The sequence below is a fragment of the Thermothielavioides terrestris genome, chromosome 5 (genome assembly GCF_000226115.1).
Source record: "Thermothielavioides terrestris NRRL 8126 chromosome 5, complete sequence".
NCBI classification, from domain to species: domain Eukaryota; kingdom Fungi; phylum Ascomycota; class Sordariomycetes; order Sordariales; family Chaetomiaceae; genus Thermothielavioides; species Thermothielavioides terrestris.
The window spans coordinates 3,326,204-3,535,299 of NC_016461.1; the positions used below are offsets into that span (position 1 = coordinate 3,326,204).

At 57.7% G+C, this 209,096-nt stretch overlaps 58 protein-coding genes across 58 annotated transcripts; 26 read left to right on the forward strand and 32 right to left on the reverse strand.

Moving 5' to 3' along the window:
• Nucleotides 1-1,779: 1,779 nt before the first annotated feature.
• Nucleotides 1,780-1,956, reverse strand: THITE_2057946 (uncharacterized protein; the record flags this gene model as incomplete). The annotated part of the gene is made up of 1 exon (XM_003656991.1): nt 1,780-1,956. A coding segment is annotated over one exon (177 nt), but the record flags the coding sequence as incomplete, so codon positions are not given.
• Nucleotides 1,957-12,337: 10,381 nt separating this feature from the next.
• Nucleotides 12,338-13,794, forward strand: THITE_2122392 (uncharacterized protein). Its single transcript, XM_003656992.1, has 2 exons — nt 12,338-12,831; nt 12,900-13,794. The coding sequence occupies exon 2, from the start codon at nt 13,089-13,091 to the stop codon at nt 13,635-13,637; it is 549 nt and encodes a 182-aa protein (XP_003657040.1). The 5' UTR covers nt 12,338-12,831; nt 12,900-13,088; the 3' UTR covers nt 13,638-13,794.
• A 1-nt stretch (nt 13,795) lies between these two features.
• On the forward strand, nt 13,796-16,645 carry THITE_2122393 (uncharacterized protein). The gene has a single exon (XM_003656993.1). The coding sequence runs from the start codon at nt 14,441-14,443 to the stop codon at nt 15,998-16,000; it is 1,560 nt and encodes a 519-aa protein (XP_003657041.1). The 5' UTR covers nt 13,796-14,440; the 3' UTR covers nt 16,001-16,645.
• A 1,069-nt stretch (nt 16,646-17,714) lies between these two features.
• THITE_2122394 (uncharacterized protein) lies at nt 17,715-20,291 on the forward strand. Its single transcript, XM_003656994.1, has 3 exons — nt 17,715-17,792; nt 17,996-19,886; nt 19,968-20,291. The coding sequence occupies exons 2-3, from the start codon at nt 18,017-18,019 to the stop codon at nt 20,033-20,035; spliced, it is 1,938 nt and encodes a 645-aa protein (XP_003657042.1). The 5' UTR covers nt 17,715-17,792; nt 17,996-18,016; the 3' UTR covers nt 20,036-20,291.
• Nucleotides 20,292-21,328, reverse strand: THITE_2122399 (uncharacterized protein). Its single transcript, XM_003656995.1, has one exon. The coding sequence runs from the start codon at nt 21,147-21,149 to the stop codon at nt 20,547-20,549; it is 603 nt and encodes a 200-aa protein (XP_003657043.1). The 5' UTR covers nt 21,150-21,328; the 3' UTR covers nt 20,292-20,546.
• On the reverse strand, nt 21,328-22,751 carry THITE_2122400 (uncharacterized protein). Its single transcript, XM_003656996.1, has one exon. The coding sequence runs from the start codon at nt 22,533-22,535 to the stop codon at nt 21,507-21,509; it is 1,029 nt and encodes a 342-aa protein (XP_003657044.1). The 5' UTR covers nt 22,536-22,751; the 3' UTR covers nt 21,328-21,506.
• An 896-nt stretch (nt 22,752-23,647) lies between these two features.
• On the forward strand, nt 23,648-26,689 carry THITE_2122404 (glycosyltransferase family 59 protein). Its single transcript, XM_003656997.1, has 6 exons — nt 23,648-23,701; nt 23,755-24,471; nt 24,558-24,646; nt 24,709-25,229; nt 25,282-25,419; nt 25,473-26,689. Exons 2-6 carry the CDS (start codon nt 24,229-24,231, stop codon nt 26,471-26,473), a joined length of 1,992 nt encoding a protein of 663 aa, XP_003657045.1. The 5' UTR covers nt 23,648-23,701; nt 23,755-24,228; the 3' UTR covers nt 26,474-26,689.
• On the reverse strand, nt 26,690-27,644 carry THITE_2122409 (uncharacterized protein). Its single transcript, XM_003656998.1, has one exon. It carries the CDS (start codon nt 27,419-27,421, stop codon nt 26,906-26,908), a length of 516 nt encoding a protein of 171 aa, XP_003657046.1. The 5' UTR covers nt 27,422-27,644; the 3' UTR covers nt 26,690-26,905.
• A 781-nt stretch (nt 27,645-28,425) lies between these two features.
• THITE_2122411 (uncharacterized protein) lies at nt 28,426-29,976 on the reverse strand. The gene is made up of 2 exons (XM_003656999.1): nt 29,686-29,976; nt 28,426-29,600 (listed from the first exon to the last, which is right to left on the reverse strand). The coding sequence occupies exon 2, from the start codon at nt 29,586-29,588 to the stop codon at nt 28,626-28,628; it is 963 nt and encodes a 320-aa protein (XP_003657047.1). The 5' UTR covers nt 29,589-29,600; nt 29,686-29,976; the 3' UTR covers nt 28,426-28,625.
• Nucleotides 29,977-30,594: 618 nt separating this feature from the next.
• On the forward strand, nt 30,595-31,467 carry THITE_2057225 (uncharacterized protein; the record flags this gene model as incomplete). Its single annotated transcript, XM_003657000.1, has 1 exon — nt 30,595-31,467. The coding sequence occupies one exon, from the start codon at nt 30,595-30,597 to the stop codon at nt 31,465-31,467; it is 873 nt and encodes a 290-aa protein (XP_003657048.1).
• A 695-nt stretch (nt 31,468-32,162) lies between these two features.
• THITE_2057855 (uncharacterized protein) lies at nt 32,163-35,883 on the forward strand (the record flags this gene model as incomplete). Its single annotated transcript, XM_003657001.1, has 6 exons — nt 32,163-32,327; nt 32,364-32,531; nt 32,724-32,848; nt 32,939-33,580; nt 33,630-34,524; nt 35,509-35,883. The coding sequence occupies 6 exons, from the start codon at nt 32,163-32,165 to the stop codon at nt 35,881-35,883; spliced, it is 2,370 nt and encodes a 789-aa protein (XP_003657049.1).
• A 147-nt stretch (nt 35,884-36,030) lies between these two features.
• THITE_2056627 (uncharacterized protein) lies at nt 36,031-41,669 on the reverse strand (the record flags this gene model as incomplete). The annotated part of the gene is made up of 2 exons (XM_003657002.1): nt 36,031-39,602; nt 39,659-41,669. 2 exons carry the CDS (start codon nt 41,667-41,669, stop codon nt 36,031-36,033), a joined length of 5,583 nt encoding a protein of 1,860 aa, XP_003657050.1.
• A 3,991-nt stretch (nt 41,670-45,660) lies between these two features.
• THITE_2055435 (uncharacterized protein) lies at nt 45,661-47,775 on the forward strand (the record flags this gene model as incomplete). Its single annotated transcript, XM_003657003.1, has 7 exons — nt 45,661-45,945; nt 46,025-46,782; nt 46,855-46,939; nt 46,994-47,041; nt 47,115-47,391; nt 47,458-47,592; nt 47,648-47,775. 7 exons carry the CDS (start codon nt 45,661-45,663, stop codon nt 47,773-47,775), a joined length of 1,716 nt encoding a protein of 571 aa, XP_003657051.1.
• A 757-nt stretch (nt 47,776-48,532) lies between these two features.
• On the forward strand, nt 48,533-49,861 carry THITE_2147483 (uncharacterized protein; the record flags this gene model as incomplete). The annotated part of the gene is made up of 5 exons (XM_003657004.1): nt 48,533-48,696; nt 48,794-48,986; nt 49,035-49,270; nt 49,319-49,520; nt 49,610-49,861. 5 exons carry the CDS (start codon nt 48,533-48,535, stop codon nt 49,859-49,861), a joined length of 1,047 nt encoding a protein of 348 aa, XP_003657052.1.
• On the reverse strand, nt 49,807-51,519 carry THITE_2122416 (uncharacterized protein). The gene is made up of 3 exons (XM_003657005.1): nt 51,296-51,519; nt 50,517-51,202; nt 49,807-50,453 (listed from the first exon to the last, which is right to left on the reverse strand). Exons 1-3 carry the CDS (start codon nt 51,322-51,324, stop codon nt 50,050-50,052), a joined length of 1,119 nt encoding a protein of 372 aa, XP_003657053.1. The 5' UTR covers nt 51,325-51,519; the 3' UTR covers nt 49,807-50,049.
• A 1,024-nt stretch (nt 51,520-52,543) lies between these two features.
• THITE_2132160 (uncharacterized protein) lies at nt 52,544-53,892 on the forward strand (the record flags this gene model as incomplete). Its single annotated transcript, XM_003657006.1, has 4 exons — nt 52,544-52,583; nt 52,963-53,280; nt 53,329-53,516; nt 53,614-53,892. 4 exons carry the CDS (start codon nt 52,544-52,546, stop codon nt 53,890-53,892), a joined length of 825 nt encoding a protein of 274 aa, XP_003657054.1.
• A 1,052-nt stretch (nt 53,893-54,944) lies between these two features.
• On the forward strand, nt 54,945-58,508 carry THITE_2122418 (uncharacterized protein). Its single transcript, XM_003657007.1, has 2 exons — nt 54,945-55,076; nt 55,287-58,508. The coding sequence occupies exon 2, from the start codon at nt 56,752-56,754 to the stop codon at nt 58,270-58,272; it is 1,521 nt and encodes a 506-aa protein (XP_003657055.1). The 5' UTR covers nt 54,945-55,076; nt 55,287-56,751; the 3' UTR covers nt 58,273-58,508.
• A 1-nt stretch (nt 58,509) lies between these two features.
• Nucleotides 58,510-61,339, reverse strand: THITE_2122420 (uncharacterized protein). Its single transcript, XM_003657008.1, has 2 exons — nt 61,099-61,339; nt 58,510-60,986 (listed from the first exon to the last, which is right to left on the reverse strand). Exons 1-2 carry the CDS (start codon nt 61,231-61,233, stop codon nt 58,638-58,640), a joined length of 2,484 nt encoding a protein of 827 aa, XP_003657056.1. The 5' UTR covers nt 61,234-61,339; the 3' UTR covers nt 58,510-58,637.
• Nucleotides 61,340-62,249: 910 nt separating this feature from the next.
• THITE_122544 (carbohydrate esterase family 8 protein) lies at nt 62,250-63,574 on the forward strand (the record flags this gene model as incomplete). Its single annotated transcript, XM_003657009.1, has 3 exons — nt 62,250-62,288; nt 62,337-62,930; nt 63,014-63,574. 3 exons carry the CDS (start codon nt 62,250-62,252, stop codon nt 63,572-63,574), a joined length of 1,194 nt encoding a protein of 397 aa, XP_003657057.1.
• A 102-nt stretch (nt 63,575-63,676) lies between these two features.
• On the reverse strand, nt 63,677-65,926 carry THITE_2122425 (uncharacterized protein). Its single transcript, XM_003657010.1, has 4 exons — nt 65,695-65,926; nt 65,271-65,580; nt 65,125-65,204; nt 63,677-65,066 (listed from the first exon to the last, which is right to left on the reverse strand). Exons 1-4 carry the CDS (start codon nt 65,779-65,781, stop codon nt 63,873-63,875), a joined length of 1,671 nt encoding a protein of 556 aa, XP_003657058.1. The 5' UTR covers nt 65,782-65,926; the 3' UTR covers nt 63,677-63,872.
• Nucleotides 65,927-66,939: 1,013 nt separating this feature from the next.
• Nucleotides 66,940-67,192, forward strand: THITE_2092229 (uncharacterized protein; the record flags this gene model as incomplete). The annotated part of the gene is made up of 2 exons (XM_003657011.1): nt 66,940-67,003; nt 67,080-67,192. The coding sequence occupies 2 exons, from the start codon at nt 66,940-66,942 to the stop codon at nt 67,190-67,192; spliced, it is 177 nt and encodes a 58-aa protein (XP_003657059.1).
• A 321-nt stretch (nt 67,193-67,513) lies between these two features.
• Nucleotides 67,514-70,291, reverse strand: THITE_2057805 (uncharacterized protein; the record flags this gene model as incomplete). The annotated part of the gene is made up of 4 exons (XM_003657012.1): nt 67,514-68,763; nt 68,822-70,008; nt 70,073-70,144; nt 70,230-70,291. 4 exons carry the CDS (start codon nt 70,289-70,291, stop codon nt 67,514-67,516), a joined length of 2,571 nt encoding a protein of 856 aa, XP_003657060.1.
• A 2,190-nt stretch (nt 70,292-72,481) lies between these two features.
• THITE_156710 (uncharacterized protein) lies at nt 72,482-76,309 on the reverse strand (the record flags this gene model as incomplete). The annotated part of the gene is made up of 9 exons (XM_003657013.1): nt 72,482-72,925; nt 73,031-73,182; nt 73,249-73,609; nt 73,711-74,230; nt 74,270-74,395; nt 74,471-74,600; nt 74,655-74,732; nt 74,798-74,991; nt 75,057-76,309. 9 exons carry the CDS (start codon nt 76,307-76,309, stop codon nt 72,482-72,484), a joined length of 3,258 nt encoding a protein of 1,085 aa, XP_003657061.1.
• Nucleotides 76,310-77,687: 1,378 nt separating this feature from the next.
• THITE_2122426 (uncharacterized protein) lies at nt 77,688-79,621 on the reverse strand. Its single transcript, XM_003657014.1, has 2 exons — nt 78,955-79,621; nt 77,688-78,887 (listed from the first exon to the last, which is right to left on the reverse strand). The coding sequence occupies exons 1-2, from the start codon at nt 79,534-79,536 to the stop codon at nt 77,913-77,915; spliced, it is 1,557 nt and encodes a 518-aa protein (XP_003657062.1). The 5' UTR covers nt 79,537-79,621; the 3' UTR covers nt 77,688-77,912.
• Nucleotides 79,622-81,003: 1,382 nt separating this feature from the next.
• THITE_122540 (uncharacterized protein) lies at nt 81,004-82,638 on the forward strand (the record flags this gene model as incomplete). The annotated part of the gene is made up of 2 exons (XM_003657015.1): nt 81,004-82,374; nt 82,498-82,638. The coding sequence occupies 2 exons, from the start codon at nt 81,004-81,006 to the stop codon at nt 82,636-82,638; spliced, it is 1,512 nt and encodes a 503-aa protein (XP_003657063.1).
• A 393-nt stretch (nt 82,639-83,031) lies between these two features.
• On the reverse strand, nt 83,032-87,263 carry THITE_2024021 (uncharacterized protein; the record flags this gene model as incomplete). Its single annotated transcript, XM_003657016.1, has 8 exons — nt 83,032-83,379; nt 83,500-83,651; nt 83,720-84,092; nt 84,152-84,526; nt 85,144-85,214; nt 85,281-85,471; nt 85,534-86,358; nt 86,473-87,263. Coding segments are annotated over 8 exons (3,126 nt in total), but the record flags the coding sequence as incomplete, so codon positions are not given.
• Nucleotides 87,264-88,650: 1,387 nt separating this feature from the next.
• THITE_2092235 (uncharacterized protein) lies at nt 88,651-89,424 on the reverse strand (the record flags this gene model as incomplete). The annotated part of the gene is made up of 2 exons (XM_003657017.1): nt 88,651-89,169; nt 89,308-89,424. The coding sequence occupies 2 exons, from the start codon at nt 89,422-89,424 to the stop codon at nt 88,651-88,653; spliced, it is 636 nt and encodes a 211-aa protein (XP_003657065.1).
• Nucleotides 89,425-89,682: 258 nt separating this feature from the next.
• Nucleotides 89,683-91,304, reverse strand: THITE_2122428 (uncharacterized protein). Its single transcript, XM_003657018.1, has one exon. It carries the CDS (start codon nt 91,191-91,193, stop codon nt 90,297-90,299), a length of 897 nt encoding a protein of 298 aa, XP_003657066.1. The 5' UTR covers nt 91,194-91,304; the 3' UTR covers nt 89,683-90,296.
• A 1,337-nt stretch (nt 91,305-92,641) lies between these two features.
• THITE_2056274 (uncharacterized protein) lies at nt 92,642-95,506 on the reverse strand (the record flags this gene model as incomplete). Its single annotated transcript, XM_003657019.1, has 7 exons — nt 92,642-92,980; nt 93,093-93,382; nt 93,478-93,655; nt 93,732-93,995; nt 94,055-94,336; nt 94,408-95,085; nt 95,156-95,506. The coding sequence occupies 7 exons, from the start codon at nt 95,504-95,506 to the stop codon at nt 92,642-92,644; spliced, it is 2,382 nt and encodes a 793-aa protein (XP_003657067.1).
• Nucleotides 95,507-101,965: 6,459 nt separating this feature from the next.
• On the forward strand, nt 101,966-103,708 carry THITE_2132174 (uncharacterized protein; the record flags this gene model as incomplete). The annotated part of the gene is made up of 5 exons (XM_003657020.1): nt 101,966-102,014; nt 102,079-102,285; nt 102,339-102,464; nt 102,511-103,079; nt 103,154-103,708. The coding sequence occupies 5 exons, from the start codon at nt 101,966-101,968 to the stop codon at nt 103,706-103,708; spliced, it is 1,506 nt and encodes a 501-aa protein (XP_003657068.1).
• A 588-nt stretch (nt 103,709-104,296) lies between these two features.
• On the forward strand, nt 104,297-104,838 carry THITE_2057735 (uncharacterized protein; the record flags this gene model as incomplete). The annotated part of the gene is made up of 2 exons (XM_003657021.1): nt 104,297-104,447; nt 104,534-104,838. The coding sequence occupies 2 exons, from the start codon at nt 104,297-104,299 to the stop codon at nt 104,836-104,838; spliced, it is 456 nt and encodes a 151-aa protein (XP_003657069.1).
• Nucleotides 104,839-106,419: 1,581 nt separating this feature from the next.
• On the reverse strand, nt 106,420-107,921 carry THITE_2122439 (uncharacterized protein). Its single transcript, XM_003657022.1, has 2 exons — nt 107,399-107,921; nt 106,420-107,337 (listed from the first exon to the last, which is right to left on the reverse strand). The coding sequence occupies exons 1-2, from the start codon at nt 107,633-107,635 to the stop codon at nt 106,498-106,500; spliced, it is 1,077 nt and encodes a 358-aa protein (XP_003657070.1). The 5' UTR covers nt 107,636-107,921; the 3' UTR covers nt 106,420-106,497.
• Nucleotides 107,922-110,495: 2,574 nt separating this feature from the next.
• THITE_2122443 (uncharacterized protein) lies at nt 110,496-113,207 on the forward strand. Its single transcript, XM_003657023.1, has 4 exons — nt 110,496-110,958; nt 111,019-111,164; nt 111,217-111,763; nt 111,822-113,207. Exons 1-4 carry the CDS (start codon nt 110,709-110,711, stop codon nt 113,183-113,185), a joined length of 2,307 nt encoding a protein of 768 aa, XP_003657071.1. The 5' UTR covers nt 110,496-110,708; the 3' UTR covers nt 113,186-113,207.
• Nucleotides 113,208-113,757: 550 nt separating this feature from the next.
• On the reverse strand, nt 113,758-117,436 carry THITE_2122445 (uncharacterized protein). The gene is made up of 2 exons (XM_003657024.1): nt 114,798-117,436; nt 113,758-114,603 (listed from the first exon to the last, which is right to left on the reverse strand). The coding sequence occupies exons 1-2, from the start codon at nt 117,305-117,307 to the stop codon at nt 114,051-114,053; spliced, it is 3,063 nt and encodes a 1,020-aa protein (XP_003657072.1). The 5' UTR covers nt 117,308-117,436; the 3' UTR covers nt 113,758-114,050.
• Nucleotides 117,437-117,818: 382 nt separating this feature from the next.
• Nucleotides 117,819-119,129, forward strand: THITE_2058015 (uncharacterized protein; the record flags this gene model as incomplete). The annotated part of the gene is made up of 1 exon (XM_003657025.1): nt 117,819-119,129. One exon carries the CDS (start codon nt 117,819-117,821, stop codon nt 119,127-119,129), a length of 1,311 nt encoding a protein of 436 aa, XP_003657073.1.
• Nucleotides 119,130-120,593: 1,464 nt separating this feature from the next.
• On the forward strand, nt 120,594-121,160 carry THITE_46397 (uncharacterized protein; the record flags this gene model as incomplete). Its single annotated transcript, XM_003657026.1, has 1 exon — nt 120,594-121,160. The coding sequence occupies one exon, from the start codon at nt 120,594-120,596 to the stop codon at nt 121,158-121,160; it is 567 nt and encodes a 188-aa protein (XP_003657074.1).
• Nucleotides 121,161-122,117: 957 nt separating this feature from the next.
• On the reverse strand, nt 122,118-123,301 carry THITE_72587 (uncharacterized protein). The gene is made up of 3 exons (XM_003657027.1): nt 123,003-123,301; nt 122,684-122,928; nt 122,118-122,609 (listed from the first exon to the last, which is right to left on the reverse strand). Exons 1-3 carry the CDS (start codon nt 123,177-123,179, stop codon nt 122,348-122,350), a joined length of 684 nt encoding a protein of 227 aa, XP_003657075.1. The 5' UTR covers nt 123,180-123,301; the 3' UTR covers nt 122,118-122,347.
• A 1,955-nt stretch (nt 123,302-125,256) lies between these two features.
• On the reverse strand, nt 125,257-127,277 carry THITE_2122449 (uncharacterized protein). The gene is made up of 2 exons (XM_003657028.1): nt 126,787-127,277; nt 125,257-126,684 (listed from the first exon to the last, which is right to left on the reverse strand). The coding sequence occupies exons 1-2, from the start codon at nt 127,064-127,066 to the stop codon at nt 125,438-125,440; spliced, it is 1,527 nt and encodes a 508-aa protein (XP_003657076.1). The 5' UTR covers nt 127,067-127,277; the 3' UTR covers nt 125,257-125,437.
• A 1,230-nt stretch (nt 127,278-128,507) lies between these two features.
• Nucleotides 128,508-134,435, reverse strand: THITE_2122453 (uncharacterized protein). Its single transcript, XM_003657029.1, has 3 exons — nt 133,760-134,435; nt 128,712-133,695; nt 128,508-128,640 (listed from the first exon to the last, which is right to left on the reverse strand). Exons 1-2 carry the CDS (start codon nt 134,286-134,288, stop codon nt 129,017-129,019), a joined length of 5,208 nt encoding a protein of 1,735 aa, XP_003657077.1. The 5' UTR covers nt 134,289-134,435; the 3' UTR covers nt 128,508-128,640; nt 128,712-129,016.
• Nucleotides 134,436-135,978: 1,543 nt separating this feature from the next.
• THITE_2122457 (uncharacterized protein) lies at nt 135,979-142,798 on the forward strand. Its single transcript, XM_003657030.1, has 3 exons — nt 135,979-136,023; nt 136,081-141,351; nt 141,410-142,798. The coding sequence occupies exons 2-3, from the start codon at nt 136,122-136,124 to the stop codon at nt 142,564-142,566; spliced, it is 6,387 nt and encodes a 2,128-aa protein (XP_003657078.1). The 5' UTR covers nt 135,979-136,023; nt 136,081-136,121; the 3' UTR covers nt 142,567-142,798.
• Nucleotides 142,799-144,287: 1,489 nt separating this feature from the next.
• Nucleotides 144,288-146,645, reverse strand: THITE_2122458 (uncharacterized protein). Its single transcript, XM_003657031.1, has 2 exons — nt 145,134-146,645; nt 144,288-145,062 (listed from the first exon to the last, which is right to left on the reverse strand). Exons 1-2 carry the CDS (start codon nt 146,354-146,356, stop codon nt 144,825-144,827), a joined length of 1,461 nt encoding a protein of 486 aa, XP_003657079.1. The 5' UTR covers nt 146,357-146,645; the 3' UTR covers nt 144,288-144,824.
• A 5,260-nt stretch (nt 146,646-151,905) lies between these two features.
• THITE_2122463 (uncharacterized protein) lies at nt 151,906-156,586 on the reverse strand. The gene is made up of 4 exons (XM_003657032.1): nt 156,569-156,586; nt 154,513-156,493; nt 154,390-154,458; nt 151,906-154,316 (listed from the first exon to the last, which is right to left on the reverse strand). Exons 2-4 carry the CDS (start codon nt 156,143-156,145, stop codon nt 152,524-152,526), a joined length of 3,495 nt encoding a protein of 1,164 aa, XP_003657080.1. The 5' UTR covers nt 156,146-156,493; nt 156,569-156,586; the 3' UTR covers nt 151,906-152,523.
• A 741-nt stretch (nt 156,587-157,327) lies between these two features.
• THITE_134942 (uncharacterized protein) lies at nt 157,328-158,577 on the forward strand (the record flags this gene model as incomplete). The annotated part of the gene is made up of 2 exons (XM_003657033.1): nt 157,328-157,755; nt 157,813-158,577. The coding sequence occupies 2 exons, from the start codon at nt 157,328-157,330 to the stop codon at nt 158,441-158,443; spliced, it is 1,059 nt and encodes a 352-aa protein (XP_003657081.1). The 3' UTR covers nt 158,444-158,577.
• An 87-nt stretch (nt 158,578-158,664) lies between these two features.
• THITE_2122466 (40S ribosomal protein S17) lies at nt 158,665-159,680 on the reverse strand. Its single transcript, XM_003657034.1, has 3 exons — nt 159,392-159,680; nt 159,113-159,304; nt 158,665-159,042 (listed from the first exon to the last, which is right to left on the reverse strand). The coding sequence occupies exons 1-3, from the start codon at nt 159,536-159,538 to the stop codon at nt 158,956-158,958; spliced, it is 426 nt and encodes a 141-aa protein (XP_003657082.1). The 5' UTR covers nt 159,539-159,680; the 3' UTR covers nt 158,665-158,955.
• A 209-nt stretch (nt 159,681-159,889) lies between these two features.
• Nucleotides 159,890-161,486, reverse strand: THITE_2122468 (uncharacterized protein). The gene has a single exon (XM_003657035.1). The coding sequence runs from the start codon at nt 161,377-161,379 to the stop codon at nt 159,982-159,984; it is 1,398 nt and encodes a 465-aa protein (XP_003657083.1). The 5' UTR covers nt 161,380-161,486; the 3' UTR covers nt 159,890-159,981.
• On the reverse strand, nt 161,487-162,879 carry THITE_2122470 (uncharacterized protein). The gene is made up of 2 exons (XM_003657036.1): nt 162,584-162,879; nt 161,487-162,513 (listed from the first exon to the last, which is right to left on the reverse strand). The coding sequence occupies exons 1-2, from the start codon at nt 162,769-162,771 to the stop codon at nt 161,595-161,597; spliced, it is 1,107 nt and encodes a 368-aa protein (XP_003657084.1). The 5' UTR covers nt 162,772-162,879; the 3' UTR covers nt 161,487-161,594.
• Nucleotides 162,880-164,213: 1,334 nt separating this feature from the next.
• THITE_2147511 (uncharacterized protein) lies at nt 164,214-164,829 on the forward strand (the record flags this gene model as incomplete). Its single annotated transcript, XM_003657037.1, has 3 exons — nt 164,214-164,308; nt 164,356-164,564; nt 164,684-164,829. The coding sequence occupies 3 exons, from the start codon at nt 164,214-164,216 to the stop codon at nt 164,827-164,829; spliced, it is 450 nt and encodes a 149-aa protein (XP_003657085.1).
• Nucleotides 164,830-165,583: 754 nt separating this feature from the next.
• On the reverse strand, nt 165,584-166,833 carry THITE_2171416 (uncharacterized protein; the record flags this gene model as incomplete). The annotated part of the gene is made up of 1 exon (XM_003657038.1): nt 165,584-166,833. A coding segment is annotated over one exon (666 nt), but the record flags the coding sequence as incomplete, so codon positions are not given.
• Nucleotides 166,834-168,523: 1,690 nt separating this feature from the next.
• THITE_114580 (uncharacterized protein) lies at nt 168,524-169,444 on the forward strand (the record flags this gene model as incomplete). Its single annotated transcript, XM_003657039.1, has 1 exon — nt 168,524-169,444. The coding sequence occupies one exon, from the start codon at nt 168,524-168,526 to the stop codon at nt 169,442-169,444; it is 921 nt and encodes a 306-aa protein (XP_003657087.1).
• Nucleotides 169,445-170,293: 849 nt separating this feature from the next.
• THITE_122520 (uncharacterized protein) lies at nt 170,294-173,923 on the forward strand (the record flags this gene model as incomplete). Its single annotated transcript, XM_003657040.1, has 2 exons — nt 170,294-173,774; nt 173,820-173,923. 2 exons carry the CDS (start codon nt 170,294-170,296, stop codon nt 173,921-173,923), a joined length of 3,585 nt encoding a protein of 1,194 aa, XP_003657088.1.
• A 931-nt stretch (nt 173,924-174,854) lies between these two features.
• On the reverse strand, nt 174,855-176,925 carry THITE_2122474 (uncharacterized protein). Its single transcript, XM_003657041.1, has 2 exons — nt 176,474-176,925; nt 174,855-176,394 (listed from the first exon to the last, which is right to left on the reverse strand). The coding sequence occupies exons 1-2, from the start codon at nt 176,843-176,845 to the stop codon at nt 175,018-175,020; spliced, it is 1,749 nt and encodes a 582-aa protein (XP_003657089.1). The 5' UTR covers nt 176,846-176,925; the 3' UTR covers nt 174,855-175,017.
• Nucleotides 176,926-177,574: 649 nt separating this feature from the next.
• THITE_2122475 (uncharacterized protein) lies at nt 177,575-179,350 on the forward strand. Its single transcript, XM_003657042.1, has one exon. The coding sequence runs from the start codon at nt 177,869-177,871 to the stop codon at nt 179,150-179,152; it is 1,284 nt and encodes a 427-aa protein (XP_003657090.1). The 5' UTR covers nt 177,575-177,868; the 3' UTR covers nt 179,153-179,350.
• A 710-nt stretch (nt 179,351-180,060) lies between these two features.
• THITE_25447 (uncharacterized protein) lies at nt 180,061-180,969 on the forward strand (the record flags this gene model as incomplete). The annotated part of the gene is made up of 1 exon (XM_003657043.1): nt 180,061-180,969. A coding segment is annotated over one exon (909 nt), but the record flags the coding sequence as incomplete, so codon positions are not given.
• Nucleotides 180,970-182,081: 1,112 nt separating this feature from the next.
• Nucleotides 182,082-184,184, reverse strand: THITE_2122479 (uncharacterized protein). Its single transcript, XM_003657044.1, has 3 exons — nt 183,877-184,184; nt 183,364-183,754; nt 182,082-183,301 (listed from the first exon to the last, which is right to left on the reverse strand). The coding sequence occupies exons 1-3, from the start codon at nt 183,920-183,922 to the stop codon at nt 182,272-182,274; spliced, it is 1,467 nt and encodes a 488-aa protein (XP_003657092.1). The 5' UTR covers nt 183,923-184,184; the 3' UTR covers nt 182,082-182,271.
• Nucleotides 184,185-184,713: 529 nt separating this feature from the next.
• Nucleotides 184,714-192,496, forward strand: THITE_2122481 (uncharacterized protein). The gene is made up of 2 exons (XM_003657045.1): nt 184,714-189,457; nt 189,512-192,496. Exons 1-2 carry the CDS (start codon nt 184,811-184,813, stop codon nt 192,362-192,364), a joined length of 7,500 nt encoding a protein of 2,499 aa, XP_003657093.1. The 5' UTR covers nt 184,714-184,810; the 3' UTR covers nt 192,365-192,496.
• A 1,441-nt stretch (nt 192,497-193,937) lies between these two features.
• Nucleotides 193,938-196,103, reverse strand: THITE_2122487 (uncharacterized protein). The gene is made up of 4 exons (XM_003657046.1): nt 195,603-196,103; nt 195,257-195,528; nt 195,013-195,096; nt 193,938-194,915 (listed from the first exon to the last, which is right to left on the reverse strand). Exons 1-4 carry the CDS (start codon nt 195,745-195,747, stop codon nt 194,364-194,366), a joined length of 1,053 nt encoding a protein of 350 aa, XP_003657094.1. The 5' UTR covers nt 195,748-196,103; the 3' UTR covers nt 193,938-194,363.
• A 3,007-nt stretch (nt 196,104-199,110) lies between these two features.
• THITE_2122489 (uncharacterized protein) lies at nt 199,111-203,216 on the reverse strand. The gene has a single exon (XM_003657047.1). It carries the CDS (start codon nt 203,084-203,086, stop codon nt 199,142-199,144), a length of 3,945 nt encoding a protein of 1,314 aa, XP_003657095.1. The 5' UTR covers nt 203,087-203,216; the 3' UTR covers nt 199,111-199,141.
• A 1,015-nt stretch (nt 203,217-204,231) lies between these two features.
• THITE_2070552 (uncharacterized protein) lies at nt 204,232-206,074 on the reverse strand (the record flags this gene model as incomplete). Its single annotated transcript, XM_003657048.1, has 1 exon — nt 204,232-206,074. A coding segment is annotated over exon 1 (1,386 nt), but the record flags the coding sequence as incomplete, so codon positions are not given.
• Nucleotides 206,075-209,096: the final 3,022 nt, after the last annotated feature.

Genomic DNA, 209,096 nt, shown 5'->3' on the forward strand with positions numbered 1-209,096 from the left:
CTTAAATCGCTTAGCTAGGTAGCAAGAACGATTTACATTCGTCTACTACTACTACTATATATATACGATAGCTACTTAGGTCCACTCTATCCCCTTCTTCAGATAGTGGAAGAACCTAGCTATATAGCCTTCTAGAGACGCTATAAACGTCGTTAAGATTATAATAAGTTATATAAGACTTATATCAAACCTATAGAGAAGGTAGTTCGAACTTACCCTAGTTATAGACAAGTCCCTATTATTAAGTACGAATTAGTAGGCTAGGAGATATTTAGGCTAGTTATATTATATAAAGGAGACGAAGATCTAGAGGATAGCCTATACCTCTTAGTTGACTTACTCTATTCCCCTATCCGTCTAGGGATAGTAAAAAGTCGATAGAAGCTGCTCTACCCCTACCACTTTATATAGTATAGTCTAAAACCTATTTAACTAGTCCGACCTATAGTCGGTTATAATTTGAGTTAAGAACCTATAGAAGCGCTACTATACGTTATAGAACTAGAGAATATACTTTTCTACTCCTATTAACTATATTACCTTAAGCTATATATATTTAGAAAGGTAGTTGGTAATTACTATAAGGTAGCTAAGCGCTCCCTTGTCTCTTATAGAGAAGTTGGTTATAAAGTCAATAGAGATCTACTTCTAAAAGCGATTAAAGATAGGCAAAGGTTGTAAAAGCCCTTGATATAGCTGCTAGGAGATCTTGCTCTAGCGATACTAGTTGCAGTTCCTAATGAACCACTTTATATTAGACGATATAAGGTCCTAGTAGTAATCTCTCTAAAGCATTTTAAATAGCCTATTACACTCTAGGTATCCTAATATAACTAAGTTATAGATTCGCTAGATAATTATAGTAGTTAGGGGCTTCTATATAGGGAGCTAGAGACGGCTATAGAACTAGAGTGTGCCTTATATATTAAAGGAGTAGTCTACAATCTAGGTTTATATTACGTTCGTCTCCTTTAGAAACTTCTAAGCTCTATTACAAATAGCTTAGAGCTAGTAAGCGTAGTACTTATCTTTAACAATACTCTTATCCTATAGGGCTATAAGCTGCTTATCCTTGAAGAGCGTCTCTCCTATAGGCAACCTAGCCTCCTCCTATACGCTAGTCTAGTACACCTTAATCGGAGGGAGTAGCTAGGCGATACGCTAGCTATCTTTAAGCTCGTCTTGTTTACGCTAAGAGAGTGTATTAGGGCGTAAAGCCTAGGATCCTAGCTAGTACTTTAGCTCGAAGTTGAATAGAGAGAGCGTCTCTATCTATTAGGCTTGCTATTCATTAATTAGATATAGCTAGGTAAAGTACTTAAGGTTCTTATAGTTGGTTAAGATAATAAAGGGGGCTACTATACTTTGAAGCTTTGCTAATTAGGCCTTAAGATATAAGATAATAGCCAATAGCTCTTTATTATAGATAGTATAGTTGTATTTAACAAAGCTTAGTTTTATAGAGTAGTAGGCTATAGGGTAAAGAACTTTGTCCTTTCCCCGCTAAGACAAGTATCTACTAAGTGCTATACTAGAATAGTCCACTTCTATAATTGTCTCTCTCTTAAGATCCTATTAGACGAGGATCAACTTCGATATAAACGTAGCCTTAAGTATATCGAAGGCGTCCTACTCCTCTTTGCCCTAGTGGAAAAGGATATTTTTATAGGTAAAGTATATTAATAGGGCTATCTTTTCAAAGAAGTTAGAGATAAAGTTATAATAGAAATTAGCGAATCTTAGGAAGCTCTATACTTCTTAGACCTTATAAGGTACCTCCTACTTATAAATGGCCTTGATCTTCTTAGGGTTAGGGCGGATATAGACCCTTGCCTCTATAATATACCCTAGGTATTTAACTTCCTTTACTATAAATATATATTTTTTGAGGTCTAAGTTGAGGCCTATATCCCTTAGTCTTTGGAGGACCTTATATACCTTCCTTATATAATCCTTTTAGCTCCTATTCGAGTATACTAAAACGTTGTTAAGATATACTATTATATAGTCTCCTAGCGTTAGACTAAGGACGTTGTTAATATATCTCTAGAACGTTATAGAAATATCTATAAGCCTAAAGGAGCAAACTAGCTACTCGAATAGTCTAAACCTTATATAAAATACTATAAAGTACTTGTCCCCTTTAGCTATCTAGATATAGTAGAATATAGCCCTAATATCTAGCTTTATAAGCTATTTAGCCCTAGCTAGGGACCAAAGAGTCTCTTTAATTAGGGGGAGTAAGTACTAGTCCTATTTAATAATCTTGTTCAAGGCTTAGTAGTCTATATAGAACCTCTATCCTCCTCCTAGCTTCTTTATAAAGAGGACTAAGGCGACTATTGATAAGGAGCTTACCTAGATCTATCTCTTATCTAATAGGTCTATAACCTACTTCTAAATCTTTAGGAGGTAGTCCTTTAGTATATTATATAAAGGTCCCTATAGGAGCTTAGGAGGTTTTCCGTCTAGGCCTATCTTAAGATGGATATAATAGTTGGCCTCCCTCTAATAGGGGGGTAGGTTATTCGCCTTCTCTTTGTTAAAGAGATTAGCGAAGTTATATAGCTCCTTTAGCAAGGCGACCTTTAGGTCTAGGTTAGCGTTAGGCTAGGAGATAGCTACTCCTAGTATAGTAGTTATCTTATAGATACTAGTAATAAAGAATATATCTTATACCCTTTTAGACTTCTTCCTTTATACTCTATAGGCTAAGCCTATAAATACCACGCCTATAATTAGGGTAGCGTTAGCTTCCTTTCGCTATAAAGAGTACTTATATATCTATAGGCCACTTTACAAATTGATAGTAAGGACTCTATTAGCTAGGTCTAGTACAATCCTACAATAGTTTATCTAAGGGAGCTCTAATATAACGTTGTAGGCTAGCTCTAGTACTATATAGAATATAACGGTACTAATCTACCTATCGATATCCATTGTAATATAGGCGATATATATAATTTTCTTTATAATTTGCACCCCCTTAACTATAATACCTAGGGTATAGGGAGTTAGTAAGCTTATCTACTCGATTTCTAACCTCTAATATACTCTCTTGCTAATAGCTCTATAGCTCTAGTATCTACTATCTATTTATACGTTTATAAAACTAGAGGAGTTTAGGAAAATAGAGATAAGAAAAGGGGGCTTATCTATTCTCTCTCTAATCTTTATAAACTCGTTCTATAAGTGGCTAGGTCCTTTTAGCCTCTATACAAGACTTTGTATAGAGGCTACTCTTTTCCCTCCTCCTCTTTAGAGAGAGAGTCCTCCTCTACCTATTCTTTAGCCTCTAACTTGTTAATATTAACCTAAGGAGCTAGTCTCTTAGCTAGGGCAAAGGGATAGGTAGCTACAAAGTGGCCTTAATACCTATAATAGATATAGGCTTTAGCTTGCTAGTACATTATATATACCTTATTGTTTATCTACTTCGCTTATAGTATATTCGTACCTCGTTTTCCTCTATTTCGTTGTTGCTTTCTTCTATAACCTCTATTAACTCCCCCCTAGGCTAGGGTAATATAGGTCGTATTAATCCTAATTATCGATATATCTCTATCTATATCCTTCTCTATATTTACATTAGGCCTAGGTCGCTTACCCTAGGACTATTAGTGTCGTTTCTCTAGGTAGAGGACCTCTAGGTCGATAGCGATCTCGTAGTACCTTATAATAGCTATAGTATAGTTGTTCTATAGGACCCCCTATCCTACTACAATATACTTCAACTTTAAAGAGAGGCATCGTTATAGTCTAATAAATTGTATTTCATTGCTCTAATTAAGTCCTTTAGCCTTTAATAGCTTCGCTTTAAAGTAAATAATAAAGAAGGAGAATAGCTTATTATCTCCTTTATAAAGTATATCTAGCTCTATTAAGGCTATAACCTATTTATAGAGGTCTATATAGACTATTGTAAAATACTTAAGAAACGCTCCTAGGTTATAGTTGTAGCTAGGTCCTCCTAACTCGTAGAAGGCTACGACCTTAGCCTAGACCCCTTAGCTAAGGTTCCTCTAAATAAATACCTACTAGTCGTAGAGACCTCTAATAAAGTCTTAGTCCACTACTAGGATATACACTATTATAGCCCTCTAGGCAGCAAAGAGCTCCTTTTTACCGTCGAAGGGTTATCCTATAGGGAGGCGCTTCCACTATATCTAGGGAGCTACCAAAGCTATAGCGTTAGTCGTTGAAGCTTAAGCGTTAGCTACTATAGAGGCGTTTATAGTCTAAGCTACGGTAATCTAAGCTATACAAAGTTCCTTAATAGTTACGTTCTAATGTACAATAGTCTCCTATAAGAGTTGGAAGTATTTATAGACCTAATCTAGGTCTAGGACCTATAGGACACCTAGGTTATTTATAGTAGCGTCTAGTCCGCTTGGTACTAGCGTTGAAACGCCTAGCGTACTGCTCTTATCTATATTTGAAAGTAATAGCTGCTCCATCTATATAAAGGTAGTTGAACTATAATGTACTAGCCTTATAGTATCTACAAATAAGTGTACGATGTTCTATTCAACTACCTTAAGGAAAGGAAAAGGAGAAGTACTGGCTATAGTCCTTATATATAGAGTTTTCAGGGGCTCGCGAAGTGAGTTCGGGCCAACGTTATTCTAGGCGCGAGGCGGGCCTGCCACGGGTCTGCCTTAGGGCTACCGTAGATCCTAGGCGCAGCCCCATATACCCAGCCTAGGTACAGCCCGGTCTGTAACAAACGCCTTGGAAACAGTGTTTAGTAACTACGATATTATAGCCAACTAGATCTAGCACTTCAATAGGCACTCTTTCTAATACTATCCTGTCGTTTAGACGTGTGAGCTTACGTTCGAAGAGTGGTTTGGCTGTAGTATATACAACTTCTAGAGCCCTAACGATATTGTAGAATCTGAGTGGAATAATATACGCTTTAAGGATTGTATCTACCACCTATTGGTGATAGATAGCTTCTTAGGGCACTATATGTTAGATATCTACGAATATTGCCTTATATACAACATTATCATTAAGTTCCTGCCACTATATTTATTATATAAGATATAGCCAATAGATATAGGCGTGTTCCAATATATTAAGAAGGTATATCAAATATATCTTCGCTAGGTAGTTCGCTAGGGCGAGCTAACCTTTATATATATAAAATTCGTTGAGAACCTCTAGGTTCGTTGCCTTACCTAGAGCTAGACCTATTACTAGTTCTAATATATAACTAGCAAATCGTTGATAAAGGCTTTATAGAGAACAGGATCATCTTTGGCTTTACGAGGTCAAGGATATAGCTATTAAACTATACTATCTATATTGCTAAGCTCGAAGATGCCGACCTCTAGGCCAATAGCATAGTATATCCTTCGTTGCTTCTAAAGCAGGATCGCTAAGAGTCGGCTACTAAAGGCGTTAAACGTCTTTAAACTAAGTACAACAATATATTCAGCTCTCTAACGCGCTATTATATCGTAGATATCGCCACTATAATATAAGAAGGTCAGCTTACGTAAGAGCACCTTACTATATTTATAGCCGACAATAAACAATAGCTAGTATCGTATATCGCAAAGCGAGCTAGAGGGCATTTGGTCTAGCTATCTAGCACTATTATCACTAGTATATCCGTCGAAGATATCTACTATATATAGGCTGCTCACGATCGGAGGTATATAGAGGCTATTACTAAGGAATCTCGTAAAGTAGTGAAGAACATCGTATACACTAGGGAAAAGGAGCTTAAGAAGGAGTAGATAGAGTAGAAAAGGATACTAAGCAACAAAGTTATAGGCAATAGCCGTCTATAGATAGCAATCTTCGAAGAATTCCTTGAAAAGACTAGCTAGACCAACGACATTATACCTCTTGATCTCAACGACTATTCAATCTTCAATATATAGTATAGCGAGGATCCTCTATCTAAGCTCTTCTTCTTTATCGATATAATAGGCGAAGAACCGGATACCTATAGGCTAGAGCGATCGCTATACGATTTCCTAGTGCTAGAGCTATAGCCAACGTAGAGCTATATCTAGGTAGACGATAAATAGGAGCTACTTATCGACGAAGATAATAGCCTCTCTTAGATACAATCTAACAACAATAATAGCAACGATAATAGCGACGATAATAATAACGATGATACTAAGTCACCTCTACTATATAGAAGCACTTACAACGGCGAAGGCGTTCGCAAACCGGTATACAATAGGATCAACAAGATCGTCGCGAAGTGGCGGGCATATAAAGCGAGGAAGTATATAGCGTAAGAACCTCAACACTAAGAATCTACAGCTAGGTAGGATCGTAATAGTTCGCCACGTATATAAATACGCCTAGATAGCAACAGTGAGCTAGTATCTACAGGTTTAGCCGCCCTACAGTAAGTCGGTGGCAGTCAGGGGCGCGTAGTCAGGGGAGCAGTTGGGGCACGTAGTTAGGGCATATAAGCTAGCCTTGTATTATATAAGCGTGTTTTAATTTGATCTGGATCGAATTTTAATTGCGTTTTTAAGCTTTTTGAGCTATCCTACGTATTTGCAAGGTGGTCGAATTGATGTAGTTACGAATTGCGATACCTTGGGCCAGGACGCAATTATATACAAAATTGGGTAGGGAGGTGTCCAGTTTTTTTGGGGTGTCCAGCAATTTTGTACCCCTCTCTTCTAGAGGAAGAGAGGGCTGCGAAAATACCCACTTTTCCTTTGGCCCTCGGGTAATTAGTCTTGAGAGCTGCATCCCAGTCAACCTCTTCCGTGTGCGGAAGCAAAAATGCTTCCGCTGTGGGGCTTTTGCGAGACGCCGTTGTGGTTGTCAAACACTAGGTCAAAGTGGGTCCAAATGGCTACGCCGCACACCCAGTTTGACAGTAGTATACAACACACTGCTATCAGTGCTATCAATATTAAAGCCGTAGATATTGCAAAAAACGGCCCAAATCGCCATTTTCCAGTGTTTTTATATACTTGTTAAAGCTCAATAGCGTATTCTAGCTTAGTCAGTAGCCGTTCGATTGAATTAGGAATATAGCGCGCTAGCAATTACCTCTAATTCCTAGTTACTAAGTTATTTCTAGCCTTTCTAGGCATCTCGTACGCTTACCGCTATCTCCTAAGCTTCCTAAAGCTATAGATATATTGCTAGAGCTACCAACGAAGGCGCCGCTATATAGTTCCTCAGTATTATACGCTCAATGCCTCCTAGCTAGCCTAGCGTTACTAAGCCTATTACGTAACTTCCTACTTCTATTCTTAAGCGCCTTAGCGATCTACTATATATAATTAATCGCGCCTACCCTCTTCGTAGCCTAGTATAGTTCTCGATAGCACCTTCGAAGCATAGTTATATATCTATATAAAGAAGTGAGGCATTAGATCTTTCTCGCCGTAGTGACCGCCTAGTTCGCAAAGCTCCTGAACCTCCTGAACCCCCTAAGTCCGCTAGGTAGATCAGGATCGTATCGCGCTATACCGTCGAAGCCGCTAAAGCTACCGCTACTATCGCCCTAGCTATAGCAACGCCTATTGGCAATAAGCGGATCAGGATTATATCGCGCTATACCGTCGAAGTCGCCACTACCGCCACCGCCGAAGCTCCTGCCACCGCCTCTACCGCCGAACCTCCTATACCCGAACTACTAATCCAACGTCGCTAAGTATATAGTACGTTGAAGTCTTGTAAAATAGGTGTATCTACTACTCGTTTATACCCTCGATTGAAGTTTAGCTCTTATTCAAAGCCTTCGATATATTTAAAATTGCGTTCTATATCCTAGGGTCGATTAGATCGTTAAATATAGCCTTCCTAGCTATCGCCGCTTAAACAGATTGAGATAGCCGATTTAGAGGAAGGTTCTAATGTTATAGAGTATACCTAAGGCTATTTATAAGAGGAGGATACTAATATCGATATCGTAGAGCACTCCTAAGGTCGTTTATAAAAGGAGGATACTAATATCGATATATTCACTTTATTACTACTACTAGTACGTTTCTAATCGCTAGATATATAGCTATCGCTAGTATAATTGTAGGCTCGAACCAAAGGCTACTCTCGCTTATCTACGCTAGATGCTATACTACTAGCTTATATCCTATAATCGCCTCGCTATTAAAATAATATACTCCCTAATAGACCCACCTTACTTAGTACTATTGTCGTCAATATTGCTTATATCATTAGGTTCTTTCCTACTCCTTTTTATTAGAATCTTTGAATACTACCATTATTCCTATAAAAGTAGAACCATCGCTATAAGGTTGCTATAGAACGTACTAAACAAGGTAAGGTCGACGAAGAGAGGATTGGTGATAATTTGAAGTTAAAGATCTATAATACTATATATGTTAATATATAACAATATAAATAACTAATACTAAGCATTCTCTATAGCAAAGCTCCCTCTAAGGGTTCTATAACGTTATAACTACTATAGTACTATAACTTATACCTTAGCAGTTATTGACAGTTGGTAACAGCTGTTAGCCTTCGATAGCAACTGCCAACGGCTGTTGACCTTGACGGTTGACAGCGGCTGAGATGGAATCTGGATAAGTGGATCTAAGTCATTGGATCCGAACTGTCGGAACTGATGCATCTGATCCGAGCCGTTGGATCGGAGCCGTTCAGATCCGAGCATACGGATATTGAACGTCATACCTTGATAACTTAGCCGAATACGGCTAGTGCAGCTCCGTCAGAACGTTCAGTGCGGCTCTGATTGGTTCTGTACGTTATACTTCGTTCAGATCCGAGCATACGGATACTGAACATTATACCTTGATAACTTAGCCGGATATAGCTAGTTCAGCTCCGTTAGAACATCCGGATCAGCCGGATTAGCCGAACCTTGGCCAAATCAGCCAAGGTACATACTGTAGCTCTAGAACTATAAATACCGCAGTGCCTCCCGGCTCTAGAAGATAGAACCTTGAACTGAACAGATCCTTTTGCGAGTTGAACTCGCAGCCTCTGCTTCTTTGATCTATTTTTGCATGTGCCGCAACCACCACCTGCGCTACGCCATCTCTGTGACGAAGCACAATAGCACTAGGGTCCGAAGACCTCATATGCTTGCGATTAGCCATCCTGCTCCCAACCTTCCAAACTATCCTCCGAACCTGCCCTCCTATGCTAGCCCTCTCCTCTAGCACAATAACAATCTGTCTCTCTGACAATATATAGCCTATATAACGAAGTAGTTAGTAATGTTCAACGAAGTAGAATCGAAATAGAACTCCCTTATACTACTGTCGTAGCTAGTGCTATAGCCTACTTTAGTTCGAGAGTCAACTTAAAGGTTTAGTCAAATTCTAGAAGAGCGGATCGCCTATTGACGTACCTAATATTCATTGCTACTAATTAGCTAATAAAGGCGTTGTTGAGCTAGCTAGCGAAGGACTATTCTATTAATATCGAATATAAATTCGAACTTATTGAACTATTGTAAACGAGATCCTTAGCAGCGTCTACGCCCTTGCCTCCTACGTCTACGTCTACTCGCTAGCTGTTCGATTACAATGCTATAGTACTAGCCGATACTAGTCGATCTATATGCCCTACTATACTAGCTACGCCTACTAGCTAGAATAGGAGGTTAATAGCAATATATAAGACGCTTATAAATACAATGCTAAACGAGGTACAAGAGCGTAATACCTAGAAGCTAGATATAGCGTATTTCTAATAACTAAGAAATAACACTATAGCCTAGGTATATATTGCTACAACTATTGTAAAGATATAGATATATAGCTCTAGTTCTGTTACTAGGCGAATTGCGATAACGCCTACCTTCCTATCACTGTTTAGGAGATAGGCGAGTAGGCGAGCTAGATCGAATGAGGGAAGGCTACTATTGATAGCCTGCTAAACGCTCTAATCAAGAAGTAGTTCAGCTCTATATAGGCCAAGGCCAATTAAGGCGTTGAAGTATATTCTAGTGGCAAGGGTATATATAAGCGTAAATAGGCTATAGAAATATACTTCTACCTATAGTTCAACATTATAAGCAATATAGGCAATTAGAACCAAATAGGGCTATCTCTATAGCAGTATAGTACACTATAGCTCTATCCTAAACCTCAACAATAGCGTATAGTAGCCTCGAATATAGCGGCAACGTACAATATAGCTAAGCTAACCTTGCTATCAATATCCGTTGCCTCGAGGGTGCTTCCCTCTACTACTAGCACCGTTACCCTGTAGAAGACTATTATACCGATATACTCTTCGTCGCTACTACCTGAACTATATAGAAAGGAGCCTTTGGATATTATTAACAACTTCGTTAAAACTTTTGCTCGCTAGAACTGCCTACTTAGCTAGAAGGACGTAATAGTAGCTCTCTATTAGGTTAGCAGGTCTCTTTATATAGAAGGTAGGAGGGTTTACGATATTCGTTAGCTCTCTAATATATAGTTTTACAACAATAAGTTCCTATAGTACCTAATTTTTATATTTGATAATATAGTAAAAGGCTTTCTTAAGGAGGAGGCAGAGCTAGCTAGCTTTAATAATAGCCTAGTTCGAAATGCTTAGTAAAGCGCTTAACAAGGTGTTTAATAGGATAGTATATTTTTCTTACATTGCTAAGGCACTATAACTAACGTTTAATAGTATACTAGCTTCTTCGAGCACCTAGTCTATTCATCTATTATATAATTCCCTTATTAACGCCTTAGCCTATTATACACCTTCGTATTGCCTATCAGATCCAGAAGAGGTTAGACTTAGATATATAGAGGAGGTAATAGAATAATAGGTGGAATATAGCTTGGAAATAGCGTCTTTTATAGAAGAAGAAAAGAAGAAAAATAATAAACTATAACTATAAATCTATCTATAGAGCATAGTGTTTAACCTACTATACTAGTATTTTAGAACTTCTAAAACTACTGAGAATACAATGCTATATAATCCACTGCCTCGCCTTCCTCCTAGAACGATATTATAGCCTTCCTAAAGTGCCTATATATAGCTATAACGTCATTAGCAACAGTAGTATAAGCATTATAAAAGAACTCCTTAAAGTCCTTATTCGAATAGTTCAATATAAATATCTTCTAGTAATTGCGACGAATATAGGCCTTAGTATTATAGAACGTCACCTCGATTAGGTTAAAGTTTAGCGAATATAGCGGCAAATACTATAGTAAAATGCTAGACACTCGATATGCCTGTTTAACGGCATTGGCTTAGTACTACAATACGTTATTTATAATGAAGATACTATAGTAGTCTAGGAATAGCCTTATCTTAAGCAGAATATACTCCTTTAGCTATATGAGAAAACTTTCTTAGTTAAAATAACCTTGCTAGACTAATAGATTAAGAACACTACTAACTATAATAGTAAAGAGGATATAATAGCGTTTACCTCTCTTTATAATATTATCGACGATAGAGGTAACGCCTAGTAGCGCTTAGCCAATACGATGAACGCTATTTCTTCGATCAAGGTCTAATTTATTATAAAATATAAACATCTCTACAATAAATATAACTACCTTTCTAAGGTAATTACGTTAAAGAATATAGTTATATTATATAGCCCTTTGTAAAGCTATTTTTTCTCTACTAAGCTTTATATAGATAATAGAATATTGTTTTAAAAGATACGGATATATAGTATTCTTTGAGAAAGAAGGTCTATATTTTATCGAAGTAAAGGTCAAACTTATAAGCAAGGTAGTTGAGGAGTTCTTAGCAATTATAATACGTTAGTTAACCACTAATATAAATTATTATCAATGTATTAGGAGGAATGAACCTCTAGAGCCCAAAGCTACAATATATAGGCGTTCTATAGCGTTGTCAGCTTTAGAAAAGGATCGATAATAAGTTTAAATAGTTACTTATATCAATATACCTAGCAAAGGCTAACCTCCGCCTTATATACAATAACTTATAGCGTTTCCCTAGTATAGATCATAATAGCGATCAAGCGTCTCTAACGCTCATTGATATATCGAACTATAGTGCCTAGGCGCGCCCTGTTACTGAGTAGGAGGCCAGGGCACATTGTATACAGAGCGTAGTGCATAGGCGCGTTCCTGGCCAGGCACTTCGCCAGATGGCGGGATAGGAGGCAGTTCAAAGGCGCGTACCTAGGCGGTTCGTAGGTAGGCTCCTAAGCAGTTCGAAGGCGCGCTCAATAGCTAGGTTCAGAGGCTCGATGGCTATACTAACTAAGCTGCAGATATCAACAAGTATACAAAAACACTAGAAAATGGCGATTTAGGCGTTTTTTTGCAGTATCTACGGCTTCAATATTGATGGCACTTATGGCAGTGTGTTGCATACTACTGTCAAACTAGGTGTGCGGCGTAGCCATTTGGACCCACTTTGACCTGGTGTTTGACAACCACAACGATTTGTCAGGATTCTGCTTCCACTTCTCGATGTAAGCTCAGCCACCAGTGAGTGGCATTACTCGGTGTTAGCGTCAGTTATTTGCTTCCGCGTATGCTTCATCAGACACCCCTGGGCTGGTTCAACATATTCAATTTGCCTCCAAGGCGGTACCACTCAATCTCCGAGGCAGAACCGGAGGTTGTCTTATCACCATGAGAGTTTCAAAAATAGCGCCTGCGCTGGGGCACATCGCTGACACACGGATATAACCAACGGCTCGCACTTCTAGCTATAGTCCAACTGGTCTGACACATAACCTCTTGAGCCCGGCAAGGTACCGCTGACCCAAAGGCAACCATGGACGTCCTGGCTCCCAGGAGCGACGTTCTCAGCGTCAACCCTCCCGTTGGGGTTGACGAGTTCCTTTCTGTGAACGGCTCGGACTGGCTTTGGGCCGTAACGGCCCTCCATATCGCCGCTTTTGTACGTATACGCTTCCTCGTCTCCCTCGGTTTCGCTCCCACCCCCCACAACTGACCCATTCTTTGCAGCTCGGCCTCCTCTGCTTCTGTTTCGTCTCCCACGAGAGCTAACGCGTGTTCCACTACACCTTCACCATCGCCCTGCTCGTCGGAGCGGTGACGTACTACGCTCAGGCGGCCGACCTGGGCTGGAGCGCCGTGGCGCAGGCCGACCACGCCAGCAACGGCGCGCTCCGCCAGGTCTTCTACCCCAAGTACATGAACTGGTGCATCTCGTTCCCCGCCGTCGCGCTCGCCCTGGGCCTGCTGTCGGGCATGTCGTGGACGACCATCGTCTGCAACATCTTCGTCGCCTGGATCTGGGTGCTCACCTACCTCGCCGCCGCCTACACGACCACCAGCTACAAGTGGGGCTTCTTCGCCTTCGGCACCTTCGCGTGGGTCATCCTGGCCATGAGCACGCTCAACGAGAGCCGCGAGGAGGCCGCCCGCCTCGGCATCGGCCGCGACTACATCGTCCTGGCCGCCTGGCCGAATCTGCTGTGGCTGCTGTATCCCATCGCGTTTGCGTTGAGCGACGGCGGCAATGTCATTGGTGTCACCGGCGGCTTCGTCTTCTTTGGTGTGCTGGATCTTCTGATGGTCCCTGTGTTGAGCTTCGCCTTCTTCGCTCTTGGACGCAGATGGGATTGGGCCGGGCTGAACCTCGACTTCAGCGAGTTTCGCGGTGTTGGCCGCGGCCGGAACCGACCAGCCAAGGAGCCGGCCCCCGCCCCGGTTCATGGAGGCGACACCGCCGCGGTCTGACTGTCGCCGCTCGAACACAAAGGCTGATTCCTTTTCCGGGAGGCAGTTGGCGCGGCTGTGGCAGGGGGTCATGCGAGGATGCCACGGGAGGAATCTCGCCTGCAAGACTATTTAAACTGAGATGACTGTACTATTTCCAGTCCATTCACTACCTTATTCTCCTTCTCCTGGTTCCTATTGGACTGCGTCGATAATTCTGATCTCGTTAAGAATAGCATGCGTTCCCAAGGATGTTCTTGTAGCCACCAAGATACTGCCAGTGGATGGAGCTGATTCCTTGTATTTATAATACATGTAGCCTTAATATCAACTGAACAGCCATTCCAGCGGCCAAGGTGCTGGCTCAATTCCCTCACGGGTCTGCGACTATTAAACGATTGACCAGGCGTCAATGTCACTTCTGCCAACTGTGCGTTTCATTGCCCAGTAGAATGTTTTGAGAAATCTCAGCGCAATGCGAGACGGCGATCTCGGTAGATGAGGGTCGGTCATGAATCATGCGCTATACATAAGCAACCAGAAAGTTCGTCGTCTTCCAGAGCGCAATCATCCCTTCACAATCCGTCAGATCAGACGCAGTCCCTGGTCCATTCATCATCACATTCAACACAACGGTTGTATGTGACGTCATCCGACCTCCCGCGCATAGTGTATGTACCCGTGGGCTTGGCAGGGGCAACACCCCCTTCTCCCTCGAATCAACTTTTTACTTCAAAAGACCGATTCTTTCTTCCCCGGCCGCCCTGGGACGTACGGATACGTTGAAAACAGTAGTCGAAAGCAATTGACGACCAGCGGCTAGGATGGCATCCCGCTCGCGGGCGTACAACCCGCTCTTCCAGCCTCTCCTCTTCCTCTTCCAGCTCTTCCAATGGCTCGCCGACAAGATCCTCTCGCCGAGCCCTCCGGGGCCCAGCACGCGGCTCAGCCGCCCGCGGATCGCCGTGATCGGCGCGGGCATCACCGGCGTGACCAGCGCCGCGCACTGCATCGGGCACGGCTTCGACGTGGCCATCTTCGAGGCCGGCGGCGAGGACCAGCTGGGCGGCATCTGGAGCCGGGTCAACAACACGTCCTCGCTCCAGATCCACTCCGTCATGTACCGCTTCCACCCCTCCGTCCGGTGGGAGCGCGGCTACCCGGACCGCCAGCAGATCCTCAGCCAGGTGCGCGAGCTGTGGCGGCGCTACGGGCTCGACCCCCGCACGCGCTTCCGCACCACGGTCGACCGCGTCTACCAGGACGACCGCGGCCGGTGGATCGTCAACGACGACCCGTCGCTCGGCCGCTTCGACGGCGTCATCTGCGCGGTCGGCACGTGCGGCGCGCCCCATGTGCCGCGCTTGCCCGGCATGGACGCCTTCCGCGGCGAGATCCACCACTCGAGCCGGCTCAGCGGCGCCTGCTCGGCGCGGGACAAGACCGTCATCGTGATCGGCGGCGGCGCCAGCGCGGTGGAGGCGCTCGAGTTCGCGCACGCGGAGGGCGCGCGCAAGGTGTACGTCCTCGCGCGCAGCGACAAGTGGATCATCCCGCGCCACCCGGTGTGGAACGTGCTGCTGGCGCTCAACGTGTTCGGGCAGGAGACGGCGCTGAGCTGGATCCCCGAGCTGCTGCTGCGCAAGATGTTCTACCGCGACCTGGAGGACCTGGCGCCGGCGGGCAAGGGTCTCTTCACCGACACGCCCATGGTCAACTCGGACATCATGGACAAGCTGCGGTCGGGGCGGGCCGAGTGGATCCGCTGCGACATCGAGCGGTTCACCGAGAAGGGCGTGCGCATCAACCGCCGCGCGAAGGGGGTGCCGGCGGGCGGGCCGGGCCGGCCGGACCTGATCGAGGGAGACATCGTGGTCATGAGCACCGGGTACGCGCGGCCGAGGCTCGACTTCCTGCCCGCGTCGTGCTTCGACAAGCCGTACGACCCGCCGAACTGGTACCTGCAGACCTTCCCGCCGAACCACCCGTCCGTATCGTGCATCAACTGCACGTACAAGAACGCGATCGGGACGGTCGGCAACTGGCACATCGGCATCTACACGAGGATCTTGCTGATGTTCCTGGTCGACCCGCTGACGCGGCCCAGCCCGTTCTGGATGAAGCGCTGGATCGACATGACCAGGCTGCTCAAGAGGGCGTCGCCCGTCGGGCCGTTTGAGTTCTTCACGTACCTCGAGCTGGTCTGGTGGTTCTGCTTCTGCGTCGCCTTCAACCCGTTCCGCTGGAAGTGGGCATTTTTTGTCTTCTTCGGCCTCGGTTTTATGCTGCCCGCTCACGTGGTCAAGGCTGAGGACAGGATCCGTAACGGCCTGGGGTTGCGCGAGGGGCGGCATGACCGCCGAGATGTTGGCTCCAGCTTCTGAAATGGGGGACATGGTTGGGCAACCTTTTGACGACAATGACAAGGCCGGAAGAAGGAAACCAGGGATGCGATGCGAGATTCGCGCTGGATGTGTGAGGGGCAACAGAAAAGAAGACAGACATGGGAGTCGTGGTCTGAGGTTTTGATCTGAAGGTCCCGCCGTGTAGAGGGTAATGAAAACTTTTGGTATTGGTTTGACATTGCAGTGATTCTTCACCGCCCCTTTCCTCTCGTGCCACGGCCTCTCTCCAGCACCTTGAGCCGCTTCTGGTACCGCTCGCCCACGGCCGCTCCACTCCCGCGAGGCCCATCCACAGTGTCGATGCCTCTCTTGCGGCTCTTCTCGAGCAGAGCCTTGGTGCCGCCACCCGAGCTCCTGCCCTTGGTCAGCCGGCTGATCCTGTCCACGCCTTCGCTGAGCTCTCTCCATTCTTCGCCGCCAAAGCTCATCCGGTTGCTGCGGCCTTCCATCCTTGCCCTCTTTGCCCTCTCTTTCTTGCTCTCCTTCGGCAGACGGACGAGATTTCTCTCTTCGTACTCGCGCCGCTCCTCCTCTATGCGCCGCTCAGAAGCCGTCTTGATCTTGCGGCCGCCGTTCACGATCGTCGAGCCAATGCTGGGCTCAGCGATCGGCGCCGTGGACAACTCCTCGGCGATGAACTCATCAAGCGTGGCCGATTTCATTGGTCTCCTTTCAGCTTTCTCACGCCTATCTGTCGTGGGCATCACCACTGGCGCAATCTTTGGCGGACGGTAGACACCCGAGGTGTCCTTCTCCTTTTCGGCTTGCTTGGCAGCAGCTGGGCGCTGGAAGCCGGCAAGGTTGGGCCGGTACTGGAGATCGGCCATCTTCCGCCCGTCTATGCCGTCCACCCCCGCGTCTTCCTCGCCCGAGTCGCCATCCTCGCGCCCAGACTCGGACTCGGAGCCGGATTCGCGTGCGTCGGCCTTTGCCGCCTCTTCGGCAGCCTTCGCGCGGCGTTCAGCGTCGTCGGCGGCGCGGAGGACCTTGTCGATTTGGAACCGAAGCTTGTCTTCGAGTGGCCGCGCGCCCTTTTCGAGGTAGAGTCTCAGTTCGACGAGCTTGGAAACGACGAGGTCGCCCAGCTTCTGGCCGTCTGCACCACCATCGAAGCTCCCAGTCTTGGCCTGCCTCAACTTGAGGAGGATCAGGAACACCAGGTTCTGCAGGTACGAGAGGAGCAGCTCGTTCTTGACGTCGAGCAGCGAAATGCCATCTTTGGGAAGGTCGATGTCCGCCAGTTTAGGCGCGATGTCGAGCGTCGAAGTCAGGGATTTCGTGAGCGAGTCCAGCAGCGCTGGCAACGTTGCTGGTGCTGCCATTGCTGGCTGTGGTATGCAAACGACTTCGATAGCAGAGGGGCAAGATTTCACTGAATCGCGGCTGCAATTGGGAAAGGAATTTCTTGAGCGGCCCCCACCGAGACTTTTTTATGGGTCTCGCGAGGCTGCGAGCTGAGCCGGATTTTTACCTATGGTTGGAGCAGTGGAGCTTCAGCGCTGTTCATCCAATCACAGGGGCATTTCACAGTCCTCAACACTGGCCACCTCATAAGCGCGTGAACCTGAACTCGTGTTCTTCCGCAGTACGCCATACGTTCCACAACAAGGGAGCCAACTGTCTTTGTCTTAAACGTCCCGGCCTCCTGCAGTTCTGAAGGCGACAACTTGCACACGTTGAGTCTTACAGATGCCGAATCTCACAAGGCGCCGCTCTCTCCCCACCTTCTAGCAGCTCCCTGATTTTTGCGCCACCATTCCTCGCGGTCTCTGTATGGTTTGATTGCTTCTTTTTTTCTTTCTATTAGCTAGCGCGGATCGCTCGGGGCAGGTCGAGGCGGAAAGTACGTACAGCAGGTTGCTACCCGCTCCCCCCTGATTCCAATCGCGGGTGGACGGCCGCCGCCATCCTCCATTTCGAGCTCCGAAGCCGACACTGCAGGGTTGTCGGGTGAACTGACTGTCTTCTGGGCAGGCAATTGCACAGCGACACACCATGCGACCGAGAAGACACGCGCCCCCGGCGGCGCTCCTCGCATCGCTGCTGGCCGCGCCGCAGCTCGCATCCGCCTTCTACCTCCCTGGCGTTGCGCCCACATCATACAAGCAAAATGAGCTGGTACCACTCTACGTCAACACGATCCGGCCGGTCGCGGGTTCAGACGCCATGCTGCACTCGGTGGTCTCGTACGACTACTACCACCCCTTCTTCCAGTTCTGCCGGCCCGAGAACGGCGTCGAGGATGTTGGTGCCAGCTTGGGCAGCATACTGTTCGGCGACAGGATAAAGACCTCGCCGTTCGAGCTGAAGATGGGGGTAAACGAAACTTGCAAGACGTTGTGCGAGACGACGTACCAGAAGACGGCCGCCATGTTCGTGAACGAGAAGATCAGGGCCGGCATCAGCCTCAACTGGCTGGTGGACGGGCTTCCGGCCGGGCAGAAGATCGAGGACGAGCTGACCGAGACTGAATTCTACAACCCCGGATTTCTCCTCGGCCAAGAGACGGCGGACGGCAGCCAGGTCCAGTTCAACAACCACTACGACATCCTGATCGAATACCACCAGGTGGCCGGGAGCAGCGATCAGTACCGCGTGGTGGGCGTGATCGTCCAGCCCGAATCAAGGGCGTACACCGGTCCCGTTGGCGCGGACACGTGCAACCAGGCGCTGGATCCCGTCATTTTGAACGAGTCGGGCGATACCAAGGTCCAGTTCACCTACAGCGTCTACTGGATCCCGTCCCAGACCGCCTGGGCCACGCGCTGGGACAAGTACCTGCACGTGTTCGACCCCAAGATCCACTGGTTCTCGCTCGTCAACTCGGCCATCATTGTCGTCTTCCTGGTCCTGACCGTCATGTCCGTGCTCGTCCGCGCCCTGAAGAAGGATATCGCTCGGTATAACAGGCTCGACCAGATCAACCTCGAGGACCTCTCCGGCACCTCGGCGTTGGAAGACGGCGTGCAGGAGGATTCGGGTTGGAAGCTGGTGCACGGCGACGTCTTCCGCACGCCCTCCCACCCGCTCCTGCTCTCCGTCCTCCTCGGCAACGGCGCCCAGCTCTTCGTCATGACCGGCCTCACCATCGTCTTCGCGCTCCTCGGCTTCCTCTCGCCCTCGAACCGCGGTGCCCTTGGCACCATCATGGTGCTCCTCTACACCGTCCTCGGCTTCGTCGGCGGCTACACGTCGGCGCGCATGTACAAGTCACTGCAGGGCGAGAAGTGGAAGTCGTGCATCATCATGACCCCGCTCCTCGTGCCCGGCATCGTCTTCGCCACCTTCTTCCTGCTGGACCTCTTCCTCTGGGCCAAGCAGTCCTCGGGCGCCGTGCCCTTCACCACGATGCTCGTGATCGTGCTCATCTGGTTCGTCATCAGCGTGCCGCTCTCGTGCGCCGGCTCGTGGATCGGCTTCCGCGCGCCGGCGCTGGAGCCGCCCGTGCGCACGAACCAGATCCCGCGCCAGATCCCGCCGGTCACGACCTACCTCAAGCCGGTGCCGAGCATGCTGCTCGTCGGCCTGCTGCCCTTCGGCGCCATCTTCGTCGAGCTCTACTTCATCATGAGCTCCATCTGGTTCAGCAAGATCTACTACATGTTCGGCTTCCTCTTCCTCTGCTACGGCCTCATGATCATGACCTGCGCCGCCGTCACCGTCCTGCTCGTCTACTTCCTGCTGTGCGCCGAGAACTACAACTGGCAGTGGCGCTCCTTCCTCGCCGCCGGCACCACCGCCGCCTACATCTTCCTCAACGCCATCATCTACTGGGCCAGCAAGCTGTCGCTCGGCGGCTTCGCCGGCAGCGTGCTGTACATCGGGTACAGCTTGCTCATCTCGTTTTTGTTCTTCATCTTGACCGGTAAGCTTTCCCCTTTTCTCGACGTGTTTCTTTTTTTCTTCCTTCTCCTCAAGGGGCATGCTGACACTCTTACCCCCGCAGGGTCGATCGGCTTCTTCTCCAGCTGGCTGTTCGTCCGCAAGATTTACTCGTCCATCAAGATTGACTAGACGGAGTTGATGGGGGTGGCAGAGCGAAAGGGAAGAAAGTGGAGCAATGGGGGTGTTTCGACAGCTATTCAGGGGACTGTTTTACGATCTATCGGTTTTTAGATAAAATCCATGTATCAACACATCAACATGCAGCGGAGTCGAGGGATGCCTTGTATCATGAAAGTTTAGCGTCTTAGCTTCGTGAATGAAGCGCTTCGTGTTAAACTCTGCGATTGCCACGCCAGGCTCCAGTGCGATAATGCCACACTTCGGGGACCCAAATGGGGAGCCAGGTTCGACCGTTCACTCCATTAGTGACTAATCATTATGCATTTTCATGCTGGCCGAACGATCAGGACTCAAGGATTCTTACTTGCCCTTGTTGTCTACCAAAGCGATCTAGATGCCTCTATCCTGATATCCCTGAGCGCTGATTCCCCGAAGCACTGGGCAGGATGCATCGCCCTCCACTATCCCAACTACCTCCGGCGGGCATTGTCCCAATCCATCGATACAGTCAACAATTCCATCAGTCGGCCAGCCGATGGCGTTGACTGCGATCAAGCTCTCGCCCGGCCATACCCTCCCCAAGTGCACTGCCTTCCACCGCATTCTCCCTAGCGGTTGGTCGGCGGTCCTGTTGGGAGTCGTCCTCGTCCGTGTCCGGCGGCACAAGAAGGTCCACGCTTGATACCGAATCGTCCCCAGGGGTATCCCCGTCGTGGAGAGGTGCAGGTGCCCGGCCGGAATCGTCGTGGTGCGATGGCGGAGACCTTGAGGGTGTTTTGCCGTCACAGTGAACGGCGCAGTACCTGTCGGGGCTGGATACCACTTCGAGCTTCTCCACGCGAGACGGTGAAGGACGTGTTGCCTCGTCACCTTCGCGATCATGGTGCGCCATGCTGTAAGGCCCAGAATCGAATTCCGGGTTGGAACTGCCCTTGGCAAGCAACGGCAGGTCGCCAGTTAACGGCGTCTCGCTCTCAAGGGCATCATCGCGGGGGCTTTGGGCAGTGGAGTCATCGGGAGCGGGCTGAAATCCGTGCTCGGATCGCTCGAAGTCCAGCAACGGCAGACTTGACGCCAACTCGAGACCGACTTTATCGCTGCCACACTCCGGTGGAGTAGGCATAGACTCGGGCTGCGGTGCAGCGTCGACACTTTGAGGGAGTCCAACGGTTAACTCAGAGCAGCCTGGGTGGTCATTGTGGCCGTTCACTGGCAGGGCAGGTTCCAGATCAGGTTCGGGTGCCTGCTGCGGGTGACATTTTTGCTGCTGCTGACGAGCAACTCCTGGGTCGGCACGGGCTTCATCGTCGCTGTCGTACTTCCCTCGCAGAACAAGTTCATGTCCATGCTCGAGCTTGTTCCCGCGAAGGCGCGCAATAGTTGGCGCGCAGTCGTCGTCGGCTTCGTTCCCTTCTCCCTCCCCGTGACCGTCCGAACCCGGCAGCGAGGTATCCTCGTCCCTGACCGTAGAACGCGACGCCTAATCGTCCTCGTCGTCATCATCGTCATCCGCACCCAGGAAGGTAAACTGTTTCGGCTTGTTCACCCGCCCAACCGCGACGCTATCCCGGCGCTCGAGGCCGCCGCCGCCAGCAGCAGCCTCCATCTGGCGCGCCCTCTCGCGCTCGCGCGCCATCCGCTCGCGCTCCTCGCGCATGCGGCGCTCGGCCTCTTCGCGCTCCCGCCGCGCCTGCTCCTCGGCTTCCTTCTTGGCCTGTTCTTCGGCCTTGCGCTTACGCTCCTCTTCCTCCGGGTCGTAGCCGCGCGGGTCGATCCCCCGGTCGACGAGCGCCTGGACCGCGGCCAGGCCGCCCGAGCGGATCTGCTCTTGGGTAGGCCACGGCTGGAAGGTAGCGCCGTGCAGCGGGTTGACGGCTGGCTTGAGGAAGTCGGGGATCCTGAACTCTGTGGTGGGTTTCTTGGTTTGGAAGGGGGATGTTATTTGGCTCGTTTGTTGTGTGGTGTTCGGGGTCGATGCGCTCATCGGGCCGGGCGTGCTGGCTGCGGCAGTGGCAAAGCTCTGGTTGAAGCTCGCGTTGGGGGTTGGCCCCGTCTGACTCGGGGTCTGTAGTTGGGATGTGTCTTCGGGTTTCGAGGGTTGGGTCGAGCTCGGGGCGACATTGTTGGCCACGCCGGGAAGGGGCAGGGTGTTGCGGCTGATGAGCCGGGCGTAAGTGAGGAGCTCGTCAGTTGTGTATGAATACTTTGAGCCTGGCGGGGGCTGGCTCGTCGTCGGGATCGAAGTAAGCTCCTTCCGTATGCTCCAGAGGGCGTTGATCACGTCCTTGATCTTGGCGTCATTTTGCGAAACTTCTTCGCGCAGCTTGAGAATACGCGCATAGTTATTCTGGTGGACCTCAAAGAGCTTCAGGCCGCGGTCAAGATCGTCCTGGGCAGCGGCCAGTTCTTCAGCGAGCTGCACCGACGGGTTGTTGTTCGCGATCGAGTCGACTACGGCGGCGACGGCCTTCTCGACCCGCTCTATACGGCGGGCGAGGTCGTCCTCCATGGCGGGCGTGTAGGAGGCAACCGGCAAATATTTGGTGATGGCACCATCGGTTGCTGCCGTTTGCAGAGTGTTGGCGAGCGCCTACAGAGAAACTCAAAAAAAGGCGAAGTTCAAATGTGACTTTGCGGGACGCGAGTGCGGAAGCAGTTGCATTCACAGCCCGTCATGGGCTAGCGGAATATTCATACAGTGTACGGAGGTACTTCTGATCCTCCTGTCCCGCCACATGTGATGTTCAGACGAAACCGATGTTTTCTGGGTGGCCAGACTGAATCATGAATTTTTGCCTCAGGCATTCCATGCCTCCGGCTTTGTCCGGCACCAAAACCCGCGCGAAACACCAAGCTCCAACCTGCCGCCAGTCAAGATTGTTTTGCAGCCATTGAAGCAGCCTCTCGCTCATTCACGGTCGAGCGTCAAAATGCCGTTCGCCGTAAGTCACCGGGGATTCCCTTATTTCTGTTTCTCACACACTTCTGCGCCTTCCATGTCTGCAAGTCCAAGTGCGCACTTGCCAACGGCGAGCTGACTGATGTGATCCCCAGACTCCCTCTCTCAGGGCGCCCGACTACCCCCAGTACAAGAGCCCCTACGGCCCGAAGTAAGCGCTCGCTCCGATCGCTCAACGGCCCCTCGAGTCTGCAAACACACCGACGTCTCTGCGCTAGCCGTCGTGCAGGAGGGAGCCCATGCAGATGCCGCTGACACGGTCCCAGGTACTTCTACCAGCCCCACGTCGCCGGTATCACGACGAAGACTTTTGTGACCACGTAAGCGGGTTCCTTTTCTTGCTCTCGTCATCGGCAGCAGCGCGGTTTGCACGAGGTGCCTCTAAGTTCTTCATGCAACCGGACTTGAGGGCAAAGAGGCGTGGGGAAGAGCACAAGACAGGGGGGAAATCAGACTCCGATTACAAAAGCGAATATGTGGCGGACAGTCTCGGGCATGGCTAATTCGGTCTCAGCGGTTTTAAGGCGGGCCTGTTCGGCGGTGTCGGGCTCTTCGCTCTCATCTTCTTCGGCTCGGGGATCCCCAGAATACAGAAGGACATCCTCCAGGTATGTTGGTTGTGCGATTGCCGCCGCGAGGCTGATCTGCTGACGCCCTTGCAGAAGATTCCCTTCGTTGGCCACCACTTCGTCCGCGAGATCCCAGCTTCGGACAACGTACGCGCTCCCACCCCCCCAGCTCTTAGGTCACTTGCTAACTTCGCCCCTAGCCGTTCTAAATGGCTTTAATCGAGCAGACCTGAGGCGTGGTTATCCCTGGCTGAGGTACGCGGGAACCTTGGGTTGGGTTAGGACATTTTTTCAGCCTCGCGCGAAGAGGGGGCTTGTATAAAATGGAGCGTTTATAGACCGTCATTCAAGCATTTCCCCGTCGCTCTGCTGTTTTCGGGACCCTTATGGAATGTTTTGTTGCCCGGTGTGTCGGGAGCCCCTGAGGCTGGCTCAGCGGGCTTGTCGCGAACTGTGCGCACGGACCATTGAAACTGCAATCCACACCACCTTCTGCAGGGCCTGCTGAGGACACTTGTGAGTTGCGAACAAAATGACCTACTTTGTAAGAATGAAAACGGCTGCGGAAAGCCCCATAGGTGTCGCTGTTAATTCCCGATGAATCCCTGCAGTTGGGATGGCGTCCCTTCTTTCCCCGTAACTCGACTCATTTTTCCTTTCTGCCGAGCCTTGCCATGGACGCGCTGCAAGCAGTCCGTCATGGCCTGACCTTGGGCGAGTTGCTCAAGGGACTCGGCATCGCCTTTGCCCTGGGCCGACTGCTGTCACCAGGCTCAGAAAGCGGTCTCAATAAGGCCGGCCTCTTGTCACCTTTGCACCGAGCTGATGTTGTCAAGACCGCCGGATTTTTCTCCCTCTTCCTGGCCGCCCGGTCTTGGCTTGCCTTTGTTGACAGATACGCCCCTGAACCGTATCTCGTCAGTCGTCCCCCTGCCCCTTTCCCCTTCCCCACCGTACCTTTCTAAGGTCATCTCGAGATCGTGGTAAACTAACTGTCTCCCAGGATGAAGTTTTCCATATTCCGCAGGCGCAGGCCTACTGCGAAGGCCGCTTCTGGGATTGGGATGACAAGATCACCACTCCGCCTGGCCTGTGAGGATGCCTGCCCCTGGGCACTGTTGACTTGATCATTGGCTGACATCACGCGATACCAGCTACCTGTTATCCGTGGCATACCACAAGCTATGGGTGCTACCACAGTGCACTCCCTCCAGCCTGCGGTACAACAATCTGCTTGCAACTCTTTTGACTGCAGTGCTTGCGGCGCAGTGTCGGCACCTGCTCGAGGTGCGCGCGGCGGAGCGTGAAGACAAACAGGTCCCACGCAACTGCTCCTTCTACTCTTACCACACAGGTCTCAATATTGCCCTGTTTCCCGTCCTCTTCTTCTTCTCGGCTCTCTACTACACCGACGTGGTATCAGCCCTGACCGTCCTCGTCGCTTACCGAAACCATCTGCTTCGGTTGGCTCCTCAGCCGCCCGGTCTTGTCAGCGATGTCTGGACCGTGCTACTCGGCGTTGCCGCATTGCTTATGCGGCAGACCAATGTCTTTTGGGTTGTTGTCTACATGGGCGGGTTAGAAGCTGCCCATGTGCTCCGGTCCGTCAAGCCCCCCGCATGGCTACAGCTTGCCAAGCTCCATGATCCGCCGACGAACGAGTCCGGTCCTGAAGGTATGTCACCATTTGGAGACCACTAATGACAATGGGAGTGTTGACGTATCAGACTGGGTACTCTGCGCCTTGAGCATTGGCGTGTCAGCCTTGTGCAACCCAGTAAGGGTTCTCAGGCAGATATGGCCTCACATGGCGGTGTTGGCGATGTTTGCCGGCTTTGTCGCCTGGAACGGTGGTGTCGTGCTTGGTGCGTTTCTATCCGTCGTCCAAGTCGTTGCGTCCGCGCTCACAATGCTTCAGGAGACAAGTCCAACCACGTTGCCACCATCCACCTCGCGCAGATGCTCTACATCTGGCCTTTTTTTGCTTTTTTCTCCGCCCCCTTATTCCTCCCATCCCTCACAGCAGCCATCACCAGCCCGCTGCGGTACCTCGGCTCCGTTCTCGCGATCAACTCCCCTCGATCAGCCTTGATCTCCATTTCCTACACCGTACTCACCATCCTCCTCTCCCTCGCCGTGGTCAAGTACAACACCATTATCCATCCGTTCACCCTCGCCGACAACAGGCACTACATGTTCTACGCCTTCCGCTACACCATCCTCCGCTCGCCAACCCTCCGCATCGCCCTCGTCCCAATATACACCTTCTGCCGCTGGCTCGCCTGGGACACGCTTTCCGGCACACGCCACAACACCTCCCATCTCACCTCCACCAGCACCGACACCAACAACAAACCCCGTATCGGACAACCCTCAGCTACGAAACCTAGCCAGCAACCCAGCGCATCGCATCACCCCCGCGACGACCTCGCCCTGCTCGCCGACGATACCTCCGGGACCATCTCCACGCTCGGCCCGCCAACATCCACAACCCTGCTCCTCCTCCTCGCGACCGCCCTCTCCCTCGTCACCGCCCCGCTCGTCGAGCCGCGGTATTTCATCCTGCCCTGGGTGTTCTACCGCCTGCTGGTGCCCGCGTGGTGCCCGCCCGAAATCGCCGGCAGCGGCGGATGCAGCAACACCAGCTCCAGCACCACCACCACGACCACGACCGGGACGAAAACCAAGTCCAAGTCCGAGACCAAGACCGACACGAACCAGGCATCCTCATGGCAAGGGAGGTGGCAAGCGCTGCACGCGGCGGCGCGGAAGGTGGACGCGCGGCTGGTGCTGGAGACGGCGTGGTTCGCGGCCGTCAACGGCGCGACCATGGCGGTGTTCCTGTTCCGGCCGTTCTACTGGTGCGGCGAGGGCGGGGAGGTGCTGGACGGCGGGCGGGTGCAGAGGTTTATGTGGTGAGTTCCAGTGGTCATCGCGAGGTTGGATGGATGGTGTGAGGGTGGATAGTTTCTTCGCTGGCTTGGCTTGTTTCTTTCGTGTTCTTTCATGCTCCGCCTTCTGTGTTCAGGTCGGGGAGGCTTGTCTTTGAGACTGAGGATACTTAGGGTTCGTAAAATAGATTTTAGTTAAACAAGCTTGATACAATGCGATGCATGTTGTGCTTCGCGAGCCTCATTGTCTACCCTGTAACGTTTTTGTTTTCTGAATCCACACCCCGTCAAGTCCAGCTATGTATTGTTATAATTCCCGTGGTTATGGTCCCCAACCCTGATGCCGATGCCGTGAAACGCCTGCCTTGTCCGTCCCTACCCATCATTCTTGAATGTTCATTGTCGTTATCTCGTTGTTTCATCGTTCGATACTGGCCGCGAGCACACCCACCCATGCGGCTCACAGACTCAGCCGATCCAGGCTCAGCCTGTCACCGCTGCGTACCCTCCGCACAACACCCAGCTTGAAGAACCGCTCCTCCCCGGTCGCGGTCCGCCCGCCGATGTACAGCTTCTCCGCCCCGAGCGCCTCCCTGAAGCCCTCGCTGCTGCTGTCGCTGCCCCGCCTCCGGCCGTGGCCATTGTCCCTGCCGGCTCTCGACTGAGGTATCGGGATGCCTGCGCTGTGGTTGTGGTGGTGGCGGTGGTGATGTCGTGGGGAGTGCAACGGGAGCTGACTCATCACGCCCCCTGATCTCGACGGCGGGGATGCTGCTTGTGACGCCGCGGCCGCCGCGGAAGTGGATGATATCGAGCGAGGTGTCGCACTCGCGGGTTGTTGAGAGGGGCCGGACGGTTGTGAGCTGTGTTTGTTTGGTTGCTGTGCTGAGGCGCTAGCGTTGGCGAGCGAGGACGGGGTTTGCTGTCGGAAAGCGGCGAAGAAGGTGGAAAGGAAGAAGGGGCGCTGCGAAGACATGTTGCCGCTCATGGAGATGTCTTGGGGTGTCAACGGTTGGCAAATGCACGTTTCGCAGCGGCCTTGATGGTCCTGTCGTTCGCAGGGTGTGGGAAACCTCTCAGATGCGATCTGTCCCTGCTCGGTGGACCGTCTGCCGGAGCCCGTTCAAGCGACCAGTTGTCCCCGGGGAATAGAATACGACTGTGTTCGAGTTGTCGAGATGGAATGACCGCACGAGTGGCGTCTCGGGGAGATCGGGAACGAAAATGTCGCGGCCCGAGGGACAAACTCTTCCACTTTCCGTTGCCTCGAGAAAGGCGAACCAGGATGGTTGCCGAGTGGCCTGCCTCGCTTGTTCGTGCGTGACTGTGTGAACGGGTCAAACGCTTGCGATATGCAGAGGATGCAAAATGCGGCGCTTCAACAAGGGCAACGTGCAAAGATAGAAAAGTCAGAGCATGAGGTGCATGATCAAGAGGCGATCAGGAAGCATGAATGGCCGCTCCTTTCCGGGTAGGGAGCTTCTGACGTCGAAGAGCTGCGGCTGCCATGGGGCTCGGCCAATACCGGGATCTTGTCAGCCAATGAGAGGTGTTGGCTTACTGCTTACTGGACCAGCTGGCTGGGAGAAGCTCCGTTTGGGATATCTCTCGGGGTTATTCTTAAAGAGGTCCCGCCAAGACTAATTTCGGAACCTACCGCTTACAAGTATTTACAAATCGCCGTGAGGGGAGTAGGGTCACCACGACTTTGAGTAACATCAACAACGAAGACTTGCAAAGACTCGTAGCAACAACTTCGTAAAACCTCAACCAAATCGAAAAAAAAGAAAACGAAGTTAACCCATACTCTAACCTTGACCCGTACCCTAACTATAACCCGAACCCTAACTAGAGGGGGGCTGGTGCCGCCCCCCGCACCCCTGGCGAACTAACCCTTGGCGATAGTGCAAACCCCGTGGCGGTCTTGGCGGGGTACTGACGTTGTAAAAACATTGCCGACAATTGGCCGAAATTAGTCTTGGCGGGACCTCTTTAAGATCCAGCATCTCTCGGCATGACTACCCCGCAGAGGTATCCTGCGGAGCATTGTGTAACCAACGGTATCCGTTCCTCAGTGCCCCTCCAAGACCCCAGGCTGAAGGCAAATGTGAAGGCAGCACCTGGTCTCCCGATCCCCATCTCCCCAAATCTCCAGCCAAATTAGCGGTCTTCACTGTTCCTCAACCGGCTTGGATCAGTGTTGACTGCCCCAATTCAACGGAAACACACATGCAAAGTCCCCTCGACTGCAGTTCCCTCAGAATCCGAGACTCGAAAACCCGGCTCCTTTGGCCGGCCCACCAAGCAGTTGGACTATCCAGCAGAATCCGTGCGGCTCGATAAAAATGGTAAAGGGTCACAGGCGCGCGCGGATCGTCCTGCAGGGCGCGGCCACGGAAGACCCTGCTGTAAAGAACGGGGAAGGTGAGAAAGCAGCGCTCGATCTCCGGCCGGAGGCGCACCAAATCCTCAGAAGGCGAATGTTCGTCAGTTACGCCGGACATGGCGACGAGACAAAGAAGCAGCGACAGCCGCTCTGCAATGCGTTCAAAAGCAGTGCGTCGTGGGTCAGAGCTATGCTGCGGATGCAATGACGCTTGTGTTTGGCTGTGGCTTCTGCAGGGGGGCTTTGGACAACCGAGGGGTGAGACGAACTGTTCCGGCGATGTTTCTGCGTCGTTGCCGGAGTGGACGGGCCCGTAGGCAGGGTCATCCCAGAGGGCCATAAACTGACGGACATATGCCCGGGGATCTAACCCACGTTGTACGATCGCAGATGTTATCGCGCCTTTCGGGCTGTAGAGGCTGGCAGTGAGGAACGGGTTATCACTGCCCGAGAGATTGGGGATCGCCTCAGCTAGGACTCCCCGGACGCCAGAGCTCAAACGGAAAAGCGGATCGGCGGAGAGATCAAACTGGTCGTGGTCGTCGAGAAACCCAAGGTGGCTCCACGAGATGTACTGCATCAGGAAGGATGCCGATATCAGGGCCTCGCTGTTCTGCGTTGTGACGGGGCATGACAGCCTCTCGCTGAACAGGCGAGCCGCTTTGCCCAGGAGCTGCAGAGCAGCGCGAGAATAGCGAGGCACCAGCGGTTGGACTACAGAGAAGTGTGTCGCTGCAAGGCAAAGGATTGTGCACATCAGATAGGGCTCCTGTCATCCAACATAGCCTGGTGTCAACACCGCTTGGACGCTTCGCAGACCATCGAAATCAGCCAGGATTCGAGTAATCTCGTACCTGGAACGACGAAGGCAAAACCAGCTGCCAAATCTCAGGGAAGGTTAGACTTCCCATAAGGTCTCGTTGGAAATGGTGAAACAGCTCCAGGTGCATTAGATTGATGGTGGTGTCGTCTGAAACTGGGAAGGTGGACGGTAGCGACGAGCATGGTCTCGGTCCGTGGCTGCTGTGGCCGTTGACTGCTGTGCGGATGCACCTTTCTTTCCTCTTCAGGCAGCTGGAACATGGGATTTTCTCGTCGCACTAGAGTTATGCGGTGGCATTTGTCTTGTCAACGGAGGCCCCAACGTTAGCCCGCCCGGCTGTTGTTCTGACCTTGACTCTCCGTCTCTTGCAGGGGAGGCACCCAAGACGGCTTTTGTGATGGGGGCGCTTCCTTCCCCTGTGACCCCTCCCATTCGCAGGATCGGACGTTTCGGCCAGTGGTATATTGTTTACAATGAAAAGAAACGACCCAGATGGCGTATTGGCCGTTTGAGTTGTGTTCTGCATCATGTTGGGTTAGTCAAGAAGACGGCGGGTGAACGTTGAAGTCGGATCGCCTGACAACCTGAAACGGTGGGAACTGGCCTCCCCATTGGTGACTCTTCCCGCCGCTATGGAGGACTCGAGTTACCAATGGAGGTGCGAACGTAAGGTACTCCACATATCCTTGTCCTTCGGTCCCAAAACAGAAATCAACGAGACCTGCAGCCCACCCATCTCGCATTCTCGCACATTTCCTGATTAGGCAAGTTTGGTTCTGGGGGTGAGGAAGATATAAGAGAGTCAGAACGGTTATGATGAAGCGCAAACAATCGTTCCTGCTTCTCAACTTTTGCTGTCACGCAACGGGCTCATCACATCGTGACCCATTGGATGCTCAAATACGAATACATACTCAAATTGCATCCTTGCACGGCTACAATGGCAGACCAGAGCCCACCAAACACCTACAAACAGGGCTACTCCGCCTCCACCGTGTCAAACCACCAGCGACGCACCGCAGAGGTTGACGCTGCCTTCCTCCTCCCGCACATAAAAAAGACCGACCGCATCCTCGACGTCGGCTGCGGGCCGGGCACCATCACATCCGGCTTCGCCAAATATGCTCCGGAAGGCATGGTCGTCGGCATCGACATCTCAGCCGACGTGCTCGAAAAGGCGAGGGCGCTCGCAGCCGAGGCCGGCGTCCCCGCCGAAGGCCCGGGGAGCGTCGTCTTCGAGCAGGGCAACGTGCTGGGCAGGCTCCCCCACCCGGACGACACATTCGACATCGTCTTCTGCTCGCAGGTGCTCGGGCACATGCCGTCGCCGGACCTGGTCGTCCGCGCGCTGACCGAGATGCGCCGCGTGCTCAGGCCCGGCGGCATCCTGGCCGCGCGCGAGGCCGCCTTCCAGCACTTCTGGCCGCGGCACCTCGGCCTCGACCGCCTGTGGGTGGCGAACCTGCGGAGGGCGCTGCGTGGCTCCGCCAACGGCGGCGGCGGCGGTGGCGATGACGAGAGCATTGGGGCCAGCCTGCCGTCCTTGTTTCGCCGGGCCGGGTTTGACCCGGATAGCGGCAAGGTCGTGGTTGGCGCGGGAACGTCTGTGATTTTTGGGCCCGAGGCCCGGCGCTGGATAGCGCGCCGCGCCACCGGCCAGCTGCAGCCCGGCGACCCCTTCCGCCAAAGCTGGGTGGACGCCGGCATCACGGAGGATGAGATCCAGGAGACGCTTCGAGCTATAGCAGCGTGGGCTGAGACGGAGGACGCCGTCTTCATGGCGCTGCAGTGCGAGATGCTTGCTTGGAAATGATTACGGGATGTATTGTCGCAGGGGGCTTAAAGGAAGTGGTAAGAGGCAACTTATCAGACCGGCCTCCCGAGTGTTTCTATGAGGCCTCCTTGAAAAGGGGGATTGCCTAGCTTGACCTAACTTTCCTGGTTTCGCCATACGCGACCGCGCTTCCGCCACGGGATCAACGACCAGCAAGGCAATTAGCTGTTTGTGGTTGTCTGGACGATGCCTATGTCTTACCGCCATGTTGTTAAGCACAGGCTTTATGAAGGGGCCTCATTGACAGATGGTCGAGATCCTGGATTATAGATTGTGGAGGAATACCGCATACGATTTCCTCAACGACCTACACGAGCGAACTCCTAATACCAAGCCGTGGAGTAACACTAGAGGACTACGAGCAATACGAGCGCTAATGCTTCCCGTCTTTTCATAGGAACATGCGCGGCAGTTCCAGGCAATCGTGACTGTCTACCACACACGTGATGCATAGCCTCCCGACAAAGTCGTTGAGGCACATCATGCATGCACTGCCTCTCGGGGAGGGAGGCTATTGGTTGTCCAGTTTGTCCAGCCGCCAGCAGCGGCTGCCTCTGCATTAAAGCAGCTCAGGTAGCCTGGGTGACTTCCCCTCTTTGCTGCCGGAACAAGCCCCCTCAAGCTGTTGTTGCTGCTCTTGTTGCCCAAGTTTTTGACATTGGCCTCGACACCCCATGGTGGACCCTCTAGGGTTGATCGGCGTGGTCGGGGTCGCAATCCAGATCATCCAGCTGGCCGCGCAGCTGGGCCTCGACTGGAAGCATGCGCCCGCTGACGCCAGCAGCTTCATGCTCGAGCTGCAGAGCCTGAAGACCGTCTTGTCCGAGACCAACATGAACGTGGTGCTCAACCCGGACTTTGCCGATGCCTTCCAGGGGCGCCACTCGGCGCTCCTTTCCCAGCTCGACCCCCTCCACGACACGGACACAAAGGCTATGGTGTCCGCCTGCAAGTGCGAGCTGGAGAGCCTGCTTGAGGATCTAAAGAAGCGGGCGCAGGGCCACAGCCTCGGGTGGGAGCGGCTGAAGGGCGCTTTCCAAGCCGTCAAGACGCGCCAGGCCGTGGAAGACCTGCGCCGGCGGTGCGCTTCCCTGAACGAGCTGGTGCAGATCGACACTGCTGCTCTCGTAGCGAGTACCCACCGCGAGATTAAGGAAGCCCGGAAGGAGCAGCAGCAGCACCACCTGGCCCAGTCGCACGCGATGAAGCACATCCGCGAGGCCGTCGACGACCAGGAAGCGCGCCGCGTGCTCGACTGGCTCACCCCGGCCGACTACGGCCCGCACCACAGCGATATTTTCCGGCGCCGCCAGCCCGGGACTGGGCTGTGGTTGTTGGAGTCGGACAAGTTCCAGACTTGGTAAGCAGGCTGAATTAGTTGGGTTTTTTTTTTTTTTTTTTTTTTTTTTTTTTGTGGCGCTTATGGAGCTGACACTGCTGGGCTCATTAGGGTGGACGGCGAGAAGCAGATGCTGTTCTGTCCGGGCGTCCCTGGGGCTGGGAAGACGATGCTTGCATCCATCGTAATCGACCACCTCCAAAGCCGGTTCCACGACCGGCCCGGCGCTGGCATCGCTTTTGTCTACTGCAACTTCCGCCGTCAGGACGAGCAGACGGCCGAGCACCTCATTGCGAGTCTGCTGAAGCAGTTGGCCTGTAGGCTTTCCTCCCTCCCAGGGGCCGTGAAGGCACTCTACGACCGGCACGCTGCCCGTGGGCTACGTCCCTCGCTGGGTGCCCTCGCCGAGGCTCTGCGATGCGTGGCCGCAATGTATGAGGAGAAGGTTTTCATTGTTGTCGATGCTCTTGACGAGTGCAAGGCCACCGACGGTACTCGGGAAAACCTCATGAGGATGTTGCTCAGTCTTCAGTCCGCGGATTCACTGAAGGTCAATTTACTGACGACCTCGAGGTCGATCTCGGACGTTGAGCGGCAACACGCCAGCGTCCCTCGCCTCGAGGTCCGGGCGACGAAGGGTGACATCCAGCAGTACGTTCAAGGGCACATGAGTGAACTCAAGCCGTTCGTTGCGCGGCGCCAGGACCTTCAGAAGGAGATTGTTACTGGCATCTCGGATGCGGTTGACGGCATGTAAGTTCAACCTGGCACCCGATTCCTCCCCTCGCTGACCGCTTTGAAGCTTCCTACTTGCCATCCTGTTCTTCCAGTCATTCAGGGACAAGACCTCGCCCAAAGCCATCAAGAACTCCCTGGAAAAATTGCGTAAGCAAAGCATTACATCCGATGACAATCAGAAACTTGCGGTCCTGAGAGCCGCGTATGATGAAGCAATGGCGAGAATCAATGGGCAGATGCCCGGCGATCGCGACCTCGCCCTGAAGGTCCTCTCATGGATCACCTGCGCCAGGTGGCCGCTGCGAGCGCTGGAACTTCGTCACGCTCTTGCCGTGGAGCTCGGAGAGGAAGAACTTGACGAGGAGAACCTGCCGGAAACCGAGGACATGGTCTCGGTCTGTGCTGGGCTTGTCACCATCGACCACGAGAGCGGCATCATCCGGCTGGTTCACTACACCACGCAGGAGTACTTCAATCAAACGCGCTCCCAATGGTTTCCGGATGCCGAGTCCGACATTACCAAGACCTGCGCTACTTATCTGTCGTTCACAACCTTTGGGAGCGGCCCTTGCCGGACGGACAACGGGTTTCACGATCGCGTTCGGTTCAATCCCCTCTACGCCTACGCGACCCACAACTGGGCATACCATGCCCATAACGCGCAGGAGGACTGCAAGGAGGTCATCGATTTCTTGCGCATGGACGCGCAAGTCCAGGCAGCGTACCAAGCACTCCTGTGTTACGGGCTGTCCTCCCGTGTTCCAGGAAACGAAGGCATCAAATGGAGCGCAGCCATTTTGGCACCGCCGGAAGCATTCGCGGGGCTGCACCTGGCGGCATATTCCGGGCTGGACAAAGCTCTCGGCAAGCTACTATTATTCGAAAGCATGGACCCCGACCGATCAGACGGCCTGGGTCGCACGCCGCTCAGTTATGCGGCCTGGCAGGGGCACACCGCTGTAGCGCGAAGGCTGCTGGCCACGGGCCAGGTTGACATCAACGCGAGGGGCCACCGACCATGGGACTCAAATACTAGGATGTCCGAAACTCCAAATCCGCTGAGCGTCCAGGCAGAGACAGAGTCTCTCTACCTTGCGCTCACGGAAGAGTTTGAGGAAACGGTTCAGACAGAAATTCTCCCCCTTGTGCTCACGCAAAAGCTTGACGAAACGCTTCAGATAGCATCTCTCACCCTTGCCCCCGCGCAGGCGGTTCGGGAAGTGCTGCAGACCGTTGCGTCTCAAAACACAGAGATTCATGAACTATACAAAACGTTGTTCGACACCCTTGCCCTTACGCAAGCGCTACAGGCCGTTACGCCTCAATTTCGGAAATTACTGCACATAGCGTCTCTCACCCTTGCCCCCGCGCAAGAGGTTCAGGAAACGCTGCAGGCCGTCGCGTCTCGAGATATCCTTGACATCGGGACAAAGATACAGAAAACGGTGCAGGAAATCTTTCTCCACATCCTTGCTCTCGGGCAATCGGATCAGAAAAACCTGCAGGTGCTTCTGGCCCAGTCAAGAGTCAACACAGGGAATAACAGGGGTGGCACGCCTCTTGGCCTCGCGGCTTGGGGAGGATATGAAAAGATTGTCGAGATTCTTGTAGACGCGGGAGCCGAGGTCAATATTCAAGATCGGCTGGGGCGGACGCCGCTGCACTCCGCGGCCCTAAGGGGGCATGTGGAGGTGGTGAAGATACTCCTGGCGACTGGCAAGGTCGATCTTGAGCTCAAGGATTTTGGGGGACGCACGGCCCTGAGTTGGGCGGCTGGCGAAGGACACCTGGCTGTGGTGCAGGAACTCCTAGCTACCGGCATAGTCGACGTCGATACAAAAGACGGGGCAGATCGGACACCGCTGATGTTTGCAGCCGCACATGGGAAATCGGAGATGGTGGAGGAGCTGATTGCTACCGGGCTCGCTGACGTCAATGCGAAGGACCGGAAGGGTCGCACACCGCTCATGCATGCGGCTAAGAAAGGGCACGTAACTACAGTGAAGGCTCTCCTAACCATAAGCAGAGTCGATATTGACGCGAAAGAGCTACGGGGCCGCACGGCTTTGAGCAGAGCGGCCGCGCGAGGACACACGGGCGTGGTGGAGTTGCTTTTGGATACCGGTCAAGTGGATGTGAATGCGGCCGGAACTTTCAAATATGACGACCACGAGGAAGCCTTAACCCCATACATGGTTGCGGTCAAGAATGGGCACACGGCCACTGCGGAAGTCCTCTTCAAACATGGCGGACGGGCAATTGAAGGAGGAACAGGAGAGATGGTCGACTGCGAGATCCCCAGCTACAGCCAGGAATGAGAGCAAAGGAAACCAACGTGATCGCCATGTAAAATCGTCCAACTAAAGCCAACCGAGACCAGTGATGCCATGACCAACTTGCCGTTTTTGCCGCTTAAATGTCCGGTACACAACGCCGTGACAGACCAAGACACCTCTTTCCCACCTTCAATCAAGTTCACCCGTAACATACCCAATCTGCCTCCGATCCAACCCCCCGGGACCATTCGCCAACCTGGCCGCCAGCGCAGTCTGGCTCTCGACGAGCCTCTTGTGCTCCGCGATCCTCTTGACGGTGCGCGCGTCAGCGGCGGCATCGATGCGCTCGAGGGCCTCGCGCTCGCGGATGCGCACGGCGCTGAGCGCCTTGGCGTCGGCCTCGCGCTGCCGCGCCATCTTGTCCTCCCACTCGAGCGCGAGCTTGCGCCGGCGGTCCTCCATCTCCAGCTCCGCGTCGGCCACCAGCCGCGCGCGCGTCAGCCCGGCCTCGGTCAGCCGCTGCTCGTGCTCGAGCGCCGCCTCGCGCTCCGCCTTGCGCCGCTGCAGCTGCGCCGCGAACGCCGCCTCCTCCGCCGCCTGCCGCGCCCGCACCGCCGCCAGCTCGTCCTCCTGCCTGCGCCGCGCTCGCGCGTCCTCGAGCTCCGCGCGCGCGAGGAAGATGTTGTTGTGGATCTGCGCGATCTCCTGCGTGCGCGAGAGCGCCCGCGCGTGCTCTTCGTCCTCGGCGGCGAGGCGCTCCTCGCGCGCGCGCCGCTCACGCTCAGCGTGGAGGAGGTCAGGCGGGAGGTTGACGGCGTCGGCGGGTTGCGGGCCCGAGTTGGCGTAGTAGACGTCTATGGCGCGGTTGGCGCGCAGGAGGGTGAGGAGCTGCGGCGTGAGGTCGGTTTCCGGCATGACGCGGGTGAGGTACTGGGTGGGCGAGTACGTGTGCGTGCCGTCCGTGTAGTAATTGTAGGGCTTATTGATATGTTTCCACAGGCCGACCTTTAGGAGGGCGCGGGTCGTGGGGAGCGGGTCGGCAGAGTGGAGGGCGAGGAGGATGACGGATTTGCCATCAGATTGGATGGTGAGGTCAGTGTCTTTGTTGATAAGGAATGTCATGGCCTTTTCCATCCGCTTCTCCTGGGCCGCTGTCAGCGGGCCCGCGTGGGCAGCGTTCAGACACAGTTCGCCTAGTGCACTGCGGCCGCCGTGAAGGGGGCTGGGAAAGTCGACGTCGTGGCCGTACTCGACGAGCACTTGCATCGCCTGTAGATTGAGATCCCTTGCGGCATTATGCAAGGAGCCATCATTGATCGACGGGTCCGCCGCCAGGATGCTGGACATCAAGGAGGTGCCGAGGTCTCCCCCGATTTGCGTGGCCATGGTCATCGGCGTGTTGCCAGTAGCATCCGTCACGTCGACTTCCGCCCCGGCAAGGAGAAGCGTCTTGACCAGCTCGGTCCGCCGGCTCTGAATTGCAAGCATGAGCGGCGTTGTCTTGGATAAGCGCGTCTCAAAGTTGACTTTGGCCCCGCGATCAACCAAGAGCTCGATGACGGCGCTACTGACTCTTTTCTGGGGCTGGAAGAGTGCCCAGAACAAGAGGGTGACTTCCTCGTCCTCTTCCACGTCGTCCATGACCCGCATCGTCGTGGTTTGATCGTAGTAGTATCCACCGTCGAGCAATGCTTTCAGGACCTTAACCGAGCGCGGAAACTTGTTGACTGCTCGAAACAGGACCGGTCCAAGTTCAGGATGAGTGAACATGACGTCGAGTCTCTCCTCCGCGTCGTGGTAATCGATGAAGATATCGATGAGGCGGAGAGCGTCGTCTTCGGACAGGTCCGCGTCGAATATGTGCGGGAAAGCCATCGAGACAGCATGAGAGCTCGGCGACCGGTGGAGTACCTGCAGGATGAGCTCGGAGTCCGCCGCCCGGGCGGCCTTCTGCACCACCAGGCCATTATCGTAATTGACATCGATGTTGGCCTGCAGGAGGACGCCAACAAACTTGCGGGCAATCGCATCCTTGTCCGAGCCGTAGGCGTCAATGGCCGCGCTCAGCGCCGGAGCCAAGCTCTCCCCCTCCGCGCCCTTCGCCAGCAGCATCTGCGCCACCTCAAAGCCCTTCTCCGAGAGCCACGTGGAAACAGCCGCTGGGGTAAAAGCCTGCTGGAAGGTCCATGAGATATCCTTCTTGGGAATCTCCGTTTCGAGCAAGAGGCCCAAAATCTCAACCGAAAGCAGCTCAGCAGCGTCGATCAGGGTCTCGCAGCCATTGGCCAGTGGGGACGCCCCGTGCTTCAGCAACAATCGGACAAGCCGGGGGTCGGGCTCTTCTTTCACCGCTCTGTTCAAGGCGATGTTGATCTCCTCGCAGGGCGGCAGCCCAGCCTGGAAGAGCCAGTCGATGACCTGATAGCGCGGATCCCTGCCCAGCTTCCGGCTTGCCTTGAGCGCCCTCAGCAAAGTAGCCGTCGACGGCGTCTTCTGCCGCTCGCCGACTTTCTCCACACCCAGCATCAACCTGAGACTGCCCATGATCGCGCCGCGCGTGGCGTTCCAGATCGCCTCGCCGGACCCGTAGTCCACACTCGCGCCAAACTCCAACAGCAGCCGCACCAGCCCCTCCCCCTCCGCGCCAAACTTCGCCGCCGACACCAACTGCGCATGCACCACCTCCCCGCTCACCCCCTTCTCCAGCAACAGCCGCAACACCTCCGCCCGCCGCGCCAAATCCCCCACCTGCGTCGCAGCCTGAAACCCCTTCACCAGCGTCTGCATCTTAACCTCCCCCGCCCCCGCCCCCGCCGCCCTGATAGTGCCGGTGCGACCACCACCAAGCAACATCCGCACCACCGCCGGCGCGCCGGCCCGACACGCCTCCACCACAGCCTGGCCCCCGCGGTGCTCGACACTGGCCCCATAGTCCAGCAGCAGGCTGCCGAGCGCCACATCGCCATCGCCGGCCGCGACCAGCAGCGCGTCGGAGACGACGGGGCCGGCGACGCCGCCGGTCTTGAGCAGGGCGGTGCAGATGGCGGCGCGCCTGTCTCTGTGCGCGGCGGCGGCGCCGCTGGCCATGGCATTCTGGAAGGCGGCGCGCAGGACGGCGGGCGGGGGCAGGGGTTTGCAGTGGGCGAGGAGGATGGCGACGGCGTCGGCGTGTTCGTGCCTGATGGCGGCGGCAAGGGCTTCGCCGTCGGCGGCGTCGGCGTGGGAGGCGAGGAGGGTGATCAGCGGGTGGTCGGCTGGGTGGGTGTTGATGGCGTAGATGAGGGCGCGGTTGGCTTCGGAGCGCGGGGCGCCGGCGGCGATGAGTTTCTTGGTGAAGGCGAGGCGGTCCATGGGGTCGGGGATGTTGAGGGATTGCGGGAGGGCGGCGGCTAGGGAAGGGGGGGTGGGATTGCCGCGGAAGAGGAGGTCGACGATGGGAGCGTCGGCGGCCCGAACGGCGCAGCAGAACGCGGCGGCTTTGTGGGCGTTGACGTCTGCGCCGGCGGAGAGCAGGGAGTTGAGAGCGCCGAGGTGGCGGTTGTTGCGAGGGGCTTTGAGCAGTGTCTGCACCTCCTTGAACAGGACGGGGCTCAGTATCTCCTTGTCCCTTGTGCGGAGCAGGATGGCATCGACTTTGGCCACCTTGGCGGCGTTTGTAGGCATCTCGGAGAGGGCGTCTAAGCCCCGGTACAGCGTGTCGGGGTTCGGTCGTCCGTGCTGGAGGATCAGTTCGAGCAGAGTTGGGTCTGGCTCATTCACAGCTGGACTCCGTCAGCTGCGAGGTTGGCTCACAGGGCCAAGGGAGAGTGAACTGTACCTATGGCCACGGGCAGGCCTCGATCAAAGTTGGCGTCGGCCCGTCCCTGTTCGAGAAGCAGAGCAGCCAACTGGATGTCAGTGGGTTTGACAGGCAGGAGTTGAGCCAAGGCTTGAGACACCCCGTCCCGGCCGGCTCCAGCGCCGATAAGCAGCCTCACTATCTCGTAGCGAACGGACTTGTCGATGACCATCATGGCTCGTGCCATTGCGGTTGCCAAGGTCTGAGACGAGGGTTTGCTTCTCAACAAGGCCTCAAGCAAGGGCAGATCCTGCATGGCTATCGCTGACAGAATACCAGCTCCATCATTAAAGTTAACGTCGGCGTCATGTCGTAGCAGGATGCCGATCAGGTTCTCGTCCCTGAGTGGAGGCTGCTCCTCGATGGCCTGCTGCAGCGCGGCGGAAACGCACGGTCGAGACAGGCCAGCGGCGAGAAAGCATTCGGCGATGTGGTAGCGTGGGGCGGGCTGAAGGCCGAGAACCAGGGGAAACACCTGGTCGAGGATTTGAGTAGATGGTCTGGCAGCAAGAAGCAGCTTCACCATCGGGGCGTTTCCCATTCTCACGGCGACAGACAGCGCAAGTCCGTTCTTATGGTCAACCGACGCTATCTCATGTCTGGCTGGAGAGCTCCTGCGACCTGCCTGGGCCGAGACGGGCTGCGCACCGGGAAATTGCGGCGTTAGCAGAAGCTCGGCGGACTGGAGGTCACCCGCCTGAACAGCGTCGATTAGGGCGTCGTTCAAAGGGGTGCCACCCGCGCCTTTCCGCAACAGGATGCCGAGGATGGCGTGGCGATCCTCTGGGGCGATGGTCTTTGGGATACTTTTGACACCCTCGGAGGCGAAGGCCGGATTAAGGGTTGATGATTCGCTTAGCAACAGCTGCACCAGATAGCTTTGCCCCCTGGAGATGGCATGGTGAAGGATGGTGGCGTTCTGGAACTCGACTGAGGCGCCGTAGGAGACGAGCAGATTTACCATGTCGTAAAACTCAGTGGCACAAGCCTGGGAGAGTGCGACCGAAAGCAGGTCCCCGGAGGCACCAGCACAGAGAAGCGCCTCGGTGAGGGCCAGTTTCTCGTTTGGACCGATGGTTGTGTGCCCGAGAAGCTGCGAGAAGCTCTCCAGGACACCCTGACCGCCAAGTGTAGGCGGCTTTGCGCCGGTGAGAATGGCAAGCGCGATATCTACCCTGCACTGGGCGACGGCGGCCTTGAGAGCCTCAGCTTTGTTGTACTCTCCATCGGCAGACGACCGGCTGAGCCTCAGGACGGTTTGGAGGCAGCCCCTCCGAGCAGCGTCGACCATGGACATGGAAAGCCAGTTCGGCGGCGGTCTTCCGTCCGACTGCAGGACAAGACCCACGAGGTCCGCGTAGCCGCCCGTGATGCACAACTGGCGGAAGACGTCCTGGGCGTCCTGTGTCTGCGAGGCGTTCGCGCCCCGGCTAAGCAGGAGATTCACCATGACGGGGTCTCCCGAGCGCAGTGCCGCGCCCAGTGCCGCATCGAGGGTGAAGGGGTCTGCGTGCTGAACCAGGACGGCAACCATGTCGGTCTGGCGGTTCTCGACGGCCATCTGCAGCACCCGACTGCGCTCCATGGACTCGATGCTCCTTCGCCTCGTAAGCAGATTCGGCTTGCTCTTGCCACTGGACACGTTCACGTTGCCGCCGGCAGACAGCAGCTTCGCAATGAGCGCATCGGCGACCCCTGGCGCGCCGGCGTTGGCCACGTGGGCGTTGAGAGCCTCGAAGACCTCGTTGGCATCCCATGTCTTCTTGTGGGCGCTGAAGGCCCGTTTGATGCCGCTCTGGAATTGCCTGTCCGGGGTTGCCGCCATGCGCCGCCTCTTCAGCAGCTCCTCGGCGTGGAACTCGTCGTTCGGCGTCCGTGGCGGCGGGGCCGGAGTCGGCGGGGCCACGGGCGGCAGCGAGTGGACCCCCCATTCGGCGGCAAGCGCGTGGAGCCGGGCCCTCCGGCCGTCAATGCCGAGTGCTGCCGACATCATCGGATGCGAAGTTTGGGACTAGCGTGTGTGCTTATGCGGCGACAACCTTGCGGCTCTCATCCGCGATTTTGACCCATTGCCCCGTGGACCCTGGCCCTGGGATTTGGGGTTTGGGATGTGGAATGTGGGACGGAGGGGGATGATGCAGTGCCTGGCGATTAAAGGGACGCTTGCAGCTGCAGTGCGGCCTGATTTGGAACCAAAAGAGCTCGTCAAGTCAAACCGGAGAGGCACGAGTCGAACAAAGCGCTGCTGCTGTCTCTGCTTCTCGCAATTGAGCCCGAGTGAGACGCGCGGCCGCCAACAGCCCGTTTCTCTTCAGGGCCCGACTTCGAAATGGAAGGGAAACGTCCGGGTGCGCTGCAGCGATTTGCGTGGCGCTGTCGTGCGTGGACCTGTGGGGCGGGACTCTGGCGAGCACTGGAGCTTCAGGTTGTTTAGCTTCAATGGATGTCCACACGCTGGAGTCGGGCTGACAAGTGCAACGCAAATGCGGACTTGAAAGGACAACTAAACTCGAGAAGAATGGGAGGCAGCGACAAGAAAGGAAAGACGCAAGAGCTGAAAGGGAAGAGAAGAATTGCATCAGCCTCGCGCTCGTCAAGCCGCCGTGTCTCCATGCGGCCCCGCGGTGGCGCCTCTGTGCTTTGATGATCCAAGCGCTTGTCCCAGGACACAGCCTCAGCGCTCATTCATTCAATCCGCAAGCATCCGGCTTCCTCGCATTCGCCTCCACGCCAGCTCATTGACGGCAGACGGCTGCATGCGTATGCGAATGCGAGACGGGGCCGGCCTGAAGGAATGGGAAAGGCTTATTCTGTCTGGCTTTTTCATGGGTTCCGTCGAGAGTTCAGTGTGCCTTGGCGCGAACTTCCGGTTGCAAGGTTGCACTGCCAGGCTTCGAAATGCTGCGTTCCATGTTTGGTCAATCAGCCCAAGGCAGAACCAATTGGCCTTCGTTTGAGGCTGTTATCCTGCCGCTTAGGTCGGCACGGGCCGGCTTCGGATGACATTCCGCGGGTGACCTAACCCTTAACTAACACACCAACCACCTAACGGACGTAAGTTGGGTGGCCCTGTAGAAGGAAGGATGGACCACTGGAAGGAAGGAGCATATTGGTGGGGCACCAGGTATTTAGCTACGCCCGGCTGGGCCACCACACCTTAGGAAAAACAACCCACATCCCACCCATCGTTTTCAGCCCGCCCTGAGTTGACACGTTCGTTCGCGCCTCCGCTCCAAAATCCGCCCAAGTCCCGATCCGTGGGCTTGCGGCGTCCAACCGAAAGTGCTAGGCAGACAATCGAGGCCCATGTCCTCGGCAATCGATGTCATGTTCCTGCCCCTGCTCGGCTACAGCTCTGCTGTGGTCCTAACAACTAAAGCTTCTTTTAAACATTCGAATGGCTGCCAACATGCACGGCGAGGATACCGTCTGAATCGCTATTATGATCGAAGCAAGTTCGATGATACGACGGATCAACGGCATGGAAAAATGATATTACTTACAAGCTAAGGGAGGAGGCATTGCCCTCCCCCCCGCCCCCTCCCCCCCCCCCCCCCCTTTTTTTTTTTTTTTTTTTTCCTTTTTTTTCTTTTTTTTTTCATTTTTTTTTCTCGCGAAGACCTGTTAGAGAGGGCAACCAGTTGTTTGAGTGGATGGTGCCGTAACCGACCACCGCACCCGAGAAGATAATCGCTGGCTATACACGCTGTTGGGCGATATCTATCCGGCGTCAGATGAATATCGCCAGTCGTCGGTGGATCTCAGGGATCAACAGGGTGCTTTTTGCTAACGGCAAGGTACTGCTCCAGGAACACGGGCCTGACATTCTCAGCCTCTGTCAACGGTCCTTAGCCATTCCGTCCTCCGCCGACGAACTCCGTCCTGGGCACCCAATGCACGGCGTCGCGCATCCAAGTAATAGGCTGCGTATTTTTCGGCACCGGAGCAGAGGCCCAGAACTGGGCGACGCCTCAAGAGGCCAGCTGGCAAGACTGGGCTCGGGAAGCCGCGTTGAAGAGACCGTATTTGAGCATCCTGTTGTTCCTCTGCCCGGGATCACTGTTGGGCGTGTTGACAAGGTTGACGGCGAGTTCATACGGCCCGGGCTCAGCCAGCTACTTCGACCTCTATCGCGACTGGCTCCTAGAGCTGCACGGGATGGTGGAAGAACGCCAGTTGTCATGATGCAGGTCGGGACATCTGGCGCGTCTCATGGCCGACTTTGGCTTTGGTGCGCAAGCGGATCTCGAGGGGCAGCCCAGCAGGTTCATACGTGGGGATGACATCCTGGCAGGCCGTGACATCGCCGTGCTTCAAGGCGGTCATGGTCCGTTCATTCTCCGGGTGCATATTGGTGCCACTCATGACTGCTATCGTGTCCTCGGCCCGGCCTACGTCTCGGGCTGATGGACGGCGAAGGTGTCCTCGAATTCTCGATGGAACCCCGCTCGTGAACCTCGACTTAGTGTAATGCAAGCTACAAAGCTCAACACTTATGTTGACTGCGCGTTGCCCGTGCCGACTTGCCTCATCAGCCACGGCCTCCCAACCGTGGAGGTGGAAGGTTTATCTCACGTCTCTTCCGCTGGTCTTTTCTTTTTAAACCTTGGCCCGCGGGCTCCGAATCTAGGCGTCCCAGGCATCGTCCCTGTTCCGTCTTCTCTGTTCGTGGACTGATCGCCTGCCGAATCTTGTTGTCTTGTCCGGCACTGGGCAGCGAGAGGCTGTACTTCGACTGCCCCGCATGAGGCTGTGGCAGAAGTTACCCGACTCCAGTTGCCGACCAAAGCCGGCGCCGCCTTGGCAAAAGCCACCGCGTTCGTTGCCAAGGCCGTGTCTTGGGTTTAGCGGGCGGACTGCGCATGAGGGACGTCATTGACGAGTCGAAGAAGCTCGATGCTGCCTCCAATCCCCACACCTCTGCGGCGGTTCAGAAGCTGACCCAGTAGTCCATTAAAACTAATGTCAAGCGTTCGGTGTAGCTGCTACACATAGTGAAGAAACAGAGCTGTCCAGACGGTCCATCTTGTCAGAACCGGAGGTTTGGTGCGGCCCCGCCCAGCACATTGGACCAGAACGCCGAGATTAAGGTAGCCTATTACCAGCCCGGGATATCTTTGAGCCAAACTGTAGCCCAATAAGGCGCCCTCTCTCCCATACAGAGTTTTCCTTCCAATATATAGATCAACACCACGATTGAACGCATTGCTCTTGAGTTTTCAGATCGCAATGGCTTCAGTTGCTCGATCCTTGCGCAGTGGCTCCAGCACGTATCGCTTGGCCCATCCCAGAGTGACGCTTCGAAGCGCTAGCGGACGAAGCAGTCTGAAGTTGGGAGAGCCTCTTGCTTGTCTTGAAAGACGCCGTGGTGTACACTCTACCTGGCTACCACTCCCTTCCGTGACGAGCTCTGCTCTATCACTAACCCCAGTGAGCTGGTCTAGCTTGGTTGTGCTCTTTCCAAGGGACCACTCCAGCTGGAGAACAGCGCCGAGAAATAGCCTCGACCCTCTCCTGAAGCGGCAAGTCTGGAGATTCTCGAAGCCGGGTACTCACATTTCGGACCCCTGGCTTGCTGGCAAGCGCACAGGGGCCTGAAACCAGCCCCTTATCTTGTCACTGATCACTGGCGGCAATTTAGCATTCATTGGTCTGAGCCATTCATCAAGTGCTGCGTGTCTGAAGGAAACGTGACCTCAACAGGGAGACATTATCAGCCGGGGAGGTTGCAAAGACAGATAACCCCCACCAGGTACGAATCAGAGTGAGCTATGTTATCAAGACAGATCGGAGTAAGCGGAGGAATATTCGGAACATCAACGGTAACTGTTGACGGAAGTGTTTTTGCGAAAGCGGGGGCTAGTGTCCTAGACTGTGCGGACTTATCTAGTACTAATTAGCAGTAGTGCCAGGGGCGAGCCTCTCGTGGCATTGAGGTTAGCTAGTCCTCCTCCATCGCTCACTTACGATCGTTGCTGAAAATGAGACTGCAAGCCACTCCTTGGGAGGTTCGCGCGGCTGCGAAGCGGGCGAGCACGCTTGAGAAGATCCCGCCGGAATGGCGACTGACGCCGGCGCAACTGGCCGAAGCCGCGAATCAGCGTGACCTTACCGGGCCCTTCATTCAGAAATTCCTCAGTGCTGAGGATGTCGCCATCGTCACGAAGGACAGCGTGGAGATCGTCAAGGACATCAAGGCCAAGAAGCTCAGCGCTTTGCAGGTCACCACGGCTTTCTGCAAGACCGCCGCTGTTGCCCACCAAATCGTGCGTCTCGGGAACGACTTCGCTAAAACACCCTTGAAGACGATGCTTGCTAGCTCACTACTTGCTAATAATGTCACAGAACAATTGTCTGCATGAGATCTTCTTCGACCAGGCACTCGCCCGGGCGAGGGAGCTGGACGCCTACTACGCGGACAAGGGTGAAACCATGGGTCCCCTTCACGGACTCCCCGTCAGTTTGAAGGACCAGTTCCACGTCAAGGGAGTCGACACGACCATGGGCTACGTTGGCTGGATCGGCAGTAACCTGGGCATCAAGGACCCGAGCCAGGCGCACCAGGTCGAGAGCCAGATCACCACCGAGCTGCTCTCCCTCGGCGCCGTGCTCTTCTGCAAGACCAGCCTGCCACAGACGCTGCTCTTCGGCGAGACGAAGAACAACATCATCGGCCAGACGATGAACCCGCACAACCAGAACCTGTCGTGCGGCGGCTCGTCCGGCGGCGAGGGCGCGCTGATGGCCCTCCGGGGCAGCACGCTGGGCCTGGGCACTGACATCGGCGGCTCCGTCCGCATCCCGGCCGCCTTCAACGGCATCTTCTCGCTCAAGCCGACCCCTGAGCGCCTCTCGTACCGCGACGCGGCCAACACCAACCCGGGCCAGAACACGTACCGCTCGACCGTCGGCTTCTTGAGCACCTCGCTCGGGGGGCTGGTGCTGGCGTTGCGGTCGGTGCTCTCCACCCGTCCGTGGGAGCGAGACCCGGCTGTGGTCCCGATTCCTTTCCGCCAGACGACTTTTGACGAGTACCGTGCCCGTGCCGGCAGCGATGGCAAGGCAAAGCCCTCGGAGCGGCCGCTAAAGCTGGGTGTTTTCTGGTATGTTGAACCCATTCCAGACTTCCGATTTGGGGTGGCAAAGGGAGTGAAGATCTGACAAAATCGTGCTAGGACTGACCGAACCGTGGGCCCGCACCCTCCCATTTTGAGAGGCCTCCGTGAAGTTGTCGACGCTGTAAGACATGCAGGACATAAGGTGAATACAGCCACTGCTCCCTGACCTATGCCAGCACTAACGGCTACTATCCAGGTTGTCGACTGGGAGCCGCCTCTCCATGCGACCGCCAGGAGAATCCATGTAAGTTTGGGCCAGGATGCGTCGCCATGCACAAGAGCGTCCGAGTTCCTGCTGACGACGCATATCCGTGCAGTTTGCATTCCTCATGGCCGACGGTGCAGATGACGTCCAAAGCCACCTTGCCCTGTCAGGCGAGCCTCTCGTTCCGGAAATCGCGGGAGACTTCCAGCCAAGAGCGCCGCTGCCTCTGTTAGAGTACCAGAAGCTCACGTTAGAGGGCCTCGAGTACGAGGCAGCCTACTCGGACTACTGGAACTCGACCGCAGCGGACGATGGCCAGATCGTGGACGCCGTGATCATGCCGGTGGCCCCGCATGCTGCGGTAATTCCGGGGCAGTACCATCACGTTCGTATGTGCTTGGACGGGCATGCTCAGGTTGCCGAGGGAGCCGCTGCTGACTTGCTACGCTCAACAGACTATACCGAGGCCATCAACCTGTTGAATTACAGCGCGGCTGTTATTCCCGTCACGAAGGCGGACAAGTCCCTCGACGCCTTCGACAGCTCTTACCAGCCGCTGAACCCGGTGGACAAGTTGAACTGGGAATCCTGTATGCTTCCAACCATCCTTCTAGCGTTCTTTACTCTAACACATGCCTCCTCTAGACGATCCAGAACTCTACCATGGTGCCCCCGTAGGCGTGCAGCTCGTCGCCCGGAAGTTTGAAGAAGAGAAGATCCTGGCCATCGCAGACATTGTCACAGCAGCACTGACGACATATCGCAAGAAGTGAGCGGGTTTGTCCGGAGAGAGATGGTGACAAGCACCGTGGTGCATCTCGGCGGTGAGCCGCTGGTTAGGGGTGAGCTTGGATATTGAAAGCCGAGAGTTGGCATGGGATGGCTTGCTGCGGGTCGTGACTTGAGACACTGCCAGCAACCCTAAGATAACTCAATGTCTAGCTTCAAGCAGGGATGGATAATGGCATTTTTTTTCCTTCCGAAGGATGGCGCCCAGCCGTATTCCTCACATTTGAGACTTGCTACTCGAACTGTTGCCAGTGCACAAGACATCCTTGGCCCTTCGCGCTGTCCGAGGTGTCTTGACATCCATGGCATCGGTTTCCCTGCGGAAAGCGTGAGAAGTTCACACGAGAATGTAGCGGCTCAGTGAGCTGCGTTGGGGGGCGGAGGATGCGGCCATCACTTCCCTCCCCCAATACCGGCAAGCAGCGAATGGCAGGCGCCTCGCACGTTGATGGTAGCGATTCACGTAATACGCAACCGCATCCATCCATCCGGAGCAACTGGCCATCAGGCCGCTCCTGTCCGTGAAGATATCGTGCCTTCCTCGATGCTGACAAACTGATGGACCAATGCAGACAAACCGGCGCCCCCAGCCCATTTTGCCATCTACATTATATAGCGTCCTGCTCCCATTTCTAATTTTTTGCCAGCCAAACTGCCACACTCGATCGTGTCTCAACAGCGGCAACTCGGAGTATCCCATATCTCAGTCATCCTTACTTGCTGCTTGCAAACACCGCCACCATGCAGACCTTTCCCAAGATTCCCGAGACCATGTCCGGCATCCTCGTCGAGAAGACGGGCGGCATTGAGGTCCTACAGTACAAAACCGACCTGCCGGTGCCGAAGCTCAAGCCCGGCGAGGTTCTCGTCCGCAACGAGTTCGTCGGCGTGAACTACGTCGACATGTAAGCCCAGCCTCTCTCTCTCTTCCCACTCCCACTCAACCTTCCTCCCTGCTCTCCCAACCCAACCCCCCCCCTCCCCGCCTAACAAAACAAACAGCCACATGCGCACCGGCGCCTTCCCCACCCCGCGCCCCTTCATCCCCGGCAGAGAAGCAGCCGGCACGATCGCGGCCATGCACCCCACCATGATCAACAACTACATCACGACGCCCGACAACCCGCACGACCTCCAGATCGGCCAGCGCGTCGTCTACATCGGCGACCTGCCCTGCAGCGCCGAGTACACGGCGGTGCCGGCCTAGCAGGCCTACCCGGTGCCGGATGACATCAGCCTGGAGACGGCGGCGGCGTCGTTGCTGCAGGGCCTGACGGCGCTGGCGTTCGTGCGCGCCGCGGCGGGCCTGCCGTCGCCGGGCCCGCCGCTGCCGCGCGGCACCACGGACCCGGGCGCATTCAACCGGGCGTTCGGCCCGAGGCCCTGGGCGCTGGTGCACAGCGCGGCGGGCGGCACGGGGTCGCTGCTGGCGGCAGTGCTGGCGATGCACGGGGCAAGGGTGATTGGTACGGTGGTGGAGCAGGAGGGGGATGGTGTGGGTAGTGGTGGTGGTGGTGGGGTGGGAAGAACGCACAAGGCGGCCGTGGCGAGGAAGCATGGGGCGCAGTGGGTTGTGGATCGGCGGCGGGAGGACGTGGTGGCGCGGGTGCGGGAGATCACGGGCGGGAAGGGGGTGGATGTGATTTTTAACGGGGTCGGCGATGAGACGTTTGAGGACGATCTGAAGATGGCGGCCAAGGACGGCACAGTGGTCGTCTTTGGGGCCGCGGTGAGTTCATCATTCCATTGCCCTGTCTGGGTGGGCTTGTGGGTTGGGTGCAGTTGAAGATGACGCGCTGACGGGTGGGTTGATAGCAGTCCGGGTCGGTGTCGCCCGTTCCTCTGTCCAAACTGCGCGAGAAGAACCTGAAGCTGATGAGCCCGAGTATGAGCACCTACATTGCCGACCAGGAGGCGCGGGATGCGTACGTCCAGGAGCTGTTTGAGCTGATTCAGTCTGGCAAGGTCAGCATCGACGTGCACAAAGTGTACCGGCTCCAGGATGTCGGTCATGCACATGCCGATTTGGAGGGCAGGAAGACGACTGGGAAGCTGCTGCTCAGGGTCTAGGAAGTGGCTTGTTATCGTTTTCTGAATTGTTAATTAGTGAGTAGCTCTAACGTGCAGCCCCTAAAGAATGATGCTCTCAGCGGAAGGAAAAGACTTTTTTTTTTTCATCTATCGAGCCACCAAAATTTCTAAGTGTCTTGGTATCGCAATGGGGTCGACTTCAGCGGTGGGGGAAGAAGAGGTCTCGTCTATGCCTTCTTGGCCTTGAGAGCTTCCAGAAGCTCGGCCGGCGGCTCTTGCCGGTAACCCTTGGGGTTGTTCTTGACCCAGCGCCACAGGTCGGCGCAGGCATCCTCCAGAGTGAGCTGCGTCTTCCACTTCAGCTCCTTGTTGGCCAGGGCGGGGTTTGCTGTCAGGTCCAGGACATCGCCGAGTCTCCGCTCGACGACCTGGTAGGGCAGGTCGCGGCCGACGACCTTGCTGAAGGCCTTGATCATCTCAAAGACGGTACTGCCGCGGCCGGACCCAAGGTTCCATGCCTTGACGCCGGGCTTGTGTTCGCGGAGATAGTTGAGGGCAGCAAGGTGGCCGCTCGCCAGGTCGAGGACGTGGATGTAGTCGCGGATGGCGGTGCCGTCTCTCGAGGGGTAGTCTGTGCCACCGTCAGCCTTCTTCTATGCTCTTCAGCTCCTCGTTTCCCACCGGGCGCGCCTACCGTCACCGAAGACCTGCAGCTTCTCCCGCTCCCCGGTCGCCACCTTCCCGAGCAGAGGGAGGAGATTGTACGGCACTCCTTGCGGGTCCTCGCCCATGATACCGCTGGGGTGTGCGCCGCACGGGTTGAAGTAGCGGAGCAGAGCACCATTCCAATGATCGTACGGCTTCCCAGCCTTCTGGTTGTTGCGCCGCTGCGCCTCGATGTGGTCGGTGATGACCGTCTCAATCATGACCTTCGTCCGGCCATACGTGTTCGTGGGGCCGATGGGGCAGTGCTCGGGGATGGGGATCATGTTCGGAACGCGGGTGGCGTCGCCGTAGACGGTGGCTGACGAGGAGAAGACAATATTGCTGACGTTGTGCCTCTCCATGCAGCGCAGGAGCGAGATGCTGCCGCCGACATTGACGCGGTAGTACTCGAGCGGAATCTCGCCCGACTCGCCGACGGCCTTGAGGGCTGCGAAGTGAATGACGCTGTCGATCTCAGGGTGCTTGGCAAAGACGGCGTCGAGCGCAGCTTCGTCCGTGATGTCGACTTGATAGAAGACGGGGCGCTTGCCGCAGATGAGCTCGATGCGGTCGACGGCGACCTGGGACGAGTTGTAGAGGCTGTCGACGATCACGACATCGTACCCGTTCTCAAGCAGCGCGAGGGTTGTGAAAGACCCAATGTAGCCAGTGCCACTGGATCCCGGTCAGATCCCATGGTTGGGCTTGTGGAGGTGGTTGGCGGGGTATCGAATCGCTGGGCCGGGAGAGGGGCAGGGGAGGTCTTACCCAGTGACCAGGACCGTTCCGACAGCCATGATGTTTCTTCTTGCCGTCTTGTGTGTCGGCTTGAAATCGTGAGTTTTAACCGGCAACGGGGAGTGTTGGAGGGGAGGAAACGAGGGTGATATGACAGACTGCTGGTGTTTGTTGCAAAGGGACAAATCCTGAAATGGGCGACTCCATCGGCGTGGTGTCGCAGGTCGAATCTCGCTAGCCGCAGCTCGCCATTGAAACGTGGGGCTGCCGTCCCGTCCCTGATTTGTGGCTCCAATCAGGGACCCGCACCGCGCATCCTTGCCTGCCCTGTACCTGGCCAAAACTCCAAACAACATGGGATGAGGCCCCTGAGGCGGTTCGGTGAGTAGTGTACGCTTCCATCCTGACTTGAGCGAACACGTGTGTGAGCTCTCTGCGCTCCGCGAGGGAACGGTATGGCACTAGACTATCTGCTTGATCCAGTTCCTGCCAACGGAGTCATGGATGAGAAGATGAGCGGAAGGACGGTCAAGGAGAGCCTCGCAACGAGAAAAGTGTCCAGGTACAGTACCACAAGCAAAAGCAAGTTTCCAGTCCTCGGGCTGTGCCGCGTTACTTAACACCAGCAATTGGAGTTGAGCAAAGGATGGACCTAGCTCCCGTTCTCACCGACCCGACAAGCGTACTACAGTCTGCCGGGCTGCGTCTCGTTGCACATACCTCCCGACATAGGCGACCAGCGCCACCTATCTGCCGGAGTTGGCTAGGTATCAGTGACTCTCCGCAGGACGCAGGTGGTGAGCTTTCTTTGGCTCCGGATTGTCTGGCGTTGACGGACAAGGCCTAACTGAGGTACCGTGCGGATTAGTGTACTGTCTGTACTGTACAGTTCACTTCGGATTGTTACACAGCAGTTATTGGAGGCGGCTCTGGGCTGCTCAGCTGCTGAGTGGGACATGAACGCGCCACTCGTGGTTGGTGACCTTGTTCCATTCCCTCGCTGCGTACTTCCGGAAAGCAAGTCAAAACAATATCGACTCCTTCTTTCCCCATGGCCGGTTCGTCAACGGTGGGCGATGCAGGAAGCGCGCATTGAAGGTGCAGATGTGTCTGTGGACCCCGTTTTCGTACTCTGTGACACGGGACATTGTCACGCATCCTCGAGGCGCGGTCAAGGCTGTATGGGACTCGTACAAACCATAGTGTTTAAACGGCGTTCGGTCACGGGCACAAAACAACGTCGAGACAGAAAGCGAATTGAAAGCGGGTCGGAATACAATGTGTATCCGAGGCTGCCAGGCCATTCTTGGTATCGAGGGTAGGTGGGATGGTGGACCAGCGGTGGCTGCTGTCCCCAACAGCTCGCTCTCTTCCTGAAGAATGCCTCGTTGCGTGATGCCGAACCCTTTATATCTCAGAAAGAGACACATGCCAAGTGACTTTCAGCTTTCCCCGCCAGTGACGGTGGACGGTGTGCTTGGGAGAGAGTGGAGGCGTGCCGGCCCCTGGACACTCTCCGTCCCCCGACCCAAGCGGCAACCTTCCAGGTTGTTGTCGGTGCTGCCGGCGCGCGGCCGTCGACCTCGTCACGCTCCTTCTCAAAACGGCCTTGCCGGTTGCCGTTGCTTCCCTTTCTCTTTGCGAAGGTTAGCCATCATTTCAGGCGGCAGCACTATGATTATGGGCTCGGGCTCTAGCGTGCCAGTCTTCAGCGCCGAGGGCAAGCAGCCAAAGAAAAAGGGCGGAAGCGGCAAAATCCACCTCTGATTCCTGGGGCGACACGATAATTCCCATCCTTTTCAAGTCCTTCGAAATCGCCACAAATGGGGTGAAAAACATTGTCGACGGCTACAACACATTCCGGAACGCGCAGGTTCACCGTGCAGAAACGAAGGTCAATGGGCAGGCCATGAGGGGTGTCGTCCCTGATATGAAGGCTTTCCTCAGGGGCCTGTCGACCTACGTCAAGCAGCGCAACGTCCTCGAGCCAAACATTCCTGATGGCAGCCAATACTGTCGCTTACTGGGTGAAAGTTCTTCACGGCGACGAAGCTAAACTGGAGATCGGCAAACTCCCGTCATTCATGGCGAACTCGAGGCCCAGACCGGTTTGGAAGCACCACGCAAGTTCGCGAGACAGGTCGACATGACAATCAGGGAACAAATGGCCTCGACGCCGTCAGGCAGCACTCGCGACATCTTTTTCCTCTACCACCCTGACACCGACCGGCACGGAGAGTTCTTTGACACCGTAAAGCGCAACCCGCTGCCGGCCAATTTTCTGGGGCATGTCGGAGAACCTAGACGCGATTGTCATCTGGATGCTCTTCCTCAGACAACACCTACAGAGAAGCGTGAAAAGGGCACGATTCCATCTCATCATTCCCGCCTACCGGCCCATGCTGATCATAGACCCCCTCATTTTCCCCGAGGAGTTGTATCCATTGACCATTCGCGGTCTGGTGCACAACTCCCAGCCCCTGGTCTGGTTCGACCTTCCGACTGCCGCGCCCGTGGTAGGGGTTCTGGCGGGGTCCGTCTGGCTCGGCGGTAGCGCCGGGGCATTTCTCGGGGGGGCGGCGGTCGGTGACCGAGTTGAGAAGTTGTTCGACAGACCTGTCCCATGACTTCTCGGTCGATACCGCGATGGGGCGGCCCCTGGAGGCGGCGAGGACGTGGCGAATGACTTCGACTTTCAGCCCGATATGCGCAGGGTGTCGAGACGCTCTCGCCATGGAGATCGGAGAAGAGGTGGACAGCGGAACCGCAACTGAGACTGCAATGGATGGCCTCCGTAACGATGGTACGACAAGAATGACAAGCTCAAACCGGCCGGTTTGCTTTGCGAATTTGGTGTATATACAAGCTGAAGATTCGGTAATGATCACATCGTGTCACATGAGAAAACGTGCTCTAGAATTCGGGACGGAGTCGAGAACACTTATGAACAGGTCTATTTTGCTGAGGGAAGTGCCCTAGACATGATCAGAGTTTTTCTAGGAAAACTCCATGGCATGCTCAACCGGCAAAGCATCAAGCGTGTGCTGGGTCGGGTCTGCCGGGTAAGCAACAGTAAGTTGCGTCAGGGGCGAGTTCTTGCGTCGTGCAGTGAGTTGGCGATCGCTCACTTGGCAGCTTGTTGGCGAACAGGAGGAGCCTGGCTCCACCAGACAGGGGCTGAGTCATCACTGCCAGCTGTCTGGAAGCGCCAAGCCAGAGGGAGCCGCACGGGCCACACTCCGCCGGGCGTTCTGCGCTCTGCAAGCCAGCGGCCCAGGGATCTCAAAAAACACGCCGAGCTCACGCTGCACGCCAGGGTGCATTCCAACGCCAGATCGAGACAAAGAGCTGGGTTGCGCTGCGCAGCCATGAAAGAAGCGCCACGGCCAAGAGTTCAAAGACGGCGCCGTTTTCAGCAACCAAACAAGACCTTTATTTCCTGCTTGCGATGCATACTTTGAGGGCGAAGCCATCCTGCAACTCGGCGCGTCGTCATTTTAGGCGCACCGCGCCCCCTCGCGGCCTGACCGTCCTGTCGACCTTTCTGTTTCCCCCTCCCGGTCCCCCTCACGATGAGCAGCAACACCACGGTCGAATAGCGTTCCAGACGTAATCGCCATCGCCGAGCCCGTTTTGGTTTTCGGGTTCTATTCGAGTTTCATTGCACTCACTCTTCATTGAAGCCGTTTCGCGCGCATCGCCAGTGAAGTGGCGTGTCGTCTGTGTTGTGTCCTCATCAACTGCTGTTGTGGTTGGAAGTGGGAACCTCAGCAGGTGGTAAACTCTCACACCGGCCACGCTCTCACCGAAGGCAAGTCCAAGTTTTATTCGCTTTCGCGGCCAATTGCACTTCTTATTGTCCCTCGTTTGGTTATATTGTGCCACAAAACCCATTTTTCCTCATGCTGCAGTTCCTTTTTTGTTCTGAACTTTTTGCGACTCACCCATCTGCTCACTCTCATCCGCAAGACACACTACTGAGCCGCCCGCAATCGGCAACCATGGCTGACAATATCACCAGCTCGCAGTCGCTCCCCGCGCATTCGCAGGAGCCTACCGCCGACTCTTCGCATTCAGCTGGCGCAATACCAGTCATGCCTCCGAGGCGTCGGGTCCGTGGGACCACAAGCCCTTCGCCCGCACCGCTTGCCAGGGCCTCCACTCCCACGCGCGATTCCGTTAATGGGCGACTTACTCCCGCGCGGGGTGTGCCAGTTAGGACGGATGTCCCCGCCAAATACAGCACGTCCTATGGCTCGCCCATGACTCAGCTGCCCGACCGCTCCACTGTTGGCGGCGGCGGGAACATCACCAAAGCGGCGGCCGAGATCTTTTCCAAGGTCAAAAAGGACAACTTGGCCGCTGAAGCGCGCCGTCACGCGAGGGCCGCAAGGGCTGCCTCGAGGGATGTGTCTGGTTCTCCGGCGCCTCCCGCAATTCGGCCCACCATCGAGGCCGACCATGAGCCAGAAGAGGTGGCGGAATCCGAGGCGCAAAGCGAAAGCACAGAGGAGACGAGTGATGGGGAGGGAAGCGAGTATGAGGACGGCGTTCAACCCAGGACCAAACGAGCAACTCCCCAGAAATCGCCCCAGAAAACAGCTCGCAAGAGAGCTCGCGAAGACGCAGAGGCTGAAGCCCGTGCCGAGCAAGAACGGAAGGAGAGGGACGCGCGGTTGAGACGAGAGCGCTCCGCGGAGGCTCGCAAGCAGAGGAACCAGAAGCTGGCTGATGATCAGGCCGCCGCACGGGAAAGGGCCGAGCAGGAACGTCAAAGGTACGAGGAGCAACGTCGCATCGACCAAGCGGCGTGGCAAGAGTCGGCGAGGACAGCGATGCCGCCGCCGCTTCCGCATCCAGCGGCGCCTTTAGTTCCGCCCGAGATTGTCATGACCCCAGCCAGCGCCCACATAGTGCCAGGGGACATGAGCGTGTATCGGCCCCCGTCCGCGCGCAGCTTCATTGAGGAAGGGAATCTCTTTGTTGAAGCCGATATCAATACTCCAAGGCCTCCGCCGCCGAAGAGTTCGCGCCCAACTTTGCCTCCCGCACCCGCAGCACCCTCACGGCCCGCTCCAGCACCGGCAGCGAAGACAAAAGCCGCCACTGTCGCACCACCAGAGCCGGCCTCTCCCCCAAGTGTGCTCAAACGCCCTCCGAGACGTCCCGGCGGCACGACCCCGAGCCGTCGGCGGGACCTCCCGTCACGTCGCGATCACCAGCCAGGAAACACCCAACAGTCATTGGCCGTTACGGAGCCACCGAAGTCTGTTGATGAGGACCAGCCGCCCCGAACGACCCCTCTTACTGAGCTCCAAACGACCCCTCTTACTGAGCTCCAAACGACCCCTCTTACTGAGCTTATAGACTCGAACTTGGGAGATAAGCTCCTCCAAACCCAACCGGCGGATAGAAGTGACGCCTACCGGTGGCACTGGGGTCGCATCTGGCAGACATTGAACCCCTGGTCGGTTCTCAAGCTCATGATGGGCGTCTCTGTCATGCTTCACGCCATAAGGCTTGTCCACTTCCGCGCCCGGCCAGATCTGTTTGAGGCGCCAGTTCTGACGCTGAATTGGTACGGGTGGAAGGATTGGACAAGCAACGTTGGGCAGTTCTTCCCTTCACCGTTCCTACAGCACCCGATTGGCGTTCTCTCGCAGAAGCAGTATGACGATCTCAAAGCGTACCTTCAACAACGAACGACGACAACGGAGGCGGTGGTGGACAATCTCAAATCAGTCATCCCAAAGGTTGTCTCAGTGCGGAAAGACAAAAGTGGAAAGATCCTCATTGCGGACGAGTTCTGGAACGCTCTGAAGGAGCGAATCCAGAAGGATGATAGCATCCTGTCCCTGGATGGCAAATCTCGCATTTCCGAGCAGCACTGGAAAGCGATACAGCAGCGCCTCAAGGATGCCGGTTTGCTCGCCAAGCCGCTCTCAGCGGATGATGTGTCGCGTATTGTGGACAACTCGGCGCCCAAGTCTTGGGAAAATTGGCTCCAAAAGAATGAGCGGAAAGTTGCCGAGATGCTCCGCCAGACGCTCGGCAAAGACGCACCCAAGGGGACTAAAGGTGGCGACGAGACCGTGGTCTCGCGAAGGGAGTTCATCCGTGAGCTGACCGAGCAGCTGGAGAAAAACAAGAACGACATGTCCACCACGATGGACAGCCTCCGCCACGAGCTTTACGGGCTTGTCCACGAGGTCAAAACAACAGCCCTGGCGGGGGGCATGAGCGAAGCCGACATCAAAAAGCTCATTAAAGAAATTGTCGACAAAGAGGTCGCCCGCCGCTACCTCGACACAGCGTCCAAAACGAGCACCGCCAGCATCGACGCCGCCCTCCGCAGGCGCGTCAACCACTTCAGCCCGGGCAACGGCGCGCAAGCCGACATCGCCCTCAGCTCTCCCGCCTTCAGACTCACCGCGCCCCGGATCGGCTCCAAGGAGTGGCTCAAGAGCCTTCCCCGGCAGCCGCAGTTCCTCGGCGAGCCGCTGCACGCGCTCACGCCGTGGTCCGACCCGGGCCACTGCTGGTGCGCGGGCACGCGCAGCCACCCGGCGACGCTGGCGGTGCGGCTGCGGGCCTTCGTGGTGCCGCAGTACGTCGTGCTGGAGCACATCGACCCGGGCGCGACGGCGGACCCGGGCGCCATGCCGCGCGACGTCGAGGTCTGGGCCGTCTTCGACGAGCACGCCCGCCGCGAGCGCGTGCTCGACTGGATGGCCGCGCGGTTCCCCGACGCCGTCGGCCACCCGCTGCTCGCCCAGGGCCTGGCCAAGATCGGCCAGTTCACGTACGAGCACCGCCCCCAGGACGGCGGCGTCTTCGTGCACAAGCTCGCCGACGAGCTGCTCGACCAGCTCGGCGCCGCCACCGACCTGGTCATGGTGCGCGCCGTCACCAACTATGGCTCGGAGGACCATACGTGTTTTTATCGCGTCAGACTGTACGGCGAGCCGGTGGAGTTGGAGGCCGAGAGTAAGAGTAAACAGTGGTGAGATGGGTAGGGGTGGTGTAAACATGACATGGATGAGTGAGTGAGTTCCAGTTGGGGTGGGTGTTGGTTTCGGCGTTTGGGAAAGGGCGGGGTACGAACGATACCACACCGTTCAGCATCTGGCGTTAGAATACTTTGCTAGCCTCGGGGTTTGCGGTTCTCGCTGTCGGCGGAGTTGTTTTTGGCGTTTCACGAATAGTTACGCGAAGAGATTGGAGTTCAGCGATCACGACTGGCGGCGCGTTGCAAGTCCGCGCCCACCCAATGCTCAGTGCATCACCCCCTGGGTAAACGATCCTCTGCAGAACATTACATTGCTGCTTCCGGACCCAGGTATCTATCATGCATACCCACTCCACACATGGACTAATCCTCCAATAACCCAGCCGCCAACGCCTCCAGATCTTCCAGATTATCCGGCTCGTGATCCATCTCAATGACCTTCTTCCCACCCTTCTTCTTCTCCTTCGCCTTCCTGCCCGCTTTCTCGCCGCCCTCCTCCTCACTCTCCCCATCCTGGAACCACTTCCGGGCCTTCTTCCTCGGCGGCTCCCGTTCCTCCTCAACCTCATCATCCTCGTCCCCACTCCCACCACCAGCACCAGCACCAGCAATGGGCAACGACCGCAGCAGCGCAAGCGGATCCTCCCCCTCCGGCAGCTGCTCATCCGCAACATCCAACTGCGGCAGCTGCGCCACACCACGGCGCTCCAGCTCCTCCCCGCGCTCCCGCGCCTTGCGCCGCTCGCGCTTCTCCCGCAGCCGCTGCCGGGCGGCCTGCTTGTCGGCGACGTCGGCCTCGCGGACGCGCGCCATCTCGGCCTCGACGAACTCGCGCCGCAGCTGCTCGGCGGGGCCCTCCTGCGCGAAGTCGGCCTCGCCCTGCAGCTCGTAGACCGGGTGCGCCACGCCCTCGTCGTCGAACACCAGCTTGCTGCCCCGGTCCATGTACTTGGCCAGCTTCTTCTTGGAGCGCAGGAGCTTCTCGCGCCGGCGCGAGTCGATCACTAGGGTGGAGGAGGAGCCGAGTTTGACGACTTTTGGTTCGGAGGAGTTGGTGTTGTTGTTGGTGGTGGTGCCGGCGGCGGCGTCGATTTGTGCGTCGTCTTCGAGGACGCGCTTGACGGAGAGGAAGTCGGCCTCGTCGTCGCCGTCGGAGCCCGCTTGGTCCTCGCCGAGGAGCTTGCGGTAGTGCGAGGACAGGACGTCCTGGTTCTGGCGCTCGGCCATCTTCTGGTACTTGGTGCGCACCTGGTCCTTCTTGCGCTTGCCGCCTCCGCCGTCCGAGTCGGTGTCGGAGCCGCTGGAGATGGCGGCGGCGCGCGAGGCGTTCTTCAGGCGCTTGACATCTTCGCCCTTCTGGAATTTGATCTGCGGCGTGCCGGGGAGGCCGAGCGACTCGGCGAAGCCGTCGAAGTCGAGCTCGTCGAACTTGAAGACCTCCTTGTCCTTTTGGAGGTAGATGGAGCGGGTGTACGAGATAAACGCTTTCTGGCCGAGATACTTCACGTCGGCAGATTGGAAACAGAGGCTTTGCAGCTCGTTCTTGATGCTCTTCTTCTTCTTTTCGCGGACATTGACTTTCTGGATCGGCACCTTCTTGTGTTCGAGTCGCTTGAGGAAACCCTCCTCGCTCGGCTCGAGGAACAGCACCGCGCGGCCCTTGCTCTCGTACCGGGCTGTTCGGCCGACGCGGTGGATATACGTGTCCGCGTCCTCGGGACAATCGACTTGGATAACCCAGTCAACGGCCGGGAAGTCTACGCCTCTGGCCACAACGTCCGTCGCGAAGAGACACGAGTACTTTGCCGAGGCAAAACGTGATGTAATCTCCATGCGCGCCACCTGCTTCTGCCGGCCGTGAAGGTGCAGTAGAGGGATGCCGGGCTGCATCCGCTTGAAACTCTCGTAGACAAAGCGCACCTGCTTGCCGGACGAGAGGAAGACAATGATCTTGCTCTTAAGGTTCGCCCGCAAGAAGCCCCACAGTGTATCGAGCTTCTCGGCCAGGGGCGTGACGATGTAGGATTGCTGGAGGGCCGCCGGGGTGGCGGTTGGCGCTGCTTCATGGACCGAGACATACTCTGGGTCCTTCAAGCTCAGGCGCGCCAGATCGGAGACCCGCTTGCTTTGGGTGGCGGAGAAGAGGAGGGTCTGCCTTGTCTTGGGGAGGTGCTCCACCAATGCGTCTACCGCAGACTGAAATCCCATGTCCATGATACGGTCGGCCTCGTCCAGCACCAGTATTTGGAGGTTGTTGACGTCGAAACCGGCCGTCTGGTCAAGATGCTGCAGCATGCGGCCGGGCGTGCACACGAGGATGTTCATGCGCCCCAGCCGCTCGGCCTCCTCTTTCAGACTCTTGCCGCCAATAACCAAGCCAGCCGAGAAGTAGTGGTTCCGCCCGATCTTGCGCAGCACCTCGAAGATCTGGACGGCCAGCTCGCGGGTCGGGCTGATGATGAGGGCGCCGAGCCCGTCGTACTCGGTCCATTGGGCGTGGAAGAGCTTCTCGAGGACAGGGACGAGGAAGGCGAGAGTCTTGCCGCTGCCGGTCTTGGCGGCGCCGAGGACATCGCGGCCCTTGAGGGCTAGGGGGATGGCAGCCCGTTGCACATCGGTCAGGACTTCGAAGTGGGAAGCGCGCAGGCCGGCCGAGGTGGCTTCGCAGAGGGGGAGGTCGGAGAACTTTGTGATTTCGGACGATTTGGGGTCCTAGAGTGCACGCGTTAAGAAGACGTTGAGAAGAAGGCATGAGAACAAGCACAGATCGGCAAGGAGGTCCAAGAGTGCCAATAATCTAAATCGATTGTGGGCAGGTACTCACGAGCTGGCTGATGGCGTCTCGGAGCTTGCCCAGGTCCTCCTGCTCGCGCTTCCTCTTCAGCGATTTCGATTCGGCCTTTTTCGGTATTTGTTTACTGCGGTTCGCGGGACCGGATTTGGCGCTGCCAGCCGCCATGTTACCTCTGGCGCCAAAACCGTTGGTTTGTTAGAAACGCAGCGCAGCGTCGCGAAGGCCCGGCTGGACTTCGACAGTGCCCTGTCCGGAAATTTTTGGCGGAGAGCGATTCTGCCATGGCGTTTGCCCCACCAGGCAGGGGTCTCGCTTTGAGGCGGGACATGACCAAGCCTGGCAAGGGTTAGGGTTCCCCTCTAATTGTTTTCGGTTTCGCTTGCTGCCAGACTTTCAACTCTTCTCCTTTTCCCCTCGCGACGCTCGCTCAACAGCGATACTTCATCAAGGTCTCCAAGAGGATGCAATTGTGTGGTTATTTTCACGCAGCTGTTGGTGTATCGTCAACATACAAACATTTTAACTTCCCGCTGGTCTCGGGTACTGGCTGCTTCGTATCTACCTACCTACCTTACCTACCTTGGGATGTTCTGGACGCTGCGTGTCTTCCAGATCATGGGGCGAGGACCGTCTCGAGGTACTACACTCAGGTTGGCGCAGAACCGCAAGGCTTTCCTGACTCTATCGCAGTCAACCGACACTTGTATGTAGTGTAGGCACCGGCCAGCGTTGATCCCGTTAGTTCGATCTGCGCCTACTAGGTGCTGTTACCAGATTTTTCCGTCCATCTGCACCCGGGACGTTCCCCTTTCCCCGCGATCCACCAAACAGCTTAACTCGGGTGGTGCTGGAACAGGGACCAGGGACCGCAGCTTTTCCGGGGAGCTCAAGCTGCACTAAAAGCTGGGGAACTGCAAGGGGGAATGCGGGCAGCGATCTCACCGGGGCCGCTTCTTTGGTGGAAAAATAGCTCGGCATGGAGTGCACGATGCAACGGAATGACGCGCCCCGCTAGCTCGACGTTGTCCACAACCCCTTGCGCCGGGCCGCAAGAAGAGGTTCATGTTGTCAGGCTGGGCCTGCACCATAGGTAGATATTCGGAGAACAGATGACGAGGAAGTACAAGTAGAAGAACAAGCCACTCCAGACAGTCGATTGACGGCTGCGTCTCGATTCTACGATGCCAGCCAAGATGTTACGCCCCTGGCTCGTTGCGCTCGTGACTTCCCTCCTGTTCTCCGGGGGGCTATGCTTCTCCCCGGCCAAGCCGGCCAAAACCTACGCGCTGTGCCAAAGCAATACGCACCCTCCCACAGCGGGATGCCCTCCGGGGACGCTGTACGTCTCGGCTACCGACAAGCGGGCCAACTTCACCACCGTGCAGGCCGCCATCGACTACCTCGGCAACGGCACCGGCCCGGGTTTCATCCTGATTGCTCCCGGTAACTACACGGAGCAGCTCAATGTGACGCGCCACGCGCCACTGACGCTGCTGGGCATGTCGCGGCGGCCTCTGAGGGGCGAGTCCTACGCCGACGTGGACACCACCACGGCACCCGGCCGGCAGAACGACGTGCAGATTTGGTGGAACGCGGCCAACACCAACTCGCGCTACCCTGACAACGTGTACACGGGGGTGTTAACCATCGGCCCGACCCTGAACGCCACGCTGACTGGCTCCGGCCCTACCGGCTTTCCCGTGCCCGACGACACGCCGTTCGGCTGCACCGACTTCCGGGCCTACAACATCGACTTCCGCAACGAGTACGCGCCCTACTCGGACGGTCCGGCCCATGCGGTCGGCGTCAGCCGTGCAAACGCAGGGTTCTACAGCTGCGGGCTGTACAGCTGGCAGGACACGGTGAGCGCCCTCGCACTCATGCCTCACCCACTATCTGCGCTCAGAGCACCAGGACCGACTAAACACTAACAACCCCCACCCAGCTCTACATCGGCAAGCTCGGCAACGCCTACTTCCACGACACCATCATCGCAGGCCAAACCGACTTCCTCTACGGCTTCGGCACGGGCTACCTGTCGCGCAGCACGCTCCTCCTGCGCAGCTGCGGCGGCGGCATCACGGCGTGGAAGGGCACCAACACGAGCGCCGACCCGTTCGCGCGCAACAAGTACGGCATCTACATCGACGCCTCGCAGGCGATCGCGGCCAACGCCTCGGTGGCCCCCCAGCTCGCCGGCCGGTGCGCGCTCGGCCGCCCCTGGAACGCGCTGCACCGCAGCGTCTTCATGCGCAGCTTCCTCGACCCCAGCGTGCGCCCCGACGGCTACGTCGTCTGGCAGGCCGGCGACCCGCGCGTCAACGCGAGTACGTTCATGGCCACCTGGCACGCGTACGGGCCTGGGTACAACGCCACGGCGGAGCGGGCCAGTAACGTCACGAGGGTGTTGAGTGATCGGGAGGTTGCGCCGTATCGGAGGCCTGTGGATGTGTTTGTGGGGGAAGGGGGTGTGGGGTGGATTGATAGGAGTGTGTTGGCTGAGTGAGGTGCGCGTTTTGGGAAGAGGGGAGGTATAATTACGGAGCACCTTTAAAAAAAAAAAAAAAAAAAAAAAAAAAAAAAAAAAATGGACGTTGGTTTTCAGGGGAACTCTCATTGTCGGCAATAAGGCAGCTAGGGCCTTTACAACTTGTGACTCCGGACCGTCACTGCTTCAAGCAGAAACCTGTAGAGGTATAAGCCGAGTCTATATGGAACGCCACCTCGCGAAAATTGAATCTCGTTCCAAGTGGCAGCTCGTCATCACTATATCTGGGGTATCCGTACAACAAAAACCACCATCTCTAGACCGTTTTCCCGGCCTCTTCAAATCCCTTACCCTTCGCACTGCCGACCCCTTCCTCCTCCAGACTCGAGCTCTGATTGTCATACGCCAGCCTGATATCGTCAATCTCATCCCCGACCTCCATCCACCGGTCGCTCGTCGCCGGAACAGGAAACAGCTTGCACAACCCCCAGTACATGCCCGCCGAGACGATGTACCCGCAGAAGAAGTTCAGGTTGTACACGTACGTCGCGCCGATCGGCACCTCCGTGCCCACGGCGCCGGCAAAGCCCACCACGTTCACCACGATGCCGCCGAGGTACGCCGCGTACGCGCGCCAGTGGATGCCGAACGTAAAGTAATACGGCCCGGAGCGGCGGGCGTCGTACAGCTCCTTGACCTCGAGGTAGCCGCGGCGGACGAGGTAGTAGTCGGCGAAGATGACGCCGGCGATGGAGGACAGGAAGACGCTGTAGGCGGACAGATAGGTGGTGAACATGTTGCTGGAGGTGAGCAGGGTGTAGGGGCACATGGCGAGGCCGACGGCGGCGCAGACGTAGCCGCCGCGGCGGATGGACAGGTAGCGCGGCAGCAGGGCGGTCATGTCGGTGCCGGCCGAGACGGAGTTGGCGGCGATGTTGGTGCCGAGCTGGGCGAGCGCGAAAGCGAGCGCGATGACGAAGACGCCGAAGCGCGCCGCCGAGCCGCCGTCGGCCACGAAGCGCTCCAGCAGGTCCAGCGGGTCCCAGATCGGATCGCCGCCGTAGATGACCGACGACGAGGACGACACGATGATGCCGATGAAGGAGGTCAGCGCGAAGCCGATCGGGATGGTGAACAGCTGCGACCAGAGCGCGTCGCGCGGCTTAGTGGCGAACCGCGAGAAGTCCGGGTCGTTGACGATCAGCGTCGCGAAGTTGGCGATGGAGCTCATCACGCCCTTGACGAACTCCCAGGCCAGCTCGCTGCCCTCGATGGTGGCGGGTTGGCGGACGATGGGGCCGACCCCGCCGGCGCGGACGACGGCCCAGATGAGGAAGGCAATGCCGGCGCACGGCACGAAGTAGGCCTTGACGGTGAACAGGTGGCGGATCTTGTGGACGGGGAACCAGATGGCGGGCAGCGAGCAGAACCAAAAGATGAAAAACGAGGCGTAGTCGGCCGTCGTTGTGCCGGAGCTTTCCGAGAAGGTGTCGGGGATCTTGTCACGGTCCTAGTTCGGAAGGTCAGCGGCTGTGTGGTTTTTCGAGGCTGCGAAGCTGCTTAATTACCCAGCTCGTCCAAATGGCCCGGATCATCAGATAGACGCAGTGTCCGCCAATGTACGCTTGTACGCCGTACCAGACACATGCTACCGGACTGTTAGTCAGGGCACATCGCACATTCTCGCAAAGACGGGGCAGGGAGGGTCACGCACCCATGGCGGCGCGGTTGAGAACGGGCCAGAGACTGCCCCAGATCCCGAAAGACGCCCTGCTGGCGACGGGGAAACCGATGTGGTAGACGGCGCCGATGCGACCGGTAAGGCAGATGAAGCAGCCGGCAATGGCGTAGCCGATCCAGACGCACAGCCACGACTGCCACCACGACAGGCCGGCCACGATCATGGAGGACGAGATCATCCAGGTATTGATGTTGAAGGAGTCGGCGATCCAGAACCCGACGAAGTTCCAGGCGCCCCATTGGCGCCGCTCGGGCTCGACGGGTTTGAGATCGTGGTTCGTCAACTGAGATCATGAACGCCAGGTCAGCGGCCAAACCCGGATGACGGATCGGCGAAGGCGCCGTCGTGGCGACCACGACGGCGCTGTAAACAATCTCAACCTGGACGGCGTGCGCACCATCAGCTGGGCGTTGGTCAGACCCGGCTCCGACTCGACGGCCAGCGCGCCGGCCAGGCGGCGAAGAGCGTTGGGTTTCCGCGACATGGTTGTTGATTGTTGAGTGGGTGAATTCAGGAATTCACCGATTCACCGGACGTCCGGACACTCGATGAGGGTAGTCAATTGAACATAGAGAATTGCCTCTCGCGGCATCTGTCGAGGATGGCCTTCCGGGCTCCCTACAAGATGACGCACCGCCAAACGTTTGAAGGATTGCGCAGGAGGGACCATGCGATTAAGAATGGCAAGCTCGCTACCGCAGAATCGGGTGCGCGTCGGGTCGAACACCGCGGTGGAACTGGGATGGTTTGGCTTGGCGCGAGATAAACGGCCAGACGGTCTCGACCGGGCATGGACTAGAACGTAGGTAGTGCGAGAGTTTCGCTGAGGCGCACTAGCCTGTGCCCACTCTCGGGGCTATCAGCTGTATTTAGTTATCTGGAGGTTCCCCTCGGCCGGTGCACCACGTCGAACCATGCGGGAGCGGAGCACTTCCCCCACGCCGCGCCCAGGGGCATTGCCGCCGCTGCGGCATCACGACCACTGGAGAAGGGGAACTCCGTGCTGACGTGCGTGAGCGGAACCGCGGCAAGCATGTGTGACGTCGCTTGGTTGGCAGGAAGATGGAACAATGTTGGCATGCTGGTCCTGTTGTGAAGATCTTGACTGCTTGTGGCCGGCGTGCTATGATGAGGATGCCATGAGCAGGGAAGTGCGGGACTTGGCTGAGGTCACACCAGGTCGGAGGAGTTGCCCGACCTGTCGGGCAGGCGAAAAAGCTGGGGCCCTGCCCCGCCTTCGTGCCACTGCGGTTATCTTGCACCCCGCGATAACAAGCGAGGTTTAAGGTTAGCTTGACCGTGGTGAATGGAGCTTATCGGACCCCAGGGGCAGTGGGAACGGAGATAAGCCCTCGATAAAGCCATGATCTCGGAGGATCTGATTGCATCAACCCTCAGCCGGGGTCTGCGTGTTCTGATGGGCTGGTGTAATTGCTTGTTCAGTGTGTACCGCAGTAATGCGCGCTTCTTCAGCAGCAGCAAATGCCTCTGAAACCTCTTGCTGCGTATTCCGGCTGGCGGCCGCCTTCTTGTGACACCATCCGGCGTCCGCGCCAGCCCGCAGACCCCTGCATTTAGTTGATTCATCATAACGTTTACACAATTGCATAGAGTCACGGTGTCGGTGGCCCGGCGTACCGGAATGCGGGTGCCGAACCGCGCATCTATCCGCTCCGGACCGAGTCCGGGGTTGAGCGCTTCCGACTGTGCCGGCATCTGACCCCTATGTCATCCGATTCCTGCCTTCCTCGCAAGCATCGACGGCAAATCGGGCTGTCCCAGCCCGTAAACATGAAAGCAGCGCCGGTCGCATCACGGCCGCCGGCTGGAGCTGCGGCGACATTGAGGAGCACGCGCAGATCTGGGGCGCGCATGTGCAGGGCGTCGGCATCTAAAGCTCCGCTTTGCTGTCCAACTGCCCGGCTGCCCAGCGCTTCCGAAAGCCCGTCTTCTTCTTCCTCGGGGGCCCAGCGACATCGCCAACCAGAACGCCGAGCGCGACTACGCCACCATGCCCCCCGGCGTGCCCGAATGGAAGGGCAACCTGAATGCCGGACACAGCGACACTGACGACGAGCAACTGGCTCATAATACGGGACTGTTACAACTATATTTACCTAGAATCAGGTATCATACAGCCGAAGAGAACCCCCCTCCCTGTCCACAGAGGGTCTCTACTGCGCTCGCTCCGAGACAAGCCAGAGGTATCAACCCGTTCAAAGCCTCCCCATCAACCGACCCTCCTCCCCGAGCTCACCCTCCCCGGGCACCGCCCTAATGACCAACTGCTTCCGCCCCTTCTCATTCCCACCATTATCCCCCTCCCCATTGTCCTCCTCCCCACTGCCACCCGCCGCCGCATTCACAATCCGGACAGAAACAGCCCTCTTCCCCACCGTCCGCACCCACTCGTCCGTCTTAACCTTTCTCTCCCCAGCAACAGCAGCAGCAGCAGCGACGCCCTCCTTGCCGCCCCACAGGAACCCGCCCATGATGCGCCCCGCCGAGGTGGCGTCGAGCAGGCGGCGCATCTTGCCCGCGCCCGTGCGGCCCAGCGCGAGCAGCACCGCCGCGGTGGCCAGCACGGCGGCGCTCAGCGCCAGGACGAGGATCGCGGGCACCGCGTAGGGCAGGCGGTAGCGCACGCGGCGCGTGTAGGGGGTGACGGGGACTTTGACGGTTGAGGTGTTGTTGGTGTCGGTGTTGGTATCGGATGAGGAGGTGGTGGAAGTGGAAGTGGTTGCGGTCGTCCACCCGCGGGTGCCGACGACCGAGTTGGCCGCGATGTCGGTCCACACGAGGTTGATGATCTGCGCCGCGCCGGCGGCGGTCGCCGACAGGTAGCGCCACTTGGTGTACAGCGCCAGGCTGGTCAGGCCCGAGTAGTCGGCGTAACCCTCGTAGCCGACGGCGCCGGGGCGCGTGATGGCGAATGCGTTCTGCAGCGCCTGCGCGTAGAAGTCCACTCCCGGCAGGTTCTGGCCCTCCTTGGCCGGGATGTAGTCCGGCCCGTTGATCAGGAGTAAGTCGGGGTTGAGGGTGCCCGGCAGGCGGAGGGTGGGTTGCTGCACCGTGGTGAGGTTCTTGGCGAGGGCAGGAGGAATTGTGGCGTTGGCGGGCCCGAGGAGGCCCCAGAGGGGCTGGGCGGATGCGAGCGTCGTGGTATGCATGTCCTCGACAGCCCAGAGGGGGATGTCGGAGGGCGAGGCGTAGCTTTTCGGCGTCGCTGCGGTGACGTTGAGGGCGGCGAGACCAGTGCCGTTGTACTTGAATGTGACAGTGCGGATGGTCGCGTGGACGGAGGCGGCGCAGCTGTAGACGGGGATTGACCACTGCGAGCCGGGCTGCGGACTGAACTCGGACCCTCCGTCGGTGCGGCGGGCGGCGCCGTAGACGAGCCCGCACCCGACCATGCTGCTGTTGATGTTGGCAGGGCTGGAACTAAAGCTGCCGGCGCAAATCTCGGCTGAGTCTGTTAGAATGGTGTTGTTGATGGGATCAAAAGAAGGGCGCTTGTTGCTTACAGATGGCGACGAAGTCTGACAGACTGATCCCGAACGGATTGCCGGTTGCGTTGGATGCTGACGCATTGCGCTCTGTCGGGCTTCCAGAAAAGTCTAGATAGTCTCCGTAGAAGAGAGTGGACCTGATGGACTGATAGTCGATAAAAAAGGTGGCGCTGGTCACTTCACCGGAGCTGTTCATGGCGGAACCGGACGAGTTGAACTTCATACCTGGCGTCACATCGAAGCGCGTGATGTTCGACGGGTCAGGGCCGGTCGCGTTGAAGTAGGCAAGGGTGAAGAAGTTGTTCGCCCAGGCTGCCTTGTAGGCGCGCTCCCTCAAGTCCAGAGGTCCCTGTCCGTTGCCGTCGACAGGAACCGACAGGTCCGGGCTTTTGCGGGCCAGCTGGGAGAAGCCGCCGCGGTCCGTGAGAGATAGATTCCTTGGGGCGAGACGAGACGTGTTATTCTGCGTGAGATAGAAGTCGAACGTGACGTTCAGGTCGACGCATTGCGTGTCTGGTTCAATGAATAGGATGTCCTCGGTCCACGTGCTCCCGTATTCGTGCACGGGAGCCGGAGTCGTGTGGTTGCGGAAGCCGATGCCCCCGGTCTGGGCATCGACAATAAGGCCATCTACCAGATGGATGCCCGGATCAAGGATCAAGATGCCAATCTGACGGTAGCCGGACTTCACATACCACCCCTGGGAACCGAAAGCGTCGGATGCGTTGACCTGGGTCCGCCACTGGATGTCGAAGATGCTGGAGACGGACTGATTCACCTGGCGCGCCCCGTCCGTGAATGTGGACATCCAGATGTCGGGAATGGACCGGTCGTAAACGACATCGGTGCAATTTAGCAGCAGCCCCTGCTGGACGCACGTTTGGTTCATCGACGAGCCGGGACAGGCATCCTCGCCGCAGCTTCTGGTGAAAGGTGCCACCATCCGCGCGGGCGTCCCGTAGCCAAACGGCGAGTCATCCTTCACGAACTGGAACGCCTCGAGATCCTGACTGCCTGCCGGCTCAACTGTCTGGTACAACCCCAGTGGAGTGACGATGGCAGCCACCGACACCAGCGTCACGATCGCTGTCTGCAACAGCAGGCCATAGCTGACCCGTCGCCGCACGCCATGTCGCGCCGCTGAATCGGTTTGCAACAGAGTCGGCCAGGGTGAAGACTGGAGTAAGCGGCCCAGCACCGACCTGGCAGTTGTGAGCACGCATGCTCCTGTCCCAGAACTTCGCGTCTGTCGGATGAGTGGCTTACCAAGTGACCACTGTATTCTCGTCGCCGACAAACCCAACCAATGCCGCTGGGAAGGCGACCCGATAGCACGAGCTGCACTGCATAACGGCACCGGCACGCTCACAGTCAGAAGGACTTTTCACGATGATGAAATAGGCCTCATGGTGTTTTGCATGACATACGTATAAAAACACCAGCCGCGATGAGGCCCGAGACCTCTCCAACGGAGAGATCAACCATCTCGCACGAGGAAGCTGGTCAAATCCAGGAACATGCCGCCTGCAAGAAGCATGGATCCGCTCCCTTCAAGCGGAGGCTCTCCAGGGGCTTTGCACGGATTTGTTAAATCGATAAGGTTGCCAAGCGCTCACTTCGATAGCTTTCATAGGGCCGGCAACATAGTTGCTCCGTCTTACATCTAACTCGCGCGCAGCGTTATTTGGTCGTGGTTATAGAGGTCCCGCCAAGACTAATTTCGGAGGTTGCCACTTACAGGTATTACAATCGCCACGGGGTAAGCGGGGCCGCGACGACTTCAAGCAACATCAACAATGCAAAACCGCGAAGACTTATAAAAACAACTTCGCGAAACTTCAACTAAATCGAAAAAAAAGAAAACGAAGTTAACCCGTACCCTAACCTTGACCCTTACCCTAACCATTAACCCTCACCCTAACTAGCGGGGGGCTAGCGCCGCCCCCCGTACCCCCGGCGAACTAACCTTTAGCGATGGTGTAAACCCCTTAGCGATCTTAGCGATGTACTAACGGCGTAAAAACATTGCCGACAATTAGCCGAAATTAGTCTTGGTAGGACCTCTATAACCTCTAGCCGCTAGCCGAACAATCGCTATAGCAACTAGCTTACCTCGCTGCAATCCGATTTTAAGAATCGCCTCTCGCTCTATACAATCGCCCCTCGCTCTATGCAATTAAAGATATTTAAGCTACTTTACACCTTGCAATACCTCTAAGAGCTATAGGCAGGGCGTATATAAGCCACAGGCAGGGTATACAACTGTGGCTGCCGCAGGTAGGGTGCACAACTGTGGCTGCCGCAGGCAGGGTGCACAACTGTGGCTACCGCAGGCAGGGTGCACAACTGTGGCTGCCGCAGGCAGGGTGCACAACTGTGGCTGCCGCAGGCAGGTGCACACTGTGGCTGCCGCAGGGTACATAACTGTGGGTGCCGCAGGGTACGCAACAGTGGGTGCCGCAGGGTACGCAACTGTGGGTACCGCAGGGTACGTAACTGTGGGTGCCGCAGGGTACGTAACTGTGGGTGCCGCAGGGTACGTAACTGTGGGTGCCGCAGGGTACGTAACTGTGGGTGCCACAGGGTACGTAACTGTGGGTGCTATAGGGTACGCAACTGTGGGGCTAATAGCTAAAGAGGTCCCGCCAAGACCAATTTCGGCCAATTGTCGGCAATGTTTTTATAGCGTCAATACCCCGCCAAGACCGCCAAGGGGTTTGCACTATCGCTATGGGTTAGCCACAGGTTAGTTCGCCGGGGGTACGGAGGGCGGCGCTAGCCCCCCGCTAGTTAGGGTAAGGGTTATAGTTAGGGTGAGGGTCAAGGTTAGGGTAAAGGTTAACTTCGTTTTCTTTTTTTTCGATTTGGTTAAGGTTTCGTAAAGTTGTTGTAACGAGTCTTTACGATTGTTTGTTATTGATGTTGCTCGAAGTCGTCGAGGCCCCGTCGTGGCCCCGCTTACCCCGTGGCGATTGTAAATACTTGTAAGCCGCAGTCTCCGAAATTAGTCTTGGCGGGACCTCTTTAGCCATAACCAACTGTGGGTGCCGCAGTGGTGCGTAACTGTGGGTGTCGTAGGGTGCGTACAAGCCATAGGTACCTTAGGTAAGTGGGAGCGATAGGCAGGGTAGGCAATGTTTTATTGCATATAGCGAAGAGCGATTTTGAAAGTGGGCCAGGTTTGTTTGTTTGGTTGGAGTTAGTTGCAAACGAGTGTCACGTTTATGGACAGTGAAGGATTTGGAGCGCCGTACTGGACCGTTGCTCGGGCCGAAGTACTGTTGGACGGGGAAGGTTTCTGATCAAATCCATGGTGGAACGGATTGGCAGATGGTTTACAGCAAGAGCATGCGAGTTGGACTTGCGGTTGTGCTGTGCTTCCAGTTAATTTATGGGTTGCTGTTGGGGTTTGTTTGGGGAGAAAGGCTGTGGGGTGATTGCGAAAGCAGTCTCGGAATGTAAGGACGTGAGCTTTGGCATTTGAAGTCCTGCCTATCGGAGTTATGCTGGTCGCTAACCTAATGGCTAAGTTGCTAGGCGTTGATGATACTTGTGATGGAAAGCAACTTAGGCCCAAGCAAATGGCCCCGATCTCCGCCGGCGCGGCGGGGGGCTGGGGGCTGAGCCGAGCTATATCCATGCCTCCACATCCACCCTCCTGTCTTTCCCAAAGTTTCATTCACGAGACGAATCCCAACCGCTAGACTCGTCCCCGCTGTCGTCCACGTCCACGTCCTTCTCCAGATCTCCATCCTCGTCTTCGTCCACCTCATCGTCGTAGTCCGGCTCGATGCCGATGATCCTGCCCGACTTGTCGCGCACGGGGCGTCCGAAGAGCGAAACAAGTTCCTCGAAGCTGATGGCGTTTTTGGACGAATCGTGGTCCTCGATGGTTTGAGAGATCATTTTCAGCTTGTCCTTCTGGATCTGGACCAGCCGCTCGTCGATCGTGTTCTTGGCCATGATCCGGGCGAAGTACGTCTCCTTCGTCTGGCCCATGCGGTAGACGCGGCCGAAGGCCTGCTGCTCGACGGCCGAGTTCCACCAGTGGTCGAGAATGATGACGCGGTTGGCGCAGGTGAGGTTCAGCGCCTGTCCGCCGCACTTGATCGATGCGATCTGGACGTGGCGGTCAGTCGGGACGGATATCACCCCATAGGAGGGCACCCACGCCTCACCCGTCAGGTCAAGACGGGGAGCAGAGGATGACTGATGATGACTTACCAGGACCCGAATATTCTCGTTATTGGCGAAGTCGTTCACCGCCTTGTTCTTCTCGCTGTGGGACATGCTGCCAAAGTAGTAAAGAAAATCGATATCGTGGTCCTGGAGCATCCGCCCAACGAGGCGGCCCAGCAAGACGAACTCGGTGAATACTGGTGAGATTTGAGAGCGCTTGTTAGCACTGACACAAGAGAAGGCTGGAGCTGTCTGGTCCTTACCGATGATTTTGTCACCTGGGTAGAGGTCGCACCACTCCAAGACGATGTTCTGGAGAACGGTGGTCTTTGCGCTTTGGGGCAGGGTGTCGGCGAGCTTCATGTCGCTGGCCTCAAGAAACCCGGACCTTTTGTCGTTTTGCGGTTGGATGCGATTCACATCGTCTCCCCTTCCCCTCGGCCTCATCAAAGGGAGTCGGCTTTTCCAACTGCAGCCCGCCTTACCGGCGGTCTCAGCAGGGCGACTCATCCGGCTGCGGTCTCTCGACTTTCTTATGTTCCTGATCAATGTGTCGCAGTGCTGGCAGCCTTGCCGCTTGCGCCCAGCTGCCGGGTCTGCCGCCAGAAGGGAGTCGATGCAATCCTGACACCAGGAATGTCCGCACTAAACAGGCGGCCGTGTCAGCTCTGGCACGGCGGGTGTGTGGAATCTTGGAGCGCTGTGCAATGATCTGACAGCCTTACCTCTGGAGCGAAACCATCGTCCGGGATAGAGCCACATCTTCGGCAGAGATTCTGGTTGGTGCCTTCCATCTCCTTCATGACGCGTTCCAGGTGCGGAACCATGTCAAATTTCCCGGTGAAATCGAGCCGATCCGTCCCCGTGGTCGCGGTCTGATGAGCTAGTTCAGGGCCCTGCCGGAGTTGCAGCTGCTCCTCACACCATCGACCGATCTGTGTAATGAACGGTGTTTTGTTTTGGATGGACTTGAGACGCTCAATCAGCCATTTGATGTCCTCGAGGCCAAAGACCGTCTTCATGAGGTGCTCCAGCAGGAAGGGGTGAGAAGCGGCTTGACGGAGCCTCAGGGCCAAGATCATCCAATTCTTGCCTTGCGGCCCATCGTGGAACTCGGAGGGTCCCGGTCTGTCTTGGGCCGGGCTAGAAGTCCCTGCGGCGCCCTGGATCAAGTCGTCCTCGGACGAATTCGCGTTGTTTTGCAGATCGGCACTGACAAATCTTCTGACTATGTCTTCGACCCTCCTGGTATTGATGCGTCAGCAATTATTCAAATCCAGAAACTGAGGAAGCAGGCCATGCCTGTATATGATGGTCTCCTCCTCTGAGAGTTTGACCATGATCGGTGGCGCCTCATGAGCCCGTGGCAGCTCGAAGAGAGCATGACCGACGAACTTGGTGCCCATCGTCCTGTTATGGCTGTCAGCTTTTTCCCTCCCAAGCTTCTCGTTTGGTTCCCTAGGTCGTTAGTCGCCCGGAACTTACCTCTTGAGCATAGTTTTCTGGAGAAGCGCGCCGAGTTCTCCGTTCCCGTCGTTCCTGAGATACCTGCTTTTGAACTCGAGAAAGTTGGAGGAGTGTGGCACTTTGAGGAACTGCATGTAAGGGAAGATTTCTGAAAGCTCCTTCAGTGCTGCCATTCTCTCTTCCAGGCACATTCCATGCTCACCTGCCGTCTTGTTCTGAACTGGAGTCCCAGTCAAAGCCCATGAGTGCTTCGTTTGAAGCGAGACGCATGCCTTGGTCCCTGGAATCGCCGTCAGTTTTAACCACTACCGGAAAAGAGGTTGTTTCTGGAAGAAGGGGACTCACTCTGAGACGTACGGCTCTTGATCCCGTGGGCTTCATCGAGCACAACCCGGTAGAACTGCTTGTGGAGCAGCGGGCCAGCATACATTGCTCTCAACTCCTCGCATTTGTCGGCCGACAGCCCCTTGTTCTGCTCGCGGGCCTTGATTATGCTGTCTGAGGGGTAGTGCCGCAGCACCTCCTCGTAGCTCGTAACCCTGAAGATCTTGGTGAGCGCGTCTCTCGAGATGCATCGCCATGACAGGGAGGCGGCCGCTCTTACCAGATATCAAATGTCTCGCGCGCCTCGTCATTCATGCCGTCTGATAGCCTGTAATGGCAAGCCTTAATGGTCTCGCAATGCCTGAATATCTCGTTGATCCATTGTTGAACGGCGCTAGCTGGCACGACAACCAGTGTGGTCATAAGCCCTTTGCTTTTGTCCTCCTTGGACGGGGGGTTGCCGCAGATGCAAGCCAGTGTTTGGACAGTCTTGCCCAAGCCCATCGAGTCCGCGAGCAGACCTCCCTGAGGGGCTTCACTCGACTTTTCCCTTCCAACCATCCAGCCCGCTGCCGCAAACTGGTAGGCTGGCAGGGGTGTCTTCATCCCTTTGATGAGATACTTGTCGCCCAAGACGTCGTATTTACGGTGGAACCAACGTCGAGCGTCGCCAAGCATCTTCATGTCTCCCCTCATCTGCTTCATGTCACTTTTTGAAGCCTTTGAAGAGAGTTCCTGCAGCTGCTTTTTCTGGTCCTTCACCGTCGTGGCGTCGATTCCTTGGAGGATTGGCAAATCCGCCATCTCCTGCGCGTCCGCCATGAGGTCATTAGACCGAAGCATCGACAGAATGAGTTTCACGCTCTCCCGCGCCGCCTTCCCGCCACGGCGCCCGGGTTTTACCGCAGTTCCTCGCTTGCCCTTCTTCTGAGACGACTCCTTCTCCATCTGATTTCCGGGCTTTCTCTTCTTCGCAGTCACCCCGGATGCCATTGCCGCTGTCATTTCCGGGTTGCCCATGGCTGCACTGGCCCTGGTTTTGACAGATGCATTGCCTTTGGATTTCTTTGACCGCTGGGCGCCAAGAGAAGGCGCCTCCAATCCTTGCATCCTCTTCTTCACTCTGGAAATGCGTTGGTCCAGGCTTTTCAGCCTTTTGACTCCTCCGCGGTCGAGACCGTCGCTTTTTCGGCGCATTTTGAGCATCTTTTGTTCGAGTTTCAACATGTCGAGCATGTCTTGAGCGTCTTCAATGTTGCGAATCATTTCAACATCTCCCGGGTGCTGGTCCTGCGCCGCACGCTTCCTCCTGGGGCCGCTACGGGGATGGCTGTCGTCACCAGATTCCTCGTGGTCGCTGTCCTCAAGATACTCGCTGTCCGTGTCCTGAAGATGGGGGTCGGCCTGTTCCTCTTGCTTGATCGGGGCTTCGTCCTCTGAGTCTCCGGTCAAGTCGATCACGATCTTGGCCGTCGTCGTGCCGTGCCCATTGGTGTCGCTGCCCTCCTCAACCTTGACTTTCACGTCTGACATTCCGGCGTCAAACGTTTCCGTCTTAATCCTCTTTTCGCCTCCGAGGCTCGAGAGGGCCGCAGAGGGCAAAACAGAATGGCCCCGGGCCGCCGTACTAGATTGCCGAAGATGCTCGCGTATGGTGCTTACGGCTTGCTCAACGATGTTGGCATGCGCGGAACTGCCGAACCGGAAACGTTCCCAGGGCTTTTTTTTCCGGCAAGATGGGCTCGGTGTAGTTTTGAATGACCGTATTCTGTCGCCCAAAAGAATCGAGGAAGACAGTTAGCCAGGGACTGTTGGTCTCATACGATACTGGACACATTCATGCGGCAAGCAAGAATGCCACGCAGTGACAGAGAAAGGGCAGGGATATAGGATCAAACACAGTAAGGCTGAGAATTCTGGGACTGAAAATGTCAAGCAGTATTGCACGAGACGCATAACCTGAGGAAGAAAAGCGGGCAAGCGAGTCCCGAGCTCTCACAAGAGATTTGAGTTTATGATAGCTGCATTGTGGGTTGCGGGAAAGAGCAGCAAGCTCCATGATGAGCGGAATCAAAGAAAGGAGGGAACCGAATCAGGAATATGCTGGGTCATACTCACTGGAACCACGCGACTTGGCAAAAGATGAGCTTTTGATCTCACGAACAAGGCACCGGGGCAGTGGTTTCTCAGGCGTATATCAGCCCGAAGTGGCCTGGAAGTCAGAGCTGCGGTAGAGAGGGGGAGTGTTTGCTCAAGGTCGGTGACTTGGCATTCCTTCGCAGCGATTGACGGGCTTCTTCTCGGCGCGGTGATGCGTAAGTGGCTAAGAATGAGGAAGTCGGGTCTGTGTACGGAACCTCGCGTGATGTTAACCAAGGAGCGATTGCGCCAGGTCGAGCGAGGCAGGGAATAAACTGAGGGTGTTGCTTGAGAAATCGCCCGGCAACCTTGGCCGGGCAAATGGAGGAGAGAGTGTGTGGTTGGAGTGAGGGTAGAAGAGAGGGAAAAGAAGGCGTGGGGTAGTAATCAGAAGAAAAGGCGGGCTGGAGTTGAAGAATGGTGGGAAGGGTCGGGTGCAGGGCCTTTTAAGAAGAAAAGGAAACGAGTGAGGAAAGCCCTTGGGTGGAAGAAGGCAGGCTGGACAAGAGGGCGAGAAAGCACCGCAGATGAAGTGGGTGGCCTTGTTGGCTGCAACATAACCTCGCGCTACCCGGCGGAAAGGAAGGGGGTAGAAAGAAGGAAGGAGGAGTTGCTAGCTTGACTTGTGGTTATGCGAGGCACTGGCCTTGGGGGCTTACACACTGCCCTTGTTTGTGAGGAAGAATCCCGCCTTCGTCGTTTTCTATGCGTTGTCCTGGGGTGATGTCCGACAAGTCGAATCGAAAGAGAATTCCTTCCTTAATGGTTCTTCGGCAAGATGAGTGGAAACTTTCCTGGTGTACGGCGGGAGCAGCCTAGTTCGGAGGACAGAGGGGGGAAGCTTCATACTAAGCACCTAGCTCAAATTCTGATCCCTTCTCCGAGGAATGTCTACGTAGGTCCGAGAGTGACTGACTTAGCTCAGCGTCGCCATGTAGGACACGTTGATGCGGAGCCTGCAATGCTTTATACGCACAGGGGGCTGCCCCATCCTCGGTCAAACCCGTCTCAGCATAAACAACCTCTTTGGGGTCAACCAGAAGGAGCTCCTCACGCCTCTCATGGCTGCCGTCCCTGCAGCCTCCATGTCGGTCCAGACCGACCTCCGCTCATCCTCGGCCTTCCTCTCAATCTCCGATATCTTCCAGCTCCTCAGGAACCACAGAAATACGGCACCAGCAAGGAACATGAACCCGACAAATATCTGCGACGGCAGGAACTGATGAGTCCCCTCCCCCTTAACCAGCTGCAGCGTGATGGCCTCCCCAAACGTGGTCGGCAGCACCAGCGCGAAGCAGATGGCCCCGAACGTGCTGCCCGCCTCGGCAATGCCGACCACCTCCGCCAGGATCGGGTTGACGGTGCTCCAGAAGGTGCCCGACACGACGCCGGCGGTGGCCGCAAAGACCAGCAGGCCGGCGTAGCTCCGGGCCAGGATCCACAGGGTCAGGCACAGCACACCGCACAGCAGCGTCATGCACAGCGCCATGTTGATGCGCCCGACCCGGTCGCTGTAGTAGCCGACGACGGGCCGGCCGACGCCCAGGCCCAGGCTCAGCAGCGCCTGCACGACGGATCCCTGCGCTGGGCCCAGCCCGACCGAGGTCGCGTAGCTCGGCAGGCTGTACCACAGTGCTACGTAGCCGAACTCGGTCAGAAAGCCCCAGCAGAGGATGAGGAAGATCTGGACGCGGAGGAAGTCGCGGAGGCTGAACGAGTAGCGGCTGACTCGTGAAGAGGAGGAGGTGGCGGAGGCGGAGGGCGGGCGCTCGCGGAGCAGCAGGACGCAGACTGCGTTGGCGGCAAGCGAGGTGAAGCTGAGGATGCGCCAGGTCCAGGCTATGCCCGAGACTTCGATCAGACGGCCTGCGATGAGGCTGTAGGCAAGCCCGCCGAGGCCGGCGCCCGACGTGGCGAAGCCGACGGCCAGGCTGCGGTGGGAGGAGAACCAGGGCGGAAGGAGGGACATGGCCTGGAGAGTTCACTTGCGTGAGCAAGGCGCAAATGCAAGACGGCATCGAAGAGTGAGTGTGCCTTACAGGTATGTAAATAAGCCCCATGCCCCAGCCAAAGCAGAAGGCAAAGGACAGGAAGAGATGCCAGATGCGCGTCGCCACCGACGAGGAAAACAGGCCGGCGAACACCACCGCTGTACCGAGCAGCATGGTGAGGCGCGTGCCGATGCGCTTCTGCAAGGTCGCCGCCAGGGGCGAGATCAGCAGCGCCTGGGAGATGGACAGGCCGCCGATCATGGCGTACTCGAACTTGGTGGCGGCGCGGAAGGTGTCCAACGTCGTGTAGCGGTCGAGGAAGATGCCCCAGGACGAGTTGACGCCCCAGGTGTTGGCGTTGATCATGAAGACGCAGAAGGTGCACACCCAGCCGTAGCCGCCGTCCGGAGGGACATCCTCGACGGAGGCGACGTTGATGGGCTCTCGGGGTGCGGTTTGTTGGGAGGAAGGGGTGTCTGGCGAGGGAGACGGGAGGGACGGGTCATGGCAGATTCGGCCTGCTTTGGCGGGCAGAGCGATGGAGATGTCATCGTGGGTATGCCGGTGGGACGGCACGCGAGAGAGCGCAATGTCCGTCGAGATGCGCGAGTGGCTCGTTACGGCGGCCATCCTGGATGCAGAGTCGGCCACCACCGTGCGACTCTTCCGGATTCATGGCGGGATGGTGCGAAGGTGAAGAAGGCCTATATAAGTGCCATCTTGAACCCGTTTTCCGGATTCTAGACCAGCGGAAAGTAGCGGTATATGTGGAGATGGCCTCCACATGGCCGGGCCGAGAACGGACGCAGGATGACTCCTTTACCGGGAGCAGTTGCCGCTTTGGATCTTCCCGAAGGTACCCTTTCAAGGTTCTTTTCGACTAGCTGCCGTCTCCGGAGGCGTGACGGGGGGTAGCACGCCCTAACGAAGACAACTCCACACAACCGGTTCGAGAACTCAGACTAGGACAACATAAACATTTTTTAGATAGTGTACCTTTTTAGGCGGATTTGGCTGCCCGTGCGCTGCTACACAACCACGCAAGTTGATCCAACCGGTAACTCTAACCCTTTAACTGCTTTTGCTGTATTCCGTATAGCGAAGTGCTTGCCTCTCTGCCTTTGATCCCTTAAGATGCGGACGTGGGAGAACTAGCACTACCTTGCCAACCAGTTGTGAAGCACTTGAAGCTAAGGTGGCAGCACCTCAAGTCAGACGCAGACCCTTCAGAAGGAAAATACACAAAAAAATAAAACGAAATAAAATAAAAATAAAAACAACGAAAATTTCTTTCCCATGATGTTTCGTTGTCTTGTTTGTGCTCTGGTTCCTCGTTCCTACAGGGTGTTTGAATACAAGGGATCGAGTACTCTTGGGCCCACCCCTATTCGTTTCCAAGTCCTCGCATTGGACTTTTGGCAATCCGTTGAAAGGTCTGGTGAAGGGCCGAAGACACCGGAATGACTACACTAGGTATAAGCACCCTAAAAGCTTTACTCCGCATTCTGCAGGAACCCTGCCGCTACACGAGTTATCCGGTCAGCGTGGGAATATGTCAGGTCAGAGCATTCCATGCACCAACTGCAGCAATCACAACCCCGCTGAGTTACATCGGAACCAACCACGCATGCGTTCCGTAGTGTACGGAGTAACTACGCGCGGCTCATCGGACCACAGCGGAACCAATGGTGAGACCGGCCGGCTGGGCGCCACCAAACAACTCTTCCGGGCGGCCCTGTTGCTGACCGCGGAGCGTTGCATGGATCTGCGACCCAAGTTACCCAACCTTGTCTAGAGAAGACAAACCCGTCAGCCCCCTCGTCCCAGCTGCGGCTGCCATTCGTCAGCCTCTCCCGTCACAGTATGTCTCTGCTACCCCGACCGGCGGTAGGACTCTACGCAGAAGTTAGCTACCCGGAAAATGAACCGACTCTTGCATGATGCGGCCCCGGACCTGCAGGCTATCCCGTCCTCACTGACATGGCTCGCTTTCGCTACAAATGCGGGTTCTCCCCGCGCGGCCAGGACGCTTGGCCTTCGCTCTCGGCTTCCTTCTGAAGAGCAGGCCAGGTCGCCGTCTTGTGTCAGCCGTCTACAATGAAGGCCGCCGTCACCCTTCTGAGCTTGGCTGTTGCCGGTGCCGCCGCCGTCGGCAGCAGCAGCACCAGCACATGGTCTGGTTGGGGAGGCAACTACCTGAACAACCACTGGGCCGCTGATAATCATGACCTCAACTCGACCACCGTCAGCTCGCTTTCCCTTCACTGCAAGATCCCGGACTCGGTTGGTCAGAGCGCGCCACCTGCAATCAGGGGTGAAGTTGCCTACTACCCCACGTACAATGGCTCCTTCGTCGCCCTGAACTACAGCTCCTGCGAGGTGCTGTGGAGGATCAACGTCACTCAGGTTCTCGTCAACTTCCGAGCTATATCGGCTCTACAGTTGCTCGTCAATACCCCCATTTCTCGGACGTCCCCCCAGATCGACACGGCAAACAACGTCATCTATTTCGGCACTCAGATCCATGCGCTGCTCGTCGCTGCCGATCTGACCTCGGGGACCGTCCTTGGCGTGACGCAGACCAACCCGCACGAGCTGGCCACCATCACCACAAGCCCGACCTTCTACGACGGCCTGGTAATCGTCGGAGTCTCCAGCGGGGAGGAGGACGCGGCCTTCTTCAGCAACGGCACCTATCAGTGCTGCAGCTTCATCGGCAACGCGGCGGCCTTCCGCTTCAAGCGGACCGGCCGCTCCACGGGCAGATTCACCACCATCTGGAACGTCACCACCATCCCCACCAACCTCCCGCCTGCCAACGGCACGTCCCAGTGGTCCGGCGCCGCCATCTGGGGCAGCCAGCCGTCCATCGACGTGCGCCGCCGGCAGGTCTTCTTCGCCACGGGCAACATGTACTCGGTGCCGGACGCGTACGCGCACTGCGTCGACGACCCGGACGTGCACTGCTTCCCGTCCTACATCTGGCAGGAGTCCGTGCTCGCGTTCGACCTCTACACCGGCCACGCGAACTGGGTCCGCCGCCTCGACAGCCTCGACGCCTGGACGCTCGTGTGCGGCGGTGGCGGCCTCCCGCGCAACACCACGCTGTGCCCGCAGAATCCCGGCACGGACGCCGACTTCGGCATGGCGCCGACGTTCATCCCCGGCGGCAGCGGCAGCCGCACGCCGCAGGGCCGCGACCTGCTGGCCGTGGGCCAGAAGTCGGGCGTGCTGTACGGGCTGGCCGCCGACTCGGGCGACGTGCTGTGGTCGACGCTGACCAGCCCCGGCAGCGAGCTCGCCGGCCTGTCGTGGGGCGTCGCCGCCGACGACCGCCGCGTCTACTACACGGGCATCAATGACGGGCAGAAGACCTGGGTGCTGCAGCCGCAGAACACGACGGCCGTCAACAACAGCATCTTCGGCGCCGCCGATCTCCGCGACGGCTCCCTGCTCTGGCAGATCCCCGTGCCGGACGGCGACTTGTCGCTCGTGATGCCCGCTGTCGTGGGGGATGTGATCCTCACCGGCTCGACGGGGCCCTTCGCGTTTTCGTCTCCGGGCCCGGGTGCGCTGTTGGCGCTCAAGCAGGACACGGGCGAGGTGTTGTGGAGCTATGAGTTGGTTGGGGGCTTCCAGGGCGGTGTTGCCGTGCAGGGGAAGTATGTGTTCCTGGGGACCGGCTATAAGGGGGGCACCGGAGGCGCGTTCTGGGTGTTCAAGGCCAGCTGAGCCGTGCACGTACTAGAGTAGCTATGTGCGTCGGTCCGGAATGTCACGTTCAAGCAGTGTATCCCCCTGCCCTTGAGGGTCCTATGCGTCCGAAATCTGGCACCTTGGTATGTCCCATTGCTCTTAGACGCCGCAGATGTTCTCACCTCGCTTCCTCGCCGCCTTTTCCATCCCTTAGACCTCCTCCACCTCCTCCCATACCGCAGCCTCCGTGGCCTCTTCAATCCTTTCGTCGTCCATATCATCATCTTCTTCGCCAGCAGAGTCCAACACGATAACCTCACCCTTCCTAACCCCCTTACCGCCACGCTTCGCCTTTTTTCGCTTCCGTTGCCGACGGCCACCACCACCACCATCACCACCCCCGCCACCCTCAACCTCTCCCTCCCCGGCCTGAGCCCCCTCCTCCTCTCCTTCCTCCTCCTCCCCATCCTCCTTATCCTCCCCAATCCCAAAAAGCCTAGCAATCTCCTCCATCGTGAGCGCGGTCTTGTGCCCCGGGTCCTCCTGCAGCGCGCGCGCGATCTCGCGGTCTTTGGACTCCTGCATGGAGAGCAGCGCCTGGTCGATGCTGTCCTTGACGACCACCTTGACGAAGTGGGTCTCCTTGCGCTGGCCGATGCGGTGCACGCGGCCGAACGCCTGCGTCTCCATCGCCGTGTTCCACCACTGGTCCACCGAGATGACGCGGTTGGCGAAGGCCAGGTTGAGGGCGAAGCCGCCGCAGCGGAGGGAGGAGATCTGGAGTTTTTAGTAATATTTTCAGGGTGGTTAGAGTGGTTAGGAAGGAGTTCGGTCATGCGGAGTGGGAGGGGATAGGTAGGGTATGAGACTAGAAAAGAGACAAAGGGCCGGCCTTACCAGCACTTTGATGTCGGGCTTGTATTGGAAGTCGGCAATCGCGCCGCTCTTGTCGTCTGTGCTGAGGTCGCCGAAGTAGTAGAGGAAGGGGATGCCTTCCTCGTAAAGCATGCGCCCGAGGATGCAGGCCAACTTGGCCCAGTTGACGAAGACTGAGAAAGTCAGTGGTGGGGTTGGTGCACGTAGAACCAAACAGCCGCCTGGGGTGGAGGTTTCATACCGATGATCTTGTCGTCGGGCGCCTCCCGCTGCCAGATCAGAATCTGGTTCTTCACCGCGATCGTCTTGGCGCTGGCCACCAGTCCTTTGTTAGGGAAGCTCTTGTCGTATTGCTCAATCCACTTGGAGCGGTCCTTCATCTTGGGCTGGACCCATCTCTCGTCGTCTCCGACCTGGCGCTCCTTCTTTCTCTTCTTCCTTGTCTTCCTCGCCGACTTCCCATCAGCGGCTTCTCTGTCACTCAGAGCTTCGCCGCTGGCGCACTCAGGCTCCTGCAGGTCTACCGCGCCGTAGATAGCCGCCCTGCACGTCGGACAGGCTGGCCTCACCTTGAGGGCCTCGGTAATGCACTCCTTGCAGAATGCATGTCCACACTAATAATGGCCAGTTAATTAACCAGCATGAGGCGTATTGTGATAAAGGCTGGCTTTACCTCGGTGATTTGCGGGTCCACGGGAGGCTCATAGCAAGCCCTGCATAAGACATCTTGGATCGTCGTTCCCGCTTCCAACTCAGCGAGTTCCTCGTTCATGTCAAATTCGAATCCGAAGCGGCTCTTTCCAAAGGTGGGGCCCAGACCGTCCGCCTCGGTGCGGCCCTCGTACTCCATGTTCACCCAGTGCTGGACTTGGCGGTGCATCGGCGTCTTGCCGCCGATAGCGGCGAGCTGTTTGCGGAGGTACGTGAAGTCTTCAAGCGTAAAATTGTCCTTCAGCACGCCTTCGAGCAGGAGCGGATGCGCCACGGCCTGGCGCAAGCGGGTTAGATATGCCAGATACGTGCTCATCTTCTTGTGAGCGACCCCCGCCTTGATATGGGAACTCAGGTTATCCCGGAATCGAGTCTCCAGTCGCCTGTGCCTGTTATTAGACGTGGAGCTGAAACATGGGCAGAGCGATGAAAAGTGGAAGAAGGACAGGTAAACAAGAAGGGATCAGGGTCAGTAGAACAGCGAAAGAGAAGCCCTACCGGTAGATAAGCCGCTCTTCTACGGTCAAATCCACCCAAATCAGCTTTGGCGGGTGGGTACGAGGAATCTCGAGAATCGGGCGGCCGAGAAAGTGATCGTCGACGTGTCTGCATGAGACTGTGAGCGCTTCCCTTCGAAACCGTAGTGCGGTTCCTCTCGTCATACCTTCGAAGCATAATGCTGGTGACGACGGCAGCCATCCTGTTTCGCGCATCATCCTTGCGCCATGTGTAGTCAGCAGGTTGCGTAGCGCGAAAGGAACTTGGATGTGAGGACTCAGCATACAGTTTGCAGGTTCCCGAACTGCTTCGCGAATTCGTTGCGGTCCTCGGCCCAGTGGGCACCGAGGAAGCGGAAGAGAGAGTAAAATTCTGTCCGAGAGTTGACTCTGGTGAGAACCACGAGGTCTTGATAACCAGACTAGGGAGGCTCGAAAGAGGCCACGTACCGTCGACGGAGTTGTGGAGAGGAGTCCCGCTCAGGATCCAACGGTACTTGCTCGTAAGATTGATACATGCTTGTGCGGCTGGCAGTGAAGGTTAACCCGTTAGTTAGTACGTGAAACCGAGGATTTGGGGGGGGGCAGACGAACTTCTGGTGTTGGGGTTTCGGATGGCGTGGCCCTCGTCGAGCACCACGCGAAAGAACTCGGTGCCAAAGAGCTCGCCCAGTAGCGCATCGAACTCCTTGGCCCATTCCTCGCCATCCAGCTTCCTGCCAGCAAGGCATCTCAGTTCCTTCTCAGACGGATAGGCTCTGGCGACCTCCTGGTAGCTCGCAAGGCTGTTTGGTTACGTCCTAAGGTCAGAGTCGCCGCGGTCGTGCTGCCTTGGGGTCCGACTTACATCACATCGGCGCTCTTCCACATCCACTCTTCGAGCTTCTGGCTTTGCTTGAAGTGGTGTATTTTTGAAATGAAAGATTCTTCGCAATGTGTCAGTATCTCCCTCTTCCACTGGTCGATGGCAATAGCCGGCGCCACAATCAAGGTCTGGTGGCGTCCCGCCCGGACGTCCTCCTCGCTGGGTCGGTTGGCTGACATGGCCGCCAGCATCTGAACCGTTTTGCCCAGCCCCATCTGGTCTCCCAGAATCCCACCATACGGACCGTGGGGTGAGAACTCTTGACGAAGCATCCACGAAACGCCCACCAGCTGATGGTTGTGCAGAAGCGTCTTCATGCCTGGGAGCTTCCATTGGCCGTTGACTGCCCGAGCCTGTCGGAAGCCAAAGGATCGGGCGGCATCATTGAGGATCTTCAGATCCACAGGCCTGGACCGCGGGTTGGGATTGCTGCTGATCTTGAAGAGGAAATCTTTCATGGCCTTGAGTTGGTCAACCCGGTTCGTCGCCTGGATCGGGCCGGGCATGGCAACAGCCCCCTGAGCAGCCCTCGCCATGATGGGGTTAGTATCCTTCAACATCCGCATCAATTTGCTCTCTCTGGCTTTGTCTTGCTTTGTGGCGCCCCGTTTCTGTGCTTGGCCGACCGGACGCTTTCTGTTATGTGGTGTGTCCAGGACATTGCGCAATCCAGAGCCTTTCTCCGCGTATTCGCGTTCCCAATACTCCTTCGCGTTCCGGGCTGGTTGTCTTCGGGGTTTGTTGGCTTTCGCAACACCGGGCTGCAGTTGAGTCGGCTCCGAGGCGCCGGCACCGGCCAGGTCTAAGCTGGGCGCAACACATCCCTGCGCTCCCTGCCCCTCCAGCGTATGGTTGATCTCTCGCTCGATTGGCATGTTTTCGCCGGATCCGCTGCCCGGAGCTTCTGACAAGGAGCCCAACCCGGGCCCTTGTTGCTCTGCCATGCGCTCGATCGCGGCGATCCTCGCGGAGGTCTTGGCCAGAGCCACCTTGTCCGCGAAGGTGAGGGATCCTTGAGCTTTGAGGTCGTTAAGCTCGTCTAGCCGTATGTATAAGCGAACCAATTCGTCCTCCGGTGGCTCGTGCCAGTCTCCGTCACCCAGACTACTGATGTTTTCCCCACGATTGCCGAGACCTGGGCGCTCCGTCCCGGCTGGTCCTTTCTTCTGTCTTCCACGGCGACTCGGGGCTGGGCGCCGACGCTTTCTCGGTCTCTCCCCGTCAGAGAGAATGGCGTCTTCTGACACCACAAAGTCTGGGTCAGCCTCCTTCTCGTGAGACTCTGACACCAAAGAGACAATGTCATCGTCTTGGGGTTCTGCTTTGATCCTGACTGAACCGGTGCAGATGATATCTGGGATGTCGCGTGGTCGAGGTTGGTAGTTGGCGAATTTCGCCATAGTTTCGGCCGGGATGTCGTGGCTTTCCACCATTCTGCAATCGTCATCGTCACTGCGGGCATCATCTGGCGGGTTCCGGCGGCCATCAGACTCGACGTCGCGGCCGGCATCGCTCCTAGTTCTGCTCCTGCCGTCACTTCCATCCTCGCCCCCCTCACTCTCCTCGCTCTCGCTTTCCCCCCCATCATCGGTCTCCGAGTCATGCTCCTGACTGAGCTCATCGTCGCCCTCGTGCTGGCTCTCATCCTCCACCTTGATTTGGTCCTGGTCGACGAACAAGGCCTCGCCGCTGGCGTCGTCGCTGACTGCGTCCGATTGATCGCTCATCTCACCAGCGAGTTGGTTGGTTCCCTCTTGGGGTTCCTCTTCAGCCATTTGGCAGTCCGGCCTCAATATCCACTTCAGTGACTGACTGTGGGATGACGCTGATAATCACTTTGTTAATGATCTGGATACAGTAAAAACAACGCTTGCGGTTAGAAACGCCCTCGTACAAGAAGAAAATAGGACACGTTCTCACCTCTCTCGCTTTCGAGCTGCCCGAACTATTTCGCACAGTGTTTGGCCGGGCAATAATTGGAGGCCTCAGTAGGAAAGCCGTCAGTCTCGCGGAATCTGGGAATAGTGAGTGCTGCTTGAACGACAACAACAGTTAATTTCTGCGGTTGATATCCATGACCTGAATTAAGAGAATGTGCTGGCGAGGGAGATCGCACTCCCATCTGCGAGAGAAGGCGATGAGAGAAAATGGAGCGGCTTGAATAAAGCAGCAAAGATATTTGAGACGATTGCCGAGCTTGCAAAATGAGAGAATGGCAACATTTAAAATAAGGCGTCTTAGCACGGTGATCGACCGGGAATGACCGTCCTTCCGCGCCGCTGGGATTGAGGAAGGAACTCATCAAGTCGGTGGCAGGAAGTAGAAAACAAAACGATCGGCCGGCAGTTCGTCGACTGATCGAGAGAAACTGTGCCACAAACTGGCAAGGAACAAACTGGAAAAGAAGCAGGAACACCTTACCTAAGGCACTCTGCGGGGAGCGGAAGAATATGAGGGAACCCCGTGGAGAAAGAAGTGAGGTAATGGTCCGAGCTGGACGATTCCCAAAGACAGCAGGCGTTTATCAAAGTCGGTTTGCTTCTTGTTGCATCAAAAGAATCTCTGCCTTCCGCTTCTTGAAATCCGAGTCAGGCGGAGTTGAAGACGGTGAGGTGGAAGCATCCGTCGTTAAAATTGGCGAACTGGCGCCCCTACTTTTTCCGAAGAAGGTCGAATTGCGAGGGAAAAAGAAGTCCTATGAGGTCAACTTTGGAAAGGCAAGGCGAGCAGGTAGGTAGGTGCCTTGGCATCTTGGTAAGACCTTGTTAGGGTCCCATCACAGCGGCGCGTACACTTGGACGAAGGATGTGTCTGATATGGTGCCTGGATTTTCCTCCAAACTTCATTCAAGGCTTTGTGAACTCCGCGCTTCAGCTAAATTGGGCTCTGTCGTAATCAGTCATCTAGCGCTGGGTCACTTGGTCCCCAACGGGGAACTCTTCGCTTCCCGGCCACCCCTTTGCCCTCTCGAGCCCGTCCCTAGAATGGTGCATTCCCCCTGCACCCAGACTTCCGCTCTGCGCCACCCAAGAATTGGATCTGGGATCTGGCTCGGCTCGTCACTAGTTTCTCCGCCTCCGCTCCTGCTGCTTTCTCCCCTTAGACCGCCCCGCCCCTGCCGTATTGCTGAGCGGGAGCGATGGCTTTGGCGGCCGGGCCCAGAATCCTGCGCAGCGTGGCAGTCATGGCTTCGAACACCGCCAGCGCGTCCTCAAGGCCGCTTCTGAACTCGTCGGCTGTTGCCTCAGCTGCCTTGGCCTCTCGTTCGACTGCCCGCAGGCTCTTGCACTGAGCTTTGATCTTGGCCCGCAATGCCTCCTCCATGGCATCCATGCGCCGGGCCCTTTCCTTCATGACAATGGCCTCGGCGTGTAGCGCAGCGAGTTCTTCTTTCGCCTGCGTCAAGGCTCTCTGATGTTCCTCCAGCTGGGCTCGGAGTTGTTCGCAACCCTCACAGTGATCCTGGGCAGGTCGCCGACGCAGCCGTGAGCTGTCGGTGTCCTCGGAGGTCGCCGTCGGCATCGTGCGATGGCTTGCGCCGTTTGCTGGAGGGTTGGAGATGTGCTGATTTCGTTCCTCGCTGATCATCCCGGTTATCAGCATTCTCGGAGCTTCTTTCTGCTCCGCTAGTGCTAGGTGTCATCTAATGCGAAGAATCAGCACAGAACCGAAGGCTGACAATACTGCCCCAACCCCGATGGAGCCTAGAAGGTCGCGAGCATGCGTTGAAAGAGAAAGTCGTGAAGGGATACTTACCGCTGGAATGCCGGATCGAGCGTCAACTCTAACACCTTTGGAATCGCTCATCAGCGGCTTGACGACTATGCAGTCTTCCGCGGGCACGTCCAGGTGCGTGGAAACTCGCCGCTCCATGTTGGGCGACATTGAGGAGAGGCGTGTCAGCAGCAAGGCGCGCCCAGAAAAGTCGGCAGGGTTGGGAAGAGAGAGCGGGGTTGAGGAGGGTAGGAAATGAAAGGAAGTATCGGGAAGGTTGAAGAGGGTAGAAAATGAAACGGGAGTATCGAGAGGGAAGGCGTGAAAAATTCCTGCCTCAAATCGTTCTGGCAACCATTTACCCACAAGGAAGTCTGGGGAAGCGTCGGTATGCTCAGGCAAAATTAGGTAGGTAGACAGTGATGTTTGAGGTCTATCGATAACTCGATACAGAGCTCTCGTTGTTGCTGAATTAAAAGATACCTTATGCATGGCAGAGCGTGTCACTTATGACGAGATCCTACCCCATGTTCTGGCTTGGGAAGTGGTTCCTCCATGCACCAAAGCGTGCTCACTTATTATCCATCGCTAAAGCCCAGTGATTCCTTTCGGGATGTGCCAACGGTAAAGGAACGTTATCCGTGAAACCTCCACATGGTCAAGTCTCTGAGGGAATGCTAGTGCCTGAACGCCTTGACCTGGCCTACGACGGGAGCCAGCCTCAGTGGCTGGGTCCCATCATGCGACCAATGCGACTTTCAAGGGAACGGGCCAAGGCATATTTGCCATGAAAGTCAACGAAAGAAGTACTGGAAGCAGGAGAAGAGAAGGAATGAACAAAGGAAGGAAATGAGAGGACTGTGAGGAGAAAAGACAGGGAAAACCAGACCGTGTTCTTAGTAGATCCTGAGGTCTGACATAGCCAGAGCCAGGGGAGCACAGCTCGACGCAGTTGAGACGCGCAACCCTGCCATTTATAAGGCAACCAACATATCTACCAGGGTGACCTATAAAAGTGAAACTCTACATCATCAGTTGGCAACTTGGTTTCCGTTGGCAGGCGAGTCAGGCTGCGAGTAAATCATGAAATAATCGGTGAAAAGACCCGGGCCGCCGTACTGCGAGTCATCCTGGGTGAGCTCGCGCTCCAAGCGAAAGCCTAGCCGCTGATAGACCGGCACGCCGGGTTTCATGGCGTGGACGAAAATGTCCAGACCTAGCTTTTCCGCCTGCTGCATCCCACTGCGGACCAGAGCGGTGGCTATGCCTCGCCTCTGATGCTTCGGATGAACCGCAAGGTAATCCAATACTGTTCTAGAAGGTAAGCACACTCTGTACTTTCTCAAAGACATTACAAATTCCCCTGTCTGCGTTCTTGACCGAGAAAAATACAGATATGAGATCGAGGGTACCCTACTCATATACGGCTTGCGGGCCAGCAGCTCATCCTTGATCTCGCGTATCGCATCCTGAAGCGGGTCCGAGGTGCTGTCGGGGTCCCACACGGCCGTGTCTGCCACGCGCGATATTTCGGCCTCCTCCTCAGCCGACACGGCTGGGACTTGAGCCTCGGGCCACGCGGGAGACCCGTCACCCTGATGATCTCCAGCAGTGTTGACCGTGGCGTAGGGCTCGGGAATCGTCCACCGGGCGTAGCCCAGGATCTCGCCCGTGGCGGTGTCGACGGCCTTCTGGTGCCGCGCCGTCGTCCGGTTCCGCAGCAGGGTGCGCGGGTACCGGAGGGCGACTTGCGAGATATGATACTCGAGCGTGCGGTGGCGCCAGTCAAGCCGCCAGTGAGGGTCCGCCCAGAATGCGGGGATGTTGGTCGCCGCGAGGGCTGGGCCGTCGGCAACAGTCACCTGCGTGATTGTGAAGCCGTTGTTCGGTCTGTCCGGAGCCGTTTCCACGGGGATTTGGGTGGCCATTCTGCTTGGTATTTCTGTGGCAGTTGCGCTGAGTGTTCCCACGCTTTCGTGACAACAGGTTAGCAGTCGCTGAGAGCCACAACATGCATCATGTTCAACACCAGCCAGGTACGCAAGAGCAGCGGTAGAGCGGGGTTAACGTGCTGTACCCTTATGTATTGTAATCAACTAGGTGGATACAGACACCATCCTTTGAAGAACACGAGAGCATCCCCCGCCCCTTGGCCAATGGCCTGTCTGGAAACGCTTCGCACGTCATGCTTCCCTGCATTTACACGCGAAGGAACGGCATGAAATAGGAAGGAGCCAAGACAGGCCACGGAAAAGGAGCGCTAGGATTGTTCACTAATCCCAGCAGGATAGGATTGGTCTTCGTTTCACACCACGTTTTCATCGCTCCATGTTTATCTTTGCCCAGAAATCCTTGCCAGTTAGCGATCTTGGGGTCGCTCCCCTGATCCCACACGATTGAGAAGTCGAGAGTCTCCGTACTCTGTCGGGTAACATTGGATAGCCAGGCAGCCATGTGCAGTCACGAGCGGGTTGCCGGGTTGCCCAACTTAGTAGTGAAAACCGAAGTCCCTGCTTCGCGGTAGCTACGGTACGGATAACGCTCTTGGTAGCTGAGCTGGCCCGTCTCGGAACCGGTTCAGCCTTCCTCATCTCCCAGATGGCCGTGCAAAGTTCATGTGACTTGAGATTATGTGTGCAGCCATCGGAAGGCAGCGGAACGGAAGCTGTCCAGTGCTCGCTCTGCGACTGCGACTGAACCCAACAAGATATGCTTCCAGTGCCAGGATTGACATCGGCGGGCGCCGTGTGGTCAATTCGAGCCCAAACAACCGGTTCAAAAAGCCAGGCCGCTTGTTGAAGGATTGGTATTGTCCCAAACGTCCCCGTTGCGGTTTTTCCACCGTCGAAGAACAGAGAGGTCAGACTTGGGATGGCATGAAATCCGGGTGGCTATGGAAATCGTGAAACCGACAGTTGCTGGCTCAATAGGACTAAAAGATGACTTGGCCATAATGTAAGGCCAGCTTCAGGATGCCATGGACGTCATTACCCACTCTACGGCACACAATGAGCGGTCCAAAATTGAAGCAACTGATTAGACGATGGGATATTTCCTTCCTCGCTAAGGTGACCTCCCTGGTCTTTATGGCCCGTCCCCAGCCGGTCCAGAGTCCGAAAACGGGGTGTCTGTCCTGAGCTCAACTCCCGGACATACCTGACCGCCCCCAGCGTTACAAGGAGTGTAAGCGAGAAGCGCCAGGATGCCGGTTAGTATGCACGGGTAAAAATGATATCTGTAGTATCAGTCCCTTTCACAGGTACGTCCATTCCAGTCCCAGCCCGAATGAAAATGAACCTCGGGACCCCTCATGACCCCGCATGATTCCCTTGCCTCCTCTCCATTCCCTCACTTCTCCGCCGAGTGTACTGTGTGCTCACTCAGACACAGGACACAAATCGTAATACCCGTCCGCGTTGTTCCCCCACCAAGTGGGGAAGGGCACGGAAGGGCCACCTGCACCAAACACGGCGAAAGACAGAATGAAGAGGGCGAACAGGCTGGCGCCGTCCCAGGCGCCGGTGATGAGGTACGAGTAGTCCTTGAAGATGCGGGGGCGGTAGTTGCGCAGGTAGAACTGCACGAAGAAGCCGCCGATGACCTGGCTCAGGATGACGCACGTCTGCGACGCGTTGTACGGGATGTAGCCGGCGTACTGGATGAACTGCGGCAGGTTGATCTCGTACAGCGAGAAGTTGCGGATCTTGGGGACGAACTGTGGAGATTTGGGTTTCAGCTTCCGCTCGGCCCTGCGTCCTGGCAGCTCGCCCACAGAGAGGGGCGGTTTGGAAAGGGAGGGAGGGAGGGAGGAGGGTGCGTGAACTCACGTGGGCGACAATGCGGTGCACGACCACTGCGCCGGCGCCGATGGCTAAGCCAATGGGCACCATTTCGTACTTTGTTCCAGCCTTGTACATGTACTTGGCCAGAGCCCAAGAGATGGCGTTGGTGTTGTAGCTCTGCATCGTGGCCCCGCTCCAGGAGCTGTTGCCGTTGGAGTTGACGAGCAGGTCCCGGTTGCCGTTCACGATAGAGATCATGACGACGTAGTTAATGAAGCCGCCCAGGATGGTGCCGTACATCTGCGTGAGGAACATGACACGCGGTGGAATCTTGACTGGAAAGGGGTGGCATTGCGGAGTTAGTCATGCGTGGCGTGCATAAGGGAAGATTCGGATGGGGTTTGGGGAGAAACTGAAAGACGAAACATACGGTACTCGCCCATCTTGAGGTCACTCGACAGGTTGACAGCGTTGGAGATGACGTTGTGCGACCATGCGGCGAAGTACATGTTGCCGACGGGGCGCTCGGGGAGCATCAGGCCGGCCATCATCTTGGACAAGTTGTTCGTGGCGATGCCGTTGCCGTAACGCGAAAACAACAAGGTGCTCTACGGTACGAGGCGGACATTAGCGACTCGGCTCAGGGGTATACATCAGGTTGGAGAGGGGAATGGGTAGTCTTACAAAGGGAGCCACGATGATGCCGAGCAGCAACGAGACGATGTAGGCCCACGCTGGCATGGTAATGTTCTGCGTCGTGACGACGATCAGGCCGAGCACGAAGCTGATGACCAAGACGGCAATGTACCACCACTGCGGGGCCTCCTTGTAGTGTTTGACCATGTGTTCGTGGTGGCGGTCGTCGTGCCTCCCGGCTCTGGCGCTCTTGAACGCCCTGACAACGTCGCCGCCCCAGAAGAGGATGCAGTGGACAATCAGGGCACCGATCTGCGACGCCGTTAGCGAAAGACGGCCGAGCAGGAAGTAAAGGAGGACCTGGGACGCACCGCGGCGTTCGCCATGAGCATGGCGTATGCAAAGCTTCCGGAGAGCTGAGGCACGCCATGTTCCGCAAAGGCCTCTTGATCGAGCACGCCTCCCTTGAAAACCTCCGCCACGGGGTAATTGTGGCCGGTCGGGGTCAGCAGCCGGGTCGACATGAACGGCAGCGATCTCGCACCCCATGCGTTGTTGTAGTAGATTCCGAGCATGGCGGCGTAGCAAACCAGGTAGCCCAGCGCGGCATGAGCCTGCAACTTCAGGGGGAGCGACGTGTTGAACGAAGTGAGCTGGAAAGGTCTTGGTTAGCTCCAATCTGTCCCGCGAGTTTCTTAGCTACAAGGGCAAAGGGCTAACTTACATATTGCCAATCAAACGACAGATTGAGGATGCCCAGACCCTCGTTGTTCACGGAACCGCCGAACAAGTTGGTGAGGATGGCCGCCTTCTCGCCGGTGGCGTGCATGGCAGCAAGACACGGGATGGAGACGGCATTGAGCCAGGGCCAGATGTAGGCGGGGAGGAACTCGTACACGAACATGGTGCCAAAGGCAATCCAGAACCAGCGCAGCGGCTTGGAGTCCTTGAGGTTTTGCCAGTGGAGGCCTTGCAGCGTCTTGACGGTCGGGAGGTTGCTCCAGTAGACGGCTTCGACGTGCCAGACGGTGATGGGGCGCATCAAACCGCAGAGCCCGTAGCCGAAGAGGCCGATGGAGATGACGGCCAGGATGACGGTGACGGCGCTGAGCGGCAGGTCGTAGAACAGATCCTGAGCGGCGAAGACCTGGACGCTGGCGGCGGCATTGGACGCCGACGTGGCCGTGATGGCGCAGATGGCATGTTCCTTGAGACCCCAAGGCCCTGGGTTGATAAACTTCGCGATCAAGATCCCTAGCGGAGGCCTGCCCTGCCCGCCTCGTTCGCGCCATCGTGCCACAAGGTGGTCGCCGCGGGGAAAGACGAAGGCCCACGCTTTGCCCAAGAAGTATGCGATGAGGACGATGAAGGTGCCCTGAATCGTAATGACCGTCGGTTTGAACTAATGCTGTTCGTTAGCACACTCGGCGGTCCCGGGAACAGCGGCCGTGCCTGCTCAGGGAATAAATTACCAGGTAGATCTGGTACATGACAGCCTGGAAGCACGCGAGGATGGTGGCCAGAAACAGGCTTCGGAAGGTCAAGGCAGGATCGCCATCATCTCGCATGGGCAGCAGATGGGCGGCCGCGTCGGCGCCCGTGATGATGATGTGGCCCTCGTCGTCGGTGTCCTTGTCCTGGCTGCTGGCATGGTCGAACGGAGGGGTCGCCTCCTTTATTTCCGGAGAAAGAGAGCCGCCATCTTTTCCCGAGGCCTTCACGGCGTCGTCGTCGGTGGAAAGGCCCTTCTTCTCGCTGACGGCCTCGTCCTGCTGCGGCGTGGGGACCGCGAGGACGGTCGTGGTGGGGTCAGGGCCAGACATCTCGCGATGTGCTTGTCGACCTTGCCGGCCGAAGGCGCTGAGTAGTGTACAACGGTTAGGGGCCGGGATCTGACACAACTTGACAGGCAGGTCTCAACGCAGATCATCGCCGGCGGAACGCCACGATCCGACCACGCGGAATATATCTATGTCCCGCGCGGTCCCCCGGGGCGTTCCATGGTTGCCACCCTCCGCTCCTGCATGCGAACTGGCGACCGGTGGTGCAATCGGACCCATGGCTTGTGCATCGCACAGAGATCGCTCTTCTCATTCGCGAATTGGCTGATAGCCCGTGTTCCCATGGAGCCGTCTGGGCCGTGTTCAACGACCTTCCAAAAGCGGCATGCGCTCCACGACCCCGGCACATGGCCACAGGGGGCAAACCTGCCCGTTGGGAAGGGTCCCGCCGGCCGTTTTTCCCACAGTTGCTATTCACGTTTCGGTCCCAACGGCATCTGGCTCCACCGTTGGGGGGCATACTATCGGTGCTGGCCCTTTTTACGGTACTCCTTCGCTGGGCTCGGGTATGGTGTCATCTTGGTGATATGTGTTATCACCTTCCCAATGTGTGGTTGTAATTGACACTTTCCCGGCAGCTTGCATCTTCCGGATCCCTCGGGTTTCTTGGCACTCAGTGTGCACAGTATGCAACTCTGGTTCCCTGTGTCTCGGGTGGTGTCGCAGATGGCGCGGTCCAGATATCCAGGTGGTGTCTTGCGGCCGAGGGGCTTGGCTTGCCAAACACATACCAGGTAGGTCGTCTGTAAGTGGTAGCGCACGCGGTAACCAATCACCTGGTGTTTTGGGAGCCTGCCCAAGGGCCAGAGTTTGGATTAGTATAGTACTAGTCTAGTACTGACCCTGTACTAGTACTATACTAGTCTAGTATAGTACTGAGGCAGTACTAGTACTAGAGTACTAGGCTAGTAATTAGTAAAATACTAGTGCATTTTAGTACTATTTTAGTACTACTCTAGTACTACTCTAGTACTACTTTAGTACTACTTTAGTACTACTTAGTACTACTTTAGTACTTTTTAATACTTCTTTATTATAATTAATACTACTTTAATACTACTTTATTTTATTATTACTTTAATATTATGTCAATACTATTTTAATACTATATAAATATTATTTTAATATTACTTTAGTAATATAATAATACTATATTAATACTACGTTAATACTATTTTAATACTATTGTAATACTACTTTAATACTACTCTAATACTACTTTAATATTACTTTAATACTATTATAATACTATTTTAATACTATTGTAATACTACTTTAATACTACTTTAATACTATTGTAATACTATTTTAATACTATTATAATACTACTTTAATACTACTTTAATACTACTTTAATATTGCTTTTATACTACTTTAATACTATGTTAATACTACTTTAATATTACTTTAATACTATTTTAATACTATTTTAATACTATTTTAATACTATTTTAATACTATTGTAATACTATTTTAATACTATTGTAATACTACTTTAATACTACTTTAATACTACTTTAATATTGCTTTTATACTACTTTAATACTATGTTAATACTATTGTAATACTATTTTAATACTATTTTAATACTATTTTAATACTATTTTAATACTATTTTAATACTATTTTAATACTATGTTAATACTACTTTAATGCTAAATGAGAGTTATTGAAGGTTTTTATAAAATTTCTAGCTAGCTAATAACAAATATCTAATGCAATTCCTCTTTCCAACAGTTACTATATCTGCATCTTTTTACAATATACCAATGACGTTTAAGATCCCTCTTTGTATTAAATAATCGTTTACAATCCTTTCTATTGCAATGCCACATCATTTTATTACCCTATAAATAGTTAATAATAATATAAAAATAGCTAATAAAGTTAATGGGACTTACAATTCTTATAGAGTTAGATACTATATCAACTGACCGACATCGATTATATTGTTGCCCTTAGGAAGTAGTTTAGTAAATAGGTTAACATCTATATATTAGTATTTAGTATCTTTTTACTTTTATATATACTTTGTTTATTCATTTGTTAAACGTTTTCAGAGTTATCGTCATTCTTAAACTTTGGAATATCTATATATATAAAAGTTAATAAATAATATATAGATATAGATATAGATATAGATATTACTATACCTTTTTCTAGACTTGGTTTATTTATAAATGCATCTTTATGCTTAAGCTGAGGTAGAGAAGCTATATTATCTGTTGTAGAATCTATATATATAGTCTTAGTATATAAATATAATATTAGATACTAGGATAATATAATACTTACAACTCTTAATAATACTCTCGATGCTTAAGCTATTACTAATAGCTTGGAGCTCGTTGGACCACCAAGTAGGATCAATGGAGTTAGACCCTTCAAAGGCCCAGATTGTATAACTCCATTTATAGCCTTTAGCATCCTATTAAGATATTAGTAAAAGTATATTATATCTATTACTTATATATAATATTTACCTTATAACACCTATATTTTATCGTATATATATATGAATTCTCCTTTGAACACTGTTGCTATAGAAGAAGATTAGTTAATATAAGAGTAATAACGATATTTATATTAGTATACTACTTACTTTATACTCCAAGTCCTTTCGAAATAGGATAAGATCTGTTACTAAATCGAAAAATAGCATATGATCGGCTGGAGATAGAGCAGTCGCAATAAAACGATTTTTTAAAAGAGTATATCGCTCAAAAAGGGTAATAGGAGTTGGGAAAAGATCAGTAATAGGCTCGACAATAGTAGTCTCCATTGTTATACGAGGACAAGTTGAGATAGTAGTAGAGATAAGCTGATAATATTGGTATAGTAGCTTGATTTCACTTATAGTAGCTAAGAAAACTAAAGTTTAGAAAAGTAGAAAGGAAGGTTCAAGGCTTTATATAGACTTTAATTTAAACTAATCATTGTATTCTTAAATATAATATTGTTATATTTATCTAATTATAGACTTTAATATAAAGATAAAACTTAATATATTTAATATATATTGTAAGTTAGATCTTAGTTTTATAATAAATATAATTTCCTATTTGCTTTCTTTATCTTTTAATAATATTGCTAATATAATACTATATATAGCTTTAGTTTATACTATACTTTCTATATTTATATAAACGTTAGTTTATTTAATATTATAAACATAGTTTTTATTAAATATATTAAAGGTAAATAAAGGTTGAAATATATATATTATTACCTAATCTATTATCTATATATATAATAGTTTATAAGAAAATATTTAGAAGCATAATTATTTATAGTAGAGTAAGATATACTTTAAATTTAAAAGCTTATTTATTTAGGTTTTACTAATAACTTACTCTTATATATATTTATACTCGATTTGTAAAGACTTAGTTATATTGCTTTTCAATAATTTTAGAACTATATAACTAAATTAAAATTCTTTAGTACTATACTTATATACTTTAATAGTATAGTAGTATTCTCTTATACTAGGTTAGTACTCTCTAGTACTAGATTAGTACTTTTAGTACTGGATTAGTACTTTTAGTACTGGACTAGTACTTTAAGTACTCGACTAGTACCTAACTTTAAGTTATTATAACTATTGCAATTTAATAGTTATTATATAGCAACTTTAACTATATCAATTTTAATATAATAATAATGCTCTTAAGGTATTAAATATATTATCTACTATTATTATTGTACTTCTTCTTATAAATATATAAGATTTAATAACTTTATATTTATATTTCACAGTATATACTTTAAGCAATACCTCTAGTATATATACTTTTTAAATATATAAAAAATTAAATAAAATTACTATATACTTTATTAGTTATTCGAAGTTATTAAAATTGCATTAGTACTCTAGTATTTTCCTAGTACAGTACTAGACTAGTACTAGTACTAGGCTAGTCTAGTACTCGACCTGTACTAGTACTAGTACTAGTCTAGTACTACTTTAGTACTACTAATTAGTACTGTACTAATTCCAAACTCTGCCAAGGGCCCAGCGGCACCAATTTTGGTAACCTTGCCGGGGCCGAACGCTCCCTTCTCCTGCCGGGAGGCAAACCGCATCGAATCCACGTTATGCGCGGGCGCGACGACCAGGGAACAACCCGCACAGCAGTTAGCTTTGGGCTGCGCGGCAAGTTCAAGCAGGGCAAAATCGTCCAGCGGTAGGTCCCGCCCATCGTTTTCGTCCCCACACAGGGCTGCCTCGAGCGTCGTGTTGAGGCCGAGCTCGATCAGCAGGACGTCCATTACGAAAAGGATGATTCTGTTGCGGATGAACCTCGGGGCGTGGACGGTCCCAGGAGCTTAGTCGCTACTCTCTCGTGTAGCAGAAGCGCTCGCCGGCTAGGATTTCAGAACGCGGGAAATGCTAACAGGGGAGGGAAGGGGGTTGAGGCCGGTCCGCAGGCTCAGCTGGCTTGCCTTGCCCTGAGCCAAGGCGCCCTGCATAAGTATTGTACTGTACTGCCCATGTTGATTGCTGCTGCAATAAGGAATGCATTGCGCCTGTACAGTGCTAGCGTTTAACGAGCGGCATCGGATGCGACTGTGTTCGAAGAAGCGACAAGTGCCGGGATGCGCCGAAGGCTCAGCCTTCCCGCCTCATTTGAACCAGCATTTGCAAAAAGCTGAACTAACCCTTCTAGCAACCGATCATTTCCTGCAAATATAGGTATGCGAAGTAATGTAACATGCACGACATGCGGCTGGCCATGAGTTGGAGGGGACCTCGGAGTGATGATTACCCGGAGCAGTGCTCGCAGACGTGCATCTCGGGGTTGAGAAGCACCAGATCCCGCTGTCTGATCACTTGCCCAGTACTAGGTACCATCTTTCTCTCGTGACACCAACAGAGGCATCCAGGTTGGGTGCTAACGGTGGCTAGGCGAGCGTTGTCTCTTTTCTCGATGATACGGGCGAGAAGCTGATATCCTTCTCGAGATTCGACCACTGAGCATCTTGCTGGCAAGAACAGCTCGTAACGGCTTCACCAACTACTTCCCTAGAGCACTGTCAGCCGAGGAGATCATTGTCCCATAGAGACTGGGAGCAAACCAAATGGAAGCTATATCTCGTGCCGGGCCCTCAAGTTTCAGCCCCCCTCCCTTCTCTTCCAGCCAGTCTCCCATCCAAAGCGAAACTCAATCTTATCGCGTCAAGAATTTAGAATCCATATACTGTTAAAACGGCTACATGAGCTGTCTCCCCCTGAAACGTTCATTATGCACATTAGTTACTAACATGCTTTCCTTCAATCGCCTTAGGTTTACGCTAGAGCGGCTGCGCGAGCACGGTCGCCCGGTCCCGCGGGCAGCACCCACGCAACCCGCTGCGAGCGCCAGTCCTCCGTGTCGTCCGAGCCCGGCTCCTCCGCCAAATTCCCCCTCGCCGATCCCCCCGTTGCCGATTCCCCCCGTCCGGACCATCCCCCCCTCCCCCCCTTCCCCCGTCCCCCTTTCCCCCGTCTCCCAGGGGGACGCGCCCCGTCAGGCTCTCCAGCGACAGCCGGTAGACGCGGCGCCAAGTCCCTTCCGCCCCCGTTCCCGACCGCACGCTACAGACGGCTATACGGCACATGTCGACGCCAACAGGGAGGAGTTCCGTCGCTGTGGCGACATTATGTCGACCTTGGCGAATACCAACGCTACCTCGTTTCCCACCTCCTAATACCCCCTCCCCCCCCCACCCCCCAACGCCATCACGCCTTCTTCCTGACACTCGCCGGCCCTGTCTCCCGCAACTCGTGCCGGAACCGCCGCTCTTTGTCGCCCACCGAGGCCGTCGCCCACAAGCGCCGCAACCCCGCCGAGCCCTCGCCTCGGGGACTTCGCGACTTTCGACCACCGCCCGCGCGCGGAAGATCTTCTGCCGGAGATGGGAGGAGAGGTGGGTCGGGACGGCGAAGTCATGTTCGACGAGGAGGAGGAGATTGGCGAGTAGAGCACACGCGTCGCGCCTCGGTCTTTTACTCGCCTCACTTCTTCGCATTCCCTCACTCCCCAACCTCCCTTCCCCCAAATTTTCTCAATTTTTCGTTTCCTTACCGTTCTTTTTTTATCCATTTCTTTGAGTATGCCAAAGGCAACTCGACCACTGTTAGCGTCATGTCGTTAGTCTGTAGTTTGAATTCAATGCGCGTTGCCTCCGCTTCCTGTTCTTGATCGGCCCATCATTGTAACGCGCGTCGCCCCACTCCCGCTGGAACTCGCCAAGCGATATCTGGAGCATGCTCCCCACTTGTTTGGCGTAACGATTAAACTTGTCCAGATGTGTATCCGCACTGTCTAACTTGAGAACCGCTCATCGATCTGATCTCGGCTCTCAGCTTTCGCCTCAACAACCGGAACGTTTACAGCACCTTCCCAATGGTGCTGATCCCGACGAATCTGGTGTCCGCTAAGTCTTACCGCATATACCATGGCCGCCGAAAAAAGCGGCGCGTTCTTCGCCTATCATGAGCCAGACAGTGGGTGAACTTCGCCTCTCCCCCAGAGAGCTCGTAAGATAGTTGTTCTAACACGCCATACCAGTTATCAATATTCTGACGCTCATATCGTTCTTTCTGTTTCTAGCTACTGCTCACTGGTTGGCTGAGAAGATCATCTGCGCGTCGCTGATCGGCAATATCATTGTCGGCCTCATCTACGGAGTGCCGATCGCCAACATATTGGCGATCGACTGGCAGGCTACGTTCCTCGTCCTGGGATATATTGGCCTGATTTTGATTATCTTCGAAGGTACATGTGGTATGACCCCTACGGCACTCATGACCAAGCTGAACGCCAATCAGGTGGCCTGACCGTCCGCCTCGATCTGCTCCGCCAAAACCTGATCCTCAGCGCCGCCGTGGCCCTATTTGGCGTGCTTACGCCCATCGCCCTGTCCTTTGGCCTCCTTTACGCGGGATTTCATTACGGTTAGTCTCACCCTTTCTCTGCCCCTACTTACCTTATTGTCTCAAGGTCTAACATTTGCTCCAGCGCTCCTAGAGGCCTTCATAGTTGGCACATCCCTCTGCTCTACCTCCCTCGGCACGACTTTCGTCGTCCTCTCCAGCGCTTCCAAAAACAAGCCCAAAAGCACCAGCAGCAGCCCGAATGCCGACGCCAACCCCACCGCCCCCGCCGTGGCTGCCGGCGTCGACTTCTCCCAGACCCGCATCGGCACCGTCCTCGTCGGCGCCGCCGTGCTCGACGACGTCTGCGGCCTCGTCCTGGTCAGTCTCATCCGCAACCTGCGCGGCGTCGCCGGGGACGCAGATGGTGGTGGCACAAGCCTGGGCTGGACCGTCGGCCGCCCCGTGCTCGCCAGCGGTCTGATGGCCGTGCTGACTCCTGTGGTGGCCTGGCTTGTTGCCGGGCCGCTTTATCGTCGGTTTGTAACACCCTCGCGGCTGCAGCGGGCTGCCGCTGCGGGGGTTGCGCATGCGTTTAATATCCTGCTGATGGCGGCGGTGCTGTGCGCGTTCCTGACGATTGCGGCGTACGCCGGCGCGTCGGTGCTGTTTGGTGCCTTCCTGGCGGGCGCGTTCGTGAGTAGCTTGCCGGCTAGGCAAGCGAGGGGGAGGGTGAACGGGAGATTCCGGTGTTTACGGATTCGTTCGAGCACTACCTGGGGACGCCGCAGAAGTACGTCTTTCAACCGCTCTTTTTTGCGAGCATCGGGTTTGCTATACCGTTTGTGGATCTATGGACGGGGGAGTCCATCTGGAAAGGGGTCGTCTACGCACTGCTCATGGCGTTTGCGAAGATCGTTGTCGGCGTCATGGTGCCAGTCTGGGAATTCATATCTCCCCGTCTCAGGCAAAGGAGCTCGGGGAAGCGACCGGTGAGCGGCACGGCTACCTGGGCGCCCGCAACGCTGCTCGGCGCCGCCATGGTTGCGCGCGGCGAGATCGGTCTTGTCATTATACAGATCGGTCTCAACGAGACGCCCTTCTTAAGCCAGGAAGCCTTCATCATCGGCGTCTGGGCCATTGTGCTCAACACCATCATCGGACCTGTTTTGGTGGGCGTTCTGCTCAACCGGGCTGGAGCAAGCATCGCAGAGAATCCTTGCTGGGGTGTTCAAGAGAATCACGGCTCCGATACTGAAGTGGCTGTGGAGGCGGAACCGACGAGCACCTCACAAGAAACAAGTTCGAGGCGGACCTCGGCTTGATGTCCACCTTGCTCGCCACAACCGTCTTCTTACCTAGCGACATCGTCAATATATTGCTGTTGACTGCGCCTACCACCACTCATTTACTAGGCATGTACATCCTACGTTTCCTGCCTGTAGTCGCAAGTGCCTTCATCTGTACTGTAAGTTGGCGATTGACGGTTGAGTTTTGCAACAAGCCCTAACTAGCGAACAAAAAGAGTATATTTTTTGACTATCGAAAGTCTTACCGTTACATCGTTATTTATATCCTGCCCCCTTCGTTCGCTTAGGATTCCAGAGTAAAGCTCGACTAACCCGCCAATGGACAGGCGCATTGGATGCCAAGCGCCATAAGACTCCGGAGCAATTGTTTCCCGAATGCTGAATTCCTTTAATCCTTGCCCGTTGGAGACTTCCACAACCGTCACTCGAATCCGCCCAGTATTCGTCATTTTTGTTTACTTGCAGTTTTTGTTCGCGCCCGATGCTTGTGCTTGTCCATCAATAACAACCTAGATCGAAATGCGTCAATCGAGTATTCTATTCCTCCTCTCGGTGACCGCCGTCCACGCGGCGTCGAGGAAACTGCTCCCCAACTCCGGGGCCATGGCCCTGGCGGAACTTCATGGTCGGCAGGATGAGAACGATTGCACCATCCACAGCACCTGCGACCAATGCTTTGGCGAAGGCTACATTATCTGCGACACCATGGGCTGCTTCAACCCGGATAAACACGAGCAGTGCTGCTCCGAAGCATGTATGTCATATCCCACCTCCTAGGTGCCCCTTCTTCCCCCCCGCCCCTGAGAAAGAGGGCAAACCGGCTGACGGACAAGGAAACAGACGTTTGCATCGGCAAAGACAACAGCTGCTGCAGCGCGTGGGGCGGCCCCGGGATCACGGGCACGGCCGGCGTCCCCAACGTGACGGCGGCGCTGACGGAGACGGCGCCGGCGCCGACCGTGTCGTCGTGGTCGTGCACGCGATTCGACTCGGGCGAGGCGTGTTGCCAGCGCGCCCCGATCCCGCTGCACTGGTGCTCGGGCGACTTCCCGAACCAGCGCTGCTACAACCCCGAGAACCAGTTCTGCTGCACCGACGGCACCGTCTGCGATGAGGCGGGCTGCTGCGAGTTGTTTGTGCGTTGACGTGATCCATGGACTTTGTTCCCCTATTATGCAGACTCAGCTAACATCGTGTTGCAGAGCGCGTCGACGACGAACCCGTACCTGGCCAGCAGCACGTCTGCTCCCGCAACCGCGTCTATCACCCAAGCACCGAGCCTCAATTCCTCTGCAACTTCCACCGCGGCCTCCGCTCCCTCTTCCACGACGACCACCGGTGCAGCTGCCGTGCCGAGGCCCGGTCTCGCGGCTTGGCGAGTGTCGGTTTTGGGGGCCACATTCCTGCTCGCGACAGTCATTTAATTTTTTTTTTTTTTTTTTTTTTTTTTTTTTTTTTTTTTTTTTTTTTTTTTTTTTTTTTTGATTCCCTGCATATCTAGGCGGGCAATCATTGGCCTGTATCCGAAGCTGAAGAATATAGCGGTCCTTAGGTAAATAACGGCTAGAGGTTATAGAGGTCCCGCCAAGACTAATTTCGGCCAATTGTCGGCAATGTTTTTACGCCGTCAGTACATCGCTAAGATCGCCAAGGGGTTTACACCATCGCTAAGGGTTAGTTCGCCGGGGGTGCAGGGGGCGGCGCTAGCCCCCCGCTAGTTAGGGTAAGGGTTAATGGTTAGGGTAAGGGTCAAGGTTAGGGTGCGGGTTAACTTCGTTTTCTTTTTTTTCGATTTGGTTGAGGTTTCGCGAAGTTGTTTTTATAAGTCTTCGCGGTTTTGCATTGTTGATGTTGCTTGAAGTCGTCGCGGCCCCGCTTACCCCGTAGCGATTGTAATACCTGTAAGCGGCAACCTCCGAAATTAGTCTTGGCGGGACCTCTATAACCACGACCGGCTGGCGGTCAGTTGCAAACGGGTTTGGGTTAATGGACAGTGAAGGATTTGGAGCGCCGTAGTCCAGGCGTGTCAGTCACGCGGTCACCACTGTTTGGTCCACAGCTCTCCTCTTTGGCCCATTCACAACCCCAACCCTGCTCACTTACACGCCACGCTCGTCAACCAAACCCTACCTTTCAGCGAAGGGGAAGGGGAATTTGTGCCACAGAGAAATCGAGGAAGAAGCAACATCAACCACAAAGAAGCCAATGTCGCATCTTCAAGACTCCACCGACTCTAGATCAGGTCCTGTATGAATGCTCATCCCCGAAGCCAGTTCGATCTTTCAAGAACAACGTCGGTGTCAGGGTCAGGGTCAGGGTCAGGGTCAGGGTTTGGGTAGCGCACATGGCTAGCGTAAGTTGCGGCGAGGGGCGTAAGACAGGAGCATTCTCGGCTGCAACGAAGACGGAGGGGGGGTTGGCAAAGTCAGGTTCTCAGACTCCGCGCAGAGCAAGACAACATGTGGAGGCAGCCAAGCAAAAAGGAATGGGAGGAGGAGCAGAAGTTGGTCGGTTGTCTACCACAACATATGAGAGGCACGATGTGCTGGATCACGACGCTCTCGGTGTGCGCGCGTCTGTGTGTGCGGGTAAGTGTGTGTAAAAGTGTGTGTGTGTGTGTGTATTGCTCATGCGCCAGGTGTGAATAAACCAGAGCAGGTCCTGTAACTTGTCCTGCTCGACAGGTGTTAGTACTATCAAGTTGGAGGAATTCCAAGATCGTTGCGGGTTCGGTATCAGGTCGCGCACTCAGTATCAAAATCCCTAAGCCAGCAATAATAGCATGACAGGTCTCTCCAACCTGTTCAACATGTCGCCCCGTCCACGGTCGACGGGCTCGCAGCCGAATCGGGCGGCGATTCCTCCCTGCCGCGCCAGCACTGGCACTGGGCCAGCTTCTGCTCGGCCTCCCGTATCCTCCTCGCCATCTCTTTGTTCTTCTCCTTCAGATCCTTGATGTACGCCACCGCCATCTCGGCCACGTCGAGCTTGCTGCTCGGCACGCCTGGCCGGACCACGAAGTCGGCGTCTTTATGTGTCTGAGACAGGGGCTGGTCCGCGCCTTCAATTTCCGAAGGCAGCAGCTTTTGCATCTCCCGTATCGCGATGGTAAGCCTGTTCCGCCGGGTCTTCTCCGAGAGCTTGTGCGCAATGCGTTTCGAGTCGACCTTGGATGAAGAGGCGCGGTCCCGGATGGTGACTTCGATTTTGGCTTTAGAGCCGGCCGAGTCGCCATACTTTGGCTGGGCAAGAAAGGTGCGAGACGCATCTGGGCAGTCAGTCCAGTCTTGGCTGTAGTCAAGGTCCGGGATATACGGTCTTCCTGAGCCTGCGGAAGGATGGTGGGCCTTGGAAGGCGGCGCCGGCGTCCTCATACGTTTCGTCATTTCAAGGTTCTGGTCGCGTCTCAGTCTCTTGGCACAACGCCATGTCGGTAACGAGGAGCAAAACTCTTTCACACTGTCGTTGGTGCTCTGGATGGAGTCAGAATCGTCGTCGATATTGAACTCCGGTTGAGACGACGGCCAAAACGCCGCGCCAGGGGAGTGCTCTCGAATCGAAGGCCATTGGGTTGGCAACACGGGCGTCTCCGGCAAGGGAATCGAAATCGCGTTACTGCCAACCAGCGAACCTCGAGGGGGCTCCTTTCATCCCGTCACAATCAGATGTCAAGGGATCGAAATGCGGAGGGGGGTTGCAACCTACGTGACTCCGATGGGGGAGTGGCTGATCCCGACTTGGCCAGCCCGGTGAACCAAAGGCAGCAAAATCCGATTCAAACGTCGGCTGCGTGGCAACTGCCGACTGAGTGCCACTGGACTCGGCAATCAGGTACGCAGCGGTCTTGTCGTCGTCGACTGATGTGAAGTGTCTCTCAGGGAACGAGCTATCAGCCCCAGAGTCGGGGCTGCAGAGAAGGCGGCTGACGGCAGCGGGGTACATCCCGATCTTCTTATCGCCACCAGCAGAGTCTGGCTCGTCTGCAGATAATCCCGCTGTTGCATGCCTAGCTGTTGCAGTGTTGGACTGGTGACGCAAGAAAGGTGCATCCTTGCGTCCTTCAGGTTCCCTGCGACTCGTGCATGCCAGCGAGGGCGGAGGGCACACCACCAGACCGAGGGCGGGCTAGCCATGATAAGCGCCTGGGACAAGCCGCTCAGGCCCAAATGATACGGGGGACCGGGGCTCGGCCCGTCTTGGTGCCGGCGAGGCACCCCCATCATGGGAGGCGGGTACCGATGCATTGAGGGGGGTGAGACACACTAAAGGCAGCAATAGTCTACACTGCTCGAGGGCGTGTTGGGGAACCTAGAATCGCCCACGTAAACAAAATGCAGAATCCGGCAAACGGGGCTTGCACGATAGGTTGCAGAATAAGGATCTTCTGGTTGTCAAAAAGCGGAGGACGGTCGAGTTGCATTGCGTCAGAAGGCGTGATAGCGCCACTAGTACAGGGAGGTCAGGCCACGAGCGCAGTATCCCAACCTGGGAACACGGTTCGAAGTGTAGCACGATCAGAGACTGAAGAACGTTACAGTCCCCGCAGTTAGCTGAGCATGAGCTTCAGCACGGATGTCGGTTTGGCGAATTTGGGTGCTTCTGGCCAGGGCCTTTCCGTCCCTGGCCTTGTTCAGTAGCGTGCTGTGAATACACTAGTTCGTGTCAAGGGGTGCCTTAATCTCAGCGACAGACTACCATCGCTCCTCGGCCTGGCCCGCATGTAACGGGATCACCGAGACGGCCTGGTGGATGCCGCTTCGGGGCTTCACCGATTCAGCTGCTGGAGTTCCTGGCTTGATTCCCCGTCCTGGTCCAGAGGGCGATGTGCAGAAAAGGCATCCAACCTTCCACTGTCAATGGTCATCTCGGGCATACCGAAGGAGCCCCTCGATCGAGAGCGGCGTTCGCATTGCGGTAAGATTGGGCCAACACTTTGAGCATCATCGTCTCGGTTCTGCGACAATGGGCTTGGTTGAAAGGAGTCCTTGTCGCGACTCGAACGCCGTCCTGGCCCATCAGCCGCAGAGCAAACGTCCCAGCAATGCTTCTCACAGTCCTCGATCCTCCCAAGCGGATTGCCACCGCGATCCGCCGGCCGCGCGCTCGCATGGAGCTTGGAACTCACACGAGGCACGCCATCGCACCAAGCTGTCGGGTCTCGTGGAAACTTCTCTCTTCCTTCCAGAGAAACGCCTGGTTAAACCTCAACCCTGTTAAAGGCTGAGATGCTTCAATCTCGGAGATCCGTGTGTGAAGCACGTTGTCGAGCTTCGGGCGAGCCGAGCTGACAGAGATGAAATTTTGCGCGGGGGCGGGAACGAGCCGAGGCTGGGCGCATGCTTTCCGCTGAGTGCCGCTGACTGGGAGACAGGAGACTTGGACTGGTTGGTCGTCGAGGATTCTTGGTTGATCGCGCAAGAGAATCCCTGGAATGTCGTCATGCGCAAAGCGGGCGCGGCCTTCCTTTTGTCTGTTTCGGGACGCCAGCATGCTGCATGCTACCCCCACGCTCTAAAGCCAAAGTGTAACAAAGGTGGCCTCGGCGGGAGATGAGGATGGACTTTTCGAAAAGCCACCGAGGGCGTAGTGTACACTAGTGCAGTTAGGTAAGGTAGTTGTACACTACGTGCGCGAAGGAAGGTGAATTGGACGAGAAGCTCTGGAGATGGTGTGATCGAGCAGCTTAGATCCCCCGTCCAATCACAGCAGAGCTTAGATGCGCGTCAAAAGCGGGGACCTTCGGTGGTCGCACTTGCCTGAAGTGGAAAACAGAGCAAGCTTCAAGCTGCTCTCCGGCGTCGACTGCCCAGTGTATCTCGATGCTCCTGCCGAACCAGCGTGTTGCTTTCCCGCTCGGCCAAGACAAAGGTCTGTTCTGAGGCTGGCTTGCCCTTGGCCTGTCCCGCATTTCGAGCGCCCAGTCTTCAGGCGGGACGGCGACGCCGATTCGCAGACAAGCTCACCAAGCTTCCTGGACGGGCTCCTGGACAGACCTCTTGGCTCAGCCAAGTCTGGCAACACTCAAAGCTGCCCAGAGATCTAGAGGGCTTGACTGGATCTTCTTCGAGCCGTCAGCGGCTCGGTAGGCAGGTGGAATAACCCGGCAAACTGTGCGAGTGCACGCCAGATCGCATCTTGGGGCCGAGAGGGTATCTACACCAATTATCACGTTTCTTTATGTTCTTCCCGTTGAAGACGCTGCGGTTGACATCACGATGCCGTCCCCGTCCTTGTCCCCGCCTTCCTCGTCTGCACTCTGCAGCCGCCCCGGCCTGGATTCCCCCTGTTTACTACCCCGGGGCCGGGAGGGCCCACAGCGGCCCTAACCTCGTGCTTGTCTGGCGAGTGAAGTTCACTTGCACGACCTACTTCGCAGTAACCCGGGCTCTGGTTTCTGGAATGTCTCCCTTCTCGGTATTGCTTGCCGGGGTCCCCCCGGACTGCTGTGTTGTGCATCCAACATCCCCCCCAGTCTTGTGGAGGGTTGGAAAGGTCCCATCCGGGCATCGGGGCCGCCGCGCAGGAAGTGTCCCCCCTGCTCTTCGCATTAACTAACGTTAGTTTCATCTGGCTGCTCTGGTCTGCGCCGCTTGCTCGCAGATGTCCGCGTGGAAGACGGAACGAGGGAGGGTACCCGCATTCCCATGTGTCATCGTCCCCATCCAGCTGGGCAGAACCCTGATTGCGCTCTGCCATCCCGCGGGGCGGCCTATCATCCAACGGCCGCGGTCGAACGCGTGCTCAAACTATTAGATCCATAACCCGGTTTTCCACCCCAGATTCGCTGTTCCCTGGCCCCCCCCAGGCTGCTGTGGCGGCTCACTCAACCAGCTCAGCTGGGGGCAGGGACTTGGATATTCCATCTGGGGGTCACCAACTGAGACGGTGAACGACTTAGCCAACAACGTTATTACCTGCATATATAAGACCGTGCTGCGGATTACCGTTAGCTCTCGGTGCAACCTCGCGCTCGACTCGATCCGCAGGAGACACTCACACGGTCCGAGCTCCAACCATGGCTGCGAACAAGAGCGTCGACCGCCTCAAGAGGTTCTTGGGTATTGATCCCGAGCAGTACCGCCATGACGACTCCGTCTTTCACGACGATGGTTCCTACATCGAGGAGGAGCCTTCCGTCAAGGACGCCCTGCTGGATCTCGTCCCAACCGTGCGCGGAACCCTCAGTTACCTCCGAGAGCTGTTCCCCTTTGTGAATTGGATCTTCCACTACAATCTGACATGGTTGTTGGGAGATTTCATTGCCGGTGAGTGCCGAAACCTGGAAACCATGGTCAACGCAGTCCACTCCTAACCAGCAATGGCAGGCGTCACGGTTGGATTTGTCGTCGTGCCCCAGGCCATGGGCTATGCCCTGCTCGCCAATCTACCGCCCGAATATGGTCTCTACACGTCCTTCGTCGGTTTTCTGCTGTACTGGGCATTTGCAACGTCCAAGGATATCACCATTGGCGTAAGTCCCGATCCTGATCCTCGGGTGAGGTTGCCTCTGACCCGGTCTCAAGGCCGTCGCGGTCATGTCAACTATCGTCGGCAATATCGTCATCGACACGCAGAAGACGCACCCCGACCTCGCTGCTGAGACCATCGCCCGGAGCCTGGCGCTCATTTCCGGCGCGGTCCTCCTGTTTTTAGGCCTGATCCGATTCGGCTTCATCGTCGAGTTCATCCCCCTGGTTGCCATCGGCTCCTTCATGACCGGCTCCGCCCTCAACATTGCTGCTGGCCAAGTCCCCGGCCTCATGGGCATCTCCGGAGTCAACACTCGCGATGCGACCTACCTCGTCATCATCAATACGCTCAAGTCCCTACCGAAGACCAAACTCGACGCGGCCATGGGGCTAACCGCCTTGTTCGGTCTCTACTTCATCCGCTGGTTCTGCAATTTCATGGGCCGAAAGTATCCTCACCGCGCGAAGACGTGGTTCTTTATCTCAACTCTCCGCATGGCCTTCGTCGTTATCCTCTACATACTCGTCAGCTGGTTGGTCAACAGGCACGTCGCCAAGGCATCCAACGCCAAGTTCAAGATCCTTGGGACTGTTCCAAGCGGTAGGTTTCCGGCCGAGCCCAGGTGGATGCGTGGTTCCTGACATCGGTTTTGCCACAGGCTTTCAGCATACTGGCGCACCGCAAATCAACGTCGAGGTTCTCCAGATCCTTGGGCCCCATATCCCCACCACCATCTTGGTGCTCCTGATCGAGCACATTGCCATCTCAAAGTCGTTCGGCCGCGTCAACAACTACATCATCAACCCTTCTCAAGAACTCGTTGCTATCGGCTTCACGAATCTCTTTGGGCCCTTCCTCGGCGGGTACCCGGCTACGGGTTCGTTCTCCCGAACAGCCATCAAGGCTAAGGCCGGCGTTCGGACGCCCCTCGCCGGCATCTTCACTGCAATCCTCGTGCTCCTGGCCCTGTACGCGTTGACATCTGTTTTCTTCTACATCCCCTCCGCCGGCCTTTCTGCCATTATCATCCACGCCGTCGGCGATCTCATCACTCCACCGCGGGAAGTGTACAAGTACTGGAAGACCTCACCGGTCGATGTGGTTATCTTTTTCGCCGGTGTCTTTGTCTCCGTCTTCACCACCATTGAGAACGGCATCTACGTCACTGTCGGGGCGTCGGGAGGCCTGCTGCTCTTCCGTGTCGCCAAGAGCCCAGGGAAGTTCCTGGGTAAGGTGACCACGCAGCCCGTACCGCGGGATAGCGTGCGCGGCGGCGCGGGCCTCAGTCTGGACAGCCCAGACAACGAGAGCTCTCACGCGGCATTCATCGACCTCTACCGGGGTGACTTGTCCAATCCCCAAGTCCCCATCAAGTCTCCCTATCCTGGCGTCTTCATCTACCGCTTCGGCGAGGGCCTTAACTACCTCAACTCCGCTCGCCACCTCGACATCCTCACCATCCACATCTTCAAGCACACCCGCCGCACCCAACTGAACAAGTACGACAAGATCGGCGTAAGTCCCAGCACTTCACTCTTTCTCTCTCTTTCTCCCCCTTTATCACCTTCCCCTCCAACGAAGTCCAAGCTGCCCCAAACTAACCCAGCCCGAACAGGACCGCCCGTGGAACGACCCGGGCCCGCGCCGCGGCAAGGCAGCCAACAACGACGAGATCGCGGCGCGGCCGACGCTGCGCGCCGTCATCCTCGACTTCACCGCCGTCAACGCGCTGGACGTGACGGCCGCGCAGGCGCTGATCGACCTGCGCAACCAGTTCGACCGCTACGCCGACCCGGACCGCGTCGAGTGGCACTTCGCCGGCGTCACCAACCGCTGGACCAAGCGCGCCCTGGTGGCCTCGGGCTTCGGCTTCGACCGTTCCCGCGCCGGCGCCGGCGCCGGCCCCGCCTCCGGCGGCTCCGACAAGGGCGCCGGTCGCCCGTCGGAGGAGCCGCTAATCGCTGCTGCCGAGACGGGCGCCAGCTCGCGCGACCCCAAGGCCGAGGCCCGCGTCAGGACTAGGGAGGTGGATATCGAGGCTGCGGCTGGCGGCGAGGTCACCCCGGTTACGTCGTCGGCGACGGGCGGCGGCGGCGGCAGCGGCAGGCTGGCGCCGCTGTACGGAGTGAACTGGCCGTATTTCCATGTCGATATTGAGACGGCGCTGGCGAGCGTGATCCGGAATCTCGAGAGGAGGGGGTCAGATTTGAGTGCTTAATTGGACGGTGGGTGTCGTCGGGGCGGTAGATTTGGGGTCTCTTGGATGTCGGTGTTCTTTTCTTTCTGCCGGTCAAGGCCACGCGGTCGCTGTCATCAATTGGGTGTTTCACGTAGTGTCGTTTATTTGTCATGAATACAGGAGGAGTAGTGTGCATATCGCACCGGATAGGCAACATCGGTCGCCAAACATCTACTTCTCCAGACTTGTTGATTTGCGTGCCTTCAGTGACTTGCCTTCTAATGCGAATTCAAGCGCTGGGTGGGCTACGCCAGCTCGGATAATACTACATATCCTGTCCTTGTCCATCAAGTTTACCCGGTCCGGGAGACACGGAGCCGAAGGTGGACCCGTCTCCCCTAACCGGTCCGGATCATCGCCGCAACCCGGTCGGGCCGAGGCTGAAAGTGGGTCATTGACCGACGACATGCCGGCATGATGCTCGACCCTTGCGTTGAACACCGTCTTTCCCGTTAACAAGTGACTGCAGAATACGCAAAGATGTGCCACGTACTCCATGAATCTCCGTTTATTTATCTTCACTAAACAACCACGCTCTCGCCATCCAACCAACATATCATCCGCGCGAACCCCGTTCCTCTTCTTCCCAACCCGAAGCTTACCACACTGCCGTGACAACAATAGCCTCCTCTGACGACACTAGCCTCCTCAGAACCCCCTCATAAACTCCTCCAGCGAAATTGGCTTCCGCACGGCGTTATTGATGCCCTCATGGTACGTAACCCACACCTTGCCGGCGCCCTGCGCAGCACCTCGCCTGTCCTTCCTCCTCCTCGCGTTCCCATCCCCCTCCGCCAGCGCGCTCTCCACCGCCACCACCCTCCCAAAGAAATCCCTCCTCACCCCACCACCACCACCACCATCACCATTACCCTTCCAGCTCTTCCCGTTCCTGCCCATCCCAACACCGCCGCGATTCTCCTTATCCTCCTCCTCCTTTTCATCACCACCACCACCACCAGCACTACCAGCAGCACCACCGACACGGCCCTGGCCCTGGCCCGCAGCGGCAGCGACAGCCAAAGAAGACGAGGACGACGCGGGGGCGGCGCGCAGGCGCGCCTGGCGGGCTTCGGACTCGCGGGCCGCGAGGGTCTTCTGCAGCTCCTGGTCGAGGACCTGGCGCACGGCGTAGCGGGTCGGCGGGGTCAGGGCGTGCAGGTCCGCGGCGGTTTCGAAGGTCGCGAGGGCGTCGAGGTCGCTGGTTCGCGCGGATAGTCAGCCGGCGTTGGGCAGGAATCATAGGGGTGAGCATGGAGAGGAGCGGGGTTGCGGGAAGGGGGGGGAGTTGGGGGTTGGGCGCGGGGGGAGGAAATAAGGTAGGGGGAGAGAAGGGGATACCGGGTGAAGGAAACGCTGGAGTTGAAAGTTCTGGTTTAGAAAGGGTTGACTTACGGCTCCATGCGATAAACCCACTGGGTGCGCCCGACTCCGGCGCCGGCGGCATCCGCCTGTTCGATCTTGCCCCTGTGCAGCGCGATGCCCACCTCGGCTAGCACCAGCGCGGCGCGCCGGACCATGGCCTTCTCGGCCTCTCGGCGGACAGACGCGACGGCGCCCGTCTTGTCGCTGCTGCCGCCGACCACGACGGGCTTGACGTCGGGCGAGACCAGCCGCACCAGATACGGCAGGAAGTCTGTCGCGATGTGCTCCGGGCTCCGGAACGCGCGCGAGAGGGTCGGTGGGAGCTGCGCGTGGATCGCCTGCAGCGCGGCGCGGTTGGCCTTCTCGGCTTCGTGCGCCGCGTAATCGGCTCTGGGCCCGGAGAAGGGCAGCGGCTGAGCGTCGGCGTCGTTGTCGTGGCCGGCTGCCGCCGGTGGCTGGTACCGCCGCGGAGAGGCGAAGAGGTGGTGGCAGGCAAGGATGGGCTGGCTGACGTAGGGCGCCAGCTCCCACTCTTGGCTGGCGAAGAGGCGGGAGGAGCAGGTATCGTGGAAGTGTAGCCACTCGTAGGCGAGGTCAGGTTTGGTGAGAAACGAGTCGTCGTTGAACTCGCGGTTGGGGTACTCGAGGAAGATTTCGGTCATAATGCGATCGATCTCGCCGGAAGCGTCGATCATCTCGCCGAGGCGAGTCATGGCGTACTTCTTTTGTTGCTCGGAAAAGCCCAGCTGGGCCTGAGGTTGCTCGTGGAGGATGTAAGCCTGCTTGCTTGCTTGGACGGAGGGGGCGGACGGCTTTGGGAAGCCGGCGCCCTCTTGGAACACACGTGTGACGATCTCCTTCACACCGCCACGGCCCAGGCCTCTCGCGCCTCCTCCACCATGGGCAAGCTCGTGCATGATGTGTGTGTCGAGCCACTGCCGGGTGAGGCAGAGGTTGCTCGCAGCATCCCTGGAAGCCGACCTGAGCCGGCCAGCGACCCATTCTCCCACGACCATAACGCCTCGGAGGTCGCCCTCGGCGTTGCTTTCAGCGCCCCGCTTGGCATCAATGCCACTTGTCATGCCCCAGGACGCCTCGCACAGCTTGCGCACGGCATCCTTCTCGCAAGGGATACCCTCCTTCTCGAAGATGGTTTTGAGCCGGTTAACCACGGCCTCCACGGTCGGCTTCCCGACATGGATAACCTCCGCAAGGCCAGACTGTCGCAGCGGTCGGAGGGACGGGTGGTAAACGTCATTGCAGATGAGAATCAGCGGCCTCATCTGCCTGAAGTTGTCTCCCTTCTTCTTCCTCCGCCCCGCCGAGCTCTGCCCGTCTCCCGCACTGCTAGCGTTCCTCTGATCCAGCATCACGAGGTCAATCAACGCCTTGACAAAGCCACCCTCACCCGAGCCTCCCGAGCCGCCAACGACGCCGTCGACCTCATCCACAACCACGCACACAGGGCGGGCCACCTTTTGCTGCTTCCCCGGCTCCGGTCGTCTATTCTCGACAGTCTTGACATTCTCGGTCCCCAAACTTGTCCTGATGCGCCCCTTGACGACGTCCTTGCTCCGCTCGTCGCTCGCATTGATCTCCATGACCTCGTAGCCGGCCTGCCGGGCACAGACATGAGCCAGCGTGGTCTTGCCAAGTCCAGGAGGCCCGTGTAGCACGAGGATTTTGCGATGCGGCTTCTCTTCTTCGGTCTGATGAGCATGTCTCCTCCCGCCACCGACTGATGGCTTGCTTTTGGCGGCGTGCGGGAAGACGATGGGGTCCCAGCGCTTCAGCCAGCGGAGGACCTGGCGATTGGTGAGGTCGTCGCCAACGAGGTCCATGAAGGTGCGGGCACGGTATTTCTCGGTCCAGAGCATGGTGCGTCTGGGCTTCCTGGGGTTGGCCTGCTGGCCTTCGACGGAGCGCATGGGGTGGTCCGGGTTCGCTGGAGGAGTGACTGGTGCAGGGACGGCGGACTTGGACTCGGACTCCTTGCGGGCTCGCGCCAGCTCCTTGTTGGCGCTATCGATCAATTCGTGGATGGCGATGCCGTAATAGCTCCTGTGAGCCCTGCCTTCCTTGGTCCTCGACCGGGCTGCCACCATGGTCGCGTAGGAAACTGGCGCGGCCGGTTTGCGCTCGCGGATGGGCACGACCTGGCCGGAACATTTTGACATCTGATAGGCGAGGGGGCTAGGATCGAGTTCGCGTGTAAAAGTTTCCAGAATACGTGGGCCCTGCGTGCCGAAGAGGCGCTCGTAACGCTCCGCCTCTTCTTCGCGGTCGCGGTCGGATTCGTGCTGCGGCTGGCTGTGAGGAGGGGTAGAGATAGCGTCGCGAGCAGTGGTCTCCTCGACCGGCGGCTGGGTATCGGCATCATGGTGCAGCATTCGCCGCTTGGGCGACGGCTCCTCCGGGCGTTCATCGTCGTCCGAGTCATCGTCGGCCAAAAAGCCGCCGAGGACGCGTGGTTTTGGTGCTTTAACCGCGTCGGGCGTCGGCCGCGGCCGTTTACTGTTGCCGGGGGATGCGGCGAGCATCGCGGCTCCGATTGACGAAGTGTTGTGGTGAGTTGGTCAGGAGCGGGGAATGGCATGCATGCGGGTCGTTGGTTTGTTGCTGGGCTTTCTCGCTCCTGTGAGCTGCTGTTGGAGACCCACGCGTTGCGGCCAGACGCGTTTCCAAAGTGCACCCGCGCGTCACGCGTCTCAATGAGGCTCCATTAAGGTACCTCGGTACCTACCGCACCTTACCCATGGCACCCCGCACCCGCCCCACTTAGCTCGGCAACAGCCGCGAACCGCAGGCCCGGGGGCAGGTTCCATTGAGGCGGGGTACCCTAACTTCTGAGGTAACCAGCTGCCGGGTTTCCCATTTTGGATATCACGGCTTGCCTCAGGCTTGCACCTGGGAACCTGGTCGTTGATCCTCAAGATTGTGAGACTTTGCGTTGCTCCAACCCGTGCAGTGGGTACTGACAATCAAGAGTCTCAATTTATGTTGACAGTCCGCTAACTTAGCCAGGACCAGGGCCCTGCGCATGACGTTACGATGTTTGCCGCTCCCGAGACCAGTGTCCAGATCACCCTCAATGGCTCAGCCGACTGGGCGTTTTGGAACCGCGAGTTCCTTGCCAAGATGAAGGCTCTCAACCTCCTCGACTACTTCGAAGGGAAGGAAGATCTGGTTGAGAAGCCTCCGAAGCCCTTCAATTCCATCCAAGCCGCCGAAGACCAGATAAACAAGGAGCTCCAAGACCTCATCGTCCAACTGAAGGCATCCTCGAGTCCCACCGCCATCGGCCACAACGCCCCTGATCTTGCGGGCCGTCAACAACAGGAAGGCGAGGCTCCCACCGAGCCATCGACCACGACTTCTTCGACCGCGGCTCCGGCTGACGACAAGCCACTTCCTCCCGGCTACTCGGACCTGACCGCAGCCCAGAGAAAGATCTACGACGAAAAGAAAAAGTGGTTTCAAGACCACTTCAGCCTCATCGCCGCCGACGCGGCCAGGAACTACGACAACCAGCGCAGGGACTGGGAGAGCCAGGACTCCCGCCTCTGCCAGGCGGGAGCCTTCCTCATGACCACCGTTGCGCCTCATCTACGCCAAGCCCACTTCTCCGCCACGGGAGACTTCCGAGTGTGGTACAACAACCTGAAGCAGGCCCAGAATATATTCGCAGTGGCACAAGCTGTCAAAACACGCCTAAGGGACCACTTTGGCGCTTTCGAGGCGCTCGAACACAAGAACATGTCATGGGCCGACTTCGAGCAATGGCTTACCACGTGGGAGACTCTGATTGATGCGGCCTCACTTCAGAGACTAGTCGAAGCCACTCCCGGAGTTTGGTTCGCAAACCTCATGAACGCTCTTAGCAAACCATTTCCCTACTTCGTGTCTCTTTACCGGGTCAGCAAGCATCACGACCTCGCCAATCTGACCTTCCAAAGCGTAGCTACCGACGTCCGTAGAGGTGCGCAAGTATATCTCGCAGCAGCACCAGACCGAGTGGGCAAAGATAGCGAACAGTTCGAGGAGCAGGACGATCGGCCGTCAGGGCAGTCGGGCCGAGGCCGGGAAAGCGAGCCCCGACGCGATATATCTCAACCCAAACGCAAGCTCAGTCCGGCCACTCGCCAGGGGCAGTGCCGCGCCTGCGAGCACAGCCACCCTACCGAGCGATGCTACTACCTACGTCCCGAACTGGCTCCCAAAGACTGGAAATCTAGAGAGCACGTCTGGGCACGCGTAGAAGCGAACCTTATGGCCGACTCCTCCCTCCGGGCCGAAGCCAACCGTATCCGGAGCAAGAGATTCAGGAACAGCCTCACCGAGAGCACCGTCAAGACTGAGTAAGATGCGGCGCTAAGGTCAAATTGACTGGCCGCCTGCCTGGAGATGGCCAATATCGACGCCCTGGAAATGGGTAACGACTCTGAGATGAGCAGCCACCAACGTGCGGTGGAAGCACAGCAGTGGCGAGCGGTGGGCAAATGCCCAGCCGTGCTTTGCTACCATCCAATACGTCTTCCAGACACAGCTAGCGAAGTCCTCTCCACAACTCTGCGATGCTGGACTTCTGTTCAGCCATCCACATTCTCAGCGATCTCGGTCGTTTCAAACGCCATCCCCCCATGTGACTCCGGCTGGCTGCGTGTAAGCCGGGGAACAGCTGTAAGAGGTAGCCCAACGGGCGAACTCTTATACATTAATATCAGTCAACAGACACCGCACTTGGATACGTCGTCGTTGGTCCTCAAGATCGTGATGTTTTGCGTCGCTCCAACCCGCGCAGTGGTACTGACAGTTTGTCAAACTCTCTAGGGGAACATTGGGTGAGCCGGATTAAAAAAGGCGGTTTAGCAGCTCCGTGAAACAGGCATTTTCTGGGTGATGCGAAGGCCGACAAATGTTCTGGTCGACAAGAAATGACGCTTGGTTGGTCGACAACTTTGGCTCGGCATCGGTTAGGTTGTTCAGGGGGTTGGGCAATTCGAGAGATCCAGATAGCGTGATTATGCGAAGAATATCTCTGGATTACAACGTCTGGTCAGATCACTAGGCAGGCAAGAGCTAGAGTGAACTAGCCAGGTCTGCTGCAAGATACACTTGTAAAAAGCTAGCTAGTCTCTATGCTAAATGGCTTCGCCAGGTTAGCAAGGGCTCTCGAATAAGCCATGACGTGAGAATGACACCATCCTACCACGAGCATCCGCTGCCAGCACTTCCAAGCGAAAGCGGACACATCACCTCGTGAACCGTTACTGCGTAGCCGACCTATCATCCCTGCCCATCCTCCTCGGCAACGGAGACACTCTAGCGGAGCGGAGGCGCCTTCGGACCCGATCCGGCGGCACAGCTCCCGAATACCACCATCCACCAGGCAGACTCACCAATCGTTGGCAGAACGCCTCATGCACAAATTTCATAGCTTGCAAACATTGACAGGCCGCGGTGGGCACCCGTTTGAAAGCAAGTGAAGTCGGTACTGGCGGTTGCCCTGATTCTAGTCCAAGTCCGCTCTTCTCTGATCTTCATTCTTCAAGTGTCTTAATGATTATCCCAGCAACGCTCTCACAACATCGCACTGAACAATTTCGGCAATACCCCGACCTCCCAGCAAGATGTCCCTCCCTACGCTCACGGCCCTTGCGCAATGGGCCGGCATCGCCATGCCAACCCTCTACGCCGGTAAGTTCGGCACTCGCTCCGCCTCCCATCTTCCCCCATTCTCCCCAACCAATTCCTCTCCTAGACCAGACATCTCACAACAGCTCCATATCCTCCCGCGCAGGCATAACCCTCCAATACTCCCTAACCATGACCCTCCTGGCCCGCACCGCGCCGCACCCCAACTCCAAGCTCCTCGCGACCCAGTGGCTGGCCCTCTACCAGCAGGGTCCGAAATGGGTCCCGCCGCTCGTGCACGCCGGCGCGCTAGCCAACCTCTACCTCGCCTTCCTCGCGTCGCACCACCACTACCAGCACCAGCACCACCAAGCAACGCAAAGCACGGCCCTCCACCTCGCCGCCGCCCTGGCCACCCTGGCCCTCCTCCCGCTCACGTTCGCCTACTTCGAGCCCGGCGTCAACGGCGCGTGCAAGTGGAAGGTCGAGCGGCTGCTGGTGGAGGATGGGTTCCGCCTCTCGCCGCCGGCGGCAACGGCACCGGCGCGGTGGAAGGGTGTGGGCGTGGTGGTGCGGCGGTTGCCGGTGTCGGTGCGGCGGCACTCGGCGACGGAGGGCGCGAAGAGGTGGGCGGAGGCGGCGGACATGCGCGAGTTGGTGCTTGCGTGGGCGGCGAGGAATCACGTTCGCTGGGTGATGGGGTTGGTTGCGGGGGTGTTGAGTTCTGTGGCGATGAGGACGAGGGGGGGTGTGGAATGATCATGTGGATGAAGGGGGGAGGAGGGTTAAATGCCTAATGAATGGGGAATCGGAGCGGGAGGGATGCTGGAAACGGTGTTCGCGGCGAGGTCTGTCTAGGGCGGGACAACTGCGGTGATATCCTCGGCTGTATGGATGGCCGTTGGCTGGATGTTCAGACAAGCGGGTTGCGACGAGTATGAACTGCGACTAGGAAACCGAGTTGTGTCGGACCTGGAACTCCAGCCGCTTCGTTGCGCTGCTAACTATTGAAGCGAAGTTTCCATAACCAGCCTTTCAAATGTGGCTGTGTCCATAGAAGAAGCGAGCAAAAGGCCTCGGTTCATTTCCCACGGCTTTTTGACAGAGTTACTAAGGAGCAAGTGGATCGCTTATTGGTAAACCCCCCGTTCTACCGCTGTCGTCGTTCACTTGGGCTATTGTGTCAATACCACCTATGCAGCCTTGTAAAGGGTGATAAGGGGGGGTTCATTTGCTGTTGATAGGTCATGCAGCATATTGAATCACTAACGGCCCGCTAATAATGTGCCACGAACATTTGGCACGGTGGGCGTTGCGATCTTGTTTTCATTTTCTTCCTCCTTTATTTCTTTCCTTTTTTTTTTTTTTTTTCTGTCTCCTTTTCCAGAGTCTTTTTTGACCTTTTTCGTTTCTTTTCAATATGTTTCTAAGTAATCCAAGTTCTCTCTTGATTTAAATTTAACTGAAAAGCAAGTGGCCTTGTGAACGCGGGAAGAGCGAATTTCCAGAGCCATATCACGAGCGTAGTCTACATCACCCAGGAGCCATCTTCTGCAGAACCAGCCGTCGGCCAAGGATTCAAGTTCCGCCCGAGGCAAACTCCGGGCTCGAATCAGGCCTTCTCCGAAGAAGGCGACCTGAGGAACCATTTGCAACCTTCACAGCAGCTAGCACAGGTCCCTAGGAGGTCTATGCAGTGCAAGCGGAGAAGCGACAGAATCCAAAATTGCATCAATGGTATCGCATATCGAGGACAACGGTACTAGGAGAGATGATAAAACCGGCCACAGCCCACTCATTACTGCTCCAACCGTGCACCTAGCATCTAGACAAGCCGAAGGAAAGCCCTTGCCCCCCGAGGTATCAATCCCAAAATCCATACCACGCACACAGTGACAACCAAAACACAAGAAGACGCCCTCAACTTCCACCCCATGATAAACCGTTTACTGGGTCCCATACGGTTGCTGAGCCGGATACTGCTGCTGTTGCACAGGGTATGGTTGCTGCGCAGGGTAGGGCTGCTGCGCAGGGTATGGCTGTTGCACGGGGTATGGCTGCTGCGCAGGGTAGGGCTGCTGCTGGACAGGGTACTGCTGGGGCGGGACCGGGCCGGGCTTGACCTGGCCGAGCTCAGCCTGGCCAGCGCCGGTGTTTTCGATGACGCAGGCGCGGATGAAGAAGGCGAGGTGCACAATTGCAAGGACCCTGAGGGTGAGGGGGGACGCGAGTTAATAGCCGAGCCAATGCGTTTGAAATCAAAAACAACGGATAGCACTCACCAGGCCAGGGCGCCGATACCGGCACAGCCGGCGATGGGGCGGCCGAACGGGAGGACGATCTTGTCACCAAAAATGTCGGTGTAGTTGAGCCAAGTCGCGGCGGCGCTCGCAGACCAGGCCCAGGCGACCAGCCAGAAGATGACATTGAGGATGTAGCTGATGAGCGCGCTGATACGGAAGAAGTACTGGGGCGCCCAGATCTCGAGCGAGGCCGCAGCGCCGTAGATGAGGAAGCTGAAGATGGCCTGCGCGCGCTCGGTTAGCAGGTCTGTCACACCAGGACCCAACCCATATCGGACGAGCGCAAAAAGATACGTACGATGAAGATGTCCATCCCGGCAGGGCCGCTGCTAACCAGGTAGTCGTTGAAGAGCGACTCGGTATAGGCGCCGAGGGCGAGGACGATAATCGACAGCAACACGATGGCGCCCTTGATGTAGAGCAGCCAGAAAGGCTGCGGCGGGACGCCGACAGCGATGAGTCCTTGCAAGCCCATGGCGATGGTGTCCGGGCCTCCTGAGAATGTGATGGTTGGGATATGATCGAATACCGACTGGCAACGGCAATGAGCAGGTTCTCGACCAGTCAGTCGCAGCTACAAGGGACACCGACTTCTCAGTTCGGCCTCAGCACAGCGAGTGAGGAACTGCGCGGAAGCAAGCCCACCGGAGACCGGAGAGCTGGTGGGCGGCGGGGAAGAACCGCATCTTTATTCACGACCCCCCGGGCACACCACCTGTGTCCTGCATCTCCTCATTCGCCTCAGCGCCACTGCATGAACCCTGCGCTTGTGGAACGCTGCCGGGGGGCCTCCATAGTGTACACTACACAACACCAGCGACCGGGACTAGGGCAGCTCAGCCGTTGAGTCACAAAACTGTGTGAAGAGCGTGCGGGACGTGAACGAAATTGTACGGAATAACTGCAAACGGAGCTTACGGTAAGAATTCTGTGGAGAGCTCCTCCCGGTCGCTTCGGTTGACATGGTGGGAAACGGAGCTTGACGTCGGGTGGTCCCGTTCAGAGCCCAATGTGACCTAAACAACCTCCGTACTGGGTACACAGGAGCCTTCACTCACATCCACGGCCAGGTGTCTGTGCCCCTCATTTTAAAAGAAGCGGCTGAATCGAAAATGGGCAAGCACCACGAATTGCCCATGTTGACCGTGAATGGGCTGCATGCTTGGGTGAGACGCCAAGAATCACTCCGGCTTGGATTGGCGAACCTTGTCGAGCACTGCCTGATTAGGTGGCGTTATCAGGGCAAGGCTATTGGCTCAACGAAAAAGTCAAAAAAAAAGTTGCGGGAAAGCAGCACCACCCTTGGACTCTCGGGAGTTGAAGACGCAGCACCCCACCGCTCTCCTGCAAGTCTTCCGTCCAGCACACAAATCCGTAGTGTAGCGTACAGTAAAAAAAAAAACGTGGTGCGTCGCGTTCATTTCTTTGGGCTTGGCAAGGCAGATTTCGGAATCCGGAGTGCTTGGCTGTTTGTTTCAGAAGCCACGGCGGGGTTCGCTCCTTGGCATCATCGGTTGATGCTGGCGTTCTCCATGGCAATTGCTCCGTCTGACTGCAGCCCACGCCGATCTGCTCCCTTTCAAGAATTCTGCGCTCGCCGCAATGTCGCTGCCCAGGACGGCCGAACTTCGGAAAAGCGCGACGGTAATTAAACCCACGTCATCTTTCTCCGTCCCCCTCCGTTCCCAAAACCCAAGCAAGACTGGGTGCTCCGTAATGGCAAGCCATATCAGGTACCCGAACGGCTGCGCCGCTTGCGGCTGAGATATTGGCGGCAAGCGATGCGTCTCAGCTGCAGAGGCTGGCAAAGTTTTCAATCTCCCCCACGCAGTCCAGGAGAATTGCATTTAATGCCAAGAAGAGACTCAAATTTGCCGCGAGCAGGCTCAGCAATCGCGCACGCCTAGAATGGTGCCATGTCGAATTAATGTTACACTACACTTGGCTGATGATGCGGCGCCGTGCTCTCCGCCCTCAGCCGTCAGGTCGGGTTGCCTCAGCAGAGCGAGACGGATTCTCAGGCATTGGAGAGCATTTCAGCCAAAGGCTGAATGAAATCCCTGGTCGATAGAGACACGAGCGAACCATGCCCAGGACCTGTGGCACTCCCGACCCCCATACAATATACAGGCACTTGCCGATAAGGCTGATGCTGTGAGACGACTTCGAGCAGCGCCACCTCCGCGACACTGGGTCGTATTGTAGTAGGTAGTTCCCGCATAAGGCTGATGCAAAGCTATTCCAACATCCGGGCTTCGGCCTTCACACTTCCTCCTAGCAGAGGATGGCGTATACAGTATTCCGTGTTGCGACAGCAGCCGCCCCCTTCCGATCCCGATGCAGTCCTTCTCTGGAAGCAGCCGAAACCCCATCTTGTGTGTAACTACAGGTAAAATACGTATCAACCGCGAACATCATGATGGTTGTGAGCCGCAGGCGCTACATGATCCAGAATCTCTAATCCATAACAGAGCTTAGGTCAAACCGCAGTCTCTCACAGACCGAGACAACATAACGAAAGTTACTCCAGGGACTAGTCGCGCCGATAAACAGGCAAATTCAAACACTCAGCAGTTGAGTGCCGTTTGCTTTTGGATCTTGGAGAAAATATCAAATACGAACGAAGAAGTTGTTGAACCACCCCTCCCAGACGCCCGGCTCTATCACTGTCTAAACAAACCGTCTTTAACAAGCCCCGACCGGTTCTTCAGAATCAGGCGAGAAACCAGCTCTCTACTTCCGCTCATGCACCAGCCGCCCCTTGACCCACACGCGCTTGGTGTTCCTGTCGTCCCCGTTATACAGCCACTTGGCAATCCGGTCCGGCCAGCTCTCCCACCCAAACACATCCACGTTCCCCGCGTCGCCATCCTCGTCCTCAACGCCGCCGCCGCCCGCGTCATCAACCATCGTCAGCCCGATGAGCTGCGCATCCCACTCCATCCCGACGTCAAACCCGCCTACCTTCCCTTCTAACCCGACCACCTTCGCGCCACCGCGCGTCGCGAGAAAGAGCACCTCCTCCACGCTGAGCTTTGCCCTCTCCTTCTCCTCCTCGCTCTCACTCTCGCTCTCTTTCTTTTCAGCGGCTTTTTCATCTCCACCTCTGCTCCCGCCCCCCGCTACCCCCATCGCCACGTGCCGGCTGACCAAGACGGCGTGCCTCGCGGCCTCCAGCACGCTCGGGCTGAACCCGCCGCTCATGTCGGTGCCCAGCCCGCACACGATGCCTCGGTCGAGCAGCCAGCGCACCCTGGCGGCGCCGCTGGTCAGCGCAGAGTTGCTGCAGGGGCAGTGGCTGACGGCGCAGCCGCGGCGGGCGAGCAGCGCGGCCTCGGGCTCGGTCAGGTGCACGGCGTGGGCGAGGATGGTGCGCGGCGTCAGCAGGCCGGCGGCGTCGTAGAGCGCCGCGTAGGACGCGTCGCGCGCGCCCGTGGCGCTCGGCGGGAACAGTTCCGCCACTAGCGCCACCTCGCGCCGGTTCTCCGAGATGTGCGTCTGCACGGGCAGCTGCGTGGCCGCGGCCAGCTCGCCGAGCTGGCGCATCAGCGCGAAGGAGCAGGCCGGCGCGAAGCGCGGCGTGATGACCGGCCGCACAAGGGTAAAGGTGGGGTCGGCGCGGCGGATGTGCTCGATGCTGGCGAGCGTGGCGGCCACGGCGGATTCGGGCGAGCTGTCGCGGTAGTACGACGGCGAGAGCTGGTCCATGCACACGCGGCCGACGAGGGCGCGCTGGCCGGCGGCGAGGCACAGGTCGGCGAGCAGGTTTGTCGAGGCCACGTCGGTGGTGGCGTAGTAGGCTGCGCAGGTGGTGCCGTGGGCGAGGGTCTTGCGGATCACGCGGCTGTAGACGCGGCGAGCTTTGGCCGGGTCGGCGAGCGAGGCCTCAAGCGGGAAGGTGTACGTGTTGAGCCAGTCGAGCAGGGTCGAGCTGCCGAAGATGCCGACGTTGGGATACTGCGAGGCGTGCAGGTGCGTGTCTGCCGGGCGGTGTTCAGTAAGCTGTTGTTGTTGTGCTACCCCTGGCTGTTGCTGACAACAACCGCCGAGTGCCGAGGACACAGAGGGACAAACTGACTCACCGATGAACCCGGGAAAAAAGAACTGGCCCTCCTTCGCGATCACCAGTTTCACCTCGGCCTCATCCCACCCCAGTCGCGGCAGCAGCGTCGCCCGCGCTTTTACCTCGTCGCAATCCCTCTCCACGGCAACGATCACGCCGGACCTGTCGACGCACACTGCCGCATTGTGCAGGTACTCGAGCTCGGTGAGCGCCTTGCTGTGCACGAAGGTGCCCAGAAAGAGTTGGTTCTTCGCCGCTGGCTCGGCTGGCTGCACCGCCGCCGTGTTGCTTTTTGTCATTTCGGAGGCCAGGTTGCTGGTCGGGTAAGATGCCGAGTTGACCGAGGTCAGGTTGACTTGTCCCCGGAGCAGGAAACGAAAGCCGGAAAGCAAACAGCTCTCCGCCCCACCGCTTCCCGTTTTGTGTCTTGGTTTCAACACTGGGAGAACCAGCGCTCGCTAGCCTCATGCAGGTAACCGACCTGGGACTCGAAACTTCGCGATATCGGTACCTTATATACTCTGGCAATTTATTCCTGTGCCGGATTTCTTTAGTCAAAGTACCTAGGTAGGTAGGAATTTTGAGTGGAAGGCTCGTGACTGGACACGTCTTACCCGACCAACCTGGAACCGACTCCTCAAAGACACCTAAACAGACATCAGACCCGAGAAGAAGCCAGCAAGCAACAGCGGGTGAACCAGCTGAACCCGCGAAAAGCACAGCTCACAAAGAAAGAGTAAACAAGTAACTACTAAACCAAGAGATCCCAAAACGCAAACCCGTCATGTATTATGTATCCCCTCATTGAAGACTCCTTGTGCTCGTGGTCAGAGATGGCCCCGCTGAAACTACCCCGCCAAACAGGCCTGCCACTTGCTTATCAAGGCCCTCCGCTTCCTTACCATCAGCGTTATCACCCCGCGCGGCGCCGCGAGAAGGGGGGAAGTGGATACCCAGGTCACAGGCAAGGATAGGTACGGATGACGGATACGCCCGTAGCGCTTGCCTCGCCGGGGCGGGCGGAGCCCGCCCGGACGGGCCCCTCCATCTCGGCCAGCGCCGGGGCCCGGCAGCTCCTTCCCTCAGCAATCTGGAGTTGCATCCTTGACCATCCGTGACCATCCAAGGTACCCACCCGGGGTTGAGGTTGAGAACAGGCCTTATCCTTCCGCATAAAGTAGTCGGCACCGTCGGATGAAAGAGGAAGGATCGGGTGATAAACGTTTCGCGGACCTGGCTGCCCGGGCACGATTTTAACTGAAGCTGAAGGTTCGCAAGACAGGGCAAAGCGCAAGATGACATTGACTGTCTGAGTCTACACTCACGTTTGTTTGCATGCAGTGCAACGAAGTCACAGAGGACATACCTCCACGACCATCGTGATCATTATGGTTGGGCAAGACACTTGACCTTCAAGACTGCGCAAAACTTCTGAACGAAAAGCAAAAAATCTAGCATTACCAGTATCCGTAAGGCATGGAGTGTTCCTGCGGGCTCGCACATCTAAAACATGAAAACCATGACGCATCAAAACGCGCACCGAGCCGCAACGATTAAGAGATGAGCGCATAAGCCGTCAACCGTCTAAAGGCGTAAACTCCCCCGGAAGACCCTTAACTTTCTTGCAGCACCTCTCATAGCCCCTCAGATGCGCACCAAGCCGCAAGGATTAACAGATGAGCACAGAAGCCGTCAACCGTCTAAAAGCGTAAATTCCCCCGGAAGTCCCTCATCTCTCTTGCAGCCCCTCTCACAGCCCCTCTCACAAATGCGCCGTCGCGATCGCAACCGCCTGGTTCTTGGTGTACGTGATGGACACCGACACGTTCTTGACCCCCGCCTCGTTGGCCGCCTTCAGCGCGGCGCCGTGGAGCTGCAAGCCAGGACACGTAAGCTCATCCACTCTCAATCTATTTTCTCCTTGGAAGTCAGGGCAAAACATACCGTCACCGTCGGCGCCCCGTTGGCGTCCGGGAGGATCTCAATGTCCTTCATTGCCGCACCGGCGCCCTGGCTGGCGACGCCCAGCGCCTTGAACACCGCCTCCTTGGCGCTCCACCGCCCGGCAAACGCCGTCTGCGGCGACCGGCCCGACGCCGACGCCCGACAGTATCGCGCCTCGGCCTCGGTGAAGTTGCGCTCGACAAACGTGTCGTTGTCAGCGTTGACAGTCGCGATGTCCTCGACGTCGAACCCGACACGCGTGTTCGGACTCTCGAGCTGGCGCGTCTGCCCGCTCAGTGTCGACTCTAGGGTCGCGTCACGAGTGAGCACAGACTGGAGCGTCGCCTTTCGCTGCGCCGGCGTCTGCGCTGCTCCGACAGGCGCATAAAGTCGTCGGGGAACGCGAACTTCCCGGTTTTCTCGTCCTCTGTGACCCGCGCCCTGGGGTTCAGCAGCACCGAGCTGAGCTGCTCGTCCGTGTACGGGGCCTTGTCCTTGGCCACGAACAGCGAGTTGTTGATCATGCCGTTGTGGAAGAAACGGTACGCCTTCCTCTGCCGCGCCTCGACCTTCGTCCGGTACTCGTTGAACGTCTGCTCGTCCAACGTGGCAAACAGGTACTTGGGGTGCACGCCGATGGCCTGTGCACCCTTCTGACCGAAGCCGAACGATGTCACCGAGAAAGCCTTGACACCGTCCGTCTGGATGCTGCGGCTCGGGTACAGGATGTAATCGAACTGCTCCATGACCGGATCAACGTTGTCAGCGTTGCGGTTGCCAGGGACGAGGCCCGTGTTGAGCACCTGCAGGCAGCCGTTCATCATCCACGCGCCCGCCGCGCCCTTGGGATGGCCGGTGAGATATTTCTGGAAGATGCCCAGCACGGCATTGCCTTTTTTGCGGCCAAGATGCGCGAGCTGCTGGCAGATAACCGACGACTCGTTCTTGTCGTTGGCCTTGGTCGACGTTCCGTGGAACGACGCCACGCCGAGATCGTCGATCGTGAGACCCCAGGTGGCCAGTGCGCCGCGCAGAGGAGCGATGCTCGGCTCGTCCTTCCAGAAGTGGTTGCCGTAGCTGCGAAGAACTTGCTTGATCTGCCTCTCGGCATCTTCCTCGATGCGCCTGGCCCGGTCTGCCACGTACTCCTCGACCTCGGCCGCTGAATGGCCCTGGGCCTTGAGGGCTTCCGCCTCGTCGGCGAGGAACTGGAGATCGGCGGCCTTGTCGTCCTGAATCTGCCTGGAGCGCCGTTCGATCTGGCGCCGCCTGTACTTGATGTCGAGCAGCGGCGACTGGAACTTCCCGTGATGTTCCCGAGCCGTCGTGAGCACACCCTGGCCCGGGGCAGGCACCGAGCGTCCTATCTTGTCCGAAGCGGTCGTGGTGAGCGCGAGGATGCCGTAGATCGGGACACCCATCTCCAGCGCGAGCTTGGCAGTCATGATGACCTGGACGCCGCAACCTTGCGATTCCATAAATCCGTTCCTGGTCGTGGTCGCCGGCCTGGACATCTCCTTGGGCGTCCGCCCGTGGGCGAACTCGTCCACGGCGTTGCTGGTTGCCTGCATGTTGGCGAATTCATACGAGCCCTCCTCGCCGAAGTCGTCGAAGCCTCCGACGATGCAGACGCGCGCCTTGCCGTCCATGATTGTCTCATAGCCGATGTCAATCGACTCGACAGCCGTGGCGCACGCACCGACAGGCGTCTTGATCGGGCCTGACGAGGAAAGGAGGAGCATGTTCACCCACGCGGCCATGGTGTTGATGAAAGACTCCTGGAGGATGTCCTTCTGCAGCGGCTTGTCCAAGAAGCGGTCGCGGTGCATGCCGCGGAGGGCTTTCGCACCACCCATGCCGGAGCCCACGCAGTTGCCGACTTCCGAGACGTGGACGTACTTGTAGAACTCGTAGGGATCGGTGATACCGGCGGACAGGAGAGCCTCGACGGTGGACACGAGGACAAACAGAGCGACCGGATCGACCTGCGAGATGATGTCGTCGGGAATGCCGTAGCGCTTGGCATCCCAGCCGGTCGGGACTTGGCCGGCGACGAGGCGGTCGAACCGCAGCGCCTTCGGGATCCACAGAGAAGCGCCCTTCTTCACCCGGACCGTGTACTCGCCGGTTTCGGGAATCTCGAAGATCTCGACCTTTTCGCCGTGTTCACGCTTGAACTCTTCGGCAGTCTCCTTGGAGGCCTGGAAGGGCTCCAGGTCCTCCTCGATGACGACCTCGTGAAGCAGTTGCTTCTTGTTCGGGTCGTAGCCGTCGAAAAGCTCGGGCTCGATCAGGCGAATGCCCGAGTGCTCCAGAATGTACTTCTCGTACTTCGGCTTGACCTCCTTGTCGTCGACCGGCTCGCCCGTCTTGGCGTCGACCCAACCCGAGTACGGCTGGCCCTTGATGGGTCCGTTGTGGTGCTTGATGAGACCCATGATCCAGGCCATCTCGATGCAGCCCTCGAGAGAAAACTCTCCGTAGGCCTCCATCTCCCACCTCGTCCTCGAATTGCCCCAGGGGCCGACTTCGGCGAAACCGGTGACGACCACCACCCTGTCCAGGTCGACCATGCCCTTGAGAGTCTCGTTGAGGGGAGCCAGCTCGGACTTCCAGTCAGGCAGAGGCGGGAAGTCGAACTTGATGTTGGCGCGGGGCTCGATGATCTTCTTCTTATACAGAGCCTCGGAGCGCTCACCGTTGACGATCTTGTTCTCGGCTGCGGTCTCCTTGGTGACGGCACGTCGGATCTCGCTGGTTTCGGTAATGGACTTGCGCTCCGCTGTCATGATCGCGTTAAGGTTCGGGATGAACTGCAGACCGCCGTTCAGGTCGGCAAACACTGGCTTTTCCTGGCAAAGCTCGACAATGTCCGGGGACATGAGACCGAGCAGGTTGAATGCCATCTCCTGCTGCGAGAAGGTGCGAACGCCGAAACCCTCGACCGCCTCGGCCACGATGTTGTTGCCGGACATGAGCCCCGTGCCACGGGTCCACCCGATGATGGCGCCGCAGATGGTCAGGTAGTCTCCCCAGGCCTCCGAATGCCACCGGTTGAAGAGGGTCTCGAGCCCGAGCTTAGACTCGGAATACAGACCGTCGCTGCCAAACGTGCCGTGGTTGGGCGAGAGCGGCAGGATGACCTGAGCGGGGCGGGTCTCGTAACCGCGGGCGGCCTTCTGCGACTTGACATTGCCAAGCAAGCGGATCAGATTGGTCAGCATGATCCGGTGCGCCAGCTCCGACTTGGAGTCGATGCCGTCGATCTGGCGGCCCTGCTCGGAGATGGCGGCGAAGGGGACGATGTAGTCAAGATCCCAGCCCAACCCGGTCTTGGGATCGTAGACGTAGTCGATGAGCGCATTGATGTCCTGCACGCTGCCCTGGTTGAAAGGGACAACCACAAGCTGAGAGCCGCGCGAACCGAAGCGGGCATACATCGACTGGTAGTACTCAGTGACCTCGCGGGAGTAGCGGCTGGTGGTGACGAGGACCTTGGCGCCGCCGCTGATGAGCCCCTGGAGGACATCGGCGCCGATCGAGCCGGCACCGGCCCCAGTCATGAGCACATACTTGCCGATGAACGTGACGCCGTTCCGGGCGGCATCCTCCAGGCATTTGAGATACGTCCCGGTGAGCCTCTTGTCGTAATCCCACCCTTGCTCCGTCTTCTTGCGGAGATGGAGGAATGGAATGGTCTCGGTCTTCCCTTTGGGCTTGGCCACCTTGGAAAAACCATTAACCTTGCCGTTCTCCTTGGCCAAGATCTGGCTCTCATTCATGGCGAGGGAGCGGAACACCTCGCTATACAAGCCCTTGATCTCAAACTGCAACGCCTTGCTCAGCTTGTGCTGTTGCTTGATCAAGTTGTAGATCTTGAGGAGGTCGTGCTGGACTTTGGTCCGGTTTCCGTACTCCGAAATCTTACCGCCCTCGGCCATCTGTTGCACGTAGTGCTCGAGTTTCCGGCAGCTGGCACGCGGGATTTCCTCGTACTTCAGGTTGCCGCGAGCATCTATCGTCGTCTTAGGTCCGGTGGGCATGGCGACGTCCTTGTACACGGGATCCGCTGTCAAGACCTCCTTGCAGTTCTCAAGCAGCGTGGCACCGAGCTCCTTGGCGAGCTTGTACGTCTCTCCGCGCTCGGTGGGACAGTTGTCGATGTGGTATTGCATGAACTCGAGGAGCGTCGGGTTGGAGCGGTTCATGATCCGGATGCATTGGCTGACGATCTCGCGATCCACAGTCTTCAGCCTGCCGAAGATGATGTCGTAGTACATGCTCAGGGCATCCTGGCGAGCCCAGTTCCATGACGAGTCGTAGACACGCGCCTTGAGCGGGCTGAAGACCGGTTCGATGCCCGCCGCGTAGAAGTCACCGTGCTCCGCCATCCAGAGATCAAGCTGAGATTGGAGGACTTTGGACGACTCCTGCGAGGCTTGAAAGGCCTTGTCGCCGGCCCGGAGGTCCACATTGAGATACCTCGCGATGAGCTCCAATTGTTGCTTGAACAGAGCCCTCTGGCTGCTGGTGAGCGCCTCGATCGCGGCGGGATCCATCATCATGCCACCTCCGACGCCGGCAGCCGGGCCGGCCGCGGCAGCGGTGGACAGGCTGATGCCAGCATGGGCGGCGTATTTCTGGGAGGCGTCGTCAAGGAAGGCCTTCGCGTCAGCCTCGGAGCCCAGGCGAGCTGGCGGCTCCATGGTGATGGCAAGTAGCAGCACGCCATCCTGCCGACCGGGGCCCAGGCCCCAGCGCGTCTCCAAGTACTTCCGTGCGGTTGTGATGTTGAACCCGCCGGGCATCTTGGATGATATCAGGCGGGCAATGAGGCCCCGTGAAGTCTCGCCCAGGTTGCCGTCAAAAGTAGCCTGCATGGCGGCGCCGAGCTCGTCGAGAGGCGTATCCTCGGGCTTCTCGGGCGTTGAACCGAACTCTTTGCCGAGGTCGCCTAGAATCTCGTTCTGGAGAGTCGATTTGCCTGTGAAACATACCTAATGATCAGCATCGGTGCCCAATGAACGGCATGCAAGCAGTGCACCTACCGTTAACCATATCCTTGATTGCCTTGTCAAGGGGGATGTCTTGTAGGGGTTTCTTGAGCTTCTGGGCAACCAAAGCCCGCACGATGTCCACCGCGGGGACGGGCACGTCGGGGACTTGGGCGGCAGGCCCAGCACTCGGGGGTGGTGGCGCGGCGACCGCCGCTGGGGCGGCAGCAACGGGCACCGCCGACGACGCGCTCGATGAGCCTGCCTCGGGCGCAGCGGGCTGGGGTTCCTCCTCCACCACGGGGTCGACGGCGTAGTAGATCTCCTTGGCATCCTTGTTGTAGCAGAGAATCTGCCGCTGAGCCGATTTGGCGGCGTCGTAGGCCTCGTACTTGGAGGCGAGCGTGCGCTTGGCCATCACACCGAGCGTGTCTGCGGGGCCGATCTCGACGATCCGCTCGGCCATCTGCTCGGCCAGGAAGACATCTTGTGTTTCAATCCACCTCACGGGCGAGGCGAACTGGTATGCGAGAAGCTCCACGAGGAGCGTGTGGGCAAGCTCCTGCTCGACTTCGGGACGCATCTTGGTGTCCTGGCGCGTGAACCGGTATCCAGGCGAAGATTTCAACGACTGTGAAGCGGAATTATGGGGTATCTCTTTTGTTCATCGAGGACTGGCAGCCACCAATCTTCAGGTTGCAGTTTGTCTGGAGTCGTCTCTCCGAGGTGGATCGAAACCGGGGAAGCAAAGAACGGGGGGAAAGGTGCAGGCAACTCGGGGAGAGAGGGGGGGAAGGGGGGGAGGCACTTGAAAACGTCGCTGCCAGCGATGTTGAGCCAGGAAGTCGCGTTCAAGAAACGCAAGGCGAGAACTTGGAATGGCAGCCGTGGACTCGTCAGTGCTTGCTCATGCCTTCTTCTTCGGGGGAACGGGCCCAAAATTTCCATGCCCTTGGCAGGCGCCGCGTCGTCTGGGTGCAACTGTTGAATGAAATTTGGGTTGCACCCCCCTGTCGTGTCCAATGCATGCAACTCTCAACCAAACTAGCACACTAACTCTGAACGGTTTAGCGTCCCATACACCCGCTACCCCAGGGTACCCACGTGGGCCTGCCAAAGTCTCGATACTTCCATGTTTACTAAACAGTTGTTCGTCCCAATTTTGGGCTGGGCAGCGCTTGATCCATAGGTCCGTCTCGCACACTCGTCTTCGGTGTGGCGCCAGCCTGCCCATCACAAACACTCCCGATACCGGCCGTCCCATCTCCCATCTAAATTCAAGTGTATCTCGGTGTCTGTCGGTTCCGCAGACCTCGCCTCGTAGGGCTGATCGTCATCAGTCCGACAGCACATCTCGTCTGCGTGCTGGACTTCCCATGCCGTTCTTATGATCACAGGCACCCACAGAGCACACACGGCGAAGGTACCGGACAGGCTGGCAATGCCATGGTGATGGCAGATGGGGGAGAGGTTGACACATGTTAATAGACAGCATATGTAGGATAGGAAGCACTATGTGCCTTGCAGCAGTGGCGACGGAGCGCCCAGCAGCAAGAACTCAAAGGCAGGACGATTGCCCACTGACTTGGGAGGACTCTCCAAGGCTTGGTCTTTACGTCACCGCCAGCTCAGTGCGAAAGGGCCACTTCATTCGTGAATCACGTCCCCCAGCATCTTCAACACAACTGCGTTCGTTGAGAGTCTGGACGCAGCTCAAGCTTTGCCCAGGCCAAGTACCAGTACTTTGCCCGGGCGAGTGGATTGCTGCTTGGTAAGTGGGGCTCCCGTTGGCTCGGCAGGGATCCGCGAGCTCTGCGCCTGCCGGTATTTGTGCCTGGACGACTGCTTCCCCAACAAGATCCAAAAATTTTGGCGAGCAATTCGGGCAGTCGCCAGGCGGAGGGAGAGCCTGCGATTTGGGGTAGGTACTTTTTGTGTTGAGTCGAACCCATTTTCACTGCCCACCACACTGCTTCGCCCCTCGCTTTTTCACGCCGCAAACGAGGGGCTTCTGCTGATGTTTTTTTGCAGCTTGTACCGGTGTTCCGCAGGGCCCGAGAAGAGCGCCCGCAACTTACAATTTGCGTTTTGCCTTCTACGGCTCTCGCATCTCGATCCGTTCTTTCTTCTCCCTGTCACCAACCACACACGCACACCCCCCCCGGGCCAAGGGAGGAGTTTGAATAACTACAATAACCCCGGTCCTGTCCCACCTCGACCGTCTTTCGAGTCACCTTTGGGCAATCCTGGATCTGCCTCCTCTCCCTTTCCTCCGTTCGCTGCTTGCCGCAGTTTCAGCTACTTCCAGGTTCTCTCCGGTATGTCTGCGCTCTCGCGCGCCAGGAGCAAGCGTGTATCGCTGACCCCGAAAACAGCACCACGAAGTTCCTAGATACCCCTCACAGACTCGTTCATCATGCACGGCAACGGCAACGGAACTGGCACTCAGACGGGCGCCATCACGCCCCGTACCTCGACCTCCCTCCGGCCCCTCACCCTCTCCCACGGCTCTCTCGAGGCTACCTTCTCAATACCACTAGCCCTCCATTTCCACGCGTCTCGATTGAAGGAGCAGTTCGTGGCGACCCTGCCCACTCCCACCGACGAACTCGCCCAGGATGATGAGCCGTCCTCGGTTCCCGAGCTCGTGGCCAGATACATGGGCTTCGTCGCCCGCGAGGTTGCTGAGGGCGAGGAGCAGGCACAAGGACCCGCCGGCGAGGTGCTAAAACTGATCTTCAACGAGTTTGAGAGGTCATTCCTTCAGGGAAATGATGTTCATGCCGTCGTGGCGACGCTCCCCGGCATCGAGGCCAAGAAGCTGGGCGTGATCCGCAGCTACTTCGCTGCCCGGGCGGCATCAAACAGGCCCATCAAGCCTCATGAATCTGCGCTGTTGCGGGCGGCCGCCGACGAGGACGAGCCGGCCAAGATCTACAGCATCTTCGGTGGCCAGGGCAACATTGAGGAATACTTCGAGGAGCTCAGGGAGCTGTACCAGACCTACCCGTCGTTCGTCAGCGACCTCGTTGTCTCCTCTGCCGAACTCCTCCAGACCTTGTCCAGCCACCCAAGCGCGGAGAAGCTATACTCGAAGGGTCTCGACATCATGCACTGGCTGCACCACCCCGACGCGACGCCCGCCACTGACTACCTGATCTCCGCCCCTGTCAGTTTCCCGCTGATCGGTCTCGTGCAGCTGGCGCACTATCAGGTCACCTGCAAAGTGCTTGGCATTGATCCTGGCGCCCTGCGAGAGAGGATTAGTGGGACGACGGGCCATTCGCAGGGTATCGTGCTTGCTGCCGCTACAGCTGCTGCGGATTCGTGGGAGTCGTTCGGGGAGATCGCCAAGACCGCCCTCACCATCCTCTTCTGGATCGGCGCGCGCAGCCAGCAAACATTCCCCATCACCTCCATGAGTCCATCCCTGCTCCAGGACGCCGTGGCCAACATGGAGGGCGTCCCTACGCCAATGCTGAGCATCCGCGACCTTCCCCAAGCAGATGTGCAGAGGCACATTGACCAGACGAACCAATACCTCCCCCCCGACCAGCATATCTTCATCTCGCTCGTCAACAGCGCTCGGAACATGGTCGTCGCTGGCCCGCCCAGATCACTGTGCGGTCTCAACGCGCAGCTCCGGAAGGTCAAGGCGCCCACCGGGCTTGATCAGACCAGGATCCCCCACACGCAGAGGAAGATCCGGTTCGTCAACCGGTTTCTGCCGATCACGGCGCCCTTCCACAGCAGTTATCTCGCCGAGGCGGCCGCCCTGATTGCCGAGGATCTCAAGGACGTCCAGATCGATGTTGGGCGTCTGGCCATTCCCGTCTTCGACACTCACACTGGCGAAGACATCCGAGCGGTTGAGTCTGGGAACATCGTGCCTGCCCTGGTCCGCATGATCACGAGGGATCCGGTTAACTGGGAGAAGGCCACTGTTTTCCCGGGCGCCACACACATCTTGGACTTTGGACCCGGCGGCATCTCGGGCCTTGGCGTCCTGACGAGCCGCAACAAGGAGGGCACCGGCGTCCGCGTCATCCTGGCAGGAACCGTGAGCGGGACCGCCAGCGAGGTCGGGTACAAGTCGGAGCTCTTCGACCGCGATGAGGAGGGTGCCGTCAAGTACGCCGTTGACTGGGTCAAGGAATATGGTCCACGACTCGTGAAGACCTCGAGTGGCCGCACTTACGTCGACACGAAGATGAGCCGCCTTCTCGGTCTGCCGCCGCTCCTGGTTGCCGGCATGACTCCCGCCACGGTTCCCTGGGATTTCGTGGCCGCGACCATGAACGCCGGCTACCACATCGAGCTTGCCGGCGGCGGCTACTACAACGCCAAGACCATGACGGAGGCCATCTCCAAGATCGAGAAGGCGATCCCGCCCGGCCGCGGCATTAGCGTCAACCTCATTTACGTCAACCCTCGTGCCATGGCTTGGCAGATCCCGCTGCTTCGCAGGCTCAGGGCCGAGGGGGTCCCGCTCGAAGGCCTGACCATCGGTGCTGGCGTCCCGTCGATCGAGGTTGCGCAGGAGTACATCGAGACCCTAGGTCTCAAGCACATCTCGTTCAAGCCCGGCTCGACCGACGCCATCCAATCAGTCATCAACATCGCCAAAGCCAACCCGAAGTTTCCCGTCATTCTCCAGTGGACGGGTGGCAGAGGAGGTGGTCACCACTCATTCGAGGACTTCCACGCTCCCATCCTGGCCATGTACGGGCGCATCCGCCGCCAAGAGAACATCATCCTCGTCGCTGGCAGCGGCTTCGGCGGCGCCGAGGACACGTACCCTTACCTCACCGGCGCCTGGTCCACCAAGTTCGGCTATCCTCCGATGCCTTACGACGGTTGCTTGTTCGGCAGCCGCATGATGGTTGCCAAGGAAGCCCACACCAGCAGGGCTGCCAAGGAGGCAATCGTCAAGGCCCCGGGCGTCGATGATAGCCAATGGGAGGAAACATACAAGGGACCTGCCGGCGGTGTCATCACCGTGAGGTCCGAGATGGGCGAGCCGATCCACAAGCTGGCCACTCGCGGCGTCCTCTTCTGGGCCGAGATGGACAAGAAGATCTTTTCGCTCCCCAGGGAGAAGCGCGTCGCCGAGCTGAAGAAGAACCGGGACTACATCATCAAGAAGCTGAACAATGACTTCCAGAAGGTGTGGTTCGGCCAGAACAAGGAGGGCAAGGCTGTCGACCTCGAAGACATGACGTATGGCGAGGTCATCCGCCGGATGGTTGCGCTCCTGTACGTCAAGGATGAGGCTCGCTGGATCGACCCTTCGTTCATCAAGCTCACCGGCGATTTCATCCATCGCGTCGAGGAGCGGTTCACGACTTCTCCCGGACAGCCGTCGCATCTTCAGAGCTACGCAGACCTTGACGAGCCGTATTCTGCTGTCGAGCGCATCTTGTCGCACTACCCGGATGCCGAGACGCAACTCATCAACGCACAGGATGTGCAACACTTCTTGCTCTTGTGCCAGCGTCGCGGACAGAAGCCCGTCACTTTCGTGCCGGCGCTTGATGAAAACTTCGAGTTCTTCTTCAAGAAAGATTCTCTCTGGCAATCCGAGGATCTCGGTGCCGTCATCGACAAGGACGTCGAGAGAACCTGCATTCTCCAGGGGCCGGTGGCTGCAAAGCACTCCACCAAGGTCGATGAGCCGGTCAAAGACATCCTTGACGGCATACACAACGGTCACATTGCGAGTCTGACCCGTGATTTATACGGGAACGACGCGTCCAAGATCCCCACGGTCGAGTACCTCGGTGGCGATTCCATCAAGCCCGAGATCCGCCCTGTGGACGGGTTGGCAACCCTCTGCACCGACGCCAGGAACACCTATCGGCTATCATCATCCCCGTCAGCTCAGCTCCCGTCCCTCGAGTCGTGGATTTCGCTCCTGGCCGGTCCAACCCGGAACTGGCGCTACGCTCTTCTCCAGTCCGACGTCATCGTTCAGGGGCAAAAGTACCAGACGAACCCGATGAAGAAGATCTTTGCACCGACTCCGGGTCTGTTCGTTGAGATTCTCCACCCCAACGACCCCGCCAAAACTGTCATCCTGGTCAAGGAACAGCCGCGCCATGACCGCTATGTCGATGTGATCGAGGCCAAGCTCGTCGGCGGAAACGAGATCGTTGTCAGCATGATCAAGGATACCAGTGCCCTCGGCAAGCCCGTGGCCCTCCCGCTGCGATTCACATACCGCCCAGAGGCCGGCTACGCGCCAATTCATGAGATCATGGACGGTCGCAACGACAGAATCAAAGAGTTCTACTGGCGTGCCTGGTTCGGCGAAGATCCGCTCGATCTCGATGCCTCCATTTCCGGCAAGTTTGATGGCGGCAAGACCACCATCACTGGCGAGGCCATCAACGAGTTTGTCCACGCGGTCGGCAACACCGGCGAAGCCTTCGTGGACCGTCCGGGCAAGACGATGTACGCACCCATGGACTTCGCGATCGTGGTCGGCTGGAAGGCCATCACGAAACCGATCTTCCCGCGTACCATCGATGGCGATCTTCTAAAGCTCGTGCACCTTTCCAATCAGTTCCGCATGTTGCCCGGTGCTGAGCCCCTGAAGAAGGGCGACGAGGTCCACACGACGGCTCAGATCAACGCCGTCGTCAACCAAGACTCTGGCAAGATGGTTGAGGTCTGCGGCACTATCACCCGCGAGGGCAAGGCTGTCATGGAGGTCACGTCGCAGTTCCTGTACCGCGGTGTGTACACCGACTTCGAGAACACCTTCCAGCGCAAGGTTGAGACGCCTATGCAGGTTCACCTGGCTACTTCCAGGGACGTCGCCGTCCTTCGCTCCAAGCAGTGGATCGTCTTCGATGATGACGTCGTCAGTGAGCTCGCGGTATGGAAGGATAAGGACGGGCTCGAAGGCCAGACCCTGACCTTCCGTCTGCACAGCCTGGTGCGCTTCAAGAACAAGACTGTCTTCAGTCACGTCGAGACAAGGGGCCAGGTCCTCCTCGAGCTGCCGTCAAAGGAGATCAAGCAGGTCGCCACGGTCGTCTATGAGGCTGGCGAGTCGCACGGAAACCCGGTCATTGACTACCTCCAGCGACACGGATCGGCCATCGAGCAGCCCGTCAACTTCGCGAACGCGATTCCGCTGGGCGGGAAGACGCCTCTCCAGCTTCGGGCCCCAGCCTCCAACGAGACGTACGCTCGAGTCTCCGGGGACTACAACCCCATTCACGTGTCTCGCGTCTTTGCCGCGTATGCCAACCTGCCTGGAACCATCACTCACGGGATGTACACCAGCGCGGCCGTGCGCAGTTTAGTGGAAACGTGGGCTGCCGAGAACAAGATCGGCCGCGTCCGGAGTTTCCACGCCTCGCTCACCGGCATGGTTCTCCCCAACGACGATCTCAGCGTGAAGCTGCAGCACGTGGGCATGGTGGCGGGCCGCAAGATCATCAAGGTCGAGACGTTCAACAAGGAGACGGAAGAGAAGGTTCTGCTCGGCGAGGCGGAGATCGAGCAACCGGTGACCGCCTATGTCTTCACCGGCCAGGGCTCTCAGGAGCAAGGGATGGGCATGGACCTCTATGCCAGCAGCCCGGTCGCCAAGGAGGTCTGGGACCGTGCGGACAAGTACCTGATGGACACCTACGGTGAGTGCCACCTCCCGTCTTCCGCCCCGCAGCTCGTATTGTGCTAACTAGAGACCAGGCTTCGCCATCACGAACATCGTCAAGAACAACCCGAAGGAGCTCACCATCCACTTCGGGGGCAAGCGTGGCAAGCTTATCCGCAAGAATTACATGGACATGACCTTCGAGACAGTGATGGCGGATGGGTCGATTAAGTCGGAGCGCATCTTCAAGGAGATCACCGAGAAGACAACCTCGTACACGTTCCGCTCACCCAATGGTCTGCTGTCGGCGACGCAGTTCACCCAGCCCGCCTTGACCTTGATGGAGAAGGCGAGCTTCGAAGACATGAAAGCCAAGGGGCTCGTTCCCCGCGATAGCACCTTTGCGGGCCACTCTCTCGGCGAGTACTCGGCGCTTGCTGCCCTCGCCGACGTCATGCCCATCGAGTCCCTTGTCTCGGTCGTCTTCTACCGCGGCCTGACCATGCAAGTCGCGGTCGAGCGGGACGCGTCCGGCCGCTCCAACTATGGCATGTGCGCGGTCAACCCCAGCCGCATCAACAAGACCTTCAACGAGGAGGCGTTGCGGTTCGTTGTGAACAACATTGCGGAAACGACGGGTTGGCTCCTCGAGATCGTCAACTACAACATCGCCAACATGCAGTACGTCTGCGCCGGCGATCTCCGGGCGCTCGACACCCTGGCCGGCGTCACCAACTTCCTGAAGATGCAGAAGATCGACATTGAGCAGCTGCGTCGGGAGATGCTGCCCGAAGAGGTCAAAGAGCAACTTGTGAAGATTATCAAGGGGTGTGCGGAAGAGACCCTGCGCAAGCCGACGCCTCTGGAGCTGCAGCGCGGCTTCGCGACGATCCCGCTCAGGGGCATCGACGTGCCGTTCCACTCGACATTCCTGCGGTCCGGCGTCAAGCCTTTCCGCAGCTTCCTTCTTAAGAAGATCAACAAGACGACGATCGACCCCGCCAAGCTGATTGGCAAATATATCCCCAACGTGACGGCCAAGCCGTTCGCGCTGACCAAGGAGTACTTTGAGGAGGTCTACCGCCTCACCAATTCACCCAGAATCGCCAACATCCTGGCCAATTGGGATCAGTACCAGGATGACGGCAGTGAGTCATCGGCGCAGGCAGTGGCGACCGGCGGTGACGAGGTCATCGGGGAGCCCATTCTCGTGAACGGCGTTGGCCACAGTGTTGAGGTCGACACGGAGTGATCGACATGCTTGTTGAGGGGAGTCAAGACGCTGGGCAGTTTGTGGCTTTGATTCACTGTTGCATCCTAAGGAGGGAACTTTCCTGCTAAAGTTATGTGCTTTTTACGATCATATTAATGCGTGTGGTCTTATTCGCGTGTAATGGGCTCCTGATTGGTCTTTAGAGTTAGACAATAGACATCTCTTTGCCACTTCTGTTTGGAATTGTTCCTGCAATCGTGTATTTCTTGGGTGTCTGGCTGTCCCCGGGAAGAGACGTTCCGATGTTTCAACGCCTAGTTCTTCCTCGCGGAGCATGACAAGTCAACCGACGAGCCAGATGAGGTTGGATGCTCAAGCTGAGTGACGTGCAGCAATACGAGTGAGTGAGTGGCTCGACTCCTTCCTTCGTAGCAACTTTCGCGTAGATCTTTGCGAGACGGAGCCGGCCGACGCTTCCTCCCTCCCCAGCTTACCAACCTCCATGCATTTCGTTCTCTCGCGGCCCTGCCTTTCTTTAACTTGCTGCTCTCAACTCCTATCTCCACCTTCCCCCATCTACCTACCGTACTTACTACCCCCATCCCCATCCATTCTCATGCGCTTTCCCTGTTTTCCCTCCTTCCCTACCTTATCCGCTCTCTCATCCTTCATCATATCCTTCCTTGTTTTGCTTCGTCTCCCTTATTTCTCACGCCATTCGCTCATAGTCTGGTAGGTGAGCTAGCTGTCCAGGTTCCACAGCCATGTTCATCATTGCAGGGTCCTCCTCCGCTGCAAAGCTGGTGATCCGTTACTGTATGTACAGTAAGTACTAAGCTGAGACGTACGACTGACTACAACTACTGCCATCGCCAGCTACAACGTGCTGTACGCTAGGTAGTTAGTTGATAGGTAAGGTGTGTACGTACGCGGCATCCCTCTGCGGGTCCTTCCCCGGATGTTTACATCGAACCCTGTGTATATACTACCTCATCGTGCCGCTGTGGCTGCTGTGGCTGGCTTGCCTGCGGATAAGGGGGTCGGGTGTGCTTGGGGGATGATGTCTGTTGCACCATCACTCGCCGTTTGAGCGCATGCGCAGGGTGAGTCGTCTCTTTTAATTCTTCCTTCGGCGTCTCGGCTTGGGGACAGAACGTAGGATATCGTATGATTGCTCCGGTGGTGGTAGCCAGCGGAGGGAGGGGAAGGGTCGTACGGGTACATCCGTCCACCCGGGTGTCATGGAAGGACAAGGGGAGGGAGGTGCGGATGCGGGCGCGGGAGGATGGCGGATGTCGCTCGGTGAGTTTGTTTGAACCTTGGTAGTTTGCGCAAGGTTGCGAGTCGGGGAGGACTGTGTAGCATTTGCTTTTAGCTTCACAATGTCAGGCTCTACGAATCGTTGCCAACATCAACCAGATAAAAACGGTGGCTGACAAAGGAGATCAATTGGCGTCTGCCATGTCTTGTCATGTCATCCACCCGCCTCCTGGGCACCCCGGAGAGGATGGAATGACTCTGACCTGTCCTGAGGAGCGCACAAATGCTCCATATGCATGCTAAGCTGCCGTGTGTGTGCGTAACTACATTATCCAATATACATCACTCCAATCATAGTCAATGAGCACCGCCATGCACCTGAGTAACAATGCCCTGATCCGACCTCCTGTGCTCCAAGAAACGACCATCCGGATTTCAACCTGACCCAGTCCACACTTCCAATGGATGCCGTGATGAAAAGCCAACCATACAATCCAAGCAAGAATGCCTGTGGGAGAAACGAAAAAGGAAGAGCGTGAAAACAACCAACTCCTCGCCACCCCGTCCCATGCACCGCCCAATGCTCCGTTCCGATAACCCAACGCAACACCAACAAGTGCTAACTGTATTTGCAACCCTGTTCCAGGAGAGTGCTGTAGACCGTAGCAATCTTTGAGAAATACGCGGCAGGGTAGAAAGATAATAGTAACAACAGAAGAAGAATGAGAGCAAACGGCTTTTGGAAGAAAAAACGAAGCCCCGCAACCTACTGTAGAGGTCCAGGATGAAGTCGCGAAACCAGATCGCGAGGGACAAAGTGAAAAGCAGAGAGTGTGCTCGATAACGCCTGCAAAACAAGTACCACACTTTGGGAGGTTGAAACTTGAGATGAGTGACTCGGAAAGTGTTGACCTCTGGTTGGGCAGCAACACGTGGCACAGAACCAGGGGCTCGGTCCTGAGTGGGCCGCAGCGGCTCCAACTTCATCCGGCTCGCCGGGTGCCGCCGAAAGTATGAGCGCACGGGTTACCCGGAATCTAGTAAGCCGTAGCAGCTTCCGCATATCGCAGCGGGCTGGCCGGAGTTGGGGGCCGCTGATAGTTGTTCGGGTTCCGGCGGCCGAAGACATGTTGCATGATAGCTTTCGGGGTGACGGCGTCCAGGTTGACGGTCTTGGTGGTCAACGGCATTGGGATGCGGTGAGCCTTCTTGGTCTGCCATCGCTCCCGGATGCAGTCGTCAACGAGCGCAATGAGACCCGTGGCCATGATGACGCTGAGAGAAAGTGGGGTTAGCACATGGGCGTCCACGCATCGGCAAAAAAAATTTGGATGTCTTTCACTTACTCAGCCACATCCGTGACAGCGTCAACAACGGTCTTGTCCGCGATCCACATGAAACATGGCGGAACCCATCCGCCGGCATTCTCGTCGGCCAGGATCTGGCTCGGTGACCTTGTCTCGGGAACGATGTGCGCGACCGGCGCACCCGTCTTTCCGTCGCGCACAAGGTGGAAAGACACCAGGCCAAGCTGCTTGTGGACGGCGCGTTTCCAGCTGTACCGATGGCCCCACCACTCAAAGTCGTAGCGCTTGCTGCCATTGCCGCCGCGTCGGGTAACGTCGACGCGGGCATAATTGCTGAACTCGAGCTTGATGGTGTTGGTCGGCACCGGCCGCCGGGCCTTGCCGGGCATCAGACGACTCTCCAGCGAGAGGCGAGACAGGTTGGACCCGCCGAGATGCAGCTCATCACTGCCAGCGCAAGTCGAGTAGCCGGTGCCGGGCCGGCCGGGCACCGCGATGCTTGATGTCGCCCGGCGCAAGGCCGGCTTCCCACCACCAAGCCGGCTGAGGGCGGCCGACATGGACCGCTTCAGTGTCGGCCTCTCTTCGGCTGTCCTGGGCCTCGCCGGGGCGGGCTCGATGAACTTGCGCTTCGAATTGCAGACCTCGCGACCCGAGTCGCGCGAATAGCGGCGCAGTGAGAACTCCCGCCTGGCTAGGTCGTACATGCGCAGGTGGAACAGCTGAACGGCGGTCCTCTTGCGGTCCGTCAGCACCGTGTCGATGCGCAGGTTCATATTCCCGTCGGTGGTGTACTCGTCGTGCCGTATTGTCAGGCGGTTGAGGGAGGGGTACAGGCTGGCAAAGTGAAGAGGGGTCGAGACGCGGACGTTGGGCTCGACAATGTCGCACCGGTACTCGGGCAAGGGCGGAATCGCACCGTCGTCATAGTCCGGACGCCCGTCCATGTCCAAGTAGGCCAAGTCCTCGCGCGACGCCGTGGTAGAGGCGTACGAGTCGAGGGATGAGCGGGGGTAGAGCGAAGTGTCGGGACCGACATCGTCACGCGAGTCGTAGTCCCGTTCGTGGCTAGCAGCACCAGAGCGGGCTCCGCTGGACGTGGATTGTGCCGAGGTCTTGAGGTCTGAGGGGCGGGGTGAAGAGTAAAGTGAGGTAGGGGCGGTAGATTGTGAAGCATATGAGTCGTTGCTCCTCCGGGCCCGAGAGCCGTGGCTGGAGGAAGATTGGCTCGAGGGTTTCCTTGTCGGATGAGGAGGAGCCATCGTATGTTGTGTGTGCGGTGTACTTGCTGAGGCTGGTGTAGGGGTGCTGGAAACCATTGTGAGGAGAAAGTGGGATTCCTTTCCAGCTCGGACGTTTGGGGATGTGGATGGTGTTTTTATAGAAGCGTCTCCGAGGCGTCATGCAAGCACCGGGCTGGTATGCATAAGCTTCAACGGGTCGCCGGCATGTGCTTGCACTGGCCCGAGCTCCGGCATGCCGTGCCGGGGACTGCAGGACTGCAGCGCGGTGCAGGGTCGTGCCGCGGGCTGCAGCGCAGTGCGCCTGCGGTGTCGATGGTTGCAGGTGACTTGCGTGTCAGGTTGGAGTCGGGCATTAAACGCGGGGAGCTCGCTGGCGGCTGCCAGAGCGACAGGCGGACAGACGAACAGGTGGGATGCAGTGGCAGGCCCGCGAGTACTAGAGTAGTCGTGCAGGGTCAGGGTGCGCAAGCTGGCACTTGACAGCTCACATGCACGTCCACCGTGGAGCGAAGCGGCGGACTGCTGCAGAATGCAGACTGGCTAAGTTAACGGCGCAATGGCACAGAACCGTCGACGCAATGGACACGGCAGACGGGAGCGAACGCTTTTAAGCAGTCGGCCACGCGGGATTTCCATGTCTGGACAGAGCAGAGCTCCTGTCAACGGAATACATACCTTACCTACCCGGGAGTGCACAACGACGACCTGATGGATCTGACTGCTGCAGCCCCCGCGGCCATCAAGAAGAGGCCCGGGACCTGCCCCTCGGGATGGCGGGACGTGCTGAGCCAGCCATTCACAGTCTGGTTGGGGGTTGCAGCGCACTTTTTCACTGGGCAGCGCGGAGGGTGGCAGGAGCTTACGACACTGCCCGATGCCCGCCATTGGCTGAAAATTCGGGTCCGATGATGCCACTGTGATTGGCCAGAGCACCCGCAACCTCGACCGATTGGGAAGTCGCCGGTTGCTGGGGTCGCTCTAGCGAGTCACAAGTCACTCTTCGCGTGGGGGACAGCCGAAAGGTACTTGGGTAGCGTGGGCGAGGAAGCCAGGGTGCTGTTGCCACAGCGGTACCTTAGTTTTACATCCACTCCACAAGCTCCGGGCTTGATGGCACCTGCCGCCTCCGCAGCGACGCACCTTCCAATGTGTGGTCTGACACCCGCGCCAGCAGCGCGACTTCCATCTAAACTATCCAATACCCTTACCAGTACACTACACTAACTCGGCGTGTCCGGAAAGCGCTCGCCTCCGACAGTGAGAAAGTGCCAGATGCTTCCTGCAACTGTGGAAACCTTATCATCCCACCCTCAGTCGACGGCGGCGGCGTTTCGTCTTGGTCGCTCCTGACTCCGGCACTCCATTCTGTTCTTGATGCGCAGCAACCCTGCACCTTGGGCAAGTGCCATGGCAGCAGTTTCGATCCGGGTGCCAAGTGCAGCGCTCGTACTCGAAAGGAGTTGAGATGTCCCGGGTCGCTGGCACTCTCAAAATTCGCCTCTGCTGTCTCATCCATGCCACAGCAATGCAGCATGTGCGCAATCAGATCCTGCTTAGTTGCTTACATCAACATGGCAACGAATTACAGGGCGTACGTGGCATTCGAAACACTGACGCTCCTTTCCTGCCAATTTGTTCGGCACACGATCGATGCCAGGCTGCCCAACAAGCCAGCAATGGAGATCGGTGCCTTACTAGCCACTGCTCAAAGACTCGAATTGAGGCTGTACGCGCCAACCCGAACCGTTGGCTGTGAGCCATCCGCCGAATATCCACGGACCAAGCTGCCTCGTCCAACCCCAACCCCCCGGTCCCACCCGCCCCCCAGACACGGAGGTGGGAGTTTTGGCCCTTGTCACCCTGGGGCATCGCATTTTTTTTTCTTCGCTTTCCATATCCATTTACTAACCTTCGTGGATGCTGCGTAGGGGGTTCTGCCGGGGGCGATGCATAACCACAACGCCGAAGTCGGCAATCTCGAGGTTGTCGCCTAGATCGGGCCACGGCCCTTCGAGCGCTCCGAGCCCAACTCCCAACCAAACTTGGCTCTGTCGCCCCAATTGGAAGTGCCAAAATATGAACGACCTACCACGGTATTCCGTACCTCCACGAAGTTCACACTCGACCTTTAGTTATTGGCGCTTGGCACAGATGGGACTCTCCACAGACGAGAGACGGACTGTTCGCTGCTGCATCCATCCATGCACAGCCGTGCCATGTTGACTTGTGTCAAGCGTTCATTCGTCGAGGAGACAGACCACGGCGCCGAATCCAGTGCGCGCAGGCACGTGTCCAGCCTTCCTCGCCATTGGCTGAGGACGTCTCTCTTTTGCTTCGGTCGTCGTCGTCTCAGGCAGAGCTCGAGTTCGCGACTCATTGCTTGCAAGCTGCTACCACTTTGTCGCCCCGATCCTGAGGCTAATATCCAGGCCGGCATTGGCCGGAGCGGCATTCGAATATCTGTGACCTCTCAGACTTGACCTGGTTCATTCTCATCCTGGGATGCTGAGTCGGGCGTCAACAGGCGTCAATTTTCGCGGGTTGCATGCTGGCCGATCTCAATCCGGTTTGCTCCCCTTTGTGGGTAATCGCAGCGTCAGGATAGTGGTCTCATAAATCCGCGTCGCCCTTGCCCGGTGAAGTGACCGATGAACTCTTTGCCTCGTCCATCGTTCGCGAAATCTCGGGCTGGAAAGAGACAAGCAGCCCACCACTGATCTGTGCAATCCGGAGCAACGGCTTGGCGCTCGGATTTTCTTCTCATGGGCTTGGCTGCAGTTCGCAACTTCCGGGTGTCGATCTTCGCTGCCGCGGGTGTTTGAGCTTGGGACGCGCGGGTGCCACACAAGGCCAATCCGGACACGGGTCTTACAAGTGCAGTCGTTGGTGTTCGTGACTTGCAGAGGGTGCAGAAGGGGAAGCTGCCCTTCTGCCCGATCACGAAATAAATCGTCGGATGTGCTGCTTGCGGTAACCCACCCCATGATGTCCAACTGTGCATTTTTTATACTCGCTTTCAACCCGGTCTGGCAAGCGCCAGCTTGAGCTCTCATCGAGCGCTCATGAGACAAGCGAGTCAGTTCCAGAATCGCTCTCCCTCGTTGCTTCTGATCTCTCAATTTGAGCTGGTAAGTGGCCTTCTAACACGATTGCTACCGGGATTGCTGCATCTAGTGCTCCAACCACAGTTCCTTTCTTTACCTTTTTCGCCTCTCGAGTCTCCGGAATCCAACCTCTCGGCGTCTCGAAAGAGCAAGTTCCCACTCGTTCGTCCTGTCCTGTCAAGCGCGCACAAGCAAGGGGAACCCGGACATCGCGCTTATCGGGGTTATGGCATCCTTTCGCCTCGGGAGACGCTCTCGCGAGGCTGGATGTGGCGGTTCTGATCTGGTTGGCTCGGAGACGCTCTCATTGCCAAACAACTGGCAGTGTCTGATTCGTTCGTCCACCCGTCTCCCCGACGACGAGACTTCCACCCCTTCGTTCCTTCTTCCCGTCCGAGGTGCGAGCGGGATAACTTTGCATGATATCGAGGGCTCTCCTAGAGCACTACTCAATGTACTCCCGCATCTCGATTCAAGGGTCATGGTTGACTGGCTACGGGTCTCCATATCGGGTCCATCAACTGCGTGAGCTTGACCGTTGAGGATTGCAGCCTCGATGTGGCTGTTTGGCGAGAGACGGGCTGATCTGCTGCGTGCATGCGCGACTTCTTTTATTGGACCCTGAAGTATCATCGACGCAAGTTGAGTGGAGGCAATTGGTCGTGTCTGGCAGAGGGTTGTTGAACGAAGGCCATTCTTGGCTCAGCGTTGACCCCATCTCCTGCTTGAGGCGCAGGCTGGACCAGTCTGTCGCAAGGGAATGTGAAGCGGACCCATCTCGACCCTTGTGATGGGAGCTTGACACAAGCCGCATGTTGGTCGATGGATCTGCAAGACGGAGCGGAGAGGCGCTGCGGAGAACTTGCTTATCCTGGGAAAGAGGGAGGTGGTGATGCTGGGGCTTGGCCATCAAGGTGCCGGCCTGTCTCCAGACGCGGGAGCGAGCCATTACAGAACGAGAGCAGGAGGGAGATCAGCGGCGAGATATCAGATCAAATCAAGAATTGGTAAGTAACTCTATCGCGAATCCAAGTTGCACGAAGTCCGGCACCCACGAGGTACACAAAATGTCCGTGACACAACAGGCCAAGGAAGTTCTCCAGGCCGAGCATGTGGCCTGTAAGACTGACGCCGACTCCTCCACATCCTTCCATCCCTTCATCCCGCACTCACCCTCTCACCTGTTTCACCACCCATTCCCCAGCTGCGACCCCCTTCCCCATCCCCAATATTCTCCCTAACCACCCCCCCGCCCCCCTTCCCCCTCCCCCCGCGGTACCCCGCGATCTGACCGGGCCGCCATCGAGGCCGCGGTGCAGAGTGTGGCAGAGGAAGAATGAGCTCCAACAGGAATGTCCAGACTCCAGACCACCCCACAGATTTAGTAGCCGGCCAGCAGCCAAAATAGCAATTGTGCTAGCACGGCCGATGCCGCAGGGCAGGGCAGTCACTTACTCTTACTCTCCCAGCGATAGTGTAACACATACACATCGGTAACAAGTCTTGGCCCTGTATGTCGTGTAATGGCATACGCATGACAAGATTCGGGTGATCCAGGCCTAGTTCGGCCTAAGCCTGCCATTCCTATCCTCTTGTGAAGTGTATGTCTCCCCTCACCACGTACATACCTTGGTACCAAAGGGGGCAACTGTGCCTCGTCGGTAAGTACCTTACCTACCTACATACACACCAGAGCTCCTCGTCTGCGGGCGACGCTGCGCCTACCGTTCGGTCTCCTACTCCGTAACTGTAACAGTAACTGACTAACCGAGTCTTCGTGCCGCCGGCTCCGTTACCAGTCGTCGGTCGTTGCCCGAGCACTCTTGTCCATGCTGGCAGGCCAAACAACGACAGCTAAGTGAAGAAAGGGTGTGGGACTAGGGGCTGATTGGAGACACGGTAGGATACCTACCTGTAGGTAAGTTAGTTAGGATAGGCTAAGCCAGGTAGAGCAGACATCCATCACGGAGTAGACCCTTCCCTACGGAACCCGACCAACCCCCCAACCCAATTCGAGCCAACCCGCCTCCCTCCGGTTCCCCCGGGCCCAATAATGCACTCGAATCATCCCTATCCTGCACAAATCATCCCTATCCTGCACTTCAGGCACAGACAGACGTTGGGCGGCGTGCGTACGGTGTACGATGTACGCACGAGTGGGCATCCATGCAGTAGCTGACTCAGGTACCTATGTATGTACCTGGTAGGGAGGTCAGGGGCTTCATCGGCCTCATGCCTCCTTAATTTGACATGTGTTGTTCTGCAACGGGTGGTGCCTTATTCCGTGGTAGTCAGGCATGCGTGGGTCCGGTCCAGGCGATGTTGACTGGGAGCAAAGTAGTTGTTGGGATTCAGGGGGTTGTGATGCCGCTCACTGCACAGAGAGGAGGACGGTAAGACGGTTGATTGAGAGCATCGCTTTCTTTTGTCTCTCTTCTGGATCTGGCTTGTTGAGACTAGTGGCTCAAGCGGAAGTCGGGCGCGAACGTTCTGTTCCTGAGATGCCCTGCCGCACTAATTGTAGGGAGTAGACCAGGCAGGAGTCTTGGGTGGGAGGAGGTAGCCTGGCTCGTTTGGACGGAGTGCGTGAAATGAGCGACAAACACTAAGTCCAAGAGGTGGCCTCCTGGTGGAAATGATGAGCCCGGGAGTTCAGCGCTCGCAGTTAGCCGTCGGCGGAACAACTAGCACACCAGCACGCTCAAGTAAACACGACAAGGCAAGTCAACAGGCGGCAGGTGAAACAAACCAGTAAACATAATGATGCAACAAACTAGCTAAACAAGCATCGGGGGGGAGAGTGTGCTGTGCTAAATGTATAATCGAAACTGTTTCTCTCTGGGCCCTCTCCTCCACAGCGGGGCGATATGCTCTGCACCGTGTCGCCTTGCGTTGCCTTTGCTGATGATGGACCTGACTCAGCCTCAATACTCAAACTCAAACTCAGACACCCAACTTCAAACACCACCCTTCCCACACTCAGCACCCCGCACTCAACGCCACCCTAACCAACACGCCCACCAGATCTCCGCCAGCCGCAAACCCCCTCGGATCCCTCATCTGCATCGCCAGCAGGGCCTCCTAGTTCCCAGCCTGCCCGCCGGCGGCGGCATTCGCCTCCCAGCCGATCCAGCTGCGGGGCATGACGCGCCAGATCTTGACCTCGCCGGAGCGCAGGTCGTCCAGCTTGAAGGACTCGACCTTGACCTTCTTGCTCTCGCGGCCCTGCTCCCAGGCGCGCACCTTCTTCTTGGTGCCGTCCCACTCGGCGACGATGGCGACGTGGTCGGGCTTGCCGACCTCGACGCTGTACTTGGCGTGCATGGGGCCGTGCTTGCCCTGGAACTTGGCGTTGCGGATGCTGACGATGTCGCCCGGCCGGATCTCGTCGTTCTGCGTCGTGCTCGCGTTCGCCAGGTTGCTGTACACGAGCGCGCCGTAGGCGCGCGTGCCGACGGGCAGGAGCGCGTCCTTGAAGGGCCGCAGCAGCTCGTAGACGAGTGCCTGCGGCGTGCCGTCGCCGACGATTGTGTCTTTCTTGGACGCAGCAGCCTCGCCGATGGCGCGGCCGAAGCGTTCGTAGCTCTGCTCGAGCTGGTCCTGGCGCAGAGCGCGCGGAGGTGGTTCGTGGCGCTGTTCCAGGTGCACGTCGGACGGATCCTGCGGGTTGAAACGGACTGTGATGACGGTCTGTGAGTAGTCCTGGTAGAGGACGTAGATGTCGCGAGTCACGATGGTCTTGCCGCCCTGGTGCGGGTCGGCGGCGCTCGACTCCTCGGACTCGAAGAAGATATCTTTGCGACCGTGGAGCTGGGGAGGGAGACCGTTAGGTTGCAGCCACCAGCCTGACTGGCTGGCTAGGTCGATGTCATTCGCAACGAAGCTAGACTCCATTGACGGGCGAGTGACATCCACGGACCGACGGCCAATGCTTGGACGCTGGTGATCGATTGACTGCCGTGTCGGAGCCCGACCAGGAGGCGGGGGAGGAGGGGGGGACCTCGGGACCTGAGAGCCACCGTACGAGGGGACTTCAAAGGAGAACATGTCCTCCTGTTGGTGCCTCGAAGGCGGAGGCGGAGGGGGCGTCGGCATCGGGTACGAGGGCGCTGCGGGAATGCCCTGGGAAGGCGCCGTGTAGTTATAGGGGTCGTAGTCATCATCGTAGCGGGGCGTCTCCTTGGGCGGCGGCGGCGGTGGTGGTGGGGGCGATCGGGGAACGTCTACGGATCTCCGAGTCTCCGGCGGGGGTTGACTCGGGACCGGCGGCGGCCCGGCTCTCGGTGGCGCTCCGATCGGGATGGGCGGCGCTCCTGCGGTGGGAGACCGCGGGGAGACCACGTCCTCAAAGCTCGAGTCACGCTGATGGGCTTTGAGCGCATCCTTGTGGGGAACAGAAGAAGCGATGTCAGTGTCGTAATCCCCCTCATACTCCGTAACCTCCTCTTCCTCGCCGTCGTCACTCTCCCTGTGTGCCGCCGGTAACGGCGGCGGCGGTCTGGAATCCCCGGTTGAGGTCCGATGCAGTGGCGGCGCAGCCGAGGGCGGCGGAGGAGGCGGCCTTGTCTGCGCAGGCGGCGGGGCTGGCGGAGAGCTCGGAACCGGCGGCGGTGGTGGCCTGCTGTTGCGCTTGCTCGGTGCCGGTTCCCGCGGGGAGGAAGGGGATGTTTGGTCAAGAGAAGCGCCGCTGTCCTGAGACAGACGGGGTGACGTGGGAATCGGCGGTGGCACCGCTGCCGCGGGCGGGGGCGGGGGCGGAGCTCGAGCAACCGGCTGTGGAGCGTCAGACTCCCCAAGCTCATCACCCGAGGCCGAACCTTCGCTCGGTGACTTGATGGCCGCAGAGGCAGGTGGAGGCGGCGGCGGCGGACGGGCTTTACGAGATTAATAAGAGTCCTCCAATGGAGAGAAGGGAAGGAAGGAAACGGTGGGCACGCCGATACTCACAGTCAGTAGGCACAGGGGGCGGAGCCGGTCTCCCAACAGGGATAGGGGGAGGTGCTTCTTGCGACGGGACTGCGACTGTCAGCAACCACAAATTTTGCTCACGGACATGGTCAGTCGGCGTACCGGGCAGAGCGGCTTCCTGGTGCGGAGTCCTCAAACGGGATTCCTCCTCTTCCTCTTCTTCCGCCTCAGGTTGCCTCGCCTCTGGCGGAGGTGGAGGCCGCATCAGCCCGGGGAGGGGAATAGGAGCCGCCCGTGCCGTGGGCGAGGCCGGCTCTTCAATCTCCTCAGCGCGCTTCTCCGGCGCAGCCTTTTTCTTCTTGGGAGGCAACGGAGCGGGGGCGCCAAACAGGGGTATGGCCATTCCGGGCATGCCCATGCCGCCGGCCATTCTGGCCATTCTCGCGCGCAGCTCCTCTTTGCGCCGGATCTCCGGGTCGATGTCCTCCTCCTCCTCTTCTTCGTCCTCTTCCTCATTTTGGTCACTGTCCTCCTGCTTGGATACGGTGGCAACGTGTTCGGCCTTCTCATCGCTGTCCTCCTTTTCCGTGACATCCTCCTGACCCTCAGTTGTCTCGCCGGCCCCGGACATGTCCGCCTCATTACCGTCGCGGGGCTCCGCTCCCTTGGAAGACTTACGACGAGGCGGATGGGCCAGGCGAGGGGGGTGCGCCTCGTCTGTGGACGTCCTGCGGGTCTCCTCGGTTCTCTCTCCCGTTTCGCCTTCGATGGTGTCCTGACTATCAAGGCGCTTTTTGGGCGGCCGCTTCGGCTTCTCCTTCTTGGCAGCGGCTTCAGCATGGCGAGCGGCGGTCTCCATCTGCTGTTTCTGCAGCAGCGCCAGCCTCTCCTTCAAGCTCATGGGCTTGGGCTGGTCCTCGGCAGCGTCGCCTTGGTTCGTCGAAGCCGCAGGGACAAGCCCCGCCTTCCCCGCATTTTCGAGGGCCTCGGCCTCTTGCTCTTTTACTTCCGGATCCTCATCTCGGCGGTAGATCTTGGCGACGGGCACTTGGGTCGGGGGCGGGACGTAGGCGTTCCTGCTTGGGGGCGGCGCGACGAAGGGCTTTTTGATAAAGGCGGAGCTGCCGGAGCTCAGGCTGCTCGGCTTGAACGGGGCGATCGGCGGGGCAGAAGCCTTGTTGAAGGCGGCGATGCGATCCTTGAACGAGCTGCTCGTGGGCTTCTCGGAAACGGGCGGCGGGCCGCTGGGCTTGGGCGTCGAAGGGGCCGGTTTCGGGGGAGCCTGAGAACTCGCAGACGGAACCTCGGCAGGCTGCGGGGCGGGCGGCGCCGGAGCGGGGGCGGGCGCAGGAGGCTGCGCCGGCTCGACCGGCTTGGGCGCGGGAGGCGCTGGCGCAGCCGCCGGTGCCGGCGGGGCAGCAGGGAGGGTCTCCGAAGGAGAGCCGGCGGTCACCGGCTCCGGCGTGTCCCCGGGCTCTGGGGCAGCCTGAAGGTGCGAGGACTCTGGCGGTGGGACGGGAGGGGCAGCAGTCTCAGGGACGGGGGCGGGAGCAGGCTCGGCCTCCTTCTTGGGCCGCGCCCTTGTCGGCCTGGGCGGCGCAGTGGGCTCGTATTTCTCAACGAAGTTCCGAGGGAAGATGCCCTCGTGCTTCGTGCCGGCCTCGTCGATGTACTCTCCTCCGTACCAATCGGCGTCTTCTTCATCGGTCACGGTGATGATCTGGCCGACGGCGAAGTTGAGATCGTCCTCGTGGCTCGAGGTGTATTCATACAGGGCCTTGACCTTGAACGACATGGTGGCGCGGCTCGTGGCCAGCAGCGGTCGCAGGCAGCGGCGGCAGTCGAGGCGGTCGAGGCAGGGGTGGAAGCGATGGAAGCCACGGCGGGGCTCGCAGAGCTTGAGCTTCCCGCGAGCCAAATAGCTAACGTCAGTACAATAATTATTCGCCACAAGGAGCGTAGCTCGGTTGCGAGACGGCGAAAAGACTCGCAGCGAGCTGGTGCCTAACGTAAACAACGCTCGCGCTTGCGTAAGGCGAGCAGGTTGTGTGGGCGAAGAATGCGAGATGGCCCAAAATCTCAAACGGTTGATGGAGATCGGCTGCTGCGTCCAAGGGCAGTCCCTGGCTGGCCTTGGGCTTGGCTTGTCGGGGCGTGACGGAGGGGTTCGGTTCGCAGTTAGTTAGGTTACCAGGTAATTGCCGTAATGAATACCTACAACTAACCTTGGTTAACGTGCAAAGCCGGCCAAGAGCTGCGTTCGATCGCCGACGTCAGTGCATGAACCACTGGCTGCGCCCGCGTCACACAGCCACCACTCACCACCAAAGTGTTCTTGCCTCAGTCTCGGTCGGCTTGTGCACTGTCGCAGTTCTTCAGACTCTGCCAGGCAGCAATTCACCCGGAGCAGCGGAGCAGCACAGGAGGTGGCTTGGGCGTCGCATGTGTGTAGTGTGCTTAGTGTGGGGAGCAGCCCCTCACCGTAACGCATCGACCAAAGTTACAGCGTAATATGCTACGGTATTTTGACGAGCCTGTCACTGCTGCAAACAATTGATTTTCCACAGCACCAACCCAGGCGTAAGAAAGATGAAATCTCAATTTGCTCTGCTGCTCAGGCTGTACTCTTATTATTACATGCCTAAATATAAGGTCAGCTTTTTTTTTCTTTCTCAACCCATAGATCTTTTTCAAGTTCGAAGGAGTTATGTCTCATAGCACGTCTGTTCGGGTATCAGAACTCACAGCACTGTATTTAGTACACTCCATACCTTACATTAATTACCCGCATCTGAAGTGGGGCTAAACGCATTGGCGACAGTGACGACACCTCCTGCGGTACGAAACCAAGCAGGCGAGCAGGGATTGCATAATCCGAGGGAAGCCACCACCATCTCGAATCTCGAGCGTGTTACAACACAACTCACCAAACCACACCACGCCCGCTCTACCAGCGATGGCTCCATCCCCAGCCGCGATGAGCGCAGAAGCCAACTCCAAAAAAAAACCTCAACCCAACAAGCCAAAAGGCATCCTCAAAAAGCCCGCCACCGTCCCACAATCACCGCCCCTCGCAAACCCCTCCAAGCCCAACAACTCCCAACCAGACCCGTCCACAGCAGCCCGCATCCGCCTCCTCCAGAAGCTGCGCGACACGGAGCTGAAGCCCCCGGTGCCGCTGTCGACCTTCGAGCAGCTGATCGCGCTGCCGCGGCACGCGTCGCCGCCGTACTCGGCCGCGCGCCCGCACCCGGCCGACGCGGCGCTCTTCCTCGCGCTGCTGCGCGACTTCTCGCCCGCCGAGTACCTCGACCTGGTGGAGGAGCGCAACTGCGTGTCCAAGTGCGGGTACGCGCTCTGCGGGCGGCCGCGGCGGGCGCTGGAGGGCGCGTACAAGCTCCGCTGGTCCAGCGGCGCGGGTGGAGGAGGAGGAGGTGGTGGTGGTGGTGGGGGAGGGGGAAGGGGAGGAGGAGGGGTGGGCAAGACGGCGGAGCTGAACAAGTGGTGCTCGGACGCATGCGCGCTGCGGGCGCTGCACCTCAAAGTGCAGCTGGACCATCCGAGCTACGAGCGCAGTGCGGAGGCGGGCGGGAAGATGGTTGTCAAGCTTGAGTTGAGGGAGGAGGCGGGGCACAAGGAGGAGAAGGAGAAGGGAGCGGGGACGGAGGACAAGAACTTGAAAGAAGAAGACGAAGAGGCTGTAAAGTCTGCTCCTGCCGCTACTCCTGCTGCTGACGCTGCTGCCGGTCCTGTGGCGAGCAGAGGGACAGACGAAGACCGAGAGCGGCTTGCGCGGGACATGGCGCAGCTCGAGATAGACAAAGCGAAGCGGGCGCGGCAGAACGCCTCGGCGCTGGCTGCGGAGCGGGGAGATCCGGCCGCCGGATGGCTCGCTGGCCAGAGCAGGGTTGAGGTCACGATCAAAGAGCAGACCGTGGATGAGCCGGTGCAGCCCCCCGTCCCGGGCGAGGACGCTCACCTCTACATCGAGGGATACAAGCCCACGTTTGGCGCCTGTGCCACAAAAAGGCACCCTGAAGAGGGTGCGGACAGCGAGGAGGACGACGACGAGTTTCCTACGATCCGGTTATGAGCGGCGGCGTCTACGAAGTTTACAGGCAGTTGGCGTTGACTGGAAAACCGGCGGGTTTGCCTACAATGGACATAAAACGGTCGATACCCGCTTAGACTTGATAGTGAGAGCAGGAATTGACCGAATCTTACCTTGCGCAACTAATGCCCCAGGGCATTGGGCATTGGCCCCAGGCAGTCACTCACAACTTCAGCTGGACCACATAGGGGGCCCGCCACAGCAACAGCATGCACCGTCCAGGGGACAAGAAATTGGCGATCAAGCGTCATCCCCGGAATTACCCTAGGGAATCGGCGACACCTTGCCTGGGCAAACGATCTCGATTTCTCCTCGAGAATCTAGCACGCTGCCGTCACCACCTCCCAGATAGACGCCGTGTAGCCATGCCCATGAAATGCCAGAACCCGCATCCGAAGTCCGCTTTTGTGCCGTCGTGAGATGGTATGTATGTGTCTCCCCTCCGCATAAACCCGTCAATATGTCGCAGAAGGACGCGCTTAGGCAGCTCGCGATTAAGCGCGGCCGCCGAACCGCCGGCCGCCGCGCTGCTCGACCGGGTTCTGGGTAACGGGGATGACGTTGACGGGGATCGAGTCGAACTGTTAAAACAAACGAGTCAGCCTCCCAGCGAACACACCAAAAGCAGGGTAGCCATGGGGCAGGACGTACGCCGAGGTGCTTCAGCAGGTCCTTGGTCTCGGCGTCGACGTCGAGCTGGCCTGCCTCGGAGAAGTCGAGGGCCGACACCTCGGGGACGTATTGGTCCTTGCGCTCGCGCTCCTCCTCCTGCAGCTTGAAGGAAATGCCGCGGACGGGGCCGCGCTGGATGCGCTTCATCAGGTGGGTGGTGTAGCCGGCAATCTAGTGAGCGAAACATCAATTAGTTTGCAACTTCCCAAGGGTCCGGCTCTTCAAGGGATGGTGGGAAACCAGAAAGGCAGAACACACCTTGTTGCGCAGGCGCTTCGAGGCGATGATGGCGATCTCATCGCACAACCGCTTGTTGGTCTCGAAGTCGAGCGTCAGCTTGGGGTAGTACCGCTCAATGATGACCTTGGCGGACTTCTTGACGGTCTTGGTGCGAACGCGACCCATCTTGACGGCTTGCTGGTGCTGGCTGTTGCTGAGCTGATGTTTCGGGACGGAGGGTTTCGGCAGGAGGGTATCGCAGGACTGGCGGGAAGCGAACTTTTTGGGGGTGCTGCTCTCCAATTGTGGGGTGGTGCGTTAGGGCATGCCAAGAACGGGAATCGTGTGGCTGGCCGGGACCGCAAAGTGTGGCAGAACTGTGGCTCACGAGTTTCCTTGCGGGAGAAGAAGTGGGGCCTCTCTCTGAAGAAACAAGCCATTGCATTGGCACCCAAACGCAGCAAGATTGCAGCCGTCAAGAGCGACGTCTTATTCTACAGACTAAATATTGTACAACAAAGCTCTCGTTAACAGCGGACGAATGCTTATTTCCGTCCTTAAGCTGCGAGGGTCTCCTCTCGCCTGCACCCAATAACCATGATTCCCCCATACAACCTGACTAGTGGCAACTACTCGCCCAACCCGTAGTCCCGCGCACTCGACATGGCCAGAGGAGCATCGGGGACATCGGCCGCCCTGTACCGCTGCCTGAGCGACTTGGCCGTCTCGGGCTTGTTGCGCTGCTCGACGCCGCGCTGCGTGCCCAGGCAGGTGGCGTTGCCCAGCAGCTCCTGCGCGACCAGCGTGGCCTCGGGCGACGCGTCGTAGACGTGCAGAATCACGCTCCCGGACGAGTCCATCTTGGCCATGGTCGGCTGCACCCAGATCTTGGCGCCGCCCTCGATGGCGGGGTCGAGCCTGTCGAAGATCTTGTTGTCCAGGTTGTTCTTGGTGTTGGTGACCGTGTTGCCCAGCGGCGTGTTGACGATGAAGCCGGCCACGCCGAGCTTCGCCGGCCGGCCCGTGAGCTGCCGCCGCGGCCGGACGATCCTCGCCACCACGGACGGGTGCTGCTGCTGGGGCCCGTAGATCGGGTGGTTGTCCAGGTACATGGACGTGCGCAGGTACGAGAGGCCGCCGGAGGGGTGTGTGATGGGCGGGCCGTGCTCGGCGTACGGGCTCTTCGTCTCGCGGAACTCGAGCCTGGCGCTGTTGTGCGTCGGAAGCCCCATTTCCGAGGCCGAGGGCGGCTTCAAAGGCGCCAGGTCCAGGAACTGGCCGACCATGTCGTAGAGCGCTTGGTTGTTATAGCGCAGCTTCCGCAGGTAGTCGAGGAGCTGGTCGTCTGTCACCGAGCTTGGGTCGATGGGGGGCGGCGGCGTCTCCCCCTTGTCCAGCGCCGCGGTGGCTTGAGCGGCGTGCGTCTCGCGGGCGATCTGCTTCCTGAGGAACTCACGGAAGGCCGGCCGTTTTGGCCTGACCTCCCTGGCCAACCACCTATTGAAGTCGCCCTGCGTCAAGCCGGCCAGCCAGGGCCCCGTGAACTTCCAACGCGTGTCAACGGTCTCGGCCCGCTTGTCCGGGGGGATGTCGGTGACGTCGATTTCGTCGTCGAATACAGACTTTTGCGGCAAGCTCAGGCTTTGGCTGTCTTCGTTCGCTCGACGCACGCTGAGGGGCATGTTCAGCTCTTGGAATTTCTTGAGCGTGATGCCATGATCGGCACCCGAGGTGTAGTCGGTGATCTGCTCGACCGTGTCGATGGCCTTGACGCGCAGCATCGGGGTCGACGACTTTGTGGTGGACTTGAGGGGCAGCGGCCTCTTGAGACCCCAGTCACCCTGTTTTCGCGCGGCCGGCAGCGTGGTGATGACCTGGTGGGTTGGGAAGCGGAGCGTGGCCGTGTCCGAGTGGAAATTCGTCCCCGTCGAGCCGTCGCTGGGCGGCGGAGGAATTGGAGCCGGCAGCGAGAACATGCGCGAGGTCCGGAGGAGCGCGCCTCCGGGCGACACGCGCCTGGTCGCCATGGTGACTTCGGTGTTGACCGTTCCGCTGTCGCCGTCGGATTGTCGCGGCGAGGCAAGTCGCAGCAAAAATCAATTCGGCCCACTGTCATGGCGGGCGTTGCTATTGACGCCAAGAATCGGACATAACCCTAACCCTCACACATGTCTTCGGTCTCACACCCCCCAGCACTCAGTCAGCCATAATCCCCGAACCATGGACGTTGCGGTGAACATGTCTACGTTTCAAGCAAGTCTATGCCAACGCCTTTCAAGGCGTCGACGGCCCACTGCGGGTAACTGGCTCTATCTGGGTATAAGTCCGCAAAGAACCCCTTCACAAACGCCGGGAATCGGTCCTCCATGATGGCCTCCCTCGCCTGCCGCATCAGATTCAACTGATACCACACATTGTGCAGCGTCAGCAGATGCGCCGACACCGTCTCCTTGGCCGCGTTGTGGTGCACAAACGCCCTGGTAATGCCCATGGCTCCTTCCTTCTCAGCCGGCCGGCAGCACGGACACCCGCAGCCGTCCTCGATCGGCCCAAAGTCGGCCGCGTAGATCTCCCTCTTCATGTTGAGTACGCCGTGCCTCGTGATGGCATTGCCAAAGCGTGCCGTCCGCGTGGGCCACACGCAGTCGAACATGTCGGCGCCGAGCGCCACGCTGACGATCAGGTCCTCCGGGTAGCCGATGCCCATGATGTAGCGCGGCTTCAGGTCCGGCAGCATCTCGGTGCAGGCGGCCACGACCTTGCAGAAGTCGGCCTTAGCCTCGCCGCCGCTCAGGCCGCCGATGGCGATGCCCGGCGTGTCGCGCGCCAGCATCTCGCGGCAGCACTCGCGGCGCATGTCCAGGTCCAGGCCGCCCTGGATGATGCAGAACAGGTTCTGGCGGTCCGGGTGCTTGTGCGCGGCGATGCAGCGGTCCAGCCAGCGCACGCTGCGCTCCATGGCCTCGCGCATGCGCACCGCGTCGGGCGACGTCGTGACCAGCACGTCGTCGAGCTGCATTATGATGTCGGACCCGATCGAGTTCTGCAGGCTTATCGAGTGCTCAGGCGTCAGCAGCATGGGGCTGCCGTCGTGCGGCGACAGGAAGCGCACGCCCTCCTCGGTGACGTTGGCCAGCTTCAGCAGGGACACCATCTGGAAACTGGACTGGGCGCGTCAGTCAGTCAAGCACTTCGGAACCTGGCGTCGGGAATGGAAAACGCAGCACATACCCGCCGCTATCTGTCAGGATATTGTGATTCCATCCCTGCAATTTATGCGCCCCTCCGACGGCGTCCAGCACTTCCTGGCCCGGCTTGAGGCCGAGGTGGTACGTGTTGTTGAGGCAGAGGCGGCACCCTGTCCCCTCGAGCTGCTCGGGCGTGAGGCCTTTCAGAGATGCCTGGGTGGCAACGGGCATGAAAGTGGGCAAGTTGACGGTGCCGTGAGGGAGCGTCAGGATCGATGCGCGGGCGCGGGTGGTCTAAGGTCCGGTATGCAACACATTCTTGTTAGTTCAGCGGGGGCAGCACAGAAGGAAAAGTAAAATGGCTTACCGAACACCGCCCCACCAGCTCGAATGTGAGCGCAGGGGAGGTAAACGTCCTGTTCGAAGCCATCCTTCTGGTCGCCCACATTCTCCGCCTGACGCGCGAGGAAATGTTGTGTATGATGAGGAAAGGCCTTGTTGGAGGCAGTCGAGCGTTGGTCCAGAATCTGGCCGCCAAGCCGAATTTCTAGGAGGGTGGGTCCGCCTTGCCTGCCGAAGCCCCGACAGCGGCGCCGTGGCCGAGACCACAAAGCCGAGCCCCACTCAATGCCGGCCGCCGCCAACCTCAACCCGGAAGCCGAGCTCCGGGGACTTTGCAACGGGAGCGGAACAGACGCTACGCTCCTCTATCCGGTGGGAATAAACATCGTTTCCTTGAAAATGTCTTGGGGTGGTTAAGAAAGGAACTCCATCAAGAAGCGACAGTGCGAACTGGCCTGCTCCTGCTGCTCTTTCCTGGAAGGAAACCGGAACCGTATTCGGCCCGGCCTAGTTGGGACGGAAAGGCAGTCGACACAGTGCGCTACGTGGGGATATAGGTTCAATATTTGGATCCCGCAAGCAACTTTTCGTGGATGGCGCAGTGGTGGGTGGTTGACGCCTGCGGTTATCTCAAATCTATACCTGAGAGTCCCTAATCCCTCGCGGGTAGCTTTACCCAAATCAGCCATCTACCCTGACAACCCCTCGTTCGAGTCGAGTTCGGGTTTGCCTCCATAACATTTTTTTTCTTTTCCTTTTTTTCTTTTTCTTTTTTTTTTTCTTGCAGTTTCGCTTTTCCCTTTGCACGGTAACCGATGAAACTCTTCATCTGCCGACAGGTTCATCTCCTCTATCTTTTAGCTACATCACAACTACTGTTGGCCTTGACCTGACTTACGGACTAGTAAGTGGGGAAGGGTTTAAGGAAGTTGCTTGCCGAAGAAACCATTGTCTTGGCTGAATCTGTAGCAGCAATACAGTGTCAGCATGGGGTAGTAGCAACCGGAGCGGAGCGGACGCACCGGGGAGGATAGGTCATCCACCTTGTGACGGCGTCCAAGAGGCGGCGGTAGAGCATCAATCCGGATTTCGGCGCAATACGGATTAAAGCCACCCTTCACCGCGTCAGTTCTTCGGAGCCTTGATCAATTAAGAAAGGGTGGCACCATCTTGGCAGCCTCTACGATTCTCGAAGCCACACACATACCACATAGCAGCGCCTGTCAACGTCCAGGACATGAGCACCAAGAATGCAAAATGTCGCATCGTGAGAGCGCCATCGTTCTCTCCCGTCTGTTTGGCAAACCTGGAATACAATCCACCGCCGAAAGATGGTGGCTCGCTTTCTGGCTTCGCTGATTCTTGCGCAAAGCACCGCAAGCCTTCTCGAAGAATTCGTCGATGTTGTCGCAAATGTTGAGCCCGCGTCCCCCCGAACGCTTTCGTTGGGGCTCTTAATGAAGCAGTCACCAGCAGTGACGGCGATGGCATCGACGCCTTCTTCACTGCGGACGACGTTGTCAGCTCCTGTTACTCGTCAGGTGTGCTCGCGCCCACGGCTGCGGCCATCGATGCGGGCAGGTGCCTCTGTTGTAACAGCGTGCTGCCCATTTCCTGTGTCTACTCGAGCTGCGCGTCCTACATCGCCAACGGATTGCCCGACGCTAGGACTGCCTTTCGAGGTACGCTGGCTCACTGGCCCGTGGAGCGAGCTCCGGTCTGACCTTGACATAAGCCGTTTCTCATCTCTACCGAGCATGCAGGGTGGCGGGGCATGGCGTGTGTACTGCGACCGGGCTAGGCACGTCTCCGACGCGGACCTCGACTCGGCTTGTGACCACCACCACCGCCCCGGCGGCGTGCACATCTGTGGTGGACGTCTATATGTCGAGTGAGTTTCAATTCGAGACTACCGGCCCAAGCGACGTGGCGTCGTGCTTCTGGTGAGTCTTCGTCTCAGGGGCGCTGTTTTTCCTCGAAATTAACCCACCAGAAGCCGCGAACAGTCCGGCAACTACAACACGGCCTTCGATGACTATCCCAGAACCAGTGCTTCATTCTTGAAAATCGCCGGTCTGACAGGGTACTCGGTGATCTCGCGCCTTGCAATGCTGTGCGAATCTGACTTCCAGAGCACGAGCGCCGATGCCCTGGTATTCACCACTGTAACGGGTGGCAGCGCCAGCGGCACCGGCAGTGGGCTCACGCTGCCGTCGTCGACTCGTCTTCGATGACGAGCCAAACTACAGCCCCGGCTGCTGCCAGCACCGACACCACTTCCTCATCGAGCGTTTTGGGAACTCTGGGGATGGCTGTGCCCGGGTTGTGGGCCTGGATGGCCAACCTGGCGCCTTTCGTCCTCTCCTTTTTCGTCCTAAATTAATATAAAAGTTGGCCCAACGTCTGTGTCGACGTGCACCGATAATGGGGTAGCCGGACATTTGGTGGGTTCTCATAGGAAATTATGCGCCGTCAATTACACAACACACGCTTAAGGTATTAGCTAATGCACTTTTTCAGCGCCTGTCTCTGGCTATATCCCAGCCACTGCCCAATGCGAGGAGACGATATCCGTTGTGCCGATGTTTTTCTGAATTCATCTGTCCTCAAACATCCAACTCTACTTCTGTGATAACTAGCATTGTCAGGAATGTGAGGCCAGGGGTAATGATGAGGTCCTCCTCAACTTCCGGACCCAGGTGGAGAGGGATGGCCGTCTTTTTATTCGGCGTTGAGTAGGTGCTCTGGTGCTGGTTTAAACCTTGTCGTGCCGGCCCATGTTTCCTTCAACCACTGATTCCACAACCTTCTCCCTTCGTCGCCTTTCCTCCATCCGTCCGGCAGCCAGTCCCGCATGTCGGGTGGCCGCGAGTTCCAGAACCACTCGATGGGTGATTCAGGCAGCGGCTCGGAATCGCAAGGAGGCCTCAAGCCCAAGAGAGGAAAGACAGTGACGAAGTTGAAGTCGATGACCCTGATTGAGAAATCTGGGGCAGAGAAATCCTTCCCGGAGCAAATGATGTTTCGTGGTGCAATGTCATCGTGCATGACTCCAGCGAAGCGTATCTCGAGTGCTGCTTCCATCGACAGTGCAATGACGCGGAGCCGTTCTTGCGGCGTGTAGTGCTTGGGATCGAGGGCATTCAATGGCACGCCCTTCACCAGTTCCATCAGGGTGAAACCAACGGGTCTGCGAACATCCTTAAGGGGGAGCCAGAGCAGCCAGGATCCGTAGAACTTGGGAATCAAGCTGCCACCAAGCTTCCCATCCAGCTGGGAGTACGCGGCGGATTCGAGAGTAAAATCGCTTTCAGCTCTCAGAATAACGTTGTTCGGCATATAAGGAAAATCGTCATCGGCGAAGGGATAGTAGAGTGGATCGTAGACCTTCGCCACCAGGACGTCGTTTGTGCCATGCCGAGCGCAAGTGATAACCTGGGAACCGCGGCCACGGCCGCCGCCATCTCCAACAGTGAGTTCCTCAAGAACTTCGAAAGATGCCGTCTCCCCAAGCTCCGTACACGGCAGCGGATATGAGGCGGTGGCAAGGCAATAGTCAGTTAAGGTTGTGGAGTGAAGAAACTCGCGGCTCACGCAGCGGTGTTTGTCGAGGAACTCGAGGAATGGGCCGGTTGGAACCTTGGCATAACGACCAAGAAAGGGTGGCGGCGCTTGGACGCGGCTGGCAGTAAATTGAAAGCCTTTCCTGTAGGGCACTGATGGTTTCTCAGGTTCGACGGGAGGGGACCAGCGAGGCCGTGGCCGCGACATGAGAAACCGTGAACCCGGCGCTTCAAGGAGGGAAGGAAGCGAAGGGGCAATCGGGGGGCGAAGTTTCTGCACGACAGGCGATACTGATATCGTGCGCCGGGAGACAGGACCAAGGATCGCCATCGAGAGAGATGGCCGCGTCGCCGTGGGGCTGTGGGATCGGTTGCGCGCAAGATTTGGTTCTGCGAATCAATTGGTGGTACGGGTACATTCAACGATCATTCCAAAGTTCGAGGCTCTCAGATTGCACGTGACCCAAATACACAGTTCGGCATGCTTCCAGGTTGTTGACAATTCTGGTGTGCCAACCCAGCAAGAGCATACCTTAAAGGTACCTCAGGTATGTTGGGAAGACACATCGGCCACCCAACATCCTGATGTATCCGTCACGAGGAAGTGGTTGAGCTGACCGAACAGGGGCGAGGGGCGAGTGGGCGGGTCCGGTCAATCAACCATAACCTCATCCGTCACCCCCCGGAGCCCCGACCCCCTGGACAAAGGCGGGGTCCCTTCCAACTGTCTTGTGTTGTAGTTGGCCGGTCAGGTATCTGGTCCACCTTCCTGTGTGTCTCCAAAACGGAGGCCGGTTTCCGTTTTGGGGACACGACAACAACAATCGAACCGACCAACTTATCCATCTCGGCACCCCGCCACGGTTCAAAGTCCTCCCGTTCCAGGACCGCAAACCCTTCTTCTCCTTTTTTCCTCCTTTCCTTTCCTTTTTCTCTTGTCTTTTTTTGTTTCAATTTTTGCTATTTTGTTTCTCTCTGCTTATCCCGCCCCCCCTGCCCCACCACCTCCCCAACCTCCTTCTCTTTTTGTCCCTCTTTCTCCCTCTCTGTCCCGCTCTCTCTGTTCTGGGTAGACGTTAAAGAGGTCCCGCCAAGACTAATTTCGGCCAATTGTCGGCAATATTTTTACAACGTTTTTACGCAACCCCGATCGCCAAGGCGTTTGCTCTATCGCCAAGGGTTAGTTCGCCAAGGGCACGGGGGGTGGCGCTAGCCCCCCGCTAGTTAGGATTCTAGTTAAGGTTAGGGTACGGGTCAAGGTTAGGGTGTGGGTTAACTTCGTTTTCTTTTCTTTCGATTTGGTTGAGGTTTTGCGAAGTTGTTGCTACGAGTCTTTGCGATTCTTCGTTGTCGATGTTGCTCGAAGTCGTCGTGGCCTTGGCGATTTGTAAATACTTGTAAGCGGTAGGTTCCGAAATTAGTCTTGGCGGGACCTCTTTAACGACGACCCTGTTCTGTCCTCCCTCTTATTCCTTTTTTGTACATTTGATTTGATTTTTTACAAGTGTTTCAACACTCTGCGTATCAGTCCTTAGCCCAGCACTGCATAGCCATGATCCTGTTCGGCTCCGAGCTGTGGGATAGCAGTTTCCTGCATAAACCAATGGCTAAGCATGATTACCCGCCCTGAGGTCCAACGACCCCGTAAGGTCCAACGACCCCCTGAGGTCCAACGACCCCCCAACAGGCCAACCATCCGCAAAAACCAACTGTCTTGTTTCATGCGAAGTCAGCCTTTGAGCCGCTGTTCAGTATAAACTCGTCGTCCTTGTCGTCGGCCTGCCGCCTCAACCAAGCACAGGATCCTTCTTCAACACAACCCGCCGCCGCCGCCGCCGTCGTAAGAACTATGCATTTAGCCTATATCCAATAGATCCCATTAGTAAGTTAGTTTGCCACCGGTGTATATTAGCAGTTGCTAAGCATTGATCTAGCTATAGACTAGCATCCCGCTATAGACTAGCAACGTCGCCAATGTTTCGCGCCGGGGGGTTCTCCGAACCCTCGACTCACAGTTCCTCACATCGCTGAAAAGGCTCCACCCGAACATCCAGATCCGCGAGTCAGTGGAATCAACGATGCCGATCTCGCCCAAGAGACGTTGGCTGACATGCTTGACTTATTACCTGATTAGGAAGTCGGATTACAGCGTCTATGATGCTTTCAGAAAGGGCCTCCGCCTTCCTATCCCGAACCCTGACAACATTCCTGCCGGGTCCCCGGGACAGGGAGGGCAGTACACGAGAAACACGATCCCGCCGAAGCTCTGGGCCCCGTTGGAATTCGACAAAGGTCTTTCTGCAGCCTACAAGTTTGTCGAGGATGTGAAACAGGACCTGGAAGGAATCAACGCGATAGATGTTGCCGGACTCACCAAATTGAACTCGCGTTCCGGCGAGAACGACCTCATTAAGCTGTTCAGCTTACTCGTCATGCATCCCATCGAGATCGCTCTATCCCGCATCAAACTCCCGGAGTCCTACGAGTTGAACGTGCGATGCGAGGCCCCCCCCGAGGAAGGCCGCGCGGTGCGCGTGGATATGTTGCTCGAGGTTTTGGGGCCGGAGGGTCCCAGGACCTTGGCCGTCTTGGAAATGAAGAACTTTGGCGTTGTCAAGGATGAGATGGGTGGTATCATGGCGGCCAAGGTTTCGTCTGTACAGGAAGCCCAAAGCGTCGCACCGAGTTCCAGTGTCCGATTTCAAGACGACTCGGTGTTCTTGGTTCGACAGTGCGCAGCATATGCAACAAGGTTCGAGACCAGGCACATTGCCTTGTGCGATGGGTCGGTCGCCATTTTCATGGACTTCACGCAGCTTCCTGAAGCACTCCGCAAGGCTAGAATGAACGACCCCGAAAGTCCAGGCGGATTCGCGGGGGATATCGTTCTGCTGCACACACAAACGGACCCAAGCAACTTCCATTACGCGCTCCTTGCCTTCTTCAAGGGCGCGGTGGATGAATGGTTGCAGACTCTGGAAGGGGTCGGCCGACCTTGATGTCGCAAGCGACGTGGATGGCTCACGACATCAAGCAACACCGTTTATGACGCTATTAGTGATGCAGGAAGGTTAGGATGTAGGGATTGAGAAGCTGAGAAACTTTGAAATTGATCATCTCCGTGGCTTTGTCTAGTCTGCTGGAAGGTGGGCTGGGTCAGGGTTGGCTGACTTATCCATCGCTCAGGGGCCGCCTGTGTGTGTATCTCCAAGCTTTCAGCTGCCTTCTGGCTTCCCATCGGTCATAATATAACAAACTATTTGTGATGGGCTGAAAATCTGTGGAATACTCAGGTCTGTGTTGGTCGGCGCAAAACCGACAGGACCGGATGTCATTGAGCAGAACCGACACGACTGCCGAAGCACGGTCAAGGACTCCAGGTAGCTAATGAAGGTATGGAATACACTTGGAGCATTGCTCGGTAAGTTTACCTGTATATTGCAACTCGGCGCTGTCACGTGATCTGGCTGGTCATTAGCCGGTTGCCTGGCCCAGACACGACGCGCTGTCTGTGCTCCCCTCTGTTTGTTTGAATCCCGAGAAGAATGCACGTCATTGATCCCACATGCATGTCAAAGAGAGAAGGCGAGATATTGCACGTCGGCTTTACGACGCCCATCGTGCCGTCCTGCCTGGACTTTAGAGTCGCTTGATGCGCAATTTTCAGCTGTGAGAATTTGTCTCGCGTTCCTCTGAGATCGACCATTCTGCGCTTCCCTCTGCATTGGTCTCACTGAATTGCTGCTCATGCAGTAGCACCCCTTTTTTAAGTTGCCTCTTGTTGCCAGCGCACCGCCGCAGCTGCCTGAATAATGGCTTCGTCCCCGGCGAAGCCCAAAGCCGCCACAATGGCTCACCCAGCGCATTCCGACAGCAACAAACATGAGGAGGGCGACGGTGGTCTGGCAAAATCTCTGGAACGCTTGACCATCGGCCCTACCGGCACCCCTCCCGCCTCCCGACCTGCCGCTCCCAGCCCGCTCAAGCCTGTCGCCGACAAGTCACCCATCTCGCCACGCCCGGGAAGCGCCATGCGCAGCCCTCTCCGCAGCGCTTCTGCTTCTACCGTCCCGTCGACCCGTTCAGCTTCGCCCGCCTTGCTGCGGAAGGCATCCATGAACTCGCTGCATTCCGCCAACGGCGTCACCCCGTCCCGTCGCTCCAGCTCAGCCAACATCTTGTCGCCCAGCAAACCCAGATCTGGCAGGTCGCCTCTCAGGAGCGTGTCTCCCGAACCGCCCCCGAGGCCCGTTCCAACACCTCAATCCGTCGCAAGCGCCCACTTCAAGGCCGAGCTGGAGGCCCATCACGGGCCCGAGCCGACCCGCCGCAGCGAGACTGTCGTTATCCTTCAAGACGCCTGTTACGGGCATCGCTTCTCCCGTCCTCGCACATCTCGCGCACAACTCAGCACCATTTTCGAGCGGCCCGAGAGGATAAAGGCCTGCGTCTTGGGCGTTTCTGCGGCGTATGTACGGCTGGGTGAGCGACATCAGGACGGAGCCTTTCCCCCACAGTCCGAAACCGACGCCGCCTCCTTGCCCTCGATACCCTTCCGGATTCGGAAGTCGACCAGGCGGCTGTCTTTGGGTTCCCAAACCGTGACCAACGTGCACGGCACAAAATGGATGGAGGAGCTGAAGTTGATGTGCGAGACAGCCGAGGCGAAGCTGGCCGGCGGCAACAGAGAGCTCCAGCGGCCGGATATCGATCGCGGTCCGAACGCAGATCCGCCCCAGAAACTCCACGAGGGCGACCTCTACCTGTGCTCTGAATCCCTGAACGCCATGGAGGGGGCGCTGGGCGGTGTGTGCGACGCCGTCGATGCAGTATTCGAGACCAACGGACCGCAGCGCGCGTTTGTCGCCATCCGGCCCCCCGGTCACCACTGCTCTGCGTCTCACCCGTCGGGCTTTTGCTGGATCAACAACGTCCACGTCGGCATCATGCATGCCGTCCTTAGCCACGGCTTGACCCATGCTGCGATCGTCGACTTTGATCTGCACCACGGCGACGGCTCGCAGTCCATTGCTTGGCAGCACAACGCGCGGGGCGTTGGCCTCGCCAAGAACGCAGCTTGGTGGAAGAAGACATCAATCGGCTACTTCAGCCTCCACGACATTAACTCTTATCCATGCGAAACGGGCGATGAGGACAAGGTTAGGAACGCAAGTATCTGCATCGACAATGCGCATGGCCAGAGCATATGGAACGTCCACCTGCAGCCTTGGAAAACTGAGGCCGATTTCTGGGCCTTGTATGAGTCCAAGTATGCAGTTCTGCTCGAAAAGACGCGCGCTTACCTCAGGAATCACACCGAGAGGCTGCGGGCCTCGGGTCTGAACTCGAGAGCCGCCATCTTTATCTCGGCGGGCTTTGATGCGAGCGAACATGAGGATCCCGCGATGCAACGGCACAACGTCAACGTGCCGACCGAGTTCTACGCACGCTTCACCCGCGACCTGGTCCGCATTGCGGCAGAAGAAGGGACGAGCGCGGAAGGCCGCATTATCAGCGTCCTCGAGGGCGGATACAGCGACCGTGCGCTCTGCTCCGGCGTGTTCAGCCACCTCTGCGGTCTCGCCGGAGATGGGCCGTGCAACAGGGACCAAGAGTCCAGTGGCTACGAAGCGGTCCAGAAGGCTGTCCAGCAGCGTGCGCGGAAAGACTCGACTGCGAGCGAGCGGGGTGCGCGGCGCTACGAGTCGTCGTGGTGGTCCCTTTCCGAGCTTGAACTGCTGGAAGAAACTCTCCGTAAACCCCCGCCGGTGCCGAAACTCATTAGCAACTCGCCGCCGCCAACGTACTCCTCGCCGACCGTGTCATCACAGGCCAAGGTTGTGACCCCGAAGAATCGGCGGAGCGTGTCCGGGCTGTCGTCGGCCTCGAGCAATAATAGTACACCGAAGGTCTCATACGAGCGGCTACCTCCCACAGACGTCCCCTGGACCATCGCGACTCAGGAGCTGAGTAAGCTTCTCATACCAAGTGGGCGTCAGACCACCAGCTGCACGGCCGAGGAGCTCAATGCGGAGGCCACCCGCATTCGGCGCGAACGTCAGGCCGCAATCGCTGCGTCAGTCCCTGCGATCGCCACTCCAGCAGCGGAGGATCGTCCCTCCACGAGAATGGGGCTGAGGGAGCGGAAAACGAAGCCGACCTACGTTTTCGACGACGAGTTTGATCACAAGAGCAGACGGAAGACCGTCGCGGGGCCGGCCGTCCTCGCTACCGAGGCAGCGTCCCGGGGGCCGACTCCCATGCCGGGGAAGCAGTCGAGAGCATCACGGCGCCTTAGTGCGGCGTCGACCGTCGTGTCTTCCGAAGGCACGGATTCCATCGCCTCGGAGCCAGTAGCTCCGCGACCCGCGCCGGTTCAGGGCGACGCCAAGGCGGACATCACCAGCAAGGCCGAAGCCGCGACGACCGTGGCGGGCGCTAGCGGCAGCAGTCTCAATGTGAAAAAGACGCGGGCTCCGAAGAAAGAGCCGGCTCCGCGAGCTCCACGGGCGCCAAAGAAGCAGCCTGCGGCGGCAAATGGAGCGCCGCGGCAAACGGCTCCCGCTGCAACGGCGACTTCTGCCGGCGCGCCGACCCAAAAGGCCGGCGATGAGGTTGACAAGCTGGCCGGCGAGATGAAGAAGATCAAAATCACGGTGGTCACCAAAGCGCAGAAGGAGGCCCGCGAAAGGGAGCGTGCGGCGAGGGAGAAGCTCGCAAACGCAGAGGCTGTATCAGTGCCGCCATCACCGGCCAAGGGAGACCCTCTCCCGCAGCCTGCCCCCGAATCCGCCCAAACCTCCTCCAACGCCGTGCACCTCCCCTCGCCAACTCCATCTCCAACGCCACAGCAGCCACAAGTCCAAACCTCACTCGACCCCTCAACTCCCTCTCTTAAAGAAGCCGTCAAGACCCCGACTACCACCACCGCCACAGGCTCCCTCGCCTCCCCGCCCACCACCGACCCGCGCCATGTTTCCCTCCCAGCAAGCTCGCCCCCGCCACCATCATCATCGGAACCAACACACCCACAACCCGGCTTGACCAGCCCCGTCCAGCAGCACCCACCTCCTCCACCGCAAGATAACTTCATCCCTTACCAACCCGACGGCCCGCCCCCGACATCAGTGCCCAACCACCAGCAGCAGCAGCCGCCGCCGCCGCTGCAGTGGCTCCCGCCCAACGTGTCTGCCACGCCGCTGCAGTCGCCCGCTAAGAGGGCCGATCTGCCCGTGTTTACCAGCACCAGTGTCATACCCTTCGCGCCGAGGGGTGCTGCTTCCGCCGCCGGCGGCGGGGCTGCTGCTACTCCCAGTGGTGGTGGTGGTGGTGTTGTTGCTCCTGCTGCTGCTGCTACGACAGGTGGTGGTGGTGGTGGTGCTGGGGCTGCTGGGAATGGGATGGTGGGGGCTGAGCGTCGTGAAAGCGCAGGTGCTGTGGGGAAGGGGAAGGGGGCCGGCGAGGAGCGGGGTGCCTGAGGGGCCTCGTCAGTGGTAGTGCTGGTGTTGCTGTTTGTTAAACAGTAGTTTGGTGGTTGATGGAGGCTGGTTGGGGTGGGAGGTGGGAAGTGTTGTTCGAGTAGGGTGGGGATGGGGGAGGAATTCTCGTGGTCAGGGTCGAGGCTGGAGTATCTTTTCCCGCCTTGACGCCGGTTTTCTGGCGGATGTGAGGGATGAGTGGGATATAAACTGGACGGCGTTCTAGGGGGTGTTTGTGACGGTGGAGTGACCTTTCTCTGCTGGATGAGTGCATGGGTTATTTTGTGGTGTTGCGTTTTACTTTATACCTGTATAATCCCCTGTTTAGTCGGCACACAAGGCCGCTGCGATACCCGTTCACTTATGTTAATTTTACTTTTGCTTTCTCTTCTCTTCTTGCCTACCAGCTGGGCAGCAAGTACTTGTCAACGTCCCGATCACCTGTTCTGGCGATGGCTGCTTATTCCCCTTTCCCGTGTTCCGTGGTTTCCTGGGAGTCTTCGGTTTCCTTACCTACAGCCCGGTCAGGTTTGTCTACAGGCCAGTGCATTTGTTGACCTTGACCGATTCTTAGATCTGTCCCAAACTTAGATGAAAGCATCAGATCCGGCGAGGTGAAACCGGTGCAGAGCATATCCAATCTCTAATCGGATCTAATCCGCCGAGTTGCGTGTTCAACCCTATCGCGCTTGTCTCCCAGGGACCAAAATCGGTGATAAAGCATGATGCGGGAGGGGAACCACATATTCCATACTCCTCAGTAAACATTGGAAGCTAGATTTTCAATAATTACTGAGATCTGACCAGCATCGTGCTGGATGTAGCTACTACAGCTGCGCAACCAGCTGTTCCGGAGTCTCTGGACCCCGGCCATCTTGGTATATAACACGCCAGGGAACATCAACAATGTGCTCTATGCCAAAGCAGCAGCTCCGACTCCACGTCGAGCAATAGACCCACGGCCACACCGGCCATTGCACCCACTCGCTCCTCCAACGCCACGCCATGCCGCATCAAACGCCTCATGTGGATTTCAAGAAGAAAGGAAAAAAACCAGGACCAACCGGTCCCGTAATACCCAGCCAGCCGCGTCCCTACGATAACCCATCCATCTCCCTCTCGCGCAGCCCCCTCGCCCTGGTCTCCTCCATCTCCTTCCTGACGATCTTGTTGAACTCGTCCGGGTTGTCTAGATACAGGTGGTGGCCGGCGTTGCGGACGACGACGACCTTGGCGGAGCCGTTCTCGCGGCGCTTCTCCTCGGGGGAGGCGTGCAGCAGGGCCTGCACGACGCGGCGCTTGATCTTCTCCTCGGCGGCGTAGCCGCCCGCGACGTCCATCCAGTCCCTATCGCCATACATGAACACGATGGGGATGCCGGTCTCGCGGCGGGGCGGGGCTGACGGGTCGTCGGCGGCGGCCGGCGGGATCTCCTGGCGGCCGACGTCCTGGATCCGGTTGATCACCGGGCTGCGCGCGTAGGCGCCCGGCGCGAGCAGGTACGGCAGGGCGTACTCGCCGCTGCCTCGCTGGCGGAAGAGGGAGTACGAGTAGGTGTGCAGCGCCTCCTTCTCGTCCGGCGGCAGGTGGTTGAAGCGGCGGAAGGTCCAGCCGGAGACGAAGCGCGGGCCGAGCGGGCCGGCGAGCCGCACGATGCTGAAGGGCGAGACGTTGGCGTCCCAGAGCCAGACCAGCCAGCTCGGGATGGGCCGCTTGGGAGGGGTGGCGGGCGTGCTCGGCTTCGCGGCGGCGGCGCGCTTGTCGGCCGCCGGACCGCGCGCGACGGCAGCGTTGCCGCCGGATGGCTGGCCACTGACGATGCTTTCTTGGTCCTGGGTGAACTCGTTCGCGAGCGTGGACTCCTCCGGCTCGGGCATGTCGGCGTTGACGGCCCAGGGGTCCTCGGGGATGCCGACGGGCGAGGCGAGGATGAGCTTGTTCAGCCGGCCAGGGTACTTCAGCGCGTAGGACACGGCGAGGTAGCCGCCCATGGAGTGGCCGAGCAGGGTGAACTTCTCGATCTTGCGGATCTTGCGCCATTCTTCCAGCGCGTCGATGAACCAGCTCTCGGCCTCGGCGATCTTCTCCTTGGGGTCCTTGGCGTGGATCCTGAAGGTTGGCCGCGACGAGTTGCCCATGCCCAGCATGTCCAGCGCGTACAGCCGCCAGCCGGGCACGCGGCTCAGGGGCTCGAAGTTCTTGTAGAAGAAGCCCAGGCCGGCGCCGTAACCGTGGAGCATGACCAGGGTGTCGTCGGCCTGCTCGCCCACGCGCTCGATGTAAAGCTCGTTAAGGGCGCGGTTCTTGCCGGACAGCTGGACCATGGACGACCTCCATACCCTCTGGCCGAACGGGTCGCTCTTGGCGAGGTCTTGTAGTTGGGACCCGGCGGACTCGGCGCTGGCTTCTCGGATGAAGGGAACAAAGGCGAGGACGTTGCGCTCGGCCTGGCGCGAGGAGACATTGGTCCACTGGGAACTGTCAGCGGCGTGGTCCACGGCGGGCCCGGTGTGCATCGGGAGAGATGGGAAAGCGTGTACGGTAACTCACCCATTGTTGGGCAGCTTCCTTGTAGCCGAGGGGGAAGAGGGTGGAGAGTGATCGCTGTACCCGCGGCGGGCTGTCGGACTGAGGCTGTGAAGCCATTGTCGGGTGCGGCAGATGAGAGGCTTGCGTAGCGGCTTGGGTGGCGGCTTGGGCGTGCGAGGAGAGCAGGATGGGCTGCCGCGGGTCCTGCTGCGTGGGGAGGGAAGCGTCCGTCGACAGGCGGCAGCGAGTCTGTGTCGGTGTCGAAACTGGAGTTGGGGTCGGGGTCTGTCCCGCGCCGGCGCTGCTGTCGAGATCACGCCGTCCCGCCAGAAACACTAGCTTTAGTCGTTTGGGCAGGAGAAAGGTGGTCGGCCAGGTTTTGAGCAAGAGCATAGTGCGAGGCGGAAGCGGGAGCGCGCAGTGGCACGCCGCCGCTTATCATGGTGTACTCTCGCCCCCGGGTTGCTGGCGTGCGGTGGAATCCAGGCAGCGCCGGGGGGGGATCTCGGAATTCACGAAAGCTCCGCTGCCCGCTGCCCGATATCTCCGCTTGTTAGCGAAGGTAGTGCACACTACCTGCAAAACGTTCGTTAACATTATCGTAACCCCCCATCAGCCCACGCCTACCGCCCCTGGTCCCGCCAGGCAGATCGGCGCATCCCTGCAGTGCTTGTTTCCCGCGGCCAGATTTTAAGCCGTCCCAACAGAAAACGCTCCGCTCGCCGTTCGTCGGGCCGTCGAATTCGTCCCATATCCTGCTTCTGGAATCCAACAACAATCGCCAGATGTTTCCACCGCCGATAGCCCGTCGGGAGTCCGCATACCGCATACTGCGTAATCCGCAGAGAAGTCAATAGGTGGTGTCAGGCTGCTGCCAATGTACGGATTACGCTGTGCAAGTATCAGAGCGGATTGGCTGCAACACTTTTTGTTTCTTACTGTGGTATTCTGAAGTTCTTCCGTCATCTGGATTCTGCACCAGTCCCAGTTACGCGGCCTCGCACAACCCTAACCCTTGTGGCGTGTCGAAAACCCATGACGTTTGATTTCTTGGCCTGGCTCTCTGCGTTTCCAACGGAACATGGTTCCCCAAACCCAAGCGGCGCTTGCCGTGGCGCAGCCGTCACCGCACACACACCCGACATTGGGCCGGCCAGCGATCCCCTAATTCGGCAAACCATCGAGACACTGCATGCAGTCAGGGCTGGCCGGCTGACGCGGCCTTGCTTCCGGCATTCTCTGGTACAACTGGTCCCAACGAAGCTTTGTGCGCTTCAACGCCGACCTCAGCCGACCTCGTGACAAGACATTGCTGCCAATCCCTAAGGGTCCCGGCCCCGGCCCCGGCCTCGGCCTAGAACCTGCATATCCACTACCGCGTCCCCCGTCACCGAGCGCCCCGGGACCGCCGACGACATGGCGGATGCGCTAGACTCCCTGGTCAAGGGCGCGCCGCTGGCGCTGCCGGGCCAGGACCTGGCAAAAGCCGCCGCCTCCGCCTCCGCCTCCGCCTCCGCCTCCGCCTCCCCGTCCGTCCCCGGCAAGCCGGGCGACCCGCTTTCGCACACGCCGAGCTCGCCGTCGATGATTTACCTCAACCTGCTGATCCTCGAGGCGTCGCTGCGTGCCCAGTACCTCGAGCTTCGCGCCCGCCGCCGCCACCACACCTTCTTCCTGTCGCTGCTGACCCTGTGGACCGCCTTCTTCGGCTATGCGCTCTTCTTCGCGCCCCGCGAGGACGGCCGCGGCGTCGGCGGCAGCGTCTACTGGGTCGTCGAGACCACCGAGCACATGTGCTTCCTGGGCGGCATCATCACCGGCCTGCTGGTCTGGGCCACCGGCATCTGGGAGCGGGGCGTGCGCTGGCCGAGGCGCTGGTTTGCCGTCTCGAACCGGGGGCTGCGCGGCTTCAATTGCAAGCTGGTGCTCATGAAGCGGCCGTGGTGGAAGGAGGCGCTGAGCACGGTCGGCTGGTTTCTCACGTACGGCCTGTTTTCGAACAACGGGAGCTCGTACCGCTGGGTGGATCCGGCGCTGCTGCGGGAGGTGGATAGGGAGCTGAACCTGTCCAAGGAGAGCCACCCAACGGTGCACGTCACGAACTGGGACGAGGAGAAGGGCGGCCACGAGGAGGATCTGGCGCCGGGCGGAGACTACGTGAAGTTGCTGCTCCTGGCGAAGCCGTTCTCGCCGACTTTCAGGGAGAATTGGGAGCTGTACAGGGCCGAGTACTGGGAGAAGGAGAACGAGCGGCGCGCCCTCCTGCGGCGCAAACTCAAGGAGCGCGATCGCAAGCTACGCCGCCAGAACGGCGGCTGGTTCTCGTGGCTTCCCTGGCGCCGGGCGCCGAGCGACAAGCCCGCCGTGTCGAACCACGAGAAGGCACCACATCACCCGCGGCACGCGGCCGTGGTGGGCGAACACCGGCGGGCGAGGAGCGGCAGCACCGTCGTGCGCAGAGGGAGCATGTCGGGCGGCACCTCGTCGCGGAGCACCACACCGACGCTCGAGGGCGAGGAGCACCCCGGCGTCGCGCGGAAGGGCAGCTCGTCGTCGATCGCATCCGACAAGAAACGCAAGAAACTGGCCCCCGGGACCAAGACCCGCCCGCGCGTCGAGAGTCGGTCTGTCACGCCCGAGATCCCGTCGCCGCTGGGGAAGGAGAGCAGTCACGGGACGTCGCATGCTGCGAGCCCGTGAGGATTGCTACGCTGTGGGGATATGTTGTACTGTGCTGTGCTGTGCTGTATGTTAGAGCCATAGCGGCCGTTTGTGATAGCTATCTTGTCCAAGCAGGATTGCTCGCTGCCTCAATTGTTTTCATCAACCCGGTGACAGCTGTAAGTCCCCTTCAAAGACATTCCGGCTCCGGGTTGGGGTTATGTATGTCATGCCCAAGCCAGTGTCCAGCGCCCCACATGCCACTGGTATGCAGGCAGAAATGACGACCATGTGAGAGCCAGCCGCGGCTTCATCTCGTGCTCCAGCCTCACCGACCAACTGGCGATTGGGGCTCACCGGGCAGTTGAAAGCCATGTGAAACACAATGGACCGCTCATAGAATCGCGCATTCTAGAGAACCATCTCCTTGTACCAATGCCATACTACATAGCAGAAGGCCGGCTTCTTCATCTCGCTCGCCAGCACTCAACCTGCTCACACTCGCAGTCTTGCGCACCACCGACACAGCACTCGCCAGCCACCCTCCACTTGCCACGCCGACCTAGGTCGAAACTGCAAACAACCGAGAGACGGCATCAAGGCCGCCCCACGTTGCAAGCGGTGTTCTGTCGCCTGGCAGAATTCTTGCCGCCCCGAACAAGTACCTTGGCCGCAGCAGATATCCACAAAACCTACCGACTCACCACTAACACCGGTTCATCCTCGCCTTTTCACCCAACCAATCTCAGCACACGCTTTCCCACCTCCAACCCAAAGCACATCCAACCAAGGACGCAGCCACCATGGATCAGTTTCCCGCCTCCATCCAGCCAAGCGTGCTGCCCACGGCGCCCTACTCCTCGCGGCCGCCATCCCCACCCTCCATCCACATCCCACCCCGCATCATCAACGGCACTGGCAGCAGCGGCGGCCACTCCAACGACGACGACCCCGCGACTCTAGCCACACCCGCGACCGCCTCCCCCAGCGACGTCATCATGTCCATCCACCCGTCCCCGGCCGCCGTGCACACCACGGGCCTCACCCCGGCCGAGCTGCACGCCATCACCCGCGGCGCCGCCCAGGCCGCCCGCGACGGCGCCAGCGCCTGGGTCTACGCCGCCCGCCGCGCCGCCCAGCCCGTGCTCGACTACCTGTACCTCGGCCCGGCCAGCGCCGTCAAGGACACCGCCTGGCTGGCCCGCGAGGGCATCACCATGGTGCTGTGCGCGCGCGACGCGCGGTTCGCCGCCGGCGGCGGCGCCGCCGCGGCAGGCATGCTGGTCGCCGGCGTCCGGCGCGCCGTGCAGGGCATGGCCGTCGAGGTGCAGGTCGTGGACGTGGCGGATGGGCGGGAGCTGGTGGCCGCGTTTTCCAGGGTCGTGGCGCTGGTCAATGAGCACGTCCTGAGGGTTGCGCGGGCGGCGGGCGCCAGGGAGGAGGAAGAAGGAGATGATGGGAGGAAAGCGCCGGCCCGCGGCAAGGTGCTGGTCGTGTGCGAGACGGGCAACGGGCGCTCGGCCGCCATGGTGGCTGCCTATCTGATGGCCATGTTCGGGCTCGATACGGTCCAAGCCGTGCAGTTCCTGCAGCTGCAGCGCTTCTGTGTCGCCCTGGGCGACGAGCTCAAGTTCGTGCTGCAGGCGTACGGCGACATCCTTCGTGCGAGGGGCGACGTCATGGGCGGATACCAGCAGGCGGACCAGCAGGAGGGTATTGGGCGGCTCGCGGCGCAGTCGAAGAGGCGGCTTGAACATGCGAGCGGGAACGCCGGGGAGTTGGGCGCGGACGACATGGTCGTCGACGAGATGGACGAGGAGCGGTACGCGAACAGGACATTCGCGCCCTTTGTCGAGCGGGATTTCTAGGGGCCTTCGGCTGGACGGCTGCTACGGAGTACACGGAAGGAGTTGCGACGGGAATGGATGGGCTCAGGCAGGGATGACGACTTGCTCTCTTAGAGCCCTTAGAACCCTTGTGTTTGTTTAGACTTGGTGTTGCCGAACTGGCGTTTGGGGGTTGGATTGGTTGCTTTACGGCAGTGTTATACCCCGTCGACCCGGTCTTTGACTTGGTGCTGTTATAGCAGTGTGCATCTACCGGACTACGGGCCTGGCTTGCGGCGCTGTTGCATTTTCGTGGAGGCAAGGCGAAGAAGTTGGAGGCATCGGACTGGTGTTCGGGATGTCATTGTCAGGTCAAGCTGATATCGGGATCGGGCATCTCCAAAGATGCTCATACAACATGAGCTCGGAGATAATGCGCAACTGAAGTGCCACTGATGTGCCAAGCTGGAGCGGACGAGTTATCGTGGGTGAGGGGGAACGCGGAGAGGATTTTGAAGTACGGATACATTGGCACCGACGTTGGTCTCCTCCTCCGCGTCGTTCTCGATCTCTCCTCCGTGGACCGAGCCACGCCTGGCGTTACCTCGATTCCTGCCATCCCGAGATTTTCCAAGCCGTTCCCCCCAAGATTGCGGTTCGTTGATAAGAGAAGTGACAAAGAAGAGTACCTGCCGGCAAATCATGTAGAATCGGCGGACGGGGAGCCCGCTCCTGTTCGTTCTGTATACGTGATGCGGTCTTTCGAGCTCCCTGCCTCTGCCAGACGCCCTCCGCCCCGCGCGCACCTTGACACGTCCCCTACGAGAAGCGGCGGGAATCTCGAGGTTGGTCGATTATGCCCTCGAACACAGCCCTACCATGAGCGCGGGCTCATCCGGAAGGTGGGACGTGAAGCTGAACTTCAGTGGCCAAATGCAGTCTCTTCTCTTTAGCGTCTCTTCATTTCAGTAAAATCAGCCTTCTACATGACAAAGCGACCCGAGTTGAACAGGCGCTGATGATATATGCAAGTTTGAGTCGCCGTTTACGGAAGCTGGGTGTTGTCGGGAGGCGAGATAATTTGGGTATGGGAGGCAGGTGCTACGCGATGCAGAAGTCCAGGTGGGTTCACCTGGAATCGCTAGCGATAGACCGCGGCCACATGATTCTCCGGCGACAAGGAGGCACCATGTGCCCTCCAATGTTCGTGCGACGCGGCAGAACGAGGAGCGTCTGCAACCCAGGAATTCTCCTGGCACCAAGACTGGACACGCCTCCGACCGGGGAAGATTCGCAGCTTGACTGAGCTTGATGCACCCGGGCCAGCCGTCCTTACCACGCCGTAATATCCTCCACCTCAGCCTCCCCAAACGTGCTGCTCTTGGTCAGCTGACCGACCGAGCTCTCCACAACCTCGCCATTGCTGTCCTTATCCATGATGTCCGGGAGTACCTCCCTCAAGAAGTCGAGAATGTAGTGGTTGACCTGCTCGAACTGCAGGAGGAACGCGTCGTGGCCCTCCGGACTGTCGATCCGCTCGAGCCGGGCGTTCCTGATGTGCGCCGCCAGCTCCTCCTGCTCGGCAAAGGTGAACAGCCCGTCGCTCTCGATACCGAGGACTAGCGTAGGTTGCTCGATCATGGCCAGCGCCTCGGCCACCGTCCCCGCGCGGCCTCGGCTCACGTCGTGCGTGTCCAGCTTGCGCGTCATGGCAATGTAGCAATTGCTGTCGAACCGCTTCACGAACTTCTCGCCCTGGTACCGCAGATACGACTGCGCCGAGAAGTAGGTGGAACCCGTCGGCATAACCTCGCCTCCTGTCAGGCTCCCGTTCTTGGGCCCGTGGAACTGCGGGTCAACGGACGAACCCCCGGGCTGCTCGTGCGTGGAAGGTGTGCCTCCCTCGCTGCTTTGTCGAGACGGATTGCGCTTCCACTTGTGCCCGTCGTTGTGAATATGGAAATGCGCTTCCGAAGGAGTAACGGGCGTCGGCCGCTCACGGATCGTCTGCCGGCGCGAAGGATCCGGAATGTTCCGGCCAAAGCGCGCTTCAAACGAGTTGCGGCTCCGGTAGGTCAGGAGCGCGGCCATGCGTGCGGCGCCGAGACCCGTCGAGGGGGGGTCGGAAAACGAGTAGTAGCCGTCCTCGTACTTGGGATCGGCGTAGATGGACTGGCGCTGGGCCTCGCCCCAGCTGATACCCCAGGCGCTATGCCTGCTCGAGGTGGCGATGGGCACGATGCACCGCACATAGTCCTTGCCGAAATAGGCCCACTCCAGCACAACCATACCGCCGAGCGACCCGCCGATCACGGCGGCAACCTGCTTCACGCCTAGATCGTCAAGCAGCAATTTGTGCAGCCTAATCATAGCAACCATGTGAGCGCTGGGCCCGCAATTGCAGCAGGAAGCCTCATTACCTACCGAACATCATCGCGAATGGTGGTCAGCGGGAACTCGGGCCCGTACCGGCCCTTGGACGGATCTCCGTCCTTGGCGGTCACGGGGCTGGCGGTGCCGTACGGGCTCCCCAGGCTGTTCATGCACACGACGAAGAAGCGAGACGTGTCGAATGCCCGGCCAGGCCCGCCCAGGAGCGGCCCCCACCAGTCGCCCACATCGGCGCTGCCGGTGAGGGCGTGGCAGATGACCATCACGTTGCTGCCATCCGGTGCCAGCGTGCCGCGGGTGGTGTATGCCACGGGGACATTGCGGAGAGTCACGCCCGACTCAAGCGTGAAGGACGGGATGACGGCTATCTGCTGGTGCGGGATGAGCGCCGCGAACGGATTCTCGGGCTGCGAGTGGATTCTTTCTTGGAAGTATTCAGTCACCGCTCCTCTCGGGCAGATGCATGAGGGGACAAATAGAACGGGAAACTGGAAAGCCCAAGCAAAGAAAAGAGGCAAGACATGAGGGGAACCAGGACTGACTCACCATATCTTGGCCTCTGGCCATCATCGCCCACATCGTTTGGAGTCATGGCGAACAATAATTGCTGTTTTTTTCGTTTGTTTTTATAAAGAGCAATGGACAATCCGCTCCCAGCCTTGACGCTCACCAACGTTATCCTTTATAAAGGGGAAAATTGTAAACGCTTGGATGAGTCAAGGGCCACATCAATACGGCGGGAAAGTTTCAGTCACGGCGGGCGGGACGAGATGGGGCTTCGGGAGCCGCAAGCGCTGATTGCGCAATTCCGTATGACTGGCATCCATCCATGTTGGACAGGGACCCGAGGTGTGTTGCACGCCTGGGCCGGGGGCCGGCAATCGGACGTGGGAAAGATTTGGAAAGTTTTGGACGGGGTTCAAGTGGGCCGGTGGGTCAGTGCGCCATGCACTCAGTTTTGAATCTCCCTGCAGCCTTGCCGAACGAGGCTGCTAACAAGCACCACTGGCAGTGGGCCCGCCAAAGGCAAACCACCAACGCGAGTGAGAGCTTCGATTGGCGGTGGTTGTGGGCGACCTTGACGCGAAGCAGCTCCTTCCATTGTTCTTTGACCTTTGAGCCAGCATCGCCAAACTGGGCCAACTGGCATCCGGCCCTTCACCAGATTCCTCACTTTTGGCGCTCACCAAAATCATTTCGACAAAATTTTGCGATCTGTACATGTGGGCTATTCAGTTTCTTTTCCCTGCTTTCTCCACCGCCTGCGCCTGTGGTTGCGCCTTCGCCGCATGGCGCACTTCTCCTCTTTGGCCTGGACTGCCGCACTTCGCGTTGTCGGCTTGCTAATTCTTTGCGCAGGCTTCTAGCTCGACGGTAATTATCGGTTCCATCACGATCATTGGGTTTTTCGCGGCGGCGACCACCGGCTGCACGCCGCGCCTTCGATAAATGACCCGCCATCTCCGTTGCCGTCGTTAAGATGCCACCGAAGCGAAAGAGAAACGACCGCGGCCCCAGCGATATCGGTCCCTCTAGACCGTCGCCGCATCGACCTGCCGACACGGCTTTAGGGCAGCACGACAGGAGCTTCGATGGGAGTCGGAGCGGCCGTGGCGGGAGAAACCAGCGGAGATCGGATCGTCGCGACTCGTCGCAGTCCTCAGCTCCAAACTCATCATTCGGCGCCTCCGACCTGCGATCACCGCCGCTGCCTCGACCCTCGAGCTCTTCATCCTCAGCCGCGCCTCCGTCCTCAGGCGCGCCCCCGCCCCCGCCCCCGGCCCCGACCGTCGTAACGACAACGTCGGCGCCCACGCCAGCCCCGGCTGCACCTTCTCCCATACAACCCTTCTACGACTACAGCATCATCACGGAAGATCGCGTGAGCAGATGGGCAAAGGGCGCCCGGCAGGAAGTCATTGAACATGGCGTCCAGTCACGCGAGGACGAAGATCTGACAGAAGTCGTCATGATCTTCCAGGAGCTGATCCATTCCGTGACCGACGGCCGGCTGCCTGGCGCTGATGCTGGCGCGGTGGTCAAAGAGATCCTCGGCCCTGATTTATCAGAGGCCGACCGCAAGGCCGGTGTCGTGTTCGATCCGCACACCTTATTCCTCGACACGGTCTCGACATTCCTGGACGTCGAGTCGGGCCCGCTTCACCCGCAGCTACGCGATTTTATGGTAGCAACAGACGTCTCACCCGCCCTGATGCGGCTCGTCCTAGATCCTCCGATTCTCCAACACCTCGACCTGATCCGCGAGACGTTCGTGCGGATGGGTATCCGCCAGTCGACAAACCTTCTGTATCGTCAGGCAAGTTACAACCTCCTGCGCGAGGAGACCGAGGGCTTCTCGAAGCTCCTCACCGAGCTGTTCACCACGAGCAGTTCCGAGCCGCCATCCTCCGAGGTCGTGCAGGCTGCGTTCAACAAGGTTATGGGCCTTATTGGGACCTTCGACCTGCACCCTGGCCGCGTTTTGGACGTGACGTTCGACGTCTTCGCTGCGGTGCTCATCAAGCAGTGCCGCTTCTTCGTCAAGTTTTTGCGCATCAGCTCATGGTGGCCCCGCAGCCAACTCAGCCAACCGAACGGAACCTTCACCGGAGGTTTGCCCATATGGGCTCTGCCAGAACATTCCGGCTGGATGACGACGGAGGAGGAAGAGGCCAGCATCGCCGCACAACGGCTGCAGCGGGACATCGCGTTTTGGGAGAGAGCACGCAAGATCAAGCTCGACGCTTACTTCGAGCTGGGCGGTAGGCAACTCACCGCGTCGGAGGAAGAGCGTTTGACAAACGGCGCGACGCAAGACGGCGCCGAATCGAGCATCGAGCAAGACTGGATCAAGATCACCAAGACGCTCCCGCCCCCGGGCAACCGGGATGCGGCCCAGATGCTGGGATTCAAGCTCCGCTTCTACACTTCGGAGGCGAGAGACGCCGAAGACACCCTACCGGCGAACCTGCTCTACCTCATAGCCCTGCTGATCAAAATCGGCTTCATCTCGCTGACCGATCTCTGGAACCACGTATGGCCCCCAGAGGAGAACATGGAAAACGTCAAGGCCCAGCGGATGAAGGAACTAGAAGAGAAGGAGAAGGCCAGCAGGCCGGGCGGCGAAAAGAACGCCTTGATGATGGCTGGAGCTCTCCCGGACGACATGCCGCCGCCTCCCGGAAACTCTCGCCGCGATGCGGCCGCAAGCAGGCCTGATGCCGACAAGAAGGCTGCCGAGTCCACGGAAGAGAAGCCGAAGCTCCCGGAACCAACCGACCAGAAGGTACACCTCCTCAAGTGCCTCCTCACCATCGGCGCTCTCCCCGAATCCCTCTTCATCATCGGGCGGCACCCCTGGATCCTGCAAGCGTATCCGGACGACATCCTCCCCCTGTTCCACCGCATCCTCCACCAGTCTATCGAGGTCGTCTACCAGCAGAGCCGCCCGACGTCTTCACGACCCACAGAATGTCCCGCCAAAAAGCTGCCGGATCTTGACCAGTCGGGCGTGCCGAAAGGAAGCGTCAAACTCTCCGCGCCACCCGTCAAGCGGGCATTGAGATGGCCGTACCCAGACAAGGCCGAGGTCGGAGACGGCGCGTCCTACCGCTTTTACTGGGACGAGTGGGCGGATAACATCCCGGTCTGCCAGACCGTGGACGACCTCTTCACGCTTTGCGACTCGCTTGTCAACGTCATCGGCGTCAATATCGGCCTCGACGCCTCCCTCGTGGCCAAACTCGCCAGCATCGGCGCCAAGAGCCTCGCTGATGACCGCTCCCCTGGCAACGTTGCACGATGGCTCGATCTGCTCAAGCGCCTGCTCGTTCCGTCGCTGAGCTTGGGCGAACCAAACTCATCCGTCTGCGAGAGCGTTTGGGCGCTGCTCAAGCAGTACCCGATCCGGACTCGATTCAATGTCTACGCGGAGTGGTACGAAGGCTCCATTTCTCGCCTCGAGCCGATCAAGAAGGCCTTCGCTCGGACGAGACTCGAGACGCTCAGCAAGATGAAGCGACTGTCTTTGACCAACATCCCCCAAATGGCTAAGAGCCTGGCAAAGATCGCCTACCCGTCACCCGGCATCGTTTGCAAGGTTGCCCTCCTCCAGATCGAGTCGTACAGCAATTTGATCGAGGCATTTGTCGAGTGCGCCAAGTACTTTACCGATCTGGGCTACGATGTCCTTGTCTGGTCCGTGCTGAGCTCCCTCGGTGGCCAACAGCGGAGCCGCACTCAGGAGACCTCGGTTTTGCTCACCAGCAAGTGGCTGCAAGCACTGTCGCGGTTCTCCGGGAAGGTCTTCCAGCGCTATTCCAACATGGATCCGTCGCCAATTCTTCGCTACGTCCACAACCAGCTGCTGAAGGGCAACTCGACGGACTTGCTCATCCTGGAAGAGCTGATCGGCTCCATGGGCGGGGTCGTCTCCGGCCTGGACTTTACCGATGCTCAGCTGCACGCCATGACCGGTGGCGAGCAGCTTCGGCGAGAGACCCTTGCCAACTTGGGCGATAAGCGGGCAATGTCGGTACGGAGCGCGCAGCGCCTGATGAAGGCCCTGTCACATTCAAACCTAGCCGGCCAGCTGCTCATCAACATTGCCCAGTATCGGCAAAACGCCATCTATAACAGTGCCGACGGCAGCGCGCGCATCAAGTATCTCTCGGCAATCGTCGACGACACCCACCAGGTCCTCTTGCGATACTTGGACCTGCTCCGCAGCAACCTGGACCCTGATGCATTCGACCGCCTGATTCCCGACATTGTCCATCTCATGAGAGATTACGGTCTCGACGCCAACCTTGCCTTCACGATCCGCCGCCCCAGCATCCGTTGGGACACCAAGATTTCCACCTCATCCAAGGAGGTCCCGACTCAGACCGCCAAGGCGCTTACTGATGTTGACGGCGATGTGGCCATGGAGACGGACGGCACGTCCGCGCAAAACGATGCCAACAATGGCACTGAGGCCAAAGTAGAGGCTGACAATAACAGCCCGGCGGCCAGAACTCCGAGCAGTCGCCCGTCGGAATCGCTGCCCGATGCTCTCGCGCCACTGATCGACGAGATCCCAAGCGTTCTGCCCCAACAATCATGGCGGTATATCAGCCCGGCATGCTACGTGTTCTTCTGGTCTTTGCAGCTTGGGAACCTGGTCTTCCCACGTGAGAGCTATTTCGCCGAGATCGACAAGCTCAAAAAGCAGGCTGAAGAAGTCATGAAAGATAGGACGGACATGTCGCGGGCCGGCATGAACAAGAAGACCCAGAAACGGGACGACATCCTGGACCGCCAGAAGCACCTCCTCCGAGAAGTCAACGACGGCATCACGCCCTTCTCCAAGGCGAGGTTGCACATCGCCCGCCAAGTCAACACCTGGTTCCCTGCCGACATCTCCAAAGCCGATGCGACGTCGGACGCTCTGCTTGAACAGTGCATTCTTCCACGGTTGCAGATGTCGGCCATGGATGCGGAGTACTGCTTCAGGCTGGTCAAGTTCCTGCATGAATTCTCGACTCCAAACTTCAAGCTCATGTCGCTCTACGACCGCCTTTTCCACCACAATCGCTTGCGTGGCATTATCTTTTCGTGCACGGTCCGCGAGGCCGAGTATCTGGCGCGATTCCTGAAGCTCATCCTCGGTGACCTTTCCAAGTGGCACGCGGACAAGACCGCCTACGAGAAAGAAGCGCTGGGCCTCAAAGAGCTACAAGGCACCAAGACGAGGCATTACCTCGGTTTTGCTACAGCTTTTGATGCGGATGGCAAGCCAACCGAATTCCTCGAGCACGACGCCTTCAGGGAACTCCTGTTTCGATGGCACAAGGAGCTCAATTCGGCTCTGCGGTCATGCCTCAATGGCCTGGAATGGATGCATATCCGGAATGCCATCAGCATCCTCAAGGGCGTTATCGACTACTTCCCGGCTATCAACTTCATGGCCGAGAAGTTCCTCGAGCAGCTCAACACCATCAAAGATCGGGAAGCGGCTTCGAAGAACGCCCCGGAGTCTGAGCAAGGGCATCGCGTGGATCTGTCCGTCACGGCGCAGACCACTTACTCCGAACTGAAGAAGAGGAAGGCCAATTGGGTTCTCGTCCAGGCTTTCCGACCGGGGGTTGTAAGTGCACGTGCTCGAGCCGGTGTCCAACCAGACGCTGACCGACTACAGAAGAATGACAGCAAGGACGAGAGGGGCTCCGCAACAACCGCTACCTCTTCCCTGCGGCCCTCGGCGCCGGAGTTCAAGCCCAATGGGGCGCGCGCTCAGCAGCCTGCCGATGTTGAGGATGGCGAGGTTAGGGACAGCAGAGCTGGCAAGGTAGCTGGCAAAGCAGCAGAACCCAGCCTGCCGAGACCCCCGCAAGCCCCGGAGCCGTCGAAGGAAACCAATGCTCCGGCACCGAAACCAAGCTCAGCAGCAACCCCCAATTCCGCCAGGCCAGCCACCCCGAAGCATCCCCCAGCTCCGCAACCGGGCAGCCGACAGGAGCCGACGAAGTTCTCGACCCTCCCGCCCGGCGGCCCCGGGCTTCCCAGCCGGCCAGAGCTCCCCAGCAGGCCGGACGTACCTATGCCCAGGTTCGGCCAACCCCGCCACGACAGGAGGGAAGTACCGTTACGAGATGCTCGTGACTACCGCGACAGCCGAGAACCACGAGACCAGCATCCGCGGGAGACCCGCGAACCTCACGGCACCCGGGAGAATAGAGATTACCGGACACCGGATGCTTCGCGGCCAGAGCGCCCTCGCGAGTTTCCCGCGTCCGACCGACGCCCTGCGGATGCCGGGCAGCGTGAGCCCGGACCCCGCGATGCTCCTCGTGATGCCCCACGCGATGCTGGCCGCGACGCTAGCCGCGACGCTGGCCGTGACGCTGGCCGTGACGCTGCTCGCGATGCTGGCCGGCCTTCAGATCGCGACCGGCCCAGCCGAGCGGAGCCCCCACCGCGTCGGCATGACCATGGCGTGCCTGCGGATCGGGAAAACCGGCCCCCTCGGGAGAGGACGCCTCACGGTTCCAGCCGATCTGACGGCCCCAGCCGATCTGACTCCAGGCCTGCCAGAGAGCCTGCGGTCTCCACACCTCCCCCGAGCGGAACGGCGCAAAATCACTCTCAGGAGCCCCCGATCAACCCTGAGCGCGCTCGAATCATCGGAGCTGAGCGCCCCGACATCTTGCATCCGGCTAGAGCACCACCGGTCCACGAGACAAGAGAATCCGCAGCCCGTCCGCCATTGAGAGATGAACCTCGTGAGCAGCGGCCTCCACGCACCGAGTCGCCGAGGCGCGCCGAACGCCCACCCGCCAATCCTCCTCAGCCGGACAATAGTCGCGACGATCGCCAAGGCCGTCACCGTCACTCACCCCACCCCGGGACTCCACGGGACGCCCATGGAGAGCCCGCAGCGCCCCCACCGCGGCCAGACCGGATTCCAGAGCGCGAAGACAGAGTGGCCGTGCCCAGGGACTCCAGGGACCCATCGTACGGCAACCAGCCCCGCGCTGACCACGATCACGGCAGACTCAACCAGCAAGACCCTAATTACGGTCGGCTGAACCCAATCCAGTCCGTCATCGACACGCCACCAGGCGCCCCGTCAGGCCCGCGGGGGCGGGGCGGCCGGAACGGCCCAAGAACCGGCCCAGTCGGCGGCCCTCCTATGCGCCCAGATAATAGGTTTCCGCCGCTCGAGCCGATTCGCCCGCCCACCCCCGAACGTCACCCGCCAACCGGCCCTTCAGCATCGCGCCCGCGGCGTGGTCAGTATGACGGCCCGAACTTGAACTCACCGACGTCGGCCGCGCCTCCCGCGGTCGGAGTGCACCCAGACAGGATGCGGCAAATCAACCCAGCGCCTCCTCCGCCGCCTCCGCCGCCTCCCCCACCTCATCTGGCCGGACCCTCGGGCATCCATCCCGACCGTCTCAACCAGATCGCAGCTCAACCATCCGGGCCCAGCCCACACTCGCGCCCACCGATGCACACATCCGATCGTCCATCAATGTCAGCGCCTAATACAGGCTCGCGGCCGGCGCCGTCGGGTCCCAGTGCCGACTTCTCATCGACCCCGACGGGGCCTTCAGCAGGAAACGATCGAATGAGACCTGGGGGAAGACAACTTCGCGGCATCCAGAATACGCTCGACAAGGCGCTCGCAGACAACGCCCGGGGCCCGGGCCTGCGGACATCGCGGTCGCGGCCCAGCCTAGCAGGCTCGGACGCCCAAATCTTAACGGGCGCCTCGCCCGTGACCACGCCTGTCCATGAGCGGCCGCCGGACTCGTTCCGCGATTCAAGCCGGCGCGAGATGAGCACCGACCGCGCCCCGCGCGGCCCGGAGCCGATCCAAGTCGTGGGCGACAACCGCGACCCCGGCAGCAACCGCGGCGGCGGTGCCAACGGCGACGACTACGGCTCCAGCCGCACCGAGCACGACCGCAGCCGCCGCGAACATCACCGGTCGGAGCGCGGCAGCCGCGCGTCGAGGCGAAGCAGCCGCGAGCGCACCCCCGATCGCGACCGCGGCGAGCCAAAGGACCCCCGCGACTACCGCGACAGACGGTCCGGCGTCTCGTCGTCCAACCCGCCCGGCGGCGGCAGCTCCCGCGACGAGCGGGGCGACTCGCGCCGGTCGCTGCGCGAGTCCACGGGAGGCTCCCGCGAGCCGGCACCTGCCGGCGGAAGGGACCTGCCGCCGCCCCGGGAGTCGAGCTCGCACCGCAGCCACCGCGGCGGCGATGGTCCGTCTGGCGGAAGGGGCGGCGAGCCGGGCGGCGGTGGTGGAAGGAGCGAAGGGGGCCATCATGGCAGCAGCCGCGGCGACGGCGGTGGCGGGGGACGAGGGGACGACTACGGCCGGGGCGGGTCGTCGAGGACGAACGCCCCGCCGAGGGACTCGAGGTCGAGACCCGGCGACGACCGCGGAGATCCGCGGGGCGGCGACGACAGGGCGAGGAAGCGCAGGAGCGAAGGTGTGGACGTGGGCGGCGGAAGCCACCTGGACAAGCGGCAGCGGCGTTAGTAACGGCGGCTTCTTCGTCAGGGTTGTCGGAATTGGGAAGCTGGTGAGGATGGAGGGAGGATGGGCGAACCGGAGAAATGAAGGACCATCTGCGAAGAGAATGAAAAATATACCTCGAGGAAGCGAGTCGAGTCGAGTCAGTCAGAATGTCGTCAAACATGGAGGGAGGACCTACGGATACGGGATGCTTGTTTCCGCCGGCTTTCGTCCTCGAGGTTGAGAGAAACGCACACATCGGCCAGGCCAGGTTTTATTAGAGTCATCTAGGACGGGATCACACACACCACTCGACAAGAGATGGAGGAAGAGAGATATTTCCATTGCACCTTTTTATCCGGTCCGACGTCCTTCGGCCCCCCTTTTTTGTGTGAGACGCAAAGACAGATGGTTGGAGTTCTGGAGTTCTGAGGACGGGCCATTGTACCATCATCGATCGAGTCAATCAATCACCATCCACCATCCACCATCCATCCGTCCATTCCTCCCGTGTGAGGGCGAGGCCGGACAGCAGGACGACTTCAAGTTCGGTTCTTCGTACTCGGCAAGGCGTCCGGACAGCAAAGTCTTTGGCCGGCCGGCTGGCGAATCTGTTCGGCTCCGATCCTGCTGCTGCTCCCGAAGGTCTTGCTTGCTTTTTCTTTGTACCATTTATGCGAGAGCCGGACAAACGCTGGCCTGCTCGGCGTTGGCATCAACCCATCCATGACATCCATTCATCCACACGGTGCATAATTCGGCGGCGTTTTGTTGTGAAGATATTGGCCCTTCATTTAATATCTTGGTCACCAAAGAGGATTTGTTTGTGGCCTTCAATGGCTTGGGTTCATAGCATGTGCATGGTGAACAAAACGGGAATACAAAAAAAGCAAGATGTGATACACTGGGAGAACGGAGAAGGGTGTTGGCGGTTTGTAATCTTAATAGGCCGGCCAGGTTCGGTGGCGTTTGGTGCGGGTGTGGACTGGGCTTGTACTACATACATACATACACATATTTGGACACTGGCGAATTCCTGCTGTACGGTTGGAAGGGATATGAGCATCCCTTTGCATCAGACGCGGCGTTTAGGGGGTTGTTGGTCTTGGACGGTGTGCCACTTGGGGATTGAGTCAGAGGATCAGGGGGTAAGGGGGGACAGATGGATATAGGAGTGCTGGTGGTAGATCCGACATCGACACCGATGCATGCCACTGTTACTATACATTCTATGAGTAAGGCTCTTCACAACGTCGCTGTTGTTGACTGTTCCGTTGGCGGCGAGGACCCTTCGGCTGTGGGGAGGGGAACAACACCCTCCTGCCCCGTCATCGTATGGCAGCAGCAGCAGCAGCAACAGGCACGCTACTTCAAGGTCAATCTTCGACAGACCTGCAAGATACAGACCCTGTTCTTTAAGCATCAAGTCACGTAGCTCGGCTAGCAGATGTCTCTCGACACTACGGTGTCATGTAGTGGAGGCCCCAACATCCCCTGATTACCAACGCGGTCCACTATCGCCGGTCAACCCAGGTAATAATAACAGGCCGACCAGCTGTATAGTACATTCGTCGCCCTTTCGGCTTGCTTAGTTCCTGCCCCCCGTACAGATATCACAGCCCGTTGTCCGTGCTGATTTCACAGCCCGTTGTAAACCGTGGCTCGCCAGGACGACGTTGAGACCCGAGGCATTACGGCAGTGCGACACCGGGCGAAGACAGCAAGGACAAGACTCTTAATCCAAATAGTGATTCCCACTTCTTTTTGATCCCTTGGCTCGGCGAGCCAGTACCACGATTCCGCCCCGAAAATAGGACCTGCAAATGCTATGTCCACCCCTTGCTCCCTAAACGCCGTGGTATCTTTGGAAATGCAAATGCGGAATCGAAACAAGTCTTGCGTGATGCGGATCATGTATGCCCGAGAGAGAGAGAGAGTAGAAAAGAGGTTATGGTGTATCGTCGCGAGGAACACTGATCCATTGCTTCACGGTTTGAAGATAGAACGCTCCCGTGGACTGGTTTCAGTCGTCATCGGGATCCGGGTTCGTGGCCCTCAACACCCTGGGCGGATCGAGCACTCGTCTCGAGTAGTCCTGGTTATCCTGCAGAGAGTCGATGCTCTCGCGACTCCGGTTCCGGTCGCCGGTGTAGATGCCCTTCGCGAAGGGATCGAGGCGGGGGTCGACCGGCATGAGGTGACTGCGTCGTCTCGCGGACGCGTCCCACCCCCCACCCGCTGCCGCGTACCGGTTCTCGCCGGTTTCGACCGGCTTAGGAGTCCCCATGGCGCCAGGGGAGCTGCCCGTCCGCGCGGGGGACCCGAGACCTGGGTCGTCATATTCGTTCTGCCGCCTCCGTTTGGAAAACCACAGCCAGAGGCACGCTGTTATGACCGCCAAACCGCCGACAACGCCAATGACAATGCCGACGATGGCGCCGGTCTGGAGGCCGCTCCGTGAGTTCTGTACAGCGGCAGCGTCGTTGGTGCTGGTAGGATCGAGCGTAGCTGTGACAGTTTTGACGGTGCCGCCAATCGTAACGGTCTGAACAGCCGCCGTTGAGGTGTCGCTGGACTATGACTCGGTCAGCATGTATTTCGGGATGAGAAATAGAATGTCACGCAGATTGTGCCGGCCCGCAATGGCAAGTAGGGAGAGGCGCGAATCGTACAGTGGACGAGGCCGTAAAAGAAGAAGTAGAAGAGGATGAGGAGCCTGACAGCGTCACGGGAACCGTGGGCTGAGCCGTGCTGCTCTACGCAGTCTCAGCTTTACTGGTCACAATGGCCTGGAGCGGCTAGACAGTTCACCACACCGAGCAACCAGCGGGATGGAGGCGACACGCAGAACAGTCACGGGAGTGCTCTCGGGCGGGCAGGCATGTCAGCTTGGAAGGGGCCAAGGGCAGTACTCACGGAGCTGTCTGGCGTGGCGGAATAGCCTGCGGGAGCAGTCCCCGTAGCAGTGAAGCCCGAGACGCTCATGTAGCCAAAGAGGCCATCTCCGCCGCAGTAGTCTGTAGGATAACCCGGACAAGGGTTTTCACAATCGCTGAGGTCCTTCCGGTCGGCCTTGTTGGGGATGAGGTTGGAGCACCAGCAGTTGTGGTCTTGGACGATGGCGAGGGCGTATTTCAGGGTGGTGCAGTTGCCGAAGCAGCGGCCGTCGCTCTGGAAGTTACTTTCGACTGGACAGGCAGCCGACTGTCAGCAACCAGATTCCGGATAACTAAGTACACAACAGGTTGAAAGGCCAACTCACGGGCAACCATGTCGGCCGTGTTTACGGTTGCACAATAAACCATAGGAATCGACGGCCCAGTGGGCGTGGCCGCTTGGGCCCAGGCCACGGGCGAGAGGACGGCGGCGACGGTTGCCCATACCAGGGCAGCCCGTAGCGATGCCATGGCGGGCGATTTAGCAACCCTCTCCGCGCCCGTCGATTTGGTCGATTGGGGCCGCCGAGGTGGATGAAAGACGGCCGAGGCGGGCGACTGCGTTGGTCGTCGAGACGGTGGAAATCAATTGTTCCAACCAGCCCATGGAGCTGTGCGAATGTCGGTGGCGGATCAAGCCTCAGGCGGCCATGCCGAAGACCAGGGAGGTGAGAGACGAGCCGAGAGAAACGGATCGATTGCGTCCGTGGGTCCGTCCGCCAGTGCGCGTGCGTCGGTGCGTTCCGTGTGGGCGAATGCGTGTCGGACCAAGAATTCCAAGCCCAAGTCGGTGACCTGCTAGTCAATCCGGACAGCTTTGACCAGTACTGACCCGAATGCGAACAAAGGAAACGAAACGAAGGGCAAAGGAGGGTTGGCGGGAGGCACGCAAGCGCAAGCGGGAGAGGGAAAAAGCCGAGAAGGCAGGGCCGAGGTGATGCAAAGCTAACGTTACCCAACTCAAGAGCGATGACAGGGGGTTGTGGTTCAGGCGGGCAGGGATGATTGGCCACACCAATGGGGACCCGATCGCCAGCGGGCTCCTTTGAGATGTTAAACAAGCGGAAAATCGGACGCTCCGAAGCACAACCGAAGCGCCGCACCAGCAGCGCTTGCAGTCTTTACCGTCTCTCTTGAACGACGATAACTACACTAGTTACAGGATTGAGGTGAATGACGGATAACTAGGTATTTACCTGCTTATCGGGGCATGCGATTGAGCGCCTGCAAGGGATTGTGGCCCCCTGAAAAGGAGAGAAGCAGCACCCTGGTCGGCTGGTCAGAGCGCGCATCTGAAATGTCGTCACCGCCTCCACTGCATTTTTCCCAAGAACAACAATTGCTGTCCGCGGAGCCTGGGCAACCGGCACTTTGAATTTCCAGTTATTTCCGCCAGAGACACCTTTATGAGGTGCGAGTTGGACAGGCCACGACGCATCCCTTCCATATTGTTGCTGGATGCTGGATGCTGGATGCTCCTTCCGCACAGTAAATGATCATTCAGTACTTCGGACGGAGTACCTGCCCCTTGAATTTCGGTTCTTGCTTGTCATTGCCGGTGGCCGGTCTGCCACATTTCAAAAGCGCCGACTCCCCCCGAAAAGTTCGCCACAGCCCTTCCATCGTATTCCTGAAGCGCGGTTGCTGAGCAGCCTCCCTAGCGCGGTGGACTAGTGGACCGGGGTGGACTTAGCGCCGCCTTCCAATGAACCCGTGGGTCTGGCACGGCGTGCGGGCTGACTGATCTTGTAACCAACCGAACAGACGCCCCCCCCCCCCCTGGTCCACGGGGCTTGGCTCGTATAACGAGACGAAACTTCCCGTGCGCTCTTGGAGGAACTGACCAACTTGGGTGTTGCATCGATTATCAGTTGGCCTCGTATCTCCAAAACTCGCGCACGGCGCCGCCGCATGCGGCTGCCGATTGTGGAAACTCGATGGCACGCCGCATGCACGGCATGCAGCACGAAATGGCGGGGCTGGTTGGCTTTCTTCTCGCCCGGGCACCCGTATTCCGAGACTGCGGAAGCGAACACACCCCAGACACGAGACAGCGAGTTGCAGCGAGTTGGTGGGATTTCCTCGTCCTCCTTCCGGGGATCAGAGACCGCATGCGCTCGCTCGGACGGTGGGCAGCGCCGGCTTCGAAGTGACTCGGCACGCCTGGCGACTGCCGAGCGCTCCGGATGCCCGGCGAGGGAGGCCGTCTCCCAAGCCCGAGAGACAGGACTCCACACACGTCTCCCTATCTTGCGCGCTACGATATAATTTGTCGGTTACCTGAGGACTGTCTCAACCTGGAGAAACATCACCTCTCCGCTCTGCATCCCATACAACGATATTTCACAGCAGGACAGCCAAGCCATGCTGTGCTCGCCGCGATGCTTGATTGATTCAGGGCCGGTTCGGCGATTCGTGCCCTGAACTCTGAAAAGTTCACCGCCACTCTCTGTCTTACGGCCACAGCAGAGAGAGAGACGGGACTGAGCTAGGTGGCGCAACCGCTCTGAAACGGTGGGCTGGGAACGAACCGCTGCAGGTTCCCCATGGCTGAATAACGACCATTATTCTCCATGCAGTTCATACTAATCCGTTCTCTTCTGCATGTTGTGCTGTGTTGCTAGGCCTAGAGCACGCCGAGAGTCACCCAACTTACTGCGTAGCTTACTTGCGGGTCGACAGGAGCCAGACAACATTTGTATGTGTGTGTAATCCGCACTCAATCGGTAATCCGTCATGAGTGTTATATCACAGTACTAGCGTGGGGGTCGATGAGTAAGGCAGGTAGCCACTGACCGAGCCAGCTGAACTGCGGTGAATCGTCAGCAGCCGCTAGATGGCGAGACGGCGCTAACGCGGTGGACGTTAAAGAGGTCCCGCCAAGACTAATTTCGGCCAATTGTCGGCAATGTTTTTATAGCGTCAATACCCCGCCAAGACCGCCAAGGGGTTTGCACTATCGCCACGGGTTAGCCACGGGTTAGTTCGCCGGGGGTGCGGAGGGCGGCGCTAGCCCCCCGCTGGTTAGGATTTGGGTTAAGGTTTGGATACGGGTTATAGTTAGGGTACAGGTTATCCTCGTTTTCTTTTTTTTCGATTTAGTTGAGTTTTTATAAAGTTGTTGCGACGAGTCTTTGCGATTGTTTGTTGTTGATGTTGCTCGAAGTCGGCTCGGCCTGCCGATTTGTAATTACTTGTACGCGGCAGTCTCCGAAATTAGTCTTGGCGGGACCTCTTTAACGACGACCGCTAACGCAGTGCCGCTGATCACGTTCCATCTGTCGCCCGCCCGTCTCCTTGGCTGCGAGATGCTGTGAGACAGTCCGCGGGTTGCGCGGAGATGAGGATCGCCGGGCCGCGGTCGGGACTAAAAAGAACTCACAGCTCGAGATCCAGAACACCCTGAACTCCGGGCGAGAAAACGTCACGGCTTGAGACCAGGTCAAACATATCAATCAGGGCATCGGATCATATTGGTTGCACCATGCAAAGGAAAAAAAGCTCGAGGATCATCTAACTACTATGTGCAACAGTAGTGTTCGCGAGCTAGCAACAACGTATCCCAAAGACAGCTCCTTACAGTCATCGACTGGGCATTCGGACTTAAATATGCATGAAAGATTCAACGCCATGCGCCGCAACGCGAGAAACCCCGGCAACAAATTACATAGACCTGACCAGACAAGACCAAACAAGACCATGGCATCACGGCCGGCCAGCCAGCCAGCCCGCTGTTGCCCCCAAGCGAGCGTCCCAAGCATATCCAATCCCGTCAGCCATGATCATCATGAAAGCTACATGTAGTGTAAACACAACATTCCCTCATCAACGCCTGAAACACAACCCCGGATTCGTCCTGTCCCAATCACGACCGCCTCTCCGGACTGCTGGCCGGGCTGCCGTCGCGGCTCCGCGACTCGATGCTCTCCACCATCTCGCGCACCCTCGTCCGCGGCCGCTCCATGCGCACCTCCTCGGCGGTAAGGAGCGTCGGCGTCGTCACAGTGGAGGCCCGCAGTGATGGCGTCGGGGAGACCCCCACGGGCGACTCCAGGCCCCCAGTGGAGAGTTGGTTGGCAGCCTCGGCCTCGCTCCGATGGTCTGCCGTCGGCTCGAGCTGCTGCGGTGGCCGCAAGCCGACTCCTTCTGTCTCCTCTTCTCGTAGCCCTTCGACCGGCCGCTCACCGTGCGCGGGCGAGATCGACGCCCTGCCGTCAGCGCCCGCGCCAGCATCGGCCCCGGTACGGGCCGAACTGCTGCAGTCCTCGTCGTCGGGATCCACAATCAGCACGCTCTCCTCCCTCTCGATCTCGGCATTCACCACGCGCAGCGGCTCCCGCGGCACCGTGAACATGATCTGCACTGTCCGCTGCTCCGCGGCGCGCTCGATGTCCCTGTCCCAGTCGTCCTCGTCTCCCTCCGCGCCGCCCAACCACGCCTCCCGGCCCTGCCTCCGCCTCTGCAATCCACCCCCTCCTGTTCCTCCCTCACCCCCGAACAGCCGCCCGTCATAGTCCGAACTGCTCCACAGCAGGCCCTCCCGCGTCGGACTGCTGCTGCCCACATCCTCGTGGCTGCCGCGGCCCGACTCGGGCGTGCTGCTCCCGCCGCTGAACACCCGCTTCAGACTCCCCAGCCAGCTCCGCCGCGGCTTGCTCTTGCTCGGGCTGCCGGGGACGAACTCCCAGTCTGCCTCGTCTGCGTCCCCCGCCTGCCCAGAAGCACCACCACCGCCACTATTACTGGCTCTATCATTACTACCGCCACCCATTAGCAACCCGGGCCCCTCCGCCCGCAGCGCAGCAAAATTCGACCGCGCCGTGCTGTAGCTCAGACTGCCCCCGGACCCGGAAGAAGACGACCCCGACGAGGCAGCGTGCGACTGCGCGCTGGACCTGCCGCCGGGCGCTTCCCCGGCCCCCAACCCACCGCCACCAGCACCACCCCCAGCAGCACCACCACCTCCACCACCAGCAGCACCACCACCAGCAGCACCACCACCAGCAGCAGCCGAAGCAGCTGCCGAAGAAGAAGCAGAAGCAGAAGCAGCCAGCGTCGTCCGCAGCCGGGAGAGGAGCACGCGGTCCTCGGGCGCCGCGCCGCGCACGAAGCTGAACGCGCTGCGCTCCGACAGGTTGCTGCCCGTGCGGCCGTCGTCGGAGGCCGACGAAGAAGAAGAAGAGACTAATGACGGGGCGGCGGAGGACGAGACGGGGGGGCGCCGGGCCGCGCCTCCGCCCGTCGCTGCTGCCCCTGCCGCTCCCGCGGAGGAGGCGGTGCGGCCTGGTCCTTGCGTCGTGGTCATCGTCGTGGGGAAGAGGGCGTGCGGGTCGGAGGCGTCGACGTCGCTTACCCAGACCTGGACGTCGGCGTCTTGGTGCTGGCCGGTTCCGGCTTGTTGCTGTGGCGCGGCCGGGGGCGGCGGGGTCGGCGAGTGCGAGGTGCGCGGGCTGGGGTGGCTGCTTGGCGGAGGGAAGAGGCCGCCGACGGGGGTGTGGGCGGTGGTGGGTGTTAGGAAGGGGTCGTCATCATCGTCGTCGTCGGCGGCAGCATCGTCATCGTTGTTGTTGTTGTTGTTGTTGTTGTTGTGAGTGCTGGTGTCGCGCTCGTCTTTGTCCGGGCTGAGGGGGTGGTGGCCCGCGGCGAGGTCGCCGTCTTCGTCTTCGTCTGCTTCGTAGATCGGCTCGATGCGGTTCGGCGCGCGGGAGAGGGGGGTGAAGTCGTAGGCGCTGCCTGTGGTCGGCTGGTAGAGGCCTCTGGCCGCTCTGGGCCTGCCGGATAAGCCAGATGAAGAAAGTGGGCGCGGTGGGATGTACAGCGAGTTTCCGCCCCTCGCGCCGCCGCGGAGCGTCTCGTAGCCGAGCGAGCGCCGGCCCTGGGTGTAGGGGTCGTGGCCGCCAGTGTACCATTCTCGCGCGGCGGCGGCCGTCCAGGGGAAGATGCCCGCGCTGTGGTCGCGCTCCAGCATCTCGTCGTCTTCGCCGATGGCGCGGGGCAGGGAGCCGTTCACGCCAACCCCCTGGGCCAGGCCGCGGAGCGCCTCGTCACGCGCTGCGCGCCGCTGTTGTTTGCGGCGGAACCAGCGGAGGCCGAGCCCGGCGAGAACCAGCAGGACGAGCAGGCCAACGCCGAGACCAACTCCCAAGCCGATCTTCCTCTGCAGTGACGAGTCGTCCGACCTGCTGCTGCCACTGCCATCCGTACTTGACCCCGGCGGCGAACCAGTTCCACCGCCGCCGCCGTCGCTGCCGCCGTCGCTGCTGCCACCGCTCTTACTTGTCCCCGCCAACGGACTGACATACTCATCCGACCAGGTCATGCTCGTAATGTTGTAAAACATGCGCCCGCCACCCCCAACCACCTGCCGTCTCTTGACCCCTCCTCCCGCTCCCGCGGCCGAGATCTCATACCCCCCATACACCATCATCACATTCCCGGGCAGGAGCGCCGCCCCATGCCCGTACACCCCTTTCCCCTCCCCGCCTGGCTGACCAGGAGGCACCTCCCACACCCAACCACTCAGCCCGACGCCCACGCGCAGCACAACCAGCTGCGGCTCCGCCGGCGTGCCCACGTCGCCGACCCAGCCGCCGTACACCACCAACCGCGTGCCATCCGCGCTCAGCACCGCCGTGTGCCCGGACCTGCTGTCCACCGCGGTCACCGCCGCCGCAGCGCCGGCGTCGTTCCCGCGCCGATGCAGGACAGCCAGCTCCGTGTTCCGGCCGTCGTCCCCGGCCGCAGAAGCCGACGACGAGGAGGGCGCGGGCGGCGGCGCAATGCCGACAAACGCCCACGTCTCCTCGGGCAGCGACCACAGCGCGGCGGTGCTCATGTTGACGAACGCGCCGCGCGTGTGCCCGCCGAGCAGCACGTGTGTCGTCTGCTGCGTGACCAGCCCCGCGGCGCCGCCGGCTTCTGCTTCTGCTTCACTGCCTCCGTTGTTGTCGGCGGCGGTGGCGGTGAGGTTGGTGATGGAGGGCGGCAGCTCGGTGAGCGTGAAGCCTGCCTCTGCCACGGGCGGTTGCTGGCCGGTGGGGAGGGCGTAGGTCAGGGTGTAGGAGGAAGAGGACGTGCCCGGGGAGAGGCGGAGCATGCGGTTGGAGTAGGTTGCGGCGGATTGCCAGGTTGAGGGGGACGCGGGGGACGAGGCGTTGGCGGAGGGGCACATGCCGCCGTAGAGATAGAGCGTCGGGGGCGAGAGGACGGGGCTGAGCTGGGCGGAGAAGCTGAGGGCGCCACCGAGGTGGTAGGGCCCGCTTTGCGCGTCGTCCCAGTCCGCGGACGGGGTGATGGCGTGCTGGGTCCATTCTGCGGCTGGGCCGGGGGTGTATGTCCAGAGGGACGAGGAAGAGCCGGCAGAGCAGTCGCCGGCAACGACCGCGATGGTCCCGTTGGGGAGAAGTATGGGAGCAAACGTGGTGGAGCTGCCGCCGTCGGGGGAGAGGAAGGGGAGCGTGGCGGTGAGCTTGGTCGGCTGCAGCGAGGCGGCGTGGATTGTTGAGGAGATGTTGACGGCCAGGAAGTCGACGGCGTTCGGGTCGTCGCCGGCCGGGGCGAAGATGTAGGCGACTGAGCCGTCCGTGCCACTGCCGCCAGAAGGCAGGAGGATGGTTGTGGGCACGTAAGGCAGCGTCGGGTCGGCGCATGCGCATGCTGCCAGACCGAGAGCCGCAAAAGCAAGCGCCGTCAGCGCTGATGCCCGGGGCCGAACACGGCGACCCGGTCGCGGCCAGATGAGTGGCCTCCAGGAGTATGGCGGCCGAGGGCCGGCCCGGGGAGGGACTGCGGCACTCCCTGGCAGCGGCATCGCTGTTCTCAGGAAAGCAAAGACTGGATCTGGGGCAGGAATGGAGGCTGTCGACGGCAGGCCGCGATCAGTGGTCGCCTTGCCTAGCTCCGCATTCCCGTCCCCCTGGTTGCTGTTCGCCGGAAAGCCAGCGAGGAATGACAGCGTGTCTTTCGTGTTGCCGGGAATGTGCTGTCGATGGACCAGCCCTGGAATGGCACAATGGCACACAGCAGGGCCAACACGAGAAGACCAGGGATAGTTAAGTAATAATAAAATCAATGCATCATGAGGTCAAGTTAGCGGTAGGCCAGCAGATGCGCGATGATCTGGCACCAGACCGACTGGACGGGAAGAGACAGGGCACACGGTTCACGGCAGGCAGGGAAGACACGGGGCAAAAGTGGGATGCATGGCCCTTTGATGAGGGGTCGACTCTGGGGGAGGGGGGCGAGCGGGGAATGTCAACAAACGGGTCATCCCCTCTCACACCGGGACACCGACGCTCCGATGCAAGCGGCGTGGTCAGCAGAACGCCGCCGTCTCTGCGACATTGGCAAACTTGTAACGTTACCGCCATTGGAGGCGGCCTTCTGGATTGACCGAGCCTTATCCTGATATGTCAGGTTCCATTGAGTGGGTGTGCGCGGCCGGGGCGGAGGCTGTTGCCACGGCAACACCTGTTGGTGTGGTGAACACCAGCCTCGTTGGGGTAACACAGCATGAGCAAATGCAGCAAACGATCATTGAAGATGGGAGTGAGCAGAACATTGAGGCCAAAAGTGATTTTGAGGCATTTCGACCGTAATCGCAATCGGGTCTCAAAAAAAAAAAAAAAAAAATGAGCCAAAATCACATAAACCTTGATCTAATTCGGAGACATTGCAAGAACCAGAACGGGAAGCGACTTCTTCTAAATGACACAGCAGGACCTACATAAAAAGGAGACCATCTACAAACCCTCACACTCCCTGCGCCCTCCCTCGTTCCACCCGCTCTTTCATAGCAAGCAGCTCCCTCCTGAGCACCTCCAGCTCGTCGCACAGCGCCTCCTCCCTCTGCACCGCGGCATCCCTCTCGCGCCGGGCCTCCTTGGCCTCCCTCTCGGCCTTCAGCGCCCTCTCGCGCTGGGTGTGCACCTGGGCGGCCAGGGCGCGCTCGTCCTCGCCGACGGCGAGCATCAGCGCGTCGCGCGTCTTGGCCAGCCACTCGTTCTGGCGGGCCAGCAGGGCGGCCTGGGCGCGGGCGTCGTCGGCCTCGGCGCGGAGGCGCAGGTTCTCCAGCTCGGCGCGCTGGGCGGCCTCGAGGCGGGCCGTGTAGCGCTTCTCCAGCTCGGTCGCGCGGGCGGGGAACTTGGGCTGCGGGCAGGCGACGACGGTCGGCTGCGCCTCGAGCGCGCGCGTGTGCGCCACCCCCGGGTGGTGCTCCCAGGCCGGCAGCACGAAGAGGGTGCTCTGCCGGCCGCGGCCGGCCAGCCGGTAGAAGCGCGTGACCAGGTCGACCGGCACGATGCCGCGCGCGTAGTCGCGGCCGCCGCGCTCGCGCTGCCACACGCGCTCGCCGGCCGCGCCGTTGCGCCGCCACACCTGCTCGCGCGCCTGCGCCAGCGCCTCCTGCTTGTCGAGCAGCTGGTGCACGTAGGCGAACACGTCGTCGCCCGCGTTGACCAGCACCCAGCGGTCCTGCGGGTAGGCGATCTCGCGGCCGACCGAGCGGGCGTCCGGGCCGAGCGCGCTGAGGTGCTGGTGCGGCACGGCGGCCTCGCCGGCCAGCGCGTCCAGCGCGTTGCCGTAGGCGCGCTCCAGCTCGTGCATGCGCGCCACCAGGTGCTGCGTGAAGAGCAGCCACTGGCCGAGCAGGCTGTTGCGCGCGTTGGCCAGGTCCGTGTTCTCCGCGTCCGCGGCCGGCGGGTTGGGCAGCAAGCTCATCAGCCCGCCCGTGCTGCTGAACTCGTGGTCGAGGCGCTCCAGGCAGGCGTTGGCGTGCATGATGAGCGCGTGGTGGTTGGCGTAGGGCTTCTGCTTCTCGCCCTTGCCGCGCGGCTTGGTCTCGGCGAAGGGGCAGTGGTAGGTGGTGCCGTGCGCCTCGTGCCGCCCGCGCACCTCGTTCACGAGTGCCATCAGCGGCTTGTGGTGGTCCGGGTCGTCGTTGGTGTAGGGCACGGACAGGTCGGTGAGGAAGTCGAACGCGTCGTTGAGCTCGTATTTGATCGCCAACGGGTCGTCCGCGGCCTCGCCCGCCCCCCTTCTCCCGCCGGCGGCGATCTCGCCCGACTTCAGGGTCGGGTTCAGCGCGTGGATGAGCACGCACAGGGACTGAGCGTGCTGCTTCAGCGCCAGCAGCGTGGGCGGCACGCCGTGGGTGGACAGATAGCCGCAGTTGACATGGCGCAGCAGGCCGTCGTTGACGTCGGCCTCGTGTAGGCGCGACCACTGCGAAAAGTAGGGCAGGGCGAAATCAGTGCCTTTGATGTAGCCCCTCTGGGCGGCGTGGTCGTCGTCCTCGTGCTCTGCCAAGTGCGCCGGCACAGCTTTCAGGTTGAGGTTGGCCATTTTGCTGACTTGTCTCGTCGACGCTGCTGTCGTCTGACTGGCGGTAGCTTGGCCGAGTCGAGGACCAAGAGAGATCGTGTCTCAGCGAGAGACGCCATCTTTTCTCTGTTTTGCTGCTCTCTTCACAAGGCAAGCTGGAATGCTCATTGTGATGGGATGCCGGTTGAACCGGCCGCGTTCGGCAAGCCCAGGAACGGGTCTGCTAGGCATGGCCGACCTTGGACAAAGGAACAGACCACCGCCCTTGCCGACGGAAACGGCAGGTTACAAAGAAATCACAGGCCATTGTTTGGTTACTGAGCCGGCGCCACTGCAAATCTGAGGCTTTGGCCGTGGCTGAGGGCAAACATTCACTGGTACGTAGGTAGCTTGTGGACGAGGTCCCAGGTCGCGCGTTTACAACGAACGTCACCGGATACACAATGATGGCGAGACAGCGCACATCCCCAGAATGGGGATGCACAAACGGGCAGCCTGGCACGGTCTGACGATGAGACAGGTCTTGTTCAGAGGCTGCTTGCATTGTGGAAAGAAGCGCTTGGCGCACAGTGCCAGGAGTACAATAAACAACGCGAGGCCAGCCAACAGTCAGGTCGGCCGAGCGCTCCATTGCCTCAATCGGAATGCCGAGGCGATCATGCCTGGCCAGCCGAACAGCGGCTTGAAGATCAGCAGGCCCAAGGCAAGGTGCATACAGTACAGTGCACAGTCACACTAAGATACTGCGTAATTGCCAGTGGGAAAATCTGGACCCTGCTTGTCCTTGTGGTAGGTGGGGCCCACAATGAGCCTTGCCCCACCTTTCTCTCCAGCCAGACCACTTTCCCCCACCACATCCACCACACTGCATCCCACGCAGATCTGTTGCAGCCATCCAATATCTGCAGCTACTTTCCCGCTTGAGCACCGGATGCTATTCTCAGACTTGGACGGCTTCTCTGTCTTTGCATCTGCACTCGACAGCATCGTCTGTCGTCCTTGATGTCCTCCCTAGACAGACAAGAGGACAGGTGTGCACACTCGAGGAGGGAACGTCTTGGACTCGGGTGGCAGATGATGAAGGCCGACTTAGGGATCAACTGCAAGCAGGTATGGCCAGGCGCTTCGATTATATCGCTTCTTACTGATAAATAAATGTGTTAGGTTTTGGCATCTCGCAGCACTCCCAGTTCCGACATGGCGTCAGGAGAATTTGCACTCAGCTCACCAGCCTATCGGATAGTGATCCACAGCTTGCCGCCCTCCGGCATATCGTCGAATCTATTTGCAAGGATTTCGACTTCATCCTTGTCGTCTGCCGGATATTGCCATCCTCTGACAATCTCCAAACTACGCAAGAGATGAGAAATGGAGACGGTGCAAGCAACAGCAGAGATCGATTTTGCGGCTTTTACCGCAAACACTCGACGTTGAAGAGATGATCCTGAGCGGCATCTCAGCTGTGGATGGCGACGCCCTTCTCGATGCGATCTGCCGAGGCGTCAACAGACGGGAGGGACGCTGCCTTGTGGTTAGTGTCTCCCCCGACCGCCTGGCCAGGACCGAAGAAGTATGCGATGGCCTTCTCGAAATCCTTGGGCCAAAGCATGCTGCGGCCTACACGAGGCGATCTCCGAATGGATTGAGCACAACACGGCTCTTCGCCGGGAAGAGTTTGAACTTGTGGGCCGAGTCGGCAGCCCCAGGACGAAGTCTCAAGCCATCAAGACCTTAGGTGTAGCTGCCAGGCCACACACTGCACCTGTCCGGACATCTGCGCTTGCTCCTGCACACATTGGCCAAATCAGTGTTTAGGACAGCTCCCCGACGGGTCACCTTGCGGCAGACCTGCTCGCCTTGGTGGAAAGCTCTGCCGCAAGTGCGAAAAGGAGAGGAGCCCTCTCCAGATCTGTCAAACCGAGGGCTGCGGTCGCAAGTCGCACGGGAGGAGAAGGTTCTGCCACATCCACCGGAAGGAAAAGAGCCGGCCTTGAAAGAAGTGTCAGTTTGAGGGCTGCACGAACATGATTGGTAGTATGGGCAAGTACTGCAGATACTTGGCGCGCCAGGCCAAGCACGATCGCACTGGGGTGCCTGCCAAGCGGAAGCTACCTGCTAACGGCAGGTGTCAGTTCGAGGACTGCAGTAACAAGGTCCGTGGGCGCAAGTACTGCAGGACCAAGTGTTCCAGGCCAAGCGGAAGCAAGTGGAAGAGCTCTTCTTTGAGAATAGGAGGGAGGAGAGGAGGTCGAGGCAAAGGACAGGAGTGCAATCTAGGCGGACAACGGGTCGGCTTGGATCAGCTCGAGCCAAAGATGAGGTCTTGCATTTTGAAGTGTAATGTTAGTTTGTGTAAAAAACCATGAAAAGGCAGAACGTCATGAAACCGAAACAAGTCTGCTGCGGTTCAGGTGGCATCGCAGGGAAGAGGCAAGCCATGTCCGCCCAATTTACATGCTGAATCCTTTGGTTGGGTGGGCCGGAAGAGTTACCAAAAGCTTGCGCAAAAGAGCGCAGAAAGAGGGGACCGCCTGTGGAAGTCGAGACCGGATCTGCATCTTGGCCACGATCTGCAAGACGCATGACCCAATCGTCGATCAGGAAAACAAGATCAAGCCAAACAATCAATACTGTGTACACTCTGCACTGCAAGAGACCGGGTGTTGAGATTGGATTGAGAACAGAACTCTCTACCTGCAACGAGTTACCTGCTGAGCAAAAAAGAAGAAAAGAAGAAAAAAGGAAGAAGAAAAGAAGAAAAAAGGAAGATAAAAAGAAGAAAAAAGGAAGATAAAAAGAAGAAAAAAGGAAGATAAAAAGGAAAAAAAGGAAAAAAGAAAAAAGAAAAAAAGAAATAAGGGAAAAATGGAAAAGGGAAAAGAGGGAAAAATGGAAAAGGGAAAAGAGGAAAAAAAAGGAAAAGGAAAAGAGAGGAAAAAAGAAAAAAAGAAAAATAGGAAAAAGAATAAAGGGAAAAAAAGAAAAAAGGAAAAAGAAGAAGAGAAAATAGAAAAAAATAAGAAAGCAAAGGAAAAGAAGAAAAATAAAAGAATATAAAAAAAAGGAGAAAAAAAAAAAAAAAACAGCTCGATATTGCAGAGCTGAGCACAATCGCAAAGCTTGGGGTAGACGTTAAAGAGGTCCCGCCAAGACTAATTTCGGCCAATTGTCGGCAATGTTTTTATAGCGTCAGTACCCCGCCAAGACCGCTAAGCGGTTTACACTATCGCCAAGGGTTAGTTCGCCGGGGGTGCGGGGGGCGGCGCCAGCCCCTCGCTGGTTAGGGTGAGGGTTATAGTTAGGGTGAGGGTCAAGGTTAGGGTGTGGGTTAACTTCGTTTTCTTTTTTTTCGATTTGGTTGAGGTTTCGCGAAGCTGTTGCTACGAGTCTTTGCAATTCTCGTTGTTGATGTTGCTCGAAGTCGTCGCGGCCGCGCTCACCCCGTGGCGATTGTAAATACTTGTAAGCGGCAGTCTCCGAAATTAGTCTTGGCGGGACCT

Coding starts and splice junctions, on each gene's coding strand:
- THITE_2122404 (XM_003656997.1), top strand. CDS start 24,229: ATGGACGCGCTGCAAGCAGTCCGTCATGGCCTGACCTTGGGCGAGTTG. Junction 24,472..24,557: donor ACGCCCCTGAACCGTATCTC/GTCAGTCGTCCC, acceptor ACTGTCTCCCAG/GATGAAGTTTTCCATATTCC. Junction 25,230..25,281: donor GAACGAGTCCGGTCCTGAAG/GTATGTCACCAT, acceptor TTGACGTATCAG/ACTGGGTACTCTGCGCCTTG.
- THITE_2122443 (XM_003657023.1), top strand. CDS start 110,709: ATGGCTGCGAACAAGAGCGTCGACCGCCTCAAGAGGTTCTTGGGTATT. Junction 110,959..111,018: donor GTTGGGAGATTTCATTGCCG/GTGAGTGCCGAA, acceptor CAGCAATGGCAG/GCGTCACGGTTGGATTTGTC. Junction 111,165..111,216: donor CCAAGGATATCACCATTGGC/GTAAGTCCCGAT, acceptor CCCGGTCTCAAG/GCCGTCGCGGTCATGTCAAC.
- THITE_2122475 (XM_003657042.1), top strand. CDS start 177,869: ATGGCGGATGCGCTAGACTCCCTGGTCAAGGGCGCGCCGCTGGCGCTG.
- THITE_2122392 (XM_003656992.1), top strand. CDS start 13,089: ATGAACTGGTGCATCTCGTTCCCCGCCGTCGCGCTCGCCCTGGGCCTG.
- THITE_2122463 (XM_003657032.1), bottom strand. CDS start 156,145: ATGTCGTTCAAGGTCAAGGCCCTGTATGAATACACCTCGAGCCACGAG. Junction 154,459..154,512: donor CCAGGAAGCCGCTCTGCCCG/GTACGCCGACTG, acceptor TGACAGTCGCAG/TCCCGTCGCAAGAAGCACCT. Junction 154,317..154,389: donor GCCCCCTGTGCCTACTGACT/GTGAGTATCGGC, acceptor AATCTCGTAAAG/CCCGTCCGCCGCCGCCGCCT.
- THITE_2122420 (XM_003657008.1), bottom strand. CDS start 61,233: ATGGCGGCTGGCAGCGCCAAATCCGGTCCCGCGAACCGCAGTAAACAA. Junction 60,987..61,098: donor GAGACGCCATCAGCCAGCTC/GTGAGTACCTGC, acceptor CGTGCACTCTAG/GACCCCAAATCGTCCGAAAT.
- THITE_2122426 (XM_003657014.1), bottom strand. CDS start 79,536: ATGGCCGCCGTAACGAGCCACTCGCGCATCTCGACGGACATTGCGCTC. Junction 78,888..78,954: donor TGGGGCTTATTTACATACCT/GTAAGGCACACT, acceptor TGAACTCTCCAG/GCCATGTCCCTCCTTCCGCC.
- THITE_2122481 (XM_003657045.1), top strand. CDS start 184,811: ATGCCACCGAAGCGAAAGAGAAACGACCGCGGCCCCAGCGATATCGGT. Junction 189,458..189,511: donor AGGCTTTCCGACCGGGGGTT/GTAAGTGCACGT, acceptor CGACTACAGAAG/AATGACAGCAAGGACGAGAG.
- THITE_2122409 (XM_003656998.1), bottom strand. CDS start 27,421: ATGTCTTCGCAGCGCCCCTTCTTCCTTTCCACCTTCTTCGCCGCTTTC.
- THITE_2122453 (XM_003657029.1), bottom strand. CDS start 134,288: ATGCGTCCCGAAGTCGAGCAGGAGCTTGCCCACACGCTCCTCGTGGAG. Junction 133,696..133,759: donor AATCAAGGATATGGTTAACG/GTAGGTGCACTG, acceptor TATGTTTCACAG/GCAAATCGACTCTCCAGAAC.
- THITE_2122457 (XM_003657030.1), top strand. CDS start 136,122: ATGCACGGCAACGGCAACGGAACTGGCACTCAGACGGGCGCCATCACG. Junction 141,352..141,409: donor GTACCTGATGGACACCTACG/GTGAGTGCCACC, acceptor ACTAGAGACCAG/GCTTCGCCATCACGAACATC.
- THITE_2122458 (XM_003657031.1), bottom strand. CDS start 146,356: ATGGCTCCTCCTCATCCGACAAGGAAACCCTCGAGCCAATCTTCCTCC. Junction 145,063..145,133: donor GCTGTCACGGATGTGGCTGA/GTAAGTGAAAGA, acceptor ACTTTCTCTCAG/CGTCATCATGGCCACGGGTC.
- THITE_2122416 (XM_003657005.1), bottom strand. CDS start 51,324: ATGGCTGTCGGAACGGTCCTGGTCACTGG. Junction 51,203..51,295: donor GGAACGGTCCTGGTCACTGG/GTAAGACCTCCC, acceptor ACCGGGATCCAG/TGGCACTGGCTACATTGGGT. Junction 50,454..50,516: donor GCTGCAGGTCTTCGGTGACG/GTAGGCGCGCCC, acceptor ACGGTGGCACAG/ACTACCCCTCGAGAGACGGC.
- THITE_2122468 (XM_003657035.1), bottom strand. CDS start 161,379: ATGGCGACCAGGCGCGTGTCGCCCGGAGGCGCGCTCCTCCGGACCTCG.
- THITE_2122445 (XM_003657024.1), bottom strand. CDS start 117,307: ATGCTCGCCGCATCCCCCGGCAACAGTAAACGGCCGCGGCCGACGCCC. Junction 114,604..114,797: donor TGGGTTTATCGCATGGAGCC/GTAAGTCAACCC, acceptor CGCGCGAACCAG/CGACCTCGACGCCCTCGCGA.
- THITE_2122470 (XM_003657036.1), bottom strand. CDS start 162,771: ATGCCCGTTGCCACCCAGGCATCTCTGAAAGGCCTCACGCCCGAGCAG. Junction 162,514..162,583: donor ATCCTGACAGATAGCGGCGG/GTATGTGCTGCG, acceptor CGCCCAGTCCAG/TTTCCAGATGGTGTCCCTGC.
- THITE_2122394 (XM_003656994.1), top strand. CDS start 18,017: ATGCGACCGAGAAGACACGCGCCCCCGGCGGCGCTCCTCGCATCGCTG. Junction 19,887..19,967: donor TTTGTTCTTCATCTTGACCG/GTAAGCTTTCCC, acceptor TTACCCCCGCAG/GGTCGATCGGCTTCTTCTCC.
- THITE_2122399 (XM_003656995.1), bottom strand. CDS start 21,149: ATGCCTACTCCACCGGAGTGTGGCAGCGATAAAGTCGGTCTCGAGTTG.
- THITE_2122428 (XM_003657018.1), bottom strand. CDS start 91,193: ATGGCCACCCAAATCCCCGTGGAAACGGCTCCGGACAGACCGAACAAC.
- THITE_2122487 (XM_003657046.1), bottom strand. CDS start 195,747: ATGGCATCGCTACGGGCTGCCCTGGTATGGGCAACCGTCGCCGCCGTC. Junction 195,529..195,602: donor CACGGCCGACATGGTTGCCC/GTGAGTTGGCCT, acceptor CTGCCTGTCCAG/TCGAAAGTAACTTCCAGAGC. Junction 195,097..195,256: donor CCGCCACGCCAGACAGCTCC/GTGAGTACTGCC, acceptor GAGACTGCGTAG/AGCAGCACGGCTCAGCCCAC.
- THITE_2122400 (XM_003656996.1), bottom strand. CDS start 22,535: ATGGAGGACGACCTCGCCCGCCGTATAGAGCGGGTCGAGAAGGCCGTC.
- THITE_2122393 (XM_003656993.1), top strand. CDS start 14,441: ATGGCATCCCGCTCGCGGGCGTACAACCCGCTCTTCCAGCCTCTCCTC.
- THITE_72587 (XM_003657027.1), bottom strand. CDS start 123,179: ATGGGCTTGCAAGGACTCATCGCTGTCGGCGTCCCGCCGCAGCCTTTC. Junction 122,929..123,002: donor CCGGGATGGACATCTTCATC/GTACGTATCTTT, acceptor GAGCGCGCGCAG/GCCATCTTCAGCTTCCTCAT. Junction 122,610..122,683: donor GGTATCGGCGCCCTGGCCTG/GTGAGTGCTATC, acceptor CCTCACCCTCAG/GGTCCTTGCAATTGTGCACC.
- THITE_2122439 (XM_003657022.1), bottom strand. CDS start 107,635: ATGTACCCCGCTGCCGTCAGCCGCCTTCTCTGCAGCCCCGACTCTGGG. Junction 107,338..107,398: donor CACTCCCCCATCGGAGTCAC/GTAGGTTGCAAC, acceptor ACGGGATGAAAG/GAGCCCCCTCGAGGTTCGCT.
- THITE_2122489 (XM_003657047.1), bottom strand. CDS start 203,086: ATGCCGCTGCCAGGGAGTGCCGCAGTCCCTCCCCGGGCCGGCCCTCGG.
- THITE_2122466 (XM_003657034.1), bottom strand. CDS start 159,538: ATGGGTCGCGTTCGCACCAAGACCGTCAAGAAGTCCGCCAAGGTCATC. Junction 159,305..159,391: donor CGAAGCGCCTGCGCAACAAG/GTGTGTTCTGCC, acceptor TTCGCTCACTAG/ATTGCCGGCTACACCACCCA. Junction 159,043..159,112: donor ACCTGCTGAAGCACCTCGGC/GTACGTCCTGCC, acceptor TTGTTTTAACAG/TTCGACTCGATCCCCGTCAA.
- THITE_2122474 (XM_003657041.1), bottom strand. CDS start 176,845: ATGCTCTTGCTCAAAACCTGGCCGACCACCTTTCTCCTGCCCAAACGA. Junction 176,395..176,473: donor AGGAAGCTGCCCAACAATGG/GTGAGTTACCGT, acceptor GACAGTTCCCAG/TGGACCAATGTCTCCTCGCG.
- THITE_2122479 (XM_003657044.1), bottom strand. CDS start 183,922: ATGACTCCAAACGATGTGGGCGATGATGGCCAGAGGCCAAGATATG. Junction 183,755..183,876: donor TGGCCAGAGGCCAAGATATG/GTGAGTCAGTCC, acceptor AATACTTCCAAG/AAAGAATCCACTCGCAGCCC. Junction 183,302..183,363: donor ACCATTCGCGATGATGTTCG/GTAGGTAATGAG, acceptor TGCTATGATTAG/GCTGCACAAATTGCTGCTTG.
- THITE_2122418 (XM_003657007.1), top strand. CDS start 56,752: ATGGGCGTCTCTGTCATGCTTCACGCCATAAGGCTTGTCCACTTCCGC.
- THITE_2122425 (XM_003657010.1), bottom strand. CDS start 65,781: ATGTCGCGGAAACCCAACGCTCTTCGCCGCCTGGCCGGCGCGCTGGCC. Junction 65,581..65,694: donor TGACCAACGCCCAGCTGATG/GTGCGCACGCCG, acceptor TCATGATCTCAG/TTGACGAACCACGATCTCAA. Junction 65,067..65,124: donor GGGCCATTTGGACGAGCTGG/GTAATTAAGCAG, acceptor CTTCCGAACTAG/GACCGTGACAAGATCCCCGA.
- THITE_2122411 (XM_003656999.1), bottom strand. CDS start 29,588: ATGTGCACAATCCTTTGCCTTGCAGCGACACACTTCTCTGTAGTCCAA.
- THITE_2122449 (XM_003657028.1), bottom strand. CDS start 127,066: ATGACAAAAAGCAACACGGCGGCGGTGCAGCCAGCCGAGCCAGCGGCG. Junction 126,685..126,786: donor CTTTTTTCCCGGGTTCATCG/GTGAGTCAGTTT, acceptor ACCGCCCGGCAG/ACACGCACCTGCACGCCTCG.